Source organism: Stegodyphus dumicola, chromosome 12 (genome assembly GCF_044657685.1).
Source record: "Stegodyphus dumicola isolate Sdum_Otavi_A_Nest chromosome 12, ASM4465768v1".
Classification (NCBI taxonomy): domain Eukaryota; kingdom Metazoa; phylum Arthropoda; class Arachnida; order Araneae; family Eresidae; genus Stegodyphus; species Stegodyphus dumicola.
Window position 1 is genome coordinate 50,401,779 of NC_140779.1, and position 288,358 is coordinate 50,690,136.

A 288,358-nucleotide genomic window follows, 5' to 3' on the forward strand; every position below is an offset into this window, starting at 1 on the left:
ATTTATGTCATTACTGCTAAAACTTACTTGTGCATGCCTCGTGGTTTACTTTGCGGAACACGAGGAGTTAGAATTAGAATTAAAGAAAAAAAAAAAGATCAAAATTGTCTAATGTATTGAGAAATTTCTTTCAGTGAAGCATGTTCTTTATTCTTTGGTTTTTATTAATGATTTTTTATGAATATTAAAAGTTTATCCTTACTGAAATTTAAATTCAAAAATTATTATTCACATTTTTAATTGGCTTTCTAGACTGTTTTATAATTTAATATTGAGTTCTTACATTCCCGTTTCTCATTGCCCAATTAGGGCAGAGCGTTTACGCGCTGAATTCTCATAACTTACTTCTGCCCAGATTCAATTACTTATGATCGAATGAGTTGCTGAATAAGGTTTACACGATTTTCCTTGCATGGCGTAAATGCAGAAGACTTCCTTTTAAAAAGCCCCCTACTTCAATTCTCTTAACCTGTCTTTTAATACGAAAATAATGACTAATATAAAACATGAATATGAAAAATATCTCAGTGGAGCTTTAGACGTCAAATGAACTAGTGGTTGTCCCCATGTATAAGAATTTTGTTCTATCGTATAAAAAATTCCATAAGGTATTTCATCACAAATCATTAAATTAAAATCTATAAAAATTGAATAAAAATTTTGAATACTATTTTTCTCATGTTTTAAAATCTAGCATTGTTATCACTTTCAATATCAATGGACTACCAAGCGTAAAAAACTACATATTTTCAAGATGCATGACCTTATTCTATCCTATAAAAAAATAAAAGTATTTGTTTTGTTCTTTTACCAAATGAGGTGATGAAATTAAAATCTCGTTACACATGCACCTATAATATGTACAGAGACCTTTGCAGCATTTCTGCGGTGAAAATTGCATTTTGTTTAAAAGAAAACAGATTCCGTTGTGGACCATTTACACAGGTAACGATCTTTGATACCCTTCAGTGATGATAGCAATGTAAGAAAGGTGTTCCAATGTTAAAATTCTTTTTTAAAGACCTTCAAATGCTATCCCACGGTATTAAATATTTATTTGTTTATTTCCTTGTGATATTGTACAAACTTCTATTTCAAGGGAAAATAAGCACTATTGTATCGTTTACGGTAACAAGCAGGAAATCTTATTCTTTTTTTTTCAAACCTTTATTCAGTGTTACCAACTCCACTTAGAGTTGCAGGTATAGTAATTTACTAAGGGAATGTAAATTGTGGCTGGTGGAAAAGTACCATTTTTATACTAGTATGTTTCTTGGGATTTCACAAAGTTGTAACGATAATGATGCAATCTCTGCACTTGCTGTTCAGTAGGGCTGAAAGCAATAAAATTTAATTTTTTTTAATTCTGAAGAAAAGTGAAATCATGTAAACCCTGGGAATAATTCTTTTTTTTAAGTTTTAGAATAGTTTTATTACCTTACGCTTATTACTAGTATGTAGTATTTTGTTGTCTAGCGTAAAAGAATGTCACAGCAAACGTAGAGTCAAACAACGTAGAGTCGAAAGACTCAACGTTGCTAAGTTCATAGTAGTAGGCATCGTTAAAAGCGGGTGGGGTTAGTCTAACTGGTGTAGTCCTTGCGAAATGCTACCGGCACCTTTCTCAAGCTACACATCACTCTTCAATGTGCAAATGCTCCATGATATAACGTCAAAAAGGTACCGGCGCCATTACGAAGATCAGTAGCAAAGAAACACTCGCTAACGTTGAGGGACGCCCGTATGAAAGTCTTAAGGCCATCTCCTGGTAAATAGTCCCCAATTTGCGCAAAGGTGCGGGAACATTTTTAAGTTCACAGTTGCTCACCAAGCACAAGGGTACAAATGTGCCGGCACCCTTATGAAGTTCGATATTCTGAAAAAAGCAACCCTCATGAAGGCTGCTTTGACACGCATGCCTTGGTAAATAGTTGCTTGCTTATATAAAGTTCCCAGCATCTTTACAACATTTTAGCAAAGTTATATAATGATGGCGATCTATAAAAAGTCTTTGATTTTATGGAATGTAGTCAAGAATTAGATTCAGTAATTATGAATTTGCAAAGAGAAAACTACGACGGTGTTAAGACGTTGGTTTAATGCGCTTATCATTATAATTCGATTTTCGATTTTTTTACAGTGTCATTAAATCTTCTGAATTTATAAATTTTGGTGCATGAATTCTACTCTTATGATTAATATTTCATAGGTGTTAAACCACTCAACCAGCGTCACAAACATCGGTGCCTTGGGAAATTTCTCGGATTCTCGATAGACGCTGTTGCGTTTTTGCAACATACTCTTTTGTCGTTGCAAAAAGTATCATATAAAGAGGAACATGTGATACAATTACTATGTGATTAAATGTTTTCCAATATCTTCGTTAGATACTCTATAGTTGACCGATTGACTGCTTAACGATTTACGAAATTGTCCACTTATTGAACAACTAAAAATATTAACCAAGATACATAACTTGTAATGCATTTTTGCATGGCAATGTCTTGCAATGTATTGCCATCCTGTTGGTATGATAATTATAGATGACTGCTTGCTTATCATTAGCCCTATAGGTATTTGTGGGATCCATAGGTACTTATCTATAGGCCTTTGTGGATAAATACCTATGGATACATTTGTTGATAAATACCTATGTATCCACAAATACCTATGTATAGATCCATAGGTATTATAGGTATTTGTGGGCTATTTCTCGATTCTCCTTTTCTCGTTTTCTAGTCAAAATTGCTCGGACTTATTTGCAGCTTCTACACATCAGTAGTCCTTACTGATAGAAGCTTTCTTATTTTATCTTTTTTTCGGAAGTTCATTGATGAAAAAATTATTTGCTGACTGAAAAACCTTACATGATAATGTCCATTGTCTTGTTAACAGTTAACAATCTCATCAAGACTGTTAGGTAATTTTAGAACTGTGCAAGCGTGAAAAGCAATTCTGTTTTCAATTCCATGTCATTATTTTAAATTTTCCTCTTAATATATTCAAGCATATTTTTTTCAAGCTTAATCATTTAGTTTGTCGAAACTTGAGTTCATTGAAATCAAACGTCATTATTTAGATCTGAAGGTAAGTCATGTACATTAAAAAGAAATTTTCACAAAAAATTGTCAAAACCGTAATATGATGACAGAATTTAGTCAAAGCAAATTATAAATTTGAATACATGCGAAATTGGTCACTTCTGTTTTAATAAGATAGTAGATAATAATTGCAGCTAAGGCTTAATTCTGTTACATATATGTTTTACTGATGTAAAATGTGACTTAACCTTTTGGACAGACTTAAAGCGACTTATCGTTTAGCCTAAAGAGTGAGTATAGAAATTTCGAAAGGTGTAAAAGACACTTTTATTTTAAACTCAATGAGATGAAGTGAAGGCACTCACGGTATTTACGAAGTGAGCCAGCATTTATGGCAAGAAATTTCAAGTAGAAATTCAAATGTAGAACTAAATGTAAATATATAATATCCAAAGGCTACATGGATCAATTGAATCACGAAGATGGCTCTGATTTCACTGACATGAATTTAAACTAACAGCAAGAAGTAATGCAAGGTCCAAGACAAGAACTCTTATCTACTAGAATAGCAAAACGGGACCTTCAAACGGCAGAACACTTTCTGCCTTAACAATCTCAAAACTTCACTTAAATAAATACATGCGAACTAACTGGCGGACAAACGAAACAGAGAAGTAACGGTAAAGTTCCAAACATAAAAACATAAAATAACTGTTATGTAAATTAAATAAGCCTCATACATTTTAAGGATGACGTTCTGAAGTGTTACTTCAAGCATCCCTCTTATGTAGGTATGAAAATAACGTAAGATAACATAAATATTATTGCAAATTTCTTCTAAACCATACCCTGAATGGTTTCATCTTACTCAAAATATTACCAACAATCTTTCATAACATCTCATCTCAAATCTTTCTGAAGTAGAATGAGCATATTCTTAATTATAAAAAATTAATTAAAAAAAGTAATACATGAATTAGATTTTGCTGACATTTTAAAATTTCTGGCTAATTTTCTTCAAATATCATTACAATATTGAGTCGTCAAAAATTACTAAGCAGTTCTCTAGAAAATAGCTGTGCTTTTAAACAATGCGTTGATAAAGCAGTGAGGCTTTTAAATAATTCGCTGACAGGAGTAGTGGAATTTTAATAAAAATCTTTACACATCTGATAAAAATGTTGAATGAAAAAATAATATCCACTAAGAAAATTAAATTATATGATATAAGGTAATTTCTCTCTCCTTCCAGCATGCCTTCGGGGTATAACAGTAGCACACGGTGAGGTCCGGGTAGGAATCTCAACGAGGGCACTGCACATGTTTATGTCTCTTGCTTCAAAACAAAACAAAGCAGAACAAAACAAAAACAAAAGACCCTAATTACTCTACAGTGGCGCCCGAACTAAAAGGTGGTGAGCAGTAATTCGTCATCACCAGGATTTGGGGTTTGGGCCCCAGCGAGCATCTACAAGATATTTTCTCCCTCCTTCTAGCATGCCTTCGTAGTGAACGTTAGCACATTCGGCGCGTATTCGAGCCGTCCAAGTACGAGTTCCGGCAAAGGCATTGCTCATTTTTCGTGTACTGCTGCTTCAAAATCCTAATGACTCTACAGTGATCTTAATTAAATGCACTAAAGGACAAAATAGATAAATCATTTTTTGTTACCACAATATTCCTGATGACATGGGACTATAAAATATTAACGTAATTTTACGAGCATCTTTTTCATCTGCAAAAGCTTGTTTCCAAGAGCTCTCTTCCAGTTGTTGGTAATTTTCTTCATCAACCGTCCTTATGCACTAGAGGCAAGAACATCTGGCTCTCCAATTCAAACTTTATTTTCCAAATATCATAATACTTTACGATAGAAGGGAATTTAAATTTTAAGATCTTTAATTTACTAATATTTAATATTTCTCGAATCAGTACCCTACTCTCACAGTCTCTTTTAAACCACATTTAATCTCACATGTATTTTGCCACATGTCTAAGAAAGTTTTCCACGAAGGCATATCTCCCCTTAGACAGATAGCCCTACTGTGCTTTGCCATAATCAGCTAAACGAAGCCATTCTATCACGTGTATTTATATCCAAACTAAAAATTATTATTTTGTGTACTTGACAAATTTTCTTTATCAAATGTTGAAATACTACTTTTAGTGATCAGATTCTGCTTTCCTGAAGACCAAAGCGAAATAGGTATGTGATAGTTGCATAAATTTATAGCTCATTCCCTTTGAAATACCTCGAAAATTTTTCGTATTTATTATGCACAAAAACTGCCAAGGAACTATGTTGTATATTTCCCCCTTCTTGCATGATGTACGATACATTTTTGCTTGCATATAAGTAAATGCAAATAGCACAAGTCTCTAATGTATGAAAACATTTAACGCTTTTCTTAGCAACTAAATTTTGCACTTAACAACGTGTTATAAGTTTTCGGAAGAAAATAAAAAAGACTCTGTTTAGGAAATTAATGAGTATATTTCAACTATTATCATAAGAAGAAGCGTCTTCGTGGAAGATTCTCCACGTTTAATTATAGTCTTTCTCGGAAAATTTTTTCCCGGAAGTTAATGGCTGTACTTTGATGTAGCAGCTGCGATAGGCTCTGTTTCATTTCCTCCAACAGAAGTCACAAATGAAGAAACTTTTAAGGTTTCAATAGCTTATTCTGTTACTGTACTGTAAGTCTGATGCACTTAACATACTTTTCGATGTTACCTGTTAATGATTTCTATTTTAAAGCTGGGCTAGCTCTTAAACTTCAGATATCTAAAGTTTAACTTGGTTTCTAAATATCTTCATCAAAAGAAAAACACTTTAAAAATCCAATGCTTTCATTGTAACTCCAATGGCTAACATTTATCAGATGAACACATTGCTGATTTTATGGTTTAAACTAAAAAAGCGAAATAGAAGACAGAGAAGAATAGAAAAGCTAGGCAAGTCAAAATTTTTAAATCTTGATACAAAGGTTATAAAATTTATAAGAAATTTTACTTTCTTTAGTTAAACTAAGCAAAGCATGTGAGGAAGTTCATGTATGAGAGATTTGGGTAAATTGTGGGAGAAGAAATTAAATTTTTCCAATATTTTTAAACTTATATTCCTCAATAAACTGAAGACTTTTAATCACTGTATTGCATTAAAAAAAAAGCACTGTGATTTTGTTTCCTGAAAATGTATCTTTATAAATCACAATAAGCCTGAAAGCACTGATGAAAATCATAGTGTCAGTGGGCATCTTTTACGATGGCGTCATTCCAATGACCGAGTGGTAACTCGGCTGAATATTGGTAATTCGTCCTGGGAGAGAAATCAAGCAAACCGTCTGCACAGTTGATTTTCGCGGGTTCTGTTGTTATTGTTGTTCTTAATCTGACTTGCCTGATGTAATCAGACCAAGCCAACGAATTACTATCTTGGCAAGGAGTACAAGATTGCGTATGTCACTGGCCAGAGCCTTGAGCACCATACAGGTAACAGACCGACTTCATGCTCAGTTTCGCCCTCAGTTTTGAAGAAGAAAACCCGGGCTGATCCGAGGGTCTCCCATCCTTTTTCTTACTATAACCTCTCGTAAGGTTATAGTAAGGGATGGGAGACCCTTTTCTGGTGAGGATTATCGACTTCTCGCATGTTTTGAGTGCCCCCATGCTTTATAGACACTATACATTTACAAACCTCCATGTCTAACAAACTCAGCGTATTCGAACCCGGGCCTTTCAGTGTGGCAATCGGAGTCGCTAACAACTTTCCGGTCTGGGCGGCTTTCGTGGTTCATCTCATGGTGGTTCATTTCGTGGTTCATCTCATGGGTGCGAGCCAGTTTTCTTTAGAAAGTCCTCCCCGAAGGCATCTCTTCCCTCAGATAGCCCTCGTGTGCTTTGCTATAGGGAAAAAACTAAGGTTATCAATCACTTTAAATGGCATCAATAACTTACACATTTTTAACATAATACCCATGAATGCTGAAATATACAGAGATGAGTTTCCTAATCCTTATGCCAAGTCGTTCAAAGGTTTAGAGGTGCAATATCTAATAACTTCCTTCTAATGGAAGGTAATTTTCTTAGCAAGCGCATTGCAAGTGAGCAATTGATTATCTTGAGTTGGTGCTAATAGTTTCGGAACTCACTTTTCATCCGAATCGCTTTTCAAATTGTTGCTACCAAATGTTATCACGATGTGCTATTAAAAAAATCAAATAAGAAGAATCTGTATATACGTAAGTGTGTATATTCTTCGCACTGTAAGAAAATGATGGCACTTAGAGACACCAAACTTTTAATATATGTAGTGCTCTACCCGATAAAGGGCACCTCGAAGCCCGAATTTTAAATTTCGAATTTTTGTTTTATTTCGTATTTTGTACAAATTTAACGAATTCTTGTTTAACAAACTCCACGTTTTGAATGCGAAGAGTGGCAACACTGTTCGAAATAAAACATTTTTATCTTCCGAACTCCAGTTGCCATTTGGCAAAATGTGAGTTATTTATTTTTCAATCCATAAAATTCGATTATTGGAAAGTGATGTGTTGCTTTTGCCTCAAATAGAATATTTATTACCTCCACGTATTAGCATGTTGCCATTCAACAAAGCGTAAGATATTTCACTTTCAAATTTAATCTCTCTGTTACTGAGTAGGTAACTAAATGATTGAAAAGAAATAAACGCATTTCTTAAACTTTTTTTTTCCTTGCTTTTTTATCTGATTGATTTAAATAAAAATGCATTTAAATCATGAGATACAATTTGTGTCTTTCCATTGGTTCCTAAAGCCGAAAATTGGTTGCTGGTAGAAAGAAGAGGCAGACATTGTTTTTAATTTTTGGCAAATTTTCGTGAGATAAACTTGTCAAATATAGTACTCTTAATAGAATAAGTGGATCTTCTAACCTGGTATTCTATTTTTCGAGAATTTTGACGTATTACTAACTACATCACTAGTTATAGTCGAAGTCACAGGAATAGGTAAAATAGAAAGGATTCAACACACTTGCGAAATAAGCAAGTTTTGAATGGTCAACACCAGCTAAAACATTCTCACTTACCTTGCAGAATAAAAGCATCGTCCAGGTATCTTTTCTTCTTCTGTTTTCATAACGGCTATGACGTCCGAGATTCCTTCCTGAGTTTGGGAACGATAACTTACAACGTTCTTCAGCATAAGGGAGTAGCAGAAAACATCTTAGTACAGAATAGTATGAGTTGTGGGGCATCTTAACCCAATCATCTTTAAATTCATTTGGAAGAATAATAATCTCTAAGTAATCGTTCACGTTGAATCCCGAGGTAGGAGGAGAACGGAGTAGAATAACGTCGTACCTAGTTGATGGAATATCAGCAGACGATTTCATCAGATATTTGTTCCATACAAGAAAAAGACACCACTCAAAATTGTTCGCGTGGTATATGAAGTATTTTCGAAAATAAACCTAGGCACATGCAGTCTATCAAAGAGAATTTATAAAAATGATACTTATAAAGTATCTGAATGCTGTTCAGGTAGAAGACATCACTTCTATTACTGTAGTGGATGTGTTATTAAATATTTTCACCAGAATTGGATTTCCTAAAGAAATTGAATGCGAACAAGGGATTTTCATTGACGAACATTTTGACAACCGAATGCTTTTAACATTTTGGTATTAAAGTTAGCCGTAGTTAAGCACTCCACCTAAAGTCCAAAACTGCCCCGTGGTATCCGAAGTATTTTCGAAAATAAACCTAGACACATGCGGTCTATCACCAAAGATGTCTAAGAGCAAATATTTAAAAAAACAATACTTTGTATTATAAAGTATCTGGATGCTGTTCCGGTAGAAGACAACACTTCTAATACTGTAGTGGATGTGTTATTAAATCTTTTCACCAGAATGGGACTTCCTAAAGAAATTGAATGCGAATAAGGAAGTTCATTGACGAACGTTTTGACAACCGAATGCTTTTAACATTTTGGTACTAAAGTTTGTCGTAGTTCAGTGCTCCACCTACAATCCAGTCTGGTAGAGAATTTTCACCTTAACCAAAAAAGAATAAGAATTTTATGTTCGGAGGCTGATTCCGTTCAAGAATAACCTTCTGCTCTTTTAGCCCTAAAGAGCATAACATACGAAAACCAAAGATCTTATATACACGAAAATAGTGCTTGAAAACAATTTTCGTACATCAGAGATGCTGCTAGACGAACATTGCACTGATATGAACAGGAAAAATTCTGTAACCGAGTACGTTCTCAGACTCTCATATCGCTTGATAAAATGTCCAGAACTATCTCTTGAAATTGAAAGAGAAAGTAGGTACGATAAAAATGCCATGAGAAGAGAAATTAATTGAGATGCGCTCATGTTAGTTTTTGCCACTTTCGAACAAAGCAGATTTTCGGTACATTCGGCAGGGCCTGGAAAAATAGAAAGTAAATTGTCCGAAACAAATTATATTGTAACCTTAATAAAAAAGAAAAACGAAATGCCAAATTTACCACCTCGTTATATTAAAGACTTATTATAAAGAAGCCTAAAAAATAATTACAAGTATGTATCTTGTGTTCAGAATAATTCTAATCAGATTGACAATGAAATTATTTCTTCGTAAGTTAATGCCAATTCAAAGAGAAAAAAAAAAATTAAAATCTCCATAAGAGATCAGTAATCGAAATTACTAAATAAATATTCACAAGGTTTCCTGTTGAACAAGGATGAATATTTACACCATCATTGTGTTTTATGAATGTGAACTGTATAATCCTTTATTTTCAGAAGTTATAAATTTGTATGATACTCTTTTGAATTAAGTTTAGTTATTAGTATCTAAACTTATTATTAGTATCTATCTACATTATTAGTATCTATATATCCACAACATACATAGGTATTAGTATGTTGTGGTAATAAACAATGTTACTAATTTTAAAAAAAAAAAAAACATTTCTAGTTACAATTTGCCAATTGGTTAGGATTTAGGTTACTCTTACTATGCTTAGTAGTACTAGCACTAGCCTCAATATAAACTTTTATTTTAATCCATGGTGTTTAAAAAAATATTAGCCCAAAGGAGTAATTTGCCCAGAAGGTCTATTAATTTGGTTTTGGCATTTTGCGTTGGTTACTATAAAACGGCGTTTTACTTTTCAAATTCTTGCCACCAAATAGTAGAGCCCTGCATTATATTTAAAGAAATTAAGTAACGAAGAATCTGCATGAATGTATGTATTTTTCTCACATTGTGAAAAAACAACGCTACCTAGAGACATCAGATTTTGAATGACGTAGATCTGCACTCGAATATAGGCATCTGGAAACTAAAATTAAAACTTGGAATTTGTTTTATTATCTATTTCATGTTTTGTAAAACTTTAAAGAATTTTTGATTAACGAACTCAACGAACAATGGCAACAAGTTACGGGCGAAAAAAAAACTTTTCTATCTCCATCGCGCGAAACTGTGTATCAAAAATTCTAAAGATGTGCTCTTTTTAAATATTTTGTGATATTGCTGTTGAATTGAATTTTATGATTAAGTTCGAAAAACATAATATTTAATGCATAAATGTAACACTCAAAGTGTTAAAAAAAGCACCCCTTTGGGCGTAATATAAAATTTGAAAGCTTTCAGGTGGTTTTTGTCTTGTTTGTGATTATATATATTTCTTGGTTTTTATTCAGCATTTAATTGACATTTATGTGACTGTACGAGATGTAATTTAAGAACTAATTTGGACTGCGGAGGAGAGGAATAGCTATATCTTTATAGCATGTGTTTACTATTAACGGGTTTCTTTTTCCACGGGGGAATGCCTGGATGTTCGGTCAACTTCTAAGAGGGATCTGCTGAACAATCGAACTAATGATTAGCAAGAGGGGATTTTGGATCTGACCTCTCCAATATTTGTTTACTAATTGCAGAGCACGAAATATAAAGAGAATCACTTGAGACTTGTTAGTGTCCAGACGTTTTACCTCTGCAATTATTATTTCTGCCTGTAAAAGATACGTTATTCTAAGATATGTAATATGTATTATGTTTTTAATAAAAAATAACAAAATTGCACACATGTTTTTATTTCATCCGGGAGTTTTCAGATGCATCAAATTGCCGCGAGCTTAAGAAAAGTGTAATGACGTCACATGAAAAATACTTTTGTTAAATTGCATACTTTTCGAAAAAATATCAGTTGACCTTCAATAATTAAATAAATAATAAATAAGCCACTTAAGCAAAAAGTCAATTAAAAAGTGTTTTTTATATGAATTAAACTAGAGTTACAATTATTGTAATCTTATATATATTTTTTAATTACTTCAGTTTGTGTAAAGTTTAACTTTGCACTAAAGTTTTTTACATAATAGAACGTATGGCATAATTTGAAAAACTTTTAGAATTATATTTAGAGGTCATTGTGCACTAACTATTTTTTCAAGCAATTTTCCCTTTGAAAGCAGACGTAAAAGCTTAATAATGCGTTTACTGTCTGATTTGCAGACAGAATAAAATTCATAAAAAATTCAAGGTAATTATGCATTATATAAATCTGCATGCATTAAACGCTATCTGCTAATGATCCATAAAACATCTGCTTCACTTGCTACTTGTATGTATTTTGTACATATATTTATTTCCTTAACAGATGTCATGTTATAAAACCTACGTAAAATCAAGAGAAATTCGTAACTATTCAGATATGGTGTAGCAATTGTTTTGCACTGGATATCAAAGTAATAACTATTAAGTATTCCTACGTTAGTACATCTGCAATTTAATATGGAGGTTCCTCACATCTGTCTTATTTGCGTTTTTACAGGTGCTTACAGTTGTACAAGCAATATAAAATTTTAACCTGCTTTACTCCAAAACCAAATCTGAAATAATTTGACGTTAAGGTAAAAAGCTCCATTAATTGGTAGAGTCTAGAACCTGAGAACTTTAAAAATCTTATAAGGTAATTCTCTCGTCTTCTTGGCATGCCTTTTTGGTGTGGTGGTCTGCACGTTGGGGCGCGTATGCAGAGGCCTGTGGTTCGAGTCTCGGCGAGGGCATTGTTCATTTTTCATCACTCTTGCTTCCAAAATACCTAATGTCTCTACAGTGGCGCCCGAACTAAAAGGATGGTGGATGATGATTCTCCAAACCCAGGATTTGGCGATTGAGTCTCCTAAAAAACCCCAGTCGCTTTTTAAAAAAGGGAAAGTATATAAGGTATTTCTCCCGCCTTCGTGGTGTGGTGGGTTGAACGCTGGGGGCGTATCTGAGGTCCTGGTGAGGGCGTTGCATATTTTTCATCTTTCCTGTTTCCAAAAAATTCTAATGTCTCTACAATATATAAAAAAATTGTATTTTACCTTCCGATTTCAATGAAGATCTAACTTTTTTGTTGAAAACAAAACCATGAGCACTCTTTTAAGAGAATACATTTGGATTCTGGTGTGAACTGACTTGTGCATTAAATTTTTTTTTAATATATGCTTTAAATTAAAGTGTAGTCTGTTAAAATGTCTGCATCAAAAACAAGTCAGTTTGCTTCCAAACACTCAGTTGCTTCAGCGGCAAGCCACCCAGGTGGGAAAGTGGTTAAGGACTCTGACTGCAATATCAAAGGGCTCGCTGAAGGCATGGATGGAATTTGTCCTTCCCCTCATTGGAGGCAACGGTGTCCCACCTATTACACATGCCTCTATAATACAAAGAGTAGCGCTTCCGGCCTCAGTAGTGGCAAACACTAGGGCCCGCCACTTAAGGGCGGAAAAAAAAGAGTAAACGAAGACGTACTCATGTGGATAAATTTTAAAGCGATCTACCTTTTTATCTCGGAGATAATCTGTAAATACAAGTTGTAAATAAAAGATTTGAAGTTCTTTCCTATGATACACCAGATTTAAAACGTGCGCTTCACTTTATTATGTAACGAAGATATTGCGTTACGAATCGAAGGATGTTTATAACATTCTTGCATCCAGCCTGTCAACAAGCTGAAAGATGCAATGTCTAATATTATTTTTATCATTTATTTAGGAAAAATAGGATATCAGCTTCAGTTCCCAGAGTGATTAGTTGTTCTTTCAGGGAAAGATGAATGTCTTCAGTTCGAGTTCTAGTCGAAGCAAATCTTAACAGTGACGTCCAGTTAGAAAAAAAACCTTTGATGAGTTACTGAGCTTCTCAGAGATAATGCAAAAATCTTCTCTCTATGTCTAAAATAATGATGATAATAATCAGTAGATAATAAAAGAAGATGGTATTGTCTTCGGTAGGACATAGTAGTGTTTTTATATGCAAACAAGAATAATGTGCAAGTTGAATTCCCTCTCGGTAGTGTAGGGTAACATTCTTGTATGAACATGTAAAATTGTTATCTCAAACGTCATATTTTAACAAGCTAAGGCTTTTATATCAGATAATCTTTTGTCAAAATAAGTAACAGGAAATCAAAGAGATAATTCCTTTTTAATTAATTTATCGCAATATGAAGCAATATGATTATAATTTGCTTTTTAATCATGCAGTTTATAAATTAATCAGAACTTTCAACTATTTTTCTTATTTCGTTTGTTTTATTTCGACTCTATTTAAACGGATGCAAATTAGTCATATAGTATTTAGAAACGAGAATCGAAGGTTTGAAGTAGAGGTGAAATTTCAGATAATGTTTAGCAGATCTCGTTCTTTTTAATACTGCGTTATTGAGGCTGATTCCTATAGAGCGCTGGATATTTTTTAGAGTCAAATTGAGATTTCTGCTGTTCGGGGCAACTGGTATTTGGAAAGGCAGAGTAATTTTTAATTTAATTTTTCTTAAAACTCCTATACTTAAGTTAGGTTCTAAATCAGTTTTGATTTAACGTTGCAAGTCGCATAAATGGACTATGAGTTGTAAACTTTTAGCTTGTAACTCTAGGAATCTGTAGAGTCGAATAACGCTTTTCTTTAGTTCTCCTTTTATTTTTAGTGCTTACCTCTTAACTCATGTTATTCATGGTGGCGAAGAATTTTGAGTAACTAAAAGAAAAGATCATTAGTTTAACTTTAGATCAGGCGCACGCAGCAAAACTGTTAGGATATCAAAAAGTTAGGATATTCAAACAAACAAAACTGTTATCCTAACAGCAAAACTGTTAGGATATTCACGAACTTTGTTATTAAGCCTACTTCGTAACTCTTTGGTGAATAGCTTGAATGCAGTTCATTTTTGTTGCCAAAATAATAAATTAATATTTCAGAAAAAAAAATTCCTTTAAAGTAGATCTTAATACTAATTTCCTTGAATGCAATTCATTATATAGATATAAATGTCATTTTCTAAAGATTCTAATTCTGCTGAAGTCATCCACCTTAATTGTTCCGTATGTATTAGATGCAAAAATTCTACAAGCATTTAGTGTGCTATGTTAGAGGAGATTTTTATATTCTCATCATTTCATAGGCTTATGTTTGATTTCAATTCGTAGTTTAGAAGTTACCTTAGCAATTCAAGAGCTTTTTTATTTGTAAAGTTACACTAGAATATGAAGTCATTACTTATTGTTAATCTGCGTCACCAACCGAATGGCATTACAAAATCATTTGCAAGCACAAGCTTTGAGTTGTATGCGCAGATAAATAGAAGGAGAAATGAACTCTTTATTTTATGTACATGCGTCCACAAGACTTTATTTAGTATTACAACAAGAGTGTACTTATCACAGGAAATCATTTTTTATACGGCTCACTATAATCATAACACCAATGTGAGAAAACGAGCGCATTGCCTTTTTTATTAGACATCCACCCCCACACCAAACTGAACAGGGAACTGCGTTTTGATAGTTGAAGGATATAAGTTTAATACAGATCTTTGACTTAAATTTAGAGCAGTTTAGCACAGATCTTTGACTTAAACTTTGAAGAATTGATAAGGCATTTTCTCACTCTTTTCTGCATGCCTTCGTAGTGTTATGGTAGCACACGCGGCGCGTATTCGAGATGTCCAGGTTCGAGTACCTGCGAGGGGACTGTACATCTGTCCCGTCTCCCGCTTCTAAAAATCCTAATGTTTCTGCAGTGGCGCCCGAACCAAAAGATTGTGGATGATAATAGGATTTGGAGATTGGGTTCCCTAATCCCCGGTCGCCCCTTAAAAGAAGAAGGGTATTTTCTTCCTCTTTTACTGCATGCCTTTGGGGTGCAATGGTAGCAGACTCGGCGCATATTCGAAATGTCCAGGTTCGAATCCCGGTGAGGACATTGGACATTTTTAATGTACTCTTGCTTCAAAGTAACCTAATGACTCTACAAGTTTAGCCCAGATCTTATTTTTTAATTGTAATATGTCCTTGATCACTCTCGAAATTCGTTTAAATATGCTTAAATATTTAACAAACTTATTGAGGGTTCTAAAATTCACTATTAGTATTTTCCCTTTTAAGATAGCATTCTTTTTTTAACAATCATATTAACAACATTTTCTTAATATTTCAGAGCACTGCGAGTTGAAAGCGGACAAGGGAATTCAAAACAAGAGATGCGACATGTAGAAAACTAAAAGCTTGGAAACGCCAAACTGGTAATTTATCTCAGGAGTGGTGGAAGAAAGAAGAGAACTACGAAGCTAAGAGAGAATGCTTGTGGAGGGAAAAAAGAAGTAAAAAGAAAAGAAAAATTCATATTACGAGCACTCAGCAATCCAAACTTTTTATCCCAATTTTTTTCCTCCTCTTCAGACGTCCTTTGCCACTTTTACCTACTTAGCGCATCTCAATTTAAGACCCCGTAGCTGTCTTCTGGAAACAGTAATTAACGCTGGGCACCAGCTAATGAGCCAGCGTCAGTTCAGATAAAAATTATCAGAGAAGTTCATTGAGGGTATTCCTAAGAGGTGAAGAGTTTACAATTAACCCTGATAATTTACATTCTCCAAAGAGTTTCAGTTTGGCAGGAGCTAGAGAAAATTTATTTTTTTAATATATGTTTTTTTAATTTCCTTGCTTTAGTAATGATTGTTTATTCTCTGTTTTCTTCCCCCCTTCCGACTTATTTTGTCTTGGGTATACAGCGATGAAATCAGCAGAGAATGAGAACTAAATGAGTTAGTATTGATGTCAACAAGGCAGAAGCAATTAGATGGAATAAATTTGTTTTCATTTACAACTTCACGCCCTATGCGCCGAGAAAATTCCCCTTAATGAGCGGAGAGGATTTTATACTCCGAGAAAAGTAGAGTTTTTCTGGCGAGGAAAAAAATTCCACTGGGACTGTTGTTTCCAACGACGAGTGTATACTTCGGGTTGAAGTCCCTGTTAGAAATAAGCAGGGTAAACTGTTTCAGAAGCAAAAGAATGAAGTTTATTTTGCTGTTTGGTAGGCCTTTTATTTAGATGTTTAGTAATTGCAGTTATATAGTATAAATAATTGCGATACTCTCAGTAGTTACATTGCATTAATATTATGGCAGTACTTTGAAATAAATTCCGCAGAGATTTGCAAATGCATAACCAATTCAATATTGACAATTACATTTCGGATTCATTAATGACAAATGGACAGGCCTCATAGCTTATCTTTTTAGATGTTTTCCCCCTTACATAAGGCAAAAAATGAGCCGGTTTTCCACAGAATGTGCTCCTCGAAGGCAGATATTCAATACGTGTGTATTGTTTCATACAAAAAACTTTTGACTTTCAACATCTGAGCAATTCCACCAATAACAACTCCAGTTTATTTTTGGCATGAGCTTCCTGTGAAATTGAAACTTAAAGCTCTAATTATGAATAATTACATGAAAATAATAATCGTTATATCATCTAAAAAGAATTTGAATTCATTTTTCACTAGTAATATTAATCGATAATAATATTTAATACATTTATTGCAGCATGTAAAGGTGCTTTTCTTAAAAAATTCCTTCAGATTCAGTACATATTTAAAAACGAGGTATTCTAGATTTAGATTATTTGATCAATACCTTTGAATTTTATCTAAATGAACTATGTTCAGTGCAACCAACATATAAAAAAAATATTTTTAGTCCAAAGGGGCTTTGTCCCAGAAGGACTGTTGTTTTCATTTTGCGATTTTGCGTTGAATCACTATAAATGTCCGTTTCACTTTTCAAACTGTTGCCACCAAATGTTAGACTCCTGCATTATATCTGAAGAAAATAAATAATGAAAAATCTGCATAAATGTATGTCTATTTCTCGCATTGTGATAAAACAACGGTACATAGAACCATCGAATTTTGAATGACGTCATCCTCCTACGAATATGGGCATGTGGAAGACCAAATTTGAAATTTGGAATTTGTTTTATGATCAATTTCATATTTCGTAAACCTTTAACGAATTTTTGAGTAAAAAACTGAACGATTTAAAAGCGAGCAACAGCAACACTCTACGGGGGGAAAAACCCTTTTTATCTGCAGCGCACGGAACTGTGTATCGGAAATTCTAAAGATAGGCTCATTTTAAAATTATTTTGCGACATATTGAACTAAATTTTATGGTTTAAGTGCAAAGAACATGATATTTAATAAATAAAGGTAACACACAAAACGTTAGAAAAACGCCTCTTTGGATGTAATTTAAAATCTCAAAATTTCAGATTTTTTTTATTTCGATAATATCTTCTTATTAATAATTTGCTTACTTCCTTATAATGCAACATTTTCTTTAAAAAGATTAGTAAATGGTGTATAAAATATGTATCTGTGAAGCAATAGTTGTTTGTTTCTTTTTTAAAAAATCAATCCAACAGAAAATTAAGATCATAGCATGCTGGCTTTAACTTTTTCCTGCTGAATTAAAAAAATGTTTAATTTCCGTTCTGAAATTTCTGTGTGTCTGTCTGTTTCTTCATCTTCATTTATGCTTTCACTATGTGAAGATCATTTCCAAAATTTAAGAGTAAATCTTATAAGATAAAGTGAGTAAAACCTCAAAACCTAAACACTGGTAATACGACTTTCATTTAAAGTCCGAGAAACGCAGAGGCTGCATTAGAAATTTCTTGATTTTTCCTATGCGTAATATGAATGCGAGTCAGTAACCCTTAGAAAGTTCTCAACAAAAACAAACCTTCTGCTAAGGCAAATAGTTCTCGCCTACTTTGCTGTATTCACGTAACCATACTAATCTTTAGAAAAATATAAAAGAGAAAATTCAAAGGTGCAAATTCTGAAGAATGTTGAGACTATTTCACAAAATCCAGGATACTGTTTCTAAAGCTATTTCCGAAGAAATCATGGACATGAGTCTTTTTGAGCAAAGGAGAATCATAATACTGGTACCATACACATCTAAGAATCATCAGATAAATGTTATTGAGAGCCACAAGGAAAGATCTCTATAAATTTCCAGATATCTGTACTTGTCTCGCAATCGAGTAGTGTAACGCTATAAATGCTAATCGAGTGCCATACAGTAGTCTAATACTAATCAAGCAGTGTGATGTTATAAAATATATTTTGTCAGGCAATTTTTCTGAAATGTGACTTGAGCTAACAGTATCAAAAATTGAATAATGAGGGATCTACTTTGTTTAAAGAAAGTTTGTATGTACACTGACTGGTCAAAGTATTAGAGACATCAATATGTGATATCCTTTAGCTTTGATCCTCATTTAGCTTTATCATTTAACTTACTGTTCTCCTTGAACTTTGATTATGGTTGATATTCTTTTAGGCATGGACTCAAAAATTCTAGAAAATTCCCAAAAATACTGATAGGACGATAGTATTTGGTGGCAACGATTTGAAAAGTAATACGACGTTTATAGGGTCGCAAAACAAAAACAATAGTCCTTCAGGGGCAAAGCCCCTTTGAACTAAAAAAAGAACAGCTCTTGCCGATTGACGAAATTCAACTTTTCAAGTCTCGAAATATGTTTAGGATATGTTTAGATTTATATATAGCACCGTTCTAATACAGGTATTTTGACACAAAATCGGACTTTTCTGAAATGACAAGCCAATATTTTTCCATATTTCGATTCTACGGCTCAAATTATACCAAACTGCCAAGTTTTGTAAAAATTGCATTAGTAGTTTTTAAAAAATTAGCTCTCAAAATTTTAGCTCCTTCAATCTTAATTTAACATATATTTATTAATAGCTCTTTTTTATTAAACTTATTTGATTCTTTCTTTCACATTGCGAAATTTAGGTTTATTCCAAATAAAATTCGCCTATTCTTTATAATTTATTTTAAAAATTTGTATTTTGAAATAATTTTTATAAATTTTTCGAAAAAAAATTTAATTATAACCTATAAAAGTGTTGCCATCATCTTAAAGTAGATGTATTTCTCAGCATATCTGCAAAAAATTATAGTTTTATGTTCAAAATTTCCTATGATATACGTGAATTTACGTTTTGAAATTTGGCGTATTTATTATAAAATATAATAACGAAAATGTGGTTTACGCACTTTGTTAAAATTGTTTGAAAGTATAAACTATGCTTTTTTTTCTTCTTGTGGGCAATGAAGAAAAAAGAAAGGAAAATAGGTTGCTATAAAATGACCGAGTGACCAAGTTCGCCAAGTGAATTATTCTTGGCGCAAACTGAAATTAAGATAAATTTTTAAATTTGTATGTAAATTTCTCACCTCTGAAAATCACAAAATTCAACATCTAGGCATAATTTGAGTCGTAAAATCGAAATATGAAAAAAAATGGTATATTATGTCAGAAAAAGTCCGATTTTGTGTGAAAATACCTATGTTAGAACAAAGCTAAACATATCCCAAGTCGCGCTTTCGAGACTTGAAAAACGCAAGTGGAATTTCGTCAATCGGCCTAGTAAAAAAAGAGGATATAATTTTTTTTTTTTTTTTTTTTTTTTTTTTTTTTTTTTTTTTTCTGCGCAGTGTACGTTGTTGAAGACTCTTAGTCATGAGTGAAAGTCGACTGTTCCGGCTGCGATTGTATAGCAGATCAATGTCAAGTTCTTGTTAATCTAGGGGTTTCATACAATAATATGATAAAAAATTTGGCCTTTTTGAAGTATATATACCTGACCTCTGGGCTCTAGTTACATGGCTAATATTGTATTGGTCGTGAGATATCCTCATTACTGGTAAAAACTTTACTGATTAAGAATGCATAATTTATAGTAAGTACATATAATGTTTATCTCATATAGTTTTGATTATGTAAAGCCTTTGTGTTCAATTTTATGTACAAGCTATTCGGAAGAAAAGGGTTTTCAAGCTTTACTTGCTTAAATATTGATCCTAGATATATGTTTCCATTTATAAAGTTTCACAAAACAAAGCAGAAAATTTAATTAAAACATTTTTCTTCGAGGGTAGGCTTTGCTTCATATAATACCCGCAGAGGTGAAAATTCAATTAATAAAATTTCATTATGCTTCATAATATAAATATAAAATATTCCATACATTTTCGCGCAAAATTTGTGAATTTATTTCCACTTAAAAGTTAAATAGGCTTGATGAGCGAAAAATTACCTGACTTTGCTCAGATGGGATATAAAATTATAAATTCTTTCTCTTACACATCTGTGATTTTGCTTCTATGGAATTTTTTGTATTCATTTTAATACATACATATATATATATTATAAACATATAAAGAGAGAGAGAAAATATTTACTTGATTGATATTTTGATATACAAAATCTTTACAAACCTTTAAAATAATACATAGAGCTTCTACCTAATCTGTTGTAACTGAATTTATAAAATAATATACCTTAGTTTGTTAAACTTTGTAATATGAAATACATATCAGAATTTACATTCATAATGTACTATGTGAATAGTATAATTATTATCTATACAAATATTCGCAATAAATTCGAGGACATTGATTGTGCATAACTAGTACCACACGATGACCTGTTCCGCTAATACATATTTATAAGTATTTTTAATTAAGTGTAAACAGGAAATTAAAATTTTCGTAGGAACTTAGAAAATTCTTTATGAGAAACTGGCGGTATGAGCTGTTAAAGCCTTTACGGATGTTGGAGATTTCTAATTAACTGGGAAATATTTTGGAAGTTTCTGGAAAATAAAAATACATTTCATTTTTTAAGTAAGAATAATTTTTCTAGACGATGCTACTGATTCTTCATACTTTTCACAACATTTAACCAGTTATAGTCCATTTTTGATATTTATGCAATGTTTTAGTATTCATAATAATAACAAAGCAGTTTGAGGGTTTGTCAGATATTTTAATCATTATCTCTTCAGTTATCCAAGAACCACCAAACGTCAGCTCCACAACGATATACGGCCTTTATACCCTATAAATCAAAATATGATTACAGCAAAGTATTATATATAATTACAATGCTAATAAAACGATATACCATTTTCTAAACATCTGTGGCTTTAACAGATATTTTACAAGGTATTTTCTGCCTCCATACTGCTTGCCTTCCTGATGTAACTGGATAGTACGCCCGACACATTATCAAGAGTTCCGGAATTCGAGCCCCGACGAGGGCACTGCACATTTTATCTTCTCCTGCATCGATAAAATTAATGACTCTAAAAGTGGCTTCCGAACTAAAAGTTAGTGGACGATAATTCGTCACCACTACGATTAGGATTTTCAGACTGATGCTTCACACCAAGTCGTTCTCTAAAATGGGGAGTATATAAGGCGTTTTTTCCCTCCTTACCACATTGCTTCGGATGTAAATGGATAGCACATCCGACATGTAATCGGGAGATCCGGAGTTCAAATCTCGGCGAAGTCACTGCACATTTTCCATGTAAATCCTAATGACCATGTAATTCCATGTAAATGACCATTCCATGACCTAATTCCATGTAAATCCTAATAAACCTAATTACTTTACAATTAATTTCTCAAAAATGCTTTTGTGTTAATTCAAAAACAGAAACTTATTTGTTAAAAAATTTGTTATCAGATGATGTACCTCTACGCTAATACGCTATTAACTTCTTGTAAATTTGAGCTACTATATATTTACCTTATTTTACAGATTACCTATTAAAACAAATAGCCATTCAAATTTTAAATATAATTCATTGTTCTACTGGTACTTTATATCAAGATTCTTTAATATCCTAAGATAAGCACAAAATTTGGGAAGCTACTTTTACTAAGCAACTTCGAAGCACATAGTAATATTCCTTATTACTCAACTTGAATCTCTAAAGAGCCATTCATCCAATCTGCAAGTGAGAATAAATTATCAACTTAACTCAACAATATGCATTTATTGTTCCATACGTAGCATCCTCCAATCTGAGTAAATCGGCTGCTTATGCTCTGAGAGGCTATAACGTAGTCCTAATTACTCTCATTCATTAAAACACATCGGAATTCTACGAAGCATGGTGCGACCAAATCTTGTAATGATTGTTTTTGGTCACATCGCTTCCCCTCCATTGCATTCGAACAAAAAGAAGCATTCAATTGCAAACCTTCGAAATGCAACTTTTTATTCCGCTTTTTATCTGCTGGGAAACAAGAGTTACTTGAGTGTATCTCTGATTGTATTTTTCACGGTGTATGAAAATCGCATTAGTTGATTGCTGACTGAGTCTGATAAAAAAAATATTAACATTAGAACCGTGTTTAAGCTGAGTATAAAATGAATAAAACTGGCTTTGCATTCGCGCTGTGTTAAAAGACCTTGAATTACTTCTGAGCTGTGTTTATTGTTTTTCATTTTCCTTCATTGCAAATGGGCAGTAAAAAGATATATTGAAGGAATTTGTTTATTTCGAAGATTTGTCTGCTAGTTATTTAATTGTGTTTATTTGGTTATATAAAGCATCTGTCGAGATATCCTAATTACTGGCAAGATATCCTCATAAGTCGAGAGGACAATGAAATTAATTTGAAATAAAGCATAATAAAATACACATATAATTTTGGTAAATGACGCATTATTATTATCATTTTCACCATTATGTATTCAAGCAGCTACAGATCACTCCGATATGAGACGTTTTCTTGGGCTCTTCAAGTGGTGACACCTGAAGCAGAGCAAGCAATCTTTTATAGTTTGGCATTCAAGTGCTTGCTAAATCTTCTGAATTGCGGGTAACATCTGTTACAGTAAAAAATGAGTGCCTCGATTCCATAGAACAAACCCTTATAGTTTAATTTTCAGTAGGAGAAGGTATCTCAAGTTTCCTAATTTTGATCAGATTTTGCGGACTCTGTGAATCCATCACGTATACCTGCTGCCACGTCCCGTTCTTCTCATGAAACGATGTATTTAAAGCAGTCCATATTTAGCCTTCTGTATTTGCCACCATTATCAAAGTGGTTGGAAAGTGGTCAAAGATAAAATAATTTTCCAGAATACTACTCAGATTACATCGCAGTGAAGAGATTGTTGTTGTTGCTAATGCTCACTTGTCTGACCTATAGTCAGCCCAACCCCACGAAATTCTTCGTGACAAGGAGCGCAATTTTACGCCTGTCGTTGACAACAGCCTTGAGCACCTTACAGGTGACAGTGCGATTTAACTCAGTTCTGCCTCCAATTTTGATGAAGAGCAACCCTGGTGGACGGGCCTGAAGGTCTCCCACCCCTTTTCCTTATCACAAGCCTCTCGAGCGGACTTTCGGCTCAATGAATATTTAGAGTGTCCCCATGCCGCACGGTCACTATACATTTACAAACATCGATGCCTTCTCCGGGATTCGAATCCGGGCCCTTCGGCATGGCAGTCAGTGACACTAACCAGTACATATACCGCTTGAGTAGCGAGAGTTTATGTAGAATGCTTTAACCTATGCTATGTACATTCTTTTTCATCCATGCGAAGGATCCAGAAGTAAAACAAAATCTGGGATAATTTTAAATAAGGAAGTGATTCAAATGACTTTTTGTTTCTGAAATTTTAAAATTTGCACAGTAGTATATCAAATGAAACAAAAAGTAAAAGCTACCTACAAGTATTCTGCGTTATGTCATCTAATTACAAGAAATATATTATAATGATAATCTGATTTTTGATACCTTATGAAATCACGTAGTTTTGTGAGCAAATTTGAAAAAAAAATACGAATTCTCAGGATACCACCAAAATAAAATGTCAGATAGCATAAGATCAGGTGATCTAAGTCACACTGACCAAGAAGCAATGAATCATACCGCCCTTACAACCATAAACATCAACAGTCATCCTGCTATTATACAGGTTTCATGTTCAGTAGAATTACTGAAACTACTTATGAATGCTCTCAGCAAATAGCGGACAATACAATTACTACTCAGAAATTACTTTTTCCAGTTGTTTCATGAGAATTTAATACGAGATTATTTAGTTCTAATTCCTCCCTCCTTCCAGCATGCCTTCGGGGTGTAACGGTGGCACGCTCGGGCGTATTCCAGAGGCCCAGGTTCGAGTCCCGGTGAAGGCATTGCTCATTTTTCAAGTCTCCTACTTAATCACGATACAGTGAGGTCCGAACTAAAAGGTGGTGGATGATAATTCGTCATTACCAGGATTTGGCGAATGGGTCCCCTAATCCCTAGTCGCCCTTTAAAAGGGAGAGTATATAAGGTATTTTCTCTCTCTTTATAGCATGATTAGCATGATTTCGTGTTGTAACGGTAGTACAGTTCTTTGGGATAGAAATATAAGTTTCGTATTCGTCGCTATACGTTCATTTATTCTCTTATTTATCATTCTACATACTATGGAGAGAAAAAAAAATATCAGAGATTAATAACAAAAATTGTTTTATTCTATTGTACGTATATACCTACAGATTGGATGAAAAATCCCTCTTCGTTTTTAAATTTGGTATCTAACAAAGTTAGATTATTAGAGTGAATCTTGTCTTTTTTTCTCTGTATATATATATATATTGTATATTGTCTATCTGTATATAACATAGTACATCCTTATTTATGTTGCTTAATTCTTCAAGAATTACTACGGAGATGGCTAGACCATTGAGAATTGTCAACAGAATTAAATACATACGAAGGCGCAAGATAACGAAATTTGTTTATATTTTTCCTGGTGTAAATTATACACTGGCTTCGGCGTTGAAATCATGTCATACTCAATTCATAAAACAACTAAAAATTGCCATAGGAGGTTAATGACTACCGGTGACATACTGGCTAGCAACAGATCTAACATCAGATTTCACGAAATGTGTATGAGCTAATAGGGACATTCAACTGAAACATTAACAGAACTTTAAGGCACTTTACACGCAAAAGTGGTGTTACCAGTTGTAAAGCGCCTCATTTCTCCATAATGTGCTACATTACCGAACACTAAACTAAAAAATTTCAACGATCATGTCGAATTTTGTGAAGCGATGTTGAAATAGAACAATGTGAAGACTCGAGTATTTATCTGCGTTTGCTTAAAACTATTCTTTGGAGCAATGCGATTGTAATTTCTTTTGTATATTTCGTTAGTACCGTAACCGGAGCAACAGAACCAGAAGTATCAAAGTGAAACTGCTATAGTCAAGTAAGGACTCCAAAAGAGACTGTTGGCAGAATGTAGAGGAAACAGAAATTGATAGAGCTGCATACGTATTTCTCTTATTCTAGACCTTATATGACAGAAGACATGAATAAAGAATACTGTTATCATAAGTCAAACACTTTTACTTGTTCCATAGTTTCTGCATTTTGAGCACAAGCATGTGGCTGATATTAATGCAAGATGGTGCTCTTACGCATTTTTCCGTGGCTGCTAGAGATTGACAGAATGAACGCACATAGGATTTGGAGCCAAAAACAAAGTGCGCTTCGGAGTCTACCTTAGATCTTTGATAACAGGGTCACCAAGTCATAATCGGCGTTCCTGTCGTCTCTTACAGTATGATGCCAGAAAATATACCTATGAATTTTGTAGAATGCTTGGAAAATATTGGGGAACATAATGAGTTGTATCTAACGAAGGCTGAATTTACTAACCATTGTGTTCTTTACGTGTAATTTATTAATACAAATTGAAGAAAAATGGGTAGCGGTAATAATTTGTATAATTCGAAGGCACTTAGATTTGAAAATAAAGAATGACACTTATCCTGCATGTCTGTATTTATTTATCTTTTTAACTACTTTCATCTGGGGTGGTGTTGAATAAAAATTAGACAGAGCTTAGGCCTCGAATGTCCCAAGGCTAATTAATTGAATCCAATCTAATTTATCAACTTATCCATCTCTACATTTAAATATACATATATACGTATATCTGATTGTGAGTACAGTTTATATTTACAATAATTATACTAAAATTACCTTAATATGCTTTTCCTCTGCTTGAAATAAGGGCAGAAGACAAAACTGCAAAGATAATGATATAATACCTTCCCTATATGCAATAAGTTACATTTTATTTTGAATTTAAGATAGCGTTATAAATTACAGATTAATGTTGCGCTAAAAGGAATGCAGGGGAAAATGCTACAAAATTTTGCAGAAGTAAAGAAGATTGCAAAATGGACTATGAAACAAAAATAAATTGCACTTTTTTTTTTTTTTTTTTTTTTTTTTTTTTTTACCAAATGCATTTTTGATTTTAACTTTTCTCCAATTCGTGTGTTTCATCGGATTTGTTTTTCAACAGATATAATGATGAGAAATAATAATATAGATTTATATGGACCACACCTCCTCACTCATTCCACACGGGCAAATTTGCAGTCAGGGGGCGTGGGATAACCACGAGAGTGCTCAAGCTGCCATATGAAACTGCTCTTCAGACCATAACTCCAGGTATAGGTCCAATGTGTCTAGGCCACAGACAGGTTGGTTGCAGGCACTCACCCTGCCTCCTTCTAATCAACACACGAGCACCACTGGCACCAAGGCAGAATCGGATTTCATCAGAAAACATAACAGATCTCACTTCGTCCTCCAATGAGCTCTAGTTTGACACCACTGGTGTCGCAAACAACAGTGTTTTGGAGTCTGTGGAATGCACGCTGCAGGCCGTCTAGTTGTCTTTCAAGTAACCGATTTGTAACAGGAGAGGACGGGAACAAGTATAGGGGGCACCATATCATCGCTATTGAGCAAAAATGGCATTGCCCCGGTGTACTACTTTTCCGTATTTATTGAGAATTAAACAAGGTGATATGCAATCACACAGGTGTTATACATTTGGATATGGAAGCTGCATATTGTTACATTTGGTGATGGTAATGTTCATAGGTAGGTGAGATACAATAAAGTTCGTAATAATAAATAGATACAATATCATGGTATGGAGGTAAGGCACAGATATGAATGAAGACTGAAGGCACGTTAGAAGTGTGTGTTTGGTGGAGCTAACAATGGTACTATGAAATTATTGCAGAATAAGAGGATTGAAGATTAAGGGTGGCACTATTGAGTCCTTGTCTGTGGAAGTTGTCGATCATATTCTTTATCTGACTAAATGTTTTTCGGTGCTTGATTAGAAATCACTTGAATTCTAGACCTGGGTTGTCTGGATGACGCATATGGTGAACAGACGTCATTGGACAGTTGAAAGATGTAGTGCTGTGGGACTCCGTTGCGTCCGCAAATACATCTGTCAGAGGAGGCTTTGTGTCTGTTGTAGAAGTAGAGTGGAAATGGGCCGTGGCTCGAGATGTACTGGGAAAGGAAGTAGGATGAAAAACTGAAGTTTTCCTCTACTTTATTGAGGAATTCATATGTTCGTCTTCCTTGTTGTCCGTGGTTCCATTGATGTTGCCATTGTGCGGTTGCAAGTTGTTTCAGCTTGCATTCCAATGCAGGCCACGGGATAGAGATCGGAGTGCCTATTTAGTGGATAGCTGTGTCTTTTGCTAAGATATCAGCGCGTTCATTTCCTGCACAAGCGCTGTGAAGTCCATGATATTATAAATTTGTTGTTGCTGTTGAGTATTAAATCCTGAATTAGATATGCAATTGGTGAGTTTTGGAACTGTTGTTTGATAGCACAGATAGATGACTGACTATCAGTAATCACATGAATGGTGTCCGTATGTGTTGGTAGAAGTAGCTTCATAGCATTCAGAATAGCTGTAAGCTCAGCTTGGAATACGCTGTTTTCGTGTCTGAGAACACCTTGCCATTCAATGTAGGTACTTGTACCGGAACTTATAGTGACTCCGCAATCTACTTTGTCCTCTATCTTCGATCCATCAGTATATGCTGTGAATTTAGTAGATGGTGGAGGGTTGTTGAGGTTGCAGTGCAGGTTATAAAGTTACTCGAGTGTCTAATGTATATCCGTGGTGTATCCTCGTAGTCTTGTGGACTGAAGATGATATCATCGTAGTCTGCAGATTTCTTCAGCTGAAGAATTTTGGAGGACAATGCTTCAATTTCAGCTTGAAGTGGCAAAGGAGTTACACCTGCCAGAACTTGTAGGGCGTTGGTGGAAGTTGTATTAAATGCACGGGTGATGTTAATTAAGAATGGACGCTGGATGGCATTGAGAGGGCGAACTTTCCTGGCCGTCATTGGCTACGCCCAGATAGCAGCCATACCTGATGATTATTTACGACATTTAAGGACATTTTAATATATTTTGACCAATTCGCAGGATAGGATTCCTTGTTAATGTTTATCCAGATCTATGAAAAATTAGTGCTTGGGATTTGATGTGGAAATTTCTAGCTTTAAACTATTGCAGAGGTCATTAAATAAGCTGAGTGTGGTGTTGCAGTTATCCTGGAGCTGGTCCCGCGTGCTGCCTTGTACAGTGAAAGCGACATCGTCAGCAAAAGCGACCATTCTGGTGTGGCTTGGCCAGTTGTGATGAATGATAATATTGAAGGTAATGTTCCAGAGGTCTGCGCTCATACATGACCCCTGTGGACATCCTCATTCTTGCTTTCTGGAGATTACAGTGTTGTTATGAACAATTAGGCCAGTTCTATTTTCTAGATAGTCGGTTGTCAAGAGGTATAGATGTCTTGGGCATTGCATCTCCCTGAGGGCTTGCCGTACCGATTTGTAACAGTTAGTTATATCACTGTGGTCCAGCTACAGCTCAAATTTCTGCTGCAGATGCAGTACGATGCGCCACAGCCAAACATTGAACACGGCAGTCTTCCCTCTCAGTAGTGCCACGTGGCCGCCTTTAACCCGATCTTCTAGAGCCAATGTTTTCCATTGATTACTGCTGCCAAAATTCATGCGCAGCGGATACATTCCTGCTAAGCCTTTTTGTAATATTGCGAAAAGAAAATCCACCTTCTTATAGCCGTATTACACGGCCTCATTCAAACTTAATGAGTTGTCAATAATGGCTTTTTCCTCTTCTTAAAGGCATTCTTGATTAACATCAACTCATTATGTCAGATCTCAGTGATAAATAACGCTCATGAACCTAACAGCGCGTGTAAGCAAACCTGATTTGCATGTTCTTAGTAGCTCTACTAGAGCAACACTTACGCGCCCAACGCAAAATTTCAGTAGATATCATCTTTCAGGATATATAAAGACGCCTACCAAATTTGGTTTACCTAATATAACTCTTTTTTGATGTTGGGAACTTTTTTTCCATCAGTGTATTTGCTAAAGAATACTCAAGGAGATTTACTTTGACTTCAAGGAACTGTTAGTATTCTGCATATCAGGGGCGGCTGACTTTAGTACACAAATGATCAGCTTTTTTTCTTAAAAAATGTGTCGAGATCTACTTACTAAAACCTTGACATTTAACACAACAAAGAGAGAGGAGGTATTAATATCAATAATGTTTATTAATTGAACAGTAGCAACAAAAAAACTACTATTAAATTTTATTTAATTTTTTATTTGATTAAATTAAATTATTTAATAAATTATTTAATTATTTAATAATCACTGTGGTCCAGCTACAGCTCAAATTTTTTATCTTAAATTTAATTAAATTATTTAATTAAATTTAAGATAAGTAGTTAGTTTAAAATAATGTAAAAAATTATTAAAGCTATGCTCCAAATACGAGAAGGTTTCGCATGTAAGACGAATCTGCATTTCTTAAAATCTTTTACGTGAAAGTAAACCACCGGCGGCAGAAAATTCAATGTAATTAAAAAATTTATACTTTGATTGATCCAAAATTTCACGTGAAGATAAGAAGTATAACATATTAACTTAAACTTTATATATTTATGTATATTTGTGATGAATTATATACGTAGGCGCATTTCGCACATTAAAAGAAACATTCAAAAAACATAAAAAGTATGAAAGCTTTCAGATTTTATATTACAACCAGAGAGATGCTTCTTGCATTTTCTTACACTTATACGTTCCGAAAATATTTGGGTTAATGTTCCTCTGGGCTAAAAATATTTAAAAACAGCTTGTCTTTGGAATTTCGGACAGATAGTCTGGCGTGCTGGAGTTAATTTTTTTTTTTTTTTTTTTTTTTTTTTTTTTTTTTTTTTTTTTTGTATAGTGTTGCCATTGCTCGATTTGAGATAGTTGAGTTTGTTAAGAAAAATTTTAAATTAAAGTTTTACAAACTATCAAATGCACAATAAAGAAAATTCGGGCTTCCAGGTGCCCATGTTAGAATGGAGGACTACATTATTAAAAATTTGATGGCTCTAAGTACCGTTGTTTTTTTTTCCACATTGCGAGAAACATGCATGCATGAATGCAAATTTTTCATTATTTAATTTCTTTAAATATAATGCAGGGCGATAGTATTTGGTGGCAGCAATTTGAAAAGTGATTCAGACTTTTATAATGATTCGACGCAAAATCCCGTTTTGAAACTAATGGCCTTCAGGGTAACGCTCCTTTGAGCTAAAAACAAACCTAACTTGCCTTAAACAGAAAAAAACACGTTTGCTCATCACACAAACTTTACCGAGGACTTCAGTACCTTCAATTCAATGGACTCTAGTACAGAGCAATTTTCAGGTATTTGAAAATAACTGGAGAGAATAAACGGGCAGAGACAGCACGTCCAAGATCACCTCAAGACAGTCTGTGGAACTGAGGTTAGGCGAATAAGGTGGTTCCTTCCTGTGCAGCATACAACCTGAAAATGGGGTCAGGAGTTTCATCCTGACATCTTTTGAACCGGCACAGTACTTCGCAACGATGTGCAAGTTTATGAGATAGCTCGCTGAAAATGTAGCCCATAACTAGTATTATGTTACCAGCTGTGAAGGTGTAGTGTTCAGTGATATTACTAGATTTATTCAGCGCTTCTTCTTCTTCTTTCCAGACCTTCAAACATTTATTTTGAATTTCAGTGTATATTCGACCAAAAAACTACTTGGATCAAATAGCTACTTTCCGATTTGTAAGCCGATGACTGATTCCACTTCGCCTGTGCTTTTCTAGCTTTGATACTTATAAGTAATGGTCACAGCACATTTACCTCATATAGTCACTTAATTTTTATTATAACCATTACTCTTAGTGTTGACTCGGTAGCAGGTTGATTGCACCGAGTTAATAAAGCAATGGTATACTTATCTTTGAAGGTTGAGTGACTTTGGTAACTGATCTGTGGTCTTTGGCAACTGATCAACTCTAACAACTGATCTTTGACCGGTGCAGGTAAGTGAGACTACACCGGTCAAAGATCAGTTGCTAAATCATCACTATTCAATCGAACAGATATTGTCCCAACGTTCTAATAACTTCTGGCAATTGTATTCAAAGGCAAGAAATTGCAGATTAGTCATCATTAAAGAAGATGGTGACATCCTCAACGGATTGTCCTGTTTCAAGCCGGCAGACAACACGCAAGATTAAGAATCAACTAGTCGTCTTCTTCGAGCTCTAATTGACTTAGCCTTAATCAAAACTAAAATCTTCATTTAAAAGTTTTCTATCAGCAGTCAAACGCATCTTCACAAAAGAAATGCCTTCAACCAATGCCTACTTTGCAATGGAGAGTAAAATCTAATTGGTATCGCCATATGCTATATAATATATCATATATGAAGAATGTCTGTGTATGTATGTCTGTGTATGTTATGTATGGCTGATTTATCTCTATATATAACGAAGAATGTCTGTGTTGTATGGTATTGCTTATACCTTTCTACGGTAACAATGAGTATCGTGTAATGAAACTGGGGCATGCGTTTCGAAGTTCAAAACTTGCATTGTGCGTTTGACTTTTACACATATATGACCTATATATAAACATACAATCTCACATGTATGACCTTGGTATAATGAAGGTATTCTATTTGAACCAAATTAAAGTGGTCAAACTACGATACATAGAATAAAAGCAGATAAATTTTTTAAAGAGTAATCAGTAAATTATCATAGTATATTTTTAAATACTAGGCTACGTATATAAAAAGAAGACATCCTTCAAAAGAAACTTGTAGGAAAAAAAACCATAGTCTTATGTTCAAGGGCTTTTAAAAGAATAAAGTATCTTCTTATGGTTACCAACATATTTACATTTTATTATTCAGTATTCGAGACTTTTCATAGGAAAAAATATGATAACGACGCAGCATATATATTAGTTTTCTGTTTAAAATTTAATAAATATCTTTTTAAAATAGCTTAAACAGACTTAACGCTTTTCAAAGCCTGAATTTTTAAAGAATTTCCTGTAAAAAGGAATCTATTCCGCTCTTTGCATATATATTTCAGATAATATCTAGAATTTAGTTTCTCTACATGAAATCAGATGCATTCACATATTTATGAAATAACCACACTAACTTTACTAAAAATTTTGAATTTATGAGTGATCAATAAATTCTAAAGTTTATTTCAGTTTCAGTTAGTTGCTTTCAATTTGTCCTCAGCTGTCCTAATAAAAATGTAATTCGAACCTGAGGCATGAGATAAAAGTGAAGTAAAATCTCTGTTTCAGTTTTTCAAATCCCTGCCTGAACTTTTTATTCGAATGAAAAGTATTCTGCATTATTCAAGATATCATCCTATTTTAAAGATTCAAGTTTACTTTTGAAATAAGAAAAAAATGTTTGCTTTCCTCAAAAGGTTTTAAGAAGAATTATATTTCATGTGATACAGTCTCATAATTTCATAATTACGGAACACATGTACTATAGGAATTACTAACTTATAGTTTCAAGTACAAACAATAATTTAAAAATGTGAAATACTTGCTGATTTCTTTGAAAATTTTCTTTATAATCAATAACTCCTTTAAGCTGATACACATATTTTATTGCACTCCTGAAACTTAGGAAATCGAATACGTGCCTCAGACTAGCACGGAGTTTGTCGCTGATTTATCTCTATATATAAAGAAGAATGTCTGTGTATGTTCTGAAGAATGTCTGTTTACGATTAACTCAGCCACTACTATAGCTATCGTCACCAAACTTTCTGGATTTCTTTTCTGGATCCTGGGAAAGGTCGACGTTCACTTTCTTACAAAAAAAAAAAAAAAAAAAAAAAAAAAAAAAAAAAAAACTAAAATCAGAGATATTAATTAAAAGCTTTGAAAACGCTAATTTTCGTCCTCATTTTTTCGAGTTGCAACAATCTCGCGCTTGGAGATAAAAATGCTTTATTTCGAAAGGTGTTGCTGCTGCTCGTTTTCAAATCGTAGAGTTTGTTAATCAAAAATTTGTAACTTTAAAATAAAACTATATATATGTAATATTAGCAAAATTTTGGAAGCATTGAATATAAGAAGACTACTACGTGGAAACGGAAATGGAAATGTACTAATGGCGTAGACATTTGATGCTTAAAGCGTCCATCTATTTTGAAGAATAAACAGTCGAGCCGGATTAAATTCCATTATTTATTTAAATTCACTTGTGGCCACAATCACTTGGAACTCTACTCGTGCCTGTTAAAGAACATTTACAGTTTTGATACTGTGGCGATAAAAGTGATCATTACAGCATATAAATAATTGCAGCAAAGCGTCTTAACAGGATGAAAGCGTAAGCGAGAAGAGAAAGAGAGTCACAGTAGTAATGCAGAGGAAGAAGAAAGGGAGTCAGTTTCAGTTTTAAGTTTTGGTTTTAGTTATTTGATTGGGCAAGAAATATCTGCATTAAGGGTTACGTAAGATCGCATGATTAATTTGAATGACGCAGTTTAGATTTACAGAGCTATTTCTAAGACAGAGAGATGAAGTCCCTAAATTAAATAAAAATAAAAGAGGTTATAGACAATTAAATTTAGAAGTTTACTTTCATATTTTTTATCTTACATATATATAAAGAAGAATGCCTGTTTGTGTGTTTGTTTGTTGCGTTACTGATTTCTGATCAATTATGATAAATTTTTGCCACATCTAAAATTGAATATAGGGGAAATATTGGATGGAACTTGAGTTTTTACGTCCATTTGATTAGAAAGACGAAAATCATTAAAAACTGCGTCGTGCCATTGTTGTTGATAATGGGAGAGAATTAGTTTAGTTTTCTATCTACATTTTTATATGGATTTCATATTGCATCAGACTGAAAAATGTATGACTATTTTTGCATCGTTATTAAAGAAGGATTACAGCGGTATCGTTCTCTCTGTTGTTAGATACTCTCAATCTAACGTAACTGGCATCGGGTACTTCCGATTGTATATATATATAAAACTAAGTACAAATTTGGCAGTGTCGGAGCTACTGCCAGCTTCCCGCTCCCCCTCCAGGAGCTGTCTCTATGATTATTATATTATACCATCTGGTTCCTTCCTACTGTTCTGAAAATTTTGCCGCTCCGACACGCAGGCATACCATTTGCTCCGGCTATGGTGGATGGAGTACTTGGCATAGGATTTTTGAATTCTTGCCTTTAAGTGTACACGAGGCAAATTACAGATTAGCTTTGTTTAGATTTTTTTGCCAGCGTAGTAAGATAAGTTTTTGTCGAACTGCAACATTTTATCTTCGCAGAGATAATTTCGGAAAGCCTACTTCCCACAGACACTCACAAAAAACATGTTGTGTGTGTCTGAGGGGTGGTAAGGCGGTACAGTTGAGGATCCTCCCAAAGCCCATTCAACCGTATGACCTTGGAAAAGTTGCAAATCCAATTGCAGTTCATCCGTGTCTGCTTTAGAGTTGGAGTATCACATTGCAGCCAACAACTTTCCAACCCCCTTTCTCAGAGCAGTAGAAGAAACTTTTTAGGGAACCTCCCTCGAAAAAGGGAAGAACAACTTTTTCTAACCACTCATCTAAGAATTTCTCTCTCTTTTTTATTCTTTCCATTTCCACTCCAAAAAATTTCTTTTTTTACGGAATTGGTGTGCTCAGATATTATTATTTTCTTCTTTTTCTTTTTCATTCGGTTGTGTAGATCACGGAGAGTTGCCCACGGTAATGAGTGGTTCTGTGCAACTGACACCTGCAGTTTTGGGGCCACGCGCTGCAGAGTCGAACTTCGGTTCTCTGTCATTTGGGCGGATTTTTGGGCGAGAGGGGCAACGTGCTCAAACACAAGGGGTGGAAATCGCACGACGACAGCCCCCGGATGGAGTGCAGGATACCCAGGACATGCTAGAGAAGAAAGACCGATGGAAAAAAGAAAAATTCTTTGAAACGTGAAAAGGACGCTGGAAGAAGGAATGAATGGAAAAAAAAAATCTCTGTGTATTTTACATTAGTTTCGACCATTCACGGTTCGACGGTCCGCTACGTACCTTTTTCTGTAGAGGTTACTTATTATTAAGTGAAACTTTAGAAAGATTTATATTTTTTTACAATTTCTTGCCTCATTCTTTTTATTTTAAATGATACAATTTTCTCATGCAAAGCGAGAAAGGAGATAAAAGCAGGTGGAGAGACTTTTTTTAACAAAGAACTCTGAAAAGTTACTTGATAAGAGACAAAAAAATTTGGTCGAATTCAGCGTAGGCAAGTAATTTTTCGATATACGCATTAAATTAGTTTCGTAAAAGAAAAACATAGAGGGAAAAGGCACAGAAATGATAAAATAATGATTAATTAAAATGAAAATACATTAAATTTTAGAAAGGGCAGTATGCGAAAAAAATAAAAAGTTAAGAACAAAGGAAAAGTAAAATAAAAAGTTACAAAAAGAAAAGGCATTAATAGGATTGCTGGAAATGATACAAAATGAAAGAGTTCACTTTTCTACTCTCTGAAATATAACTTATAATTTCCATTTACTGCTTTTACTTGTATTTCTAAAAGAGATTAAGAAAGGAACATATTTGAAAGGTTATGTGAAATAAGATCTTCAAAGTAGATTTAAACAATTCTAGGGGGATTTTAGAAAATTCTAGTAATTTATTTGCATATTAATTAAAGAAAGCGCTTGGGCATAAATATCATTAAGAACTTCGAAGTCACAGGCCCATGGGGAAATTTGCGCTCCCTGCGCCAGGAGCAAAACGAATTAATACTTGAATTCGATTTTATAAACATGAACATTTCCGACGCACTTAAAACTTTATACTTCTTCTCTTAGTAAAATAATTAATGTAACACATCTACAGCCAATACTGTAGCAGCTAAATACACAAAATACTAAAACTACAAATATATTTCAGACAGATTTTTTTTTCTTTGTATAATTTAAATTATGCTTACAATTCTGAAGATTCTTGTAAATACCAGATTTCCAGAATTTTTCTTTTAAAGTTTTATTTAAAAATAAAAATAAAATAAAAAAGGGGAAAAAGAGAGAGATGGCGAAAGAAACTTTTTTTTTTTTTTTTTTTTTTTTTTTTTTTTTTAATATAGTTGGGTTAGGCTATTTGAATGCGGCAAAGCGAAAGAAGGCTTTCTGCCTAAGGAAATGGATGAATTAATGGAGAATTTTCTAAGGGAAACTATTTCGCATAGTGCAAAAACCAAAGACGCAGCCAGCCCGTTTGCTTGGCATCAAATTCCCAGTATTCAGGTATCACTCGGCTATTGGTGGCGTATATTTTAACATATCAAGATACTCCCGTACACTTTTGCGAATCATCAGCAATTAAAGTTTCAGAAATCATCAACATACAACATAGTCATTTGCTACAGGTAAATAGACAGATGTTTCTTTCTTGGAAGGAAAGTCTTAAAGGAAGAACTTATCAAGAGAAACTAAATGCATTAATGATACCGAAAACAAAAAAACTTCAGCACTGGGAATCGAACCCAGAATACGAAGTTAAACATTCTTTCTTTCTTGTCTATTCGAATGCCTTGTCATCCGCTACAATACCTATTCCTTAACCGGGAAAAAGACACATCAGTGTAGGCTGAAAACAAATCACTCCGCCAGAGTAAACGAAGTAAAATCTCTGGTGAGTAGTCTGTGGAGGAACAGATGTAGTTTATTTCGTAAATTATGCAGTGTTATGTATACTGACTTATACAGTCTTCATTAAATCGCAAGTAAAAGATGTTTTTGTGGTTGTGACTGATCTTGCTCGTCTGATATCACAACAAGCCCACAAAATTCATAGTGGCAAGGAGGCAATTGCCAACAGTTTTGCCAACAATAGTTGGCAAAAGACTTAAGCACCCTGCAGGTGACAATACTACTTTGCTCAGTTCCGTCCTCAATTTTGAAGGAGAACATCCAAGGAGACTTCCGAAGGTCTTCCACTTTCCTTTTCCCAACACTAACTTCTAGAAAGGACTTTCAGCTGGCCGCATATTTTTAGTGCCCCCATGCCGCACAGACACTATACATTTACAAATATCTTCACCGGGATTCGAAACCGGGCGCTTCGTTGCGGTAGTCAGAGTCACTAACCACTTTCCCGGTGGGGCGGCAGGAAAGGATGTAAAAGTATGTCACGTGAAAATTTGGAAACTGTATTAAAAGAAATCTAAAAATAGACGACATAAATTAGAGAAAAACGTAATAGCCTAAATTCTTCAGAAGTAAAATAATCTATCATCAAATTAAAAAAAAAAAACCTAAAGGTATTTTTGAGAAGATGAGGAAAGATCGCTATTTAAGTGATGAATTCTTTTTGAGAAAGCTTCATTTATACTGAAAGGAAACTTTTAGAAAAAATTAAATAAGGGGTTATTCATCATATTTTTTTTTCAAATAAAGTAAGACTTTTCTATTTCTTACTAAAAGTTTCTGCAACAAATGCAATTTGAAAAATGACTTCTTACATCTAACGCATAATTTTAATGTTCAGTTAAACTGGTAAATTGTCAAAGATCATCAAAATTTTAAATTTAAAGCAAACAAGTTTCTTCCGCTATATTTATGCCATGAAAGTCTAGTAGGTAAAGTGCGCAGTGGATTGTCCAGTTTTTTTAGGGAACGTATATTTCATTTAAATTTTATTTAATGAGAAATATCCTTAAGTCATTCAATAATTTCTGAGAGTAGCAAAAGGAGATAAATAATCGAATATCAAAACTATGATGCACTCAAACAAGAACAAGAAACTTCGTTGATTAATGTTTCGCTGACACTTTGCCATAAGCACGGATTTTTATTTTAGTTTTTGAACACTCGTGTTACCTAAAAGAGAGAAATGCATATAAAGTATTAACTAACTTGAAATTTGCTTTTCAATATTCTACATTATTTGAGCGACAGAAATACATGTAAAATATTTATTTCTTGGAATCTGTTTTACAACGTTCTAGATTATATGAAAGACAGAAATGAATGCATATAGAATACTTACTGGCAAAAAATCACAATTTGAACTTGCACAGTAATGCCCTCGCCGAGACCCGAACCTGGACCTCTCGAATATGCCCCGAGAGTGTTACCTGTTACCGTTACACCCCGAAGGCAGGAAAAAAAGAAGGAAAAAAATACCTTTTATATTTCCCCTTTTAAAAAGCGTCTGGGGATTAGGAGACCCAACCGTCAAACTCTGGTGATGAAGAATCATCATCCACCGCCTTTTTAGTACTTGCGCCACTTTAGAGTCATTAGGATCTTTTGGATTGAGCAATGCCCTTGCCAAGACTCGAACCTGGACCTTTCGAAACACGTCAAGTGTCTTACACCACGATGGTATGCAGAAAGGAGGGAAAAAATTCCTTATAGACTTTTCTCAAAATTTCTACGTTTTTGGTGAAGTTTATAAATGATTATAATAGATGCTTGCTGATAAAATAACTTTATTTAAATTAAGCAGTGTTTTATATGTACATAATTAATTTACTGAAAGAAAGAGAAATCAGGATATTAATTTAATTTGAAATAAACGTTTACTTACTAATTGGTTTTCATATTATTTAAATGATTTGAGAAAATTTTAAGATTACGCTAAAAATCTCATGCAAGAAAACAAGAGTATTGAATTTGTGAATTTATTTTACTTACTAAGAGCTTTTTATTGCTGTTTTCAAAATTCTATTAATTAAGATAAAACCATGTTCGAAAACGTTCAGTTGCTTTATTAAAGAGAAACTAACTAAGCGATAATGTGGTCCTTTCAAATCTTTCATAATCATGCGACTGAGGACTTCAAGCAAGAACCTACAAACTGGATGAATTCATACGTCGGCCTACATCAGATAATTCGATCGAAAGCAAGTTTCCAAAAGTTTAATGTTTTGAGACAGGTTCCACAATCAAAGAAAGTGTTCGCTGGCATGGAAATGGCATTCGCGATCCCAAAACTATGTCTCCCCGAGTTCCGTTCGGTGGGATAACTCCCTCCCCCCTCTTACAAAAGGAACGCAAACGCGGATTCCCATTTAACTTTTTGATCTGGCGCATCCCAGGTAGAGATTAGAGGGGAGGCAAATCTTCGGCGATTAGGAGTAGCTGGCGCAAGCAAAGGGAGAGGATCTCCTCCATCGCTCGGTGGATTTATTAGAAAAGGCCGGAGCATGATGAATGGGCGTACTTTGTTCCCAGGGCTTCTCCCTGATGCCGCCCTGACAGCCTAGAAAATCAATTCTTTCCCTGCGCGCAATGACGGCATTTTGCAATTCAAATTCTTTCTCCTTGTGTCCTCGGCCGTCTTTGTGTTTTACTTCTTTTATGAAAATCAGCATACTCCGAGTATTAAGGAGTATTCTCTCTCTCTCTCTCGGAGTTCTGATCCTCGTCTCTCTGTGTGTGCGTGTGTGAGTGTGAGAGAGATGAGGGTGGAAAGGAAAGATATTTTGCTTGATGACGACGACACATGATTGGGTCCCTGAGCTTAGGAAGGTGTGACGTTGGAAATGTCAATGGTTGTGGATTTGGGATTCCAAGTACGAGGCAAAGTTTCTAAATGTCTTTCAAACCATTAAGGAATTTCCGAGTACTAAGTTCATTATTAAAGATCAGAAAGTTTGCTGTTAAACGTGCGGCTGGTTTGGGAATTTATAAAAGTCTTTAATTAAGTTATAATTCCAGATATCGCTATTCAGGCTACTTAACAGTTGTAAGAGTAATAAAGTTATGGATAATTGTTTGTTTAGTCAGTGATGACCAAGTAAACTAGGTCTTTTAACGTAAAGGGAAAGATGCTTTTGTGGAAAATTTTTAAGCAAAAACTTACTTGTCTTCACATTACACATGGCAAATATTGGCCAGGCTGTTAACTTATTACTGTAACACGCGAGAGTGCCATCTGTTGTAGAAGGTACATGATTTTGTGTAGTGTTTCCTAAAAGGCACCGATTCTCATTCATGTCACACTGATTAAGCACGAAAATCTCTTACCGTCAACCATTTTGGAACTAATTATCAGTGTTCTTCAGTCTTATCCACTTCTCTGCTGTTAAACACTCCATATATTATCAAAGTATTCTTAGCTGGATGTGTATAAAAGAGAAGTATTTGAATATGAAAATTAGATTGAGACCAAATTTAACCATCATAGACTAACACTAATATTTTGAACCTTTGTGACGTTATCTTGGTATCGTAAAGATATATACTCTGTAAACTGACTGAGAATGCTTATGCTCATTGAAAAAGAGAGATCCGAATCCGTCACCCTTGAAATGCACGGACTTTTTCTATGAGATCTAAAGGAGAATTTTGGAAAACTTTAAATAAGGCTATAGACAATTCATTTGGAATACATTTAAGTTCAATAGCTAATATAATATTAGCATAATTTATTATTCTTGGTTATTGAATTATAGCTAAAAATTTTTTTTCCAGACAGCGAGTCTCGGTTATATATTTGTTTTATTTATTTTTGAGATATTTAAATTTACAGTAATTTTCAGAAAATTAACATGGGGAAACGAAAAGAACAAATATAATTGCTAAATTTCTAACTGTCAGTTTTGCCGCAAGAAGAGATATTGTTGACTCCAGAATTTTCAACGTAATACTTGGGAAGACATCAATAGTTAACCATTAATCCCGTTTAATCCGGGAGCAGTTAAAAAAAAAAATCTGAAATGTTTCAGATTTTAAATTACGTCCAAAGGGGCGTTTTTTAACATTTTGTGTGTTACCTTTCTTTATTAAATATCATGTTCCTCGCACTTAAACCATAAGATCCAGTGCAACAGCAATATCGCAATTTAAGTTCCATTGGAGTATATTTAAGTTCAATAGCTAATATATTATTACCATAATTTATTATTCTTGGTTATATAGCTAACTATGTTCACTTGTTTATGTAAATTAAATCATTATTCATTAAGCTATCTGATATGAACACCACATGACTTCCTTATACTAGCTATTAAATTATGCACACTTTCTGCTCCATTTCATATAAAATTATTTCCTCGAATTATGCTAACATTGTTAACCGATTCATGCTAACATTATAAACCGATCCTAATAATGCTAACCTTATTAACCAATCCTAATAATGCTAACACTGTTAACTGATTTTTCAAGGCAAGTTGAAAATGACATCAAAAATTGCAAATTTTGAAATTAAATATCCCGCTTAATATTTGTCATATGGGAGTCAAACTTCTTATAATTTTATTTTTTCATAATGAGTATTGAATATAATAAGTATTTCATAATGAGTATTTAAAAGGCTTCTGTAATTGGAAGGTTATAACCACGGCCAACGAATGCGAAACTAAAGGTCGGGTAAGGGACTGAATGACAGTGACAATAGCGATTAAAAAGGAAGGTGCGCAACTAGATGTTATAGCAGTCCCGTATACAAAATTTCAACATTCAGTTCAACAGAAATTCAATTTAAAACTTTAAATTCAATTCAACAACAGTATCATAAAATAATTAAAAGAGCACACCTTTAGAATTTCCGATACACAATCCCGCGCGCTGGAGATAATTTTCTTCTCGTACATTGTTGCCATTGCTCGCTTTCAAATCGTTGAGTTTGTTAATCAAAAACTGATAAATGCTTTACAAAATATGAAATAGATAATAAAAAAACCAAAATTTGGGCTTCGAGACGCCCATATTCGGGTGGAGACGTATGTTCTTCAAAATTTGATGGCTCTAGGTTCCGTTGTCTTATCACAATGCGAGAAACATACATACATTTATGCATATTCTTCATTATTTAATTGCTCTAAATATAATACAGGGTTCTAACATTCGGTGGCAATAATTTAAAAAGTGATTCGCTGTTTATAGAGAATCAGCGCAAAATGCCAAAACGAAACTAGTAGCAGCCCTTCTGGCCAAATTGCCCCTTTGGGCTAAAAAATTTTAGCAATTTATTTCGGCAATTTATTTTTACCAGAAGAATTAACGATGTTTATATTTTCTGTATTGCGTATTACTAAATTACATATTGTTAAGATATTTGTATGTATCTAAATAATTTTAGTGAAATTATATGTCAAATTGCAATATTCTTTTTTGTATTAAGTAACATGAAAAGCTTGAAAGAGACGAAGTTCTGAGGGAAAAATAAGAACACAGGGGCAAGTCTATTTAACATTGAAGAAGTGTTTATCTCGCTAAATTGACGAGATATAACTAAGCTGGGGATGGTTTCGGCGACTCATTTTTATTGCCAAATTTGCCATGAAATCGCTGAACTTGGTGAGCATTTGACGACATTTTTGTCAGGCCTTTGTGTAGTTGTAATGGTTATTGTAATTGAATAACTGTAATTGATCCCTGTATATAACTGCAAACTTATCCGGCTTTTAGATGTAACTTTAACAGTATATACTTGCCAGTAATTTTGAGAAATGGAAGGTACTAGAGATTTCTTGGTGAAAACTCCATAAAAAACCGAATACAGCATCTGCTTTCAGCTGTTTAACTCAACGTGAGTTCGAAGTAATCAGAGATCTCTGCAAGAGCTTCACCTTTATGGATGCGTTTTGTATTCTTTGTGTTTCAAGGAGTTCTTAGTAGTTTGAAGTGTACTTACTGATTGTGCTCTGTGATACTAAGATGAGTTATATGAGCGTTTTTGTGGAAAGTTCCAGAACTATAATGTGTTCCTTTTGGTAAAATAAATATTTTCAAGCTACTATCGTTTCTGTGTGTATTCCATCTATTACGAACCCGTAAGCATGAAAAAATATTATGAAAAATACATGGTAATTTAATTGTGCATAAATTGGGTAATAATAACGTAGGAAAAAACAATGCCCAAATACTATATTATCCCTACCTATCCCTGGGCTTGTGCTATGCATTCTTCTTTTTCCCTTTCTCTCTCTTTTTTAGTCCAAAGGGGCAATTTGCTCAGAAGGACTATTGATTTCGTTACGTTTTGCTTTGGTTCACTAGAAATGTCAGTTCACTTTTCAGATTGTTGCCACCAAATATTATCGCCCTGTATTATATTTAAAGAAATTAAATAATGAAAAATCTGCATAAATGTATGTATATTTTCCGCATTGTGATAAAACAACGTTACACAGAGCCATGTCATTTTGAAGGACGTAATCCTACTCCGAATATGGGCATGTGGAAGCCGAAATTTGAAATTAGTTTTATTATCGAATTCATATTTTGTAAATCTTTAACGAATTTTTGATTAACAAACTCAAGGATTTCAAAGCGAGCAATGGCAACGTTGTACGGAAAAAACATTTTCCTAAAACAACGTAAGATCTGGAAGCTTCAGATTTTGTTTTTAGTTTTTTTTCGATTATTATTATTATTATTGTCATCATTATTTTTATTCATTTCACGTATGTTGCTATAGTTCCCATGTGCTAGCTTTGCCCTAAAGGTCGAGATAATGATACTTTTCATCTTATCGCAGTAAACAAAATGAATTTTCTTAACAGTTAAACAGAACTTAGTTAATTCGCATTCCGTTTCATCGAGAGTTGAATATATTATCTTACTTTACAAGACACGTTATTTTTTTTATACTGAAAAGAAGTAACTTCTTTCAAATCTAAGTTATATGGTAAAATACGAGTATTCGAACATGATTTAAATAAACTGTTAAAAAAAACTTTATGATCTGTTATAAAAACTTACAACTGTTAAAATACTTAAGTTTAAAATCCTAATACGATTATTTTAAAGCCCTTTCCTAGAGCTCTCTGTCAGTTTCGGCTCTAATGTTTAGAAAAATACAAATTGTAAGGGGTAACTGTATTCTTCCGGGTGTAGTGCAATGGTATAGGTGGTAGTACGTCTAGCTACCAGAAAAAGATAAGTAATTTAAATCTCTGCCAAGGGCAATATTTCTGTTAAATATATTGAGGAAATTAATTTCAATTTGTTATTACACTCTTTTGCAAAAAACGTCGAAGCACCAAGAAGTTTTGCCATCGTGACGAAATTTTGTATGCAAAACCACCTTGATCGAACATGCAAGTGATCAAAGTTTCAAGGCAAATGAACAGGAATTGCGATCATAGCGCGCATTACTAGTGCGAAATTCGCAAAGTATAAAACCAGTAACAGAGGTGGGAAATTTATCTTTTTTTGTTGCTGCCATTGTGATTCCGTAAAGAAGCAACTAAAGAAGCCATTACCATGATATCGAAGATCTTACAGGCAACTAAACGACTTCGAGCATGGTCGCATTGATACCGAGTAGTGGGCCGCCACCTGCAACGTATAGGCACTGCTGTGCAAAGATGTTGGAAGCAATGGTTGCTACAAGGAAATTGCCGACGAAATGAAGGCTCTGGAAGGCCGAGGAGCACAAAAGCGAGGCAAGATAGGATGACTGTTCGCCAGGCCCGAAACGCCCCGACGGTATCATTGTCGACTATTCAACGCACTACAGCCATGTCTATACCTGCCGTGGTATCGTCCACCATCTCACGGCGCTTGTACTGAGGCGGTGTTACGCTCACAGAGGACTTTAAAAAGCTTGCCTTTTGACCCCACAACATCGGCGGAATCGTCTGGAGTGGTGTCGCAACCGATCATCATGTACTAGTTATGTAATGTATTAGACTGCTATCAGACTGGCATCGTATAGTGTTCAGCATTGAATCCCGCTTCCCTCTTGAAGCAGATAACCCCAGTGTTCGTGTCTGGAGATGACGGGGCGAGCGGTTACAATCAGTCTTTGTTTTACAAAGACATAATCCCTGGTGTGATGGTGTGGGACGCTATTCTTATGACAGCAGGCCATCTTTAGATATCCTCCGTACATCTTTAACAGCTCAACGATATGTTGATACCATCCTGCGGCCGGTTGCATTACTCTTCATGGCACGTCATCCTGGGGCCATTTTCCAACAAGATAATGCCAGGCCACATACTGCTCGCATATCTCTGGACTGTCTCCGTGCGGTTGATAGTCTTCCGTGGCCAGCAAGGTCACCAGACCTTTCAACAATCGAGCATATCTAGGACATGGTAGGCTTCCAAATTCGGTCACCACAAAATATCGAAGATCTGCAGCGACAACTGATAAAAGCATGGCAGAATGTGTCCCAGGATGACATTAGGAACCTCTACCACTCTTTGCCTGGACGAATTCAAGCATGCATTGCCGCCAAGAGCAACTACTAATTTAAACACTCAATGGGTGATTGTGAGCCGTGAACAGGTTCTACGACCTTGATTTTTTAATCATTTTATTATCTGTGTATGAGTTATACACATATTCAATTTCATCAAAAACAACCACTTCCTTCATGGTGCTTCGATGTTTTTGCAAAAAAGAATACTTCTTATGTTAATTTGTACATTTTTTAAAAAGAATTTTATCTTGAAATTTAAAACATACTTGATATTTATACTAATTTGGAAACTTTTTATTACATCATTTCAAATTGCGAGTTATTAGATTTTTGTTTTACAAGGCGTGGGAAAGGAAAACTAGATTGTAACAAAAAAGAGTCAGCTGCAATAATTAAGGAAAAGGCATCGACACCATTAATGAACTTTCAAATTCGGCCCAAAATCTAGCTACTGCATATACAGATGGTTCCTCTGACTCAGACCTCGACACGGGGGGGGGCCTGGCATCTATTTCATCCATGCTAATGGTGAATCTGAATCCCATAAAATACCTGTTGGTAAAATTTTCTCAAATTATACTTGCGAGCTCGTGGCCACCAAAAAGGCTTTAGATATCTGTACCTTTCTAAGGCAATCCAGAACTCCAGTGGCCTTTTATTATTCTCTGATTCTAAATCTGCTCTCCAAGCCATCCTGAGGAGCAACTCTTTACTTACCAGAGCCATCCTGAGGAGCAACTCTTACCTACTGCAGCCCAAAGGACCTGCGCACTATAGTGGATACCAGCGCATGTTGATGTTTACGGAAATGAGCAGGCTGACGGCCTTACCAAAGACGCTCGAAGTAGCTCTGAACTTTCCAACAGCTTGACCCTTACCGGTGCTGACGCAATAGCCAGCCGAAGACTTATCTCCCAATCAATCAAGACGAATTCCATTCCGGCCCTAAATTTTAACTGTGTCATTCCCACTACCATAGCCAGACTGAGGACAAAACACTTCAAAGGAATGAAGATATCCTCTGATAGCCAAAGAAATTATAATAACTGTCCTCATTGTACTGATATCCAACTTTCTCCAAGCCATCTCTTCGACTGTCCTGCTATTTTGTCCAAGCTCTTCAGTTACAGATATAGCTCCCTCGCTCCAACGTCTCTATTCTTCGAAGATTACTGACGTTGCTGCAGCTGTACTGGATATTTTCGGTCCTATTTGACTCCTCTGCACTGACTCCTCGAACAAGACAACAACAACAACAGAACAGATAAAAGTAAAGTAAGTTAAAATAAAAACTCCATAAAAGCAGAATTTCCTAAAGTATGTTATGTTTTAAAAATATTTATTACAGCTATATATATTTAGTAAGTTTTGAACAACCTCTTTAATTTCATACAAAATTATAAAAACTTGACAAAAGCCTGCCATCTAAAAAATTTCATCCTAAGATAAATTATACTTCTAGTTAAAAATAAATGACAAAATATAGGGAAAGAGGGGGAAGGATTAATATCCACTAACTCAATAAAATAATGTATTTACATTTATAAAATATATTACTTACTTCTATAGAATAGAAAAGAAAAAAAAATAGGTTTAAAGAATTACGAGATGGCGGTTTTTCATACCGATAGATTACGTATTACACCACTATTTTGATTCAGCCAATTTCATTTATTTGCCGTTACAAGGCAATTATCAGTTACTGAAACTACTAGTACATTAAAAAGTGGGACTTAAGATGCACGTACCTTTCATAAAGGAAAAAAATCACAACTTTAAAAATCCTTCAACTCATCTTGAAATTAAATTAAATAACTTTTTGAATTATTAAATAATTTAAATTTAGCTGAGGGAATTGAAGAACAGGAAGTATACGAAGCAGCTCTCTGCGTGCGTACTTTGGGCGGAATGACTAATTAATAAATGCGAGAAGCATATGGCAACATGAATTTGAATCAGTGGTTAATATTCTCGAGATGAATGCAAGAAGATATATTGAATAAAATTTTAGCAGCTGTAAATTTCAGTCTTTATATTCCTATATTTAAAATTTAGTTTACATAAATGCCCTTTTAAAAAATTCAGTTTTCTACTTTTTGATTATTTTTTTATATGAAACATCAAAACATATATATGTCTAGGTTACAGATAGTTTATTTGTATGTTTCTTTCAAGTAGCAGACGCATGCAGAACATATTTATCTTAAATATCAGATGATATATCTGTAAATGTGACAAATATTTTGACTTAATGCTCTTGTAAATATAGTTAAACTTTACTCTAGGGAACCCCCTTCCATAACAAACGAGCCTTTTGTTCTCATCTAGTTTTACCCTACCATAGGAAACCTCCAAAAGTATGAAAATTGGATATAACGAATGGAATGTATGGATATCTTTGATTGAATTTTTTTTGGATTTTTTATATTTTTCGAGAATGTCTGCAAGTTTAAACAAAATATTTACTAACCCTTAAAATAATCCACTTTTTAAGATGCTACGATTCATAGTCCATCCATAAAGAAATATAATTTTATTCCCATATTTTTATGTCTTCTAAACAAAGGATCTGTAAGATAGATGCGAAGCCAATTCGAGGAAAACGCGGACATAATAAGCATGTAGTTGTTGCGTGTTGTGACTTATCTCACTTGTCTGACACAAAGATCAGAACAAACCCATGAACTTCATCGTGGCAACGAGAGCAAGATTGCACCTATCGTTGGTCAGAGCCTTGGGCACCAATAGTACGACTTCGTCAGCTTTGATGGAGAGTACCCCGTCGTGGCGGATCTGAGGGTCTCCAACCCCTCTTCCCTACCAGCAACCTCTCGCGAAGACTTTCAGCTCGGCATATATTTAGTGTGCCCCCTCGCCACAAAGGCACTATACATTTACAAACATCCATGCCTTCTCAGAGTTTCGATCCCGAGCCCTTCAGTGCCGCTGAAGGCTCTCCAAACCACTATATCGTCTGGGGAGTCATACTGGATTATCTTTTAGGACATGAAATTTTGATCCTTATCACGTTTTTGCGTGGATATATATGCTGTCCAAGTTATGTTCTTCAGATAGTATTTACCAATCCTTAGGTCATTTGCAAGACACTGGAAACTCTTCATACAGACTATTGAATCTTTGCATCGCAACTATGGATAAAATTTTCCAGCAACTTGTATCACGCCAACAGAAAATTACAAATTATTTTTGTCCTCAGAAGTGACAATAAAGTTAAAAGTAAATCCGTCAGTATTTTTTTTATTCATTTTTATCGTTTTTATATTATAATGAATAAAGTAATTATTCATATTTATAAATGGATAATTTGAGGAAAGAATCTAAACAATATTTAAGCTAAGTTATTTATCGTATAAAATTATTATAGTGAAACCAGAAAAGAACAACCAAGTTAATATACATTTAATAACACTGATATAATAAATACATTTAATAATACTTTTAATTAATTTTAATATGATTCTTTAAAAATTTAGATTTAATATTCACTTCTTTTAATGAATGTGGGAACATTAATCTTTTCCTCTTTCTCTTTAGAAATATGCTATTAGTGTCGAAGGGGGATCTTGCATCATCCACTATAAAAGTCTGTATCACAATTCAAATTTTTGCCACCAAATATTATCTACCTGTCTTATTTTTAAATAAATTTAATAATATAAAGAATTTATATACGTATGAGTGTGAATCACACTTCGCACTGTGAAAAAACCACGGTATCTATGGCCTTCAAATTTTGAATAACGTAATCCTCCACACAAGCATGTCCCCCTGTAAGCCAGGGTTTTGAATTTTGAACGTTATATTTCATATTTTTAAGACTTTTAATGAATTTTGAGTTAACAAACTCAACGATTTCAAAGCGAGCAGTGGCAACGCTAAACGGAATAAAACGTTTTTATCTCTAGTGTGCTAGACTTTCTATCAGAAATTCTAAAGATATGCTGTTTTTAAATATTTTGTAAGATATGCTGCTTTTAAATATTTTGTAAGATATGCTGTTTTTAAATATTTTGTAATTTTGCTGTTGAATTTCGTTTTATGTGGCGTAAGTGAGAAGAACATGATATTTGATTAATAAATTTAACACGCAAAATGTAAGTGATAAGAACACACACACACACACAAAAAAAAAAAAAAAAAAAAAGAGTTTTGCAAGTCATTTTACTAAGAAAACTGAACACTGATATAATGAACCGAGAAAAAAAATGAAAAATGCAAAAATGTATCCCAACACTTAACACTGCATCAGAAATTCTAAATATATGCTGCTATGTTGCTTTATTATATATATAATTTTGCTGTTGAAATGTATATCGCATAAGGGCGAAGAAAATTATGCTTAATACAAAACTAAAAAGTGGTAGATTGCGAACTCAGCGACAGCATAAAAAATTCTTAACAAACTCTTTTGGACGACCGTTAAAATCTGAACCCTTTCATACTTTTACTTTTTTTTTTTTTTTCATTTTATTTATTTATTTATTTATTTATTTTTGTGGTTTAGCATTCAATTTTTACATTCATTTTTGTGAAATAATTCATTTTTATAATCCGGTCTGATACAGGGAAAGACTAGTTATAACAACTCAAACTCCCGCTTCGATGTTCGTTATAGCGGGGTTCGACTGCGTATGTATAAGTCTATAATACTACAGAATAGACTGTAGTAAATATTTTGAAATATAATAAATATACTGAATTCAATATATCTGCGAATTAATTTTTTATATAAAAATTGTTTAACTAAATAAATTCATTCATTTTAACATTCAACCAAACATTAAATTGTAAGAAACTGTAGCTATTCTTTCTGCGTGCCTTAGTGTTAAGTCCATGATTTTCCAGATTTATCGCTGAGAAAAGGCGTAACAGTTTTCTCTACAAAACTTGATTGATATTCATTTTGTTGCATTCTTTTTCCTTGCAAGATCATATTTATTTCTATTTCAGCAAAGTAATTCATCGCTAATTAATATTTTGTGCTATTCCTTAACACTGATCAGATAAAAGCAAAGAGGAAAATGAAATATTGATTTCAGGTTACTCATCAGGCTGCATATTTTACCATACTTGCCAAACACAAAAATAGCTGCAGGATATATCGCAAAATACTTCTGATGAAACTTTACGATGCTAATTTGTTTTTGATCAATGAGAGAAAAAAGTGTAATTAAACAATATAGAAACCCGCATGTAAGCATTTTTCCAATCGCAAGTTAAGCGTAATGAAAGTTAACGTTGCTAGCAAAATTCTTAAGTCTTGCAAATTTAAAATTAAAGCCCTTTCCACACTAATGTGTATTTAAGGTATTTTATAACGCAAGTTTAAACAGCCAACAAGTAGAAATGCCTTCATTTGCAAGATACAGCACAGCCACGTAAACGTTTTCGAAAGTGTACAAATATGGCGATAATTATATTTTTAGTATTATAATTTGTAAATGCAAAACCTAATGACCTTTGCAGACTACAAATAAGTCTTAAAAATATTTTAATTTTCTGTTTTCGACTGCAATTTTATGAGATGAATAAAACAGTTTTTGTTTAGTAAACTAAAAACTTTTAAGAAAATAACGAAAAAATTTCAGAGAAGTAAATTTTTTCCCTTACATTAAAACAAACTGCTGTGAATAATCATTTGTTCAAATCACTATAATGACTCTGTCACTTAAAATATAGTGCATGTTTATAAACTCTCCAGCATTTTTAGCAACATCTTAATATATAATTTATTATGAAAATCTGAAGTTTATTATCTGAAGATTGCAAATCGTAATCCAAGACTTCGAAAAGAACACTAACATTAAAATTAATTTTTTTTTAATTAATAAACTGAAAAAAATGAAAAACATTATAAAAAATTTTAAAAAAATGGTTCTTTACCTGTTAAAATGACATATGATATTCGAAACACATTTTATTAACTACAATAAATCTGAAAATTTTCATAAAAATTATTATAGTTACTTCATAAAACGATTACATTTCAACAATTTATTTTATTATATAATTTGTTGGCTGTTGCAGCGTATTCCAGTTTCAAATACCGAAGAAGGAAAGCATGTTATGTTTACGGCATTGGGGCACTGAATAACCATCCAGCTGAAATTACTTTGGGGTGGTTGTTGGTAAGAGATGCTTGGAATTCTCCCCGAAGGCATTCTCCTTCAAAATACAGACGAAGCAGAGTAATCGCATACTATCATCTATAAGGTGTTCAAAGCCTTGGCCACCGATGGGCGTTACCCCTTGCCACTTGGCTATTATACAATTTGCTAAACTGATGTGACTGTAAGATGAGATCAAAAGGGTTAGTAGCAACAACAACATATATTTAACTTATACCAAATAAATGCATTTTTAAAAAAGTAAAATAAAGATTAAACTACCAAGAACTGAATTCGGTATACCAGATGTTGACAAAAGTCGGGATGATTGATTCAAGAAACGTTTTTTGCAATTGTCGTGAAGAGAGGGTTTTTAGAAGCTGGGAAGAGAACATTCTATTCTCAAATAGTTGTATTCCAGAAACGAATTTTCCATTCTATTCAAGAAACTGCTCGTACTGTAATTCGTTGACGCAGAGTAAAAATTACTACGAATCATTACATCTTCCTTATTGACGTACGTTCAAAGCTACAGTTGATGCGACTGCACAATTAAATACGCATTGCTGCAAATGCAGAAATAAAAAACTGTTGTGTGATTTGAAAAGTTATCGAAGTTCATCTTGTTGAAGCAAGCGATGATAATAAATAAATAATAACTAAATTTCATATGTCTTTTTTTCTTCCCACTTTGGTCGATATTCTCATGCCATTTTTCGAAATGCTTGGTCAAAGCCCGAAATCAGAAAAAAATACGGAATAGCGATACTGGCCAAGGCTTTAACTGTAATATATATTCAAAGTTTTCAGAATAAAGGTTTCTTCTGAAATTATATCAGTTGTATAATTTGAGAAAATGTAGTTTTGTCTCTTTACAGTAGACTTCTACCAAAAACAAATTTGAAGAATTACGGAAGCTTTCTTTTATAACGAAATTCCATGCGTTTCCAAAAGCTTACGTAAAACAGTTATTACGAATTCATCAGCTCAAGTTAATTAGCTAATAAAGGGAGCTTAAGGCTTCCTTTTTTAGCTTAGCTGAACTTAACTTAGTTTAACTTTAGTTTTTAAGTTTAGCTTTATTACTATAAAAGGGAGATTAAGCTCTCTTTTTTAGTTAAGTAACTAAGAAATTTTTCCCTTCCATTAAAATGAGATTGCCATGTCATCACTTTTTCACAAACTGTAAATTAACCTTATTTCTTATTGGCCATAGGAATTTCAAAAGTTATCTGAGCAGATTTAAGTTGAGCCAAGGGTCTGTCTGTGGTTGTAGTCTCGGTGGCGAGGAGAATGTTGAACATGTGCTTCTTCTATGTCCTAAATATGAGAGCGAAAGAAATGTCTTGAAACTGAGACTGAAAAATTTTAATATTAATTGGCCTCCAGAATTTTACCAATTTATTCCTGAGAGAAGTGCCTTTAACAGTTTTTTTCAAGTCATTGTGAAACTTTGCAATCATTCTAAATTTTGTTTCAATTTTCTCTTCTGTTTATTTTGTATTGTGTTTCATACGTACTTCTGTAAGCCCCATGTGATACCATGTGGTACAGGGGGAATTTCTTGTGTTTCTTTTAATAAAATAAATAAATAAATAAACTTTTTAAAAAAATCTGAAAGGTTTCAGATTTTAAATTACGTCTAAAGAGGCGTTTTTTTAACGTTTTTTGTGTTACCTTTATTTATTAAATATCATGTTCTTTGCACTTAAACCATAAAATTCAGTTCAATAGTAATGTAACAAAATAATTTTTAAATGGGCCTATTTTTAGAATTTCCGATACACAGTTCCGCGCGCGGGAGATGAAAAGGTTTTTTTTGCCCCCCCCCGTAGAGTGTTGCCATTGCTCGCTTTGAAATCCTAGAGTTTGTTAATCAAAAATTCGTTACAGTTCTATAAAATCTGAAATCGAAAATAAAACAAATTTCAAATTTGGGCTTCTAGATGGCCATATTCGCAATAGGATTACATCATTCAAAATTTGATGGCTCTATGTACCGTTGTTTTATCACAATGCGAGAAATATACCTCCATTTATGCAGATTTTTCATTATTTAATTTCTTCAAATATAATGCAGGATTCTAACATTTGGTGGCAACAGTTTGAAAAGTGAAACGGACATCTATAGTAATTCAACGCAAAATCGCAAAATGAAAACAATAGTCCTTTAGGGACAAAGCCCCTTTGGACTAAAAAGAATATATATTCTTTAAGAATTCTTGAAGATAGTAATGTAATTTTTAAACATAATAAGGTAATAAATAATAGCTTCTCAGTCTTCTAGATGGCAACTGCAGGGCAATTTTTTTTATTTTCCATGCATTGAAAAAATCTTGGCCCTGAATTTCTGGTAGAATGGAAATAATTTCTTTTCTTAATCACAATCTCTTGCTTCTCTCAGAGTTCATTACCTCGACTATTTTAGCGGTAAGAAAGCTATTAATATTGTAGAGACATTAGGTTAATCAGAAAAGCCGAAGTGACGAAAAATTAACAACCGCCTTCGCCGGGAATCTGAAAGGTGAAACCACGGACCTCTGGAAGTGGTGTAGTGGTTAGCCCAGTGTGCTAACCACTACACCACGAAGGAACGTTAGGAAAGCGAGAGAAATACCTTATAATATAATATATTATTATCATTATACGAAAGCTACCTGTTATACATTCAAGTTCTTTTGAATGTCCTTGTTCAAATTACAGTACAGAGTATTAGTATTTAAAACAATAATAATAATAAATAACAAGTGTGCCGCTGAGCTCAAAATCACCGTTCAAATCCTCCACATTCTTTCGGTCAGTGTTTTCATACTCTTGTAGTTTGAGCAAACTCTTCATATTATGTTTCTTGTTTCTTTGATGTTAACATAGCAACAATATAACATGTAGCTTTCCCTGGAACATGCTGCTAGAGTTTGATGAAAGAGGAAACTTAACGCTTATCAGCGCCTTTAACAACGCATGACAGGAAATTTCTAAAAAGGACATCTGCTTTGTATCACAACGCATATTTCATGTACATTAGATTTCTGCGAGTATAATGTCATTTCTGACATACGCAATTAAATAAGCTTTCCTTAGAATTTTCCTTTTACTACTGTTACTACCTCCCTCGTATGTAGTATAAGATATAACAGCCTGAAATAACGCAATAAATTTGATTAATTTTTTATTCGATTCCACTCCTAAAAGCGGTAAACAAAATAGGTATGCAACTAATTTTGTTAATGTTGTCGTTAAACTTTTTGTTTTCAAATTTGTTGTCTGTTTGTTAGCAGAAGATGACTAATCTTATGCCCTCGGATTTCAATCCCAGATAAGGTATCGAATTTTGTGGGTGCAGTTTCTTTGCGAAATGTGGGCACTCATCCAAAAATTCTTTGGGCAAAAAGGAAAAAGAAGAGTAAGTGCATTCTTTATTGCATTCCTTTCTCCGAGCTAGTAATGGACAAAATTTGGGTAGAACTTAGAAAATAACTTCTGTGAGATTTGCCTATAAGGAATTATACCATTCCCCGTGCGTGATCTTGTGGTATAAGGTGTTGACACGACTTTCAAGCAATTATAGAATCCGTAGTTCGAACCTTAGTCAGTGCATATTTTAGCTTCACTTTCTTTTTTTTCGACGAAGGAAAATAAACTAACTTTTTTAAAGGAATTAGAATGCGGTGTGGACGCTAACTTTTCACTAACTAGGTTCGGTCGACAATGTCTCGTACCTCTCCCCACTTGCCCTTTAAGTTGGAGATAACATAAATTATCTTATTCTTTATTACCATAGTTGATCTTGCTTCTGGTTAACATGTCCACCTAGCGACTAGAAGATCTATGGTTCATCCCAAGAGGCCAATTTCGCGTTTAACTGATTTTCATGCTTCCTATTTCGGGAAGACTTGATTTGATATATGCCTTTAAATTTATCTCTATATAACCAGCAACTACAATCGTCTTTTTTGTGACCAAAATATTTAATATTTAATATTTTTTCGAAAAAACGTAATTAAAATTAAATTCAGAAAGCTTGTTTGAGCATGTCTAATCAAATTCAATCCCAAATATCTAAAATTATTTCCGTTTCAAAAAGTTATAATCTCTGGAGCAAATAGAAGATTTTAATTAATACAAATTTCGTAATGAGAAGCTTCAAGCTGATTGATTATTTTTTCCCTCGAAAAATCTTTATCGTAATAATTTAGTGAAACCTTTCCAAAAACGTCCCTATATTTAACTTAAAAAAAAAAAAAAAATGTTTACTCTTCACACTGAATCGGTTACCTCAAGGTAAATTTTTACCAAAATAGTACCCAAAAATATTTCTCTCTATAAAAGTGGAGCATATGTTACTCTTTGCAAAATTTTATTAATTTTGATTTAAATTTCTTGACATTCTCTATTATTTATAGATTTTATGATTTGACAAAATTGTAATAAGAATTTATGTACGATATGATCTCTATTAATTGTGAATTTGTACTTATATTTAAACTAGCATACAATAACCCCTCTAACGCACTAATATTGGAGCTGCTGCACATACATTTCTGATAATTCCTTAAATTTGATACACCTGATTATTTAAAACTGTATTCTAAACAATATAGGTTTATTTTTACATCTGCGTACAAGTAGGATACAGTACCTCTTCCTAAATATTTAGTGGTAAGCTGCCAAAAATAGTCATAAATTAATAAAACGTAAATTTATTAACTGTATGCTGATATTTGGAATCCCCTCCCTTTGAATCACTTAAAATAACTCATGAAAGAAAAGGAGGAAAATATTTAGGGACACTTAACATAAACCGGAGACCTTGATGACTTAAAGGTCTAAGCATTGCGAGTAAAGAGGATAAATAAATTTGAAAAAATAATATGTCATGTGTATTTATTTACCACTTTCCCAAGGTCTAAGCTTTCTGCAAAAATGATTTCTTTCTAATTATTTTTAAAGATAAGCTGGAAATAATCATAATGATAATTACTATATCTACTATAAGGAATAGTGGCGAAATAAAAGCTCATGACTAGTCAGGAATAAGGAATTTTCATTGTTTTAGCTATAAGAGTTTAAGAATGTTCAGGTGTTTAATAATTACTGAATTGGGAGATTAAAATGTCAACTATCGGAATAAATTAAGTGAACACATGCTGGATTTTCGAGTGAGCATGAAGAGATAAGTAAATCATATTTTTAAATTTATGGAATTAGGTATTTTCATGTCATTAAGCCAACTGATAATGGAACAGAGTATTCAGATAATACTGACTGGTGTGTTGTTTTTGGTGGCAATTTTTATATTTCATCTAAGAAAGCATCGAACTGACTGATGTTAATAATTAATTTTCAAGAAATTAACTGGGTACTATGCTAACTCTTGTATGAAAATTTTAATTCAAACAAAAATTTCTCCGATCACGGGAATAATTTAAATGAATAGGAGGATCATGAAATTTTGGAAAATTTACGTCTTTACGTTACATAAAATGTCCATATAGAGCAAATTTCGAAACAGATGAAAAAATGCCCAGACCTTTTTCTTAGCTATAATGGGAACAACGTTTCTTATTTAAAAATGTTGGATTGACGTTTTTTTTTTTTTTTTTTTTTTTTTTTTTTTTTTTTTTTTTTTCGTTTATAACTTTGCTTTAAATTAGGCCCATTGAGGCTTTTATTCCCCCCCCTTTTTTTTAAAGCAGAAGACGTGAAAATGTTCAGTGCTCTCGCCGGGACTCGAACCCTGGACCATTCGAACAAGCGTCTAGTATGCTCCCAATTACACCACGAAGGAGGAAGAAAATACTTTCTAAATTAATAGAAATAGCACTATCGTAGTAAAGGACTGTGTTGTGTGCTCTATAAAACTACTACCGCAGTAGAGGAACACCTAAGAAGTATTTATCACCCTCTTGGGGAAAAGCCAGCCTTCTGACCTGTACTTAAATCATGCGGAATACACTGAAAGGGCTATCACGCAATCCTGTTTCAGACAATTTTCTACCCGATCTTTTCCTAAAGAAAAAAGTGCGACATTTTTCTCTTCTTTCTGCAAAATGTTGCAGAATGCTCATGTTTCATCCAATCAGCTGAGTCAAAACTTCATGTCTCTGGTTATTATGGAGTCACATTTTACAATACATGGTAACCCTAGCGATCCACAATGACTAGCTTCCCTTTTATCATGTGTTAAAGCGTAAAACTGAGAAAATCAATCTTGTTTCGGGTGTATTTTAACGTGTGATGTCAGCTTTCGGAAGCATCTCGCATGACATCATATATCCGCTAAGCATCTTCAAAGAGAACTCATGAAAGACTGAAGTTTCATATCTCAAGAGCAGATACCAGTTTATCACGACCTTCAAGAATTATAAACTAATAATAACCTTCTGCTAAATATATCCAGATGCTGCAAATCATGTGTGATTGCAAAGAGTTGGTGGTATATAGAACTGCAGGCAAATGGGCTGTTTCGCCATACCTAGCTTAGTGTTTTATCATTCCTACAGAAAAGGCCATTGCAATCACTGTAATGAAAAATGAAAATCTGGCAGTTTCTTCCATCTGTGTTTGACGATGTTTCTTGGCGAAATGCATTTATTTATGGTATTACAAAAGCGTCGAACAACCGCTGCCTTTTTTAATCCGTTTGTATTTCATTTCAGTGCATCCCTTTCTATACAGATATCCTTTTTACGCCATAAAATTTTATGCTTTATTCAAGACATGAACTGCTACTTTTCTCGTAGAAGCTGGTTTCTGGTGTCATTTAACTGGAATCACTCTCTGTACTTGAATTATTATTTAATTCGTTAAACGCCGTGATAATATTTATCTTGCGGTCATAATGTTAGAAGTATAGAAATTTAAATAATTTTTAATTTTTAAGCATGAGGTTTTTTTTCTAATTGAAATGGAATAGAGTGTTATTCAGCATGAGCTAACGATTGTTCTCTGTTGTCAAGGTTTGCATCAAAAGTTGTTTAATACCACTTGTAAGACGACTTCAGACGTGCTTTGTAGACAGCCGCCTCGCTCTTTGCAGCCAGGTATTTTCAAAATCTGTAATCTTACATTCAGATTTTATAGGCAAATAGCACAATCCTAACACTCATTCATACAAACGTTTAACTATACCAAACTCTTAATTATAGAAAATACGTTATTACTTCTTTTAACACACTTGTTCAATCTAGAAAGAAATGTGGCATGAATTATATGCCAACTCTACTTAATGTGGAACAGAAAGAGGGTAAATAAACTCCTTCAGCTTAATATTGATATCTGCAAACTCCTGGACTGAATGATTAACAATTCCATCTTTCTTCACCTTCAAGCCAGAGGGATGTAAAACAGCATGAGGTTCTTTCACCAGGTCTTTTCCTGGAGTACACTGCATGAGGTCGCGGTGTAACAGTACACGACAGATACAAATGAAAGGCACCCTTCCTCCAACGAAACGACACCAAAAGTATCCTCGGGGCCTTTCGGATGTTTCTGGAAAGGGGAACAGATGAGAATGTGAAGCGTGGGAAGGGGGTGTGTCACATCCCCAGAAGCCCCCCAAACACACTGGAGTGAATCATTTCGGCAAAAGAGGAGTCTCCGAGAAAAGCATCCGATGAAGACATGGAGGGTTGTAATTAGTGCGAGGAAGGGACCTAGGGGTGAGCAATCTTCCCCTACCCAGAGAGAGATCCCTTGCCGTCATTTGTCATCCGGGGACACAACTATGACAGCCATTGTTTCCGAAACTCCCTCGACTCCCGTTCGTAGGCATCGATTCTGTTTATCTCTCTCTCACTCGGTTTGTTGTGCCAGGGACTCTGGAACGCACCAGAGATTGTGTCAGGGAGGAGAAATGGTGTGACTATGACAGCGTATGAGAGAACTGTTGTTGGAACTGCAACAGAGATGGACAGCGATGCAAGATGTTCTGTTTTGTCACATTGACTTATAGCTGAATACCAAAATCAAAATGTTTTGCAGTGACTTCCCTAGCAAATGATTAGCTACAGCTAAAGAATAGTTTATTATTTTATAGCTGGCATATAAGAGTATTATTATGTTGGCAGCGTGCGAGCAAAATAATTATTCAAAAAGATATAATTTATTAAGATATAATCACTGCACACTATACTATTTTCTCTACAATTCTCTCCCTATCCTAAATTTTTACCGTCCTTCTCAAAACTTAATTTGCGTTTATATCCTTATTATTTTACTTAGATTGAATCTTTATTTCTTAAACTTATTGAGTTAGAAAACTTATCCTCAAATCTGATACTTTTTACTCTTGGTCCCATTATGCAAAACCATAAGGGATTTTTGTATTAAGATAGAGAGATTTTACGTTCATCTACTCCTCAAAAAAATAAACTACAAAAATTCTACTTTTAGACCTGTAGCTGTACCATAGTGAGAATTTTCTAGTTCAGTTCACTCTCATAATGTTATGCAGGGGCCACTGATATAATGTTCTCATTCCTATGTCCTGTTACAAGATCCCCGTCATAAATTTGGCTGTTTTCCCCAACTCGGATTGGCGAGATTTTAGAGTTAGTTTTTTTCCGGGGGTCTTCTTTCCGTTTCTTCCTGGTGACATTTTTCCGCACACCGTCATAATAGAAAGTGTTCTATTTCTCTTCTACTGAAAACAGTACTGAGTACTTTCCAGATTATGATTAGTTAAATCAACTGATTTAATCACAAAAATAATCAAGCACATTTAACGGCCACAAATAAAATCCTAATCACATTTCATTATCCGTTAACTTATAAGCGGAGATGGATTTTTGCTTTCTTAGAGATAAGAAAAATGTGATATGTGCGAAAGAGAGAAATTTAGGCAGTTTAAGCACATGATTAATTTACCTAAATACTATATTCGTACAAACAGATAAACTAATTTTATGTACGTCATAGACCAAGAACTATTAAAAAGCTTTCTTGATTTTAAGACTTACGATCACAAATCTACAATCTACTGTTGCATCTAGAGTAATTTACTGCCATTTAAAATAAATAATAAATATTCTATATTGATGAACTGGTTTATATTTGCATTAAACCTAATTTAAAATGTGTAAACGTCCATGGTAATTCCTAAATCTGCGAAATACTTTTCACAACAAAAGCATGCAACAGGTACCACAGATTATTATGCTGAAATAAAAATGAATTCATTTTTCGATATATCCGCTTTTACTGATATTTATTTGTTTTGTGGAAGATTTATTTGTACATAATGAAAAAGCTGGCTGATGCTGCAGTTGAATGAAACGGATTACAATTACCACTTTCAAAACAAAACTTTTATTTTGCTTATCACTGTTTGCCAATATTTAATTTGCCTTTAAGAATGGGATATTGCTTTCGCAAGCACATTTTATCAACTAAAAGATTCAGTATGCTCCGACAAAAACATGATAAGGACATGACCCAACTTTTAAGTTTAAATCAAGGAATAACTGTGAGATTAATTAAGAAATTAATTTAAGCCACAGAGACATTGGTTGGACAGAATTAGATCACAATTACGAGACTACGCAACAGGTGAATCAAGGGCAAACACAACAATATTTAGGCTTGCAAACATGGTACCGGACATGCAGAATATGATGTATGTATAGTCATGTCAATCTCTTTAATTGAGCAGTTAAGTGAAATGTCGACTGAAGCATCTTTTCTAGACGGCCATTGTTTCTATTATGAACATGGCTGATAGCAAGTAACTAGCATCAGCATCTTTCCAGACATCATACGTTGTGCGAAACATCGTGTTGGATCAATCACCGTTTGCAAAATCTCAGTGAAAGGTAAAATGAAGCATGCAGGGCTATATATTCATTACCATGGATCTGAAATCCTGCGTTATACAATATTCTGTTGATGAATGTTGATTTTCAGAATGTTTTATGGGAATATAGCAATAGAACATGGCACAAGTACATCTGACCCATAATGTCCAACATTACCAGGATTAAGGTCACTGCGTATGATACGTATGTCACCGGCTTCGTCGCTAAATATATATATTGGATCGTAACGACTAGCATATATGGCAGTATAGCAGCTAGTGGCTGGCAAAAGCTTTCTGCTATTACATTTGAATTTCATAACTGAGGATACAGAGAATTTATATTTCCAAGCACGAAGGAGTAGTGGTCATACCCTCACATGATAGCTATGATAAATTCCATTCACTTTATAATCTAAAAAAGCAGTGTAATAGTTCCTCTTTGCAATGGCTCGAAGAAATACAGCTTTTACATGGCTAGCTTTTATTTTATTAATAAATTATTAATAAGCACACAAGGGCTAACTTCTCAATAAAGAGATACCACCAGGACGTAGGCCAGTGGGCCATATCCACACACAGAAAATACAAAAAAAGCTTATATAACCAGCTCGCCGAAATTCGGTGATTTTTATCAGCTAGGTAACCCATTTCGCAAGCAATGAAGTTGTTAAAGGACTTTGAATAAAAGCGATTAACCAACTTATAAGAGATTATCTAATTAACGAAACATATATGTGCACGTACGGAAAGAGATTGATAAACGGTCTTAAAATGTTCGTGTATTGGAGGTTAAAGAATGCACTTGTACTCCTCATGTTATGTCTGGAGCCTGCAGGTTTTGCTTAGATGTTCCCCCCTCACACCGCAATAAACTCAAGCAACTTCTATAACAACATCATCCGTTGTTAGAGGAGCAGTGAGCCTGCCATCATCTCAAAAGATTTCCAAGCAAGCTTGCTGCTTAACTTCTTAAAGAATTCATAGTTGCTCTGACTGATGCCCCAATAACTTGTTAAATTATCTTCAGCAACGAATCCCACTTTCGCTGGAGCTCTGAAAATGAATGGATGCATATGTGGTAGTCTAACGGTCCCGACAAGCGTATCGAAGGCGAAAGCTATGGCATATCAAATTCAGCAGCTACTCAGTTTCTTATGCGTTAATGGCAATTTAACAACCGTTTGATCCCGCTTATGAAATTTTAGACTGTAAGATTTCTTTCCATAACTAGTAAACAACTTCCTATTTTGGCAAAATGTATGTTCATTTTCGGTAAGCATTTCACACTTGCTAAGTCCTCAGATTTTCTTCCAGTTTGAGAAGCAAATTTCTGAACAGCAGTCAATTCCTTAAAGCTAAATATTAACTATGCTTTTAACTGAGCACAAAAAACACACTATTATGAATGCAATGCCTTTGTCTATCTTTTAAACACTTACTAACTTAAGATTCGTATACCAATTTTCAGTTTAAATTTTGATCTGGGCTTAGACATTTGCCAGTCTGTCTTGGAACACATTATATTAAAGATTAAATCTTAATTTAATGCTAAATTTCAAATTCTGTGCTCATCTTTAAAATCGAATGGCTTTTAAAAATAAAATGTGAACTTCGAAGTAAGAAACAAATTCCGTTTGAAAAGGAAAATGAGTCATTTTGTAATGAACCGTGTAGCAGTGTATGATGGGAAGAATAAAATAAAATAAGACTAATAACTGTACATCCCAAATATTTATTTTAAAACAAACATTGCTCCTTTATTGGACAAAACTTCATCACATAAAAAGAACCTCATTAAAAGGTCACAAAAATCATTCCTGGTTAAAATAGAATATACATTTCTTTCATTTTAAAGAATAAACATTTTAAACATTTCAAATACTTACGTGAATGAATATGTAAGCTCACTTTTGTTCATTCACACAAGCATTATTTATCAACTTTTTTAAGTATGGCGCTCCTTGGCGGTTTATAAAGAATAAACAAGCATCATAGACTGTATTAAACGTGCATTATACTTTCCATGTTTAGTGTTATCATTGAAATATGATGATTTCAGTTTACTTTGAAAGCATTTAGTTGCATAAAAGGTATAAACTTTCTGTCATGTAACATTTTGAAAGATGGACCAAAAATGTCCAATATAAAAAAATCAGCTTAATTTTAAAATTTTAACTTCAGTTATTGTCACTGTAATATATTGTATGACTAATATAAAATTATTTATGAGTATGCAATTACAGAGTCTTGCTCAAAATTTGCTGATACGTCTGTAAAGCCTTTTACACATCCAAATGAATGAACCACAAGCAGTGGACTGTAATATGCTTTCAATTGATACAATGTTAATTGCTTTATCCAAACCGGAGCACACGCGATTGGTAAGCCATCATTTAAGGTCACAACAAGCGCGATTTTTTAAGTGGCAATAAATTACTGCAATATCTTTGTGGAACATTACCTGACCTGCAATACTGCCGTGTTATTCTGGAGTTCTACTGTCTAAACAGTACTTCCCAGAGCAATTACAGAGTTTCTCACGGAGACCGAGAAAGAATGATACATGAATTGTGCCTCTTGTAGGAGGTCTTGGGTATACCTGGCCTCTGGCAGCACCGACTTTTATATACAAGCCTGAACGATATTGCTGTGAAGTGACGATTTCCCTTTTATAACAGATCACATCTTGCACATGGTGTGAAGAGGAGATATTGTACTTGCTGACTTTTAATTTCGATATTTATGTTAAATAGAAAGGTTTAAACTAGATAAAGCTTTAGAAAAGTAACAATTTACCTACAACTTTTGTGTAGACTGTATTGGTTATTCACTAATATGACTTTTTAGCTACCTCTTAATGCATGCTTTTGTAAGTTGGTAAATTTGAATATAAATTAACAAATCCTATTTGTCTCATGTAAAATTGCTGTTCTATAATAAACTAACAATTTGCTGCATTTCTTTACGTACATTATTTGTTAATTAAATTTTGTACATTTTCCTTCAAAGTCAATTAGTTGAGTTTATTATTTACGGGCACTGTATGATATTTATGTTGAATATATCCTTTAATCAATTTTGTTGTGTAAATTCTCATTCTCACCCAAAAGAAAAATCTTTGCAATAATATCGAGAACTTACATTTCCTCTGTTTATTGCTTATTATTTTTCAAACTTTAGCATGTTTATACTGCAGTTTTGATGCATATTAAATACAATGTTTCAACTGATTTTCAGTTGTTAATTTTATAATAATTTAATAATATTATTTCTTAAATTTGTAAATTATAATATTGGTAAACACTAATAATTATAAATTTAAGAAAAACTGCATGCTAAGAAACTTTGCCTGGCGATGATTATATCATATTCGCACATTTGCAAAGTGTGAGATTTGCGGGGCTTTACTTAGATTAAAAATCAAGAACACCACAATGTTTAAGATGATGTGATCTCAAAAATCTTTATTCATATTATTTTTTATTTATTTGGGGGATTTCAGGTACTCCAAATTAAGAAAGATTATCCTTTGTTGAAATAGCTGCCCACAATAAAATCCACTACGTGGATCTTATCTTACAGAAACAAATCTAATCCGTGAACTCGATAAAATAAAATTAAACAAATGAAAGGCCTTGCACTATCATGTCAGTAGTGTATTTGCATTAGATTTATGGCATCGATAATCGTTAAAATAATTTTATATTGGCTTTACGTTGAGTTTAGGAAATTGGAAGAAACAGCTACAACATAAGAATCGATTTGCCCTCATTGATACAACGTTTGGTACTCAGACTGCTGTATCTTTGGTCTCGAATTTAAATCTCGAAGAAGGTATGGATGTTTGTATGTGTATAGTGTGAGGTGCTCAGTATCAAAACTGTAACAGATCTGTACAAAATCGTACGATCCTCTATACGGTACTCAAGGCTCATGCCTACAATAGACGCAGTCTTGCTCTTCTTGCCGCGATAAAATTCGTGGGTTTGTTGGATTATGCCAGCCCAATGAAACACAATAGAATGAGTGCTGCCATCTGCCCATTTTCTTCATGGTTTGTCTCTTCACTCAAAAGCCTGATCTAATTCTTGTAATATGTCTTCCAGTTCCTTAATATTAAATTAGAACAAATATTGAATATTTAATGAACTATTAAGTTTATTTTGCTAATAACATTTCAAACTGAATTGAAAGCACGGAGAAAAATCTATTTTCTTAACATTTTAACATTACATATAATTACAAAATACAGTGACGTATACTAAAACATAGAGAAATGACCAAATCTAGTCAAGAGGAAAAGTGTATCTTAAATAATAAGGCAATATTTGTGACTAAATTTTTCGTTCGTTTGCTGTTAGCAGAGAAGTGAAATTTACCTGAAAGTAGTGAAAGAGATGTAACTGAATTTCTTTAGTATTAGAAAATTTTCAGAAAACTTTAGAAAATTTAAAAGAAAATATCTCTGTATCTTTAAAAATATTTAAAATTTATTGGTGACTAGTAAAATATCATTTTAATGTAATGTATATGACAAGTATAATAAAATTTCCAAATTCATTTAAAATTCGTAAATTTGAACTGCAAAATATAAATCTTAAAATTTTTAAATCAATTAAATTAATTTAAAATTTTAAAGTAATAGAATACTGCATACACTTATAAGCTTAATTCTTAATATTCGCTAAATTGAGGAAATTGCCATAAAAATATACTTCAGGATTAGCTCAGTCCTTATGCCTTACCTTCTGCTTAACAGAAGTCATATACTTAAAACACTAATTCGCAAATATAGTTTCATAAATTAGTAAAACTAGGTGGCGTTGGAGCTTCATGCACATTTTGCATGCTATTTTCATAACGAGAGTTTTCAGACAGGAAATTCCAGTCAGCACTACATGACTGTGCTCTTCTGTTGCTGAAACCTGAAAACCCAGAATCAGTCAGTAAACAAGAAGTTGTAACACTTGGTGTGTGAAGACGGCTGGAGACATGCACATCCGATACCAACCCACTTGGCGCTTGCAGTGCTGGATCGCAGGTCCTCTGGTTAGGTCTAACTGCGCAAGAATCCTGGTGCTTGGGTAAATCATTAGTATTCTTTTCTAAACTTGAAAATGAAGAAGCACCAACTGCATTTGGCGATAAGCGTTCATAACTTGGAGTGTGATTTTGAACTACAGCACAGGATGTCATTTCTTTGTTGTTATAACCTCTTTGATAAAGATCAAAACTACTGCCAGGGCTTCTCATAGTTCCTCTAAATGCACCGCTTAACATCGGGTTACCATATTCTCTAGGATATCCGTAGTTTGAATAATGATTTTGGTAATCACTGTTTGGAAATACGCTTGGATGGAAAGTACTAGAACAAACTGTTCGATCATTCATAGAAAATTTTGAAGGCTCGTTTTGGATTGCTCCACTTGTATTCTGGCTATTAAATGCAGAAACATTGTTCGAACAATAACAGTTGTTATTTTTCATACAGCTGCTGTTAACTATATGCTTATTTTTTGCATCAATGCTCAGTCTTTGTAAAGCAGTTATGTGTGTTTCTGTTGCTCCAACGGTTGGAGACTTGTAAAGAGGATCTTTGCTTGAAAATCTGTACCCATACTGTTGAAATACGGGAACACAACTTGAACCTGAAGAACTACGCTCAATGGTTACAACTGGTGGAGAAATTGAATGTGGGGAGGAGGAGTTTATGACCAGTTGTGGACTAGGTGTCTGATTGTTTAGATCCCCTCCTTTGCCTTCTTTTGCTTCTTTTTTATGTCTCATGCGTCTGTTCTGAAACCAAATTTTGACCTGGCGTTCAGTAAGGTTAAGTTGTTTAGCCAACGCTAGCCTTCGTGGCCTACAGACGTAATTATTGAAATGAAATTCTTTTTCAAGTTCTACCAGTTGGGAATTTGTATATGCTGTGCGGGCCCGTTTCGTCGGTTGATCTAAATAAGAAAAGAAAGAAATATAATTCTAACAATTATCAGTTTTAAAAATTCTCATTATATTTCTTAAGTACACTGCGCAAAAAGGGGGGTGCAGTTCTATATCTCACGTTCTACTGAACCAATTGAAGAAATTCAAATTGCGTTTTCCAAGTATCGAAAGCGCGACTTAGGATACATATTAGATTTATATATAGCATTGTTCTAACGTAGGTATTTTGACTCAAAATCGGACTTTTTCTCAAATAACATACCAATGTTTTAACCATATTTAGATTCTACGACTCACATTATGCCTAGATATTAAATTTTGTAATTTTTGGTGATATATTTATGGATAAATTCAAAAATGTATCTTGTCGTATTTTTTCAGATTGCACCAAGAATAATACACTTAGCGAACTTTTTAATTTATAGTCACCTATTTTCCTTTGCCTTATTTCTTTGTGCACGAGCGGAGGGGGGAGTCATCATTCATATTTTAAAAAAATTTTAACATCACGTTTTCGTTATTACAGTACCCTATAATTTATACGCTATAATAAATACGCCAAATTTCAAAACTCGCTAAAATGCAAATTCACGTATAGCTTAAGAAATTTTGAAAAAAAAAAAAAACTAATTTTTTAGAGGTATGCTTAGAAATACATATACTTTGAGAAGGCGGCAAAAACTTTATACGTTATAATTAAAATTTATTTTTGAAAAATTCATAAAATTATTTAAAAAATAAATTCTAAAAAATGGGTGAATTTTATTTAGAATGAACCTAAATTTGGAAATATGAAAGGAAGAATCAGGAAAGTTTAATAAAAAAAGAGATATTAATAAATATATATCAAATTCAATTAACATTAAAAAGCTAAAATTTTCTCTCTTTTTTAGCTCTTTTCTTAAAGATTACTCATGCGATTTTTATAAAACTTCGCAGTTTGGCATAATTTGAGTCGTAGAATGTAAATACGGGGGGAAAATGGCATGTCATTTCAGTAAAAGTCCGATTTTTAGTCAGAATACCTACAGTAGAATAATGCTATATATAAATCTAATACATATCCTAAGTCGCGCTAAGACATGAAAAACTCAAGTTGAATTTCCTCAATCGGCCCAGTAGAACGGCAGATATAAATTTTTTTTTCTTTTTCTTTCCACAGTCCACCTTAGATATAATGAAGATTAAAAAATACATTTACTTTCGATACACTTATAATTTATACAATAGTTGTAAAATATGTGAGGGAAATTTATAAATAAATACAAACGCTGATTACAAATGATTTGTATATCAGAAAGTACAAGTATAAACAGACAAAAAGATGCTTGCAAGTTTAATTAAAGTTTCTCAAAAATGTTGAGGTTTTTTGCTTTACTTTATAAAGAAAGTTTTATTACAATACTTACTTCACCTATTCACAAATTTTGCTTTACTTTACTTATATATTGAAAAATATGTATTTCTTTTTTTCTCTCATTTAGTTGGTTGATTAATGTGCGAAGAATATGCGAGGAATAATTCCGTAAAGCAAGAGATGTCTATGTTTAGAACATTGTAAGGGAAACTAGTTGGCATTTATATATATCATCAGAAAAGTAAGGGAAAATGCCTACGTAGCCAACCCATTTGCAGGAGTTTGTATCAGATCGAAATACTAGTATTCAGCGGTCTTATCCGCTCGTCCACTGGTAGATTTTCTCTTTTTTTCATGTTTGAGATAAAATATGGGTATTCTGAATGTTTTAGATATAAAATCAAAAAAAAAAAAAAAAAAAAAAAAGAATTTACATTAATCACAAAAGGTTAGGTTAGGTTATTTAATTATGGCAAAGCCTCGAGGGCTATCTGCCTAAGGGTAGGGATGCCTTCGTGGAGGACTTTCTAAGGGTTAGGTTAGGTTATTTATCTACGGCAAAGCCTCGAGGGCTATCTGCTTAAGAGGATGAATGCCTTCGTGGAGGACTTTCTAAGGTAAACTGGCCCGTATGCACGTTGCACATGGGGAAAACCACGGAAACACCGATGCAGCCATCCCGTCCACGGTATTCGAACCTCGGACCGAACTACCAGTGTTCAGCGACTTTAGCGCTCGGCCGCTGATGGGCCCCCATTAATCACAAAAATTTAAGTTTTAAATTACAGTGCAGGAAGCTTAAAAAATCAAATAACCACTTTCATGAATGCACGTTTTAATCTATACCCTTGAGTTGGTAAAATTTTCTAACACTCTGAGTATAATATCCAAACACTATGCGTCACGGATAATGTCACTTGCAGAATTATTGGAAGTGTAATGTTTTAATCTTATTTTATGATGAAAAGAATTAATGCGTTTCTCTAAAGAATTAATGCATTCTAACTCGATTTTCAAACATATTTTTAAATTTATCGCGCAGTGTGTCAAATAAGTTTTACGAATTCTTGAAAACGATCCCTTTATTCGCGATGTTGTACACTACTATTTTGAATAAGCAAGCTAGCTGCTGATGGAATAACATTTCCATACATATGTTGCTATTCAAAAAGAAAAAAACAACTTTTGAACAAAAATAGTAAATTTGTGCCCTGAAAATCGCACTTTTTGCGCTAACCATTCTCATTAGGAGTGCGAGAGACGCGAAAGGGCTCAGTTCCGGAAAACAACGATGCAAAACGTGTCATTTTCTGTTCCCGGAATTTCTGAATACACATTACTTCGAATGCATGAATGGCAACACCTACAAAACACTTCCAACATTTTAGGGGCAGAATACAAATTGCCAACAAATCGTGATTCGTGAAAGAACGTAAACATGAAACAAGTTTTATATTTCATTTGTTTATTTACTCATACAATTTACTTTAGAATAAGTTCTTTTTTTTTTTTTTTTTAATTTACTTGTTATTTATTTTATAAATGAAGCGAAGCAGTCTAATATTACATAGCTTTTGTTGTAAAGAGGAATTTTTTTTGGGGGGGGAGGAGGGAGATCACCTCCATTGAACATATTTTTGCTACCATTGATAAAAATCCTTACAATAAATAACTTTTATCTCTTTTATTCCTATTAGCAAGCTGGCTACATTTGTGTTTGCATAGAGGTGGAGAGAACGAATTTCTATTCGCCTGATCGTTACAGCAGTTACAGCAAAACTCTATCCCAATTCCACTTACGAGAGCACACCAATTTCAATGCCATTCTCATATTCGAATTAGGATAACGTGGCTTTAAAGGTGGCAAAAACTGAACCATTTAATTACAATATATTACGAAACGCTTGTAAGAAAATCTTAAATTATGCTGAATATAAAGTAGACTAAACTAAACTCAGTGGCGTAACAGTCCTAGTGGGCCAATGCCTGCAGTGCCCCGAAATCTGTTTTCTTGACCGTGGGGCCCTGAGTTCGTAAGCATAGGCCCTGAACAAGTGGTCAGCTTGTCGCAGGACCCCCAGTGTTTAGTCCCCAAGCGAACTTGGTACTCATTTTAGCCTATTCACTGTGATTAATAACCGTGTCAAACTACCAGTGTGCAGCGGTTTTATGCACTCGGCTACTGAAAGGCTCGGCGAATATATGGATTGACATAACTGCAACTAAATTTAACTTCGCCAAATCCTGTATCTACGTTGTCAGAAATACCATCTTTATAATTTCCTTCTGCATACATTGGTTCAAATTTACGTTCCGTATCGAAGAAATTTCAGAAATTTCTATTTAAATGAACCCTTTCTATAGAAGATGAATCAAGAACCAATAGGTGAAAATGTTCAAAATTTCATAATGCAACATATGTCCATCAACAGAGTCTCAGTGTCCAGTGAATCTTGTTGGTTAATAAGTTTCACTGCATAATTTAAGGACGTACTTAGGATTGCTATTCGAAGACCTAGCTTTTTTAAATCTTACCTATGCGTACATTCGAGGCAAAAAATAAATTGCTTCTGCCAGAATCTTATATAATAAGAAGTAACTTCTCTTTGAAACAAAAGAGCAGCAGCCAGTCTGTCTGGCATGCATCCATTACGATTGCCAATGAGTACAACATTCAATTTCAAGCACTTTTTTCCAACCAAAAATACAGCAGTTTAGAAAAATGATTCAGCAATGCCGCTCATGTTTCTCTAAATAGTTTTTTAAATTTGAATCTGGGGTTTTGCAGATGAATAGTGATACTGGAAAGGTTCAGAATGTTTTTCAATTAATTAAACAGTTAAACCGGTTGAATACAATAATTATCGTCTTAAGAGACTATTTACTGTTTTTATAAGATCGATTATCATGCCTACAGGCTCCTGCTTCAAAATCACCTTAACGACTCTACAAAATAAACGATCAAGTTTATTGCAACTGAAATATTACCTTAGCAACATCCAACTTGAACGTGAGTTTAAACATAACGTCGTATATTAAAACACGGACATCTTAAATTACCTAAGAACAAATAGAAATGGGCTATATAGCTAATTCATATGATTCTAAATGATAAATGTTCCAATTAATGGGTATAACTAAGCATTATTTTTGCCCCAGCAGTACTCTGTTATAGGAACTATTACGTTTTCCTCCATTTGTAGCAAAACATGATCAAGATTTCTTCACATCAGTTTGCCCGACACTATTATGCAAACAGCTCTGTAATAATGGTTCAGACATTTTCAAAGCTCCGTAAAAAATTAACAGGTCCTGACAAGAGATGTAAATAATTGGCTGAAAGATTGCCATTTGAATATAGACAATTAGCGTTAAGGAGTTGGCCACGAAGATATCTTTTTTAAAAATCCGACAGCTCGTGAGTGTGTCTGCTTAATACATAACCTAACGTAACCTAAATTGACCTTTCTGCCTTAAGGGATAATGGTGTAGAATTCAGGCTTGTTAAAGAACCCATTTAAAGAAGATATCTAGTACACCATTCTAATTCTGTGTACAAGGATATGCACACGAAGGATAATCTGATATCTGGTGTTCTATCCGGTGTGTACATTCTATATACAAAGCTATTATATTCAAATCATATGACAGAATAGATCTCGAAATTAAAGTTTGCATTTATTAAATTTATTATGCACCTGAATCTTGTAATAACATTTCTGAAGATCTGCAGCTGACGTAGCTAAGTTATTCTTAAACTGCTTGCATAAATTATGAAACAATCTCAAACCACAAATAAAAAAAATTCCTTCTATAATAACTAATAAGCATAAAAAGTTTACCTTTCTTATTATCATAATAATCCTTAGTTCGCGCTTATTGACGTTCATTAAGTACACGTAAATAAGCATTCCGTATGAAAAATTTGATAAATTATTTTCGGAATTCTTTTATAATTTGCAAATTTGTTAGAACATTTCTTAAATTTCTTCTTAAACATGGTATTGTCACTATTATTTATTGCAATTTACACATGTAAACATAATTATTTGTTTAAATATTTAGAACTTCATCCATTTCTTCCCATTCTGATGGTTACAATACATTTTAAATATACTTCACGCGCCTTAAATATATAATAAAACGGCAGAATTTCCTAGGAAACACTTTCCCAAAATTAAATAAATTAAGGAACTAAGCATTTTCCAAAATTTATATTAATTCCATTACTGAAATCAATAAATTATTTGCAGAATAAATGAATTAATTCATATTATATATACAGCAAGATTTTACTTCGATATTTAATTATAGACATATCTTATTAATAATTTTTATAACTTGTCCTTAATGGTAAGCATAAAATATTTCTTTGGCAATGATGTATAAGTAACAATTCTTGGGATCTATAAACTGAAACAACTCAGTTAAGTTATTCTCGAAGTGCGCGCATAAATTATGAAGATCGAATACCAAACCAACAAATAAACGAATATTCTTTGTAATCGAGCCCCTGGCGGAGGAGGAGGGAGAAAACACAAGGCAGAAGGAATAAGGGGTGTGAAAAAAGTAAAAATTCCTCGCTTGGGGGATAAATAAAGAAGATCGGTGCCGTCCTTCGAATTTGGGTGAGGACGGGCGCTCGCAGGACAAGACGAGAGAAGATAGCGAAGAAGCGACTGGAAAAGAAAGGAGTGGGGAGGAAAAGGAACAGGGGGAGGGAGGTTGCCAGCTGTAGCTGACGTGCCTCGCTCATGGAATATTCATGAGCACGACGCGTTGCTGTGTCGCCTGCCTGCTGTACACACTCGCCCATACATACGTGCCTACTTTGTCACAGACGCGCCGGCAGGGATTCGTTCTTCCGGAACGGTTGGTATATTTGGCGTAATATCGCTGTAATTGGCGATAAAAAATATCAAACAAATTTTAAAATCCCATTAGTATCCGATTGTTATGCCCATTATAAAAATGGGTTTGCTAAAAGAGCATTAAAATTATCTGACTTAAAATTCCCTTCCCTGACGAAACACGTCAATGACGTCGAAAGATTTTCATATCTTCCAAAATTATAAATTCATTAGAATAAAATGTATATATTCAGATATAGTTGTCTTCTAGCTTAAATGTACAACATACTCATAAAATTGATTTCAATATTTTATATTAATAATGAATGATCAATCATTTCACAGATAATCGCTTTGGTTTCTTGCGATATTCTACTCCTGTATTAAAGTTACTGAACGCTAGTAGTTCAGTGCGGCTTTCGGGTCCCGGCGAACGGGCTGTTTGCATGTTTGTTTTAACGATTTTCCTCATGTGTAACATGTATACGAGCATATTTCCCTTAGAAATTCCTTCACGAAAACATCCGTCTCCTTGGGCAGACAGCCCTTGAATGCTTTGCCATAGTCAAAACGAAGTACAGAAAAGGCAATAAGTACTTTATTTCCCTCCTGATATTGAATTTTTGAAATTGAATATTTGAAATCCATATTAATTGAATAATATGGATTTCAAAGCTTTACTAATGAAGTAATTCAGTAATATTGAGAATTTTGATGATATTGACAATACAAATATTCCAATAGAAAATTATAAAAATATACTAGTTCAGTCTTATCATAAAAATATACTACTCTAGATAATACTTTTCAAGTTTTACATAAATCCGTTTCAAAGAAAATGAAGCCCATATGAGCTTCAGATGATAATACAAATGACCAAATTTTCTCTAATCATATACAAAGTTTAAAATACTATAAAACAATGTATGCAAAAATTAAAAGCGTAAAGAAAGTAGAATTATAGATACTTAAAATCAGTCGAATCTGAGAGGGATCATAATCAATAATTAAAACTGAGATTTTATTTTTGTAAAAGTCCTTAATTCAACGTGCCCCCTTCTTCCTTTTGCTGTTGTTGAGCAAACTGAAAAATTTGCTATTAGGGGGAACACAAACAGCTAATGCTAGGCTACTTAAGCATTTCTTTTGGTAATTGCAATAATGATGCACACATAAAAAATTCAATTATGTTTCATAAATCATGCGAATTAAATGTAATATAAACTATGCTAATCAGATATAGTAGTAGATATAAAATAGTTAATAAAAACATGTATATTCCATTTAGATATTTAATTTAATTAATGAATAGTTCTAATTTGGAAGGCAAATTTAAGAAATTGTGCCGTACAAAAATGAATATCTTTGAAAATTAGCAATTTGCTTAGCAAATTCACGAATTAGAGATCTTATGCTTCGTGGAGTGGCAACATTTGTTAGCCAGTGAAAGCTACTGTATTACCAAATGCCCTGTAGCGTTATTTAAGAATAACGAAGAATGGAACGAATAAATTAAAGATGTCTAGTTTGAAAACTTAAATTAAAATTAAAAATTAAATTAAAATATTATATTGACTATCCATTACTAGTTAACTTATAAACTGAAAATCAGACAAATATTCGCAAACTTTGCTATATTTTAAAACTTAATCTTTTTAAACTTTTCTTTTAAAGTTTTTTTAAGCAGAAAAAGAACACAAAGTAATAAACTATCACCTTTCTCTTCTAAGAAACAAATATCTTAATTTCGCCGGCTTTTCTATGAAATATAGCATAGTTCTTAACTGGAAGATAAGATTATAACTTAGCATATTATTTTATAATCTCAGAAAACTATTTTTCTTGATATTCGTGATGGAATACCTGAATTAGTATTTATAAGTGCATCATGAAACTTATTTAATTCTTAAATTAAGAAGCCTCTCATGATACAAAATATTCTTTCTAAAAACTATTTGAGTTATTTATGATTTGTCGCTGGTGGCATGAAGTCGATTAAACATCTGGAACTAATTAAATGCAATTAATTATACAGAAAAGAAAATGGAGGTGCCTTTGAAATATAAATTTGCGTAAATCAGTTGCCCTTTCTGTGCATAATAACTGCATAAATATTCATCTTTACTCTTAAAAAATAAATCGTTCTTTTCGATTCATATTTATTTTCTTCAAAATTGTATAAACAAAACTATTTAGAATAACTGCCGCTTTTTATTTTATTTTACACTATATTTATACCTTTACACATACTCACAATCAGATGGAATTGATTTATAAATTCATCACGTATTGCTGGAAAAAAGAAGCTAACTGCAGCCATGGTTTTTCCATTTGGCGAGATTTCCGCTTCAGTTGGCGAAATGACGGGCATTCCTGTTACGGCAGCCCTTCCCAGTCTTGAAGAATGACGCTCCTCTTTCGTCAGCTATTAGATTATAATTCCCGCGAGCCTTCCCCGCCAAGGTGGGGGAGTATCGGAAAAGATGCCGAAAGGCGAATGGATGCAGGGGGGGAAGAGGAACTTGGGGGACCACTCACAAACCATGCTCTAAGATAAATAAAGCGACCAATCGGATTGGAGAATTTGGATTTTTCTCCGATACGATCCAATTTGTAGCAGTACTAAACAGTTATTTTTCCCAAGATTTTTTTTTTCTGCTTTTTTGGTGCAATGTTGTTTTTCAGAAATCGGTTTCTCGTTCGATTTACCCCCCTTCGCATCTTATGCTCAGGAAAAATGAACATTCATCGCATTCCTTCTAAATCCAGTGTAGCTTGTTATGGTTAAAGTTTTGGCATCAATCTTTTCCAGTGACGTATCAATAACATACAATTCAATCGCAGAATTTTCTTTTCCCTTTTACATCCAAACTCCGTGTGTATCTTCGCGTACGATTTTTATTTGATGAAAAAAAGCACATGGAAAAAATTGTTCAAAGTTTTCTTTTTACCCTTTATTTGCAGTTAAAAATATAATCACAAAGGCTGCGTTAAATATGCGTTTGTTTACATGCGTTTACAAGGAATCATCTCATTTCCTAATGCGTGCTCTTGTCACTTACGCGGTTAGCTAAGGTTTAGTCTATTTTTCTAGCTCTTGCCTTTATAACTTTATTGCAGCGGACGATGTAGCAAATAAGAATGGGGAAAATTAGTAATGTACGTAAACAAGAATATTTTTAAATGGATCGTCGTGTCATTAGGGACATTTGTTTTGGGGCTGGCCAGGAGACGTGAAAATTGTACAACGCCCTCAACGGGACTCAGACCCTGGACCTCTTGCGCTTGAAGTATGCTTTCAGTTACACCCCAAAGGCATGGGGAAAGGAGAGAGAAAATATCTTATAGCATCACTTAGTAAGAAAACTATGCTTTGAAATATTTATTATTTGTTTCATTCCTATGTTCACTATTAATTCATTGATTTAATTTTGCATTTATTTATTGATATAACAATTTGGAAAAATGGATCATCATGCTTACAGAGATGATGCACACACAGATACTTATTGCGAGATAGAAGGAAAAGGTAATTCTACTTTTGCTTAGTGCATTTTATTGAATCCATATGTAATAAAATTTGAGCAGTTACTAAAATTAGTTCTACCTTCGTTTTATTAGATAATAGTTAGATTAGCACATGTTATTTGAATTTGGCAAAACACGCGAAGGCCTGTCTTCGGTTGCCTTCGTGGAAGAATTTCGAAGGAAAATTCTCTCATATTCACGTTACACATAGGGAAAACATAAAAATTATGCAGTCTGGGTTTGAACCTGACTCAGACTACTAGCCTACTTAACTGCTTGCCCCTGGTGGAGCTTATTAGATTATAGAACACAATAGTTACCTGTCTAAAGGATGATTTGTTTTATTTAACTATGGCAAAGCAATTCAGGGCTATTTGGCTAAGGGAAGGGATGCTTCTTGGAGGACTGTCTAAGGTAAGATGGCTCGCATACACTTTACACATGGAAAAAACCACGAAAGCGCCCATGCAGCCAGACCGTTCGGTGGGACTCGAACTACTGTGTTTAGCAACTTTACATTTCGGTCGCTTGTCGACGTCTTTCCCTAAAAGAAGGGATGCCTTAGTGAAAGTCTGTCTAAAGATAATTGGCCCGTACTAACATTACATATGGCGGAAACCTGCGAACATTTCCATGTAACTAACCCCGTTTTGACAATCTAAAGTCGGGATGAAATACCAGTATTCAGTGGTTTGATCCGCTAAGCCACTGTGGGATATAAAATGTCACTTGAATTTGTTGTACCTTTTGCAGTTCTTAAAACTTTTGAACACCCTAAAAAGATTATAAACCATTTTAAAACATAAAACACCCATTCTTAACTCGAATACTTTTATTGGAAATAGTCCCCACTCCTTCTATTTTTATTTCAGTTTCCTCTTGGTTATCAATCATTTACATTTTTTCTTTGCTAAATAACAATGTGATAGTAAATTAGTTTTCTTTCTGTATCATGTATTCTAATATGTTGAACTCCTTTAGCAATATTGGGTGTGTCAGACCCGCTCAGTATTGCAAGCGAAGCTGTAGACTTTCAGGCATAGTTGTTATACTTTGTATCTCTAATCAAAACACACTCCTATATTTGCTTCATATTTTAACAAGATTAAAATTATAAATGAAATATTAATTAATGTATATTATACAGCTTATAGAATGAATCTAATAGATGCTATTGTTAGAAAATCACTTGCAATCCATTACCAATAATATTTAAAAATACATTTTTCATCTTGTTACACAAAATTAATCTCATTATTATTCGCAATATTATCGACTTAAAACTATTAACCTATTTAAAAGCATTTTGTTAATGGCCACGCGCAGACGTAAATATGAGCATTTTCCCATCAGAGTCTGAAAGGCTTACATATTAAAAAACATAGGTTTAAATGAAGGTTAATTGTGGTAACGTGACTTGGCGTATAGATCAGACGTAAAATCTTAGCTTCGTAACCTCTGAAACTCTTTTTTTCTCTGTTACAAAGATTCATCGAATCAATAGTTGTCATGGTTACTGGCTGTCCTAAACAGATCATAGTTATAAAAAAAATAGAGGCTTTTTTTTAATATTGCTGAATGACGATTAATATAAATCGAATACCCCCTTTTCTATTTTTATGACTATAATATTATGCTGGAGAATAATTTTGGATTGGATATAAATGAATACATTTTTGAAGGTTAGCTGTAAAAAGAAGCAATCATTGTTTTCAGTTGTTTGTAGTATTGCATAATAAGCAGTACTGGTAACGATGTTATCCGCTTTGCAAGTAGTGGGCAGTTGTTGCAATGCGCAGTAAATAAGTTTTGCTAAGTTCGTATAATCGGTTCGGTTATATTCGCATAATCAGTTCGGCTATGTTCCCCACCAGCAGCCGAGTAGTAAAGTCGCTGAATACTAGTATTTGCATCTAGATTCAAATCATGGCAAACGGCCTAGCTGAATGGGAGCTTTTTGCATTTATTCTCACCCGAAACGTGAATAGAACCCAGTTTCTCTTAAAAAATCCTCTATAAAAATATCCTTCCTCTTAGACAGGTTCTTTGTAATAATCTAAATAAACCCTGATTATACGCTTCGATGTCCACACGGGAGTGTTTTAATGTTCACACGTGAGCGTTTCAATGTCCCCACGTGAGCGTACTTCAAATGAAATGTCTTTGTTTATACAAGATAAGAAGTACAAATCTCCTGACAAGGAATTTAATTTAAATGTATATAAATAAGACGCAAAAATAAAGAATATATAATATAACCGCTGGATGTCATTCGCTATTACAACAACTATAATCTCACGTTTGCCGTCACCTACCATATACTAGGAGGAAGATTTACGGGTGTTTCCGGTTTCGGCAAGTGTGTTTAAAAGCTGTAAAGGGCCACCGCACAACACCGCCTGATAAATCAATTCAGAGATGTGGACTAAGAGAAGGGGGAGTGGACAAAAAAAAAAGAACGATAAGATAAAAACAAATCCTTATCCCTATCTAGTATTCCTTTCGCCCAGCGGTTAATTCACACTCACTAAATAAAAACTCAGATGCCCTATTTACACAAATAGCCCGTGAAGAAGTGGTGTCAGTTAGAACGTCCATTAAAAACTAAACTCTCCCTCCCCCCGAACTTCTGCTACGTTTTCCCTCCCCCCTATGCTACTCATGTATCTTATGGACGCTTTTGGAATGCTTAAACGGTATAACGAGCGGGGTAGGGATGGAGAGAAGTTGGGGGCAAGGGGGTTGGCAGTGGAGATTTATGAACGTGAAGCGAGTTTTAAATGCCTGTTAAGCTAACAATGTTGAACGAGCGACAGATCAGCAGCACGTTCATTGTCAAAGGTTAAGCGATGCCGGAAAGCGATTAACCGCTGTAATGTGAAGGAATTTTTACTGACGGTCTGTAATAAGTGGTCGATTTTACATATCTTCATTTTTATAAGGGCGGCGGATATGAATTCTCTTTAGAAGACGACTTTTAATTACCCATTTCTGAAGTATGACTATTAGAATGAAGAGTTTCTTGACAGAATAACTTCGAAATACTAAGAGTATAAATACTGCTCTATATTTAATGATTTCAATTTGAGATAAACTAGCAAGATATAAAAGTAAGGAGGCTGCTAACCTTCAATACAGTAAAGTTTTTGTATAAGAACTTTAAAACTTAAAAAAGAATGGAGATAATATATAAAGTGGGTACATTAGGCAAGAGATAAATAGCGCTAATAGCTGCTATTTGGCATATCAAATGTTGTATGATCTTAAATCCATTTAGTGAGAAAACAAGATATTACTACTTGCTCAATTGCTGCAAAGTTAGTTAATAATAATTTATTTCCTAAACAGTATTGATTAATTGATTATATTATCTCCTAAGTTTAATTAAAGTAGAATTATTTTAAAAGAGTGAATCCTTACTGGTAAGTTATATTTTGAAAGATGTTTTAAAGTAATTTGAAAGCAAAATGTTAATGTTTTAACGGGGACTGGAGTTAATCATCATGAAGAATAAAATTTTGAATTGTAAAAGGAAAAATTAAAAACATGTAATCATTGTCATTGATCGGAAATTAGTTGACTTTTCAAGGGGAACAAACCAACTCCCGTTCAATGAACAATAATTGAAAAAAAAAAAAAAAATGTAAATACGAAAGTGTTTCGTCTTTACTCGAGTTAATAAGTTAAAGCCAAACCGGTAATTCTAGTCAGGCCAAATATTTCCGCGAATAGAAGGGATTATGATCCAATGCTGATACTCAAAGAACTTATTCTTATGAAGTATTTTAGTCAATTCAATTTGGAGTAAAAAGTAATTACTGTAGAGAAATCCTAATTAACCCGAGTAACCGTCTCCGACACTTTCATGTTTATGCATTTGAGTTCTATATTATTTGTAAAAATTAAACATAGCGCGCGAGACTGTTTATCAAAAATTCTAAAGATATGCTGTTTTATTGTTTTTAAATATTTTGCGATATTGCTTTTTAATTGAATTTTAAGTGCGAAGAAGATGATATTTAATAAATAAGGGTATCAGGTTCAATGTTCCGTTTTACCTTCTTCGGGAACATGCAAGGACCTGACTCGGAACAGAGAGCTTGCTAAAGCTATGTTCAAATCTGTGGGAAGTAGACAGGATACACAAGAAGGGTATACAAAACCCTTTATTTTTTTCTATTTACAATAACTTCCGTACTTCGGAATACACAGACCCACTACTTGGGGTCTAAACGTAAAAATATAAAAGATAAAACTAAAATCTAATTTAACTTTAAAATGATAAACGTGGAAGATTGGCCTTATATTAACAGGAAGCCGTATGTAGTACAGAGAACTGTGAACACTACAATACGTTTAAAAATTATCAAGAGGATTAAAACCTCTGGCCTGGAAGTCAACCAGCAACTGAGTAAAACTTCTAAGGTAAGCGGCCTGCTTCCTCCCTCTCGCTTGGCAAAAAGCCACAACTTAAATACTTGGCGTTCGCCAGACAAACTTTGCATAAATACATTAACGCTTATAATTCTGGCCGGAAGTAGAAAATAAGAAGTGATAGTAAAGATTTAAAATAAAATAAACGTTAGTAAAACTTAAGATCCTTACATACTTCCCGCCAGAGTTAATTAGTTTGAAACTGAGGTCTAAAACGACCTTGTTGAAAACTTTTAGCTCTAGAATCTAACGCGAGGCCAATCTTTTAAAAACATTTTTCGCTAGAAACTAGAAATTTAAAAGAAAAATTTGTTTTTACAATAGCAGCTCCCAGGACACACAATTTTTTTCATCTGTACTGCATCTAAACAGGAGCTTTTATCCAAATCTGGTTCCTTCCAGAGATCTGGAAGGAAAACTAGTTTAATGAAATGTTACACAATGAAATGGCAAGTAACATGTATAATTATATTTCTCTTAACATTCTTATTTCATTCATAACTATTTTAGTTATCTCTCCCCGTGCTCTCTAACATGTGTTGTAAAAGAACACCAAACACGAATGTGTTTATGTCTACGTGTTCAACACTTCCTCCTACAATCAAAACACTAACGTGTTAAAATTCAACATACCAAGACCTCGTAACACACCCTAATTTCAACTCTAAACCCTGAGGTACTATTCTGAAAGTGGCTAACTCTGAAGTGTAGCGTCAGAGAGCCTAACTACATCATTCAACCTCTAACACATATTCACCATGATATCGACGTTATAATCTTTCTGCCTAAAAATAACTCAGCAGGAGTTTTGCCCGTTGTATCATGTTTTGCGGTCCTAAGGGCGAAAGCAAATTCATTGACATAATTATCCCAGCTTTTATGAAAATTTTTAACATAACTACGGATAATTTGCACTATATTTCTATTGACCCGTTCCGCTATATTTGATTGCGGCCGATACGGGACCATTTTTAAATGACGTATGCCCAGTTTTTGGCACATGTCTTCAAACACATTGCTTACAAATTGAGGACCATTATCCGATATAACTTTTAGGGGCGCCCCGTATTTTAAAATATATTTATTTAAAATAGAATCAGTAACTAATTTCGCGGAGGCTCGTTTTAAGGGAACAATTTCGGTCCATTTACTAAAATGATCAACCATAACAAGGAGATAGCGACTTTTATTTAACTGACTTTTTGGGAAAGGGCCCAATAAATCGATGCCAATTATTTCATTTGGAAACTCGGATTTAATACTATTTAGAAACCCGGCCGGGCGGAAATTAATATAATTAACTGCCTCACATGTTGGACAGGACTGGACATACGCCCTTGTTAACTTTTGCAGTTCAGGAAAATAGACTGCCTCGCGTACGCGTTGGATAGTTTTTCGAATACCAGCATGAGAAGCTAAAGGGCTGTCATGGAGCTCCTGCAGGATATTTAACCTAAGACTAGCTGGGTTAACAGGTCGAAATTCGTTGTTGGAATTCGTAGTTTTTGTATAGAATAATAGACCATCTATTAGTTCGTAATGGGCCGCCCTATTTCTTATCGCCACAACATCTTGGTGGCTAAAATTTTCAGGATCCTTTAAATACTCATAAATGCTTCCAAACTCAGGATCCTTACCCAGTTCGGTTATTACAGTTTCTCGGGAATTTATTGTACAGGCTGTGAGCATTGCCACCTTTACGGTATTACCTTGTTCATCTATTTTAATTCTGGATAGGGCATCTGCTACGATATTTTCCTTTCCGGGGATATGCTTGATTATCAGATTATATTCTTGTAGCTTGAGTGCCCATCTTATTAACCTTGGGGATAAGTTTTTCCCTGAGTACAATCTAGTTACCGCCGCATGATCAGAGTACACTGTTATTGGCGCCTTTCCAAAATAGACTCGGAACTTTTGCACTGCTAACAGAACTGCAAGTGCCTCTCTCTCGGTCGCGGAATAGTTTCTTTGTGTTTGATTTAAAGTTCGGCTAAAAAATGCCACGGGCTGCTGATTTTGCGAAAGAACCGCTCCTACCGCATAATCCGAAGCATCCGCTGAAATTTCTAAATTCTCATCCTTTTCAGGAAATTTCAACACAGGGGCTTGCGTTAATGATTGTTTTAATTTTTCGAAAGCACTATTGGCTTCGGCCGTCCACGAGAATCTTGCCTTTTTCCTTTTTAATTTTAACAATGGTTCAGCAATAGCTGCAAAATTTTTTATAAAGGACCTATAATATGAACAAAGTCCTAGAAAAGAAGAGAGCTTCTTCGCCGTGTTTGGAGTCGGATACTTTTGTACAGCGATTATTTTTGATTCGTCTGTATCTATTCCTTTCTGAGATATCTTGTAACCTAAATATTTTAATTCAGGGGCTGCAAATTTGCACTTTTCGACATTAAATTTTAGACCGGCCTCATTTAATAAAAAAAAAACACCTGTCTTAAATCCTGTACATGTTGGTCGAGATTATCACTAGTAATAATGATATCGTCTAAATAGATAAATGTGGACTTTCCAAGAACAGGTCTTAACACAATGTCCATACATCGCTGAAATGTTGCCGGCGCCCCTGAAAGGCCAAACGGCATACGCAAAAATGCATAAGTGCCAGACTTGGTTATAAAAGCAGTCTTAGGCACGTCCTCAGGCCTAACCCCTATTTGAAAATAACCAGTCGTTAAGTCTAAAGTCGTCATATATTTGGTGGATGTTATGTTCCTTAGAATTTCTTCAATAATAGGTAACGGATATACCGGATATTTAGGGATATTTAGTTATGGAGTTTAATTTACGGTAATCAATTGCGAATCTCCACCTTTTTGGATGTGTCAAAGGATAGTCATTATTTTTCTTACATAAAACCACCGGGCTAGCATAACTACTTGAGATGGGCGTTATGATCTTTTTACGTAGCATATCGGTGATATGCCATTCTATAATTTTTTCCTTATTCTTTTCATACCGGTATGCTTTGTGGCGAACTGGCATTGAATCTCCGGTGTCAATACTATGGTTAGTAACCTGAGTAAATCCTGGAATATCACTAAATAACGAAGCAAATTCACTTACCACTTGTCGGATTCTTCCTTGCTCGTCATTAGGCAGGTGGTCAAGATTTAACATCGGCGGTTCAGCCTTTTCTGCATGAACTGGTTTCATTGTCAGCTTAAGGGACGCTTCATTAAAATCCAGCGTTGCTTGTGCCTCTGAAAGAAAATCTATTCCTAAGATTATATGTGCTTGCAGATTCTTTACTATGAAAAACATAACCTTTACTTGTTCGTCCTTGATACGGATGTATAGCGGTAATTTACCTATGCACTTACATCTTTCTCCTTGCGCAGCTAACACTGTCGTATTATCCGAATTATATATGCGATATTTACGAAAATACTTCCTAAAAAAATCTTCTGCCACACAGGAACACTGCGCGCCTGTATCCAGGAGTGCGGTGGCTTGGATATTATTCACCAACACTTCAATCTTCGGAAGAGTCAAATTTTTCACCATTACTGTATTTAACTTGAAGGAAGAGGGGTTTTCGTGGCCTTCGGATTTCCGCACCCTCCCGTCAGCAGAAATCTGTTTTAGTTTAAATTATTTTTCATTTCCGTGCTTTCCTTCTTTTTCCACTGGCCTTGAGACTTTTTTCCTGGATTGCTATTGAACTGTCGACGTTCGCCGGCTGTTTTTGAATGCTCGGGTTACCTTGCCCACTGATTCGCTTTGCTTCCGTAGCCGTGAGCACTGCAAAGTGAGAGAAACAACAGTTGGCAGTTAACATCAGAAACTTCTTTGTAAAATTGTTCGAAAATGAAACATCGCTACGTTAAATAGGAAGTATGGCATATAAAACATACGGCTGTGTAAGATTTCTAAATAAAGTTTCAACCAATCATTTTATATAAACTTTACTGCTAATATAAACTATTGGACTAACGAGGTGAGAAGCCAGTGAAATGCTTCAGTAAAAGCCAAGTGATGAACCTGATAGGTAGTATCAGACTCATGATCTGTAATTTTCTTAAAGTTAAATGTAATGTCAGTGTGTAACTTAAACCTGTTAATAAATTATTGTTACACTATAAAGGACTCTTATGATCCCATCCAAAACGACCCCCTCATAAATTTAAAAAGACTGAAATTAGAAAAGAAGTATCATTCTTGAAGACGACTGAGACGACCAATTCATTTTTAAAGAAAATTAAACTAAAGATGTTTGTAACCCTTTTTTAATTGCTTCAGAGCTTCGGGAAATTACGAGAAAAAAAATTAATTCTAATACAGTTACGAATTTGAAAAGTTTGGATATTACTTATGTGAAATATAAAACTTTTGCTTCGGATTTAGATGAGAATCGGTTTATGAATATACTTTCCGAACTATATTGTTATACCTTGTCAATTGAGTTTCGAAATAGAATTTTACTGTTGAATGCAGAAGTATTCTGATTGTCTTTTCTAACCGGAAATCATACTCATAGTTATGCTAAAAATGTGTTGCTACAATACTGTTTTCCGGGACGGAAACGCTTTTAGTGTGCAGTCGAAGAGTATTTGAAGGGAGAGTGTTTGAAGGGAGGGCTTTCTATATCCTGTATAATTATTTCTCAAACTTTACCGCAGTGTCACCACTTGTTTCGACATTAAAATATCTCTTTTTCAAGGGTCATTCAGGAAATACCAAGTATGAAATATTTTACTTGCGTATTGAAGCACAACATTTTTAAGTGTACTGACTTGTTTTCCTTCTCAGCTTCCAAAAATCTATTAAAATATTCTTTTTGTAATCAGTGTTCAGACTTCATTTCAAATATTATTTATTTTAATTTTGACCGCCTAGTTTTTAGCAGTCTCGATCCTTCCTTTTTGTTTATATCCCTTTTAAAATAAATGAATGATACCACCAAATGTTATCCCTATGTATTATTTTTAAATAAATAATATTGCGAATATAACAGCGAGGTGCAGTGCTTAACACTCTATCGGAAATTCTAAACTATAGCAATGTGCTGCTTTTAAAAATTTTATGATTTTACTGTTGAATTCTGTGTGGAGTAAACGTAAAGAAAATTATCTTTAATAGTAAAGTTAAAAAAAAAAAAAAAAAAAAAAAAAAAAAAAAAAAAAAAAAAAAACAGGAAAAGTTGCATAGGTCCTTTGTTAAGAAAACTTAGCATTCAGATAAACTGGGAAAAGAATGGAAAAAAAAGTGTGCCAACATTTAACCACTCTATTGGAAATCCTAAGTATTCTTAGGACTTCCAGTGATTTTAAATATTAATTTAAATATTTTGTGATTTTACTTTTGGATTCAGTGCTGCCTAAATGCGACAAAAGCGATGTTTAATAATAAATTCAAAAAAAAAAAAAAAAAAAAAAAAAAATACGGTTAGGAAAAGTAGGTCCAAGAGCAGATAAGTAAACTCGAACCTCAATGAGAGCATGAAAAACCTTAACAAACAGGTAGGTAAAATCTGATACTTTTAATGTTATTATTTATTTATTTATTTCTCTCTACAGTGATTATTTTAAAATATCCATTTTTTCAGATAGAAATACGGATGAAAGGATTTGTTTTCAAATGATTGAAGCAATACATATATATAAAGGTAAACAATTTCATTTAGGAAATTATTCAATGAAGTATTTTGTTTTTCGACTTGTGTTTTTTCACTTTCGTTTTCAAAACTTTTCAAAGAATAGAATTCTTTTTTAAGATTATTCTAAAATCTTATTAGGTTTTACACTAAATTTTATATATTCCCCATTTTTGTTTTTAACAAGAGTAAAAAATTTTACTTCAATTTCATTAAATTAGTAGAAGAGAGATTTCAATTAATTTCAAAGTTCCTCCCCCCTGATGAAGTGACATTAAGGTTGGTTGAATTCCGCTTCTGTTTTTGTTCATTTTTATTTAAAATTCATAATGTTTGAAGAGGGGTTCTGCTTGTTTGAAATGTTTTGGTTTTAACATTTTTAAAGTTATTGTTGCATTTCTATGATTATTTGAAATTTATTAAATAGGAATTTCAATTTCTGGTCTTTGTGAAACATTAGTTCTAAATTTCTTACTTTATGTCTATATATATATCGATTTAAGGTTGTACGAACAATTTATGTCAAATCAGATTGAGAAGAGTGTGCTAAACACTCTATTGTTTGATTAGATATTAATTCATTTATCTGAATGCGGAACAGAAAAATCATAAATCATCTGTAACCAAAAATCAGACATAAGCACATACATGTGCGAGAGTATATTGCAGGAGTAATTTTTTTTATACTTTACGATTTTTGCAATTAGATATACTACGATTTTTTAACATGTGAATCTTTGTTGGGTTTCTAGCCGTATGTACCCGATTATACAAAAAATATTCTTAATAAATTCTAGAACGTTTTATTAGCTATTTTAACATGTTACTTAAATTTGATGTATAATTCTCTGTTCCACATTTAGATAAATGCTTAAATATTGAATTAAAAATCGAGTGATCGTCACTCTCTTCTCGAACTTATTTGACACTAACTCTTTGAACAAACTTGAGCTGCATATCATTGGAGATCATAAAAAATCGTTTCCATCGTAATTCCATGAAGCAAAGGCAGACAGGGATGTGGTATTTACCAAAACAGGAGATTACTTGCCAAAAATGTATGCCTTTGGTGTTTTGGTCATCAACCTGTTACAACTATGTATTTTGAAGTGTTAGCAGAATACAACTATGTATTTTGAAGTGTTAGCTGAAGTATGTAAGTGGTTTATTCTATTTGATTTTGAGTTGTCTTTTATTTTGTGATTAGATTATAGGATCTTTCGAAAGACGAAATGTAATCTGTGGAATTTTTCATAAAATTTCTTCATGACCTCTGAAGGACATTAACGGCTGTTAAACAGCCGACAAGTCACATTGGTGAATATTGCATCTTTCTCGGATAATAGACAAGCATTTGACAACAAAGCTGTAAGCATTTCATGAAGATGCTACGTATGTCCCTTGTATCAAGCTCAGACTACCTCGACATCCTAAAAAAGGTTTTGGTTTGGGTTTATGCGATTACGGCAAAGCCTCTAGGGCTATCCTGCATATGGGGAGGGAGGCTTTCATGGAGGACTTTCTAAGGGAAATCGGCTTGCATAAACGTTACACGTGGGGAAACACCTAAAACGCCGATGTAGCCAACCCGTTCGCGGGATTCAAACCTCGGGCAGACCTACCAGCGTTCAGCAACTTTAACCACTTGGCCGCTGGTGGGCTACCATTGCTAGAAAAGATCAATATTGCCTAATCACAAAGCTTCAACAAGAATGCTTCTCTTGCAACAGAAATTTAAATTCTTTCGAAGTTTTATATGCATCTAGATTTAAGACTGAAATTCTGAAGACTATTATACCCCAGTTCTCTTCTTGAACAAGTAACTTGCTAATGAGCGCCACCGACTTTTAGCGTTGCGGGAAAATTCCGTTCCTTATGGCGGACATTACAGACGCAGATCTCCGACTCCAATATGCATCAAATTCCCGCGCCGTGTCTATCAATTAGGGAATTGGAGGTCTTAGAGGAGTAAACAAATGGCCTGTAAGAAGACATCAAAGAGGGCGGGTGGGTAAAGAATGGAGACAGTCGTTCTCTTCTGGCAGAGTTCAGCTTTAAAGAGCAGACAAGGTTGCGACCCGACTCTCTTTCTCTCAGCTCTCCGAAGAGATTGATGGCGAGAAAGCGGCAGGCCAATTTATTAACAGAGAGCCCACGTCAAAATATCGGACTCCTGGAAGTGACAGATGTGTGGGGAGGAAGCGACAAAAATTAGGATTCCTGCCGTATAGGCATTGCTTCCGTGAGGCTGTCAAAAGAAAAATTATGTAATGCTTTCGAAGGCCACAATGTGTCTATTGTGCTTAGACGTCTATGTTTCTCTTATTTCATCTCTATCACTGAAGATTTTATTTATTAGGAGCTGTATGCTTGTATAGAGTGTATCGGAGACATGTGTTAATGAGCGTAGTTCACTGTTACAACGATGTTTTCAGATACGCTAAGTAAATGTCTGTTAACTCACAAATTTTGCTTTTGATTCTAGTTAATGTAACCAAGCTGTAAATGAATATTTTTATTAGATTATTGCTATGTATTAATACATTGAAGTTAAAAAAATAACAATTATGAATTTTTATCTCTATGAGTTGTATATTGTATACCTAGAGGTTTTAGTTTAAATTTTTTATTAACAAAGAATTTTTTTAAATTATTGTTAACCCAAAGGGCAATTTGCCCAAAAGCGCTATTAATTTCATTTTGGCATTTTGCTTTGATTTACTATAAACGGAGAATCCCTTTTTAAATTGTTGCCACCAAATATTAGAGCCCTGTATTATATTTAAAGAAATTAAATAATGAAGAATCTGCATAAAAGCATACGTTTCTCGTAGTGTGATAAAACAACAGTACCTAGAGCCATCCAATTTTGAATAACACACGTCTCCACCCTAGTATGGGCATCTGGAGGCCCGAATTTGGAATTTGTTTTATTTTCTATTTCATATTTTGTAAATGATTTATGAGTTTTTGATTAAGAAACTCAACGATTTCAAAGCAAGCAATGGCAGGGGGGAGGAAATTAATCTCCGTTGCGCGAGACTGTGTACCGGAAATTCTAAACATATTCTTTTAAATATTTTGTGATATTGCTGAATTGAATTTAATTTTATGGTTTAAGCGCAAAGAACATGATATTTAATAAATAAAGGTAACACACAAAACGTTAACAAAACGCCCTTTGGGCGTAATATAAAAGATGAAAGCTTTCAGAATTTTTTAGCACTTTTTTCATACTTTAAAAGTTGTATTCGCTTACATAGATATGCATATCAACATAAAGGTAACAGTTGTATAGAAACATGCTTAAAACATAAAGTAAAAATTTAAAAAATTTGATCAAATTTTTTTAAAATTTTCTTGAGAAAGAATTCTTTGGAACTTGAATTCTAGTGAAAATTATAAATTATGAATTTACACTTGACAAACTTCTATAAGTCACGAAAATTCTTCTAAAATTTTCCAGTGCATGTATATTTATATAAGCTTCATAATAAAATTTATCTCCATCCTTTGAATGTTTTGATGACTTGATATACTCCTTTTCAATTTTCAAACTAGTTTAATCGCTGTTTATAATTATGCGTAATTCCAAAATATTTATATATTACCAAAATTATTTCATTATATATATTAAGGAAACATAAATCACTATTGTTTTTTAAAAGAAATTTCCATAGTTACATCAAATATAAACAAAAACATTAAAGAATTTGCTTTTGTCTTGTTAAGCCAAGAATGCAACACAGTTATATTACTAATACCTGTTTGTGCGTAAGCTGTAAACTATCTGGAAACAGCTAACTCATTAACAAATATTGCATGAGTTTTTGTTTGTTTTTGTAAATGCGGGAATGGTTAGGAATGCGTGAATTAATAACAAATAAAATAGACTAAAACAACATTTTCACACCTCTGAGAATTTTCCTTAACAGTAGGACATTTAAAATTTTTGAAAAGCTTAGTTTAGATAGATAAGTACATATTGAAATTGTCTTTGCAGTAAAACTGTCACTTTCTTAAAATGTTTACAACTTAATTTGTTAACTTATGTATTCCTTTTTAAGAAACAGATTAATTTGCTCTTTAATAAACATGTATATAATTTAATATTTGATTCTATTTTTTACAATTATATTTAATTGCAAGATATTCATGTGCCAACCAAATTTTTTAAAACTATGCATTTATTAAATTAAAGAAAAGACTACTTCATTTAGGTAACTTTCCTATAAATTTTATAGGCATATTTTCTTTACTCAATTCATTTCCATTTTCTTTTAAAATGCCACAAGTGGAACTTATAAGAACTAAAGCTTCAAACTCAACTTTATACCTTACTTTCATAAATAGTTTATTATTAGATATGCAAAATCAATCGTAAAGCCCCGAAAGAAGAGTGAAAAAGGTAGTGGAGAATAGAAAAATGTCATAAATGAGGTTTTCCAACCTGTTTGTCGTAATATATAATTATCTTCCTTATAAGAAATTAGCAATTAAATTAAGAATATAAAAAAACATTTTTTTATTGCGTCCAAAATGCGTTTCTTTAACGTTTTGTGTGTTACTTTCATTTATTAAATATCATGTTCTATGCACTTAAACCATAAAATTCAATTCAACAGCAATATCGCAAAATAATTTTAAAATGAGCAAAGCTTTAGAACTTACGATACAGTCTCGCGCGCTGGAGATAAAAATGCGTGTGTGGTGTTTTTTATTTATTCCCCCCCGCCAGGTACAATGTTGCTATTGTTCGCTTTGAAATCGTTGACATTTATTCACCAGTCAAAAATCGTTAAATAAAAAATTCACTAAAGTGTTAAAAAATATGAAGACAAATTTCGAATTCCGAATTTGCGCTTCCAGGTGACCATATTTGGTGGCAACAATTTGAAAAGTGAAACGACATTTATAGTGAACCAACGCAAAATTCCAAAACGAAACTAACAGTCCTTCAGGGTAAATTGCCCCTTTGGACTAATAAGGATAAAGACACTCGATCAAAGTATATACATATAAAAAATAAATGAGTAGAAATCCTTTATAGATGCCTCTCTGTATTTATTTTGTGTACAACATAGGCTACTTAAGAATCAGAAGTATTCAAGGTCAGGAATGAAATCTTTTCCCTTTCCCCCTCCTTCCAAGACGACACGAATTGTCCGTGCGTTGGAACGGTACATTGTTCCAAGTCCAGCGAAGTAATGACAGGGGTTGTGTGACTGAAATGACCATCATTCTTCCCATAAATAATGTTTATCTCGGCACAGAAGGCGCTTCTTTGCGTTTTTGGTGGGCGGAGCGGGCGATTAAAACATCATCAATAATTCGTGGATGCGACATTTTCTTTGCGAGCGGATTGTTTTGCAATATTTCGATGAACTTTCCTCGCCTAAATGTTAATGTCGAGGTTTTTGAGGTCGACGAGTCACCGAACTGAAGATTACCAGCTCCGAAAGAAATGGGGATGAGTCAGAGGTAGTGAATAGTTTTGCTTTCCAATGAATTTTTATATAATTTTGGTTCTAGACCCAAAAACAGAAAACTTGAGGCAAACTCTCTGTTTACCACTTTTATGGTTTTATCAGCTATGTAAATATTGCTGATTGAAATTATATGAAGTATAAAATATTTCCCAAAACATTAAACACTTTTCTTTAAAAGTTAGGTTAGGATTTTTTTTAATATGACAAAGCGCCCGATGGTTACCTGCCTTAGGGAAGGACATCAAAGAGATACTGGCGTGTATTCTTGTTACTCATAGGGAACACCATGGAAAACAACTATAGAGGATGTTCACTCGTCTAGACTCAAACTACCAGCATTCAGCCACCTTTAAGGGGACTCATACACCTTAAAACCCATAAGATATTCGAATAGGTGACTGTTGCAAGAATTGGGATAACTTATTTATTTTAAAAGCAATTACTACCAACTTTTTACAGCTGACTACATAATATAGCTCCTTTCTGAAATAGTAATCAGAAAGCTTGTGTTGCCACAAATATTTTTATAATTTAATCCGCTTTGTGACAACATTTTTCGTCATGTTTCCGACTTGCGCGCACAGTTTAAAACATTCTGTTTCATAATTTAATTCCATGCTTAATATATAGCTTTTATAACATTTGGAAACTACTGTGAACCTAAAATTCTAAAAATTTCATGTTAAATTTTTATTTTATTTTGAGTTAAGTTTATAAAATGTATTTTATGAACAAAATTTTTAATGTTTTTGTCCATAAAATTTTTCAGTATTAAAATATTCATCAGATTGTTGGTTCAGTTAGAAAAGAGTGCCCATATAAAGAATTCCATCCAATTTCAAGTATGTACCATTAGCCATTTTTAAAATATCATGCGCGCAAGGTGGAAACATGGCGAAATGTTTTTTCACAAAGAGGATTAAATTACAAAAATATTTGTGGCAACACAAACTTTCTGGTTACTATTTTCCAAAGCAGCCATATTATGCCTTAACCATTTAATCAATGGTATGTTATATTTCCTTCGTTTTAGTTTAGTATATGTTGTATGAAATTAAATTTAGATATTTCAAACCAAGATTTGGGGAAAGCTGAAAAAAGGGGAGAGCATAAAAATTCATATTGGTCCTATTAAAAACCTTAACCAAATTGCAGAGGTATGACTAAATTAATAAAATAAAAATTTTAATCACTTCAGTGATCAAATATATGAACTAAATGTAGAATTAAAGAAAAATTAGGTTATCTCAAAAGTCATAAAAAAAACTGAGGAATTTTTCGTGATATTTACATCTTGAACATCTCAAAAATTAATTTTGTAATCATTTAATAAAAATATCATCTCTCTAAGAATGAATCATAATAAAAATAATCTATAATTTTAATGAAGAAGTTATTCTTTTTCACAAAATTTCACAAAATGCTTTTAAGTAATTTCAAAGGCGTAATGTCTGATTTTTAGGAAAAGGCATTAAAAAAAAATAAGAAGAAATAAGAAAAATAATTAAAAAAAAATAAGAAGAAATAAAAAATAAGAAAAATAATAATTAAAAAATTAGACATAGGAATAAAATGTTAAACTTAATATTAAAGTTTAACATTTTATTCCTACTTCTAATTTTTTATTTTTTAAAACGTATAATTGAAGAAAAAATATGCAACACTATATATAGATATTTTAAAAACTACATAAAAATTTGAAGGACCCATTGAAAGTGGAGAATGGGACTCGTTCTTCGTTTACCCCTAGGGAAACCAGGCCGTTTCACTCTGCATTTCTTAGAAAACAATAATATGAAAAGTATAGTAAAATAACAGTGTTAGCTCCTGTTGGAACTGTGGAGAAAATATGAGAACAGACGAATACTAAGCCTAAAGTGCGCCTTTCTGAGTAATATCAAGAACATAACGTCTAAATGCAAAAAGTTAATCACACATAAGCAGAAAATGCTTTGAACGAAGCTCGTACAGACTATGAAGTTTGTAAATGCAAAACAGTCATTCATACAGCAAGTTTTAATATATGTATCACTGTGAAATTTTTGTAAAATGTTTTCCAAAATTTACAAATTTGCAACAAAAATTGCATTTGAGTAAATTATCTACATTTTTTTTTTTTTCAGTTGTTAATTTTTGGCAATCAAGTAAATGTGAAAAGAAAGAAATATTAGAGATTTGCACTCCAGTTTACGCATTGGTACAAAATAGAAATGTGAAATCATTTGTGTTAAATGTGTCGTTTAATTCCAATTTATTAAAAAAATTAAGCAATACCGTGTTTTTATCTTCCGATGCAGCATTACTTTCAAGACAACAAATCTAGAAGATTTCAAGAAAATTTGTTTGCACATACTTCTACGTCGTACATAAGAAATCTACAAATTTTCAAATAAGCCAGTCCCTTTTAAGGGAATCGAGCTTGGAATGTACATATTTCTGATGTTTTTAAATTCTTTTCAAATAGTTTATAAATAAACTGAGTTAAGAATGCTAATTAATGTAAACTTCTTTTAAAACTTTCTTTGTTTAGTACATATTTCGTATATATACCATACTTCTTCGATTTTAAGATGAACTCTTTTGTTTCAATTGCATCAAAGAACAGAGGGGGAGATTAAATAAATAAATTAAGAAAACAAAACGCTTAAAATATATCTAGGACAATATTTTTATAATGTGGATCGATCTATTAACAATAGTTAATTTATTTATATTATCATTTTCGAAAAATAGGTCATACTTTGGAATAATTGTTCATTCGCAAAAATCTGAGTTCTAAAATACCTTAGATTTTATGACGCACACCATTTTCGAAGTTTGTATGGGAGAACATGGGGGGGGGTCATAGAATCTTAGAATTGAAGAATATATTGTTTGGATTATTTAGATTATGGCAAAGCTCCATCCTAAAGAAAAGGATAGTTTCGTGGAGTACTTTCTATGAGTAACTGGTTCGTATTCGCGTCAAATTTGGGCAAATTCCCATGCAGAAAGCTTATAGACTAGGATTCGAATTATTAATGTTTTACTTTCTTCGTTCCGCCGTAGGGTAGAATAGAAGAGATTTATTCATAAGTTTCTGTGTTATTAGTTTAAATGTTACCAAAATTAAATTGAATTCAATTAGGCAGAATTATAGGGTATTGATGGTACGTTTAATTCATTATAAATATATTTTAGATACGAAACAACAGTTTTTTAAAATACGTAGCTTAATCTGATCACAATAACTATTACTAATAAATTTTGGAATTTTTTCGGCTGTTTTTCTGCAGCAATATATAACTAATCCAAGTTTTATGTGCGTTTTTTTTTCAACAGTCACAGAGATCTGTGATAACACTAAAAATAACAAGGTGTTTCTGACTCACACCACTTTCACTCAATGGAATATTTGACAGCATTTGTCTTGGAAAAGTTATTTCAGCCTTGCGTGACCAGTTATTTCAGCTCGCTTATTTTCATATAATAATTTTCAAATTCTGCGCTTGCATTTGTAGAATTTTATGAAATATATTACTTATGAATTTCAATTTTTGGTCTTTGTGAAAAATTGGTTCTAAATTTCTTACTTTATGTCTTTACTGATATTTTTCAGTAGCTTACTGCGATGAAATATTTGTTATACAGTCAACATAGGTTAATGGGCTCACTTGTTAATTCTGATAACTCTTTTTTGGAGTTTGAAAAAACTAAACGTTAAAGTTTTAACCGAGCATACCAGCGGCTGAGCGATAAAATTCGCAGCACACTGGTAGTTCCTTCCGGGATTCTAGACCCGGCAAATGGGCTGCAATGCATGAGTGCTCTCGTGGTTTTCCTAATGTGTAACAAACCGGATTTCCGGATTAGAAAGTCCTCCACAGGCATCCCTCCCTTTCCGTATGGTGCCTAACAGAGGGGCACATAATAAAAAGAAATTTAAAAAAAAAAAAAAAAAAAAAAACGCTTTAACGAGCGAGGACTACTAATCTTAAGATGAGAATGCATGTTGGTTCTAGGAGACTTGATAGCGGTTTCCGTGAAGTAAATTCTCAGTGTATTGATTTATTTTTCCTAAAATTTTAATAATTTTTTTTTCCTATTTCTACTTTCCTATAATAAAGCTGACACAAACCACATGTAATTTTATTACATATCACAATACTTATGGCACACTAATTAAATAAAATGATGCTAATTAGTACTATCAATAATGAACATTATTGCAAAGGATTGGAATATCTACATTACTGCAAATCACACGAGAAGTATCTGCCTAAGAAAAGGAGTGCCTTCCTGAAGTGACTCGTATTTACGCTACTAAGAAAGCTACAAAAGAAAACTACAAAATCTCTCATGCAGTTAGTACAGACAAGCCTAAAAAAAATTCCTTATCATGAATCCAGGGAATGGTCTTCGTGTCTGTTACTGTTTGCTTTCCGTTCTCAAAAGAAAAAATAAAGAAATCCGAAAGGTTTCAGATTTTAAATTACGTCCAAAGGGGCGTTTTTTAACGTTGTGTTACCTTTATTTATTAAATATCATGTTCTTTGCACTTAAACCATAAAATTCTGTTCAATAGCAATGTCGTAAAATAATTTTAAAATGAGCCTATCTTTAGAATTTCCGATGCACAGTTACGTGCGCTGGAGATAAAAAGAGGTTTTTTCTCCGACGAGTGTTGCCATTGCTCGCTTTTAAATCGTTGAGTTTGTTACTCAAAAATTCGTTAAAGTTTTACAAAATATGAAATCGATCATAAAACAAATTTCAAATTTCAAATTTGGTCTTCCACATGCCCATATTCGCAGGAGGATGACGTCATTCAAAAGTCGATGGCTCTATGTACCGTTGTTTTATCACAATACGAGAAATATACATACATTTATGCAGATTTTTCCTTATTTAGTTTCTTTAAATATAATGCAGGACTCTAACATTTCGTGGCAACTGTTCGAAAAGTGAAACGGACATTTATAGTGATTCAACGCAAAATCACAAAACGAAAACAACAGTCCTTCAGAGACAAAACCCCTTCGGACTAAAAAAAAAAAAAAAAAAAAAAAAAAATGCAATCAAAGCTAAAAATGCAAAATAACTAGCTTTATGGGAAGTTACCCGGACAGATGGAGGTTCTCTCTCTCTCTCTCTCTCTATATATATAAATTCGCTCAAAGAGTAAAGAAGCAAAAGTAAGGGTTTAAATGGATTTTAAAAGTAAAAATCTAGCGCTATCGACGCTAAGGCTATAAATACTTTATGTAAATACTGCACTTTATTAATTTATAATTATTAATTATTTATTTACGATTATGTTTTAGGAAAAGAATGCAAAGCTATGGCAAACTGAAATTAATAAATGTTAATTCCTGATAAGACGGATAAAATATCAATAAACATGGAACTAATTCAGAAGAAGTTTAAAATTGCATGGATATTTATCAGAAAAGTATTTTTTAAATAAATAAAAGTACTTACATAAAAATAAAGTACATTGATTTAATGTAAATTATTGCTAGAAAAATATTATTTTTTTAATGGTCTGGAGCTTTATTTAATAGCCATTAGCCTTGCGCTACTACAAGGGTCAGAAGTGGTGGTCATATGATTATGGAAGCACCTATAACGAAAGTCTACATACACTATCCTGGAAAATGAAAAACTATTATAAAAGGAAAAAAAAAAAAAAAACAGCGCATAAATAAAGAACGAGTCGCTTTAGTTCTTTAAAATACAATTAAAAATAAACATTAAAATTTATTTAAAATTTTTAAAAAATTAATTTTTAATAAACACGAAAATTAATTTGCAAATTAATTATCCATATTTTAATGCTCCAATTAGATTCATCAGGGAGTAATTAATAAAACATTAAACATTTAACGAGTTCTGAATACCTATTAAAGTTAAAAATTAAAACTAATATTTTTAACAAACTGATAAAATAGATTCATTTACTTAAACTAATAAATTTAAAAAACAATTATTTTAAAAGTTTCTTTTTATCTTTTATCTTTTCAATGAACAAAAACCCCATTCTCTAGTACTCAAAAATGTACCCCAGCATTAGTTCAGACCTCGAATAAAATAAAAATTCAAAAATACAAAAATATGCAAAAAGACAAACATGAAAAATTTGTATATATATATGTGTGTGAGTCTAAGAAAAAAAATATTTTCATGTGCATATTTTAAAAAAGAAACAGCAACTAAACAACGCATCGAAAACTGAAGTCATCTAGGTATAATAGGTAAATAATAATATACTACAATAAGGTTTTTAGGTTTGGCCCAAGGAAAGATATGACTTCGTGAACAACTTTCTACGGAAAATTGGCTCTTCCAAGTCACATGTGAGGAAAGCCACGAAAAGAGCCAATAAAGCCAATTCGTTTGTCTGGAATCGAGTCAAGGTCGAACTACCACTGTTCAGCATCTTTACCGCTCAGACAGTGGGCCGATGATTGTTCTTTTAAAAATATAAAAATGAATATCCCTTTTTCAGTTTTATGTAGTGGTTATATTTAAAATTCATATTCTTTTAACAGAATAGAGAGTGTAGGAAGATCTCACTTCTAAGAAAACATAAGAATCATTTTATTACTGAGAAACTTTTAAAAAAGTATTCCAGTCTCAGAAAATCACTATATAAAAATTTTTTAGCACAATCCTCTTGTTTTTGAGTACAATTCTCAATCTTCTTTTTTTAAAATATTCTCAGATTTCATGAAGAAATATAGTGCACTTTTCTAATGGCTGGTTTAAGCAAAACATTCCGTTTTTCTCAAGTTTATTGACAATATTAAAAAAAAAAACTGACGTTCAAGCTCATTTAACTTACCATATACGGAGATTTCCGTTTATATCTCGTACGTATAAACTCCATACCTGAAGACACACACAAAAGGAAAAATAAACAAATAAATAAATGTTGAAGGAAATACTTCCGGCTTGCTAAATTCAATACTAAAACAGAATTGAGATTTTATTATTATTATTATTATTATCACGTCGATAAAAACTGAAAGCTTTCAGTTAAGTTTCGTTTTAATCTTTAAAAAAATTAGTACATTACAAAAATTTAATTCTTGATGATATGTATTGTAAAATGGCCGTTAGTTTGAAAATAGGCATATGGAACTTCTGTGCAATACTAATTAATTATATTGACACTATTATTTAGCACACTATTGCTTATTGCATAGCTAATTGCATCACTATTATTTTATTATAACACTGACACTATTTTTATTGAATAACTAATTGCATCAATATTATTTGTTAATATAATTAATTGCATTGCTATTTTACTTATTATAACATCAACACTATAATTTATTGCATAACTAATTGCATCAGTATACACTGAATTCCATTTTTAAATTTCGGAAGGTATTTTGTACAATAAAAGTACTTTGAATCAAACTGAAGGAGAAAATTTTCAGTATAAAATTTTAAATTAGGCAAAACAACAAACTTTCTTTTGCTTTGATTTTGAATAAATTTCGATCGATTTAGACCACGATCAGACACAAGAGCGTCAAAAGACGGCGATGATACTTCCTTGAAACCGAAAGTTTTATTTATCAGCAAACAATCTTAAATAAATAAATAGCGTATTTATTCAAAATAAGACCCACTTTAAAATGTAAGACCCTCCTTACATTTTAGGATAAAATTTAAAAAATGGAGGTGTAGGTGAATACTTTTAAAATTTTAAAATGCAATAATTCTGAGAAAGAAAACCTTAATTTTTTTTTTTTTTTCTTTCCCTCGGAATTTCCTTGACACAGTATCATTTAGCTATGGTCTAACGACATGCATTGTCACCTGCTTTTTGTTAAGCGTACCAGAGACCTGTAAAGTTTGGTTTTGTTTATTTGATTATAGCAAAGCACTCTAGGGCTATCTGCCTGAAGGGATTTATGCCTTCGTGGAGGACTTTCCAAGGGGATCTGGCTCGTGTCCGCGTTGCAAGTGGGAAAAGCAACAAAAACACCCCTCTTCGCCGAGAATCGAACCACCAGTGTACAGCGACTTTACCGCTCGGCCGTTATCTTATAATGTTTTAACTGTGATCATAACGAATCAGTTAATTTGATATTAAATGCACATTTGATGATATTGATCTATTAATCAGTATACTCGCCTATAATAACCTGCTAGAATAAAAATATGTAAAATATATAGAAAAATTTTTGAACAAAAATGTAACAAAAAGCAGGGGCTTATTTTTGAGTAAATTCTGTTTATGCGTGTTTTCGACGGCTATCTGAACTTACATGATAAATTAATACTTTAGGTAATAAATAATAACTTAATTGAAAACAAAAATTTACTCCGCACCCAACATACAAAAAAAACGTAAACGCAGACTAATGGCTATATCTATAGAATTTTAAACAGTATTAATGTTTGTTGGCCTTAGTTAAATGTTACGTTACGTTAAGTTACGTTAATTAAATTATTCATTATTCTCCCACAGTACGATAATTACATATGTGGTTTATTGAGAATGCGAAGAATGTAATTTTCACATGATACAATGATACATAATGTAACTTTTTCATACCATTTTGCAACTTCATTTATCAAAATAACCAACCAGTTTTTGGAACAAAAATATAATCGAAAAAAATAAAAAGTGGGGAGTCTTATTTACTAGTAAATACGATATATATATTTTCAAAATAAAATCAACAAAATTGAGGAAAGAGAAAAAAATATCCTTTCCAGAAATAGAATAATACTAAAGAAATAAAGAAAGAATATACTAAAAGTATAGAATAATACTAAAAAGAAAAGAATAATACTAAAAAGAAAAGAATAATAAGAAGAAAGAAAAAATAAAAAGAATAATACTAAAGAAAGAATAATATTAAAAGTAAGCAATGGAATTCGACTTTCTTTAATTATCAAGAAATATGGGAATAATAATAAAAATAATAATAAGTGCAACTTACCCATCTTTCCTGAAGACGAATTTTGCAGCTGTCCTTCGGGTAACTGCTGTTTGTTCCAATACATGTTATCTGGGCTCTGCCTATAGAAATCACTTGCTTCGGGCGGATGATTATTAATGGAGTATGAGTAATAATAATTAGTCCTTTGATTAATGTCAGCAACATATGAAGGTCCATGTTCATAACTGCCATGCGGTATTGTACTCGGTTGTTGCATGACACAATTGGCTCCAGAGTCTGAAAAACTGCAACTAGCCATTGGGAACTGGTCGTTGGCACTCGTTCGCATGGCGAAAGCTTTTCCATCAGGTTCTGGGAGGACTGACAAGTGTCCGTCATGGTAGGGGACTTCGTCTAGCGAATCATGTGACATGGACGAAACCAATAGTCTGATTAGACACTTTTGGCCACCGGGACCTAGAAGAGGGGTTGAACAAAAAAAAAAAAAAAAAAAAAAAAAAAAAATCACAAGCTGCCCATTGACATCCGTAAACAAAACTAAGGGAACTTGATTTTATGCGCTTCCGCGAGCTGTTTTCAAGCCTCTTTCCTCAGGCGATATTCATGTTAACAAAGTAAATGATGAGGATCGTAAAATCCCTTTACTGAACAGGATTTCAGATAATAAACCGAGTCTAAAGCTTTATTATTCTTGAGTATATTATTTTCTCCAGGTAATTTAATGGTGATCATAACCAGCATGAATTAATTTGCTATTTGTGACACTGATCTATATACTTGCAGGATTTCAATATTCAACCATTTATTGTGCTTAAAACACTTCATAAATTTAAAACAGAAAATAAAAATCTAGGAAAGATTTCTTAAATGATATATTGATAATGCTTGTACTATAGTGTACCTATAGTACAAACAGCATATGATAATAATTTAATATCAGTTTGATGCTGATATTGGATTATTATGTATTAGATAATTGTAGCTGATCTTGGGCAGCAGACTATACTTGGATTATATATATTTTGGATTTAAAAGATGATATTAGATTACTATTTTAGAATGCTGCAATTCCATTTTAAAGAGGCGGATTTCTCAGTAAATATAAAGCCTAAATTATATCATACCAATGGCCCAAGTTCGTTGCCATTTATCTGAAATACTTTTCTTTAGAAATGAATGAAACCTTCCGTATCTTAATTTAGGGCCATATTCTTTGAAGGCAAAAACCTCTAGATAAAATATAAAAACGCATTTCTTAGATTTATACTCTAAAAGTAAACGATACTTGCGAGACTTCTCGAAACAGTATCCAATTTCTTTCAGGAAAAGCAAGTATCGCATAAAAATATAAACACTGATTACTTCCATAGCCTGCAAAGTAGTAAAATTTATGACGTGAACAAAAACAATACGGCATAAAAACTACAAAATACCTACACAATTAGAGAGTTCTTTAGGATCCGAACTGAGATCGAACTACCAATATTCAGCAGACTATAAATAGGCCTTCAGGCATTTTTCTCTCCTTTACAAAAAAGGTTACCAAATCTTGAACTGAAATTTGTATGTAATATATATGTAGGAATCAGCTCATCTAAAAATGCATAATAGTGTAAAATTTAGCTGTTGATTTTCTACAAAGACAATTATAAATATTATAAAAATTAACGATATTTGGTGGCACAGCATTAGTTGATAACTAACTGGTAAACTATGCAGCCAATACAAAATTTTATTACCCTGAAATAGAAACAAACTCTTCAAGTTTTATTTACATACTTCATAAATGTTCATTATTCTCACTTTCGCTAATCGGCAGACATCTATGTATTAATTCGCTTCGCTCATGCCAGTATAAAGATCATCAATGACAAAGCGTCCAGGATTCTGAATATTAGCGGGAAGTGGAGGAACAAAGATAAGATCCTTGTGCAACCCTAACAAGAAAAAAATCACGTGAGATTAAATCCGAAAATCGGGATGACCATCACATCAAAGCATCCCTATCTATGCGTCTTACCTATATTTAAGGCAAATTTTAATTGATATAGTCTAACAAATGGTATTGACATCTGCATCAATTTTTGAAGGAGATACTCATTTCGTTTGGATGCTCTGTATAATGCTGGTAAAATATGGTAATTTAACAGCATACAATTGTCTCGTTGAAAGACGTAATCATCATTGTTTCCATTTATTTGTGATATCAGCCATTTACTGAACATGCTTGAAGCAAATCTTCCGATAAAATCGAGTTCAAATTTCGGAGAATGCGTTGACTGCCCTATAGTTTATGTGATTTCTAATTATAATGTGAATATGAAACATTTTCCTCAAAATTCCTCAAAAAAAGCATGCTTTCTTTATGTAGATAGCTTTTGGTTACTTTGTCATAATCTAAACAACCCAGTCCAATTCTTGAAGGGCCCACCAACGGCCGAGCGGTAAATCGCTAAACACTGGTAGTTCGGTCCGAAGTTGGAATCCCGCGAACGGGCTGGCTGCATGGGCGTTTTCATGATTTTTCCCATGTATAAGGTGTATACAAGCCAGTTTCCCTTAGAACGTCCTCCACGAAAGCATCCCTTCCCTTAAGCAGATAGCCCTCGAGGTTTTGCAGCAATCTCATAAACCATAAACCAATTCCTGATGCTGACAGATAAGTACACGTATAGGTATATATGAACAAAGACACCAACCGAACACTACCCGGGCATCAAGTTCTACGTCTGATCATTGCTCATACATTTCAAATAATTCTGAAAGTTGTTGTAAAAAATTAATAATCGCTTTAAAGTCATATATAGTAAAGTAATGGAATACAAGAAACGTATGGTAAATATAATCACAATCAAATTTTGAAATTTTAAGGATTTCAGATATTTCAGAGGCTGAGTAATGTAAAGATCTAATTTTGTAAAATTTAGTGAATGTGTTGTGAATAATTTATATAATTACGAAAAGTTAATAATAATTAGATATGCTCCCCGATGTATAAGTTATATAAGTTGGCAACAGCTTTGCAGTAATAATAGCTTTCTAAAGAAGCTGTGGGGTTTTTAACTTCGTATTTCATGTAGGAGTTTGAACTACTTCGCGGCTGTTTTAGATGAAATTTCTTTGAGAAAGAAAAGCAAATATAGATCTGGATCTTCACATTATGTTAGCTCTGGCAGAGATTTCTTAAAAAGAAATGAGAATGATGAGGTTAAAGCTATACCGGAATTTAATTAAAAATCATCCGCACACAAACTGTAAAATCAAATTTACAGATTAATAACGACTACTATTGAGAGAAAAAGTGAAAATCTGAGGACCAATATTAAACAGCACATAATAAGTATATTAATAAAAGCATCGTAAAACTCATTCGAGGTAATAAGCGCATATTTGAACATTACTATTTTTAATTACATCTGCAAAATATCCGAAATGTTTAAGTAATAGAACGATTTTCTTAAAAGTCCCAGATCGTGTTGCGCAAGTGAACCAAAACTGTCGAATTTTCATACTTTAAATCCTGTTAGAACCCCTTTCCTGGGTCTTGAAAAACAAGAAACCGGACTTTATTTGTTGCTGACTTTGTTGCTGTTCTCAGAACTAAGTCTTATGAAATTTTTCCCGTTGTCAGTTTGACCGCCTTAGACCGCCCAAGGACTTCCCACACGATATGAATGAAGAGACGAGGACACGCAGAGAAAAACATGTGTAGCGAAAGGGAGGGAAAACATTTTGCACCCTTTAGTGTGGAAACTCCCACGGGACAATGGCTCCGCTCTGAAACTCAAACAAAACACCAGGAGACAAATGCAACTGATAGATCTATTTTGAAACTGTTTGAACTTAGCGACTTGTCAACGACCAGAATCTGCGCCTAACATCCTCTTTACTTACGATGTTCTCATTCAGGTGTTTTCATTTCCCTAAAGCCAGTTCTTTGACAATGCAAGTAACTTTTAGGTGTTGTAAATTAATCAACACAAGACTGACTAGAGTTGCTACTTGTGAGGTCTCCCACCTGCTTTTGTGGTCTCCCAATATGCGCTTCTCCGCCTCTACTAAATTTAGTGTCTGCGTTATAACACAAACGATAATACAGTAATGCTGATATCGGAAAATTCTATGAATTATAGAGAAAGATGTAATGTATTTGAAGCTACTTTCGATGGCTTTTTTATGCTTTTATTTTGAAGTATTTATAACATTTGTTAAATAAAGTATTAAGCTTAAAAATTAATCATACCATAAAATTTCCTATGATCCGAAGGAAAATGACAATCATCTATACGAAATGGTTCACAGAAACTTTGGTTTTCTAAAAACATGATCTTTATTCGAGACTTAGTCGTCTCGAATAAATACCATGCTGGGAATTTTTTTAATTGAAAAGGGATAAGTGACAAAAAACTTGTTTCGTAGGTAGAAATGGTGAGTTCCATATTTTATAAAGGCGTTGTTCTCAGTCTACCCAAGAATTCGCCATCACACAATTCCATTCTCATCAAGCAATGTCTGGCTGTGTCATTATTCATAATCCTCGGATACCTCTGAGATGGTTATTTTAATAACATTGAAAAGATTCAGAAAACTGCAACCAGAGAGTTAAACAGCATTTCAAAAGATTACAGTTTTACAAAGGAATTCAGCAGTTGCATGAACACGCCGAGCATTATGAAAACTTGCAAAGTTTGGTTGGTTTGGTTTATTTGATTATTGCAAAGCTCGAGGGCTATCTGCCTAAAGAGAGGGGTGCCTTCGTAGAGGACTTTCTAAGGGAAACTGGCTCGTATACAGGTCTTGCAAAGATTGTATATTGAAGTTTAAGAGATAAAAATGCTGTTTGCTCCAACTTTCGAATTCGTACAAATCTAAAATTTCGAAGCGTACTCTGTATATATGCTTATTCTGATCTCTTGTATCAAATACTTCATACTTAGTGAATGTACTATATAAGTATATACTTCATACTTAAAATGTACAGTGGTATTTTCTTTAACATGCGTAATTATGTAACTATACATGTGTAATCACTAACTGGGTCCGAAAAGTTTTCCTTTTGCTTAATTTTGATATACATCCAAAATAAGCTTCAAATACGTGTTGCTTTTAAAAATTCTCTTGGGATCTAATTTCTAAAATTACATATACTACTGAGCATTACAAAATGGTATACTTTACCTTATAACCTTATAACGTAATATATTTTACATTACAATACCGTATATTTTTTGATTCTGAAGCGTCATCTCAAATATCTGCTTGCAATTTCATAAGTAATTTGTGTAGCATAGGAAAGGTTTTACAAGAAACTTAGAATGTGGATTTGCTAACAATGGGGAAGAAGGGACATGGATATGTAACATACCCTATGCTCATTCACGATTAGTAGAATGACTCGGTCACGTGAACACATATATGTTTTGCCGGCACGTAGTCCTTATTTCTGAAAAAAATTGCTGCCAATCCATGCAGCATAAGCTTTGCAAATTACCTTTCTAATTTTAATACGCTTTATCAATGCAGCAAAATGATTCTTTTGAAAACAAATGCAGTTTTGTAATGTTTTGCCAAAAGGTATGGAATATTATAATAAAATTATTTAATGGAACGTTTTTAGCCCAAAGCGACGATAGCCCATAAGGGGTATTAGTTTCAAGACGGCATTTTGCGCTGAATCACTTTAAATGTCCAAATCACGTTTCGATGTATTGCCACCAAATATTATCGTCCTGTATTTTATTTAAAGAAATTAAATAATGAAGAATCTGCATGAATGTATGTATGTTTCTCGCATTGTGAAAATAGGACGGTACTTAGAGCCATCAAATTTTGAATAACGTAATTCTCCATCCGAACATGGGCACTTGGACCCCCGGATTTCGAATTTGTTTTATTATCTATTTCATATTTTATAAAACTTTAACAATTAACAAACTCAACGATTTCAAAGCGAGCAATGGCACTACTGTACAATATATATATATATTTTATCTCCAATACACGAGACTCTGTATCGGAAATTCTAAAGATATGTTTTTTTAAAGTATTTTGTGATATTGCTGTTGAATTGGATTTTGTGTGGTTTATGTGCGAAGAACATGATATTTAATAAATAAAGGTAAGTAACACACAAAACGTTAAATAAACGCCCATTTGGGGGTAATATAAAAATGAAAGCTTTCAGGCTTTATTTATTTTGTTTAGATTACTATTTCCATGTCGTTATTTTTATGAATAATTTATACTATAAGTACTACAAAAATGTTTCTAACGGAATGTTTTGCGAAACTCGTTTACGAAAATATTCTGTTTAACTCTTTTCTATCTGTGCAATGTGTGTTTTAACTCCCATCACAAGATTAAAAGATCTAAAAATGTATGGAAGTAGTTGTCAAAAGCGATCTTGTTCATACTGTCATTTTCTTCATTTAGTAATATTTGTATTAATTTATGTTTATATTATGCACACATATGCCTCAGATTTTTTTTAATCGTAAGATAATGCAGTTAATGTTACAACTCAACACTACCCCCCACTTCCGTCATAACTTTTGAATTACGGTCTGTCTGTTGACAATATATTTAAGCTGTAACATTTCTTTATTTAATTGTATTCTTGTTCTACTCTCTCTAATTTATGCACATAATGCTTCATCTTAGATTATTTTAGTTTACCGTATGGTAGCGCAGATTACGGTTAACGTTAACTTTGCAGGTCAGCTTCTCCCTCCCTTCGGTCATAACTTTTGAATACGGTTTATATGACTGTTGGCTTTGGTATCTTTGTGCTAATTCTTTTTCAGACATTTCCTGCTGCGGGGATGAGGGGGGAGGGCAGTGAACAAATTCTCCCTCGGACCAATTACGTACATTTCTCTCAACATTGCAGCCCGTCTCTGCCGTGAATCACAATCCCACAGCTTGTAGGCGGGATGACAAAGGGCCTTTCAATATGCAGTGCATACGAGCCACAAAACATCTCTTTCGTAAAACCGACAAAGGCCTTCAAAAGAGGCAACATAATAATGTTGACCCATGGAAACAGCATAAAGCGAAAGCGACTTGATTGGGTGATTGTACCAGATGGACCTTCTAAGGCTGTTCGATTTTTGCGATGCACATTAGCGACACCAAGCATAGGTTAGTGATGTTATCAGTAAAGAGCCAAGTGAAAGCAATTACCATGTTACATGTGCATGAGATCATGACTCTTAATGTCTTGCAGTGCTTTCACCCGCGAGGAAGGTAGATCTCAAAGAAAAGACATTTTGCTGCCTTTCTTCATAGGGTTAACCGTACGCCCTTTTCCAACTACAACTCATTGCAAGCTTTTTGTCTTTCGTTTGAGTCTTAAATTTAACCCTCACTCTCATTAACAAGGGAAGGGACTGATGCTTCGTTTAAGCCAAGCATGATTTTTGTGAGACCTTACAAGAAGGCTTCCCTGATATGTTAAATTCCGGAATGTGATACATTGATATGAACAACGCAACTCGCTTCTTCCACTCAGAATTATAATGCGTCTCATAGCCATTATCTGCTCAGACGTAAGAAGAATTACTTAGACTATATACTATGTCAGTTTCTGTTCTTCAAAAATGTAGTCCTTTCAGACTTGTCAGACTTTCCCTTGACAGAATAAGACAAATGAATGCAAATTCAGCCGGAGTTCACCTCTTGGCGAAAGAACTGACTTCATTAATGTGAACGGCTGAGGACAAACACATGAGGGTTATCTGCCTAAAGGCTGAGATTCGTTAAGGACTTTTTGACAGAAAATTATTCATGTTCACTATGACATGGGGAAAACATAAAATTGCCTACGTGGCCAGGCGGGATTCGGATCGAACCACCAGGGTCTAGCTGTCTTAACCGTTCTCTCGACGATTTCCAGATTCGTTCTTTCACGTCGTGCCGATTTATTCTCTGCTATTCTCCATCACCTTCATCAGTAATCTTTACAGATGGATTCTTTTGCGCTTCGTTCTCTTTTCAGAGCGTTATTATTCGGGGGGGGGAAGAAACGTCGCATGATAAATGTTCATTGGCTTGTTACATTTGACAGTCTGATCAATACGTCTTCGGAAGAATTTTAGAACAATGGCCACGCGTGACAGCAATTTTGTTTTCAATCATATGCCATTATTTTAAATTCACTACTTTAAATTTTTTCAAGCATATTAGTTTAAAATATGATCATGAGTTTATCGAAACCAGAATTTATTGAAACCAAATGTGGTCACCCAAATTCGAAGATAGATCATGTATATTAAAAAAAAAAAAAAAAAAAAAAAATCTGACATTTTTCAGATTTTAAATTACGACCAAAGGGGCGTTTTTTTAACGTTTTGAGTGTTACCTTTATTTATTAAATATCATGTTCTTTGCACTTAAACCATAAAATTCAGTTCAAGAGCAATATCGCAAAATAATGTTAAATTAAGCATATCTTTAGAATTTCCGATATACACAGTCTCGCGAGCTGGAGATAAAAGTATTTTTTTTCTATATAACGTTGCCATTTCTCGCTTTTAAAGCATTGAGTTTGTAAATCAAAAATTCGTTAAAGTTTTACAAAATATAAAATCTATAATAAAACAAATTCCAAATTTGGGATTTCAGATGCCCATATTCGCAGTAGGATTTTGTCATTCAAAATTCGATGGCTCTATGTACCATTGTTTTATCACAATGCGAGAAATAGAAAATCATTTATGCAGATTTTTCATTATTTAATTTCTTCAAATATAATGCAGGACTCTAACATTTTGTGGCAACAGTTTGAAAAGTGAACCGACGTTTATGAGTCCGACGCAAAATGCCAAAACGAAAGCAATAGTCCTTCGGGACTGAAATCCCTTTGGACTAAAAATAAAATAGCGAAAGAAAAGGGTTAATAAATGTTGGAAAGTGGAAGCTAAATAAAAACAGGAACCTCGGATAAGCCTTTTGAAGTAATTATCTTATTATTTGTAGCATCTGTAATTCTGCTATCTTCGAGAAACGCTACCCAGTTTTGTATTTTTAAGGTTTTAAATTTCTAAGAAGAAAGAATTACTAAAACTTTCTATATATAACTTCCAGAAATAAGAATTCTTGTATTATGCATGCATTCGTGTAACGGTATCGTTAGCTCAGAAGGGCTATTAATTTCGTTTTGTCCTTTTGAATCGATTCACTTTCTGCGTTGATTCACTTTTTTAAACTGTTGCCGCCAAATGTTACAGCCCTGTATTATGTTTAAAGAAATTAAATAATAAAGAATCTACATAAAATACGTTTCTCGTATTGTGATAAAACAAAAGTACCTAGAGCCATCCAATTTTGAATAACGTAATCCTCCAGCGAATATGGATATCTGGAAACCCTAATTTGGAATCTGTTTTATTTGTCTATTTCGCATTTTGTCGAACATTAAAGAATTTTTTATTAAGAAAACGATTTCAAAGCGTGGAATAGCAACACTGTTCGAAAATTTTTCATTAACAAAGATTTTTTTAAAAATTATTGTTAGTCCAAAGGGGCAATTTGCCCAGAAGGGCTATTAGTTTCATTTTGGCATTTTGCTTTGATTCACTGTAAATGGCGAATCACTTTTTAAATTGTTGCTACAAAATATTACTCTGTATTATATTTAAAGAAATTAAATAATGAAAAATCCGCATAAATGTATGTGTTTCGCATCGTGATAAAACAACAGTACCTAGACCCACACAATTTTGAATAACGTACGTCTCCACCCGAATATGGGCATCTGGAAGACCAAATTTGAAATTTGGAATTTGTTTTATTATCTGTTTCATAGTTTGTAAAGAATTTATGAGTTTTTGATTAAGAAACTCAACGATTTTAAAAAGAGCAATGGCAACACTGTACGGGGGGGGGGGACATTTTTATCTCCGGCGTGCGAGACTGTGCTGAAGTTCTAAAGATATGGTCATTTTAAAATGATTTTGCGATATTGCTGTTGAACTGAATTTTATCGTTTAAGTGCGAAGAACGTGATATTTAATAAATAAATGTAACAAACAAAACGTTAAAAAAAAAGTCCCTTTGGGCGTAATGTAAAATCTGAAAAGCTGTCAGATTTTTTTTTTTACTTAATTGTTTTGCAATTTTTATTATAATTATTTCCATTTTAGTTATAACGTTTTTAAAAGTTATATTTACGCGAAGATCGAATCATGCTATTTAGCAAATGAAAACCTGCTTTTAGTAACAAAATGAAAAGAAAGAGAAACTTTAAATAATCAATCACGTGTCACCAAGAGCCGAAACATTCGAAGTAAATAACAAATCTTCTCCCGGACTATAAAAAATAAGAAAGAAAAAAACACTTTTCGGTTTTTATTAACTTTAGTGAATTGACCTGCTTACATTTGTTTCCTTTCGTTTTACTTGACTGATACCTGAGGATTTTTTAAATGCTTACATATTGTTAGACCGCAAAAGGAAAATACGCAAACTGAGTGAGGCAGATCTTGACTTGGTATAGTAAGGATCATTTGCGACAACTGGTCATCCAGAAAGCTAAGCAACTTATACAGGATTAGTATTACAGGTTTTAATCAATCAGTACTGCATTTAGCGCATCAAAACCTTTTAGGTTATGCTCAAAAAATCGCTTCACTGGTCACACAATAATTGATTACAGGAATCGAATGGAAGTAAATAACAAATTTCTTCAAGCTTGACTATAAATGACCCTGCGAGGAAGGGGAGGGAAAACATTTTTCGGTTTTTATTGACCGCAGTCGATTGACCTGCTTACTTTGTTTCCTTTCGTTTTACTTCACTGGCACTTGAAGATTTTCTAAATGTTTTCATACTGTTTGATCACAAAAGGAAAATACACTAACTGAGTGAAGCAGATCTTGATTTATGTTAAAAAAATTGCTTCACTGATCTTATCAATCAGTAAATAATTGATTACAGAACCGAATGGAAGAAGATAATCAATTTCTTCGTGCCTGATTATAAAGCACAGAGAAAAAGTTATCAGTAAATAATTGTTGAATCGACAAATGAATGTTATTAAATTCTTTAAGCCTTTTCGGGGGTGAGGGAGGAGGGTATAAGGTATTTCTCCCGCCTTCTTAACATGACTTCGTCGTGTAGTGGTTAACACTCTCAGCGCGTATTCGAGAGACCCGTGGTTTGAGTTCCGGAGAAGGCGTTGTTCATTTTTCATCTCTCCTTCGAAATAGCCCAATGTTTCTACAAAGGGAACCTTTTAAATTGCAAACTATTAAAAAGCACAGAAAGTGATAATAAAAATATTCCAAATAAACTACAACTATTAAGACAAAATTAAATTTTATATAAATTGAAGTGTGTACTTTATTATAATTTTAAATTTAATTGAAGTGTCAATGGATTTTTGACCCGTTTTCTGCATTTTTTTCTAAACCAAATTTTATCATAAATGTAGGTCTCTTTTACATCATTAAAGCATGACTGGGCTAATTAAAAGAAATCTTAACAATCATGTACATTTTAGAATTCCTCATTATGGAGAATACAGCAGTTACTAATTATTTTTCATGCCATTTTGCAAGGTACTTTACATGGAGTGTAATAACGCATTTACTGCATCGATTTTAAGCTTTTGTTTTGCAAATGGCACAATGTTGTTTCTTTTCATGTGACGTAAGAAATCTCAAACTTATAGAAAAGCGCTTTTTTAAAACGACCAAAGTGAAATTAAATTCTAGTAAGCATTTTAAGTAGCAGCGTATCAACTGTGCACAAGCATGACATCATATAATGGATGCTTGCAGAAAATCACTAACTGAGGATCATGACAAGCAATGGGTTTAGGAACATGAAAAAAAGTCTGGATGTGAGTATAACATTATATCTTAACAAGATTTGTTTTTAGAATGCTATCAATTTAACAAAACCTAACTTAACTGATTACTGATAACTAACTTGGATTACTAAAGTATTTATGTCATTGATAGCTTGTCATTTCCTATGCCCAAGTCTTATAAAAGATGTACTGACATATCAGACAAGAAAATTCACATTCGACAGAGATATCATATTTTGCATTACATATCTGCTGAATGCTGTCAATAAGCATAAAACCAAATACAAGGCACCAAAACTCATAGAAAATAGGTTAAAATTTTATTATAAGCCGATTATATTGTATGCTGCTACAAGGATGGCGATCTCAACAGCAGTGAATGGGCAGTTAAACGAGGATTGTGTGTCGTTCTCAACGTTCCAGAAATGATGTAGAACTCCATCATATGCAAAATAATAGGTCGTAAATTTTAAATATAATGATATTTTTATAAAGGTTAATAACTTCTACAGAAGCTACAAGACTTACCTGCACCATTACATGGCTTAGAAGCTACTTCGATTCCGATTATAAAAGAAACTTCTTAACGGCGTAGTTATAATTGAAATCAAAGCAAACAGAACTATTTTCAGATAAGCAACTAAAACTGTTCTACATCTAATCATGGTAATTAATTTTAATAATTCAATTTTGCGAAATTAACTATAATCTTCTACAAAGTGTACTGAAGTACTTATCTCGTAGTACCGAAAGATGAGTGACTGGTGCTTCGGAGGCAATACTTCTGAAGCTTTTTTATTTTTAAAGAAGATCTCATAGTATGGATATATCAGTTCAGAAGACAATAGATAGCTGTCGAGAGAGTAGCTAAAGAATAGCGAAATCTGCCATCCTTATCTCAGTATCCCTCAATGAGGAATTAAATAAACATAAAATTGTTGTAGAAAGAGCTCTTTCACAATCATATCTTAGACTTCTTCTCCGAAAAGAAAGCAGGAAGCAAAGAAAAGTCAAAATAAATGAGAAAAAAATTAAAACAAAGTTAATGCAACCTTATAAAGGGATTTTCGATTTTCAGCTAATAGCAATTATGTATGAAAAAAAAAAAGTCCGCACAATTAAATTTTTTAATTACATATTTCTCACAGATTATTTTTTCTGTGCTTTTCTACTTCGTTCAAAAAGTCCTTTATTTCAAAAAAAGTCCTTTACCTGTCTAAATATATTCCATAGCAAATATGAATGGTTGATAGAAAAATTAATCTGCTTTCAGCAAGCATTAAAATAATCTAAACTGAATATTTTATAGGTATTGAATCATCTATCAGTAACATCATCCATTATTATTCATTATATAACAATTGTTATAAATATTCACTTTGAGTAAAGCTTTTAGATTTGCTGCTTTTCTTATTGCAACTTTTTATATCATTTATCAGCTTTCGTTTTAAATGTGGATTAAATACATTTCGATGTTAGATTTTTTGGTACTTTTCCGTTTTTCCGGGGCAGGCGATAAAGTCGCCAATAATGGTACAACTGATACCAACCAGAATATCCTGGATGGTAAGCTTTAACGCCTCATTTTCAAAACAAGTCGCAGCCATTTTTTATCAGATTGATTGTTTCTTTCAATATTAGCAGCAATTAGTACGTAGAATTTTTAACAGATAGTTCAATTTTATGCCTTAAGTTCATTCGCGGTAATTAAGTCTATTAAGATGCAATCACATTGCTCACCCGAAGGCGAAAATATAGAAAAGGCAAAGTCAAGGGTTAAATTCATCAATTCTAATTGAGCACTGCGGTTTTACAGAATCTCTGAGTAAGCTATTCGTACGAATTGGAATAATTCTTCCATTCAAACTTGTATTCCAAATTAAGATTTAACTTGAAATTAATGTAGATAGTTACTGAGAGAATTAAATTATTGTAGCGTAGTTTACATGAGATGAGATCACTTGGGGTCACGTGATATGAACCGGCGAATCAGGATGTTGAATGATGAAAGCATAGTAAATTCTTAAATTAATGTCTTTTTACAAATTTATTGTCTTTATTTATTGGCTTTTCACAAAATTTTAAAATGTTTATGCCTTCAAAATAAAAAATTCTTAGAATTAACGTTTTTTATGTGTATACTGTATGTTGTCGCCAATAAAGTCTGCTTGGCGAGATTTGCGCCGGCGAAACGGAAAAGTACCGATTTTTCTGTTTTAATGAGTAATAATAATGATTTCTTAGTTCACAACAATAATATCTTTTTCCATTGGGTAAAAAGATATAAAGGTAAAAAAACAGTTTCGTTAGCAATCTTAGTTAAGAAAACTGATTTTTGATATTATGAACTGAAAAAAGTAATTTATTGAAAAAAATTACTCTATTAAAAGAAATAGAAAAATATATGCCAACACTTAATAGTGCATCAGGCATTCTAAACAAATACTGCTGTGCTGCTTTTAAGATCTTCAGCGAGAGCGTAAAAAATCCTAACAAACATTTTTGCTGTCGGTTGTCCTCCAAAGAGGTTGGTAGTGTTCCTTTTAGTTTGAAGCTGAGCTATAAGAATTAAAATTTGCAAATTTAATTCGGCGAGGAAATATTTCTCAAGTAGTATTTTATGTAGATTATTTACGTTATAAACATTTAGGCCAATAGTATAACTAATAAGACTTTTTTAAAAAATAGAAATAAAGGTCTTCCTAAGAACTAAAGAGATAATAATAAATACCACGAAATATAGAAATTAAGTTTATTCATAAAAGGAGGTTTAGTTAGCTTATTAAATAAGTTAACTAGTCATCCTTTCTACCTGAAGTCAAATAATATGGGTTGTGATAATACCACAGAGGTGTCACGTTATCAATTTCTTTAAAACGCACACATCTAATCCTGTTATGAAATTTTCTTTGAACTGCAACATTACAAGAATGAAGCACTCTTGAAGTTGCATTTTCAGCCACCATAGAAAGAAATTGCTTCGGCAGCCATCGTTGTATAAGGAAGGAAACATTTCAGAGAACGTTGGTCTTCGAGGATCTTACTATAGTGTCCCTAAATTCGATCAATCATTTTCTAGACACTACTGATAAGGGTTGCCAAACCTAGGGCTCGAGTCCTCTGATAAGTCCTGTGGTTCAGAATATGACAGTATGGCACTTAAAAATGAAAAGTCTGGCACTTAAAAATGGAAGAGAAGTCTCTGAAAATATTTATTAGAAGTTTGACGTTTACTATTATATTTGGCTACTAAATATCTAAACGGCAGAAAGATGGTTAAAAGGAAGTTTCTAAGTTAATAACTCATTAAATAATAGATAATAAGAAAAGTCCTGGTCCACTGACATTAACTGCATATTTTGCTAGGGAGAAAAGTTAAACATTTGAAACCAAATTTGCACAAATACATAGCGTAATGTTCGTTTTGTTATTCTTCTTAGGCAGCTGACACTTCTAGTTTAGTATAAACAAAAATTCCTTGCGTTTTTGTTTATTATAGTCGGTTTTAACATAGGGCGCAAAAGTAAACATTTTCGACATATTTTACATTTTTATTTTCATAAAGGCAAGAATGCGGATGGAGGTCACAAGAGGTAAGTGAAATTTAAGGTGTTCATTGCTTAACAGAACGCATATGTCAGAATTGATTTAAAAAATTTAATTCTGGAGATGTTTCACTTGAAGAATGTAGAATGATTAGTTTTTTTTTTTTTTTTTTTTTTTTTTTTGAAGCAGGAGACACGAAAATTGAGCAATGTCCTCTCCGGGAGTCGAATGTGGACCTCTCAAATACCCGCCAAGTGTGCTACCGTTACACCACGAATGCATGCTTAAAGGAGGAAGAAAATACCTTGTATACTTCTCCTTTTAAAGAGCGACTGGGGATTAGGGGGCCCAATCGTCAAATCCTGGTGGTAGATTCACCATCAAGATTCACTACCAGTGTTCAGCGACTTTACCGCTCGGCCGCTGGTGGGTTTATAACACAATAAAATCCTCTATGAAGAATACGAAGTAACAAATGTTTGGAAGTAATCAGCACTCGTTGCTAGTTTATCACTGCAACTACATTCGTTAAACTAAAGTAAGAAATATTCAAATCAAATATTACAGAGATAGACATTAAATACTAATCTGTCTAGATGATAGTTGTATGGGAAGAGGGGTAAAAAACCGTGGGTAGCGCCTAACATAAATAAGATAAATAAAAAGCTCTGATAGAAAACAAAGAAATTCACATACATGTAGATTCCTTCCCGGAAAAAAATTACTGACTGTGATAACAGATGTGCAAGACCCCCCTCCCCCAATACACATAGTCAGACCTTTCGATCAAGATACTAAATCAGAAACTATGAACTCAACTAACTGTCTTTGGAAATTCCTTACACATTGCAAAAAAAAAAAAAAAAAAAAAAAAAAAAAGAGTAGATTACCGTTCATTTGAAGGTCTATGCGATAAAAAGAAGTTTAGCAACTAAGTGTTATCTTTCGTTGCTGTTATCAGGGTAAGGTAAGCACTTTTAACTGACAGAAAAATTAAGTGACAAGCTCTATATAATTTGCAGCTTCATAAATTTCAGTAAAACTTAATTTAATTCATGCAACCTTAAGAATTATGTAAATGCACTTTTTTCGAGTGTTCATTGAACATTCCTTTTATTCTTTTGTGTTTAAAACGTCCTCCGGATGGTAATTTTGATTTTCGAGACAGAATATGTTCATCTTATGAGCCCCTCCGAAGGGGATCCAATTATCATTAAAGCTTTCTTAATGATTTCTCACTAGAAATGCTTGTTTTAAAAGTACCTTATACCATTTTAAGATATACTTCAAAAAGAAGGATGAATGTTAAATAATGAAAAATTTTGAAGTAAACTACTAGGATCGTCTTTTTCATGCGATCGTAGTACTGAATCCTCGAAGATGAGCTATAAAAATGGAAATTTGGATGTTTAGTTTCAATCACGAACTTTCACAAGAAGCGTTTTGGGGAAATTAGCTATTTTACAAATATTTATGCTCTTAATATAAATAAAAAGACTTTTTTAATCGCCATATCCAGGGTGTTTCGAAAAAATGCAATAAACTTCAAAGGAGGCTAGAACATGCCAATGCAAAAATTTTTCGTCACAGAATGCATGTCGCTCTTTAAGCAGTTTTGGTTTCCCTATACATGCCGTTTTTTTGCAGCACGAATAGGGGAGACTTTCTCCTCATTTATTCATCGATCCAATACAAATCCTTAAAGACTGTACACGAGCCATAAGCTTGATGACTTAACTTCAATTATTGCGTGGAATTCAATATGCTCAACACAGTAAAGATTTGCACTGAACACTATTCACGTACTTAAATCTTAGGTAAAGAAGTGAGACCATATTATCTTTTAGACAAAAAATGCTTTAATGTTTTGAGAAAACTCCAAGCCTGCTATGAATTAAAAATTGAATATGAAAATCATCAGTTGAGAAACAAAGCCATGACACATCGGAGTATCTGCTAGGAAAAAAAAAAAAAAAATAAATAAAAAAACACCCGCCTTTTTTTTTTTTTTTTTTTTTTTTTTATTTCTGGAAACCTTACCTTTCAGGAAATCTGATTAGTTAACCCTAGTAACTTTTCCCATGAAGTAAGAGCTGCAGGTGAAATATTTCCTCTAGCCTCGTAAACTGTTGCGGGCACATACGAGCAACACATCTCTGAGCGCAACTGTTTTTGCTGGAAATCTATTCAAACTAATTATGCTGGGAGATAACACATTTCTCGTTAGTTTCGCTGCATGTGGTAAGAAAGTTTTTGTTTAATATTACAATTAAAAATATTTCTAGCTTTCATTTGATGAATAACCTCGTTGTGTTAAGGGCTCAGGCCTGCACAAAATTGTTGCGAAACTAACTGGATCAAAATGCCCAATTGTTGTAATTGTCTCCAAAGTCTGGTTGCTTATTTCAAAGGTTGCTCGAAAATTCTTCTCAAGTGGAAGATGAAAAATTTATGGCCACCACTTCCGGCCCTTGTAGTGGCGCAAGGCTGATGGCTATTAAATAAAGCGCCAGGTCATTAAAAAAAAAAAAAAAAAAAAAAAAAAAAAAAAGCGTTTCTGAGTCAAATAAATGTTACGTTCATGTTCTATTTCTGCGTGCTTTTAAAGTACTAAGATACTTAAAATTATCATTTGAAATATGCTTATAAATTTATAGACAAAATTTCACTCTACGAATATGAAACATGCAGCGCTTATTACATATAATACTTATATACAGAAACAGAGCGAAGCAGCTTGCGCTTATTACACATAATAATTCCACAAAAGTGTATGCATTTCAGGCTGGGTTCAATAATTGAACATATTGCTGAATATATTTCTAAGATAAAAGAGCGAGAAAATGTAGAGCCGTTGTCAATTTCTCTTGGTAGCTTGAAATTAATTTAATCTGATGTGTTAGTAATAATTAATCCAAAATACATTGCAATTGTCTGCCTTGAATGCCTTAGAAAAGGATTGAGGGAAATCAGCTTTTCCTGTCTACAATCACATGTAGGAATATCTAATGAAACTTGAGAAGGCATACACTTAAATGAAAATTATTTATTATGTGCTGAACTGATATAGGGTGGTTGCTAATATGCCACACATCAAGCTTAAAAACAATTGTACTATAGCATTGTTGCCAATTTAATGTAAACTTTAAAGCGATCCATAGAAAAGAAGAGCAGACGTCAGAGAACCTAGTACAGTGACAGTGAAGTCTATGAGAACTGCAATAATCTCCTTTCTCACCCATGTGTTGACAAGTCCAGGAACTAATGAGCATTTCCAGATACTTCCGAAAGACGTCATAGGTGGCCCTAGTCCCCCAAGGCGTCGGCACGATTGGATCAAAGACGAAAACAGATTGACCGGAAGAATCCTCCAAGTAGGAGGGAGTGACCGAGGTAAATAGATTCTCACTTTGCCCAAGGTTACTATAACTCAGGTCTCTAATGAAAAGACTTGACTGTGCTATTGTCCCTGTACTCTTATAAAGAAATGTTTAGGAGATGGTGTGGATGTTTAAAGAGCAAGAAGTCATAAAATTAGGTTTTGGTCACATTTTTAAATCCTCCATCTTTCTATGTGCACATAAATGGCAACGTAAATAAAGAGAAATTGAATTGAATGAAAATAAATAGGATATAATCTTGCATCATAGCATAGAGTATAATGCTGCTGAAAAAAAAAAAAAAAGGGGGGGGGCCAATCCGCTTGGTCGAAGCAAATAAATGAATACAGCAGAAATAAAATTTTATCCAGATTAGCTATGGAAAATTGGTTAGACGAAAAATTTAAACATTCATAATATTTAAATCATATTTTGGGTTTCGGAAAATTTGGTAATTTTCTAAAACAAACAAAAAATAAAATAATATTTTTAATGAAGTGTTTGTTCTTGATAAGACTTATTATTAAAATGACTATATCATTAGCCTGTGAGTTTGTGAAAATTCACTAATCCTGAACAATCACTGTATTCTTTTCTTACAATTATATACCCTCTGTAATATAAACAAATGAAAAACATGTAAAAACTGTCGAAACTGGCATTAAACAGTAGATTTTAGCAACGATAATTCTATAATTAATCTGGAGTAAAACCGTTGTTAGTTCTCGTCCTGCAGATAATAAATTTTGAAAAAAAACAAAGGGAAACATAAAGTAATATAATGGTCCATCGACTCCTCGTAAAATTTCTTTTTATTAAACATTTTTGGGAAACATATGCGTACATTTTGCTTCTTGGTTTGAGTTATAGAGGTTGTTTACATATTTTCAGAACGATTTCGATAAAGAATTAAAAAGAAGCAAATTCTTTGAAATAGAAATTTCTGGCAATAGCTTATTATTCGACATATCGTCTGTTTTTTTTTTTTTTTTTTTTTTTTTTTTTTTTTTAAATTTACTTTTCTTTCAAAATGTCGCATGTAAACAAGCTGTGGGTTGAAGGATATGTTTTTTCGCTTTCCAAAGAGAAACATTCCTATTCCATAATTCAAAACATTGTGAAAGGCATGGTATTAAAATTCCCAAGAGTGAAGAATAAGCAATCTCAATAATCGCAAAGAGAAAAACCCGTTAACCATTACTTCTGCATCGAAATAAGATTACAAACGAATACTCAAAAAATGTACGTACTGTTTGTTCTTAATGTTTCTAAATTAAATCTTTGGTAAGAAGAGAAAATTCGCCGACGCAGAAATCAGTTGCAAATCTTTAAATACATCCGGATCAATAATAAATAAAATTGTAAATCAGGATTTACAACTTAAATAAGCTAAAAACATATAATGTCAACCAGCTTTTGCCGAGGCATGCGGCTCAAAACAGAGCAATTTTTAGAGCCCTGTAACAAGAGATAAATGGACATACATTATGACCCTCGATGAAATATGGGTTTACCTAAATGATTTTAACAAAAAATGGCCTATTTATTATCGGAAACCAAGAGAAAAATTCAATGCAAAGTAAGAGGTTTGTAACTGTTGCAAGATTCTTTTACAATGGGAAATTAAAAATAAGAAGGGCTGTAAAAATTGTTAAAATCAACTAATATACTATCAAGAGAACGTTTTACGTCTGATATTTAGACGTAAAACGTTCTAATTATTATACGGATAAAACCTAACTAAAGACCTAGGATAAAATCTTTCTTTATCCTAGTGACTTTCAAACAGTGAAATTTCATCAAGACAAAACAACAAGTCATATTTTGAAAAGTATCACTGCATTCCTTGAAAAAAATGAAGACTGATAGAGGTATCGCACATATACCTTTTCAATCCTATTCCTATGAAGTTCCCTTACGTTTCACCTATGGAAGTTTGCGCCTTTTATCTCTCGAAAAAAACACTTTCTTTTAAGCTCACACTCACTACGAATGATGGACTCTCGAAAGTAGTGTAAGAGGAATGAAAATCAATAATTTTACGAAATGTCCTTCTTTCGTGGAAATCACAAAGCAGATTTCAGTCCAGTAAAAAAGATTATCATATCAATCGTTAAAAAAATATTCTTTACATTTTAAAAATTAATGAAACGACCTTGAAATGGTTCTAAAAATGTGTAAACATTCTCTGTATCCATTCGGGGAACAATAGTAATTCTAGTCATACGCAATGTATCTTTTACAACAATTTTATATGTGTCAAGAAGTTTTGGTCCACATTGTAAATTAAAGCATTCTGAAATATTTAAGTATTCCTTTACTTATTCATGATGTAATTATGATAAAAAATTTCTAGAACTCATAGCTATTTTAAATCAAGCTAAGGAAGCATAAAGATCTGGTATTTAAATTTCAGCCATTACAGACATTTCATTGCAATGTAACTTGAACTTTCAAATATTAAATTGCTACATTTTTAGGACTTTAATTTATATTCCTTCCGAGCTTTAAGAGAGTTCTTCCTGCTGAAGTTATATAAGAAATGTGCTTAGGGATGGGGGAAAATGAGAAGACGATTTACATCAGGACTCCCCCCCCCAAGAACTGGCAGATCTGAGAACCGTCCCTCATTAAGGACCATGGAGGTAAGAAAGGACTTTCTATTCCCTATCTCCATGTTAAGGACACGGCTTGCTTTCTGGCTTCTGGATTAAAAAGGCAGGCATAGCCTAAAGGCAGATACATTGTTAAGTGCAATAGCAAGACAAGTAGGAACCAAGTGGCTTCCATTTTGCTTGTGACCAGCTGTGAGATACTTAACACATTATTCATTAGCACTTCGCTTGTGTTCGCCACCTGTTAAAAGCAGTTTCTTAATTTCGGTTTTACCTATATTAGTGTATTTTATTGGTTGTAAATTTGCTAGATTTTTGTAATGGTCTAATCTTTTGCGGTTAATTAATTTAGTAATTATTAAATTAATCACTGACCTCGAGAAGAAACTTTCCCAACTTCTTTCGGCGCACCTTTCCTTTTTCGACGCTACACTTTCTCAGCGCAACTATGTTTTATTGTCCTTCGAATGAGATCTGTAAGCATTGATAGGATATGCAGTGAAAGTTTTTGATTGATAATTAGTGCATTTGCAATGCGCATCAAATTATTAAATGAACCCCCCAATAGCCGAATAAGTAAGATCTCTGAATACTGATAGACATAGTTTGGGTCAAATTCAGGCGAATGGGTGGCTGAATGGTTGGTTTTCGAGGTTTTCCCTTAAGTGTAACGTGAATACGAGTCAGGTTTCCTTAGAAAGTTCTCCACGAAGCCCCTCCTCTTCTTAGGCAGATAACCTCACACGCTTTGCCATATTCTAATAACTTGGAATTTCATATTTTTAACTGGAACCGATTAAGACGTTTGGAGACAAATTAACGATTACCTACTCCTCGAAACATTTCTATTAACAATTGCTTTTAAATACACACACACATTTCTGCTGCAGAATTCACACTGAATGAAAGAAAATATTGCTTCTTCACAATGGATATCATCGCTGTTAAGGATTTGCTGTCGTGCTTTTAAAGTTACAGACTAATGGTTCGTAAGTTACGTTTATACTTGTATTCCTTTGAAGTAAAAGGTGATCTTTACATGCATACAACGTGGATGTTGAAGATCCATTGACTTAATTGGTGTAGTTTCTTTAATTTGATTAAGGATAAAACGCTCGAAGATTATTTGCTTCAATGGAGGGATGCTCTCGTGTAGGATTTTCTAGTGTAAACTGGCTCGTATTCACGTTTCAGATGAGAAAAAATTGATGTCCGTGCAACCAGCCCGTTTGCCTAGAATCGAACCTCAGACAAACTACCAGCAGTCACTGATTTTACCGCTCAGCCGCTGGTAGACCCGGTTGGCTTGACCTGATATAATTCTTACAAAGGTGTGTTATTGTAATGTTTGCATAGTCATGTGCAGAGCCGGGACAAGGGTGAGGCAAGTGAAGCACTTGCCTCAGGTGTATCGCTAGAACGGACGCCAAACCGGCTATACGAATTCGAAAATTACCGTAATTACGTTTTTAAATTTGTCAGTTATTACTGTAAGAAATAAGCTTCTTGAAACGTAAATTAATAAAACAATAGGAAAATTGCAAGAAAAACCTGGAAATTAATGCAATGTGCATTAGATGTTATTTCTTATTTATCACAAAAGGAATTTTTTTAATATTTTCATTTGAAAGTTATAAATAATTGGCTATATTAGTTTTCTGAATTTATAAAGCTACGATTAAAAATACTTAAAGAATTATGGTATAATTATGCTATAAAAATCATGATATTTTGATTTAAGATATTTACTTTTGTTTAATAGAAATATAGCTATTTTGATATATATATAGGGACGCGCATTTACCTTTTTGCCTCAGATGAAAAAGTATCTTGGCACGGCTCTGGTCATGTGGATATGAAGTGTACCACAAATATGTAGACAATCATATTCTCCATTCTAGTTTCCCTTTTGGTTCCTAATTACCAACTTGCTTTGCAATGCTTCCTTACTACTGCCTCATGGATCAACAATGATTTTTCTAATTTCCTCAGTGTCCACTTTGGGAAACTATTTGTAAGCAAAACTCTATAACAAATTGTCTTCAAATATGAATAAGCGATTATGCGCCTGAAACAGATTGTTCATGTTAATGCAGGTGTGGCCAATTAACATGAGCACTGTTTTTAGCGCCCCGTTTTCCCTTTTTCTCCCGAAGCTTCTATACAAATTTTCCAAACAATTACCTCTGTGTGCAATTTTAAAAATTTCAGTGGCGAGAGTTTCGGAATTAAAGCAGCTTTGCGCGAGTTCATGTTTTTATAGAGAAATAAAATCTCTTACACAGCAGAGCAGGAGCATGCGTCTAATGGCAAAGTACAGATACAGGAATAAATAAGCGGAACACCAGATTTTCATCATTTGTCGTACAGCAATTTTTCAAAATCTCCTTTGTCCCATGCACCACTTTCACAACTATTACACGATCATCCTCCTCCTTTTCCAAACTCGAAAAATATGTATGTATGATAAAAAATATGTACAACTCTGAATTATACTTTAAATTAGCCAATAGTCCCTTAATTCCTCCTCTTGGTTTGAGCCCTTCCATTTCTCTATTCTAAAAGTAACTGATTCCGCATTATGCCATCTTAACCTTTTGCAATGCGTATACTTCTTAGACAATCAGATTAACGAAAAATATGATTGTAAATATGGTGACAATCCAACTAAAGGAACTGAGGATATAGAAAGAAAGCCTGAAAGGATGTTTGATATTTTCTTCTCAAACACCTACAGAAGGAAAGAAAAAGCCTGAAGGGACACGATTTTTGTCCCCGCCTGCAGAAACATGGAGGTAGGAAGTAAGAAGGAGTCGCCCTAAACAAGTTTCTCCGTACCCTGCTCTGAAGCACCGGCGATCCCTACGTGGTGACCAAAACATTGGGTCATTTACCATTGAGTTCTATGGGATTTGACGCGTTCGGGTGTAAATATTTTGTAATTACGTCGCAAATATACATATAAATGTATATATTTTCTTTTTCTACAACACTTCAGAGTCCTAAGTATGTGAAAACAACATATTTTTAAACAACATTTCATTCTGAACCGAATTAAATGCTATACTTTTCACAGGACAGTTTTCTCAGAATTGTTTAATTTGAATGAAATATTTTCGCAAGTTTTCGTTAATTACATTAGAAAGAAAATTTAAGGTAATTCGATTTGATTCGGTTAAGGTACAAAAATTAAGATCAAAGTTTATTGTACTATTAATATTAAAATTATGCATTATTTCTTTTCTATTTATAGAGCTTCTTCCTAAAATACTTTCTTAAATATGACATGATTTTTTTGCTTCTGAGGCATCTTTTAAATCGAAAAATATAAGTCAATTTATAATTAATGCTCTATTCGGTTCATTTTAAATTAGAGAATTATTAGAAATTAGCGAAATACTTTAAATAATACTTAACTTTCTCTGAACATTTCTGAAAGGGAATAAAATAAGGATTTTATTTTTAATTAACCCAAATAAGTGAAACGTGTAAGCCCAAAGTGATTATTTTTCAGATATATAAAATTAAAACGATGAGTTAAAAATGAGCAACAGTAAAGACTCTCCTCTAAAAAATTTTAAATGGTAAATGTTACAATAATATATGGATGTGAAAAAAATGTATTTTATTTAAAACATTTCGGCGTTTGGAACATAAAATAAAAGTAGGGAATACTCTTTCAAGGGTATCGAAAGACGTATACAATTTTAAAGGTACCGTAAGGTATTTTTCATTCTTTAAGCATAACATTTTTGTTAAAATCTATATTTTTGTAGTTCAACAGCTTAGAATTTTATAAAACAAATTCATAATCAAAATCGCTATTAGTTATCGAAAAATAATCAAGATGTGATTTTTGCGTAAATGTCACTAAACTATACAAATTGCTATTATCCATCACACTATGAATGTTTCTTTCATGCGAAAGTGTCCCTTTTTCGATTTGTATGGAACTGTCCTGTGTCGAAATACTATCAAAACACTGTCAAGCGAGCTTCTGAATGTAAACAAAAAACACCCCATCTGGTGACAGAAGCTTCGAAGCAGTGCTTCACTTCTAGTGCCGGTTGGCCACTCCTTCCTTTCTTACCTCCATGCTTCAGGGAGTGCCCAGTGTGTACAGATGCATCCCTGACCACCGTTCTCTCCTGATCTGTCACCAATCGAACACATTTGGGGTGTAATTAGACGCCATTTGCAGACCTGCCATTGCCGTGTTCAGAAGACGAACTCTGGCAAATGGTTGACAAGCGATTCCTCAGGACACCATCGAGAGTCTCATTGACTCTGTACCTAGACGTGTTGCTTCGTGTATCGCCGTTCAAGGTGGTCCTACAATCTACAGAGTCGAATCTGTTCTCGCCTGTATTATGCACATCATTTCGAATTAAAGATCTATTATTGTTCGTTGCTGTCTCTTTCTATTTGCCGAGTTTCACCATTTTCTGAGCACTCCTTCTTGGTGTAGCATTTTAAATGTCTGCTAGTGTATTATACTGCTAAACATAATCATAATTATATTTGTTTAGTAAAAATACAGATGCAATCAGGAATCATTAACAAAAATTGTGGCAAAAGATTTTGCTGTTCAAGCAGTAAAACAAAACTATTTTCTTAAAAAAAGCATTTCAAGCTAAAAATTTAATGGATGACAAACAATCTCTCAAAAAGAAGAAGGTAAGTTTGAGGCTAAAAATAATATAGAAGACAGCTGTTGAGAAAAAAGGTTTTCCTCAACACTGAGAAATATTTCGAAACTGGGGAGTCTACATATCTAAGCGAGAATGCAAGTAAATGGTGGAATTCTTAGAGCACTTTTTTTGCTGTAGACAACATAGTCTGTGTATGAAAGAGAAAAATATGTGGAAATCATGCCCGTACTCTTATTAAAATGCTGACAATTTGTTATTCAAAAGATATAGCAAATTATTGTGGTCCAAAATATTCTGGTTTTGATATATATGATGTATTGGACCATTCGTGATCTCATTTTTGCAAAGAAAAAAAAATTAAAACATTACCTATTTGAAATTAATTTCTTATTATCGATAGTAATTATTTTATATAGTGTTTCATGGTTATATGCACAGGAACTGGAAGCTGGAAAATACAGAATAATTTTAAAATGGTCGTGTGCAATTGTAATTGCAGCACAGGTGCTCTTAAAACTAATTTTCGAACGTTTTCGACGAGTTATTGCACTGTTTGAAATAGGATTTAATTAAAATCGCAAAAAACATTTATCTCTATTTTGAGTTCTTGTTTTGGTAAAAATTTCTGATATTCCTTTCCTTAAAAACTATGCTGATAACTTGAACTCAATTAATTTGGGACATCTTCATAACGGTGCCCAACCATAATAGCATCTTTTCGAGAGTCTATCACTGCTTGCCGGACAGAGTATTATCTACAGAACTTCATAAATGTGCCGTGGCATAAAAGTGCTCGAATTCTTATGCAGGTCAAATTTTAACTTGAAAGAAAGCAAGATTCATAAAGGTACCGAGACTTTCACGCTAGGGCTGCTTTATCAAGCAGGATTTGTGTTTCATTCGTGTAGTGTTTAGAGCAGCGGTGCTCAACATTGGGCTCGTGACCACAAGTGTGCTCGCCGATCGTTTTGTACGTGCTCGCCAGCCCGATTAGGTACTATGAACAAAAAATATTTAAAAAATAACCATTCGTTTATATTTCTTAATTGTTAAAATTGTCAGCATTTATAGTCATTAGAGATATCTTTCAAGACGCTATAAAATAATTCATTGCTGAATGCTGAACTTGGTAGAGAACATGGAATCTTATTGCTTCATCCGATGTTAGATGACTCAGCAGGGGAAAAGTACTTCAACTATATGTAGAACTTCTTTCGCCAATAAAGCAGTTTTTGGAATCTGGAAACGAAAGTTATAAAGAATTGGACGATAATAATTGGTTATCCAATCTGTATTTTCTCACGGATATAACAGCTAAACTGAACAAACTGAGCGAAGATCTACAGGGAAAAGTAAAAATCCTTTTTCAATTGACTGGGACTGTAACTGCTTTCCATATAAAGTTAAATTTGTGAACAAATCAGATGATAGAAAAGAAGGTATTTTTCCGTTTCGCCGGGGCTAATTTCACCAAGGAGACTTCCAGAAAGCACAAAGACAAGCTGTCTAGCTGATTGGAACAAAACATAAGAAGCAAAATAGGCACAATATTCTGAATAAGTAAGAAAATTTTAGATTACATTTAAAAAGAAGTAGAAAAACAACATACGAAATTCCGAAACATAAAAAAAAAGTCACTCCGCATATACACATTAATAATCATCGAAGATACATAAAGAGAAAAGAGTTAATACAATGCAGCACACTTACAAAAAAGAGTTATGCGAAAAACCTAATTTTCACCCACAGATAAATTTTTCTGAAAATGTCTTCGAATATTGGGAATAGCAGAAATAATTTGTGCATTGGTGTTGGGCTTCTTCAACCTCAGACATTCTTCCTTCCTGGTTTGTATAATACCCAAGATGGAAAAAAATCAAAGAATAGATTATTTATCTCTTTTATGACTTTAAGTCTGCAAAAGAACCGGCAATATTTTCCGAGTTTGATTGATGTCTTCTAGATTTGAAATACTTTTATCAAGTATTTTCGTAGAGTCTAGAACTCTTACAGGAGGAATTTGAGTTATCATGTGTGATGCCTTGTGCTGTCTGTCTTTTCAGAAACAACTCGTTCTGAATTTTTTGTCTGCTTCTCCTTCGGGATGGTATATACTGCTTCTCCTTCGATATGGTATATACTACTTCAGTCCTCATGCCGAGTCTGCCACGTGGTTCTTGTCTGGAAAGAGGTTTTTACTGCATAGTTTATACGTGCCTAGTGACCTAAATTGCAGTTAAAGCATTTCAAATTTTTAATCCATTTGGATTCACATTCAAAACTTTTGTGGATTTTGTGCCAGCACACTTGACACGCCTTGGCAGTTCACACTGGGAAACGCCTGTGTGAACACCTTGCCAGTTCACACAGGATTGAAGAAGATACTGGCAACAGTGATATTGTGCTACACCACGTTTTAGTTCGTAAGTATGAACAGAGACATGAAAATATAGTAGTTTATGAATTTCACAAATTTTCTCTATCCCAGTCTTGTTAAATCTTTTTTGATTGGATCATTTCGTTAAGACACGGTAAAAACTTACGCTTTTATTGTTGTTTATCTTTTTCTATTTGAACTTTTATGATTTCTACAATTATATTTCCAATTCCTTGAGTTACGTTTGTTATTCAATGACGAATGCATATGAATACATATCTACGAATTCATTATCAGTTAGTGTCTTTCATCTGTAACATATGTTAACATTTTTTTTTTTCCGTGATGCATGATAGAAAGGCCTTTAAATAGTCTATCAAGATCAAAAGTTCAACTACGGATAACAGAATTCCTAAATGTTACTTGATTTTCGGTTCGATGCCTTTTAATCTTACTATTACAATTCCCCAATGGTTTCTTTAAAAACTGATTGCCTGGTCAAATAACCCCAGTTGATAGAGGCTCGTTTAATACAGGATCTACTATATTCAAAAGTTATCAAAATAAAAAACGTTTAAATTTTGAAATATGGCAGAAGTGTGAGGCAATATTTATTTTAATATTATTTTTCTAAAAAGTATAATGATTAACTTTCTTTTGATACAAAACATAGGACGAATTCAAGCAATAACCCAAAGTTTGCGAAGAGTATGGGCTTTAGGTATCGGTTGGCAAAAAAATGCTAACTTAATGCTTTTAGCCTCCTGACAAAAAATTGCGAAATCAGTGAAAAATCCATAAAAATTAGAGATTTTTTCTTTTTTTAGTTATTCGTTCAGAAAGAATAATTAAAAAAAAAGTTATCTGCACAGTCATAGTCGTAGTTTAAGTATGTTGAGAAAGTTATTTCACCTTAGATCATTCGCAGTTTCAGCCGTTTTTTAATATTTTCACTCGTCTAGCTTTGGATATCGAACCAAAAGCAGTTAACTTTTCAGCTGTTTGTATTGTTATTAAATGAAGCTGAGCGAAAAAAAATGAAAAAATCATATAAAATGAAATATTTTTGAGGAATAACAGATTGAATTTCTTACGCTGTATTTCCTTTCATATTTCTTCATTTTTTCGCGCATTTAGGGCAAACATTTTTCACTATTCCCTCACGAATTTTTTTCAATTTCTTTTCCTCCTCTACTAATACAGTGCGTCTAAAAATAAAAGTATGGCTGAGCTATAACGACTACAACGAACTATAACGACTCCTGTAGCTTCCGACAATCCTGACATGTGTTATGCTTCCCTCCCCCGTCCTTCCTCCCTATTCTCACACAGCTCAATTTTTTTTTTTTTTTTTTTTTTGTTTTTTTTGTTTGATCGTATGATTGATGGGCCACGTAAGCATCCCAGTGTGTTACTTTTGTCTCCACAATACCTTCTGTCGACGTTCTGTTTTCTTTTTTCTTATTATATCCCTTTATAAAACCTGTTTGAAGTTTGTGTTAGTATGAGTATGCATTTTAACAAATTAGAAAACTTTTAAAGTGCAATTAATTACTCACTGAAAGAAAAATTCTTTATTTTTATTCTCGAAGAAATAATACAGAAGAATTTTAAATGTCTGGTCAGCTGATGAGCATAACTGAGTTGCTTCTTTTTTACAAGTAGGCCCAAGAAACAGTAGGCGAGTGATTAAAAAATATATTTTTGCATCAGTGTTGAAGTCTATCCTTAATTTAGTGTATTTAGCAACTAAAAGTGTATTACAAGACTGAATTATAATAAATAATGAAAGATACAAAAAAAAAAAAAATAAAATAAACTTATATAGATAGATAGAGAGAGACTAAAGGTAAGAAATTTAGAACTAATTTTACAAATTTTGAAATATGGAAAAAAGAAATTAAATTCAATACCAATAAATTTTAAATTCTTACTTTTAGTCTACACTATAGTCAATTTTCAGCAGCATATTATGAGGAAGTGCATGAAATAATTATTTTTTTAAATAAAAAGTTTTTGTAGCACTGTTTATACGCCCTTGTTTAGGCTTTAAATACTAGACCAAATAAATTTTTCATTTTCAGAAAAAAAAAATAAAAAAATAAAAAAATAAAAAATAAAAAAATAAAAAATAAAAAAATAAAAAAAAAATCTGAAATGTTTCAGATTTTAAATTACGTCCAAAGGGGCGTTTTTTAACATTTTGTATGTTACCTTTCTTTATTAAATATCATGTTCCTCGCACTTAAACCATAAGATCCAGTGCAACAGCAATATCGCAAAATAGTTTTAAAACGAGCATATCTTTAGAATTTCCGATACAGAGACTCACGCGCTGGAGATAAAAATGTTTTTTCTGCACAATGTTGCCATTGCTCGCTTTGAAATCCTTGAGTTTGTTAATCAAAAATTCGTCAAAGTTTTAAAAAATAGGAAATCGATCATAAAACAAATTTCAAATTTCAAATTTGGTCTTCCACATGCTCATATTCGTTGGAGGATTACGTTATTCAAAATTCGATGACTCTATGTACCGTTATTTTATGACAATGTGAGAAATATACATACATTTACGCAGATTTTCATTATTTAATTTCTTCAAATATAATGCAGGACTCTAACATTTTATGGCAACAGTTTGAAAAGTGAACCGACATTTATCCGTCCGACGCAAAATGCCAAAACGAAACTAATAGTCCTTCGGGATTCAAATCCCTTTGGACTAAAAAAATGTTTCTTTTATTATTAAATATTTCCCCTTATGTATATCATTGTAATTAGTTCGTTTGGCATTTTCATTTTAAGCATTTTGCTTTTCAGTTTCTTTGCCAAAATTTTCTTTTGCTTTTAATTTTTGGTTTTTAACTTTTGTATATTTTTTCTGGTGTCATGAGGTTGCGAATGTAGGGAAAAGATCTGAGCATTTGAGAGCTACTGAAATGTTGTTTTAAAGTAAAGATTTGATTCTAATAAAAGGGTTTTGAGTCTCAAATGATTCAGAGGAACGAAATATGTGTTCGAAACTCATTAATCAACTTGGTTTAGGGCTTCAAAACACTTTTCCCTTGAAGAAGCGTTAAACAGAGGAGATTAATGCATTTTTTTTAGTTTTTAATTTTGTTTTGTATTATTTTCAGTTTAGTTTATGTATTTGAAGTAGTTTTTAATTTTAAATGTACCCCTTTTGGGTTACGCCTTTCCCGGAGAAAGAATTGGTTAGGACCTTCATAAGGAAGAAATTTTGCACTGAATAATTTTTGCGCTGATTCGTCTGTTTTCTTTTTCAAAATTAATTTCAAGAATTCTTTTTAGACTTTCCTTATGAGTTATATATATTAAGTCTTTTTACTAAAGTATTTTGTAATTTCATTTACGTTTTCAATTCTTTGATAGAGTTCTCTTTGTTTTGAGGTAAAATTTTTAAATGTTTTTTCTTTGCTTTGGAGAGGAACCAGAATTTTCGGGTGAACTATTGTAATTAAAATACATTTGAATAGTTCATCAGCTAACTCTGGATACAGAAAGCAAGGATTTTTTTTTTATAAAAGAGAGATTTTAATTGCTTTCAATGTTCCTCCTTCTGAAGAAGTGGCATCGATGTTCATTGAATTTTCTTCTTTTATATTCTTTAAAGTTCATAAATTTTTTGAATTTGTTTGAAGTACTTTAGTTTTAACATTTATTAAGTTCTTTTATACGTTTATAGGATTTTTTTTTAATTTATTATTTATGAATTTCAATTGTTGGTCTTTGTGGTAAAATTGGATCTAAATTTCTTACTCTATTTCTTTACTCATAATTTTTGAGCAGCTTAATGCGCGAAAATACTAGGCATGATTATATTATGTTATTTAAAAATATGTTTTGTACTTATATATATATATATATATATATATATATACAGAGAGAGAATATACGTATATATATGTATATTCTCTCTCTATCTCTCTCTAGGTATAGTATTTGAGATATAAACAGTCTCATATGATGAAATGCAATGCAGTGATGACGGCATATGTTACCATCGCAAATGGGGAGGGCCTGAAAGACCTTGAAGTGCCTATTTTAAAGACACAGTCTATACTGCTTCACTGTTAGTGCTGGATTCGTCTTTAATATATGAAAACCATAACGTTTGCATAATGCGTAACAGAAAGAGCTTTAAATGACTTATCACTGTTAAACGGATCCAAAGATTATTATTAAAGATTTTCATTTCACTCTTTCTAATACCACTACATTTTCCTACTCGTTTCTTGATGGGTATCTCGGTTGACAGAGGCCTGCTTAACAGAGGTTCTACAAGTTATTACGCAGCAGCAGTTAACAGAAGTCAGCAAATATTTCTCTAGATCAGGAATGTCAAACTCAGTACCTCATGTGAGCCAAATACTTATCAGTACAATAGACAGAGCAGCAAGGAGAGAAAAATTAATAAATAAATAATATTGGTACTTAAAAATTATGTATTTAAAATGTGAGAAAATATGTAATATTTTATTTAATAGTGTATTTCCTTAAAAAAGTTTCCTTCCTTTCCAACCTTCCGGTTTGGTTTACGTAATTACGGCAAAGCCTCATGGGCTAATTACTTGCAAAGCCTCATAAGCTCCCTACCCTTAGGGTAGGGATGCCTTTGAGGACTTTCTAAAGGCAAACTATCTCAAATATGCGTTACAATGAGGAAAACAACGAAAATGCCGATGCAGCCACCTCATTCACGAGATTCGAACCTCGGACCGACCTACCAGTGTTCAGCGACTTTACCGCTCGGCCGTAGGTGGGTCTGAAAAACAGAAGGATCATATGGAAATCTTAGTGAGCCCATTGTTTCTTTTCCGACACATGGCATCTTTTTCCTGCAGTCAGCTTTCGGAAATTTGGAAGTACTGAGAAAGATATTCACCAAGAAAAGTTCACCACGGAGAAATGCTGTTCGCACTAGCGATTTTCAGAACAGGCCTCAGGTGAGTGTCTATTAATAAGGACCTCGATGAAGACTCATTTTCATAACTGAGAAAGTTGTTCACACCGATACGCACCACCGAACGTGGAATTCACGTACGATACAAATTTATGGCTTTTTGGAAATCGCATAGGGAAGTATTTGTAAAATTTCGAAAAACCAGCTTCATTGAATTTTTGTTTAGGAGTTCATTCGCATTGAACTCTAAAACAAATTCCATCTATAAATGGCTAATTCTATGTGTAAATGAGTTAGCACATTCTCAGTGTCGGTTGAGAAAATATTTCTTTAAAGTAACTGTCTCTTTAGACTAAAGTGACTGTCGGTGTTCTTTATTAACACCCGAGTTATATACTCCCCCACATCGAGTAAAATTCTTTATTTTTATGATTATATTATAATTATGTATTACTGTTATTTTCTCGGAGTGAGTCTAGAGCTGCGGGAAAATGAGTCAAGAGCCGCATGACAACCTTGAATTTGACATGCCTGTTCCAGCAATTCTAAAATATGTCCCAAATCCAAAAGGTCCTGTAATTTTGGGTTTAAGTATATATTTCTATCTATATATATGTTTCTACCATATTGATCTAAATTAGTTTAATAATTTTTGATAAAATGTATAATCTGGTTTAACCCTTCACCTTGTTTTAACCAGCAAAAATTATTATAATAAATTTAAATAAATTCAATTTTATTTGACTGAGAAAGAACGCAAGAGGGTTAGATAATTGTGTTCTACCACACCTTTTTACGTATGTAAATAGTTTCAGCATTCTAGATGGGTTATTGTTAACTAAAATTAGTTTTATTATTTTTCTCAAAGCAGATAATATTAATTATCTTTTTTATATTTACGGTATTAAAGAAAATTGGTTACTCATTTTGGTAAACCAATGGAGGTTAGCATTTGTATTATAAGAGTATCTTTTTTATTAGGGCTTTCGAAACAATACTGGTGCGTGTTTATGTTACACATGAGCCGATGGAAAACATTTTGCCATGTGCAGTGATCTCTGCTGTTCCTAAATCCTATGTGGTTGCACAATTTGCACCAGTTTTGGCGCCATCGTTGGTTACATACGACAAAAACCCCAAAGTGCCATGTCACCAAAGAATCTCTAAGGAGATCTCTCCTTAGATATTCTTTGATGTCACTAAGTCAGACACTAAAAGTTACTCTGTGTTAAATTATCAGCCTATTTGCTGGTCCCATCTACTTAACAGTTGGCGGGTGCTTTGAAAATTAATTTTGTTACGGTTCTGGAAAACCATGTCTCCAAGTGTTTCCGAAACAGCTGATAAGCTGAGTTTACCTGGCATGGGAAGAAACAACGGGAAGCTCATGATAAAATAAAATAGAGTTAGTGCGGCTATTCAGATATTAGTCACGGTGTTCTTAGGTTGGGGTTGGGGTTGGGGTTAAGGTAGGGAAACTGGCACCAGGAGGGAAAGAGCGAAGTGACGCACTTTGTTACTTTTCTAAAGCTCCACACTTTTGCAAACAGTAGCGATTCCGCCCCATATTCATTTGCTTCTAGGAAAACCGCTATAGCTCATTTGAAATGTGAGAATAAACAGGATCTTTAACAAACGATTGAATTCCGTGCGTTTTAGTAACATGTGAGGTCTTTACCTTTCCAAGAACGTGGTACCATCTGCTAACCTGATTGACAACTGAAAAATTGTCCTTTACCAATCTTTGCTTATTTTGTTTGTAATTGTCTGTATTCTTTTCTACTTTTCCATTAGCGGAACAAATGTAAAATTTTCACACGGTTTTATCCCTCGGTTATTTAGTACGCACAATTTTGACGAGCACTGTCCAGATGAAATTTCATTGTGAAATTAACATATTTTCTAAATGTGTTCTAAACTCTAATATCGAATTCATGTCTTGTCCTCTTGTCTGCTTTTTTAAACTGAAACTAGTTGTTTTTACTTCCTTGTACGAAGTAAAAAGGAACTAACGAACTAACTTGTACGAAGTAAAAAGGACTTGTACGAAGTAAGTATTGTAATCGCGAAAAGTTTCAGGCAGCATATTTCAACGAAAATATCCATTTTGACCGCTATCGAATGCAATTTAACGATGTTTTTGCGTGATATCTGTACGTAAGGACAGAATAAAAGACTCTTCTGCTTTAAAATGAATTCTGAAGAGAATTTTTCGTGGCGTCTGTATGAACGTATTTACGTACGTACGGTACGTATCTCGCATAACTCAAAAACGAGTAGCCCCAGAACGTTGAAATTTTGTATATAGGACTGCTATAACATGTAGATGTGCACCTCTTATTTTGGTTGCAATCGGCCGCACCAAAAGTATATAAATACTATATTTATATATATATATCCACTCTGTTACCCGGCTCAGTGATCTCAGTTTCTTTACTCTTATATGTTTGTAAATTGTACATTTTTTGCTTTAAAAATGATTGTATTATATTGTTCTTATCTTCCGGTTAAGGTTTTTATGCCTTTAGTAAATCTGCATGCAATATTTTTAGAATTATCAACAATTTTAAAGTTGTCTAAGTGCCGCTGAGCCTTTTTTTTTTTATGACGGCCATTGATGTTTACATTTGAAACGGGAGACTAGTGGATTTGTTGCCAATCTAGAGAAACTTAGCTTCGCAACAACAAAGATAACGCTTTCATTTATTATTGCCATTTAAATCATGCTTAATTCTTTCTGGAATTTTTTCGAGGAAATAAGTGTTTAAGATTTACTTCGTAATTTTTAATATAGATATTTTGAGTTTTTATGTATTTTTGCCTTCTAGCGAAGTGAGAACTGAATTAATTAAATGAGAAATACTCAATCGTCTGCGAAAATCTGTTTCTTTTTGTTTTGTTTGCTTAATTTCTTTTATACATCATTTTAGCTTTATTATAGTATTTGAATAGAACATGTGGCAACGATTAGATAATTCTATTCTTTAAATGATATAAATTTTGTGCATTATGAGTTATAATATGAACGAAATATATAAGTTAACTGTTATATAATTATTGGATTATATAACAGTTAACTTAGTTTCCGTTATACAATTATAAGCTAACTGTTATATAATTATTAATACTGTTAATTGAATCTAGCGCCAGAGTGTCGCTATGGTAAACAAATACTAGAGTGAATTTTAAAGAATGCATTTATTCTATTGTGGTTTATGCGCTGTCGGCGAAGTAGATTTAATTCAATCCAATAAGTTTAAATGAAATGCAAGAAAAAATGCGTATAATTTAATATTCCTTACAAGGAAGTTATGTGTACACATCAGATTTTTTAAATTAAGTTTTTACGTGCATGTGAAATGTATTGCAGGTTATTAGAATGCAAATCGCTTTACAAACTGCATAAATTGTGTCTTTTGTTTCGATTAAAATCCGAATTAATTTTAACGGAAATATATTTATGAAATTATTTATATGACCAGAATTTTACATCACATTATTTTTAGGACACAAACAGTAAACCTTCAATAATTAAATTCAAATACTAATAATTTATACGATTCAATTTAACTTAACCTGCCTTACACTGCCTAATCTTATCTTAGTAGAGTAAATTATGGCTACCACGAACCAATGTATGCATTAATTGAGCGCATAGATCGGTTAAGTTATTTGGATATGACAAAACATATAAGAGCTATATGTTTAAGGGCAACGATGTCTTCGTGGAGGACCTTTTACAATAAAAAGCTCAAGTTTCATTTCTATGACTTGTAGCTTTCAACGAAACTCAAAACTAATAAAATGTGCCCACTGTTATTGTATATTAGTAATTAACACATATCATCTAACATTACGAGCACACACACCTATTTCCAAAAAGTTTCCGTTTCAACTCATACTCGTTCGCATAGCACTTGTTTTAGCAAATAAATTAATGTCTATTTTTTCATTATTATACCAACTAACAGTCCGTGTCTTAAACAAGCACAGAAACTTCGTAAATAGAGCTCTGGCGTTGCCTTTATCCCCCTCCCATATATTTTTAAAAAATGTGATTTCAACAGTTTCATAATTTGTGTTAAGCGAACCATTTGAGTCGTGTTTACAGATTAAAGCAGTAAGTGATAAGGGGAAAAAAAGGAAGGAACTTTAAAGAGTCTCTACAAGGAAACGAAAAGTGTAAAATAAAATAACTGTAAGTACATAAAAAGTTAACCGTCAGTATTGATCTTGAAAACCAATATTAATAACAAGATCTAAAAATATGCCAAAGTTTTAAAAGCGCTTTGGACTGCTTTAGTTAAAAGTTACGAAAAAGGCTTGCAGCGTTCTAAATATATCTTTCAGAACAACAAATAAGCGCCAGCATCTACGGGATACCCCGCAAAGCCCAGTTGAAATTCTTTGTATTTAAGAAGAAGCCAACTATACATGCAATGTAATATAGTCTTGGGATACCTTGATGACTGGGCGATGCTATAATGGATTGGAGATGGTGACGCAATAACAAATGGCGATGGCTTTTCTGCATTGATACAAAGATGACATTTACAAACAGGCTTGGCTAAAGACAATACATAATTCATTACTAGACAACTAATTTTTGATACACAGATTCTTTTCACACATCATTATGGCTGCTATATGCATCCCACAATTTTTGGAAGCTCACATTTTCAGATAATGAACGATAGACAGCAAGATAGCGGAAAAGGCTGAAGTAAATACGCATTCAGAAACACTTGGAAACGTCAAAAAGTATATTGAACCGTGATTAGATAAGAGTTCACATAGCGCTAGGCTACGCAAACAATGCGGCTATGCGGCTAGAGCTAGGATATGCGTAGCAATGCGCTACATTGTAGGATTACGTAAGGTCCTGCGTAAGAAAGTATGAAACGGATTAATTTTTCAAAATTAATCTGTTTCATGCGTTCTTACGTAGGACAAAGTCCAGAAAGTTATAAACTAACAGAAGGGAGAGATATACAAATTAAATGAAAAATTAAGGGGATATTGCTAATTTAAACCCTAATTCTGATTTACATATTTTTATCTTATATATTTTACACCAAAAGATTTTTTTCTAGGATAGTAATAATATACTAGCAGAGATGATACTATAATTTGACCCAACAGTGGGAGAAATACACATTCTTTTTGACTTGACTGCCAGCTACTTAACTTAAAATCTACTGGTGCGTCTAGTATTTTTCGACATAGAGATTGTACTCAGCCGAAATGCTGTTCACTTAATTTTGTTACTGTAAAATAATTCATTCGCATAATGAAAAGAGTTTTTTTTTTTTTTTTTTTTTTTTTTTTTTTTTTTTTTCCGTCAACGGCCGGCTCTAAGAGTTCATACTCGTTGATCACTATTAAGGCAGGAAGATGATCTCTACATTATAAGGAGAGAGAGAGAACGGAGGACGTGGGCACTATCCCTTTATCAAACGGTTAATTAGTATAGCACCACGTCCACCACTATCTATAGCACCCCTTCAAAATACATAATGCCACCTGAAAGGTATTCAACGTGCACGACAAGACATACAATATAATATGTTACAGAGTTACAGATTAATATTCAAGATACATTACTGGTACATTACTGATACAAACATGACAGATGCTGAACTGATAAAAGGCTGATACAATACTAATATTAACACTGATTTATTTTTTTCATGATACGAATTCCCGTAAATTAAAATTAACTTACTTAGTCTAGCATCAGCTTGATTTACTTAAAATATTTGTCGAACTGACTTTCCGTGATCTCTGTTGATTAATTATTATTATTATATATTTAGAAAGGGATAAAATACTAGAACTAGGAGGAAAAAATTCGGAAAATGATAATTTCTTTAGATAAAGATAACACATGTGAAATGTCGGGAGAAAGATTATGTACATAATGACAGACTTTAAAAAAAAAAAAAAAAAAAAAAAAAAAAGATAATTGCTTTTTTTTATGAAAAGCGCCTGATCAGACAACTTTTAGCTGATGTCTTAAGCTGAAGTTTAGATGTTTTTATATACTGATAAGACCATTTTTGAATATTTATCTGCAGACGATTATACATCTTGAACCACGAAGTTCCTTCTTTATTCGAGTAAACACAATGAAGTATCGAATCCTTAAATCAAAACTTCGGAGTGGGTATACGCTAGAACAGTTTCCAGTGAATTATTCAGTAGGTTACACGGTGAATTTAAACACACGAAAATAAACAATGTTATGAAATAGGTTTGCTTCAAAGTGGCGACTACAAACATTGAAGAACCGTTCAGACTGAGCTAACGGAGTTAGTTCCATGTCCCAACTAGCTCCCCTATGGGTGCAGTTCAGATTTTTCAACTTGCTGTACTATGGAAAAAATTGGTTTTGGAGATGGGTCGGCTCAGTTGTCTCCGTTAGCTCAGATAAACCCCAGTCTGAACGGCCCTTAAGTGTTTCACAGTAGCCAATAATGTTGATGGTGCAACCATAGGTAAGAATTTGATTTGGAAGGAGTCTTCTTTGTTAGTAAGGCATAAGCTTAGCGGCTTAAATTCCTGGTAATATTTAAGCGAAGGTGGTAATGCATGGTATTTCTACAGCGTGCTCCTAATTGCTTCTAGATGTGAATTCTGGCACCCCTGATTCATTTTTCGTAACAATATGTGCATGAGCTATCTTCGCTTCGTACCAATGTGGGTCAGATACTGGAGGTTGAGGTGCATTTTGCAAACTATTTTATCCTTTATTAAGCACTTGGAATCCAATGAAAACAAAATTTCAGACAGCCAAGTGTTCTTTGACGAACTTGTGAATTATCTATATTTAACATGAATGCTATAAGTAGTATTTTGGATTTGGCAGTCATTACAATTTGGTACTTATTAATAACTTGAGGCCTGCTATTACCAGAATGTGGCTGTCTAGTTAATTCATTGTTTCTCCATTTAACCGCTTATGCAGTCAATTAGCAGCAGCATACAACATGTAATTTCTTTCATACTCAGAAGCTAACTTTTTGTGTATTTTCATGAGATGTTTATCTTCGGCTTTTTATCTCAGTTTATATTTCACTAATCTGAAGGGCCTTTTTTTTGACCTTTCAGCTCGCTGATGCCAAACAGAACTGTTTTCCTTGCTTTCGCTTCTTCCAGTCCGTAACACCAATGTCATGCATAAAGGAATTATAATTTCTTCCCATAAATTATTAACTAGTAAAGTAATTAACTAGTGTGATATTCTAAATATCTTACAATGTTGAATGTAATTGTAAAGCTTCGCAGTAACGCTTGTCGTCGTTTTCTTTGAATAATCAATATATACATAGAAAGCAATCCTAAATCATCCCTTGAATCTTTCATGTATCAAATGCAAAATGTATTCACATTAACATGAATGCCTCAAGTACAAGACGTAAAATCAATCCAGTAGGCTATTTTTCAAATGATTCAGTAATAGAGTGCGGTGACGTTCTGATTAAGAACTTCGGATATTGCACCATTGATTTTATGGATGGGTATTTGAATTGAAATGATAGCTCAAATAGAGCTGTAGATATGGGCAGATACTTTTCCTTATGGATCTCCGTGACGTTTTACAGTTTCTTGCCAATTTGGAAGTATTCTGGAAGTTTCCAGAAATGCATTTTCGAAGCTCTAGGAAAACGTGATTTTTCTGGAAGTTTCCAGAAGTACTCATACAACTCTAAATACAGTTGTGTTTCAGCTGCAACAGAGTTAGACAGCTGAATAATTCAATTCAGAGTTATGTGATTATACTGAGTTCTAATACGTGATTATTATTTCCGCCTTTGCTGTATTAATGATTTTGCCAGTCTACGGCTTTCTTCAAGTGTTAAGAAGAATTTACCTCGTTGTTTTTTTCTCCTGAGACTATATATAATTGTTTGCTTTGCTGTAAGAGCTAGTATTTTTCTCAATAAGGTTTAAATTCCTTTCTGTTCATCTGGAGTAGATATTAAGGAGATATCTATAAACCCATAGCCTACAACAATGTCAAAAATTGAATATAAGTGAATTAATGTAAAACTGGAGTGCAATAGTTTTAAATATCACGAAAAAACAGTGTTTCCTTACATTATGTTATATTTTTTGTGTGATAACAAACTGTATTTCGGTATTTTGTTTCCATGTACAATTGTACAACTTTCTCTTCACTATTTATTAGGAACTGATTGTTTTCATTTCTGTTTCTACGTGCTTCTTTTTTTATCAATAAAATTTCCTTGGTTTTTATCAACAAAATGTTCTTTGTTTGATTTAATTTTGGTATAAATAATTGCCGAAGCATGGACGTTTCTGATCTTACCCTATCGTTTTTAACCTTAATTCCCGGAAGAGGTTCTGGCTCGCATCTTTTCTTTCCAGACTGTTGAATAAAACAAATCAGAGAAAGTGAATGCAAATCGCCGGAAAAAACTCCCCTCGCCCCTCTGTATCTTTTTTCTATACTCTTAGGGGTTAAACGCATGGGCATCGATTGGCAAAATGATAGGACGGAACAAAAGGAAAGTAAATTTATCTTTCAAATTCGCGTAAAAGGTTGAATGAGAGAAACAAAGCGAATCCGAATGGTGGAAAACTTTTAGGAATTAAATCTGAGAGCTTAGTCTTGTTGTAAGAGAAAATTAGAGGAAATATTGAAAAAATTATTTTGCTTTGGGGATTAAAAATTATTTTTGCAGAATGTGTACTAAATTTAATTACATGTTTCGTACTGCAAGACAATTTTTTTTTTTTTTTTTTTTTTTCAGTCCTGCTCTTTCGAATGTTAAATCAATCATTCCTCAAAAGAAGCTTTATACATGTCGTTTTTATAAGGAAAAAAAAAATCCTTTCCAATTAAATACAATATGGAATTATGATTCGAAATAAGCATTCAAGAATCCTTCAGATTCTGGCCAATAATCTTTTAAGGTATTTCTCCCACTTCCCTAGCGTGCCTTCGTGGTGTAACGGTAGCACGCTGGGCCGATATTCCAGAGGTCCGTGGTTCGATTCCCGGCGAAGGCGTTTGCATATTTTTCATCTTTTCTGCTTCCAATTAACCTAATGACTCTACACTCTAAAACATTTTATTTTGAAACTTAGAAATGTACAGAGCTCATTCTTGAAATTTTTTATAACCCATAACGTTACTCTACACTACTGAGGTATTAATCGGCCTACAAATCGTACCACACAACTTTCCTTATCACCTACGCACAATGTTAAATTACCACTTCTGATACCGTATTACCAAATTACGTTTCATAAGAATTTTAGTTCAAAAGATTTAAAAGCAATAAATACACATCTTCATAATTTATTAGCGGCTAGCCAGATGGGCTATTAATTTCGTTTTGGCATTTTGGGATGATTTACTATAAACAGTGAATCACTTTTTAAATTGTTGCCACCAAATATTACAGCCCTGTGTCACATTTGAAGAAATTAAATAATGAAGATTCTGCGTAAATGTATGCATGTTTCTCGCACTGTGATAAAACAACGGTACCTAGAGCCATCCAATTTTGAATGTAGTCCTCCAGCAAATATGGGTATCTGGAAGCCCAAATTTGAAATCTGTTTTATCATCTATTTCATATTTTGTAAAGCACTTATGAATTTTTGATAAAAAAACTCAACAATTTGAAAGCGACCAATGGCAACACCATACGAAGGGAAAAAAAAAAAAAAAAAAAAAAAAAAAAAAAAAAAAAAACCTTTTTTTTTTATCTCCAAGCGTGTGAGACTGTGTATCGAAAATTGTAAAGATGTGCTTTTTTTAAAATTATTTTGGGCTATTACTGTTGAATTGAATGTTATAGTTTAATTGCGTAGAACATGATATTTAATAAATAAAGGTAATACACAAAGCGTTAAAAAAACGCCCCTTTGGGACGTAATGTAAAATCTGAAAGCATTCAGATTATTTTTTTTACTCATAAGCTAATTTTTGTATCTTTATTTTATTTTTAGTAATATTTCCAAATGACGTAATATATGATACTTTTAAATAATCTCATTAATGTAAATGATAGAATTAGTGATTTTTATGAGGATCTGCTCCAGTTATGCAATTAGTGAAAAAAATTTTTTCCTGAAAGATCTTACTTTAAGGCCTTTTATATAGAATGATTATTTATGTAACGCATATATAACTACACTGAGACATGCAGACATAATTTTTTAATGTTATCATAATGAATTGTGTTACAAAGGAAAGACTGTGTCCTTTCAGTACTTCATTCTAATTTAAGTCTCCTCCAATATGCAAAGTCATGAGTCCAATATGCAATGTGTATTCAAATAAGAAACCTACATAGTTTTTCAAACATGTGAAATATTTCCTTGGTTTTTATCAACAAAATAATGTAAAAATAAATTTTTGGAAGAATATTTCTCTAAATTCTTAAAATTGAAAAGGAGAAATATTTCTTAAAATTCTTGGAGAAAATTGGAAAAATATTTCTTTAAATTCTACAATTATCATACAAAACCTCCAAAATTCAGATGTCTTTCCAAACGACTTTCAAAATTAAAAATGCTTCCCTCTGAAAATTTTGATTGGAGGTACAGCCTTTATCAAAGTATAGTTACATATTCTGTTGTTTAGTACATGACTTATTGTAAATATATAGGACGCCCTGATATAGCGCCGCCGATCTGTATAGTGGTTAGCGATGCTGGCCGCCCTGTCGAGTAGTCTGGGTGTTTTTAAACGCAGAGGGACACTGAAAATACTGCTGAAACGAAAATCCTTGCGACTATTTTGATTTAACTTTAGATTAAACCAAAGTTCTTAAAGAAACGATATGCATTTGCTGAAGACCGGTACGGAATTTTACAAACACGGAACGGTTTACTTTTTTAAAATAAAAATGTGTAGTTGAAGCTTACGTCTTGCTTAATTTATAATAATGTAAGAGTATAAGTATAGCGTATAGCGTATAAGTATAGCGTAACACAGAAACCTTCGTCCTTGTGCTATGCGTCCTTGTGCTATACATAAGTAAAGAGACGGATTGCTTCAAGCAAATTTGAGAACTTTATAAATATAAAAGAAATTTGAAACAAAAATTCACCAGAAAGAAATTGCTAACACCTCGAATGGAATTTTTTTGAATCTTTCGAATTGTCTTCGTATTGCTACCATGTCAACTTGCTTAAAGCTATTGGCATCTGTATGTACATTGATCACGGTTCGCCATCGATACAGAAACCTTCACAGAAGATACCGGTACACAAGTGACTTCAAATTTATGAGCATCACTTTTCAACTTGGAAAAAAGTTATAAGGTATTTCTCCCACTTTCCTAGCGTCCTTCGTGGTGTAGTGGTTCTGCACGCTGGGCCGGTATTCCAGAGGTCCGTGGTTAGATTCCGGCGAAGGCGATTGTTAATTTTTCATCCTTCCCGCTTCCAAAATACCTAATGTCTCTACAAAGTAACCTTCATAAAGATAGCAGCATATGCTGACTTCAACTTTGCATGTAGGATTTTCTTCTGCTTTTGTTAATCAGAGGGATAAACGAAAACTCTGCTTGCATGTAAATGAGAAAATGCTGACGAAAGTTACTTTTCATAAAGTAAAAATTCTTCTTAATAGTGTTCAACCTTTTATTCTTCTGAAGGTTTGTGTTTCGATTAAATATTAGACGTTTTTCATAAATGTTCTATGACCATTACGAATAAATTTCGCTATACAGTGGTTCCGATTTTTCTCACATATGTTATCTTGATTAACCATCGTAGAATTTCGTTCTTTGCATCATCAGCTTATTCCGAATATCTCACAAATTTTTGTTATTTTTCCTAAACTGATTCATTTTCATTTCGATTATTATATGCGCTATATATATTTAAATTACGATGCCGAGAAATTCACGATTTTAAATGTCTTAAAATTTTCACAGGCTATAAAATTTACCCTTCGCCATTTTTGAAACAGGTATGATGAGCAGAAATTAATTAAGTAACTCTCTGGAAGTTTTCTTGATGTTGTGGACATAAAATATTACTTCCAATACAATGATTTCCTTTCTTTCTTATTAGTTTCCCTTCACTCCTATCGACTTTTCGAATACTTTATATTTCTCATCCTCTAGATTTTTTTTCGCAGTGCTAACAAGTATACGACTAGCTTTCTTACACTCGTGATAAATGAAATTAGCGCACCAGAAAGGAAGAGTTGGACACAATGTTTATTTAATGAAATTTAATAGACATAATTTGCAGTTCTTAGTCTAGTCCTGTTGCACAACAATATGATGTGATACTAACCTCAACACGGTCTGGCAATGAATCCAACAGACTCCTGATATTGTCTTGTGGCAGATGGACGCTAATGGACTTGTCGTCTGTTTTGTTGTGTAGCACTATGACTTCGATCTTATCTATTGGCGGTCTATCTGTTCCGTCCTCAGTCAGTCTGCTGTGCACCCGTGCTGTTCTGTTTCATGTGTACAAAGTTGCCAATACAATATTTTGGATAGTACTGACCTAACAATCCCTGTGGTGAATTACACAGCGAGACGACCACACTGTGACTTTCCATGTTGATGATAACATTTGTCTAGAAGTCAGGCAGCCGCCCAGACGGTATAGTGGTTATGGGAGCCTACTGCGATACCGAAGCAAAGAATATGTATTGTTAAGGAAAATTTCACAGCAGCAGGAGTGGCTCCCTTCGAACGAAAAGAAAACAGCCGCCCACGCGTGAAGTATCTGTCGCCAAAAAGCGCCAAAACTGATGTTGAAGTTCGAACAGGTTCGACTTTCACCTAATTTTCTTATTCATCTTAACCCGTGTTCCTCAATTTCCTGTACATGTTGCGGGGAAGAAAATCTCGGCCAGGTCCGGTACATAACAGAGGGGGAAATTCTCGCCAACAGGTTCCGTCGCCAAATCTCTTGACGAATTTTCCCTCTTCTGTCTAGCGGCGAAGACAAACTGGTTTACATTACGTCTATGGAGCCTTTCCTTCTTTACATAGACGTTCTTTGACAGAAGGGCCCAGATTCGAATTACAGAGAAAGCATGGATATTTATAAATGTATAGTGTCCTCGCGGCTTAGGGGCATTTAAATACATGGCGAGCTGAAAGTCCTCTCAAGATGTTGGTCGTAGAGAAAGAGGGGTAAGAGACCCTTGGACCCGCCCCCGGGGTGCTCCCCATCACAACTGGGGTGGAACTGAGCGAAGTCTTACTATCACCTGTGTGATGTAAGACAAATAGTGTTCTAGCGAAAAATAGGCGTAATCTTGTTCACCTTACCACGATGCATTTCGTGTTCTTGTTCTGTCTGACGTTACCGCCAGACAAGTGAGATAAGTCACAAGTCACAGAAGTCAGTTGATTGAGCAAATCGTCATGTCTGGAGTTAAATACATCTTCCTTTTCATATACAATTATTATTCCCGTTACGCGATTGCATCAGCTGGTGCTTTTCGAGCTCACATGGAGTCTATAAAATTTCGTTGTTTAAATCCGACGGTCCACGATTGCAGCGCCACTGCAGGGTATGTGACCATGCCCTATTGCATTAAAAATTTAACAGTTAGGCTGCGTATTGTTATTAACCCTAATAGATTACCTAGTTTCCTTGTTGTGCCACGGGGTTCTGTACGCACAAATTTCCTTAACCGTGAGTGTACTTAAGTGGATTGTTAAAGATCTTAAGATATAATCATTTCGCTTCTTACAGATTTTACTAATGCTTTTGTATTTGTCTGCTTTCGTTATTTCTACACCTGATTCGATCCCTTTGCTATGAAGGCTATTAATTTATTATTAAAGGCTTATTATATATTTTAACAGGAAAAAAAAAAAAAAAATAACCTGCCCGTTACAGAAAGACCAACAAATTTGCATGTGACATTTGGGCTTTTTTTCTAAGCTATTAATGTTTCTTGCTTCTTAATATGAAGTCTAGCCACATGTCACTGAAATTATCATGTCATTCTCAAACTTTGAGAAAGATTTTCAGTCATGTCTCATCATCGCAAATGTTTGCCTGGTTCCATCTGAGAGATCTAGATTTTGATTTTGCCTAAGATTAACTGATGTATTTATTTCATAAAAAATATTTGATTTTAAGATCGAACACTATTTGTCATAATGTTTATTGATAGAAAAAAATTATAAACTGATCATATAAAACATACTTTAAGCATAGATTTAAGTATTAGATAAAAACATGCTTTATTGCGTCTCCAAATCAAAGGATTTTTGGCATAATATAATTTTATAAATTATAAAACTATCATCTGCAGTAAACATTTATGGAAAGTGCGTTAAAACATAAATAAATAGACGAACTACCCATTTATTCGCTAGGGAAAAGCGTGCGGGGGCGGTTGTTATTATGCACCATATCCACAAAAGTTCTTACGCGGATTTTATTTTTACAAGAGCCGTAGACATATATTTCCAGATATAAAAAAGTTTTAAATGGCTCAAATATTCCTGTTTTTCTAATTTTACACTTAAAGCAATCAATTTTTTTTTAAATTGCGAAAGCTAAGTTTTTATACGTTTTAATTAATATTTTTCTTAGAGGTTCCTTTTTTTTTATAAAAGCAAATATTAAAAAACGAGAGATTTAGTGTTTTACCAAGAGACTAAGAATGTTGACGGCTATGTTAAACGTATAGTAGCAAATACAATTATAGTATAACAATTTCATTCATTTTGGAGTTCATAATTTCTTTAGAGGCCTTTTTTGCAGAGCAGAGTTAGCAAGTTAACTTTACAAAATTCGTAAAGCTTCATTATTTTCTGCTACGTTATGACGTTTCTTGATGGACGTACTAACGTCCATCAAGAAAGTGAATTCTGCAAACTTCCATATTCGCTATAATTTTCCGCTACATTTCTGTCTATTATCTCACCTTGAAAGCAATTGCTTAAAATTTTAACTTAAAAACAAATATGATTTTCATTGAACAAAGACTGAGCACGACCATGAACTTGACAATTTCGGCCCAGATTTAGCAAAAGTAGAGGAACTTTTAGGTAAATATATTTGTTAAAGTTGAGAGCTCAGTTTACACAGATAAGCGCAAGAAAATCGAGATGAATCGAAAATTTTGAACACACATTTCCACAGTGTATCGGAAGCACGGATGGTACAAATGTTGCAAATGGAGCAAATGCAAATCAAATCGGCCGTATGCCGAAATTTTTCATTTTTTGGTGCTGTAAATGTAAAATATTTTGTTTCGACGGGGCGAGTGTTATTTTTAAGGGAATAACAAAAAAGAAAAAAAAAATTAATGTAAGGAAAATTTGAAATTAAATACAGAACTGTATAGGCAAAACAAATGAAACAGTTAATTAATACATAATGTCGAGTGAATAATATTTTAATATTAGTGAAAAAGTGTTCTGATATAAGAAATACAACAAGGATATTTAATCGAAGATAAAAGGGCAAGAACAGAAAAAAAAATACAAGCTGTTAAAAATCATCCGTGTTGGAAAAATGTGAGTAGGTTTGTCATTAAGAAAATTTTACATTTTTAAGAGCGTTTTACGGCAATCAAAATAGTTTTGCATATAACACAGCTTTCTAAGTACACATTGCAAAAATAAAATAAAATAAAAGTCATCCGTCATACTTTTAAAAAAATCTGAAAGATTTCAGATTTTAAATTACGTCCAAAGAGGAGTTTTTTTTTTTTTTTTTTTTTTTTTTTTTTTATACATTTTGTGTGTTACCTGTATTTGTTAAATATCATATTCTTCCCAATTAAACCACAAAATTCAATTCAACAGCAATATCGCAAAATAATTTTAAGATGATCATATCTTTAGAATTTCCGATACGTAGTCTCACGCGCTAGAGATAAAAATGCTTTTTTCTGTACAACGTTACCATTGCTAGCTTTGAAATCCTTGAATTTGTTAATCAAAAATTCTTTGAAGTGTTACAAAATACGAAAGCGATAATAAAACAAATTTAAAATTCAAATTAGGGCTTCCACATGCCCATATTCTATGGAAGATCACGTTGTTCAAATTTTGATGGCTCTAGGTACCGTTGTTTTATGGCAATGCGAGAAACATAAATACATTCATACAGATTCTTCACTATTTACTTTCTTCAAATATAATACAGGGCGATAATATTAGGTGACAGCAATTTGAAAAGTGAAACAACGCAAAGAACATTTGAAAAGTGAAACAACGCAAGTGAATCGACGCAAAATGCCGAAACAAAATTCATAGTCCTTCTGGGCAAATTGCCTCTTTGGATTAAAAAAGATTAGTAAAAAATTTTATAAAAAATGAACTACCGTGTTTACTCGCTTAATATAATCGTATTTTTTTCACCACTTTTTCATTGTAAAAGTTCTAGGTGCGACTATAATGCGGGGAAAACTACTACACAATATTGAACACTAGTGGGGATTTTACTGCTTCAAAACGGGGGTACAACAATTACGCGAGTAAACAGGGCATTTTTCATTTATATCATTCTAATTTCATACATTTTTCTGTAAAATCACTTAAATTAATTGGAAGATATTTTTTTCTTACACCTTCGAAAAAGGAACTATTTCTGAGACAGTCATTTTGAACAAAAGATTTCTTGTTACAAATTAAATATTTTTCAAAAGATCTAGTTCTTTCTAAAGTTTTGAAGGATAAACACCAGTTTAGCAACCTTAATAGATAATTTTAATACGCACTTTGCAGGTTTCAACATAGACTAGATGGCGAAGTACCTAGTTGATGAGCAATCAAAGAATTAATTTTGATTACATTTTTCTGTCAGGAGACCATAAAATTTTGAGCTAATAAAATACTGCAGTTTTATTTAATTTAATAAAATTTATTTGAGAAGCTATAACAGCTATGCACCAAAGTTTTTAGAAATTTCAATTTTTACGTTAAAATTTTTTCACGCCTTATTTTTTTTCAAAAAATAAATGTTATTAATTTCCTTTGAAAATAAATAGCATTAAAAAATTAGTAAAGTATCGAGCGTAAATCATTGTACCGAGGAACTTTCAGTATGCTGAATACATGCATGTGTCACAAAATTTAAAAAAATAGTAGTCAAAGAGCTTATTATTATTATTTATTACGAAATTCTAGATGTTGTTCTAAAGGAAATCAGTCATGTCTCCGATATATAGACATTGAGATAAAATGGTAATTCATATATCCTAATTAATATTGAGAAATTTGAAATAAGAAGAAAGTTTTACAGATTTTTAATTGCTCGTCTTAGAAATTAATAGCTGCTGGAAGGGAAAATAGCATTTACTATATTTGCAGCTAGCTTTATACAACTGTTAAGTGCGCATATCTTTGCGAATTTTGCGGGTTAAGTTGGAAACGTTTCTTTTTCAAATATGATGAATGTTTTAGAAATTGGAATGTTTTCTCTGTTTTCATGTTAATTTTGCTTTCATATTTATCTAGTCATAACTGTTTTGTGTTTGATTATCAAGAGATAGCTTCTTTTAAATTGCTTTAATATATTAGATTTTATATATTTATGCTGCGTGTATTACGTACGAATGAGCAAATAAAACTTTAAAAAAAAAAAAAAAAACTTTTATTCTTGGCTTGTTGACAGCTGTTGTTTAAATTAACGATGAAGTGTAAAAGACAATGGAGGAAAACTATCATGTTTGCTGCAGATTGGTAAGTAATTAAAAAAGGAAAATAAAAGAGCAAAACTGAAGATTAAAGGAGAGATAGCTAAAAGAATAGCCAATCAAAATATAACTCTTGTTATTATTATAAGTATTTTTACTTCTTTGTTCGAAGTAAAGGAAATACTGTAATCGCGAAAAATTTAGCTCTCGAAACTATTTGAACAATGTTTTTGCGTAAAATCTGTACGTAAATGAAAGACTGTTTTTGCTAAAAAAGAATGTGAAATGGATTCAGAAGAGATTTTTTTCTTGACGTCTGTACGTACGTACGTATGCATATATATCGCATCTAAAAAAAAAAAAAAAAAAAAAAAAAAAAAAAAAAAGCCATATAACGTTGAAATTTTGTTCATGGGACTGCTTTAACATGCAGTTGTTCACTTGCTTTTTTCGTTGCAATCGGCTGCATCAATCATATGTAAATATGTATATATATATATATATATATATATATATTCTCACTCTATTACCTGTCTTCTTATATGTTGGTAAATTGGGCATTTTTTGCTTTAAAAGTGATTGAATTGTATGTTTTTTTTTTTATGTTCCAATTAAGGATTTTATTCCTTTCGCTTACATGTAGTAGTTGTAAAGTTATCAACAATTTAAAAGTGGCGAGTTAAGCCTAACGAACTTCCATTTCTTTACATTTGAAAATCAAAAGAATAGCCAATTAAGCCAGTTTCTGCACCTTCAATGTCTTTTTGCCGAGTTGGATCAAAATTAAACTCAGTTTTATGGGGGGGGGACTGCTTTCTTAGCTGGCTGAATTGCCTGTTTTTGTGTGGAAACTAATTTTAATTATGAAAATTGTTGTCTTTTAACTGCATTTGACGTTGTATGTTTTTCTGTATTTTACAATTTTTAATAAAAATAGTTTTGAGTTTTTATGTATTTTCGCTTTATCGGGAAGTGAGAACTGAATTAATTGAATGAAAAATATACTCTAACGAAATTCGAGGAAATAAGTTTAAATGAAATGCTGCAAAAAGTGTGCATAACTTAATAGGCCATACAAAGAAGTCATGTGTGTCCATATCAGATTTTTACTATTGCTATTATCTAACTGCAGGTTGAAATGAATAATTATTTTATAATGAGTAAAACAACTCTGCTTATTAATTCGATAGGTGGGACTGTGAAACTGTTCTTTCGAAACTGCTTGGCTAATCCAGCGTTTTTCACAAAGGTACCTGCATCTTTGCTCAAGTGAAGGGATATTTCAAAAAGGCGATAAGGTTTTAGTTCATTCCTGCTTAATTGATTAATCAATTAGCAAACAGAAATTGGTTTTACTTAGTTAGTACCACAGTATAAACATAAAAATGTATCTTTATATGGGTGTGGGAACTTTTATTCCAGAGTATTTTTATAAAGATCTCTTTCTGCCTTTCCGAACAGTAGCGACCTACACTGAACAGTAGCATGACCTGCATGGATACACTGGACTCCATTATGAAGACGCCCCTTTGTCGTGCACGGAGGATATGACCATCAGACAAGACGGGCACGGAGGATACATTACTTAATTAATACACAATAACACGTCGAATAAATACTAATTCAGAAGACAAACAACAAAAATCAGCGTTATATTTACAAAATTTCCACAGGACTAGTTTCGATGGTCTTACCGAACCACCATCCTCAGCCGCTGTAAGTTTCCATCTTATCGCGGCTATCTTCCGTTTCTTTCGCTCTTATTCAAGTAGACCGATCGTAGCAGGTGTGCAGTGCTGCCCACCCACACTGCAGTATGAAAGACATGAAACTAAAGTTTGTCCTCCTAAAGAGTAGTTATTACAGACTTTATAGCTGAAAGTGGAAGTATTCTTTTTTCCACTTTAAAATTTTCCAGCATCAGCTGCCTAAAACAATTATTATAAAAAATGAAAATTATATGATGAGTCCAGTAAGTTTAATGCAATTTAAGCATAATTAATGATTTAATAATAAATCAAACGTATTCCCTTTTTTTTCCAGTCCCACCCAGCCGGTATAGTGGTTAGGGACCTGACTGCCGGAGCGATGGGCCCGGGTTCGAATCGCGGAGAAGGAATGGCTGCAACTATCCCTCCCCTTATAGGAGGTAATAGTGTCCATCTGCTTGGTGCTTCTGTTGGTGTCACTTCCGGCACCTGGAGTGGCGCAAGGCTAATGGCTTTATTTAAATAAAGCACCCGGCCGTAAAATAAAAAAAAAAAAAAAAAACTTTTTTTTTAGTTCGCAAATTTAATTAGGCTTTCAGTCCATTGATTCTAGGCATTAGATCTACTAGAAATTATACAGTGTAACCTTGTGTTTCAGTGACTACTGCAATTCATAGTATACTTTTTGAAATATGAGAGCTAGTTTCAATTATTCGATAAAAAAGTCTGGTATAAAGAAAACTATTTTAAAGCATTTTATTTTTAAATCCAAAAAAATGCATCTTATGCTTTTACAATTAAATATGGATCAGCTTATTCATTTCTCAACTGTATTTATATCATTTTCGATATGCTATTGCTTTTTTAAGTACATATTGAAAATACTGATATTAGCTCAAACACAAAACTGTTTCTTTTAGCCCAAAGAGCGTTGTCCCAGAAAAGCAATTAATTTCACTTTGGCATTTTGCGTTGATTCACCATAAACGGCGAATCCCTTTTTAAATGGTTGCCACCAAATATTAAAACCCTGTATTATATTTCAAGAAATTAAGTAATGAAGATTCTGCTTAGATGTATGTATATTTCTTGCATTTTGATTAAACAACAATACCTAGAGCTATCAAATTTTGAATAACGTACGTCTCCACCCAAATATGGGCATCTGGAAGACCAAATTTGAAGTTTGTTTTATTATCTCTTTCGTATTTTGTAAAGCATTTACGAGTTTTTGATTAAGAAACTGAACGATTTCAAAACGAGCAATAGCCCCCAAAAATGCCCCTTCCCGAAAAAAAAAAAAAAAAAAAAAAAAAAAAATTACTTCCAGGGCGCGAGATTGTGTATCGGAAATTCTAAAGATAGGCTCATTTTAAAATTGTTTTGCGATATTGCTATTCAGTTCAATTTTATGGTATAAGTGCGAAGAATATGCTATTTAATAAATAAAGGTAACACAAAAAACCCCTTTGTGCGTAAATGTAAAATATGAAAGATTTCAGATTTTTTTTACGAATTGGTTGCTTTATTTTGTTTTTGCCCTTGTTGAAGAATTTAATAATAGGTGCTGCAATGGTCATTCTGTAGCAATCATTATTTGTATTATTTCTGTATTAAATTCTTTTCTTTTTACATACGCAAAAAAGGTGGCGAATATTTCATACGCACACACAAAAACGAACTAGAAAAGCTGGTAAGCTGGTTTATAGTAGGAAATCATTAAGCATCATTCAAATAAATTTTAATGTACTAAATTAGCTAATTACAATTACATAAATACTATTATTTTTTTATGTTTCAAACATATAAAACTACACTATCGGAAAGGCGTTGACAATTATTTGGATTCTTAAAACAGTTAAAATTCATTAGAAGAAAGAAAAGGTGAACTTGAAATTTGACGCAAGACTGTATGCTTTTAAAGTGAAACTAACGATTCGGTCTGTAAATGAAAACGCAATATTTTATAACAAAACTAAATTCTACAAATCAAGTTTTGCTTGATTTATTTATCCAAGAATGTTTAAAATAAATAAGAATTACAAGGATTCTGAAGTCCACGAATCGAAATCTGTCGTAAGATTGACTAGCAAGAAAGTATACAAATATCTATGCTCTCTTTTTCAGTAAATATAATATCTGTTGCTGCCACCTCATAAAATGAAATCTTTAATTAAATAAAATTAAAGCTCAATTTAAAATCTGTTTAGTTTTGAAAAACTCGTATTCCCAGGTCTTTTATTTATTGCAAAACGTTTTAACAATATAAAATCTGAAAAATAATACCAACCATAGAAAAGGATCACAATGGATTTAATTGGTTAGAAAGCTGTCAGAATACTATTAAAAAAATTAAAAAAAATAGTCTGAAAGGTTTCAGATTTTAACGATGGTTCAAAAGGCTAAGGTTTCTTTACACTCTCACTGACCTCGCAGTCTACAAGTCTGCTGTTACACTCATACTACCCCCCCCATTTTTTGGGGGGGGTGAGGGTCTTTTTATCTTTATTATTAAACATAATTTTATTCGCACTTACGCCACATACAGTTTAACAGAAAATTATAAAAAAAACGCATGGCTTGAGTAATGCTTCTAAATTTAGTTTAATAAATAGCATTCATGCAAGAAAAAATGTATCCCTATAGAACAATTTATTCTTTGAAAGAGTTTAAAATTTTCGTTGGAATTTAGAAAATATTTACTTAATAAAATATGTCATTACCTGAGCTAAGCGCTTGAAACCATCATCATGAGCATTTAACTTTTTGTCATCTCATATTCCCTCAGAAGTTATAAAAAATGTAAATAAAATAACCTTTAGAGAATTCGTTTTTCGTGTTTATTAAAAAGAACGCGTGACAAAAATGATTCACTTTTTAGAGTACAACGTCGATTAACAAATGAAAACAAACACAGGATCAAAATGTACACAGCGCCATCTATTGTTGAGTTTCCAAAACAGAAATTGGGTGAAGGTAAACCGAGAGCGTGAAATTACTTAAAAATTTCCTGTACCTAGCCATGCAGAGAGTAATAGAAAGAAAATGCAATTTACTTAAAAAGAAATTGAAATTGAAAATAAAAATAAAAATTAAACATAGAATAAAAGCTATAGATAAAGCTAGATTTGCAAGTTAATGCTGTTGATCCTACATGTTGATGTAAACCCTTTTCTCAAGGACTTCTAATTTATGACGTCTGCTAAGGGTTCTTTTTAAAATGCTTATTCCTTTCTGATAGAATAAAAAGTCTGAATTTTAAATCTGCTTTCTGAATGATAAAAATGGAATCAAACTGTATTTAACAAACTCATGCTGGAAATTCTGACTTCAGCAATGACTCTCACAGTGAAAATTCAGTTGTAGTGTTATTATATACTTATTATTATATTAATTATAGTACTGCTATATATATTATTATATTAATTATAGTACTGCTATATATATTATTATATTAATTATAGTACTGCTAGTACAAATATTAAAGATTTTATTAAAAAGTACTGATATTATTTTTTAATCTCTCATTTTTCTACGAGTGACTATAATTTGCCAATATACATGAATTTCTTTATGTATTAAATATTTCTTTTAAGTTTCAGTAATATAATTAATTGATTTAATTAAAACAAACCAAATGATTTTGTACTGTGGTAGGTAACACTTAGATAACACTGCAAACATTCATAACTTAATAAATAGTAAATTAATCATATTTCATAATATTAATCCGTTAGAGATATTATTAAAAAATGGATAATTAAATTATTAAGAATTTAAATTCTATTCTCATTAGCTCAAAGGGGCGTTAGCCCAGAAGGGCTATTACTTTCGATACGGCACCTTGTGTTGAATCATTTAAAAGCGATCTTTCACTTTTCAATTTGTTGCCACCAAATATTATCGCCCTGCATTATATTTGAAGAAACTAAATAATGAAGAATCTGTATGAATGCATGTATGTTCCTTGTATTGTAAAAAAGAAGCGATACCTAGAGACATCAGATTTTGAATAACACCCAATGTTCCCGAGTTCTCCACCCGAATGTGGGCACCTGGAAACCCGAAATTTGAATTTGTTTTATTGTTTATTTCATATTTTATAAAACTTTAGCGAATTTTTGATTAAAAATCTCAGCACTTTCAAAACGAGCAATGGCAATACTATAGAAAATAAAACATTTTCATCTCCAGCACGCGAGATTGTCTATCGGAAATTCTAAAGCTATGCTGTTTTCAAATAGTTCTAACCCAAAGTGGCGTTAACCAAAATGCTCTCAAAACGACATCTGTCTGTAAACGACCAAAAAAAAAAAAAAAAAAAAAAAAAAAAAAACCCGCCGTTTGTTTGTAATATAAAATCCGAAAGCCTTCAGATTTTTTTATTTTTTTTTTTCACCCCAAATAGGCATTATTCCAGAACGGCTATTAGTATCGAAACGTTATTTTGCTCCGAATGACCACAAACGGTTGTATCACTTTTCAAATTGTTGGCACCAAACATCATCGCCCTGCATTATATTTAAAGAACAGGAATAATGAAGAATCTGCATAAATATACGTAGATTTTTCGCACTGTGATAAAACAACGGTATATAGAGCCATCAAATTTTGAATAACATACGTTTTCCCCCGAACATGGGCATCTGGAAGCCCAAATTTGCATTTGGAGTTTGCTTTATTACCTATTCTCTGTGTGAAAACTGTACTGTGAAAAAGCAAAGCTACCTAGAGCCATCAGATTCTGAAGAACGTACTCCTCCACCAGAATATGTTCACCTGGAAACCCGAATCTTGAATTTCGACTTTGTTTTACTATCTATTTCATATTTTGTAAAACTTTAACGAATTTTTTTATCAAAATACTTAAGATTTCAAAGCGAACAGTGGCAACACTGTACAGAATAAAACATTTTTATATAACGCGAGAGACTGTCTATCGGAAATTCAAAAGACATGCTTGTCTGAATGTTTTTAGCCGAAAGAGACGTTAGACCAAAGTGTATGCATGTGCAAATGAAGAAAACGTCCCTTCGGGTATAATATAAAATCTGAAAGATTTTTTAAAAATTTATTTATTTATTTATATTTTTATTTTTATCCTTATTAGCCCGAATAGGCTATTAGCATATATTTTGCGACGAAATAATATTTTGCGTCGTCCATTTTAAACAGCTGTATCACTTTTGAAATTGTCGTTACCAATTGTTATAGCCCTGTATTATTTTTAAAGAGATTAAATCATAAAAAATCTGTATATATGTGTGTATGTGTATGCGTTGCATTGTGAAAAAAGTAAAGTAAGTGCACAACCTGCACCTGAAAGCTCGACTTTCGAAATTCGAATTAGATATTTCCTATTTTGTAAAATTTTAATGAATTTTTTATAAACAAACCTAACGATTTCAAAACGAGAAGTGGCAACAGTGTACGGAATAAAACATTTTTATCTCCAGCGTGCGAGTTCGTCTCTCTGAATTTCTAAAGAAATGCTGTTTTTAAATATTTTGTAATTTTATTGCTGAATTGAATTTTACGGGCTGTAAGTGCGAAGAACGTGATATTTAATAGATGAAGTTAACACACCAAACGGGGATAATAAAAAGACGAAAAAGTTTTTTTGTAAGCCATCTTAATGAGAAAAGTGATATGATAAACAGAAAAGCCTGGGATAAAACAGAAAAAGAAAAACGTATGCCAACATTTAACCTTGTATCTTAATTTTAAATATATCCCTTGTGCTGCTTTTAAAATAAAAAAAAAAAAAAAAGAAAAAAAAAGAAAAAAGAAAAGAAGTAAATATTTCAAGTAAAGAAGTTTTCGTTATTGTTAAAGAACCGGCACGGTAGCTTCCAGAGTCGTAGCTAGGGTTTTCAGCGCCCAGGGACAACTGAAGATTTCGCGCCCCCAATTGCTTGCCAAGGATGGAAAATATTTAATTCTAAAATGTCGTAACATCAGTTTGGTGCCCCTTGGATTCTGCGCCCGGGGACAGATGGCCCCCCTTGCCCCCCCTCTAGCTACGCCCCTGGTAGCTTCTAAACACATATTGCAACAAAATATAACATGTTAATACTTGACACCTATTTATGCAAACACAAGCACTGATGGAGGAAAATATTCATGGCAATACCGTGAGCTTAGCTTATACGTAATGCTGAAGAATATGACATCTTAAACTTATTATGTTATTCAAGCAATGTTTTAAACAATTTGGGATCGTAGAATACATAATTCGTTAACACTATGTATGTTGTTGTTGTGGCTAATCTCAGTTATCTGATACCAGAGCAAACCCACGAAATACGTACATTATGGCAAGGAGGCAAGATTGGCCTGTCGTTGGCAAGAGCATTAGTGACAATATGACTTTGCTACATGTGACTATAGGTAACAGTATGACTTTGCATACTGGAGGCATGTCCGGGGTCTTCTACCTCTCTTCCCCTACTACCAACCTCTTAAGAGGGCTTTCTCTAACCAGAACCTTCCTCTCTTAAGAGGTCACGTATTTAGAGTGCCCCTATGCCGCACAGACACTATACATTTAAGGCATTTAAAAACATTCGAACGTGGGCCCTTCGGCACCGCAGTATCCCGGTTGGGCGGAAATAACATACATGCATTTTATGATTGTAAATTTTATTCTATCTTTGTTTGCTGGCCCTATGTGTTTTTATGATGGCCAACTATTGTTACATTCAGTGTTACCAAAAAATCTGATTTGGAGAAAATCAAAAATTGTTTCGACCAATGCATTTTATTTATTTACTTATTTTCTAAAACAAAGAACAAAGTGTATCGTATTTATTTATGACATTAATGCCTTGTATGCTACAATGTATCAACAGTTAAGCAATAAAACTGATTGGAAAATATAAAATATTACTTTTAATACTCCTTGCATAAAAATTGAAATAAATAGAGAAATTTAGTAGTCCTGCTGAAGAAAAACTCATTTTGAAAATTTTTATTTCAAAAGTAAGATTTATTACTTTCCTAGCATTTAATAGAATTCTATACAAGCACAAGACAGGTCTTATTTTTTAATTAATTAATCCTAACTTGCATTGAACATTAATTAATGAATAGCTTGGATTAACTAGTCACGCTAGTATTTTGTAGGCCTGTAAGAAAGCGAAATTAGATTTGCAGCGAATGTTTAAAGTAATAAAGTAAGTAATAATGATGTATAAAGATCTGGATCAAAGTAATAAAAGATAATATTTTTACGTTACATTTAAATGTTTCTGATTCCAAAGCATTATTTTCTTCTTTTTTTTAAAGCTAAGCAGAAATTATTAAGTATTGCGTAAGGAACAATTTAAACCAATAAAAAGTCTCAGCAGAAAAAAATTCATTTAGAAAAGTTTTTGCCTTAAAATCAAAAACAAACAGTTTTCTAATATTCATTTCTCGCTGCAAAGTATTTATGCAATCTTGATGAAAACAAATTTCAGGTTGCTGTTTGGGATTTTTTATTTTTTTCCTTTGTGGTAATTTTTATCAAGAATTAGCGGGGGAGCCCGCCAGATGAGCTGTCTGGGGGGGGGGAAAGCAAAATTTATAAGTCCTATGTACACCTGAAAAGAACACGTATAAAAGTATAAAAACATTCCAATATGAATGTAATCAGTTCCTTCTTTCCAAGCAACAAACAGTTCGTGAATATTTTTTTTTTTTGTTGCCAAACCAGGAATAACATTTTTGACATTTCAGGTTAATGCGTATACGTATGACGTCAGAATTTAAATTTCATGTACTATAACAATTCGTTTTCAATATTAATAAAAGAATTAATGTTGCAATAGCATATCGTGTCAATTATCCTAACCTGAAAAAAAGTTGCCAAGAGCAGCTATTTATTTAAAGTGCTGCCATTAACAAAAACTTTTCGACATACAGTAACGTCCCATGAAGTCGCGTGCCTTCTTCAATGTCAGAACAGAATCTTATATAATAATAATATGTTTAATGGTTGTTAATGCTATTTTTATTTCATATTCTGTAAAACTTAAAAATTTTTTATTAACAAACTGTGATTTGAAAGCGAGTAGTGGCAGCACTTTTCGAAATAAAGCATTTTTATCTCCAGTGCGTGAGACTGTTGCCACTCGGAAAAATGAGTACGAAAATTAGCGTTTTCAGAGTTTTTATTTAATATATCTACTGATTAATGTCCTAGGAAGCTCCTCTCCGTTCCGGAGGAGACGATAGTACAAACAAATAGATACGACGTGCACAGGTTTTAATAGTATAGATATTTACTTCTGTTTCATGACTTCCGCATTTTGGGTAAATCAATTTTATTTCTTTAAATCGTTGTAGAGACATTAGGTAATTTTTGGAAGCAGGCAAGATGAAAAATTAGCAATCGCTTTAGCCGGGAATCGAACCACAGACCTCTGAAATACCGGCTCAGTGTGCTGACCACTACACCACGAAAGCTCGCGAAGAAGGCAGGAGAAATACCTTATATACTCCCCCTTTTAAAGGGATACTGGGGATTTTAGGTAACCCAATCCCCAAATCCTGGGTGCGGAGAATTATCATTCAACACCCTTTTAGTTCGCGCGCCACTGTAGAAACATTAGGTTAATTGTAAAAGTCGGAGAGATGAAAATTTAGCAATGCCTTCGCCGGGAATCGAACCATGGACCTCTGGAATATCGGCCCAGCGTGCAGAACCACTACACCACGAAGGCACGCTAAGAAGGCGGGAGAAATATCCTATATAGTATCGTAAATTTTATATCGATAAATAAAATAAGTTTATAGATATAATATCATTAAAATGTACTAATTATTCCCTATAGTCCTTAATGGAAATTGTTTGAATACTGAAATTAACTCGCAATGTAAGCTTGTTAATAATGACTACTTACGTTATCTTAAAATGCAGTGAAATTAAATTTACAGCTATATTTAAGCTATATACAACTATATACAGCTTCTTGAAACCGTGAATAGAAGTTTACAAGAAATAACCTTTACATGGCATATATCCTCATGCTCACAAATAAAAGAGATTTAATAATATTGCAGTGTGATTTTATGGCTCTTACAATTTTCTAACATCCCTTCCCCTGTTCTCTTAACTGTGCCGATTATCGAAGATATGTAATTCACTCTTATATTTCGGCCTACTAGCCATTTTGGGAGGGGAAATTCCTTTTTTGGTCCTAATTTGGACACTAATGCTTCTAATTGTTGAGCACTAATTTCTGGCCAACAGGAAAATGGACGAATAATTGTAGGGTGGTCCTTGGCTTTTAGAATCCCCGATAACTCTAATTAAAAACAATGTCCCGTAGTTTCTACAGTGTTGAACTCATCTTCCCATTTATCTTCCCCACTAATTTGATGGGCAGAGAAGCGAAAAAAAAAAGGCGATTATCTTGTTATACGTGACTAACATGGGAGGGGGTGTTTTTTTCAACCCTCCGTGACTTACGTCCTCTTGGTTTTAGAAAATGTATGCCATTCCTCAAGAGAGGATTCTGCGGAATTTTGGATATTTGTCTTTAAAAGCCTGTTGACTCCTCAAATCCGGCGTGTCTGGTGTATTTTATACTCCCCAGTTCAGCAAGCGGGATTTGATTTCATTAAAGGATAATTTAATGGAATTTTTTTCACTGTTGTATTTTAAAAAAGTAACTTACCGTTATTTAATGAAAAGTATTTGGTAACAAAAGTTTAATGTGGCACGCTACTACAAATGTTAGAAATGCTAGAGAATGCGGCACAAGACCGATAGCTTTTCTGCTGGCAGAAGATTGACAAACTTATAATTGAAAGAGGATTTGTTACAGCAGTACTAAAACCTACATTTCGATCCTTTTCCACAGTCAGTTCTATGCCAGTGCAGAACCTATGCAGGCACCTTAGATATACATGAATTTTACTCAAACTCTATAGTGTGCCATGGTAAATATTGGTGAAATATGTGCATAAATCTTCTTACTTTTTATTACACCATTAATAAATTTCCTTTTTACAGAGCTCCCGAATACTCGCCGAACATGCTTCTAATTATTACATCACGAAGGCACACGGAAAAGAGGGAGAAAATACCTTACATACTCTCCTTTTTAAAGGGTGATTGAGGATTAGGGCATCCAGCCGCCAGATTCTGGTGGCAACGAATTAACGTACACCATCGTTTAGTTCGGGCACGATTTATTAGTCTTTTAGAGTTTTTCGAAGTCAGGAAACTGAAGAAATCCACATTGTTCTCACCGGAACTCGAACTCCGGCTCCAGAATACGCGCCGAGTGTGCTTCCAGTTACACAACGAAAACATGCAGAAAGGTAGGAGAAAATACCTTATAAATTAGGTGTTTCTTGCTAAGATTAATGATTTCTTTTCGGTTCAAAACAAGCTAAATACTTTCATTAAAATAAAATGAAATTCAAACAAGCTAAATATTTTCATTAAAATAAAATAAAATTCAAACAAGCTAAATATTTTCATTAAAATAAAATAACTGAAACATAAGAACAACAATTTCACATTGTGGTAAATTAAGGCAAATATGTTAACTAAATATGATGACTGCAGTACCAAGAAATAAAAGATATTCCTTTAAATCAAAAAAAGTCATGGGAAAAAACGTGATCCTGAGGTCACATGGAAATAAAACATGAGTTTGAGACGTGAGCAACATGACATTAAGAAATTAAATGATGAAGAGAATTAAATAAACAGTTGAAAGTATTATTGCAATTTTTTGTCAATATTTGAATCTGATTTTTTTGTTGTTTTTGGATATTGTTTCAGGTACTGCATGTTATTTTATTTATCTGTTTGTTTAATTTTTGAACTTAGGGTAATAATTTTAGAATCTATTTTTGGTGTAATTAAATTCATTGCCAAGCATTTTACACATGAAAGCTTATTTCTTCGCCATAAACATATTTTTGATCTATTTTTAAAATCAGATTTTGTCTTCACTAGATAAAAAGAAAAAAAAAAAAAAAAATCTGAAAATTTTCAGATTTTAAATTACGTCCAAAGGGGCGTTTTTTTAACGTTTTGAGTGTTACCTTTATTTATTAAATATCATGTTCTTTGCACTTAAACCATAAAATTCAGTTCAAGAGCAATATCGCAAAATAATGTTAAATTAAGCATATCTTTAGAATTTCCGATATACACAGTCTCGCGAGCTGGAGATAAAAGTATTTTTTTTCTATATAACGTTGCCATTTCTCGCTTTTAAAGCATTGAGTTTGTAAATCAAAAATTCGTTAAAGTTTTACAAAATATAAAATCTATAATAAAACAAATTCCAAATTTGGGATTTCAGATGCCCATATTCGCAGTAGGATTTCGTCATTCAAAATTCGATGGCTCTATGTACCATTGTTTTATCACAATGCGAGAAATAGACAATCATTTATGCAGATTTTTCATTATTTAATTTCTTCAAATATAATGCAGGACTCTAACATTTTGTGGCAACAGTTTGAAAAGTGAACCGACGTTTATGAGTCCGACGCAAAATGCCAAAACGAAAGCAATAGTCCTTCGGGACTGAAATCCCTTTGGACTAAAAAAAAAAAAGTTGTGCTGATTGTTGTTGCCAGCCGATCAGACATAAAACCCTCAATTTTTCTTTCTTATGAAAAACCAATATGCAGAGACGTAGTAAAATTGAACTCGTCTTAAACTAATCTGAAATTTCAACAACATTTTGCAGTAAATGTTTTTAACATTTGCATTATAAATATTATTAATAAACAAAGTTTTGACACCTATCATAAATATTACAATTACAGAACTTCTGTCTCTTCTTGTGTGCACTACAACCTGCATAAAAATACTAAATTGTAATAATAAAATTCTTCAATAGAAGCTCTATTACTATCTATAAATATTACGTAATTTTGCATTTGCCCTTTTTATTTCCTTGTACGAAGTAAAAAGGAAGTATTGTAATCGCGAAAAACTTCAGGCATTATATTTCAACGAAAATATCCATTTTGACCGCTATCGAATGCAATTTAACGATATTTTTGCGTGACATCTGTACGTAAGGACAGAATAAAGGACTACCCCCCCCCAAAAAAAAATTATAAAACTGATTTAAAATGAATTCTATGGAGAATTTTTCGTGGCGCCTGTGCGTACATATCTCGCATAACTCAAAAAACTACTAGCCTCAGAACGTTAAAATTTTGATGTACCTCGTATTTTGGTTGCATTCGGCCGCACCAATAGTATATAAATAGTATATATATATCCCTTCCACACCAATAGTATATATATATATATATATATATATATATATATCCCTTCTGTTACTCAGCTCAGTGATCTCAATTCCTTTATTTTTATATATTTGTAAATTGTGCATTTTTTCATTTAAAAATGATTGAATTATGCAGTTCTGGTTACGATTTTTATGTCTTTATTAACCTGCATGCAAATATTGTGAAATTATCAACAATTTAAAAGTTTTTTAATTGCGGCTAAGCCTAAATTTTGATGATAATAGCCGCCATGTTTCTTGACATTTGAAACTTATCAGAATAGTGAATTTGTTGCCAATTTAGAGAAACTAAGCTTCACAACAACAAAGTAACGCCTTTTATTATTGCGAATTAAATTATGCTCAATTCATTCTGGAATTATCATTTAAAGTATTAGTCTCTTTTGCGTTGAAACTGTAATTATAATTGTAAAAATGGATTTTTTTAAATTGTTTTGACTGTACTTGGTGTTTTATGTTTTTCTATATCTTTCAAATTTTAATGAAAATATTTTGTATTTTTATGTATTTTTGCCTTGCCGCAAAGTGAGAATTGAATTAATTAGCGCATGCGCATTAGGCAAGCGGCGCTGAATCGTTACGAAAAACTGTTTCTTTTTTTATTTCTTTACTTTCTTTTATATAGTTTCAGATTTATTGTAGTATTTGAAGAGAACTTGTGCTAATTCTTCAGATGATATAATTTTTAAAATGAGTTATTTTCTGAGTTATAATTTTTTGAGTTATAAAATGAATGAGATGTAGTGCTGTTAAGTGAACCTAGCGCCGAAGTGTCGCTATGGTAAATAAATATAGTGAATATGCAGGGAAACAATGCGAGACGCTACACTAAATCATAGTGCTCTTTTTTGCTAAAACTTGAGCGGGAAGTCCATAGATGTGTATGTATGTATGTGTGTGTGATTATGGCAAAGCCTCGAGGGCTATCTGCCTAAGAGGGTGGATGCCTTTGTGGAGGACTTTCTAAGGGAAACTGGCTCGTATAGACGTTACACATGGGGAAAACCACGAAAACGCCCATGCAACTAGCCCGTTTGCGGAATTCGAACCTCGGACCGAACTACCAGTGTTCAGCGACTTTATGGCTCGGCCGCTGGTGGGCCTGAAGTCCATAGATGAGACAACCGGTAATAAATTTCATAAAATATCAATCTGCTGAGAAAAAATGATAGACGATTGCCATGTGTAATTTCAAACTGTGAGATTTTTAGCTATGGTATTGCAATTAATTTGAATTTCATTTTTTTGGCATTTTGGAAATATAGGTAGACCACAAGGACAAGCTTCGAAGATCACTTGTTGTCCATGGATCACAGGTTGAAAAACGTTTATTGATAAACTTCGTTGAATCGTTCTAACGGTTTGTGGTAGCAATATTTCTATCTTTTAGCAATAAAATTATCCTTTTTTTTTTTTTTTTTTTCGTCAAGGCTCGGTTAATTCACAACTCGGTTAAACTGGCTTCGGTTAATAGGGAGTTAACCGTACCTGCATATTTCTATTTTAAAGTAAATAATGATTTAAAGTATGGTCTAAAGAAACTATATAGATAAGTGACACTTTTTCTTCTAGAATTTTAAGCCGTTCAGTGTCTTTTTTTTTTTTTTTTTTTTTTTTTAGTAAGAGAGAAGGGAAAAAGAAAGGAATGATAAAAATAAAAAAAAGGAAAAAAAAAAAAAAAAAGACAGAAAGCAAATAAACAGATGGAACTGCTCTCTCTCTCTCTCTCTCAACTTTTTTCCTCACTTTCACAGAATGATCAAGGTAGCATTTTGTCCAACATATGTGCGCCGGGAATCCTACTGGCTGAAAGCCGAACTTGGTCCGTGTCAACGTCGGGAACAATGCCTGCCAGGGCACTGCGCGCAGATGAAGATGAATGATCGTCCCATATACCATCCCTTTCTCCTGCTGGCTGACTACAGAGCTCTACTCTTTCCCCTCCGTTTGGAGCTTATAAATTTACCACTTTTCTTTTGCAGCCCAAAGAAGAAAGTTTTTCCCGCTTTCTAAGTTGAGGAATGACTTTATTACGTCTGAAGAATTTGTTGGACCACGAAGGGTGTGCAGATAATTTCAATAAGTTCTCCAGCCTGTAAATTAATTGAAAACTTTCAAGACCCGGAAGCAATTCTAAGCGGCAGTAGGCTGTAAATTAAGTGGAGTATCCAAGAGAATCTGGTATATGTTATGCTGTAGCATTTAGTACTAAAGAGGAAATAATCCTTAACTTTCATTGTGAAATGTAAATTAAAATACATGTCATCTTAAAACGAAATTCATACGCTTAGTGAAATTTTGGATGGAAATTAATAATTTTTTAGTTTTGTTGCTTTCTTTACTTAAATACTCACTGTGCTTGAAAAGTAATGTCAATTACTTTTTATTCCTTTGTACGAAGTAAAGGAAGTATTGTAATCGCGAAAAATTTCGGTTATCATATTTCAACGAAAATATCCATTCTAACCGCTCTCCAGTCCATTTGAAAGATATTTTTACTTAACATCTGTGTATACCGACAAAATAAAGGACTCTTTTTCCTAAAATGGATTTAAAATAAATTCAGAACAGTTTTTTTCGTGACGTCTGTATGTACGTATATATAGAGAGAGATAGATAGATAGATATAGATCGCATAACTCAAAAAACGAGCTGCATTAGAACGTTGAAATTTTGTAAATGAGACTGCTATAACATGTAGTTGTGAACCTCCCTGTCTGGTTTCAAGCGACCGAAACAAAAGTATATACATAATATATAGAGAGAGAGGGAGAGAGAGATCCACTCTGATAACCAGCTCGGTGAGCTTAGTTTTTTTAAAAATTCTTATGTGTTGTTAAATTGTGCATTTTTTTGCATTAAAAGTAATTGAATTACCTTGTTTTATTATGTTCTGATTAAGGTTTTTATGCCTTTAATTAATCTGTACGCAATAGCCGTAGAATTATCGACAATTTAAAAGTGTTTAAGTGCTAAGACCAACGAAGCCAGCATTTGTTTACATTTTAAACTCTTACCAGAAAAATGAATTAAGAGTCATTTTCTATAACAACTTCAGCGTCTTTTTGCTGAGTGGGATCAAAAGTAAATGCTCAGTTTTGTGCACCAAAAAATATGTTTTCTTGCCCGCTGACCGAAGGACTTGATTTTGCTTAGGAACTCTAATTTTAAATGTAATTTTTTTTTTTTTTTGTCTGTTTTTAACTCTATTTGGAGTTTTATGTTTTTCTGTATTTTACAATTATTAATGGAGATGTTTTGAGTTCTTATGTATTTTTGCCTTGCCTCGAACTGATAACTCAATTAATGAATGAGGAATATATCTCTAATGTAATTCGAGGAAATAAATTTAAATGTAACGCAGCAAAAATGCGTATAATTTAATAGGCCGTACAAGGAAATCATGTGGTGTTCACATCGGATTTTTTATTATACTCATCAACAATACGGATTAACCATTTCAATAAATATTGAAAAAGATTTTAGAGATTCGAGCCGGTTTTGAGTATGCTGTTAAAATAGCTATGCAGCTTAAAAGCATAAAAATAAACAGACAAATAAGTAACTAAAAACACTTAAAAAGTTAGGTATATATAAAATGCATAAAATACATGTAACTATTTTTCTTCTGCATCATTTACTACTATAAAATAAACACGTCTAATTTATAATAAGGTAATATATAATACATAATATTTTTACTTCATAATATATATCAGTATTTGCTTCATCTATATAAAATGCCGAACCCAACAACATAATTGCACACTTTTCCATTTCGGAAAAAGGATACAGTGACATTGAAAATCTTTGGCAACTAGCGGTACTTATAATTGCTTCTTTAAACCATAACTGTATACAGGGTGTACCGTGAAGGTTGCGAGAAACTTCTAGGGTAAGTAGGACACATCACAAGGATTAAGAATGGCACAGGAACCCATGCCCGGACATGTCAGGGGTAAATGGTAGCAAAGGTAGAAGATGGGAAAAGAAACAAGAGTAATTAATTTGAAACATTTATTGGACATAAATTACAAACGTTGTACAACAGATGCTCGAAGTCTGCACCATCAGAAGCCAAACATACCTGACACCCATGAACCATTTATTGCCCGACATGTTCAAACACACTGGAGTTTCTTTGATTGTAGCAGCTGCGCAGGCGAGTCTTGCCACGAGATCCATTTCAGACACAACAGAATCGTGATACACGACACTTTTGATGGCTCCCCACAAAAAGAATTCAAGGCTCAATAAATCCGTGAGCGTAGGAGCCAGGGAGCTAGTCCATCCCGCCCAATCCATCGATACGGGAATGATCTCAACAATTGGCTACGAACATCCAGTCCAAAATGAGCAGAGGCCCCATCATGTTGTAATCACATGTTGCGCCTCACATTTTGTGGAACATCGTCAAGCAAATTGGGAAGAGCCTGCTCCAGGAAGATCAAATAATTCAAGGCATTCAAATGGTCCGTCGCTGCCAAGCATGTTTGGCATCTGATGGTGCAAACTTCGAGCATCTGCTGTAACATTAAACCTGTCGTACACCATTTGTTTTCATGTTCGATAAATGTTTCAAAGTCTTTCTTGCTTCTTTTCCCAAATCTTCAGCCTTTGCTACTACCTACCACTGACATTTCTGGGTATAGATTCCTACGCAGTTTTAAATCCTTATGATGCGCCCTACCTCTCGTAGAAAATTGTCGCCACATTTACGGTACATCCTGTATAATTTAAAAACAATTCAGTAAAATAAACCTGTGTCGTTATTATTAATATTCTGTCATTTTTCAATGCACGAGGGTTATTTAAAAGTATTATTTAACTCATACCTTTATTTATATTTATCAAAAAAAAAAAAAAAACCTTCTCACGAAATTAAAGGTAAGAAATAAAACCATAATTCGTATCGTGACTGAGTCTTCATCAGTATTCAAGTTTATATTCCCCGGATATCTCAGATACTAAGTTTATAATTTCCTAAATGCTAATTTTAAATTCCATGAACGTATTCGCATAAAATGAGAAGGAAAAATCATATTTCGGTTCATATAAAATCAATATTTATAAAATAAACTAAAATATATATTGCATTATAGTAATAATTTGAGAAGTATCTTCTCTTGTTGGCATTGCTTCAAACTGAAATGTTGTGAATATCTGCTAAACACATCGCATAACACTAATCATATGAGCGAGAGCATTCGTCAATCTAGTAAGTGCAGTAAAAGTGATCCTTCAAGACTTTACTTTTTTTTTTTTTTTTCCGTAGTGTTTATTGAAATATTTTAGAGCTTAAATACTGTTACCATAAGTTCTATAAGTGCCACATGTTAAGCTGAAACTGTTCCCAAGAAGCAGAGAAAAAAATTCATGAGATAAAAAAAATGAATTACTTAACATCTGTCGTAGATGTTTTTTTACTGAATAATGTTTTCATCGCTCTATTGTGAATGTTACTGTAATACTTTGTGCACCATAAAACGTGTTTGCATTTATTCATCAATATATAGGTAAGGTTATGTAGAGCAATTGTATGAATTGCATTTATATCATATTCTAAAATACTTAACAAATGTCTCTATTTTGCTATTAGTGCCCTGTAGCATCATAGCTGAGTTTCCCTATCAAATTTACATCTTTCTTGTGTGCCTCATTTTGTTACGGACTCTGACATTCCAGAGGGTTACGCGGGAAAACATCGTGCACGAACACGTCGAGAACGTGCACGAAAAAAAACGCAAGGGGTAAACATCGTCGTACAAAATATCGCGCTAGGAAAAAAACACAAAGAGAAAACATCACAGTTCTAAAACATCGTGGCAGAAAACAAAGCGGGGCAAAAAGTTTAAATTTCAAAACGTCGCACAAAATATTGTGGTAAAACATTTCTTACGAATTTTGTACATAGGTAGATGGTTTTGGTGCAATTTTACATGAAATGATTGTATTTTTCTGTGTAATGTAACATGAAAAATCTAGAGAGACAAGCTATGCCGGAAAAGTAAGAATACAGGGTTTTTTTTTTTACATTGAGTAAATGAGTTATCTTGGTAATTTAGCAAGATATCGCTAAGCTGGCGATGGTTTTGGCGACTAAATTTTCTTGCCAAATTTGGTGAAAAATCGCACTTGGCGACATTTTGGTCCGATCACTATATCACGGTAATACATATTATAATTGAATAAACGCAATTGATCATTATATTAGTTGTACCGTAATTCGATCCTCATATTGCCTTCCAGTAATTTCGAGAAGCAGAAAAGTACTAGAAATATCTAGACGGCCGGGTTAAAACTATATAAAGCCGGTGAGATTACCTTCTTTCAGTTGTTGTTACCAGTTTAGCGTGAGTTCGGAGTACTGAGATACCATCGGTTTAGCTTTCTCTTTAGATGCGCTTAGCATTAAGTTGCGTTGAACGTTCTTAGTGGTTTGAAGTATAAATAACGATTGTACTCTGTGATACCTTGAACACCTGTGCGAGTATTTCTGTGTGCAATTACAGAACACTGAAATGTTAATACTTTTGATAAAATAGATTTTATCAACGTAACATCAGACCTGCGTGCATTCAGTCTATTGCGAACCCGTACACAAGCAACAAAATAAAGTACTCACATATCATTGAATAGTGATAATATCGATGATACATTTTCTGACTGAAAAAAAAATTAAGTGAATTCTTACATAATGATTCGTAAAGAAATAAACAATATTTTTATGCTATTTTTTTTCTAACATATTTTAACAACAAAAAGAAGGAGACTTCAGCATTCAAAATTTGAAAATTAATAAACAATAATGATGCATATAGCAGTTAGTAAAATTTTAAACTTATGCATATCACTCATTTTAATCTTTTTATACTATTTTTAAAAAAAATATACTAATTCGTCTTTTAAAAAAATCGATTAAGTAATTTTTTAATAATTAGCCAACATAATTTCAAAATTATATTACAGCTGTATGTAGAATTCATGTTTTTTCAGTTTTTGAATCGTTTAGTTTCCTTCCTGCTTTTTCAGTAAAAATTTATTAGTTAATGCAAAAGTTTGAAACATAGAGGCAAATATGTTATTTCCTTCTTAAACTCATAAATCATTACACAAAAATTCATTTAAAATTTTGTAGTCAAAGAACGTCTGTCTGTAATGCAGTTATTTTACTATGATTTGTAGCTTCTTATTTTTTTTTACCATGATAATTCGTATAACGATATTTTAAAAAGGTGCGAAAATTTTGCACCGCTTTATTTTTTACCACGATGTTTATAACCTCTATTTATAACCACGATGTTTATAACCTCCTTGCTTTTCTTTGTCTCAGGATATTTTGAAAAACGACGTTTTTCCCCTTGAGTTGTTTACTCTGGGACGTTTTTTCTGCGGTGTTTTGCGTCAATATTTTCGGCGGAACCTTTCCAGATAATTATTCGGATTTGAGTAACTCACAGTTTAATATAAAAATTAAAAAAAAACGTTTTTAAGGGTATGAGCGTTTAGACTAACTTTACTATTCGCCCAGTACACTTACCACTTAGCGAAAAACTGCTACTCGAGAAGCAATTAGAAACTTAAAATTACCATTTAGTTAAGTCATCAGTGATAATTCATGTAATAGTACCTTTTTAGTAAGATTACAGTGATGAGAATTAGGCTGTAAATAGTTATGACACTTCAAGTTGCTACAGCCTTATTTGCACTGATAAATTATAGTCAATTTTTTCTTGCAACTTATATATTCTCTGATTTTTACTGCTAGAAATGTTTTATACGTATTACTTACATTATAAATCAGAAACAAAACCTAACCAATATTGAGCTGTAGTATAAAATTTTATGTCTACTTTTATTTTATTTTTAAAAATAATTAAATAAAATAAAACAGTAACATAAGACAATATTGATACAGATTCTTAGACTGAGCACATGATATAAACTTACGATATCGATCAATACATCGCTATTAGACGTATGTTCTCTTTCTAGTGATTTTCTCTTCTATTTTGTTATATTCTCCCACCCCTTCTAATAACTTCTATTATTGCGAAAATATAGCATGCAGTATACAAAATAAATCTAAATCTATTTGTGCTTTCAATAAAGCTTCTTGTCAGTTACAGGCTTATGTAATATAAACTTAGAAACAAATTTTATATTAAATAAATAATAGCTTATCATCTATTGCTATTGCATTTTGAACTAAGCTTCAAACCACTTAACATCTTGCATTTTCCAATAGCGTAGACTTCCTATTTTCCAATAGCGTTACTCTTGTGGTGTAAACTCTGAATTTTTTATTTGTCAAATGCAGCTACTTTCCAGTTTTACATTGACAAAACATCCAAAATTAAAAATAATCAGTTAAAAATCGAAGTGATAGAAACAATTTTAAATTAAATAATACTAATTTTGAAATTAATTTTACAAATTTCCTCGTCTGTCACTATTAATAGCTTAACCCGTATCTACCAGTCAGAGCTTGCGAGTGTTTAAAATTGCTTCAGCTTCAATTTTTAACCGGCTGCTGTCATTAATCTAAGTCTCAGACGAATTTTTTAAACAAATATGAATGAAAAATATCCTAAAATTAACTGTTGCTAGGTAAAAGAAGCTAGCTAATGTATGAAAACCTTCTTAATAATGCGGCCGAGAAGGAAAATATTGCACTCAGGTAATTTTAAAGAACTTGAAAGAAGAGAACTTCCTAGTTAATGATTAAACTGCACATTACTTATACTCGTGTTTACATAATCACTCGGCAATTACATAAATCACTTCAGGGATCGTAGATTTATTGTTTCATTTAAAAGCTGATTAAAAGGGGCGAATGATTGCATTCCAGCTTGTGAACTAAAAAAGAGCATGCAAATTATGGCGCTGTAATTAACCAATAACAAATGTTTTACGGCTATTGGAATTAAAAGCATTCAGCAAGGCTCATTTATGGCAGTCTTGGGGCTTAAGGGTACCATTCGTTAAAGGTTCGTCATCCTCATTTGCCTTACTTTTATGTGTAAAAGTAGAATCAAGAATAATTATAAAATGATTTTGGACTCACCTCGCTAAAATCCGCTTCTCAAGGCCTTGTGGGTGGTGGTGCTTTTGAAAACGTTAATGACTTTATATATTTTCTACTAAATGTTAAAAACTGTGAAGAATTTTTTATGCTATCGGTCAAGTGGTTCTCAAGTATTTTACGTATGCGATTTCTGATGTATCAGAAATTTTACACTACACCCAAATTTAGAATACGGGCTTATCTAAGATTTAAAAGACGCAGTGAATTTGGCTGGATTAATAATAAAAATAACAGTAGAAGCAATAATAATAATAAAAAATCGGAAAGCTTTCAGATTTTATATTACGCCCAAAGGGGCACATTTTTCGTTTAATATATATGCACGTTTCAAGAACATTTAGGCTAATGTTTCTTAGGGCTAGAAATATTTAAAACAGCCCATCTTTAGAATTTCTGATAGACAGTTTCGCGAGCCGGAGATAAATTTTTTTTTTTTTTTTTTTTCTTTTTTTTTTCAGTACAGAGTTGCCATTGCTCGCTTTGAAAACGTTGAGTTTGTTAATCAAAAATTCGTTAAAGTTTTACAAAATAGGAAATACACAATAACATAAATTCGAAATTCATTATCTGGGTTTCCAGATGCTCATATATGTGTGAAGGACTACATTATTCAAAATTTGATGTCTCTAGGTATCGTTGTTTTTTTCACAGCGCAAGAAACATTTCATGCAGATTCCTCGTTATTTAATTTCTTTAAATATAATTCAGGGCTCCAATGTTTGTTGACAACAATTTGAAAAGTGTTTCAGACTTCAATAGTGACTCAACACAAAATATCCAAACGAAATTAATAAGTATGCTTTTGGCTAACGTTAACATGGAATAACTGAATTAAAATTAGTGGAAATGATGACTCATTTTCCTTGATTATTTGTCTTTTAAAATCCTTAAATCAGACTGGGCATGGCCTCATCATTTCCTATTTCATATTAATTTTGCTCACGATATTTGCCGTTTATCGCAGCGATCGCCAAAAACTGAGCTTTGCGCAAGCATCAGATCGCACAAGGGCCACTTACTTTTCAATGATATCAAAAGTCATTTTGTTCCTGCTAATGTCTTAAAGAGCCCTTTGAATAAATCAATCTGATATAATATTATATTAAAAAAAAGCTGGCCCCCAAATGCATTTAAGTCATTCCAAAACAAGAGCCATCTGAATACACCCGCACTTGCTCCAGCGGAATTATATGCACACTTCTGACATTAAAAAATGAGAAATGCTACTTCTTCATGTTACAACTCAACACTAAGCTACCTCTTCTATGCTACCTACTCAACTATGCTATCTCTTCATATCACTGTGGGTAATTAGATGAAGGAGCTAATTTTCATTCCACCTCCGGCCCAGCAGCGGCCGAGCGGTAAATGTCGCTGAACAGTGGTAGTTAGGTCCGAGGTTCAAATCTCGCGAACGTACTGGCTGAATGGGCGTTTTCGCGATCTTTACCCCATGTGTAAAGCCTACACGTGATAGTTTCCCTTAGAATCTCTCCAAGAAGGCATTCAACCCCTTGCGCAGATAGCCCTCGAGTGTTTTGACGTAATCAAATAAACCAAACCATTCCTTTACCAATGTGGTCTTTAAGGCCCTGAGATCATTTGGAGGACAACTCAGTCTTGCAAAACTTCTCCCAGGGATGTCTTTCCTGGGAGAAGTTTGTCTTCCTGGAAGCATTCTTTCGGAATATGTCATAGAGTGGCCATCGTGTCCTTTTACGTCCTTGAACGATCTGGAAACGTGACTCTGTAAAATCATTTTGATAAGAGAAGGATGAAGGAAAGAAATCTGGAAAATAATGACAGGAATAATATTGTAATATGACAAGAGTCTATTTCTGACGAAAGAAACCCAAGCTTCTCTTTTGAAATGCCATTTTCTCAGAATGTGGGATCGTGGGACTGCTCGAAACATAAATAAATATGAATAGTTCTTTTATCAAACAGACTTATTATATTTTGCCTGGTTCGATACTTTACACGAGCCCACCTATGGTCGAGTAGTTAAAACCCCTGAATACTGGTAGTTCGATCTGCTTGGTTTCAAACCCAAGCTTATGGGCTGGCTGTATAGTTGGGATTCATAGGTTTAATCATGTGTAAAATAAATACGTGCCATTTTTCCCGCAGAAAATCCTCCACTAAGGTATTCCTCCTCTTAGGTAGATAACCCTCATGGCGTGCCATGTTCAAAGAACGTATAACGCCTCGTATTCTTTGGAAGCATATAACGTCTTAAGACTTTACGTGAATTATTATTATGTTTTATAAAATATCACAAAGCCAGAAAAGGGCTTAAAGGACACGTTTATTTAACTCAAATAAAAATTAATGGAAGGCATCACTTGTACTTACAGAAGCCAGCATTTATGGCTTAACTCAAAGATAAGGAATTTGACTTAACTTAGTAAGAGGTAAATTAGATAAACTCAAAGATAATGAATTTGACTTAACTAAGTAAGAGGTAAATTAGATAAACTCAAAGATAATGAATTTGACTTAACTTAGTAAGAGGTAAATTAGATAAACTCAAAGATAATGAATTTGACTTAACTAAGTAAGAGGTAAATTAGATAAACTCAAAGATAATGAATTTGACTTAACTATAGGAAGAGGTAAATTTGATAAACTCAAAGATAATGAATTTGACTTAACTTAGTAAGAGTTAAATTTGATAAACTCAAAGATAATGAATTTGACTTAACTTAGTAAGAGGTAAATTTGATTAACTCAAAGATAATGAATTTGACTTAACTTAGTAAGAGTTAAATTTGATAAACTCAAAGATAATGAATTTGACTTAACTTAGTAAGAGGTAAATTTGATAAACTCAAAGATAATGAATTTGACTTAACCTAGTAAGAGGTGAATAAGCCTAACTGCTACGCAGTTAGAGGAACGGGCAAGTTGGCTCCACCTAATGTCAGCATGAGAAGCCTAATGGCAAGAATAACGCAACGCCGCAGAATGCTACTCGCAAGAGAATCAAATTGGTAATGCAGCTTTCATCAGGCAGAACACGCTCTGATTCTACCCTCTAAAACTTTCCTTTAAATACTATCTCCTTTCTACCTCATTTAAATATCACGCGAGGTAGAAATTACGTTCTGGCAAGAAAATGGGAAATAAGTGGGACAGGAAAGTAAATTAACATAAAATAACTAGTTAAAAAGCTGAACGAGACTCTACAAACGTAACAGATGCTGTTCATCAGCGATCGAGCGGTACGATCGCTGAGCACCGAGAGTTAGCCCCGGGTTCACGTGAACGAACTTGCTGCATTGGAGGTATCGTGTTTTTTTGTTGCGTAAATATTTTGTGGCGAGCCAATTTCCCTTAAAAAGTCATCCACGAAGACATCCCTTAAATAGATAGCCTTTTTGTGTATTGCCGTAATCCAAGCAACCCTAGCACGGTACTTGCAAGATTTTTATTTTACTTAAATCTTAAGTTTTAACCTGAGATTACCAGAAGTTAGTTGCTTGACAGTCCTGACTTTAAATCCAACTCATAGTACAGGTCTTCATAACTATGTCTTTTGTAATTAATTAACTCCGATTAATTGGCTTCCATGAATAACATACAACGGGGCTTATTGTGAAAATGTTACAAAAATCACAGTTCTTGAAATCAAATATTTAATTCACTTTAGAAATAAATAAGTAAGTAAACATGAGGAAAAAGTCAAAGTTTGTTTTGAAAACAGCTTGAAAAGAAAACAAATTAATCAATAATTCACAACTAATACTTAAAAAACAAAAATTTGGAATAAAACATTACCTTGAAGTTAAAATATTATCGTAGAAATATCTTTAAACGATAAAAATAAATTATGAATTTTAACAACACAATGCATAACTACCTTTGTGATTCCAACTCGCATTCTTAATTATTAATAAAAATTTATTTTCCTTTTGAAATTCCAATGAACTGTATATGACAAAAAAAAAAAAAAAAAAAAAAAATCCACACGACAGAATAAAGATAATAAATAGGAAATCAGACCTTTCCTCGAAAGACGTTGCCATAGCGATTCCAAAACAAGATCAGAAGTCAATAAAAGAAATAAAACAAACACGTATGATGCACGATATGGTTTTGGTAGTTTGATAGATACATTCCACGATCAATATGGCGGGACAGTAAAGATAAAAATAAAAGAATTGGATTTTTTTCCCCTCTCTTGCTTGTCACGAATGAGTACGATGACAGTTTAGTAAAATGTTTTAAGCTATAGTTTTATGTGCGCGACTGTTTCTTTTTGACGTTACAAATGGTACCCTTTTCATTGTTTTTGTCAGTCCCTTTCGAGGATTACAGTTATTTGCGAAAACATCGAAGTGAAATGATTAAGATTTACAATTGCTGTCAACAAGAGTTACGAGTTAATGATTGTTATCCAATAATTTTAAAGTTTTATCGAGTGCATTTCTGCGTTAATCCAATGTATATTTCAGAAGATATTGACATGCTGTGTTCATTTTCAGCATAAAAGACTAGAAAGAGTCTTAAAGTGAAATAAAGTTTATTAAATTTTTTGCACCATAGATCAAATGCAATAGAATCATTCTTTTCTTTTTTCTTTTATATTTAGTGTTTCATAAGATCATCTTCTGTTGTTCAGTCGAGTTTTTAAATAGATAAAGCCCTGTAAAAAATAGATAAGGTTCTGTAAATTCTATAATTAATTTTCCATCATTCCTCTTAAATATTTTCGTTGCAACTTGTAATACGGAATAATTTTATTTCTGCTTCACTTTTAGACAACTTTTAAATAAAATAATTTTTTTTAGTGAAATTAGATATTAAGCTGTAAAAATGTATTACAAAGAACTGGGGCGCTTAGTGTCAAGTTGTCTTTAACGCAACAATATACCAATAATAAAAATAAAAGTTCATTTGATCTTTATGACTCTTATTATCTTTATATATCAACATCCAAATCATTACAGGTTTAAAGTTGATTGGATAACGTCACCTATTGGAAAAGCCATGCTTCACCGAAAGTTTCGTCCCTGGAAAACAAGAAAGATGGTTTGTTTTCAAATGAAGTTGAACGAAAGCATGAATGTATGCATTAAAGAACATAATACACGAAAGTTTTAAAACCTTAAACGCGATGCTTTTTTCAAAAAAGTTTTAAGAAAATACAATGATATCCCAAATAATCTTTACATACACAAAAACACTGATTTCTCAAAAACTGTAGACAAAATTCTTGCAGCGACTTGGTACATAAATACAAAGAAAAAAGTCTAAGGTGAGTGCATATGACGCAAGACAACCATATGAAACAAATAAATTTAAAATAGTATATGACAACGAGATTTAGAACGACTAAATACCAAGAACACATATGCAGATGTTTGGCATTAATACAGGATGTACTTTCCCTATATTCGTAACTCATATCTCAATGCGATAGCCTTCATTTCAAAGAGGTGGCTAATTAGAATTTAGAAAGAAAGTTCGATTCTTCAGCAACATCATCTTCAAGGCATCAAGATCTCTAGAAGAATTTCGCTTAGGAACAACTATCTTGAGGGTGCTTCGTAATTTCTTGATGGAATTCAAATCAGGAGATTTGGTTAGCCATTGTAATTGTTCATTGATTTTACACTGGTTTCCAAAAGTTAAGCACGCAATGCAAACTAACAGTTTTCGGAATATTAGTTGAATTTGCATAGCTGGAAATCGCTGCGGATGCAGATGGCAGTATGTAAATACCATATGTTAAGGCTAATCAAGATTGACTGTCCGAATATATAATAATTACTCAGTCGTTGAAGATGCCACCATTCTGAGGGGTTCAAGAAGATTAATTCAAATGCTAATATGAAGCATTTGTAACTTTCGCAGGTCAGTTATTGATGATATTCGTGTTTCTATGGTTGAAATGAAACGAATGGTAAATAGGCGCTAGTTTATTGTCGGGACGCATAAAAGCAGGACAGTCGACAAAAGTGGCGCTTTTTTTTTTTTTTTTTTATTTTGCCGTTGGTCATTCGATAATTTCTCGAATGTAGAAGCAATTCTAAGCAAGTCAAAGAGTTGTTCGGAGACCTGTGTTCGGTCAATAAAGAGTTCTCACCCCTTGTGAAGATCAGCGTATTGTTAAACAAAAGAAATCGACGGGGAACCTTCCCAACTATTGCATCCATGGTTATAGAGTCACTTGATAAGACAGTATCTGCTAGTACCGAAAGTTTCGCATGAAGGAACTGTACGCCCGAGTACTAAGTGTTTGTATCTTAGTAATCGCCCAGTCCAGAAACGCAAGATTAAAATGGCTTGTTTGCCATGGAATCAGATAAGAGGGAAATTACGGCGCATTGAATCAAACCCGGAAAGTCACTGAATATCACGGTGAGCGGGTCACGGTATATTTAGAGGTGGCATCGTCATTGTGTGAGCTGGAATTTCAGTGGGATATTGTACTCAACTTCATATTTTTAAAGACGACTCTATGACAACTGCGGGGTATAAGAATGAAATCTTGCACCCTATTGTGAGACACAACGCTGCAGTAGTTGAACCTGATTTCCTCCTTATGGATGATAATGACGGTCCTCATTGCGCCAACATCGTTAATGGATACCTCAAGAATGAAGACAATTCTCTTAAGGACTGGCCGCCGTATACCCCCGACTTTAATTTGATTGTAAAATTTTTGGGATGCCCTCAGGAGGGCTTGTGATGACTTCGTGGTTTAATAAGGCACCATTTAGCAAGACGAAACAAACATTTATTAAATATATAATTCAAAGCATAATATAATAATTACTCAGAGCAGTACGTCGCTCCTACCGCATAGTACATCTACTACCTTCCTCTTCCGAGGCTAACATGCAACTCCTAATAAATACATTAACCCTTCTCGAAGAAGAGCTACCTGCGCCAAGCATGCTCTGTTGATCGCCAAACAGTCGCCAGATATCACACCCCCGTCGTAAGATTGTTGTTGATATTATTTACAAATCAATCAGCAATCTGGAAACTAAAATCTAGCAACTGTTTGCGATCAACGTGAAAAAGAAAAAAAAACTACATATACTTTTATACATTCTATCCTAATTTTCAAATCTCAATTACTATAGACATACCTCAATTTACTACATAAACATAGATAACACATTTTATATATAAACATAGATAAATCATTTTTAACTTCACTTGTTCCGAACCTTATTATTATTGTAACAATTTATCAATTCTTAATTCAAAGAAACCAAGTTGATATTTTCTTTTATAAACATGTTAAAATATACCCTAGTATTATTCCAATGATGACAGTAAAATTATTAAGTTTCTTATATATATATAAAATTATATTCTTAGCATTCCTTTTAATTAATAATGCTGCAGCATGATTTAAATCCTTGGGAGACAAATATCTAAATTTACCACTTACCTCGAATATTTGTTATCCAATAATTTCTCTATCTATTTCAAATTACATAAACATCTTATTTGCACAAAATTGTAAAATGATTATGAAAAGCAAAGAAAACTATCTAATTATTAACTATACAAAATGTTCGTGAAGATGAACAGTAAATTAATGTTCAAAGTTCACAAGTGGGAAGTCTGGATAATGCATCCGCGTTTGACAGTTTTTTTTCCAGGGCAATGTTCTATTTCGAGATTATATTTCTGCAAAGCTATGGCCCATCGTTGTAATTTGGACGATTGCGGAGCATTTCTCACTATAAAGGCTAGAGGATTATGATCAGTCACAATTTTCACCGATGAACCGAATATCCAAGGTTCAAACTTCTTCAATGCCCATACTATAGCATAAGCTTCTCGCTCTATAGTCGGCCAGCTCTGTTGAGGTTTCGATAATTTCTTGCTCGCGTAGCAGATGGGAAATTGCTTCTCTCCCCTTTGCTGTGACAAACATGCACCGATTCCGATTTGGGATGCATCAGAATGAATGACAAACGGATCCTGCAGTGTTGGGGTGATCAGCTCCGTTGACATCGCTAATCGTTCCTTCAGTTGTTGAAATGTTGACTCATGAATTTCTTTCCATTCGAGTATTTCCGGTTGTTTATTTTTCGTGAGTTCTGTGAGTGGGTAGGCGATCTCTGCATACCCTGGGATATAATCGCGATAATAATTACATAGTCCTAACAGACTTTTAAGATCTCTTTTCGTTTTCGGCGTTTCCAGCTTCTTGATTGCCTCTATTTTCTCGGGATCTGGTTGATGTTTTCCTGATCCAATGATGTGTCCTAAATATTTAATTTGAGGTTTTGCAAACGAACATTTCTTCGAATTGATAGTAAATCCAAGTGACTCTAGTTTGGTAAAAACTTTATCCAGATGTCGGAGATGAGTGTCGAAATCCGTGGAAAATATAGCTATGTCATCAATATAGGCTCTTGAAAATTGTTGAAATTCTTTCAGCGCGTTATTCATTACTCTCTGAAAAGTTGCTGCTGCGTTCCTTAATCCAAAGGGTAGCACTTTAAACTGATATTGACCTCGATGAGTTTTGAACGATGTGTACTCTTTACTTTGTTCCTCCATGGGAATTGCCCAATATCCTTTCAGCAAATCTAAAGTTGTTATGACGTTGGCTCTTCCTATACTGTACATTAAATCAATGGCATTTTGCATAGGAAAGTCATCTGGCTTCGTCACTGCATTCAAAGCTCGATAATCTAAGCACAATCTGATATCTCCATTTTTTTTGCTTACACAAACTACTGGATGAGCTATTTCTGCATTACTTTCTTCTATTAGTCCCGATTTCAATAATTCTTCTACTTCTTCATCGACCTTGGGTTTCAATGCTTCAGGAATCCTATAAATGTAATGTTTCTTCCTCTCCATATTGGGTATTAATCTAATTTTATGAGCTTCAACTTTAGCTATTTTTAGCTTTCCGGTGAATAGTGCTCGGTGTTTGTTGATAAGAGCTATCAATTTTCTTCTCTGCTGCGGATTCAAATTTTCTAAATTCAGATTTGCATCTATTTTAAAATCTTCCAGGGGGGGTCGAGAGATCTTTTCCTGGTAAAGTTATAATTTCTTCAAATTCTTCTTCATTTTCAAATATCACTCCAACTGCATTGACACTAGCTTGGAATTTTCTAATTTTATTTGCATGAACATGTTTGATCTTTCCATCAGGTAGTTTTACTTTATAGGAATGAGGTGGGCAATGATTCACGATTTCTCCTGGACCAGTCCATCGTGCATAGAGTTTGTTATTTGAATCTGGTATGAGTAAATAAACTTGTTCTCCGATTTTGAAATTTTTTGGTATTGATCTCCGATTAAAGTACTCAGCATATTTTTGTTGTTTATCACTTGCAATTAAATTGGCTTGTTCGGCTGCTTGTTCTAACCTTATTTTTAAAAGTTGTAAGTAATCCACTGCCGATTCACTTAGATTAGGTGGTATAGGTATTTCTCCTGACCATGAAGACTTCAGTACTGCTAAAGGACCTCTTGGTTGTCTTCCATACATCAGCTGAAATGGTGAGACACCCGTGGTGCAGTTTGGTACTTCTCTGTATGCAAAGAGCAGGTATGGGATGTGCTTATCCCAATTCGAAGGATCAGTCCTGATGACATGATGTAACATTTGCTTGAAGGACTTGTTCCATCTTTCTACTAATCCATTTGAAGCACTGTAAGCAGGTGTAGAGAACCTAGGGTGAGAACCTAGTCTTTTCTGGAATTCTTTAGTTAATTTTGAAACGAAGTTACTTCCGTTGTCACTAGCTATTGTATTAGGGATTCCTGTTCTCATGAAAATCTCCAAAAGCGCGTCGCAAGTGGCTTTTGCTGTCAAGCTTCTCAGTGGAATGGCTTCTGGCCATCGGGAATGTTGATCTACCAGACATAACACATATTTATGTTTCCTAGCAGAGGAAGGTTCAATAGGTCCAATAATGTCGATGTTAACTGTTTCGAAAGGTAATCCTGGCCTTCTGACCGGTGTGATGGGAATCTTGTCAGATCGCTTTTCTGGACTTTTCAACTGACAATCTTTGCACGTTTTACAAAAGGTTTCAACATCTTGTGCTAATCCAGGCCAATAAAATGAATATCGTATTCGCTCCTTTGTTTTTCTTATCCCAAGATGTGCACCGAAAATGGAACTATGTGCTAATTCCAACACTTGTGCTCTTCTACTAAGTGGAAGCACTAACTGAAAAACATTCTGTCCTAATATTTTTTCTTGGTGATGTAAAAGATGATCAATAAATAAATAATTTCCTTTTTTTTCTATTGCTAGCTTCCATGCTTCTCTCAGCGAGGGACAGTTAACTTGCTCTTCGCGTAGGCGTTCAGCAGACGATAAGTCTGTGTTTACATAAACACTCGCCTTCTTCCCTTCCTCCTCTTCGTTTTTCTCCTCCATAAGCATTAGCGGGGGGGAATCGACGCTGTCGTTTGACTGTGCATTGGCGAATAAAGTTTGTAAGTTTTCGCTTCCGTAATTATTTCTTTCTGCGTTTGGTTCTTCTGCCGCAGGATTAATCAACAGTTCGTATATTTCTGGAGTTATTAGGCAAGGCACATTTAGCTTATCAGTCACTGCAATTAATGTATCCACAAAATTAAATATATTGCTTCCATGATCTTTATGGTAAATAGGTACACGGCAAACTTTTGCTTCAATTGGTTGTCCGAAAGCAGGTGTTAGCAATATTTTACCTCCTTCTCTCTCCTCTAAATTTGGAATGAGCGATGAATGTACGATCGTTATCTGCGTTCCAGAGTCTACGATAGCTTCGATTTTCTCAGAGTTAATAAAAATATCTACTTTTTGCAGTGGTTGAACGAGGCGTTCTGCGAATTCAGATCGTAGATGGGATGAGTCTACTTTAGCTACGATGGCTTCTTCTTTTGATTTTCTGTTTGAATTTTTTTGAGTTTTGGAATCATCCTTTCCCTTCTTATTTACTGCAGTTTCGTTCTTTCTTCTTTTGTCTGGACAATCTCTCGCGATGTGTTGATAATTTCCACAAATATAACATTCTTTTCTTCTCGCGTGAAATCTTTCGTGTTTTGGATATTCTTTTCTCATGGGTGGTGGAATATATTTGTCGTGTGCACATGTTGTATCCAGGAATCTCGGTGATCGCTTAATTCCATTTCGAACTTCGTCGAAAGATTTTCCTTTGGCCTTTCTTTGCGTTTTTGAACATTTTCTTCTATTTTCCTTTAGAATCAAGCCTTTCAAACTCTCGATTAAATAATTCTCACGTTTTTACTCTCTTTTGCAAATGAACACTTCTTTCGTTAGTTAGGCTTAACTTTACGCCTCTTCCGTTTTCAACGCTCTAAGCTTCTAACCTCTCTGGTTTTCTCGTAAGAGAGCGTGTTGTGATGACTTCGTGGTTTAATAAGGCACCATTTAGCAAGACGAAACAAACATTTATTAAATATATAATTCAAAGCATAATATAATAGTTACTCAGAGCAGTACGTCGCTCCTACCGCATAGTACAATCTACTACCTTCCTCTTCCGAGGCTAACATGCAACTCCTAATAAATACATTAACCCTTCTCGAAGAAGAGCTACCTGCGCCAAGCATGCTCTGTTGATCGCCAAACAGTCGCCAGATATCACAGGGCTGTCTGTGCATCTTACCTACTCCATCCATTCTTAGACAGTTGAAAACTGCTATAATGGAGGAATGGCCATTGCTAGTATTTGCGGTGATTGATGCCTCATTGCAAGCACGAGCAATCGCTGTAAAATTTGTACGAAGATCCGGGCCGGGGCACGTACCTTAATAAATATAAGTTTTTTTTTAATAGCTTTTAAAGATCTATTTGTTAGTGATCTAAAAGTTTTATCATATAATTTACGAAAATCAAATATTTCTTTCATTTCTGTGCATAATGCTTGTTTTCTTTCATGTATAAGTATATTTGCTACATTCATGTGCATTTTGGCGCTAATGAAAGTTTTATATTCCTATTTTTATTGATTTTATTATTGTGTGTTTAAATTTTGGAAGCAGCGATAAAAATAATCATCAAGCAATTCAGATAATTCATCAAGCAGATTTGCTTGATGTAGACAAGCGTTAATATTCCTAAGTAAAAGTAGTATACATGTACATCAGGTAGAATTATAATATCATTTTCTGTCATATCTAAGTGGATGTAGATCATTTACCAGTATGTGCAGGGGCATAATCAACTTTAATAATCATTATTCTTTTATGTACTATCACATCAGCAGTCTCACTAAAGACCATACATAAAACACCCCATACGATTAAACAATTAAAAAGCAATTTTTACAATTAAAATTAGAATTTCTCTGCAAAAACAAGTAATACGGCCAGAGGGCATGAAGGCAGATTTTTCGGTGCACAAAACTGAAAGTTTGCTTTCGATCTTACTCGACAAAAAAACTGGGCAAGGTGCAGAAACTAATTCACTATTCTGGTAAGTTTCAAACGTAAATAAATATGGCTGCAGTGGTAAACAAAAATTAGGCTTAGCAGCACTTAAACGACTTTTAAGTTATTGATAATTATACAGCTATTGCATGCAGATAACTAAACGCATAAAAAGGCTTAACCGGGAGATAAGAATAGATAACTGTATCATTTTTAAAGCAAAAAATACACAATTTTCCACCATATAAGAACAAAAGTTACTGAGCTCACCGAACCGAGTAAGAGTGGGTATATATATATTTTTTTTATATACTTTTGGTGCGGCCGATTGCAACCAAAAAGGGAGATTTACAACTACATGTTATAGCAGTCCTATATACAAAATTTCAATGTTCTGAGGCTACAAATCTCGTTTGAATCCATTTTAAATTCTTTTAGCAAGCCATTTTGGGAAAAACAGTTCTTTATTCTGTCTTTATATAATATCGTTAAATTGCATTCGATAGCAGTCAAAATGGATATTTTCGTTGAAATATGGCACCCTGATTTATTCGTGATTCCCTGATTTATTCGTGATTACAATAATTCCTTTACTTTGTACAAGGAAGGAAAAAAGGATAAAATGCTAACTCATTCGCAATAGTTCCTTAATTCTTCTTTTTAATTTGGTTATTCACCCTGTTTACACTTCATAATTTCAAAATTAATTCCTCTTTTATGATTTTTACTTCACCCCATAATAATTTTAAATTTTGCGAACGTAATTTCAGATAACAAATTTAAAGGAAGCTGAACCAAAAGTGGTTTATTCTAAAATGGGTTATCCTCTTAGATACGACGTCTTTCCCCTTTGCTTCCTTTATATTGTCAACTTACAGTGCACTTCCTTCTTTCAGGAACTAAAAATAAAAAAGAATAAAAAAATATATTATAAAGAACGGAGGGGGGGGGCACTCAGCGCGAATTACTTGTGACTGTATAAACGTTAAGCGTCAGCAACAGAAGGAGTGTTTTACCGGCATCGACGACAATTATCTTCTTTATGCATCAATTTCAAATTATTCCACAGACATACAGAGCTTCTAGAATCATCTTATTCTGAATGAATAGTAACTTTTGAAACGTTTCAGTTAGCCTACACAAATTCCACTTGACGATTTGAATAAATTCTTTTTGAACTCGAACGGAGATGCAACTCTGATGTGTTCGTGTACTTTTTTTTAAAATTCTTTTTCTTTTTGCTATTTAGGTAATACAAATGCTGCAAATAAATCTCTAACTCCTTAAAGAGAGTGAGTTTGTATTGAAATTAATTATTTTTTTGGAAGCAGGAAAAGTGAGAAATGAGCAACGCCTTCTCCGGAAATCTAACAACGGACCTATGGAATACGCGCCCAGCGTGTTAACCACTACACTACGAAGGCATGCTAAGAAGGTAGGAAAAATAACTTATATACTTCCCCTTTTAAAGGGCGACTGGGTTTAGGGGGCCCAATCGCCAAATCCTGGGTGTGGAGAATCATCATCCACCACCATTTCAGTTCAGGCGTCACTGTAGAGACATTAGGATTTTTTGAAGCAGGTGAGATGAAAAATGAGCTACACGCTCGCCGGAACTGGAACCACGGACCTCTCGAATTCACCTCGAGCGTGCAGACCACTAAAACCGTGAAGGCATGCCAAGAAGGCGGGAGAAATACCTTATATACTTCCCCTTTTAAAGGGTGGCCGAGGATTAGGGGACCCAATCGCCAAATCCTGGAGGTGAAGAATCGTCATCCACCACCTTTTTCAATTCGGGCGCCACTGTAGAGACATTAGATAATTTTTTGGAAGCAGGAAAAGTGAAAAATGAGCAACGCTTTCGTTGGGAATCGAACCACGAACCTCCGGAATACGCGCCCAGCATGCTCACCACTACACTACGAAGTCAAGAAGAAGGCGGGAGACGTATCTGGAAACAGCTTGATATTTACTACTTATTTTCAAAACATATTTACCGTAATGCATTTAATTTTTAATGATACATTATTTTAAGATATACTTTTCTTTTAAGCGTTTATTTAGATGTTGCATTGTGAAACTCACATAATGTTTACCATTAGTTTTGTCCATAATTGTGTGTTACATTTGTTTCTAAATAAATCTTCAAAGTAAAACTGGTTACATACTGTAATTACATCCACGTAATTCAACCAGTTCTCATAATTTTAGTTTGCTACAATTTCATCTTAGAAGAAGCAGAGAAATCAATAAGCATTCTGTGTGAGAAGCAAACTTTGAGGCATCTCAGTCGTGACAAGGATTATAAAGAAGGAAACGCATCAATGGATCGGTAGAGAAAGTACTTATTACCAGTCACATGAAGCAAATGAAACTGTTCACACTGATAGTGAGTACATTCATTTGTTTCACTTGAGCGGATATGAGTGATTGCTAGTAAAAGTGTCCTCTTAAAGTTTCGGCAATCTAAATTGCGCTGCAAACGTGGGAATAAGTTTTCTCGAAGAGAAGTATGAATTTGTTTATTTTCAGCTGTAATGATGTATAATTTCGCAAAGTTGAAACTCCGAATAATGTCACGGTTCTTGATGATGTCATCAACTAAAGTGAGTTGTAAATTCGATAATTGGAATTTTACAAAAACAAATTTTAAGAAACAAGTGCTTTTCTGTCAAGACGTAGAGTTACTTAGCTCATTTCGGAACAGGAAATATGAAAAAATCGGAATGCCGTCGTCTTGATCCGAACTTCGGTTCTCCAGATTGCCATCCAGACGTGCTTCCCATTCCACCACGAAGTCGCGCTATAAGGAAGGAGAAATATCCTTATAAATATATAAAGTATTTCTCCCGTCCTCTTAGCATGCCTTCGTAGTGTATTCTGAGAGGCACGTATTCGAGAGGTCCGAGGTCCGAGTCCCGGAGAGGGCATTGCTCATTTTTCACATCTCCTGCTTTCACAAAATACCTAATGTCTCTACAGTGGCGCCCGAATTGAGAAAGGTGATGGATGATGATTCTCTACTACCAGGATTTGGCGATTGGGACCCCCAATCCCTAGTTGCTCTTTAAAAGGGAGATAGGTCTTTCTCCTGTCTTCTTAGCATGCCTTCGTGGTGTAATGGTCAGCACACTAGGCGCGTATTCGAGAGGTTCGTGTCCCGGCGAGGGCAATGCTCATTTTTCACATCTCCTACTTTCAAAAAGTACCTAATGTCTCTACAGATATAAAATATATATTTCATATGATCTACACTCGAGTGCTTTCTCACCCATACAGAACAAAATTAAGAAAACAGCCGTAAAAATACAGAATAATAATTTAACAACAGTCGTTATTAAATTTGCAACTGATTTCCCGAAAATATGAATTATGTAATTTTTTCATTATGCCCACAAAGATATGTAAATTATTGTATTTAATTTGATAAAAAGTCTGGTACCTTACTAGGTATTTAAAATAAAATTTTTAAAGTAAGTTTCTAAAACTTTCTAAAAATTGTAATTTTTTTTTAAAATTACATTCCCTCCCCTTTCTTCTAACTGTTTCTTTTAATGTAAATTTCTATAAAAGGTATTGTATTCTTGATAACTTTGACAATATTTTAAAAATTAGGCTTTTGTTTAATATAAAATAGACTTATGTATATACAATTTACTTTTATACCTTTTTACATATGGCCCACCAGATAAATAGACTTATGTATATACAATTTACTTTTATACCTTTTTACATAGGGCCCCCGAGCGGTAAAGTCGCTGAACACTGGTAGTTCGGTCCGTGGTTCGAATCCCGCGAACGGGCTGGCTGCATGGGCGTTTTCGTGGTTTTCCCCATGTGTAACGTGTATACGAGCCAGTTTCCCTTAGAAAGTCCTCCACGAAGGCACCCCTCCCTTAAGGCAGATAGCCCTCGAGGCTTTGCCATAATCACACACAAACACATCTATTTACATATATGCCCTACAAACATATGTTTTACAAAATTAAAACAAAATTTTCCTTTAAATTAGTTAACATGTTCAAAATATAAAATCGTAAGAACCATGTCTCTAATTAAGGAATAAATGTTATTCATTTGGATGATTCACTGCATTCAGATTTAATTTCTTTAATTAGAATGTTCGTTAATGTCATCTCCTTGATTTTTTTTCTTTTATAGTTTTTCTTTCGTACATCCAACTTTCTCTTAAATTTGTTAATCTTCGTTTAGGCCGTTTTAAAGACAAGCTACCGTAAGTCGAGGACAACTTTTGCAATATCTCAAATCATTTCAAAATACTTTTTCGTGAACGTCCAAGTACATGTGATGAAAATTCATTTGCCTAAATCACAGTTTCCCAACGTATACAACAAGGTTTCGATTTCAGGCGAATGAGCTGGCTGCATGGTCATTTTCGTGGTTTTTTCTACCTTTAACGAGTATACGAACTAGTTTCCCTTAAAAAGTCAATCCATAAAGGCATCCCTCCCCTTAGGTAGATTGCCTTATTATGTTTGCCATAATCAGCTAAATCGAAACCGAACAGAACATTATCATCCATCGTTGATGGCTAAAAATATATGGAAAAGATAAGACATCGCCAAGGCTTAATTTGTAAAATTTAAAGTGGCAGGGCCTTGTCAAAGGATGTTAGGAATGGAATAAAATAATGATAATTAAGGTATTAAATATTAACTAATCAAAATTAAATACAATAAAAAGCGATGTATAGATCAATAATGATAAATATAATTATGTTAGTAGTAAATACATAATAAGGTAAATTAAATAAAAATATGTATGCCATAAAAGTTAAATTAACTAATATAACAAACGTAAGACGTGCATTTTAATTTTAATAGTTTAATGATTTAAAAAATAACTAATCAAAATTATAATTTAATTTTTTTTTTTTAACAATTTGAGTACACAAAAATTTAGAGTCCCATTATTCCCAATTTAGAATCGAAAATTAAGTTAATAATGTTAACAATTTATGCTTTATGAAGTTATTTATCAAGACTGCGAATTTATCAATTTATTTATCAAGACTGCGTTATAAGACAGTGAATGTATTTAACGCTGAAAGAACAATCCCCTTCCCGTTGAAAGTGGACGACTTCATGTACCTACTAGGCCAAGAAGGCTTTCTGCGCTGAAAAAGAAAAAGGAAAAAAAAAAAAAAATATGATCGAATGTGTACATAAAATCTGCATTGCACTGGATCAAAACTGCGTGTCGTCGATCCGATATCGAATCAACTCTTGCCAAGAACGACACTGGTTTTCCCTCGAAAAAAATTAAACAATTTTTATCGAAAAGGAATTTGAGTCACGAAGGACTATTACTTTTGTTTTGGCATTTTACGTCGGACTCCTACAAATGTCGGTTCACTTTTCAAACTGTTGCCACAAAATTTTAGAGTCCTGCATTATATTTGAAGAATTCAAATAATGAAAAATCTGCGTAAATATATGTATATTTCTCGCATTGTGATAAAACAACAGTATCTAGAGCCATCCAATTTTAAATGACGTAATCCTACTGCGAATATGGGCATCTGAAATCCCAAATTTGAAATTTGGAATTTGTTTTATTATCGATTTCATATTTTGCAAAACTTTAACGAGTTTTCGAGTAACAAACTCAAAAGTTTTAAAAGCGAGCAATGGCAACACTCTACGGGGGAAACCTTTTTATCTCCAGCGCGTCGAACTGTGTATCGGAAATTCTAAAGATGATTTTAAAATTATTTTGCGACATTGCTAATGAAGTGAATTTTATGGTTTAAGTGCAAAGAACATGATATTTAATAAATAAAGGCAACACACAAAACGTTGAAAAACGCCCCTTTGGACGTAATTTAAAATCTTATAAATTTCAGATTTTTTTTGTCTTGCTTTTTTTATTACTGATGTAACAATGACTGAAAACGTTCATGATTAAGATAATTTAAAATCATTTTCACCCGCCCAATATGCCTTGTAACCATGATAACAAAAGCTGCAGAAATGATCGAGTGGCTTAATTTTTTTAAATTTTTTTTTCTTTCTTTTTTTTAATTTTCCTCCCTTTCCGTTCAGCGTACTTCTCCTCGAATCAAGACCGACTTGAACTATAGTTTCAGGTGAGATAGAAAAAATAAGTGCTGCTTGATCATGAAGAAACTTACTGCATTATTTACAAAACAGCAGTGGAGAAAGGAAACAGACTTCTAGAATGTTATCGACGAAATGGGAAACCAAGTAAAATAGAACTTTTGAATGCTGGAATTTAAGTTTCGTTTCTAAGATAAACAAGAAGCTTTTATTTATTTCTCTATACTTCGTTTTGATATTTAAATATATATATTTTTTCATTGAGAGGAGCGACCCGTGGCGGTTAAAGTTCTGAGAACGCCGCTAGTTATGATCACGAAACCTGTTTGAAATAGCATTCTGGGTGTGTTGATAACTTCTAGTCAAGAAGTAAAATAAGATATCAAGCAAACTAAAGAATAAATAAACTAAATATCAGCAAGACAAAATAAGAGACTTGCTAATCGCTATACATAGAAGTCAATTTATAATTTTTTTGTTGATAATAAATTATAGCACTTCTATTTTATATTACCATGCAAATTAAATGTTTAATCACGAAATAAATTTTAAGAATTTATTCATTCCAATATCAAAATTTCGAATTTATGTATCAGCATAACAGACAAAATCTCTTTCTTTTCTTTTACTTTAGCTGGGAGAGGGGAGTTTTTATTAGTTCGCAACAGAGAGTATGAATTCAAAGGGAAAAGGCCGCAAATATTTGCCCTTCCCCCGAAACATTCACCTTTTCACTAACAGAACACTGCGAATTTCATTCACAAGCCAGAAGTTCTTTTTCTGCCTCTACCTACACTAGAGTCTGATCCCCTAGAAGTGTTCCCGCTCGTAAAAGCGAAGATAAATGCTTCTCCGTGACTCTGGCCCATAAATTTCTGCTGACACCAATTCAAATGTTCTATTGTATGCGGTGCTTGGCAGGATCTGGGATACGTATGGACGTGGTTGCCTCTGTGTTCTCTCGTCTCCCCGCCATTTCTTGCAATTATCCAGCCTAATTAAGTCGGTAATAAAAAGTAGGGGATTCGGTACGAAAGGTGTGCAGAGGTAACAAATATTTTCGTTTTCAGAAACGCAGCTGGTACAAGGTAGGGTCCCTGCTCTTCTTTTCGGTGAGCTGGCCTCTAGTCATAAGTAGTAAGGCTGGTATGAAAGAGAGACGTGTTTTTTGTGTATGAATCTGTGTCGGATTTCCTCTCTCAGTTATTTTTGGGAATATTTTTTTGGCTTTGCTGAAAGATATTTAGAATGTGAGTTTAGGTAAGGTTTATATATATTTTTCTGATTCAAAATACAATGTTTTAAAAGGAGGGATGTTTATAATAATTCTGAGCTGTCATTTGAGAGTTTCATTCATTTTGAGTAAGTGTATGAAATAACTTTTTAATTATTGTTTTGTTCCCTGCTAATTTGATTACTGAATTATTTTTCGAAATAAATTCATTATAAGCTGAACTTGCTGAGTGTTAACGTCATCCTTCACGATAAAATATTCAGGAGCTAATGCCCGAAAAGTTTGCTGTTTAAAACATATTATCATATTTTAGTTTAATTCTTCAACTTGAAATCCCTTTCTCTTTCCTATTTATACAGTCGCATATCGAACAATTATGCATGATTCAGCATTTAGAAATGAGTATGCTGGTAGACCGAGAACAACTGACAAAATGGCAAAATACCGACGAAAATGGCAAACACCGAAGTGTAACAAAAATTAATGGAAGTTTAAGCAATGCAGTGATAAATGAGTTAAAATAAGTTTCTGTTTCTGAAATAATATAACGAAAACGATGTACATTTATATATATTGTATGTAAAATGAATAAATGCAAACTAGAAAGCAGTTCAAAACGTAATCCAATCATGCACTGATATCTGAAACAACTAGTGGTCATACTATAAATAAAATTTAAAAAAAAAAGTTTTTAAAAAAAAAAGTTTCTGAAAGTTTTTCAAATTTTAAATTACGACCAAAGGGGCTTTTTTAGACCAAAGGGATTTGAATCCCGAAGGACTATTAGTTTCGTTTTGGCATTTTGCGTCGGACGGATAAATGTCGGTTCACTTTTCAAACTGTTGCCATAAAATGTTAGAGTCCTGCATTATATTTGAAGAAATTAAATAATGAAAATCTGCGTAAATGTATGTATATTTTTCACATTGTCATAAAATAACGGTACATAGAGTCATCGAATTTTGAATAACGTAATCCTCCAACGAATATGAGCATGTGGAAGACCAAATTTGAAATTTGAAATTTGTTTTATGATCGATTTCCTATTTTTTAAAACTTTGACGAATTTTTGATTAACAAACTCAAGGATTTCAAAGCGAGCAATGGCAACGTTGTGCAGAAAAAACATTTTTATCTCCAGCGCGTGAGTCTCTGTATCGGAAATTCTAAAGATATGCTCGTTTTAAAACTATTTTGCGATATTGCTGTTGCACTGGATCTTATGGTTTAAGTGCGAGGAACATGATATTTAATAAAGAAAGGTAACACACAAAATGTTAAAAAACGCCCCTTTGGACGTAATTTAAAATCTGAAACATTTCAGATTTTTTTTTTTTTTTTTTTTTTCACATTTTGTGTGCTACCTTTATTTATCAAATATCATGTTCTTTGCACTTAAACCACTTCAGCTCAAGAGCAATATCGCAAAATAATTTTAAATCTTAGAATCTACTATCTTTAGAATTTCCGACACAGAGTCTCGCGCGCTGGAGATAAAAATGTATTTTTTCTGCACAACGTTGCCATGGCTAGCTTTGAAATCCTTGAGTTTGTTAATCAAAAATTCCCTAAAGTTTTACAAAATATGAAATCGATAATAAAACAAATTCCAAATTTCAAATTTGAGCTTCCACATGTCCATATTCGAGTGGAAACGTTCAATATTCAAAATTCGATGTAGATACCGTTGTTTTATTACTATGCGAGAAACATATATACATTTATGCAGATTCTTCATTATTTAGTTTCGCCCACCAGCGGCCGAGCGGTAAAGACGTTGAACACTGGTAGTTCGGTCTGAGGTTCGAATCCCGCGAACGGGCTGGCTGCATGGGCGTTTTCGTGGTTTTCCCCATGTGTAACGTATATACGAGCTAGTTCCTCTTAAAAAGTCCTCCATGAAGGCATCCCTCCCTTTAGGCAGATAGCCCTCGTGTGCTTTGCCATAATTGAATAACCCATAACCCATTATTTAATTTCTTTAAATATAATACAGGACGATAATATTTGGTGGCAACAATTTGAAAAGTGAAATAACGCTTATAGTGAATCAACGCAAAATGCCAAAACGAAATTAAAAGTTCTTCTGGCCAAATTGTCCCTTTGGACTAAAAATAAAAAATAAAAAATAGTAAAAGTAAAAAATAAGTACTGCCACCGATTTTCCCTCTAAAATTAAATAAGTCTTATCTTGCCAGACGAGCACTGTTATGTTTATCCAATGGAACTAAATATATCGGTAAAAATTTAGCTAAATATTTCACCTCAGTTCTCTTTCTCTCTCTATATATATCACATTATCAGTTCAGCTGTTAAAAACTACATTAAAAATTAGAAAAATAAACTATTTACTGGTTGAAAGATAAAAAAGGGATATTCGAAAGTAATATAAATTTTTAGGTCTTTTAAAAGTGGAAAACTCATTTTTTCTTTCTTATTCATTTTTCCCCTTAAAAGGAAAACACCTTTGGAGAAGAAAGTTTTCTTTTTAGTAAAAACTCTTTTAAAAAACAACAAATTCTAAACACATTTTTCTGTATACATATGTATGTAATACAGCTATTTCGTAGGTATATTTCATTTTGGTCACTTTTATTATTTAAATATTAAGAATTTTTATTATAAGAGATTTTTGATTGAAATTGAAGCTGTAAGATATATTATATTTATTTTTGTATTGTAAAATCTATTATATTTTTAATTATATTCTAATTAAGAACACGAGATAATAATATTTAGTTTCTTAATGTCAATCCAAGAAAGAATTGTTACTTGCCTATTATGTATTTCCGTTTGAAACAAATAAAAATAGGGGAATCAGGGCATCACGTGATACGAAAGGTGTGCAGATACGAAAGTGATACGAAAGGTATTTTATTATACATGCAAATACAATCAAATATACAAAAAGTACAAATATATTTGATTTCTGAACACCAAAGAAATTAAATATTAACGTTTTTTCAAATATTTGCATTTATGTGAGTGTTATAAAAACAAAAGAAAGTCACTCTTTACATGCAGATTTTTTCCCCCTGCTCTTAGAGTTATTTAAAAAATCTAAACAGAGGCGGAAGATTAATTGAAAATGCAACGTAATCCATCGATTTAAAAATTTTTTGTATATGGCCCATCGTCTATCATATTTAAGAGCTCATATTAAGAGCCACAACGGCATGTACTCTGAAAATAAGCAAATACCTAATTGATATAAAAGTTATACTCCATCAAAATTCTTCTAAAATCCACATGACACTATACAGTAGCACCCCACAAACAAAATTTTTTTTACATAATTATTGTTTACTTCACGGATGAAATGCGATTGTTGCTTCTGTTGATTTGTATCAAATGAAGTCTACGAGGAAATTCGCCTTTAATTTGTCCTATACAGTCGAATCGTAAAGGTTCACATCGATACAGATTAGGCCCATATCACTCACGCATTCGTATCATAGGAACAACTGTTTCGGACAATTTTTCTGCCTGGCTTAATCTTGATTATTGAAAGAAAGACGCATGATTTTTTTCCTTCCAAAGGGGTATGTGATAGCAGCCTTAGAATGTGTTTCAGGTTCTTGGAATGTTGCAAAGCACACCAAGGCTATCTATCGGCCTAAGCTGAGGTATACCCTCATGGAGGACTTTCTAAGGGGAACTGGCTCTTCAGCTGTCTTACCCTGTCGGCCATTGTGACGTCAATCACACTATGTTGTTAATTCAGATTTTTCACTAATGGCTGATGAAATATTTGGTATATAAATAAGAGACTAATAAGTTTGCACATCCTCTCTTATTCTTGTTTAGTTAAAATTTGATAATACTATTCTACTAATAATCATAGCTTCAAGTATCAACTGAAATTTGATAGGTTTTGTCAAAATGTCCAACGACTTTTCCAAAATGTGTTTCTGTTGCAGTTAAGAAAATCAAAATTCTTATTTCATTTCTTCTAATACCTTCATTTATTTTTTTGACAGTTATTTATCACTGTTTTTAGTTTACCATAAAACTGAATATCATTTTACTCCAATTGTTTCTCACCTCATTTCTATCGTGTCATTACACATGCATACATTTATAAATTTATAGATTACATCGTATAGAATTTTATGATCGATAAAATTCAGTTTTTACTTCTATATATACATATTTATTTTCAAAACTTTAATTCGTAAAGGGCATTTTCATCATAGTGGGATATTAGTGGCGTCGTCTTAATGTTCCAGAAATGAAAGAATTAAAGTTCAGATGCTGATTCATATTTTGTAATATTTTTTAAGCAATGAATTAATATTTTTCAAGTTTGCAAATTTTTATTCAAAGAAAGAAATGAATTTTATTCAAAGAAAGAAGTCTAAATTTTAAAAAATCTAAATTTTTATAATCAACATATATTCTAGCAGAAGGCATAATATTGTTTAGAAATATTGTTTATATATTGTCTAGAAATATTGGCATAATATTGTCTTAACTTTCTTTGCAGAATAAATAAGATTTTTTTATATGATCGTGTATGTTAATATTAATTATGACCTTACATTTTGTTATCAGGCATAATATTTGAATAACGTAAATGTTTCGCAAGACTGTGTGTATGTATCGGAATTTATACTGACGCTTAAAAATTATGAGATTTGAATTCATAAATGCTTTTCCTACTTATTGTTTTGATGCATTTCACATCTGATTTTCATTTAATTGTTAACCACAAACCGGCTCATTTAATTTATCAAAAGAGAGGAAAAAATGGTTTAATATTTTTCTTTGTTGTTAACACAAGTCTTTGCTGTGTTATGATTTTTAAATAGGATTTTATTCAATATTTTATTCAATATATTCAATTTAATTTAGTGTTATTGATTTTAGAGAAATAACAAAGTGTTTAAAAAGAATGATAATCCTTTTATTCTTTCCTTGGCAAATGTGGAGAGAGTAAAGGAGACAAAAGCGAAATATATATATATATATATATATATATATATAAAATTCCAAATTCCAAATTTGGGCTTTCAGATGTCCATTTTCGGGTGGAAACATACGTTATTCAAAATTGGATGCCTCAAGGTACTGTTGTTTATCACAGTGCGAGAAAAATACATATATTTATACAGATTCTTCATTATTTATTTTCTTTAAATATAATATAGGGCTCTGATATTTGGTAGCAACAATTTGAAAAGCGAAACGACATTTATGGTAAATTAAATCAAAATGCAAAAACGAAATTAATAGTCCTTCTAGGCAAACTGTCCCTTTGGGCTAACAATGGATGATCCTGAAATCAAACCAAGCCATGAGATCAATATTATTTTTAAACACCGTTCATTTAATTTTCACGTCTAGCCCTTAGTGTTATTTATAGACCAATGAGACATAGGCATTAAAAGTTTAAACACTAACTGGATAAAACGATATCAAGGTCACTGGAAACGAGGTTATCGAATAACTACTAACTAAATCAAATTTATATTTGAGCTGTTTCAAATATTTCAATCGTTTCAGATTTAAAGAAAAATCACATATGCTTGAGATTAATAATATGAGCCATTTCCATCTGCTCTTTTAATGTAGGTCTGTTAGGAATACACAGGTCAGATTTTTTTCCGAGATCAAACTCAGAAAGCCTCAAGAGTCTAAAAAACATTTTTAAGGGGAAAAATAAACTGTAAACTTTTTAAAAGAGTTCAAAAAAGATCTCTTCTTCGAATTATTGAGGGTTAAGTCCCTATCCCATATGCTTCCTCTACGCGGGACTAGATGTCGAAAGCGACATTTCTCAGAACCCGCACATTTCCACGAAACCTACGTAGCTAAGTTACCAGTTTTATTTACTAAACAGACTTGAACACCAAACAGTAATCGGTTATTGCTCCAATTGGGATTACGAGATCCTTCTTTCGTCTGATTGGTTGATCTCTACCTGGGACAGAGCTGCAGACGAAATGTCTTCGGCGAAGTTTCTTTTCTAGGAATCTTTCCGTTTAAACCAGCTCTACCAAAATTTCGTTTCTCAGTTCCGTCCTGGCGGGGACCGTCGCTAGATGTGATAACCCCTTTAAAGAAGTTAAGAGGCAGCATTCGTGATTTCTGGTTTCCCAACCTGTTTCTCTAATAATCTTAAACAAGAGCATAGCTAGAAGACAGGCAAAAGGAAACATCTGTTCCCTGGCGCAGCATCCAGGGGGCTCCGAACTATGTTAGGAATTTCTAGAATGAAATGTTTTCCATTCTTGGCAAACAAGAGGGGCGCGAGATCTTCAGTTGACCCCGGGCTCTGAAAACCCCAGCTACAGCTCTGATCTTAAATTTTAAAAAAAATGTATTAAAAAACAGTTTATCTTTAGAATTTTCGATAGACACTCTAGCGCACTGGAGATAATTTTTTTTTTCTTTTTCGTACAGTGTTGTCTTTGCTCTCTTTGAAATTACTGAGATTCTTAAATCAAAAATTTGGTTAGTTTTACAAAATACTAAGTGCACAATAAAACAAATTCAAATTCGGTTTCTCAGGTGTCCATATTCGAGTGGATTACTACATTATTCAAAATTTGATGACTCTAAGTACCGTTATTTTTTTCACAATGCAGATAACATGCATACATTCATGTAACTTCTTCATTATTTAATTTTTTGAGATAGAGGTAGATTTTCAAGAGACATCCCTCGCAATGTCGATTTCAAATTTGCCTCATCCTTCAGGCGTAAAACCTGTGATGGTTGTTATTTATGATAATGATGTTTATGGACAATAAAGAACTATTTGTTTCACCGATGGTAGTGAGTTAAATGGAAATGTTTGTCTTGCGTTTTTTATTTATGAAGATGAGAAGAGAATGTAACTGTCCAACATAGAATACCAGATGAATGTTCGTTTTTCAGTCTGAACTTCCGAACTTAAATCTTGCCGTTAAATAGATACAAAGCTCTTGGGAGAATGATACGTTTAAATATCTTATTAAGAAGAGATGTTTGAGAATTAGATGTTTAAATATCTTGTTTGTACACCTTCACTTTCTTCTCTTTTTCTTCTTCGTGATATGCTATCAACAGAAAAACTGGTGGTAGAAATTCATTCCATATTATGCGCGTTTGAACAAATTTCAGATATTCATTTTACTTGCGTTCGAGACCACAGTGGTACTATTTTCGGTAATTAAAGGGCTGACGAATTGCCTAAGCAAGTGAATTATAGTAAAATTGATTTAATGGTGTCCGTTCCCAAGTTTTACTGCAAGCATCTTAAGATAAAACTATAACTGACTTAAATGATGAATATCTTGCTTCTTCAAAGATCTAGTGTACAAAGAAGTTTCTCCCAACGGTTTTTCAATGATTTAAGTGTAATCACATTTAGCCGGACTTTAATCTAACTCAGATTTTAACTGCTTATGAGAATTTCAGAACTTACTTGTTTCTTTTTAATATCGTTATCTGTAGTCTTTGTGCTTGCTGTGATTTTGTAGATGATGCATAGCATATCTTATTGCATCACAGGTTATAGGCGAGTATCAGTACAACATTTAAGGTTAGTTTAAGGTACCTTTCTATTTGTTGGCCTCTTATTTCCTCTGAACATTATAAGATATTTTCTCCCTTCTTCCAGCATGCTTTCATGGTGTAACGGTAACACAATCGATCGGCGCGTATTCGAGAGTTCCAGGTTTGAGTCCCGGGTAGAGCATTGCTCATTGCTCCCGCATCAAAAAAGAAAACTAATAACTCTATAATGGTGCCTGAACTGAAAGGTGGTGAACAATAATTCGTCACCACCGGATTTGGTGACTGGGCCCCTAATCCCCCATTTGCCTTTTAAAATGGGGGGTTTATAAGGTATTTATTCTCTCTTTCCAGCATTACTTCATGATGTAACGGCACTCGGCGCGTATTCGTGAGGTCTAGGTTCGAGTCACGGGAAAGGCATTGCTCATTTTTCACGTTTCCCATATAGGGGACAAAAAAATCCTAATGACTCTACAGCTTGTCAGGAGTTCCAAAACTTTTGCTGTATTGCCAGCTTTATTTGTTGTTTAAACGTTTAGTATTATTATTTTTATACATCATTGCTTTATTATCTTTCTATGTGCAATTGTATTATTATTGTATTTTGTAAATGGATGATTACATTTTGTATTAATGTATTGTATTATTGTAGTATCACATCTCCTTTTGCATTAGTATTATTTTTAATGTATTATTTTTATTATTATTACTGTATTATTATTATTAGCCCAAAGAAGCGTTAGCCCAGAAGGCCTATTATTCTGAAAACGGGATTTTGCATTGAAACGCTATAATGGTCTGAATCATTTTGTATTTTGAAATTGCTGCCACTAAATATTATTGCCTGTATTATATTTAAAAAAAATTAAATAACGAAGAATGTATGCATGTTATCTGCATTGTGGAAAAAAAGTAACGATACCTAGAGTCATCAAATTTTGAATAATGTAGTAATCCAAATCCACTCGAATATGGACATCTGGAAAACCGAATTTGAATTTGTTTTATTGTGTACTTAGTGTTTTGTAAAACTAACCAAATTTTTGATTTTAAAAAACTCAGTGATTTCAAAGAGAGCAAAGGCAACAATGTACGGAAAAAAAATATTTTTATCTCCAGTGCGCTAGAGTGTCTATCGGAAATTCTAAAGATAAACTGTTTTTTAATATTTTTAGTTCAAAGGACCATTAATCCAAATGCTCTCGAAACGTATAGGTGTATGTAAATGAAAGAAAAAAAAACAATCTTTGTACTTAATATAGAATCTGAAACCTTTCAGATTCTTGTTATTTTAATATGATTTTTATGATTTATTTTTAGTAGCAGTATTGACATAGTTATATTTTTTATAGTATTCTTATCATAGTAGTATTTGAATTATTATATATATTTCTTATTCTCTCCAGAGTTAGATATTATATATTATTGTTGTATTATATCTTCTTTGTATTACTGAGTTATTTACTTATTTCTGTAAGCCTCGTGACATACTTTGTGGAACACGAGGAGATTAGTATGTGTTTTCTTAAATAATAATAATAAACTCAAAACAGTTATGTAACGGTTGTTAGATTGTTGTTCGGAGAAAGAAAGTCAAGGATTTCATGCTTTATTTTACCACAAATGCAAGTAAAAATTTTTATTTGAATTATTATGATTTATTATTGCACACGTTTGTTAATATCAATTGGTTAATACATTTTTTTTTGTGTGTGTTAGCAAGCATACTTACCTATCATATGTCACCACTATGTTCTTTTGTGAGTTTATATATTTAGATTTTTCTGGTCGTAATGCATTTGATTACTGAATTACGATATATCAGAGTTTGTAAAAAAAGGTATTATTTTAACACTAGATTTGATTTTTTTAATGAAATCAACGATTAATTTAATTTATTTTCTGATTCTTGATGGACATACGTAAGATATATTGTTTAAGCCCAGTATGATGTCGTATATTTATTAAACGATTACTTTCTCTATGAACATTTTAATTTATGTATATTCATATAACTTATGGCTATGCGTCACGTAAGTCATATAAAAATGTAGCATATAAAATGTAGCTATGCTTTGTATAAATTATGGCCTTGCGCGATAAAAAAATTCTGATTAGATATTTGAATTCAGCAACAGAAATAGGACAAATGCTTTACTCTGATTTTCATTTCGAATTCCAAATATGATGGATGAACTATTGTTAAAATTCTTCTGTTAAAATAGTAGAAATAATAGTAAGTTAAAAAAAGATAAATTAAAAACTTTTAACTGTGGTGATTATAGTTACATTTATGTGTAAAATGCAAATAACTCTGGACTGTTAAAATTCTATACTTTTAGGTGTGAGCAAAAATTAGTAAATACTAAAGTTTTAGTAATTTTAAACTTCGCTCACTTAAAATTAGTAAGTAAATGCGAAAAGTAAATATCATGCGAGTTTAGCATTATCAGATATGTAAGAAAAGATCAAAAGGAGGTGGTAGAAATGAAAAAAAAAATCATTTACAAAACAGTGAAATTTTTAGATACGCAGCTCATTTGAAATAAAATGAAACGAAAGTGTATTTTCACCTTGATATGAAACGCACAGCATATGCGCAAGAATGCAAGAAGACAGAAATTCAGGTGTTTGGTTGCAAATAGAGAAATTCATTTTCATTCTCATAAAAAATAATTAAGAAAAAAAGTGTGAGAGGGGAGGAAAATAAGAAATTATGATTCATATGAAAATTATGCTTAAAAAATATACACATTATGTCGTACATATTAGTTCACGAATTTTTCGCAAAGTTTTGCAATGAAGGCGTGCATATGAAACAACACAAGTAAAAGATTACTATCATGATAGGGAATACACTAAAAAAAAGTATGAAGAATTTCAAAAACAAATTACTGAAATAACTGTAGCAATAATATCAGAATCCTTGCAGTGAGAAATGTGAGAAATCAAATATGCCCTCGCCTGGATTCCGGTACAAAATGGTAGTGCTTTCAATTATACCATGAAGACACGCAAGAAGGAATAAGCAATCCTTATAATCTAAGCAGTATCATTTAAAATTAGGGAAAAAAAGCAACGCTTTGAAAGGTTTTTTTTTTTTTTTTTTTTTTTTTTTTTTTCCGGTTTCTGAAGAAGAATCTACTTCTGGTCGCCCTCGAAACCGATAAACAAAATCTGCTCCAAAATCAGGTTGCGGTTTTGCCTAATTTAAAATTTACATTGGCATGATTTGTTTTTCTTCCAATTTGATACGTAGCCAAAAAAAAAAAAAAAAAAAAAAAAAGTCCTGATCTCGAGTTTTAAGGAAACGAAAAAACATTTATATACAGTAAGACCCCGCTTAACGCTGTTTCGTTTAGCGCTGTTTCGGTTTAGCGCTCTTTTATTTCAACCTCGGGATTCCACGAAATAGCTCGCTGCATGAACTACGGGGATTCCTCGAAATTGTGCGCAGGGGTAGGTTTCCAAATAACATATCCGAAACAGTGTAGTTGTGTTTCTTGTTTGGCGCGGTGCTGTACGGACGCATTTTTATCATTTGAAACATTTGTTGACATTATTGTAAGCATAAATTTACATAATACTATAACGATTAATACAGTGACAAATATTATGATCTTTAGTTTTTATCATGGGTGATAATAAAAAACAAGAAAAGAAAGCAACCAGAAAAAGCATTTCACTGGAAACTAAAAAGCAAGTGATTAAAGATTAGATTCTGGTGAGAATCAATCTCATATTAGTGCTGCATTGAATTTGGCAACTTCAACAATAACGATAATTCTTAAGAATAAAGAAAAAATACTGTCATCGGCAACTGCAACTACGTCGAGCTCTGCAACTAGAATTACCCGTTCTAGAAAAAACATTATAGAGGAAGTGGAAAAACGACTGCCTATATGGACTGACAACGAAATTGAACGCAGTATGCCATTAAGCCAATCTATCATAAAGCCTTCTTGACAAAAAGGCAGAAAATTGGATACACAGAATAGACTGAATGATCTGACTGGCTTAGAATTTTATTTGTTTTTATAAATATATTCGTTTATATTGTTTTTATTTTTGTAAGAAATAAATGTTTGGTTTTATTTTTATTAAAAAAACGTTATTAAATTTAATACCTAACCAATTTTCTATCCATCTTCCCCTAACTCCATTATTTACATGTTAAGATAGCCTCGTTTAGCGCTGTTTCGCATTACGCTCTACTTTGATGGAACGGATCCCCCGCGTTAAGCGGGGTCTTACTGTATATATATATTGTTGCTGAAATTTTTCTGACTTTATATGAAGGGGAATAGGAGGGAAAAAGTGCAAAGACGTTCAAACAGGCGCAATGGCGAATCTTTGTTACATCACAGAAATGAAACTTCAAGTTACTTCTTCACACTTCACATTTTTGAGAATTAATCTTAAAGAAAAACAACTTTCACAGTTTTTAGGTGAATTTTATTGGAGGAACGTAGTTTCACAAATAAATAGTTCTTATTTAACCATTTTTCCAACCTTTTACACTATGGGTTTTTTATTTATTTATTTATTTTTATTATTTCAGTCAGAGGTGTTGAAGATCAGAAAACTCTTAATGGCCCATTAAATGGAGCACCCAGGTGAATGCTTCCGAATTCAAAATACTAACATCTTCTGTGAGAGATAGCAGTTCGACGTCTTTTACACTGAATGAAGATAATGATCTTTATCACTGGTCAAATTTCGCGAGAGGTTGAATCATACAGCAGGAAGTAAGTAGTTTTCAATGGCCTTCTATCAAGTTATTAACCCTCTTGTAAACCTTGAGGTGAAGTTAAGGAAAAAAATCCGTAAGCAACACCCAGTTTTTAGGTGAATCAAACTTCAAAAGCAACACTAATTTTCAGTTGAGATTGCAAAAAGGTCTCATATCATTATTTTAACCATGATTATACAAAGGAATCAAATAAGAAAGCTCAAAAAGCGCATCAACAGTGTATGAAAGAATAGTAGTACACTTTGCAGAAAAAAAAAAAAAAAAAAAATGGGAAAACAGTTCGCTACCTCCCGTTCTACTGGGTAGATTGACGAATTTCAACTTGCATTTTTCATGTCTCGAAAGCGCGACTTAGATATAAATTAGTTCTAATCATAGTACTGTTCTAACCTAGATATTTTGACTAAAAAATTGGACTTTTTCTGAAATGACATAACTATTTTTTCCCCACATTTCGATTCTACGCCTCAAATAATGCCTAAATATTAAATTTTATAAAATTTGTTGAGAAAATTAACGAGAAATTTTCTTCGGTTTGCGCCAAGCATACTTAATTCAGACACAATAACACGCCGAATAAGTACTAATTCAGAAGTCAAACAACAAAAATCAGCGTTAATTTTTAAAATTTTCACAGGACTACTTTCGATGGTTTTACCGAACCACCATCCTCAGCTGCAAAGCCGCAAATCATCAAAATCATTTGCAGGATGGTGGTTCGGTAAAACCATCGAAACTAGTCCTGTGAAAATTTTAAAAATTAACGCTGATTTTTGTTGTTTGACTTCTGAATTAATAATTAATTCACTTGGCGAAATTCTTAATTTATGGCAACCAATTTTCCTTTCACTTTCATTGTGCACCAGCTGAAAAAAGGTGCATCCTTCGTTTTTTCAAATGATTTTAACAAAGTGCATAAACCATATTTGCCGTTATTATCGCTTATAACAAATATGCCAAATTTTAAATCGTGCTAATATATATAAATTCATGTATTCGGAAATTTTGAAAAACAAATTCTAATTTTTTGGGGGGTATGCTTAGAAATACATCTACTTTACGATGATGACAAAAATTTGATGTTACAATTCAAAATTTTTACGAAAAATTTATAAAAATTACCAAAAAATACAAATTTTTAAAACAAATCAGAAAATAGCTGCGAATTTTATTTAGATTGATACAAGGAATCCATTAAATTTAATAAAAAATATATATTAATAAATATATATACCAGATACAATTAATACTGAGGAGCTAAAATTTTGAGAGCTAATTTTTTAAAAACTACTCGCGTGATTTTTATAATGGCCCTTTGGCATAATTTGAGTCGTAGAATCGAAGTATGAAAAAAAAAAAAAAAAAAAAAAAAAAAAAAAGATATGTCATTCAGAAAAAGTCTAATTTTGTGTCGAAATATCTATGTTAGAATAACGCTATCTATAAATCTAATACCTATTCTAAGTCGTGCTTTCGAGACATGAAAAATTCAAGTTAAATTTCGTCAAAGGTGTATATATTTCAATAAAAAAAAATACACCTAGTAAAGTTTTTAAATTTGTTAAGGCAAGAAAGTTTTTTTTTTTTTTTTTTTTTTCTAATTCATCATATCTTTATCGCATTGCTGTAGAAGTTAAATTTGAACTATGAAGTGACATTAAAGAAAATGCTATTTTCTACTCAAGAGATATTAATTTCGCATTTTATGACTAAATGGCTAAGAAAATGGTCTCTAAACTAGGACAGCACATTTGTTGAAAAACTGAACATCATGTAGTAGTGTATAAACCAAACAGTAACGATTTTGTCATTTTACTTCCTTGTACGAAGTAAGGGAAGTATTGTAATCACATAAGATTTCGGATATCATATTTCAACCTCTTCCGACTTCATTTCGACGATTTTATTTGCTCGACATATGTACGCACGGACGAAATTAAAGATTCTTTTTTCCAGAAATGGATTTTAAATGGATTTTTTTTTTTTTGTGACGTGTGTACGTACATAAGCATGTATGTGTATCTCGCATAACTTAAAAACGATTAGCAGGAGAACTTCGAAATTTCATTTATAGGATTGCTATAGCATCTAGCTGTGTACATCTCTTTTTTAATTCTATCGATAATACCAAACGTAAATATATATAAATATATGTACCCACCACCTCACCTAGAATAAAAGTTTTATATTATGGCAATGCCAAATTTTAAAAATAAATTAATTTTGGATAAATGACGAAATATAACTTTTATTGCGATTGCCCGTTTCATATTTTTATATTTGGGAAAGCTGTATACTTGTTATAAAAAATAAAGTTATAATAAATTTGACTCGACACTACAAAAATTGGCCAGGGTATTAAATTTAAAAATTTGCAATTTTCGATGTCATTTTCAGCTTGCCTTGATGAATCAGTTAATTAAATTAGAATAATTCGAGGTTAAAAAAAGTGCAACAAAAAATGATTATGATTTAATAGACAGTACAAGAAAGTCATGTGTATCCACATCAGAATTTTTTTTTTTTTTATTTATTTAAAAAAATATGATAATCTATTATTTAGTGTTAACTGGAAACTTTTGTGTTCAAAACTGACAAACATTATTGCAGATGTTTCATTTAATAGTACGTCGTGTACAAATTATTACATCGCAGCTTGTCAGTCTGAAAAATTTTAAATTAGGCATACTTCATTCTTAGGTGAATCTGCTGATTTTAATTTTTAATTAAAACTATCTTTGTTCATCAGAATATTTTTCCAGATATCATTTTTTATTTCAAAGAAATAGGACTTACCTTAGCCATTTAGCCAAGGAATTCTTATGTAACTTACGTAAATTATATCATTGTTTTTTGACAATCTTCGTCAATGACGCAGTGTTTTCTATAAAACAGCCATCAATACAAAAATGGAGGTAACCTAGTTTTATAAGATTATTAAATATCCAAAATTATTCATCATTAGAAAGTTTTCTTTCTCTCTGTAATTCATCAGAATTGATTATTTATATTGAGGGGAACAGTAAATCAGTATTTATTAATTAGTCGGAAACATTTGCTTGGAAGTCCATGCCCTTATAATATTGCTCTATATTTTATTTTTAATTTTCTGTCTTCTTTTGTTTTCCTTCGTACATATGAGCATCAGCGTAAAATATACCATTTTAGAAATTCTACTAGTTTTCAAGGAAGAAAAACATGTCAATATAAATTGATGGGGGGGGGAGGGACTCAGATTGGCATATGATCTATTAAAACCTCTACGAATTTCAAGAACGGTTAAAAGATCCTCTTCGTTGGGGAAAGAGTGAAAAACAACTTTTTTGTTTCTTTTCCCTTTTAGATTTTTAAACCCACGTTATCATAAAGAGTTCCCCCAATTATACATGAATCTAAACTCCAGCTTTTCCTAAATTTGCATTTTTATAGAGATTTGTGTTTCGAGGTCAGAACAGACACACTTACCGAGGTTGGAAAGACTTTATTTACAGATACAGGATTTGTACACCAGCTGAGTATTTTCACTGAAAATCAGATTTTATCCCAGATTAAAAAATTTTTCTTAGTTCTTTGAATTAAATGCAGTTCATTGCCTCATTTGCAAAGGAATTTGTACATGTTTCGCAGTGTTAAAAATGTGTCTGCTTTATTTAGTATTTTTTCACTAACTAAGCTGTTTAACATTAACTTGATGTTTAGCTTTAATAAATATAAAACTATTGAAGATTATAAGTGTTATTAATGAATTTAAAAAGGATAAGGATGAGTGCTATGAAAGGAATTTACTTTTAAATGCATAAATCTGGAGTATTTAAATGCTCACGCAAAGTAGATTTTAAATTCGTTTTTACTAATAAGCAGAGGAAATACTTCCTCTTTTCTTTTGTATTGCCTTGCTGATTGCCTGTCTCCTGTAAACCCAACAGGGGGTCTCTTTGATTTGATTTATCTGATTATGGCAAAGTTCTCGAGTGCTACCTGCCTAGGGGAAGAGATGCCTTCATGGAGGACTTTCTATAGGTAAATGGCTCGTATGCACGTTGCACAAAATTGCACACACGAAATACGAAGGCGCCCATACAGCCCACCCGTTCGCCGAGATTCAAACTCTGAATTGAACTACCAGTATCCAACGGCCTTGTCACTCGGCTCCTGGTGGGCTCAACCACGAGTCGAATAATTATTCAATTAGCATGTTGGATTCTATTTCTTGGAATAGAAAGTGGTTGGCTAATTGATTCGATACGTTCATTAAAATAAACAAAAACATCTTATCATCTGGAAACATACTTTCATAAGATAGTCTCAGTAAGGTAAACAGCGGCCAAATGCTTTGCCAGAATAAATTATTTGTCTACTTCTTTTCTCTTTTAAGGACTTGAAATTACGGATGAATTTGACCAGTAATACGTTTATCTTATTATGGCTAACTACAGCAAAATGTTCGAGCACAAACACACTCTGGCAGTCCTGAGAGAATTTAAAAAAATAAGTTAGTTCTAATTTACTTTAAGTACTTAAATACAAATATGTTCCGATTAACTAACATGAACACTATGAACTATGAACACTATGAACTAAAATATGGCATTTTAGATGCTTAAGTTAGATTGTTTATATGGCAAAATGTTTTTCAGCAGAAGACAAATGCCTTCATGAAGGAGTGTCAAAGCGAAATTGATATGCATTAAAACTACACCGCCCAAAAGATATTAATTCCACTTTTGAGCATAATTTGCTAATGAAGTAATTAATGAGATAATTTTCAAAATTGCACTAAGCGAAAAATTATCATTTATAATTATTATCACTGTTTATTTTTACCAATAATATAAATATTTACTAAAAATTTAAGATGAATATGGGTTTAAAATTAGCCAAATAAGCAAGTTAGACTGACGCAGATTGTGAATAAAACACTTTTTGATTGGAGAGCATTCGGACATAGGATCCTGTTCTTCAGGAAGTAGAAAATATTTTTAAAGGTTGGAGGAGCATGACACATCTGTCGAGGAAAATAGTAATGAAACATTAAAAATTTAAGTTATCAGCATTTTGAAAGCATTGCGAAAAAATAGACTGAAATTAATATTATGAGCTAAAGACGTTTTTGTAAATATGAAAGGTTTTAAGAAAATCCAGTTCACTGAGCACCGCCTGAGATAACCACTGACCTGACTTTGTTGTAAAAGTCTTACAGTGTTGATAGTCATCCTGGAAGAAGGGATTCTTTCCGTATAAAAATATAAATATAAATATTATATGGGCATGCAAGGCCTGTGTATAAGCATAGATATGTTAATTACAAACATTTTCTTGTACAAGTTACATATGATAGATACATAAAAAATCCAATTCACTATCTGAAGATGTTTTATGAATGATTTTCGCAGAAGCAAAATAAAAATATAATTAAGTGATTAACTATTAATTTTTTTTTTTAATTCGTGCTCCTCGACACAAAATAATTTTTTTTTATTTTATGAAAGATAAGGAATAGCTTTCCCAATAATTAAAATCAAAGCTCTCCTCCGATTTACGGTTGTTAAATTTCATAGTTAGTTATGTATATTAGACAAACTATTATCAATAAATTTCATAGTTAGAGCATCTATAACTAGCACGCATCATGATTCTACTCAATCATGATGTTTATTTGGCATAGGTGTACAGAACGAGTCAGAAATACCCTACATATTTGATCTCATTAGCAGACCAGAAAGTCAGATACGGAAGCTGCTTACGGAAAGTTAGACAATGTACTGCTGGAAATAAAGTTCTTCGAATAGAAGAGTAATGCAGAACGTTATTCAACTACACTTTATCAAACTCTTGTCGTTTGGTTGCTATTGCGTATGTGTTATTGCGAGTCTTCCTTCTGGGTATTTTCACTCTTCTGGATATTTTTCAGTTCTAAGCGGTCTGCTTTTCCCCCTTTCTATGGTTGATGGCAATAACGTTACTTTAAAATCACATACTTCTAGGCCCACTACTTGATGAACATTCTAGTATGTAATCTTCCTCGCTACAACTGCAATTTGACATGGTCAAGATCTTTTTGGTTAATAACACAGGCTGAGGTATTTGAATCTTATTTAGAATGAAAAAACGAAGTTACAAATTAAAAATGTTATTTATCATTTCCCTCTACAGTAATACAGTATACAGTACTACTTAACGTTTAGTTCAAGCATGTACTAGTATTTCAGACACATCCTGTAATTACGGTGATATATAGTTATATAATCATGCATACATAGTCATTGTTACATATTGCTTCACTTTTGCATTTCGAAATTATTTGTTAACCTGTAAAGTCATCTAAATTAAAGCAGTGATGAAATATTCTCCACATCATTTTAATCTGGTCGTCACCAAACAGCCGTCACTTTTATTGGAACAAGAATCTTGAAAATCAATGTAACTTCACCGGTAGTTTCGTCTAAGGCTTTCTACCTGCCAGATGGAAAGTGTTAAAAATCACGCTAGGGAGGATAATTCTGAGAAATGCCTTTAATTTTGTGCATAATGGCAAGCTGAATGTTGCATATTAACTTAATAAATTACCATTTATTCGAAAGAAAATATGACGAATAATGTGATATTACCTGTCGCGTGAAATAAAGCTTGATTTATTGTTATAACATAATGCTGATGCCCTTGTATTTTTTTAATGGTCTGACCCTTTATTTAATACTTACAGAAACACCCAATAGGCGGCCATCGTTACCTCCTATGAAAGGACGAAAGGTTGTTACTTTACTTTCTTAGGGATTCGAACCCGGACCCATTGCTACGGCGGTCAGAGTCACTAACCACTATATCGGCTGGAGGGGGTTACTTTCTTTACTTTGTTTTTCTAAATAGCTGCTAAAGAGCGTTTGCTTTTAGATATCCGATAAATTTTACTTTTAGTTTTATTTATTTATGTTTTGAGTGCAGCAAAGTACACGAGAGGTGTTTGTGCTAGTTGAAGACATGCCTTTCTAAGGGAAATTGTCTCTCAGTTATGTTAAATATAGAAAAAACCAAGAGACATCCATGCAACCTATGCTTGAGCTAAAAAAGAGGGTTTCTTAGCGTTTTGAGATTGAAAAGAAAAAGGTAATAGAGAATTTTTCTTATTAATTAATTATAGCGGCTTAATAATTGAAAGGTATGTATAAAAATATAAGACCTTCCAGTTAGAATTATATAATTAGATATAAATTATAATGAAAACATTAATTAGGTATGAAAGATGAACTTTCAGCGTTTTTATTATAAGCTAATGTATAAATGACGGTAACTTAGTTTTTTTTAAAAGCATTCCACGAGTACCGTAAATGTAAATGAGAATCCTAAACTTAATAACTTGCATTCTAATTAAGCAGTGTTTAGTGCATTAAAAGCTCCACAAAGGTACGAATAAAAAACATGGGCAACAATGAATTAAGATTGATCTTAAATATTTATATTAATAGCTCAGTTTTGCTTTTGAAAGATCACTTTAGATTTCATATCAGAATAGAATAATCAGAAACATGTCAGAAACTTTAGAAACATATCAGAATATTTTCTTATAATTAACGCAGAAAGGGTTAATATAAGAAATGCATGGTGATCGTTTGCAGTGTAAACTGTAACCATTCGAAGGTGAATTTTATTACTTTTAAATCTGAAATGATTTATGAGTTTATATTTACTAATCTAATAGCAATTACCAATAAACTAATGGTTTTTTCCTGGGATTATTAATTATTAAGATATAGGGGTATTAGAAGACAAACTCCTGATTAATTAATAATTATTTTGCAACTTATTTATTTAAGAGTTTTATTGAATATTATTAATGAATTTATTTTATAGCTACCTTATTTAACATATTTTTCATGCAAGTAAGTCAATGTTTGCAACATTGACTAAATTTCAAGACGCGAATGTTTTTTTAGCGTATTTTGTTTAAATAATATCTTACGCTTCAGAAGAAATGATCTGAGACTGACGCTGTGCCTACTTCGCTACCGAATTTTAGTATAAATGATATATAAAAGTAAATGATTATGAAGTATGTACACTTTACGAATTTGCTAAAACATCAAAGACATAGCATTATGAATGTCCGCTTCGATACCAAATGACAGAAGATAATTCTGAACTATTATATTTATTATCTGTTCATCTATCTATTTATTTATTTGTTTAATATATATTTTAACATTAACATGAAATTATTATGTAAATTAACATGTATTAACAATAGGAATATTATTATGTGTCCGAGAAAATTCTCTAACCAAAATTATGCTATGAATTATGTTAATGGGAATACAGTTATTGTATGGAATGTATCTGTAAACCAGCCACAATATGGCAATGTAAAAATTTAAAGATTAATAATAAATACTAGACAAAGGCGAACGTGGGCCGAACCGATTAACCGTAATGGGGCCCACGTCCTCCGTTACCAGTGCTTAAGTATGTAATTGTTCTATAAATCATACAGATTAGATAGATGCACTGATTTCAAATCGTTCAGTTTGTTAAGCAGTTAAAGTTATATTCTAAAGATGGAGATTTTACGAAACGGATATACGGCAACATTCTGAGAATTGGCTACTTGCCATTAGGCGTGGAGAATGAATTAAAAAATCTTACGCCTCCTGTAGTGGCAGCACTTGCCAAGCACGTGTCTGGTAACATAATGTGACGTAATGTGAGGTGTTTTTTTTTTCCCGTTTTTTTGCTATGAATTAAACAAACAAAAATCACATTTCATAAGACTATAAAACATAAATAACAAGCAAAAGTATAATTGTGATATAAAATGCTTAATTAAATTACTGCTTAAAATGCATGCACGTGTTTGAAATGCCAAAAACCACAGCTTTCATAATAGACCTTAAGAAAAATCATTGTTTGATTAATATTTTAATGAGTACCAAGCTTTTAGTAAGAAAAGAAGATTGGTGACAAAGTTTTATGGTACAAAATTACTATTAACCAATGCATTTTGAATAATTGATTTGTTAACTAATTTTTTACTAAAAATTCTTACTTGAAGTCTTTAAATAAAAACAATATTATTCCTTTTAGATAATTATTATCCAATATTTCTTTAGATTATAATAAATTATAATTTAACAGCTAGTTGATAGCACTTTGCCAATCAACAAACCACAACTGACTTTACAAAGTAATGCTAAATTTTTAACAAATATAAGTGGCTTTTATGTCACCGGAGTAGTTTATGATTATAGCATGTAAAATCGCTTTTCCTTGATGCCATCAGTATGTTATTATCTAAGATAAAGAAAGGAAAGGGTTAAGTAATGACGCAGAATTCTAAAAAAATATTATACATCCTTGTGTGGCGACTTATATTATCTGAAAAAAAAATGAAAGAATCACCCACCTCCTGTGCAGGCGGCGAGAGGGAACGCAAGCACACTAAGTTCATAATCCCATGAAACTTTAATTCCTGGAGGCCTATTCGCTGGTCACCGAAGACACAGAATTGGAGATTTTCCAGAGCCCCAAATGGATACTCTGAACGAACTCCCCGAGAGCTTGGAGGTCTGTCTGTTCCTTGCATAGTGCGTCCTCCCTTCGATGCAGAGTTACGGTCACGGTAGGATGAGTACCGTCCAAACCTCCCCTTTCCGAAACAGAGCATTCGTTCAAGAAAACAAGAAGCCTCGATGGAAGCCCAGAAATGAAGGAGGAGGAGGAGAAGGAGGATCGGAAAAAGAGGAAAAAAAATGATGATGATGATTCTGTGACCGACACGCTTCGTGCAGATGAAGGAGCGAATTCTTGCTATGTCCCCAACTTTTCCTCCCTATATTCCCCTTCTGCTTTTTCTTTCCTTTGCAAGGGTAAAGTTTCAGTTTACGAAACCGCAAAATGCGCAGATGTTTTTACTTTGCTGTGGACTACTTGGAAATGCTCAAAGAATTGAACTTCTTCTTAGTCGGAACGGTTCCAAAAGTATGTTCGGTGTCTTGTTCGTCTATATTTCCATCTTATGTCCGGAAATCTTAACAAGTGAATTAATATGCTGCTTCTTTGGACTGCGATTTTCTAAGGTTTTAGAATGGTTTCTGAAGCCCCCTCCCTCCTGATTGATGGAAGAATTGTAACACTGAAGAGGATAAATGAATAAATCCTTAGAAAAACATTTTGCATGTTTAACCCTAAGGTACTTAAGAGTTATTGCATTTTCAAGCGCATGTTCTCGTTTCATAAGTAGTTAACTTGTCCAGCTATCATAGTATTGGAAGTTCGGGTAGTTTCAAACCCGGAAAAGACAGTTGATTTTGAACTTTAAAGTTATTGATGCACGTAAAGATGCAGAAAGTCATTGCCTAAAAAAGACATTTATTTCGAATTACGGATTTTTGGCTGTAGATAGGAAAAAAAAGGTCCTTTTAAAGTTATTAGAAATGACCAATTTTGAAGAATCAAGGATTCAAACTGAGCCGGCCAGGCGGTATAGTGGTTAGAGGAGCCTGTGGTATCAAAAGGCTTGGGTTCGAATCCTAGAGAAGTCATGGCTGTAACTGTCCGTCACTTCATAGGAGGCCATGGGTCAAACCCATTAGATGCCTCCATAATAAAGAGACCACCACATCTTGCCTTAGTATAGATTAATGAACTGTTACAAAAAACTGTAACTGTTCACGATCTTCCTCTGAAAAAAAAAATGATTCAAACTGTTTTCTTTCGTACCATTTTTTTTTTTTTTTTTTTTTTTTCAAATCGAGTTTATATTTAAGCAAAGTTCAGATCTTGAGATTTCATCAATCTTGAGAGATTTCAGCACTTTTTGAACGTCCGATGCACAAAAACGCTTTCATGCGTCACAGATGAGACAGCGATTTGCGCACGTGTTGCGTAGGTATGCGATGAAGATTCCTGTTGTCTTTACTCGTATCCAACGACTGTTTTAAAATGATTGCTTTCTTCTTGAGAGGCTTCCGATGGCATGATTTAACATTTTAGAAATAGTGCAGTTCTTATCTGTGCATTGCCAAAACTAAGAATGGCAAGGAAGTGAAATAGAGATGTTTTCAGTAATGCTATAGGCTAATGAGGCATCAAACTTTGAAAAAATATACAAAGCATGTAGGAAACAAAAGTTAAATCTGAAAAATGCATTGAAATGCCTCCAGATGCAGAGGAAGCAATAAAATGTAAAAGGTAAAGATACCCTGCAAAAATGAATTATCAGTCAAGAAAAACAGAGTTAAATGAATTTTAACTAGATAATAGAAATTTTGAGAGTACCGTAATACTAATTTAATTCTTATGTTTACACTATTTCTAAAGCTTTGAATCAAATTTCTTCTAAGCAGGAACTTGTCTAAATGAAGACTGTTTTATTTTTCTGTTATTTACTCATTAATGTACCGTATTTTCCTTAATTTTAAAATGCAATTTAGAAAGTCAGTTAAATCGCTTTTAATGAATAATAATTTAGGTAGAATTTTCTTTTGAACAATCTTTTCTCTTAAAATTCTTTCTGAATTAAAACTTCTTTCTGAATTAAAACTGACGTCATGTTTTTCCAGCAAAAAAGTTTTCTTCGGGCGCTTAGATCGAACTTTGGCCTTTTTTTTATGTTCTTTACATGTTCATTATTTATGTTCTATTTTCATACTCCATTCCAAGTTGGCAGAAGCTTGCAATTTGTGAATTCGCCGGGAATGGCTTAATCCATCGGTCGAACCATGTCTTCATGAAGGGTGTTATGCAGGGACAGACGATATTATCCTCGCGAAAAGGAGGGAAGGATTAAACACAGTAGCTTGGATGTCGAGCCCACACCATTTCTTTCAGATTGGTGCTTTTTTTAAATGAACGGCGCTTTATTTATTAGACATTAGCCTTGCGCCATGACAAGGTCCGGAAGTGGTGAACGGAAGCATTTCATACGGAAGCACCTAACAGGTGGCGTCCATTGGCTTCTATGAAGGGGACGGACAAGTTACAACCATGCTTTCTCCTGGATTCGAACGCGGGTCATCGCTACGGCAGTCAAGTTCACTAACCGCTGTACCGGTTGGGCGACTTTCGGATTAGTATAATTTAATCATAATTGTTGAATGGGGAGTTAATATAATATAACATTATTGTTTGAATAACGCATAATTAACAGCCTAACATTATAAATTACAAATTTTTTGTGAAGATGCATATTCTTTTGCAACTATTGTTTTTGAAAATGAAAATTCTGCATCGCTCAAAAACAAGATAAATGTATTGAAATTAAGCCTTTCAGCCTAATGTTATGTTCTAATGCATATATACTTCGTCAGTAGCAAGAGTGTATTAAAAATAGCATACTTTCCTTTATTACTGAAAAGAGTGTCGAAGACTAAGTTTTTAAATTTTTATTGAAAGGGTATTGCTACCTCTTAATTTAACTCTATTACCTCGTAATGCTCTAATATGTATTTTTATTTATTAATAAAAGTGCATATTAGAGCTCTTTCTTTAACAAGGGAAGAGAAGATGGAACCAAGACATTAAATCTTTAAACGAATGAACCGTTGTCTAAGAGGGTGACTGAAAATAAACACTGAAACTTCAAGTAAATATAGAAAGACATTCTTATTATGGAAGTTATTATCTCAATATATCTCTATTTTATTAAAATGTTCTGATGGTCCTGACAACGACGTAATTCAGGGTATTGATATACACTGGTGTGCAAAAATTAAGGACGAGACGGTTTTTTCAATATAACTTTGTACAAAAGCTTTCCAAATCAACACATTTAATACCATAAGATCCCCAATACGTAAGGACATGAGTAATGTCAGCAACACTTACTAAAAGAGAAATCAGAGGGATAAAAAGAAGCTTTATTGAAAAAGTAGCATGGAGCGCAATGCGACTGAAGGCCGAAACATCCCTGTGATGGGTGTCCAGCAAGAAACATCCGGTCTTTAATAGGGGATATGATCGCCCTTGACTGCTAGGCAGGTTTCACAGCGTCTGTCCATGCTGAGAATGAGGGTGTCAATGAGTTGTTGAGGCATTGCTGCCCATTCGCCTTGCAGCGCCAATCGAAGCTCCGGAATCGTTACTGGTGGTAAGGTACGAGCTGCCAAGCGTCTGCCTAGAAAATCCCATACATGCTCGATGGGATTGAGATCCGGAGATCGTGCAGGCCAATCCATACGTTCAATATCCTCACTCTCTAAGAACTGTTTGGCAGCTACTGTGCGATGACATGGTGCATTGTCGTCCATGAAAAGGAATTGCGGACCCATAGCGCCTCTAAAAGACGCGCATGTGGAAGAAGAATCTCGTTCCAATAACGGGTCCCGTTGACTGAACCTGCGTCGAAGATGTGAAGGTCTGTACGACTACCTAGCATGATGCCTCCCCAAACGAGAACACCGCCACCTCCATACCTGTCCCTTTCAATGATGTCCGAGGGATGATTGCGGCTTCCCCGCTCTCTCCAGATGAGTATGCGATGAGAATCGCTACTCAGACTGAATCTGCTCTCATCTGTAAAGAGTACTCGTCCCCATTCATTGTCTCTCCAATTCCGGTGTTCCCGGCACCACAGAGAACGCCTTCTCCGATGGGCAGGCGTTAGAGGTACACACTGTACAGGGCGTCGTGCAAACAGACCACCATCGTGCAGTCTTCTGGCCACGGTAAAACGCGATATTGTTCGTCCAGTCGCCTGTGTCGGGTGTCTAGGGATTTCTCCCGCTGTCTGCCGCCTGTTTCTTCTGGCCTGTAAGGCAATATACCGGTCATCTGCGGGTGTGGTTCCTCGGGGATGACCACTACTAAACCCCCGGATAGCTGTTCCTGTAGTTTGAAATTGTCTCCAAAGTCGTGAAACGATGCTGTGAGCAATTCCGAACTCTGCAGCCACACTTGTCACACTGCGGCCTTCCTCCAACTTCCCAATGATTCGACCTCGGGTAAAAGCATCCAGATGTCGTCTAGCAGATTGATTATTCGCCATTTCTCGCTGAGGCAGCAACTCAGTGTGATTTTAACTGCTATACGGCGTGCAATCTCTTTGCCAGAAATACTGATCTTACACCGACAACATGCTTTATACTACTCAGACACTCCCCCATTACGTCTACCTGCATATCTGCGCATGTGCTACCGTACATCACCTTATTTAATCTCCTCATTGGTCTTTCTGTCCGCTCTGCCTCTTCGTTCAGCTGATATGCTAATTTTTCGACTTCGTCCTTAATTTTTGCACACCGGTGTATTATTTTCGATTTAATTAAAATGATAATTAACAAAGAAAGCTTATCTTTTTTTTACCTGGATTAAAATTGAACTGAAAAATACTTCTTCATTGACTTTCTTAAAGAATATATGAATTTAAAAGCTGTAATTTGTACTGTCTTCTACTTTTTGGATTAAAAATAAAAGTTTAAACCACAAATTTTGCATTTATAATTATTTTAAGATTAAAATTATAAGTTAAGATATTTTGTCTCAAAAGGAATAAAAATCAACATTTAAATATAAATTCAGGTTATATTTTTTATTTAAAATATCTGAGATGTTATAAATATACTGCTTTTCAAATGAGATTCTGGAATGTATCTGCAAGTTAAATAAATGTGCCTTACCGTGGAAAAACAGTTATATTCTTTTCCACCAATTTTCTAAATGTATGGAAAATGCCCTTTTAGACATGTTAGCTAGTCAGTCAGTTATTATAAAACGCAATAATATTACTGAATTGAGAATAGGGAACTGACTAATATTTTATGTAACCAAAAATTGAAAAATTAACAGTCATCAATGTTTTTTTTTCACTTCGGTTACTTATGAGCAATTTTTACATAAGATCTTGCGCAATTATGTTCCGTAAGGAAAACGTCTTTGAAATATTAGTGGAAACATAAAAACTCAAAATATCTTTATTAAAAATTGCAAAACACGAAAAAAGCTGAAACACCAAGCACAGTTAAAAAAAACAATATTTAGAATTAAAATTAGAATTTCTACTCAAAAATAAGCAATTCGGCCAGCGGACAGGAAGACAAAGTTTTCAGTGCACAATGCTGAAAGTTAACTTTTGGTCCCACTGTGCAAAAGGACACTGACGTTAGTGCACCTAATGACTTAATTCACTAAGAATTTCAAATGATAACTAATGGCGGTCTCGTTAGGCCTAGCGCTACTTAAACTTAAATTGTTGATAACTTTTCAACTACTGCATGTAGATTTAATAAAGGTACGAAAACCTTAACTGGAACGTAAGACAACCTAATTTAATCACTTCACCAACGATTAAAGCAATTCACCAACATATAACAATGAAAACCTGAACTCAACAAGTCGAGTGACAGAGTGGGGATATACATACACTGGTGTGCAAAACTTACAACAGTTGCTCTTTTTGCCATATCTCCACAAGAAATCATTTGAGAGACATGAAATTAAGAAATGAGTATTGTATTCAGAAATTCATATTGTATTCTGAAATTCAGAAATGCATTTTGTATTTAAACCATGACGAAAGCATAATTGCGCAAAAAATGAATACAAAGCATACAGTATGAAATCAAACAAAAAAAGGCTTTATTGAACTCACAGTATCGTTACACATGATTGTCTGTATAAGAGGAAGAACAATAAGCAGATGTTCCTTAGTATCGGATATGCCCTCCCCTTATTGCAATGGTTGCTTCTCACCGTCTCTCCCTACTCAGCACCAGATTATCTAACATATCTTGAGGTAAGAGTGCCCATTCCTCAATCAGCATCTGTTTCAGTTGTTGGATGTTCGCCGGAGGATGTAATCGTGCCTCAAGGCGTCTCCCCAAAGCATTTCACACATGTCCTATGGGATTTAAATTAGAAGAGTATCCTGGCCAATCCATTCGAGTGATATCATTACTTTCCAGTAGCTTCTGAACAGCAGGAGTCCGGTGCATTGTCATTCATAAAAACGAAGTCTGATCCAATGGCACCTCGGAACAGACGCACATGGGGAAAGATCACCTTCTGACAACAGCGATCTCCGGTTACAGAACCTCTGTCAAACGTGGAACTCTGTCCGCCCATTCAGCATGCCTCCCCAGACGAGAACTCCAGGACCACCATAATGGTCTTTTTCCGTGATGCCACTGAGATGAAACGGTGTCCCGACCTCTCTCCAAATCAACTGGCGTTGAGAATCACTTGTGGCACTAAAACGATTCTCTTCCGTAAAGAGTACACGACTGATAATTGATGAGATGTCCAGTTTTTGTGCTCCTTGCACCACTCTAAACGGTGCAAGGAGGTCAATTAAACGATGACCGAATTTTCTGACTGTGCAAAGTCATCTAAACGATGACCAACTTTCAAAGGGATGCAGCGTTCAGGAGCGCGGGCGAATAAGCCACCTTTGTGAAGGCGTCTGGATACAATATACCTCGACACTTGTCGCTCCGTTGCTGTACACAATTGCTGAGCTATGGCGCTTGCTGACTGGTTTCGAACTTTTTTCCCTGCAGGATGATATATCGGTCATGCACTGCAGTTATTTTTCTAGGGCGACCACAACTAACCTTTCTAACAGCTGTATCTATGATTCGGAAGGCTTTCCAAGAGCGCGAAACGACACTTTTGTTTATTCCGAGCTCTTCAGCTATACTAATCGCACTACGCCCCTCCTCCAGCTTTACGATCATTCTTGAACCTGTGAAGTCATCCAGGTGATTTCTTCTACACATATTTCATGAAAGAACTCAATGTCTTTAATTTTCTCCGTTCTTCCTTTTATTGAGTTGAGTTCCTTTTATTGAGTCTTGAGTTGAGCGCGCTGAACGCACGCGTTTTGCGTACACTAACGTCGCCTGAGACGTTTTGTTTCTGACATTTGCATATGCATGGCCTTTCTACTGAATTGTGTGTTCATTGTACTGATCGTAAGAACCCCTCTTCTGCAATTTGATGGCTATCTGATTAAAATTTGTTGAGTTTAACCTTTCAACAGTAATACTCATATTCTAACGAATGATGCAAACTTTTATTACCCGCTCCTGCAGCAAGACAGGTTTTTACTCCTGGATGGTTCTCGGATGGAAATGGCGATATGTAGTAACGCTCCCCAAAGACTCCCAGGCATGCCATGTATAAGGTTAAGATTACGAGACTTGGCTGGCGAATCCATTTGACGAATATCCTCTCTTTCTAGATAATCGTCAAACAGCTGAGCCCTATATGTATTTGACCATTGTCGTCCAGCAATATGAACAAAGGATCCATTGCATCTCTGAAAAGTAGAATGCAGGGTTCTAAGATCTCCTCTCCATAACTCTTAGCAGTCAGAGAGCCTTTGTCAAGTACATGCAGGAGTATATGGCTGTCCCACTTATTATTCCCCAAAGTACTGTTATTTAACAATCAATACGGGAGCATCGTCAGCTTACAGTCAAAATTGCACAAGAACATACATACGGCTTAAAATTCATGGTGATGTGGATGCAGCTTCGATAATCTACTTATCTCCCTCTAGTTCATTAGTATGGTAACGAAAATTATCTTCAGAAAATTCGGTTTATCAGGCGGAACATTCAGCAATACAATCTGTAATGAATGTGAAAAGGCAATCTGAAATAATTTCAGGACAATGAAATATTTTCAGATAGTCAGTCTCATTTATATGCCTTAATATTCCTGAAGGACAGAAACAATAAGAATCAACTTGTTCAAGGAATTCAAAACACCTTAAGCAACCACCCAGAAATCAAATTTCCACTGTGGATCCACAGAAATCCATTGTGGGTGAGGGCCGCATGTGGAACGACGGCAACGAGAGGACTGACCTCCTCGCAAAGGATGCTATGTCTAACAACAGGAGTGAGGTGATCCAAATTTCGTGGCCCAAGTCCCATATAAAATTTACTTTAAATGCAATCGTCGACTCAAAGTGGCATGAATAGAATTCTACATTGCAAGAGAAGTTCACGAATTCTTCCTGAGAACCGACAAAAAAGCATTTCATTATGACCACATTCTGAATTGAATCCGTATATTATAGGGCATTGCTCTTTTCCCACTTACTTCTATGACAGATGCATGAGCACAAGGGATGTCTGCATATATGGGGAAAGGGGTGACCTTATCATCACATGTTTGATTGCGATCTGATAGAAGGTATGCATCTGATAAAGCCTTGCAATAATTTGATTCCCTTTACAGAATAAAGAATAGATACCTTAGATCAAAGATATTCTTCTACGTATCCGGAGACTCAACCGGATACTTGTCAAGTTTAACATCTCTGCATCTGTATAATTTTATTAAAATGAATTAGTGTCACTTTCGTTATATAATGATTAACAACATCACTTTCTTTCTAAAAGTGCAAATAAGTCCAAATTGTCTCCTGTATTATTGCCACAAAAGATCATGTCCAGCAATTCCAAACTCCATAATGCAATGCTGATGGACCGAACTTCAAGATCTTTACAACTTCCGCCTTAGAAAGGGCATTTGAATGAACATTTTCGACATTTGGACATGTCCAAGTTTGCCCAAGCTTCAACGACAATCTCTTCTCTGTATTATTTGTCCAGCTACTATGCTCAAAGCCGAGCCCATATTGTGGTTAATGACATTAACTGCTGTACCGATGAACCCGGGTTGGAATACCGAGAAAACATGGATGTTTGTACAAATATGGTGGCATGGGGGCACTCAAAATACACGACGAGCCGAATGTCTTCTTCAGAGGTTGAAGGTAGGGGAAGAGGTGTGGGAGACCCTCGGACTGCTCCCGAGGTGTTCTTCCTCAAAACTGGGGTGGAAGCTTAACAGATAGCTAGGTTCAGCAATGCCTCAATTACCTATGGTATTATAGAGGAGTGCTAGCCCAGCTACTAATTGTACCTGTACCTGTGCGGCCGTCCAACACAATGCCTGCCCTAACCATTACACTTCCACCACCATAATAAACGTTCTCCTTAAGGAGAAAGGGATGGTATCGTGTTGCAAGCTCTCCCCAGATACAGCTATGCTGAGACTCAGTGTCCAGACTGAATCTCGACTCATCTGCAAAAAGCACGGGATCCACTGAAGCCTGGTTCAAGGAGCATGTTGTTTGAATAATGCTAAACACGCTTTGTGGTGTGCTGCAGTGAGCGGAACGCAAGCAGCGAGTATTCTGGCATACAGCTTTGCTCATGAAGACTTCGGGCAACTGTAGACCGTGAAGCTCGTGTTCCAGTGGCAGCATACAGCTCACGTGAGAATTGTGAAGCTGTAGCAGTTCTGTGTCGCAGTGCTGAAAGTGACAAACAAGGATCCTCATTCGTAGTTGTGGATCTTGATCAAGCTTGTCCAGATCTTCTCGCTATAGGTCCGATGTCCTGATTGGTTTCCACAGATTTCAGAAAATATTTGGCGTTTCGTTGAGCTCTGTATCGACCTGAGCTTGTGATTGGTTTGTCTCCAGTTTGCCCACAGTTTTCCCTCTCATACCGACATCTATACATTCGTGGCTACTCATTTTATCTGATAAGTTATAAAATTTACCCGACTTCTGAGAGAAACACGCGAATTTCGTGAAGAAGTACAAGCTCGTAAATCATTGAAAACCCCTCGTGCGCTTTTATACCCTCCACAATTCCAGCTCCAGAGACACGCACGTGAACATTTCTGTAGTCGACACTGAATATTTGCATGATTCTTTTAGCGGTATAATTAGTACCTTTTGTTCAATACATTTCCTAAAATTAGACATAATTTGCAAATTCGCTTAATTTTACACCCGAGTGTGTATAAGGAAATATCAATAAATAAGATCGAAAAAGAAAAAAATCTGATGTGTACAGCCCACAACTTTCTTACATGGAATATTAAATTATACGCTTTTTTCCTGTATTTCATTTAAACTTCTTGCCCGATTTTCATTGGAGATATACTTCTCATTCAATTAATTCAATTCTCACTTCGCTGTGAGGCAAAAATACATAAAAACTCAAAATATCTTCAATAAAAATTGAAACATATAGAAAAACATAAAACCCCAAATACAATGCCAAACACATATGAATATATATATTCTCATCTGCCCAAAACCTAAAAATAAAGAGAAAAAAACGTTTAAGGATTTGGCAAGCGGTTTTCTGAAAAATCAAGTATTTCGGCATATATATTTACTAGAAAGCCAGGCGGTCATACGAAATGACCGCTGTTCTAGATATTATAAACTGTAATTAAAATGATTTGTGCAAAGTTGTCTGCTAATTCAAACTGAATTACCCAGGGCAGGCGGCGAGAACATCTCTTTGCGTACTGTCCCACGGGGTTTCCCCTTCTACTTGCGCTTAATTGCTTAACGTAGAGTGCGATGAAGGAAACCACTGGCGGTACATTTCTTAAGAGCCACCGCTAGCTCAATAAATAAAGGTGATTTAAATAATAAAATGTTAATTCATATGTCAAAGATCTCTTTCTACACAACATTTCTTGTGTATATCTTTCCATCATTTTTAAGTTCGCCTTGCAGAGGACCATAAATTATTTTTAGTTTTACGTCCGTTCTTTCACGAACTCTTGAACAGGCAACATAAAGTTGACCGTGCCCAAATGCAGGCTTAGGTCAAAGGCAAGTTTTACAGGAAATTGTCTACGTCTAAATTGAAACGGCAACCCTGTGCCGTGGCAACTTCACTCTATTGGCTAGTACAGTTACGCAAGCAATCAATAGACTATCGGCAACAAACAGACACTTAAGCCGCATATATATACATATATATGAGGTGAAGTAACATCATCTCCTCCGAAACTGCTGGCTCCCAAGCTTAGCGAAGCACACCGTTGGATTCCGCAGGACCGTGGCACGCCATTTTGACCATTCGCGTCTTCTTGGGACTTTAATTAGCCAGGATATTAATTAAAAACTAATTTTCCCGCATTTTTCTCCTTTCTTTCTTGGGTTTTCCCTATTACAGGGATTTGGCTACTTGCAATTTTTTTTTTCCTCGAATATCTACGGAACGGCGTCGAGTTGAAATTCGAGACGCGTATCCTCGGATTCCAAAAAATTCTCCGAATCCTTCGATACCGTTCTTATCTTCGTACAACTTAAATCGGCGGAGATATTAATTAAAAACTGCGGAAACGTTAATTTCCGCGTTCATTTTTCCGAGTGGCAACAATAAACTATCGGCGACACACACTTTAGCCGATTATATGTATAAAGATTTTCATATTTAGCAACACAAATGTGGGTTTCTTTCTCGCAGTGTAAAATATCGAAGAATAACCTAGAAAATGCGTGAAACTGAAAGCAAAACTGCAGATTTTTGCTTTTGACACGTTGTTGGCGATATCAATACATGTCAAACATAACCTGTGTTAGGTGCGGATAAAAGATTTTCATTTACATTTTTCACGTAAGCACATTTTATATTAAAAAAAGGTGGCACACCAGCGGCTGAGCGGTAAAGTCGCTGAACACTGGTAGTTCGGTCCGAGGTTTGTATCCCGTGAACGAGCTGGCTGCATTGGAATTTTCGTGACTTTCCCTATGTGTAACGTTTATACGAACCAGTTTCCCTTAGAAAGTCCTCCACAAGGGCATCCCTCTCCTTAGGCAGATACCTCTGAAGGCTTTTCTGTAATCACATAAGCTAAACCAAACCAATTAAAAAAATGTTTACGAATATGATGAGGGCTTAGCTATTATGATATATTCAATTTATTTAGGTGTTATTTAAAATTTTAAGGCAATATGGAAATGTAAATTGGCCTTTTGTAAAATTAGTGTGCAATTTTCAAGGCTTTTCAAGAATTCTGTAGCACTGCAATACTTGGAATAATGAGAACTTCTTCCTTGAGTAGATTATTTTATTTTATTTTATTTATTTATTTTTGTCAGGCCTTTTAACTAGTCTCAGCTTTTATTCACTAGCTTATTGTGTTTCATTGTAATGTTCACTATAATTGTATGCTTGACGCTTTCCTCATATTTTAGACCTTGGTTAAATGTAATTTTGCATCCTTCTAACTCTATCAAATATTAGATTGCTAAACTACTCAGATCTAAATAAATCTAAACCGAATTTTCAGTCTTTCCAATTACATCAAAATCTACCTCAGCGAACCACTTGCATAAAATCAAGAGAAAGCAAAGAAAATTAATAAAAGCTCTTCCTTTTTATTAATATCTCGCCATACGTACTTACTTGCAGCAGCTAACGCAGAAAAACATCCTTTTTTAGCTTTGACAGTCGCCCACCCCCGTCAGTCTATCAGTAAATATTGCATAAAATGAAGCTTGAGGTGTTGTGGGCATCAGACATTTCAAATTACGAATCCTCGCAGTTTTGATCGTTAAACGCTCATCTTTTAAATGAATAGTTTTTAGTTTAGTACGTGATGAGGAGAATATAGAATCGTTAACGCTAAGCAAGCGCATTTCTCGAAATGGGCGTCTAGTTTCTATGGAAACACCCTTGGTGGTCTCCATGGCTACCGAAATACGTTGCTAAGCGACTCGTATGTTGTTAACCCGTCACTCTCTAGCGAGTAAAAGCGGAGAGAGAAATTTTAACGTCGTCATTGAAGAGTCGGGAGAAAGTGTTCTGTAGAAAGGAAAAGTTCTCCCAGCAGCCCCACTTTCACCCTACATTACGTTCCCTTTCACTCCTCTCGCTGCGAAAAGATATTTCACAAATTAATTTTGAAGGCTTCTTCTACCTTTCATCTCTCCCAACAATGCAGAGAGTTTTGTCTAAATGTCGCTTTAAGAGTTGAGAAGTTCGAAGACAAGTGGCTAAAGTACTCTCTTTGCTTTTTTATAATGTTCGACCTTACGTTAATTCCAAAGAATACAAATCTTTCTTTCGCGACCTATAAATTTATAATTTTTCAGACCATTTGTTTTATTCCTAATTCTTAAAAGAGAAGGAATTATTTCTTATCTTTCTCAATTCTTTAATACTTGGTCTTGCTTTTGATGTTTGGTTTTACATTATTTCTGAAACTTGAGTTTCTTATATGTTCATGCAAGCGTCCATGGCTTAGTTTACATTTGTTATATGTATACCGCAACATTTATTATTTCTTCTTTGAATAACCCCTTTTTTTTTAGCCTTTTAAAGGAAAAGTAAATTTTTATGAAACTCGTTGCTATACATTTTACTGCTTCTGCAAAGTTTAAAAAATGTGTTCATTTTACTCTGCAACAGCTGTTAGCTTTTAAGTGTTATATAAGCAGCACAATATATATTACAAACAAATTACGATACCAGTTAAAAGCCTTTAATTAATACTTAGGCACGTGTCATGCCTTTAGTTAACGAAAAATAACGATAAGAAATAAGGCAGCATATTGCTATGAATCGAAGATACATGCGAACTTTCATACACCGTCATTATTATAAATGTATAATATTGATCAGTGTTAGAAAGCGAATCGTTTATATGTTGCTTTATCTGTATTTCTTGCCAACACATTGCAAGTGTTATTTTGCACTATAAATAAGATTTATTACAAATACACGACAATACATTGATTGCAGAATCTCTTACTCCAATACGCCGGTACCGATGACTAATGTATCTAGAAAGTTACCTAGCCAAGTGGGAATTCTGGAAGTGCTCCAGGTAACGAAATAAAAAGTAGCATATCCCAGGAAAAGATTCCTAAAATCATAGAATTCACGAAACAACCCAGATTTCTCGAAGGGCTCGAAATCATGTGCAGTGCTTTCAATGATGTGTTCAAAATATTTCAAGACGTTTCTAAAATTTTTGCCGATTACGTATTTAATGTAATCAACACCACTGCGGGCGAACTCAAGAAATTCGAAGTGTGGAAGTGCTGATAGATAAATTGTTCGTAATAATTAGTATTTTCGAAGATATTTTTAGTGGCAAAGTTACTCATATCAGGCAAGATTAATTACTGTACTTAACTATTCGGTATGCCTTCCATTTTCTTAATTTGTGCCATGATGTAGTTTAACATATTTGTTGAAATTTTCTGGTTTTTACGTAGTATCTCTTCGTTTTGCGTCTTAATTAGTTTCGTAATTTCTCTGATGTTGTATGTATGTATTCCTCTTGTACTGGCTTTTTATGTTCGCCAGACTGGCAGCAGAAAGCTTGTTTTTAACGAAAACCTTTTAGAGCTGTGTTGCGGAATGGGGATATTTAATTTCAGTTTAAATTTTACGGATCCTGATTATTGGCTTTAAAAATTCAAATACAGATTTAAAATTCATACCTAGTTCGCAGAGATACTTTATAAATAAATCCATTTTTCGGTGAAAATTGGTTATCATGACCAGATGCCTCAGAGTTGCACCAACTAGATAGAAACTCCTGAAGAATGTTTCTCTCTCGTATTCTTCTCCATTAAAACAGGATCGAACAATGAGAAAAATATTTTGTACTAGTGTACAGATTTTCAGCTTCTGTATAAATTTCCTTTGTAAATTGTATTCCAAAAGGAGTATATTTTTCAAATATCGTAACATTTTTTTTCCTCCTTATACCACTTGCTTTCAAAAATCAAGCACATAAATTGATGCTGCATGTTTTGAAGTTGAATTTTAATTTCATTCAGTAGAAGAATTTAAATTTATAACTTGACAACAATATTTTTTTAAGAAGGAAAAAGAAATGTATGCGTAGTTTTCTGTATTTTAAAATTTTATATATATTTTGATGTTGCGATTTTTAAAGATACGTTCTTTTTTGAATTGCTAAATTATAACTAAGCTTTACTGAGCTACTAGATTGTAAATTAATCTTTCTTATGTTTAGTATGATTAAAATTAAAACGCTAAAAATTAATAAGAAATCTAATTAGTTAAATGTGTGTACTGAAAATCTTGATAAACAGAATAGCAAAGTAATTAGAATATATAATCATATTTTTTAAATTTAAGTAGTTTCCTTTAAAATTTTCTTAAAAAGAAATCAGTGCCTCTGAATTTTAAAACTTGCAAAATGTCAACATTACGTATGCTAAAATAATTATACATATATAATACATATATAATTAATAACTAATATAATGAAATGACAAATTATTATTTCACCGAATCAAAATCTCCTTTTCTAAAATGCGAACTTTTAATATTATGGATGAGAGTGAAATTTTAAACTTAATTATTAATTAGCCCTATGATTTGACGAATTATGATCTTCAAGAACTACTTTAACAAAATCTGAATGGACATTTTGAAATAATCATTAAAATAAGAGTAAAAGCAAATTAAGAAGTATATTAAAAACGTAAATTTGTTAAAGCACAACTCCAGCTTTATAAACCATAGTAGTAAAATATCCAAAGTTGTTAATTTGTATACTAGTAAACACAAACTGACTAATTAACTTGATTTGACTGTACACATTAACATAAGAATTATTCAAAATTTATAAAGAAAACTCTCAGCATTAAACCCTACGTAAATTGAACGTAAATCACTAACAGTAAGAAAGGTATTTCTTTTAACAGTTGTAATCCAGTTTCAATAGTATCAGCCAATATGGCTTAGAACTAACTAATTTTCCGTGTATAAGTGTTCAATGAACCCAGTCACTTATCAGCAAGCACGTCTTCATGTTTCCTCAATCTCACTTACAATTAATTACTCGTTTGCACAATTTTGAAGTGAGGGAATAAAGTGAAAAATGAGAGACAAATAAGATTGTGAAACTGAAGGGAAAACTGTGCATGGAATCATAAAATATGAAAGCGGAAACATAAACCACATTGGAAATCATTCAAATGTTTCGCTTTAGAATATGATTGCAATAGTGAATTATTGAAAACACTCTAATTTATTCATGTTGCAAGTTCAACAAACCAAGGTACATAGAGGAATGAGAAAATAAAGGATTATTCATTCTTTTAATTAGAAATTGGGACTTAAGTATAGCACTTATTATAGCCCTCAAGTAGCATGAAAAACATCAGAAAACGATTGTTTTGTAAGTATTGGTCAATTCCAAGAAACTTGCTTATCAAACCAGTTCCAAAGCAATGATAGCATAGAAACTTCCTTACGTTTTGGATAGTTTGTCCTCTAGTCCATGTTGAAAAAGTTACCTCAGTGATGTATTTTATAGATTCATAATCTTGCAAGGATTTAGATTTGGACATAACGTATTTGAAACTATTTCTAGAATCGATAAAGGTGTCGGAACGACTAGCGACAGAGCTAGTGTCCGAAGATGTCTCCATTTTCTCATACTGGTGTGATGTTGACATTGTGCATAAGGCAGAAGTCTATAACTGGTTTGTGCGTGACGTAATAGGACTGAGCTTGAAAGAGAAGCAGAAATCAAAATTAATAGAATGTGGGTCGAACTTATTCTATCATCAGCGACAATTTGTAGGGACTTTGAAGCTATAGGTAAGCATGAACTCAACAGTCGTTAGCAAATATGCATTTGGAAGCATCCGTTGCTCTCCAGAAATGTGTGGTTAGCCCTCGTTTTCCTTAGGGTTGATAAAAATTAGTTGCTTTTTGGTAACATCAAAAAGTGAGCAATACATTGTTTCAATAGAGGAGAATTGCAAAAATAAATATGTAAATATTATTTCATTTCACAGGATATTTTAGTGGACAATATATGGTGAACTACTATGACAGTGGCGCAATATGGGTTTATAACGAGTGACCAAAATTACAAATGATGCGCATTGCTATCAACTGCACGGTTATTACCAGACATTTTGCAACGAACAACAACTGTTTGCCTATTGTTTGTGTTCAATACTCCTGAAGAAAGGAATGAAATTACATGTATCTCTTAAAAGCATGCAAACAAATCAAAGCTTAAACGTAAAAGGTCCTTTCTTATCATACATTTTCATCAGACTTGGCTCCCTCAGATATTCTATGTTTGGAGCAGGTGCTGAGAGGCAAATGGTATGCTAACCTTGATGCTGTGGTTCATGTCGCCAGTAATTTGTTAGACCACTATGGTACAAGTTTCTTTCGTTGTGACACTGTTATTGTTGCAAAGATAGGCAGATTTTTCTAATTAAAATATATTTCCTCGTACATAGGTTTTTTTAAAATTTGTGCTAGAGTCGGACAATTCTTATGAAGCAACTTAATAGTCGCCGTTTAAAATAATTCCTATAGTATTTCAAACTGAAACAATCAGTGATTTAAAAAAATTCTCTGTTAGAAAAGTATTGGCTTGGTTTAGGAAAAAATAAGCTTTTCAAAAATCAGCCTCATTTTTGCTTTATGTTGTATTATTGCTTACTAAAAAGAGAATGTGTGAGGGAAAAGAAGCTGAAAGGCTTAAAATTTTAAACTTTCGCTCAAAGTGCTTCTTATAAAGTTTAATACGGTTTATCAGTAGAGACTATCAAAATAGATGGCTAGGTGGAACAGTGAAACATTTCATAGCAAACTAGATGAATATGCATTTAAACATCGGCCCTGTTATGTATTTTCTGTACATTACAAATGTACAGAAGAAGATATGTAACATGGGAATGTTGTGTACCATCTGTACCTCTGGAAAGTGAAAAAATATGTAATGGTCATTCTGTAAAAGTATTTAAGGCCTTTATTTATATCGTGAATTAAATGCGTTTTGATTTAAATCAATCATATTAAAAAGTAAAAACAAATACTCTTAAAAATTGCATTTATTGCTTTTAAATAGCTTAGTTTGTTAATAAATAAAAGACAGATTAGATTTGAAAGAAAAATATCTAACATTTTGCCGAACGGCAACAGCTTTGTTTCGGTTTTTTAAATAATGGCAAAGCACTCGATGCCTATCTGCCTAAGGGAAAGATGCCTTTGTAGAGGACTTTCTAAGTAAAAATTTTAGCCTACACATTACACATGAGGAAAACCACGAAAACGCTCATGCAGCCAGCCCGTTCGCTGGGATTTGAGCTTCGGATCTGCCGCTGGTGGGCCGAACGGCAACAGACTCGAATGAAAAGTGGGGAAAAAAAACCCCACTTATTATGGACAAAATTTAAAGTGAATCAATATAAACTCGTGTTTTGAAACAAATAGCCATTTTTGCTGAAAAATGTAATAGAACATACGTATGTTTGTACGAAAGCGAAGGTTTAATTTCCCTGAACTTTAAAAGCTTACATATTCAAAATCTTTTTAATAATAAGTTCAGAATGCTAGTACCGTTAAAGGATTTAAGACCTTTTTCTGGTACTCTATAAATAGTTTCTCCAAGAAGAATAAGCAGACAGCAGGAACACTAATAACCTCTCGGAATTTCGATAACCACGTTGTTGCAGGTATAAGTTGGACTTCGTCGTTTTTTGTATGTGTGATTTGAATAAGTTAAGTTTATAAAGTAGAAGGAGCTTCAAGAGCGATTTACACTGCCTTCATCCAGCTCGAACCTCCGCTACAACTGCACATCAAAAAATATTTTAAAATTAATTTTACTAAGTTATCCACAAACACATTCTGCTCCAACATACCATTTAAGCATTTTTTTTTAAAATTGTGTTGGTCTTTTGTCCAAATTATTGTATTGAAATTGTACTGTAATCTATTCATGTCCTAAATCAATATTTTTAAAAAATACTAGATGGGATTTGTACGGTGGAACTGCACGATATACAGTTGCAGATAAACTCTAGCACTCTAACTTCAGATGTTCATCTTCTCAAACATTTCTTTGTGAAACTTTATAATGTAAACACTTGCAATTATTTTTTTCTTGGGTTAGTATGAGAAGACATTACCAGTTGACCCATGTAGTACTTCGCTGGTGTTCTCATACTTTTATCTCTATCTGTATCTGCGCAAGGAGACAGCCTGCAAGCAAACTTGCAATAAATAGGTAAAACATTTCACCTATTCGACTTATATAGTCATTAAGTTTATTTCGGAGAAGAAAACACAAAAATTTAGCAATGGCTTTGCTGGAATTCGTATTTCGGATCTTCTGACTGCTTTCCGGCAGAATTTCTAATTACATTATGAAGTCCCATAATACCGGAGGAGAAAATTCTTTATCTTCTTCCCCCCCCCCACTCAAAGGGATATTCCTCAAATTCCGCTGAACTCTAATAATTCGATTCGGTTTCACGCTCAGAGAAGTGATAGTGATTTTTCCCACGTATAAGAGAAATAGGTATTTTTCTGTTATCAGGACCGGATTCAGAAATGTATGTATGTATGTATAGATGTATGTATGGATGGATGGATTCATGTACGCATATGTATATGTACGTACATATGCAGGTTATGCAGGTGTGTACACACGTATATGCACATTCATATATACAAACGCGCATACATACATACATACATATCTAAATCCGGTCCCGATAATAGAAGAGTACCAAAAAATACAAACAAAATTTAGTTTTCAAATATTCTTCACAAAATCATTCCCTTTAGATTAGTGCTCTTCAAACTTCCTAGACTCAAGGCACCTCCAGAACTGTAAGCGTTTTTTCGGGGAACCCCATCTCACTCTGAGAGAAATATGCCTTAAAATAATATTTAAATGCTGTAACTACGTAGTAGATCCTTTGTATAAATGTAATTAAAGAAAACTATTGTATTTTTATAGGAAAATTAAACATAAAATTAATATAATTTGCTCATTGATAGCGTTAACGTATGGGTGTCACCTGCTCTTTTGCGTTATATTTAGTGACAGGTCTGCGCTTGAATTTTTTTACGCAAACTGTAGAAGCCTAGCTCTATTGATGCTATCTGCAGTCGCATTTCATATTCTGCCTTTCTGTTTTTGTTGTCGTATACGTTGAGAAAGATTTTTCACTTAAATGTGTTGTTCCGAATGGCATTAAAATGTTTACAATTGTGTGAAAAATATTTTTACATAACACATTGATTGAATAATAAAAAAAGCGGTGCTACTTTTGTCCTACGCCATTGCTGATACTGCGTTACGTAAGTGGCGGCCCACGCGCTAAATTTCTCATTAATTTTCATAGGTAGCTTAATGTAATCTTTATATATTGTTACGAATTTTGTATTTAGGTAATTTTAGTGAAATTATAAGTAAAACTATTGTATTTCTTTTGTATAATGTAACATGAAAAATCTAAAGAGACGAGCTATACCGGAAAAGTAAGAATACAGGGGCAAGTTCATTCAACATTGAGAAAAGAATATCTTGGTAATTTGGCGAAATACCGCCAAGCTAACAATGATTTAATGATTTTGGCGACATATCCTCCTACCAAACTTGGCGACCATTTGGTGATATTTCGGTCTGGTCTCTGCATAACCGTAGTAGATATTATGTAACTGAATGAATGTAAATGATCACTACATTAGCTACAACAATTTGACACTCATACTGCCTTCCAGTAATTTCGAGAAAGAGAAAGGGCTAGAAATATCTCAGTGGCTGGATGAAAACTATGAAACCCGGAGAGAGGGCACCTGCTCTCAGTTGCTTAGTTGTTATTGTTGCGAGTTGTTAGTTCAGCATGAAAACGGATTGGTTTCCTCTTTAGATCCCTTGGTATTGCATTGCGTTTAACGTTCTTAGTAGTTTGAAGTGTAACTACTGATTGTATGCTGTGATACTGTAAACACTTGCACGAGTATTTATTCGAAAAATTCCAGAACTTTGAAGTGTTTTTCATTAATAAATTTTATCAACCTATCATCGGAGCTGTGTGCATTCAATCTTTTACGAATCTGTACGCACTTAACAATATTTTAGTTAATAAACACAATTTAATTAGTGTGTGTGTTTTATAATTTTCTTGGCGAATTTTTATTTTGACTCGTGGAACTCAGTTTGAAAACCACTGCCGCAGATAAATAGTTTTCGAGTACTTGTCGTATTAAATTAAATCAGGGAACTAATCCAAATATTAAACTTACTGCTTTTATTATCTAAAATAATTTCATTGCCTTGTCTGTTTATATAGACAAGCAGCGATATACAGTTTAACCATATATCTGAACCACATTTAGCTGAAATTTTGAAAGCCTTAAAATTGACTTTAGAAAATTTATTCTTACAAATCCTGTGCAAGACGGATAAGTTAATCATTTTCATCTTTGAAAAGTAAGAAACTCGCTAATGGCTTCTTAAGTGAGCAAAAAACTAAAATATTAAAAAGCAAAGAATAATATGATTTGAAATAATATTCATTGTTACGCGAAATATTGCATATATATATATACAGATGTTTTTGTATCTTGTATGAATAAAGAACGAATTAAAAATGATCGCATTATCACCTGAACTTGAGAGTTTTATCATATCCATCAAGAAAAATATAACGAAATTAATATTTTTCTTTTATAATACCCCATTTACAGATAAAAAATAATGGGGTTATGAATCACTTTACAGGTGGTAATTCTTTTGATAAATGAATGCTTTGAACTCTACTGTAGTCAAAAAATGAAATGATTATTATCTTTAAAGAATTTAAAAAATAGAATTCAGTTTTCATTTTATGATTTGGAAATTCTGATGACATATATTGCTATTGCAGAGGATATTAACACATTTAATTTGGAGAATTTTAATTATGTTCAGTAAAAGAATTGATTAGAAGTGATTTAGAATGATTTCTGTAAATTGTATACATCAGTCAATGTATTGTGGTAGGTTTATGGATGGTGCAACAGAACATTCCTAATAAGAAGCATTGCATTTTTCGTCACGAGTTTGGTGATTTTGAAACAATAATCCCGCCAATTGTAAAATAATCAATCTAGCATTTAAATGACCAAAGCCAATTTCTATACTTCTTTAATTTTCATTTAAGTTAATTGATGCTAATAAACCTTGGAATTTGGTAAATTAAAATTATAATTTATTCTGAATAAAACACTGTTGATTCTGCACTTGAAAAGATATTAATATGGATAAGTAATATCCCTTTATTTGTATCATAAAAATTTTCAATATTGAAGTGAAGCTATGGACTAATTTTTAAATTCTGGAAATAAAGCGAAACAAATATGATAATAATAAGTAAATAATTAATAAAAATTTTTAAAAATAAAATCTGAACGCTTTCAGGTTATGTATTACGCTCAAAGGGTGTTTTTTAAAGTTTTCGTACCTTTATTTATTAAATATTTAAGTGTTCTTTGCACTTAAGCCACATAAAATTCAATTCAAGAGTAATATCACAAAATATTTAAAAACAGCATATGTTTAGAATTTCCAATAGATAGCCTTGCGTTCTGGATCTAAAAATGTTTTTTCCGTATAATTTGTCATTGCTCGCTTTGAAATCGGAGTTTGTTAATTAAAAATTCGTTAAAGTTTTACAAAATATGAAACAGATAGTAAACCAAATTCCAAATTTCAACTTTGGCTTCCAGATGCCCATATTCGAGAGGAGGACTACGTTATTCAAAATGTGATGTTCCTAGGTACCGTTGTTTTTTCACAATGCGAGAAACATACAAACATTCATGCAGATTCATTATTATTTAATTTCTTTATATATAATACAAGGTGATAATATATGGTGGCAACAATTTAGAGACTAACAGCCCTTCTTCGCTAACGCTCCTTTGGCCTAAAAATAAAAAATAAAACCCGAGTTAATAATAATATGAGTTATAACACATGAATGACATTTTTATCACACTTCATTATAAAGTTAGTATCAATAACAGAAGATTTCAAATTCGATGCCGTTGAATATCTGCATAAAAGAAGCACTTTAAGTATCACATTTCGAAACGCAATGAAGATATAACTAATGATGATCATAAAAGTAGTATAAAGAGCAAACATTTAAATCCTAAGTGTGATAGTTTAGTAATTAATTTTTGCGATAATTATTATCTGCTTTAAAAGAACATTATACGAGCTCATGTGTTACACTTTCAAATTAATGTCATTAAGAATTACAGTAATATATCAGTTAAATATTAAATTCATATTGCTTAGCATTGATAAAGATAAAATTTATGTGATTAATTACATAAATTATCTCTGGCATTAAAAAAAAATAACCGAACTTTGGTTAGTAAAATGCTCTTAACTATAGCAGTGAAAAAAGAAATATAGCTGAATCACTGAGTTAAGAGAAAATAACCATTTCGAGTTCTTCTAAAATCATTTTCTCACTTCCTTTATTCTTTACAGTCTAAATACTTTAGAAGGAAAGTAAAAGATCGAAATGCCTATTCATGCGAAAGCAATAAAATGCGAAATAAATATTTGTTCAGAAATGTTTTCAAGCATATGCGTTCATAGATGAAGAGTTTTAATTATTTTACATTGTAAAAATGAATTACGTAAGATACGGAAAATGAAAATATCGAAATTTTTAGTAAAAACCAAATATTTTACGGCATATCCCAAGTGTATTTTACACATTCTAGGAGAAAATATATGAGTAATAAGCACTTATATTGATAACAGAAATCTTTTTTAATATTGTGCCTAATTTTATATTACTGTTTTTATAAGCCTCAAATATTTTGTTAGAATTGATAGGTTTAAATTGCAGTACGATTAATTTCTATTCACTCTTTTTTATCTTATTTCGAGGGAAATTAGTTTAATAATTTAAATGTTATTAATTGAAACAAAACTGAAGATTGAACACATTTTGGTAATTTTCAGTCCAGATTATACATTTTAAGATAAACTTTTGCTATTATATCTTTTTACATCTATTCTTAGCTGAAAGAGTAGCCAAAAATAGTAGGAGCATTTCGCATTTAAGATATAAATTTCTTTCTTTCTCATTTTTTTTTCATTTTTTTGTTTTAGCATTTTTTAACCCTGTCATGCAGTTTACCACTGTGCTTCTGGTTTTTTGAGTATATTTTGTTTTGAAATGAAAATGGCATGCATTTTAAACATACATTTAATATACTTTACATTATTACCACCAGTGGTAGAGGTAATAGTGCAAAATGCACAGTTGCTACCACAGTTATTATACATACCACTGATGTTACATATACCGCAGTTGCTGCATGCAGAAACAAGTGGTATATAAGTTGGTGTATATATATTTAACAAGTGGCATGCAAAGCAAGTGATATATATATAACAAGTGGTATATATAGTGGTGTATATATTTGTAATATACAAGGTGTCCTAGAAATCTTTCCCTAATTACAAGTACTCATAAGGCACGAAATATGACACATAGACATATACTTATTATCTTGAACTGCATGTAACATATTTAAGTTTTGGTATACATACTTACTATTAATTTGTTTGTTGGATTACCATTCTGTTATGAATTTTCTGTAGCCATGCTATCTGAGAAGAAGAAAGATGTTGACTATCTGAAACGTGTTCTTTTCTCAGATGAGGCCACGTTACATTTGAATGGTGGAGTCAACCGATACAATGCTAAAATCTGGGGATGCGAGAATCCCCAAGCTATGTTTGAGACCATCAGAGACAGCTCTGAGCTGAACGTGTAGTGCGGTCTTATGCACTAAAAAATCATAGGACCTCTCTTCGTCAGTGCGAAGACGATCGCAGCCAATACCTATCTTGATATGTTGCAGTTATGTGTTGTTTAGGACACAGGTTTAGGGCATTTTGGACTTAATTTTCCAACAAGATGGCACGCCACCTAGTTGAGGGTTAGATGTCCGTGGCTAAGTGGATACAACATTTCCGGGAAGATGGATCGGCCGTGATGGTCCCATAAATTGGCCTCTACGATCCCCGGACATAACACCACTGGATTTCTTTTCTTGGCGTTGTGTCCAGCTTTACCAAACACAAGTGAACGACATCGCAACATTACGGTGCAGAATTACTGAAGTCATCACATTCGATCCTCACGAAATGTTGACCAACGCATGGGTGGAACAAGAATATCGTCTGGATAGCCTTCGAGCAACGAAAGAATTGCATGTAGAAATTTATTAATTGTGTACACAAAACTTGAATATGTTACATGCATTTTGAGATAAAAAGTATTTGTCTATGTTTCATATATTACGCCTTATGAATATTTGGAATCAGGGAAAGAATTCTGGGACACCTAACAAGAGGTATATATATATACCCTATAGTAGCATTGTAAAAATAGTGGAGATGAGCACGAATCCTGAATTTTCTCGAATCCGAATCCTGAAAGAGTCTTGAAATTCTCGAATTTGTGGTATCTGATATCTTTCGAATCATTCACGTCAGAATAAGTAGAAGGAGACGAAAAACTTTCACTGAATATTATTTACATGAAAAGAATTTGATTCAAGTAAATTCTGAAGTCTGTTTTTAATGAAGAACAAATTTAAAAGCAAATATTTTTAAAACACCTCTATAATTATTAAAAAACGCACAAATGAAATTTAATAAATTTATGCCTCTCGAGATTTATTTTCTCAAATATTTGAATAACTATTCAAATATTTCAGAGACCACATTTAATATGATTTGAATAACTACTCAAATGATATCCCATGTTTCCAAATCTTCATAAATTAAAGCAAATTTAGAAAATAGAAGTTTATTTCAAGAATAAACAAAAAGAAAACCCTAATATGTAACACTAAATGCATTCAAAAAATTTTTGAAAAATGAAAGACATCCTCATCAGCACTCCGTTTATCATTTAAACTTTTTAAAAAACTAATCACGACATTTAAAGATAGAAAAATTTTAGGATGCATGTTATACTTTCAAATTCAATCCCTGAAAGATTCCATTTTTAGTTTTTATTTAAAATTAAAGTTTGAAGAAAAACACTTGGTGCAAATAAATTTATTTAAAATTTATCAGTTTAGTGATAAAGTTTAAATAAATTTATTTGCACCAAGTGTTTTTTTAAATCCATTTTTCATATATTTTTTCTTGTAAAATAGAAGAGAATCTCTAGTATATGGGTCACTAACACTGAGATGAACGTTCTCAAGTCAATTTTCGTGATAAAAAATGTCGGAAAAATGTTCTCATTTTTTATAATACCTGTATAAACTTGTATCTGAATAAGTTCACCATTGCGTTTTTCATCTTTCATAGATCATCATTCATCATTCACACATCTGCTATTCATTTTCGCGTGCGCTGTAAAATGAGGACATTCTGTAATCAATTCTTCAGAAATAAAATTCCCACTATTTATTAAAAACAGGAATTCTACTATATTTATTATATTAATATATTATTATATTAATAACATAATTAAATATTCAGTTTTTTTCTCATGCTTTGTGATTTACGAGCTTTCCAACATACGCAGATTTTCAAGAATATAACTATTTCTATATAGCAATACTCGAAAATATTTATCTGCAAATTTCTTCTCCATTTGCAATGTTTGTAACTTTTGATTTGGGACTAATTTTATCTGTCTATGCTTTTATCCATGCTTTTATCAATAAAAGTATCAAAAATTCAAATTCAAATCAAAGTAATAAAAAATTGAAAAGATTATTCATTGCCGTCTATAATGTTTCAAGTAGAATGAGCATAAAAAATTTAAAAACCTTCCTGACCATATTTTGGACATCTTTGTACGGAAAGAAAAAAAAAAAAAAAAGGAATAGGCTATGTTGTGCATACTGCTATAAAAGTTTTGTTCATTAGATAATTTCTAAAAATTAGATTGTATGAGGCAGACGGCCAAAGAAACTTTAACCAAGAAAGTGGATCGTTGACAAAGCAGGGAAAAAATTCAACTAAAAAAAAATAAATAAATAAAATCCTTTATATGCTAAAATAATTCTTTTATCATATTTAATATCATAAGCGAACACGGTGGACATCTTGTTCATCCATGATTTAAAATGTTTCTGTTCGACACTTAGACGCCGCACATTACAAAAGGATCACCTATTACCTTTCAGCGTGAAAAGATTTCTAACCAACATTTAAATAGCTCTTTGATCTGTTAATCTGAAATATTTTAGTGAAAGAACCTTGCGATTTGTCACAGTTGTTGCAAGATTTGTGAACATCCATGGGAGAAATACCTTATATACTCCCCCTTTTAGAGGACGATGGGAATTTTAGCTGACCCAATCGCCAAATCCTGGGTGTGGAAAATCCTCATCCACCAACCTTTTAGTTCAGGCGCCATTATAGAGACATTAGTTTATTTCGAAGCCAGAGAGATGAAAAATGAGCGAAGGCGTTCTTCGCAGGGTCGAACCACGAGCCTCTCTAATACGCATCGAGCGTGCTGACCACTACACTACAAAGGCATGCTAAGAAGGCGGGAGAAATACTATTAATTGTCGTGCATATAACATTTTACATTTTGTATAGTATTTAACTGGTAAAACCGATAAAACTGGTAAACTGGTAAAATTTTTCTGTCATAGTTTAGCAGTTACCATTAAAGCATATTACAGCTGGTTGACAAACAAGACTACAAGCATAAAGGTAGGTCAGTTGCCCAATCTATAGCATATAGTCTTTGATGGCACTAATGAACAACTGCATCAGCTTTATTCTCAAGACATTGGGTGAGCTTATGAAACTTGCCCTTGTTATCTAGGATACAATGCTTTATTGATGAACTGATGTATTATACTGCCATTAAAGGATTTGGAAGCATCTGTCCTGAAAAACCTAGCTGCAAAAAAACAAAAGTGGCGTTTTTTGATGATCTAATGCCTAGTTTCATTTCTTTTTTTTTTTTTTTTTTTTTTTTTTTTTGTTTTTGTTTTTGTTTTTGTTTTACATCTGGCGTAGTTTCGTTAATAGGTGGCTCACCTTTCAAGGTCCAGCGAGTTAGAAAATACTCTACTGTATCACCAGTATACTTTGCTTATGAGCTTGTACACTGGTGATGAGACTTTGCTTATGAGCAGGTACGTCGCTTAAAAGAACAAACATGATGAAAACCTCTAGAACTCCTGATTGCTTTACTGTTACACAGAAGAAAGCTATCTGCGGGATATGTGTGATGTGTATTGATATCAGGTACTTTTATCATAATAAACCCTTAAAACAAGCTATTACAGTTTTGTAGCCAGGTCTTTGTTAAATATGCACCTTAGTTTCGAGTTCGTACTGTAACACCAAAATACTGCGAAGGAGAAAGACAGTTCGTGGAAACGTTTCTAGTTATTAGAGCTGTCTTTTCAGCTCTCACTGTTTGACAGAGACGATATCAACTAACCAACTGCTGGAAGCTAAACTTTTGTTCTATAACTTAGTACCGCGAAGGAAAATGTAGAAAGGGCTTATCTTAAATTCCTTTTATCTCCTGATATATATATTGAAGTTTCACTAAAAAATGCTAAGAAGTTAGAAAGAAAAGAAAAACTGTGCTTCCTACAAGCTATATTTAATCCTACAAGGCCATTTAATGTAATGCAAGCGTTTAATTTTCATTCTTTTGCACAGTATGCGTTTACTTTAGAAGAATCCCATTTTTGTTTGTATTGCGTAACTGACAAAAGCCAAAAAATTCTAATTTCTTGGCTTTCTGAAGTAAATAATAAAGAAAAGCGCTGAATAAAAAAAAGGAGAAAAAGGATAAATAAATAAATAAATAAATAAATAAAAAAATGAAATAAAACTTGCTGCTGTTCCGCATCAGTTATTTTGCATGCAAAACACATTCTGGTTTTAGATCGACAAAACATCTCGCGGTAGGTCTTTTGCTCAAAGTGTTCTCTATATCACCTTTGCAGGTGTTTCACCTTAACCGATGAACTGAAATCTTGTTGTTCCGATTAATGTGTTAGATAACTGCGCAATTATACAAGGGACGGATACACGGTAACGGAGGCGCTCTGTTGTGAACACGTTAGGAGGAAAACTGATGTTATACATTTTTCTGGTCTACCGAATTCAAAATATTCTGACATTGGTCAACCTTAGCTATGTATTTGATTAATGTGATTTTTCGATGTTGAACATAAATCTGCTGTAGAGTTAAAGCTAATCACTGTTAAGTTTTAAAATATTTTATCTTCTTAGTTCTAATCTGCTTATTTAACATCATTATTTTAATAAACTATGTAAAGCTTTTTTACTTCCAAACCTTTTGTTTATTCTAAATACTTTTAATTCTGGTTGTACAGAAGAAAGGAATTTAAAGAGGTTAAAATCACGAAAATTTAACTGTGGGCTTGCCTTCAGTTTGTAATTGATTTTATTAGATGATTGCAAAAGTTTTCTTCCGTTTGTAATGGTATCCTTCAGTTTGGAATTGATTTTCTGAGATAATTGCAACGACTATCTGCTTAAGGGAAAGGACGCCTTTGTAGTGCACTCTGTTAAGGAAAATGGTTGAATTGAAATTAGTTACACAGGAAAAACCTCACAAAATCATTGGGCCTTCATATTATCGTACTGATATGCCTAAGTATGTGCTGTATGTTACACTACAAAAACACGTAGGACGGAAACCTCGAATTTCTTATAATAAAATAAAAATTAAACCAATTTAAGATGACTCATGCTGGTTTCTTTATATAAAACTAAGATAAGTAATATTTGTTTCAAGTAACATAAGCTTGGATTCCTTATAAAATAAAATAGAGTCATAAGGTTATTTTGAAGCAGGAAGAGTGCAATACCCTAGCAGGGACTCAAACCTGGGCCTCTCAAATACGCGCTGAGTGTGCTACCGTTACATCACGGATGCATGCTGGAGGGAGGAAGAAAACATCTTACATACTCCCCTTTTTAAAGGGCAACTGGAGATGAGGTGACCTAATCCGCCAAATCCTGGTGTTGACGAATTATTGTCCACCGCCTTTTATTCGGGTGCCATTTGTACGGACATTCGGCTATTTTGAAGCAGAAGATATGAAAAATACGTAGTGCCCTCGCCGGGACTCGAACCTGGGTCTCTAGAATACGCACCGAGTGTGCTACAGATTACATCTCGAAAACATGCTGAAAGGAAGGTAATTAGGTTTTTCTTACGTAGTAAAAGTAAGGTAACCTTAGATTTCTTCTAGTAAAATAAAATTAAAACTAGTTTAAGATTATTCAGTGTGGTTTCATTATGTAAAACTAAAACAATTAACTTTTGTTTCAAGTAAGGTCTGCGTTATTTTGATTAATCGGAAGGTTTTCAAGTTTTGCTTAAATAAATTGGCAAGTAACCAGAATTGTGATTCTTAAATTCTTAACAGGCATAAAAGCAGAGTGTAGTAGCTTCAAGACTGTTTTAAACAGTTCAAACCAAAAATATGTAAATTTTACTACCTAATAAGGCGAATGTTGAAAAGGAAAACTCCTTTGTAAAAAGTATGATTTTTATCATGGAAATAGAAAAATTAATTCCAGAAATTATTATATCGCATAGTGTCAGACTAGAAATGCAACTCATTTAGTTACGGTGAGAAAGAGATTAATTATAAGTATATTATTATTAATATTAATATTTAGTTGATCAGTATGCATCAGGCCAATGAATACAACATTTATATAAGTTTAATGCAATATTTTTAAACATTTTATGGTGAATTTTAAACAGAATATTTAATTGCGGATTTTTAATAACTTAGAATATCACACGTTTCTATTCCTTCGGGGAATACTAATTAAGAACCTTTGATTTTATATATAACAGTGCTAGGTGCCTTTTATCTTACATCTTGCTAGGTAGTACCTTTTTTCTTTTTATAGTAGTGCTACATTTATGCATTAGAAGTTTTCACATTTTATAAATCTCAATTTAAAATTGGTTTCGTTATGTATTCGCTTACTTCGTTATGTATTCGCTTCGATTATTTCATTAATTATTTATCAGTCTATTTCAAAATTATATAGATTTAAAGGTATGTGTTTAAATTTATAAGATGGTTAATAATGTGTGCATACCATTATATACTTTTTATTAAATGTTTCCAAATGCAATTCTGTGAATAATGAGTGAGAGGTAATATATGTTAAAAATTAATATACGCCAGTCGTTTCCATATATCGTCAGCTAGCTGAAATGTAAGTTTAGGTTTCTTGTAATAAATAAATGGCACAAAAAGTACTAAAATCTCTATAATAAAGCTTACTTTCAGCACTTCTCAGTATCCATAGATGCACACTGAGAGTGTTTCTGTTACTAATGTTGCAGACACAGAGTAGAATTTTATTAGCATACTGGCAAATAGAATTGATTCTTAATTCAGTCTACCACACAAGAAGATCATAAACGGTCTTTCCTTCCAACAAATTTTGATTATTTATAAAATGACAAAAATACTTCAAAGTCACCTTATCGAGCATGCTTTTCGTACTATCCCAAACATCTAATTGCTGTACAAATTTAACATGCTATTGCCGCCCCACCAGTACAGTAGTTAGCGTCGCTGACTGCCGTACCGAAGGCCCCGGGTTCGAATTCTGGAGAAGGCATGGATTTTATAAATGTATAGTGTCTGTGCGGCATGGCGGCACTCTAAATGTGCGGGGAGCCGGAAGTCCTCTCGTGTGGTTTAGTGGAAGGGGAGAGGTGTGAGAGACCCTCAGACTCGTCCCCATGGGGTGCTCTCCATCAAAATTGGGGGCGGAACTGAGCTATATCGGCCTGTCACCTGAAAGGTGCTCAAGACTGTTGCCGGCGGCAGGCGTAATCTATCGCTCCTTGCCCCGAGGGATTTCGTGGGCTTGAGCTGATTACGTCAGACACGTGAGCATAAGCAACAACAACATATTACTATTAATTTCATATGAATTATACAATTGAGAATAATATAAGCTTCTTAATGAACGAAATGGTCTGAAAAATCAGTTACATATAATTTAAACGAAACAGAAACTAAAAGACATTTTTACGAAAAGCTCAATTTGTCGGCTTGATATTAGATACCATGCTACACAACCGAATCATAAATCGAATCTTTGCTGATAAGATCCACATTTTCGATGAGGGATATATTTCGCTAATTAGCTGCAAGATATTATAGTATATTATTTTCCACATAAAATTCTATTGCTAAAAAGTTAAACACATTTATACTGCTGAGAAAGGGTTAAGGGATCTTTCTAGTGTGGAAGCTTTGTTTATTTGCGCAGGAAATAAAACCACGCAGTTGTTAGATTTATATATCAAACACAGCAAGTTTGTTATTGGATGTGACAGTTAGGCATCATTTAACAGATGAAGTAGGAATTCAGCGGAAGACTAAACGTCGGCAAAACCAATTAGAGGTAACCAAATGATTAATGCAAATCATTCAGTGGTCCCCATTTGCTGGAACTGTTTTTTATATTCGAAATCAGGAAAGTAAAATGAACTCTGCTTGTAATCAATGACCAGTATCTCCGATAATCTACTTAAACAAACAGGTACGTTACTCGAATTCCAAATGCAATTTATCTTTGTTTTTGGCTTTCAGTGTGAGCAAAAAAGGAATCATATTTACTCATTGGCATTCTTTACGCGCCTTTCTCCATGTCCCGTAAGTTAGAACGTCTGAAATAGACAAGACTTACATGCCAAATCACCTTCATGCCATTGAATAAAAGCTTTATATACACAGAAATTTTAACTTGCTTCACAAAGTGATCCCAGCATTTTAATAAAGAAAAATAAAGATAAACTAGCATTTATCTAATATCGATGAAAGTAACATTTAAAATGGAAACAGTGTGATGTTTTGGTAAGACATTTCGTTAGGAAAATGTAAGGATTTATAGTTACAGGAATTACAGTTATTGGTAATATTCTAAAGACACAATCTTAGATAGTGTCTTTAAATATTATATATAAAAAGCTTTATATGTTCATTATTACTTATCCCTCCTATATTTTTTTACATGTGCAATGCAACAAACTAGTTTCACTAAATTTTAAGCGGATCATGACTTTCACGAGTTACTGTAGGTTACTCATTCTTCTTTTGTTTATTCGAGTAAAACCGAGAGAATTTTTGCAATCCATTGGATAGTACATTTTACGATTCGAAAAGTTTGAATGTTACTAATTTCAAAGTATGCACTCAGTTTGTAATTTATTTTCTAATGCAAAACCATGATGTTTCAATCCATTAGATAACAAGCATTCTTTAAACTTGCTTCGAAGCTTACTTAACATCATTTTGTAACAAGAGTGTTGCCACAGTGATTTAGTTATTTTGGACTGAATATTATCTCATGAACTTGCTGCTAGTGATTTAGATTTCATAAAATGTAAATATATTTTTATCTGAATTGAATATTTTATCGACTTTAATATCACATAATACTAGGAGTATTGTTTTTAAATCTCCTTCGATCAAATATACGGTCGATTACAAAAAAACATTTGGGAGTGTCATTTATCAGTAGGATGCAAAAGATTGCAGAAACAAATGAGTAACAAATTAGAAAATTGCTTCTACGTGAGCATTAACCGTAATATGATAATGGACATCTATAACTACAGTTTAAATTACTCATTAAATTTTCAAATACATTATAAAATTGTTAGATATATTATAGAGAGATTAGGTATTCTTGAAACCGGAGAGATTAAAAATGAGCAATGCTCTCGCTGGGACTCGAACCTCGGAGCTCTCAACTACACTCCGAGTGTGCTGGCCATTACACCACGAAGACATACTAAGAAGGCGATAGAAATACCTTACATGCTTCTTCTTTTAAAGGGCGACTGCAGATTATGGAACCCAATCGCCAAATCCTGGTGGTGGAGAATCATTATTCACCACCTTTTTTTCTAGTTCGGGCGCCACTGTAGAGACATTAGGTATTTTTGAAAGTAGGAGAGATGAAAAATGAGCAATGAACTCGCCGGGATTTGAACCATGGACCTCTCGAATACGCGCCGAGTATGCTGACCACGAAGGCGGGAGAAAAACGTTATAATATAAATTACAGTTATAAGCGGATCGATGAAGTTATTTATATATTCAATAGTTTTAAGATTATCTGCCTTATTTATACCACGCGTTTATGGCATAGAACTGCAGATATAGATGCTTGAGATAAAACGGGCTTCCAAAGTTTTAATTATCCAAACTCCAAATATACAGAACTACCAGTTATCCGGATTCCTTGTTAATCATTTTGATTTTTCATTTAGTAATTCCGTTTAAATTTTATATTATTTTAGGCTAAAAACTGTCTTTCCATAATGTTAAATTGTGCAGATCTTGATTGTTGTGTGTAGTTACAGGTACCTTATGCTAGTTTCATATAAACAACAAAGAAGTGCTCTTTTTTAATTTTAGTTCAAATGCCCTATTATTATGCATATTTTTCTTACGCCTTATGCAACTCAGCAACAAAATAGCAAAAAAATTGAAAAACAGCATAGCAGTATATTTAGAATTCCCGATGTGTTAAGTGCTGGCATAAATTTTCCTATTTTTTTCAGTCTTTTCTCAATTCATAATATCAATGTTCAGTTTTCTGGTAAGCAACTATTGCAAATTTTTTTCTCTTTTTATTGTTAACGTTTGTGTGTTAACTTTATTTATTAAATAGTACGTTCTTCGCACTTACGCCACATACAATTCAATTCAACAGCAAAATCACAAAATACTCAAAAGCAGCATATCGTCAGATTTTTCGACAGACAGTCCCGCGGGCTGCGAATAAAAATATTTTATTCAATTCCAGTGTTGCCACTGCTCGTTCTCAATTAGTTGAGTTTGTTAATCAAAAATTCATGAACGCTTTACAAAATATAAACTAGATAACTAAATACATACATACAACGTCTTTCTCTGAAAATAATGAATATTTTAGACAGATAAAAAAATAAATGTATTTTTATTACCTAAATCAATCTGATTTTAATGTAAGAAACGGATATTCTTAAGAAATGCATCTAATGTTTTCAGAAAGCTTAATTTGTTAATGCACAACAGACAGATTCAGTTTGAAAGATAAGTACCTTATATTTTGCCAAATGTCAACAGACTGGAATGAAAAGTGAAACGGTTCATTTATAGTGATTAGACGCAAAATCCCATTTCGAGACTAATAACACTTTTTGAGCTAAAAAATTAAAAATTAAAAAAAAAAAAAAAATAATTCGAAATGGAAAAATAAATAAATAAACTCTGAAAGCTGCCCCCAGACAGTATAGTGGTTAGGGGAGCCTGACTGCGATACGGAAGGGCCTGGGTTCGAATTCTGGAGAAGGCATGGTTATAACTGTCCGTCCCTTGTTATAAATTGATAGTTTGCTCCGTTAGGTGGCGCTCCGAACGTCTTTTCTCTGTTGATGTTCTGTAACTTGCTTTTAGTTTGATGGAAGAACGAAGGTGTTAAGCCTAATAACGATGAAGGCGTATGCCTAATAATAATAATGCTTATAACCATTGTATTATATTGTAAATAAAATGTGTGTGCATTAATCAGGACACGGAGTGATCACTTACCTTTGGAATTAATGCTCTCTGATAGTAACCTGAATTAGTTACTACATCCCCTCATAGGAGGCAATGGTTGCCCACCTAATTAGATACCTCCATAATAAAGACTCCACAACATCTGGCCTTAGTATAGATTAATGGACTTTGTTACAAAAACTGTAACTGTTCACAATCTGCCATTGGGAAACAAAAAAACAAAAAACAAAAAAAAAAAAAAAACTCTGAAAGCTTTTAGATTTTGCATTACGCCCAAATGGGCTTTTTTAACGTTTTGTGAGTTACCTTTATTTATTAAATATCATGTTCTTCGCACTTAAACCATAAAATTCAGTTCAAGAGCAATATCGCAAAATAATTTTAAATTGAGCATATTATTATAAATTCCGATACAGAGTTTCGCTCGCTGGAGATAAAAGTGTTTTTTTCTGTACCACTTTGCCATTGCTAGCTTTGAAATCCTTGACTTCGTTAATCGAAAATTCATTAAAGTTTTACAGAATATGAAATCGATAATAAAACAAATTCCAAATTAGGGCTTCCATTTGCCCATTTTCTGTGGAAGATTACGTTATTCAAAATTTGATGGCTCTGAGTACCGTTGATTTATCACATTGCGAAAAACATATATACATTTATGCAGATTCCTCAATATTTAATTTCTTTAAATATAATACAAAGCAGCAATATTTGGTGGCAACAGTCTGAAAAGTGAACCGACATTTAAAGTTTTCAACTCAAAATGCCAAAACGAAATTAATAGCCCTTCTGACCTAACTCCCTTTGGGCTAAAAAAAAAGAAATTTGAAATTGTTCAGACTTTAACGGTCACCCAAAAGGCTTCTGCTTCTTTTAAATTTAACTTAGTTTATCAGCAGAGATTACCATTAGAGACTGCCCAGGTAGAATTTTATAGTATACTATTTTATAATATATATTTAGGTTAACATGGAAACATTATATTATCTTCTAAATATTTAAAAAGTCAGAAAATTTATAATACAATTTTATAAAAGTATTTAATGAAGATATACCATGAAATTAATGTGTTTTCATTTAAACCAATCCGATTAAAAAGTGAAAGAAAATAATATTCTTAGGAACTACATCTTTCGCCTAAATAGTTTAGTTTTTTAATTAATAACAGAGAGATTCAATTTGAAAGATAAATATCTTACATTTTCTCCGAATGGCGATAGACTCAAATGAAAACTGAAACAACGCAAAATCTGTTTCAAGATTAATAGCCCTTTTGGTCTAAAAATAATCATTTGGATTATTTGAATATTCGGATGGTCTGTGGTGTCAGTTTGTTTGGATATCTGGATCTTCTTGCACATCTTTAAATTAATAAAAAATCAATTAATGTGTTGACTACTTATTAAACAAAATTATATGGAGAACCAAGCAATGTATGCAATTGAACAGGCAGAAGTTAAACATCATGTAAAAGGTTAATTTCTGTATTAATTTATTTTCCTTTGCATTCATGGGTTAACTGAAATTTCAAGATGGAATGCAAAAATATGGATCTTCAGTGGCAGGCCTAACTTAGTTACAGAATTAAAAGGCGTAACATAAAATCGTTGTTTAAATCTTGTGTATTGTCTTTCAACCATTTTGTAACAAAATCGGAACTTTCTCTTTGCTTCTTCATTCGCCATTCCTCCATTAGAGATCCGGGCATTATTAATATGGGGAGAGAGTTGCGCCGGCACACTCTGAGGACTTACCGCATTGCTGTCAGCGAGGGAGACCTCCTATTGATTGGGTACTCTCGTTCTCCTTTCCATTGCACACCGAACGAGAAACTCCCCGTCTATTTAGAGTCCCCGACATTACCTGCGACACCTCTTTCAACAGCCCACCCCCCTTCCATTTCAGGCTTAATAGCCCTCCAAATCTTATCCATGAAAGAAGATCAGCTGAAGAGTTAACCATGTCAAGAAACTTTTCGAGCAGGGAGCAGTTTAGCCTTGCCAAGATCCGAGAAGGCTTTGGGGGAGACAGACATGTCTGCTGCTTTCCAACATGGCCGGTCGTTCATTGGGCTTCGGTCACTTAGGTATGCGGCTTTTTATTTGCTCTGCTTAGGCTTCTTTTGTTTTTTGTTCCTTGCGGTTTCCGCTTCGCCTTCATCTTTTATTGCCTCCGGAACTAATATCTTGATTACACTCTAACGTGAAGACCCTTTAAAGTAGATTAGAAGTTTAGTCGATGTACTTGTTTTTTAAAATGTGATGCAACTACCTTTCAACTGATTGAGTAAAAAGTGATACATTGCATAGGAGTGTTAAAATTAACAAAATTTCACCACTGTGGAAAAATAATATGACATTTGGCATTGCATCCAAATTAATTTTGTGATGAATTTTTTAATATATTTAGTAATTGTCTAATAAATTTCATAATATATATATATATATATATATTTAATATTTTATGAAAAACATTTTGCAGGTATAGATTTATGAGATTTAAAATTATCTTGCGATTTATTAAATTTAAAACTAAAGCCGAATTTTTTCATTAATCAGCTGTTACCGTGTTATTGGACCTGCTTTCAAAAGATGTATGTTTAGTGTGATTATGAGAAAACCGTTTTAGCTATCAAAATAAATGAATAAATGGATATAAAAAGGAAATTGCGGAGAATATTATAACTTAGTAAAAGAGTAAAGCTGAACGATAGAAAATTTTAAATCAAAATTTAAATTTGAAAAATATATAATAAGGTAAAATATAGTAATCATAGAGTTAAAATATAAACACATTAAAAAATTTAAATGAAAAAAGGGCATACGATAATAAAAAAATATTATATAAACTTCAAGTATCATATTGAATAAGAAATTATTTACTAACGTATCTCAAGTATATAAAGTATTATGTATAAAGAAAAATTATGATATTTAGTTATTTAGATTCTCATCTCTCAGGATACTTCAAAAGTAATGTATTACCTTGATTTCCGATGTAACTTTTATTTACTTTCCCAATATGCTAGAAATTGAAACAGAAGTTTTATTATTACAAAGCGTGTATTAAATAAATTTCAGGTACTTTATAGAATAAAAATTTCTTCAGTATTTTATCTTAAATATATAAAGTTAAATAACAGTACTTAACTATTTGGGTTCTCATCTATGCACCAGATACAACAAAATTTATGATCCATATATAATTTGGTTCTTTCAGGGTATTTTAAAAGTAATGGCTAATTTTATAAGTCGCTTCTACTTATTTTTTTGACTTTCTAATATATGTTAATGAAGTTTCGTGACATCTATACGCTATTAAATTCTGTTAGATATATATTCTGTCTGAGAGATTCTGTTGATAGTTTGTAGAAGAATCGCTTCTGTAAACTATCAACAATAAAATTCAAGCTACTATAAAATACATAGCCTTATAATAAAAATCAAAATTAATCAAGAGTTTTAAATGCGATGAAAAATTGAGTAAAGATGCGTAGTAGACTTGCTAAGTAGTTAATTATTTCATTTCGTTATTATCTGTTATTAAATAGTTCCAATAAAGTAAGAGTTTAATTATTTATTCGGAAAGCATAAGATTAGAAAATTAAATACCTATAAAAATATGATCGCAAGATAAGCTATTATATTATCATATCTTAATTGAACTAAAAGCCTAAGTTCACGTGCTTAAAAAGTAATTTTGTTATAATATGCAAACGAGAGTAATAGTATTTCTGAAAAATTAACTTTCAAGAATAAATATGGGAAAAAAATGGAGTTAGAGGCATTTTTAGGATTTAGCATGAAAGGTCTAATGTTAGAAATTATATGAATAAATATATGTGTTTTTGTGTAAGTATTATTGCATCCATGCATGAACGAGCCAAGACAGAAATTAAGAAGGAAATATAGAGACTAACATGTGTTATGCGAGGTCAAAAGTTTAAGATTTTGATGGAAATGCTTTAAAATATTGCACATGTGGAAAATGTAAAATTTCACTGAAATGGTGTTTAAGACTTTATAAGCAAATATTTTGCATAAAATAGGTGCATCAACTACTGCAAAAACAGGCCTACTTGATTAATCCTGCGTCTTGTATGACCTCAACTATACTAAATTGCAGTTATTTGAAATTGTGATAAGTAAGATACCATATGCCGATTCTGAAAGTTATTTTGCCGCTAATAGGTTCTTTAAGGGTATGAAGTTAAATTTACTACAGATTTAATGCATTTTAAAGGAATATAACTTATTATGTGAAGATGAGGGATATGTGGCTAGTCATCTGATGAAGCAAAAAGAGAAATTATAGCCAAATAATTTCTCTGCAGAAAGTGTCTTATTCTTAATAATATCTTGCAGAAAACATCATTTAAATACTAAATCCTCTAATCCATCAGTTGTTTCAATGTATGCAGGAAATAATGAGAGAAGACATGTTAGCAAAAATAGGATAAAGCGAATATACATGGATAATAATTATTTTATATCCTTCTAGTAGTCTAAATCACTGTTTGCCTCCCTGAAATATTTTGACAATAAAAGTCTCAGCTACTTTGGTGGCATTTTTGGAACTACAAAAATGATAAAAATTTCACAAAAGAATTCTTTGGAGTATTAATATTTTTTGTTAAAGTGATTTGACTTGGGAAAATTCGAAAATTCGAAACCATTCTAACAACTCTGGAAATGGTACCACTACGGAAGAACGAAGAAGTGTTAGCACGCTATAAGGTGGAGCAAACAATATGCACCGTTACCTATGCCTGAAACATGATTAAAGATATTTTTTTATATTATGAGAATATATGAGAGTAAAATTTCAGGGATATCCTCTAATTCTGTGTGTCATTACATAGAATAATTTTCTCTGCCTCATAGTTTGAACTGATAATTGTCTAAACTTTGAGGATGTTGTAGTCGACTGATCTCAGATTCTTAATCTTATTAACGCTATTTTGTAGCTTACTCTACCTGTAGCTCTCTTATTGCTTTTTAATATTACACAAAAAACTAAATAAGGTACGAAGGGTGCTAAAGGTGCTTAACTGTCATTTAGCTACAAGGTCTCACTACTGTTATATCTAATACACTCTGCAGTCAGACGTGACCATATTTTTGATAGCCACCTGGAGAAGATTGCTAGCATCCGGAGTTTCTTGACACTAAATGTAATTTCTGCAAGAAAGAGGATAAAGAGTTTTTGAGACTTGGTTGGTCTCTTCGTGTTATTTTTTCTTCATGTGCTGTTTATAAAGCTAGTATATATATATATATATGTATGTAAAGTAATAATATAATTTAAATTAGCCAATAGCCTCTTTATTTTTCATTTTAATTATTTCCCCTATCTATACTAAAAATAGTAATTGTTTACAATAAACGTTTTTTGGGCTGTATCATTTTTAGATTAATGCATATCATACGACTTTACATAATGCTCTGATGAAAATAATTTACATAAGATTTCAGCCAATAATAATTTTGGAGCTTTATTAATTATCTAATGAAAGTGAAAATCGAAATCGGATCCAATCCATTCTGAATTAAGATTTCGTTCTGAATACAACGCACTTTGCTCTTGCTTTTGTTGTCTCTAAGACGCTGCTGCGCTGCTTTCTTTCTACTGCAATAGTAACAAAAATATAAATTTTACGTTCTGGAACAGGCGCGATTAGCACACTGAATTTAAAATTTCGCATGACTGCAAGCTTCTACTGTTTTGTGCTTCAACATTTAACTGCATCATTCCTTAATCTTCACGATATGTGCACTTTTCATATTTTAAATGCCATTAATACGAGACTTCACAATTTTTCTGGAGGTTTTCAAAAATTCTTGATTCTTTTCAAAATTTTAAAGGCTTTTTTTTAAAATATAGTAATTACAACAAATACCATAGAAAGATACATAACATTACATAAAGAATTCTTTAAGTTTGTACTCATAATAAGCCTCATCATTACCATTTTTCTTTGGGAGGTGAATTGTGATAGATGTAGTGTTTCTGAAATGCTACAACTGTATTTAATGTGGCAATTATATTAACAGAATAACGACTTTTGTCAGTAAGATGGAGAGTCCCAGATTTTCATTAAGGCTTCTCGTTGCTGAACTTCTTCGTTTTGGATTGGATGTGTTTCTCGAAGTGACTCTTCCCTTCTTTTGTTTCCTCCGTGCTTACCTAAGAGGAAAGTAGATGGACACAAATTGGTAGTAGAAAACAGTCGAAAATAAACAGATAAAGAGACGAAAATTTTGTTTAATTTTCCGTACCGCTACGAAGGAGAATGAAAGACATCAGAGGAAAATGCTGAGGAAGAGAAAAGGAGGAGATGTAATTGTTTGGATTGAAAGTTCAGTTTAGCAAACATCATAAACTCTATTTTGAGGCATATTCTTTTATACTTTTTTTTTGTCTGTTAGTTACACTTGACACTACTGGAGACTCACTGAACCTCCATTTATCTCAAAAATTCTCCAATGTGATTTGCTGCTGTTGTCGGCATTTAAAAAATGTTTCATAAAAGAGACTTCACAGTTATTGAAAATACTTTACTGTACTTTGCTACTGCTTTATTAGGGTGATGTTATTTCCAAAAATTCGCATCTTAGAAGACCAATTTGCACAAGCTTCTCAGATCAAATAGCTAGATTCATCTTCACTTGCTTCCTCTGAAGATATTCTCTCTTTCTTCTCACAATTTCCTTTTGTTGCTACTTCTGAAGGTGCTCCAGTTCTTTCTTGTTAAGTTTATTTTTACGGTCCCCTAGTACCTCCTTTCCTTCATTGTTAACTTCTAAGTTTATAAAAAGTTTCTAAGTTAACATGGAGACACAATATCATAGATAAAAAAATCCTCAAGGACAAAGATCTCAAAATTTCTGCTCGCAACGCAATTTAGCAAGGATATTCTCCAAACCGAATTCATGGTCATTTAAGTCACTTGTTACCTGGCGTAGCTAATGAAAGTTAAAATTATGAAAAACATTTCTGTCAATCTCTGAGTGTTAATTCTAAGTCAGGGATTGAGAATTAAGCAATGAGAGACCTTTCTGGAAGTCTCTGAGTGTTCTGTGTCAGAGGTTATCTCAAAAGTACTTTAAAAATGATTCGTTGCTAACTTGATTTTTTGTAACATCTTTCATCACCCGAGATGAATGGTGTTACAAAATCGGTTCAGCTAAATTGTTCGTGATAAGAGGCATTTGTGATCCAAACTATATGTAGATAGAAACAAAATAAAGCTAAATTAAACGTATATATATATATATATATATATATACTCATATCAAAATTTAAAAAAACAAGTCAAAATAGAAACAAAAAATTTAGCAAAATTAATAAAGCATAATTTTTTTTAAAAAATAAAATTTGTAAAAAGTGTAAGAAAATGCATTGGTCTTTTTCAAGGAGGAGCCGAAGAATTTTCAACAGAGTTCCTGAGTTATATCTAGATGACTGTGAATTATAGAAATACCTTAAAATAAAAACCAAAAGAAAATACAAATTGGTATTATTTAATTAAAATAATCAAACCGCTTTAAAAGGGCAATAAAGCAAAAATAAAAAGAAATATTTTTAACCCATTTAATCACCATGATATAATCTGCTCCGATATGACCCTAAAAAGTAACATTGAAAAAAGAAAATTCGAGAAAGAAACAGGAAAAACATTGGGGAACTAAAAGGAATGTGCTAAACTTTCATAACCAAAGCAGAATTGCTAAAAAATTTTTATCCCACCCCCCCAAAAAAAAAACAATTAAACTAAAAGTAAATTATTTGGAGTCAAAATCTTCGAGGAAGTTAATTTATTCAATAAAAATGCAGATTTTTATTTTAAAGCTTCAGGAAATGAAAAAAAAAAAAAAACTATACGAAAATGGAAAGCTTACACCATAAAATGGAAAAAAATAAAAAATAAAATGTAAATTAAAGATAAATTACAAAGGGAATAAGCTTGAAAATGGAAAATTTTGCATTAAAACTGAAACAATTAAAAATTCAAATAAATTACTTTGAAAGGAAGATTAAATAGAAATTACCATCTGAAAGAAATGTTCCTTCCATACGGCAAGCTCTGCAACTGCGGAGAAGGCTTTTAAGAAAAATATCGGGTTGATCTGGCAGATGGTTGCACAGAATTCTGTTCAAAAAAACGTTGAGTGGTCTGTGGAGGTAGACACAGTGTAAAAGTTAATAGGAAGAAATTTCGTTTTATTAAATTAAACGGAAAACGAGACGAGAAATACTACATCCGGATGATTTCCACTAACGAGTAAATTAACATCTGCTCGGCTTGAAAGCAGAGTTGCCAGATTAGTTTGAAGCAAGTATGCCAAACTTTTATTGACAACATGTGAAACAAAACGCAGTTTAAAGGCGAAATTTTAGTACTCTAGTATAATGTTTTGGCGATATTCACATACTTTTTTCATATTTTTTGTGCGCATATTTTTCGCTTCCGCATTATTTATAAACTTACTGTTTTATGAAAGCAAAGCCATGCATTGGAAAAGTGAAAATACATTTCACACAAATAAAAACAAAAATTTTATTTTAAGAGAAATGATCTGTTTAAAATTTCAATACACAGCAATCTTTATTGAGATGTTACAACCCTCATACTCCCCTCCATCGTTACGCCACTGCATGTCATATATATACATATGACACACAGTGCGTGTCATATATAGACATACGCCACTGCGTGTCATATATATACATATATGTATTGCTACGCCACTGCGTGTCATATATATACATATATAATATTATTCCTTACATATATTCAATTTGTGTTTCTTGGAGATGGTACATGGAAAGATTTCTTATTATAAATTATATATATATGTAAGATATAATAAAATACTATGGCTACGTTAAGAAATGATTGGCGACCTCAAAATTTACTATTCTAGATTTTATGTTCTCCATGTGTTATGTACGCCATTGCGTGTCATATATATACATATATGTATCGCTACGTCACTGCGTGTCATATATATACATATATAAAATTATTCATTATATATATTCAATTTGTGCTCCTTGGAGATGGTATATGGAAAGATTTCGTATTATAAATTATATATATATATGTAAGATATAATAAAATACTGTGGCTACATTAAGAAATACTGTAATAATGGTTTAAGTGTAGTTTATCATGAAAAAACACAGTTTGATGGTGAAAATAATTTTTAGAGTGCTAACTGTAGTTTAGCTAATCTTTTTTTTTTTTTTTAAATAAATTTATGTGGAAGTTCGTTATCATTTAGTATTTTGTTTAATAAACTAAGCTCTTTTGTAAAATCATTGCTGTTATTGCAAGTATTTTTAATTCTTTTAATTTAATTAACAACAGTATTAGCAATATTTTTTCTCGAGATGCCTGATTCCCGATTAATTAGCTCAATGGCACTGAAACTGAAAAGTCTTCCTGTGTCAAATAAAGTTATATTTTTTTAATTCCTACTATTAGCTCACACTCTCCCTATATCTTGTTCAAAATTTTCAGTCATTAATAAAATACTTTTTATTCATCCACTCAAGTTCAAATACATTTTTTAAAACTTATAGTGGACACTTGATGTTAATACAGTATTTTCCAGTCAATTCCTACTTATTGATTCCTGTTTATTGGAACTAAAGATATGGTGCTTTTTTTAAATATATTAAGGCTTACAAATAATGATCGTTTATTAGAAATTCTCAGGTTCTGTAAAAATTAATTTTATAACAACTTATAAATAATAGTACATGACTGTGATAAATGGGATTGTAATATTTAACAAAAATAAGTGGCAACAGTAAGACAAAATTCCGAAGATTTTTAAAGGGTATGCAATTAAAGAATTGTAGTTTTATAGCTGGATGAAGCTGGATTTTATAGGATGAAGGTGATGTAATGTCCCATTACGTAGCAAAATAATACCCATATTTCTATGTAAACTTGATAATAATATAAGTTTAAAATATAACCTTTTAAAATGTCCCTTGCTTATTAAAATAAAAAATAGCTCTGTAGATTATGTAGTAAGGTCAAGCATATATCGCCTTAAGTCGTGTGAAATCATTAGATGGAATATTAATTAAAGAACTGGACTGCTCGAAACTCACATGGAAAGGTTCCGTGCAATAATGAAGTATTACAAGATATGGATAGAATGAGAAATTATAGACCACCATCAGCTTCATAAATTAGAAACGAAAAATTGTAATAACGTTAATAAAACGTAACTAAAAAATTTTTCTTTGTTGACCTAAGTAGGAATTGACTTAAAAATTTTCTTTTTTATATTACATGTTTGATAATCTGTAGGTCTAAATAATCTGCTTCGGTATCATCTTTGTTAGTTTTATTAAGACATTTATGATAGATATCTTGTTTTTCAATTTCATTGTAATTATTAATGGCAGTGTGGCTACACACCTATAGGTAAAACTGAAAAGTTCTGGTTTTTATAATTGTTAATGAAATTATATTTTAGATAGATAGATAGATATATAGATATCCAATGCACGAAAAGCATACTTTTTAAAAAATCTGTTTATTTTTCACTAAATATGATTGCTCAATAATCATCTTCTAATTTTTTTATACTTTAGTTTCAACATTTCGTTTAATTGCAGGTGTTGATCATGAAAAGAAGAGAACACCAGGGAGAGTTAAAAAATATAGGTACGTATATATTTTTATTTAATTTGAGCATTTTATTTCAACAATCAAAATTTTAGAAGTTGTACTTTTCTAATTAAAAACATATTAACTTTAAACCAATTTGGTTCACAAATATTTATTCTTTATTTTTGCTCTCAAGTACTACGAACTGTTATTTTTGAATTACATTAAGAAAACAATAAAAAGTAATAGATTAATTAATATCGCATTAAAAAGTAATAGTTATTATTGAAAAATAAAAAAAATTAAATAAAAATTAATTGTTGAAAGTTTCAAAATATCATACTTCTCTTGGACAAAATCATTAAATTCGAATTATATAACTAGTTATGATTTACTAATTCTGTCAGTATGTAAGTGAAGCATGAAATTCTGATTCGTATACAGCTTTCAAGAACAGCCAGAGGTGAGCGTTTTAAACCATGTTTAACATTTGATGCTTAACAGTTCAATGCTTGAACTAGTAAATAAAGTCATGTCATGTCATTGAAACAAAAAATAATAAATTAAAGAAACATTATTATTTTATAATGATTTCATTCAATAAGTAACCATAAACTTATCCAGAATGAAGTAGGAAGAATCAGTAAGAAAAACAAACTGGATCATAAAATATAGCCTTTTTTGTATTTTTTGTACAAGGAAGAAGCGAATGCACCACATAGACTTTAAATTTAAAGGCGAAGTGTTTTGTTTTCCAGTGTTCAAGCCACATTTCTTCATTGTTTACATTAAGCCACATTTCTTCATTCCTTAGCTATCCTGAGAGCCTTTCCTGGATGTTCATTTTTTATTGATCATTATTAAATTTGTACTAAAAATAAGGTATTATGAAAATATGAACTTTAGTTAATAATTTTAGTGCCTGTTAAAAATGCTCAAATTATTGATTTAATATATTTCGTAGATTTATATTATCTCACTCTTAAAGTTTAAATTAATTTTGTTAACTAAGCAAATTCACCTCTAAATTATAAAAATAATTCAAGGCGTATCTGTATCACATATATTTTGGCCAAAAAGTATTTTAGTTAAAGTTTCAAACTTCGTAACTAACGTAACTTCTCAAATCGATGTATTAATAATAATTTATAATATTTCTGTTTTTCTTATATGAAGAAATTGTATTTTTTTCCATGATTCTTCGTATGCAAAATAAACCTACAGACATGCAAGCAATGCACCTGAAACTCAGTTTCAGAACCTGGATATCAGTAGAAGAATTCTGATGCAAAATCATATCTATATTTTTTAACACAGGGAGTTCGAAACTTATGACTATAAACTTCATTTTCTTAAATATTAATTCCATTTATAAAAATTTTAGCAGTTTACAATTATGGGTAGCTTTAAGACTCTAGCATGAATTTTTATGCATATTTCTATCTGTGTAAAGATTGCTAAATTATTCTTATATGGCAAGTTGAAATCAGTAATTCTATGCTTTACAAACAAAATTTTAAGTAGATACACTTAATAAATATTTTTAAGGTAATTTTTTAATAAGTACGGAATGGTGAACAAGTTTTATAATGAATACTTTTTTTTATCTAGGCTGGAATTATTGATCGTCATAACGAGCAGTGTTAACTTTCTTTTTATGCTGAACAACTTTTAAAACTATTTGCAATAAATTCTTATATGAAAAATCTCTGTAATTGAAAGTACAAGAATAGACATGAAATTTAAGAAATTAAGAACAATAGCCACGTTTTTCGGAAATCTTGTGCACGGATGTGATGGATATAACCAAAATAAGAAGATATTAATGCATCAACAAATTTTACCGAAAAAAAATTATGTCGCTGTGCTGATTTTTTATGTTTTAAGCTCGGAGTCTTTCAGAATAGGGACAAATCCAACAATTTTCAGAAACATTTCATACGATTCTGAGGTTTTAAACTATGAAAACGAAAGACGTAACCTATTTATAGAAATTCTGTTTCCTTTTTTGTGAATTCAGTCTAACATAATTGTCACGATTGTTTAATTTTTATGACAGTTACACAATTTCATCATTTGAAGTTATTTTGGTACTTTTCCGTTTCGCCGGCGCAAATCTCGCCAAGCAGACTTTATTGGCGACAACATACATTATACACACAAAAAATATTGAAAAAAAGGTTAGTCCTAAGAATTCTTTTCTTGAAGGCATATACATTTTAATATCGCTTAAAATTTTATAAAAAGCCAATAAATAAAGACAATAAATTTATAAAAAGACATTAATTTAAGAATTTACTATGCTTTCATGGTTCAACATCCTGTTTCACCGGTTCATATCACGTGAGCCCATCTCACGTATACTACTCTACAAAAATATAATGCTCTCAGTAATTATCTACATTAATTTCAAGTTAAATCTTAACTTGGAACACAAGTTTAAATGCAAAAAATACTTCAATTCGTACGAATAGCTTACTCAGAAATTATGTAAAACTGCAGTGCTTTACTTCGCTAGTGCATTCTCATTAGAATTGATGAATTTAACCCTTGACTTTACCTTTTCTATATTTTCGGCTTCGGGTAAGCGCTGTGATTGCATCCTAATTGATTTAATTGCCGAAAATGGCGTTAGACATAAAACTGAACTATCTGAATGAGGCGTAAAAGGTTATCAGCGAGAATATTCCGTTTGGCATCGGTTGTACCATTATTGGCGACTTTATCGCTTGCGCCGGCAAAACGGAAAAGTACCGTTATTTTTATTTCTCTACGTTTGTTTATTCGTTAATATATAGACTACAATTTTATATAAAAATTACCAAAAAAAGAACATTTGACAAATAATTTTCCAATGTTATCTATATGACAGGTAAAATATAGGGAATATATTTGAAAATTATTAAAATTTTAAATTCACTGCTTTGAAAAGAGCTACTCTATCGTTTTTTTACTTCAAATTTTAAGGACTTTTCTGGTGGCAACATAGATCATTTATTTTTTTAACTCTAACTATTATTTTTACATGGTTAAGTTATATATGTCTTCTTACTATAATAATTAGTAAGCAGTGAATTAATATTCCCCTCTTTTTTAAATAATAATTAGTAAAAAGTAGAATAATATATATTAATATGCTACAGCGTCTCAGAAAATAAATGCCATTTCAGAAGTTAAGCGGATGAAATACAAGAGCTTTAGTCAAGCTGGTTTTATATAAAGTAAAGTAAAATAAACGATTATATAGCAATGATCACTGTAAAATGATGAAGTAAAATTATTTAAATTAGATTTTCGGTTAAATCTTTATTACTTGAAAGCTCTAAAATGATAAATTTAATTTATCGTTATTTATATACGTTGTTAACTTAGTTGTCCCATGATCTCTTATCCAAGGAAAACTTAAATGCTTTAAAAGTAACTATATTAATTAATACAAAAAAGTAAACTTTTTTAATAATCACGTATTGAAGACTTATTTTCTTACAAAGTGTAAGCAGTTAATTAATATTTAAAGAATGTATCAATTTAATTTTTAAAACTAACATCACAAAATGAAGAAAATATTTTACTGATCTCATACTGCGTTTAATTTATTTTTATATCGTATCTATAAATGTTTTCATTCATTCTCAAAACTATTTTTTGTTAATGCCGTTTTTATAACTTACACATCTGTAAACTATCATGTTGTGTTATATGGGACCAAATTTCTTTTTCTAATAAGTTACAATATTGTTCCGTGCGTATAGGCTCGTAATAGATTGAATACGCACAGGTACAATGATAGGTTAATAATATTTATTTTATCGAAAGAAACACTTCAGGTAATATATATATAAAAAAAAAAAAACACACACATTTGAAATTTCCCTCAGAAATACTCCTACAGGTGTTCACAGTATCAAAGAGTACAATCAGTAGTTACACTTCTAACTACTAAGAATGTTAAACACAAGGCTATGCAAAGTGCATTTAAAAGAGAAAGCTAACCCAGAAAAAATATCTCCAATCTCATGTTGAACCAACAATTCTCAATACTAAAAACAGCAATACAATACTGACAGCAGATGCTCCCTCCATCCTTATATATTTTTCAACCAGCCGCCGAGATATTTCTAGTACTTTCTGCTTCTCGAAGTTACTGGAAAGCAATATGAGGGTTGAATTACGGTTACAGCTAACGCAATGATCAATTACATTTCTTCAATTGCAATACTTATTACGGGGATGCAGCGACCGGACCAAAACGTCTCCAAATGGTCTCCAAGATTGGTGTTTTTTAGAGATTTCTCGCCATATTTGGCGACAAAATAAGTCGTAAAAACAGTTTTCATGTATATCTTTTCAAATTACCGAGATATTCATTTACTCAATATTAAATGGACTTGCCCTGTATTCTTACTTTTCCGGCATAACTTCTCTTTTAAGATTTTTCGCGTTGCGTTACTCAGAAAAATATAACAGTTTCACATATAATTGCATTAAAATCAACTATTTGCGTGCAAAACTCATAACAATGTGAAGTCAAACAATTTATAAACTAAATATTGCTATGAAAGTGTAAGAAAATTCATTTGAACGTTCGAAATATTTGGTGCATAATTTTTTAAAAGCTAACGGCTGTGAAAAACACTTTGTTATGCTTAATCTCCTTAATTTTTCAATGTTAAGAAATTGTTTAGAAGATATTTTTATTCATCAACTTGTTTCAAAAATTAACTTCCTAGTAAGCATGCGATTTCTGATTTTTCAATTCTGCTCATTTGTGCGAATTGGTTTACGCGTCTGATAAGTTAAAAATAATAATAATAATAATAATAATGCATATAGATGCTTATTTTAAGTCACTCAGTCAAAACTCCTCAGAATATATTCATTACTGAACATAATAAAGGAACTTTACTATTTTCTTTGAAAGAATTCACTAGCATGTATAACCATTGTTCGTTTTTTACAGAATATACTGAGAAGTTTTTTATTATTTATCTGTGCAATTTACCTATACTTTAAAACAACCAATTAACATTTTATACATTGAATACGCATTACAAAATTTTTCAATTGAATATTGGCTCTAACTAATTGTTAAAAAATTTATTAACTATTTCTGAAAAGAAATTGTGAAATATTATTTATTTGTATGATTTGAGAAAAGGATGAGTGGTAAAATGCAAACTATAAATTACATTTATAATAATAGAATGCAACTGAATACTTTCTGCAAGCTATAATAACAATATCGTTCTGTTCAAGTGAAATTTTCAACAGCAAAATGGTACTTCATAAAATCATAAGGTAACCATAATTGTTTGAATTTCTTTACTTCTGATTTTCATCTGACATGGTACGTCATATCCAAAAGAGTTAGTGTTTCCTGTATCTTAATGTTCAACCTATATGAAATCTTTAGGAACAGAAGATGCCAACTTATTTAAATATTGAATTTAAGACTGGTTATAACACAAAGCAGGTAGCTTTAGTACCAAGATGCTTCTCATACAGTCAGACATTTCACCCAGACTGCTAAGTGTGTGTTTTGGAGGAGAAGAGGATTCATCACTTCTCACCCAGACTACTAGTTAGTATTTACCTTACAAAGTTCGAAGATCATAAAAATACGATTCAATTAACTTATCTTACAAGGATTCGAAATCTGGAAAAAATTATCGGAAGTCAAAAACATCATCTGCAAAGTCATTAATGAGGCACTGAAGGCTTTCATAATGTACAGGCATTTCGAACATAGCCTAGGGCAACTATTTCGGAAAATTCAGAATTATTTTTCAAGGACCTGGTGTAAGTCAAGGCTCTAGAAGAACACACACATACACCCAGGCCTCACAGTTCTGTCAAGATGCCCCTGGTGTTACCGGATATAATGAAGAAAACCTTTAAATAAATCAAGCTATTACTAACTAGAAAACATGCCTTTCGCTCCCTTGGAGGCTAACACTTGTTCTACATATTGTACAAATTAACCACACAGATTGACCAGGTTAAACCTCAGTCAAAGAAAACAGTTCATGTATCATTACTCTGTGGTAATAATAACATGTGTAGACCATACAGAGAGCAGCAGAAGCATTTGCCTACAACTTTTGACTGACTGAACTTTGCAGGTGGTAAATGTAGGGGGCTATTAGTTAATGGATATAGTCATTATGTCTTCTACCACCGCTTTAAGTAATCAAACAGTAAGGCTCCAGATCTCTTCTTCATAAAAATTGCTAGATACTTATTACATCGACAAAGACTTTGAGAAAGTAGGGATTCATTTTTCTGTTAGAATGTCGATGATCAAGTTTGGGGGACTGTTTTAAGTGGTAAAGTACCTTAGAAATACAAATTTTTCCAGGCTGGAATTATAGACTAATAGCAATATTCTGATATCGTTTCTGTGACGTACCTAGCTATGTGATAATTAAATCTCTAATTAAAAACAGCTGCTAACGATTTAACTGTTAGCAGAGCTGCGGGTTATTGGTTCTATGAAATGTCAGCGACAAGTTAGTTAAACAGAAAAAAATATATACGAAGGATAAGTTCATATATTTTTATATGGTAAGAAAACAATTGTCAGAATTGAAACACTTCACCATAATTTTTCGCTTTTTTACTGAAATCAAAGACAAATAAAATTGCAAATTTAGATCTTATTTCTAATTTATTTTCATTGAAATTTTTTGGGGGAAAAGCTTATGTGTACCACTTAGGGTTAAGTCCAAAACAAAAACCGTATGTGGATCCAAGATGTATATTGTTTCTTTTCCATGCAGGTTACGTTTAAAATTAATATACAGCTTTTAGAAAAACTGATGACTTGAAAGATATGTTCCTGCTACATTTATTTCATTGCGGCAAATTTGAGTTTGTTAATTTTAATAATAATGGCAACATAACAGCAGTTTACCAGTGAGAATCTACAGGTATGGAATATGTGCAAACCTTTTTATTCCAAGGTGCATAAATGCTAGGATGTATCATAACACATCTTTTCTAAGATCATAAGACTGATGTAAAACATAAAAATAATTTGAATGCATGACACCAGCAAAACGTGATGTATTTACATCAAAAAGGTAAAATATTTCCTACTTTTTTCAACCTAAATATTAAAAGCAAAACATGTTACAAAACTATACACTTGTAGAGATATTAGGTATTTTTTAAAGCAGGCGAGATGAGAAAGATGCAAACGCCTTCCTCGGGAATCGGACCTCTGAAATACCGGCTCAGGGTGCAGACCACTACGCCACGAAGGTACGCTAGGAAGGCTACATATAAATTAACATGCAACCTAAGCAACGTCCAAATTTTAAATACCAATATCTTAATAAACATGATATCTCCGAAATAAGGATTTTTGTGCCAAATTACTGAAAATTTCTGTGAAAAATCAAATAATATTCAGAATTCAGTAGTATAATATGATGGTTATGATTTAACATCAAGGTCAGTCGTAGACAAATGCCGGCGATTTCAAGAGCACGTGACACTCTTTTCCAGTTAGAAAAATAGAATTCCTTTCATTGTATAACTTTGAAAAATAATTCTTTTACCTATGCACATAGAGATTCATCTGCAACTTTATTATTTAGCTTTCTTTCAACTTTGTCAGTTTGGTTTTAAATACGTAGGACAATTTTGCCTCTGATTTTTTGTCTTATTTACACTTGTATATTGAATTCAGGAGCTTTTCCTCAGGAAAACTTCAATAATATTTAATAATAACAACAAAAAAGAAAGAAAGAAACCTTTCTCCTGTTTTCTTTTGTAGGAATTGTAGGAATTAAATCAATAGAAATAGGAATTATTTCATTTAGAAATGTGTCAAATGTAACGAACTGATATTTGATTTAAAATTATTTCTATTTCCTTATATAATCGTAAGTTTAATTATAAAATTAAATATTAATAGCCTTATAATTAACATTGTAAAACACCTTAAGCATTAGAAGAATACAAAAGCAATCAAAGCAATTGCAATTATACCAAATTTCAAACTGAATAACTTTCAAACCTTTTACCTATAAAGCAGATACCGTATTTACTCGAAGAAGACACTCACGAATATAACATCCTCATTATATTTTAGAATAAATTTTAAGAAAAAGAAATGTAGATGAATAGATGGAGAGGAGCAATGATTTTGAGTAGAATGAATAGTAGGTCACCTAATTGAATGCAATATTTTTCTGTGGCGTAGAGAGAATAATTATAAAAAGTTATTGCTACATCCTTTACCTATTTGCTTTCAGGCATACCATTTGCTAGTATATAATTAAGCGTGAGGTTTATTTAGCATTTTAATTGTGCATGATTCTATAGAATATGATATGTAACTATTTCGTAATTAAACACTTTCATCTCATTCTGCAATTTCTTTTATCAAAATGCCTGTTTATAAGACCCTACCAAATTTTAGAGTAAAAATATAGCAAAAGAGGAAGTATAATTTTTCGAATAAATACGACTTATTTAGTATACCTATAAAAGTTATACTTAGGTATATATGTAAGTATAGAACCTATAGTATAATTATAGTAGTATGTGATATTATATTTATAATAGTATTACAGACCTACTATTATTTTGTCTATAATAATATATCCATAAATTGTCACTTAGTATATTTAAGTTTTATGGTAAAATATATTTATAAGAGCTATACTAACTAAATCGTTGAAGAGTACTTTCTACAGTATTTCCTATTCTATTTTTATACTGTATATAATTTTATTCGATTATTATATCGATTGACGAAAACACTTAGAAGTCTCAATAATCGTAAGGACTCAGGTGTCCACTTCCCGGATTCCCGTGACAGCAGATGACGGATTAGAACACCTGAAGATTCTTGCTCCATCTTTCTACCATTAGTACAAGTGATGAGTCTCATTCATCAAGTGCAGCCGTATACGTTTACAACTTCAATCACGAGAGCACGTGCTGCTTGTTGATGATATCCAGTTACACGTGTTTGACCGCAGCATTTCCTGGTGTTCAACTAAAGCTTTTATCTGAAGAAAAAGAAGTGAGAATTGTACATGTCAATCGATTCATTTTTATTTTTGTTTTAATGCTTAAGGCTATAGGAAGTCACTTTTCATCAATTCTGGCTAATGTTGATTAATCGCATTAGAGCAAAAAATTTATCTGAATTTATAAGAAGGGGGGGGAGTTTTCTTCTGCTAGGATATTATTTCTCTCGCCTGCGCTTCAAGAAGTAAAATAACGTGTTTTCTTTTTGAATATTAGTTAAAAAATAGCAGATTCGACTTTAAATTCACTTCACTTTCAAATGTAAATTGTCGATGTGGTAATAACAGTACTGTTAGAGAATTCTAAAAAGAAATTCGAACATGAAAGTACAAAGCGAAAGTACACTAAAAAATGTTTATTTTAAACCTCGATTTCAGTCATCGCAAAGCGTTTGTAACCAATATCACCCATCGACTTTTGTATTCCCCTTTAATACTCAACCCCCAATAAAAGTCATTTATAAATTAACCTTGATAAAATATAACAGAAAGCATGAATTATATATAATAACTTATATAATGCCACAATAAAATCATCTTGTATATACAGCAGTGGCGTAGCTAGGATTCTAGTGCCCGGGGGCAACTGAAGAATTTGCGTCCCTTTCTGTGTGCCATAAATGGAAAACATTTCATTAAAAAATTTCGTAGCATCAATTTGGCGCCGCCTGGATGCTGCGCCCAGGGACAGATGTCCCCCCTTGCCCCATCCTAGCTACGCCACTGATATACAGCAAACCTCCTTAAGATGGCAACCCACTGTTCCAGATAATTTTGGGTCTTTTGTGGACGGTGTCGCTTTGTACCACCATTAGATTCTTCGAAGTAGGAAACATAAAAAATCAGCAATTTCCTCGGCAGGACACCCGACTTCCCGATTGCCAGTTGATTGGACATGCTTCAAACTACACCACGAAGGCATGCGATAACGCAAGAGGTGGTATTCAATACTACTATTAATTAATTATTAAAAATAGATCCCTTTGACGGCTGTCTGTCGATTGGATACGTTTTTGTGAGCTAAATTTGTTAGTCTGATATCATAGGGAGAAAATTCAGCTCAATAGATTTGTGTCTATCTGTGCATACTCTTTGTGCTTATTTGTGCATACTGTTTGTGAAGGAAGAATCTTTACTTAATCCCAAGCTGCGTTTCAGCTTTTATGCCGATCTTGCATATTACTTATTATATAATTCCAATCATTTTCTGGATTTTTTCTTAAACTCTCAGAATAAAAATTTCCATAAAAAATTTAATTTTAGTATACACAGAATTTTAATGTTATAATTTTTAAAAAAATTGGGGTGTGTAAATATAATAAATGTTGCTCTCAGAACAGATATTATATAAATGAATTTTCAAAAAAAAATTCTAATTTAGTAGTTAGCCAAGACTTAGACCTGACGATGCCCTCACAAAGCGGATATAAACTTGATTCCTTGCTGCGTGAAACGTGTTGAGTAAGAAAAAAAAAAAAATACTTTTTAGTGAGAAGGAATAATTAATCATACATGCTCATGATATGCAAACTTTTTTTAAGATGAAAAATATTTACTCGTGGCTATCTATGATACCAATTAAACAGAAAATGAGAAAATTTCGAATTTCACTAACCGAAACTGGTTAAACTACAGTTAGTCAAAAATCATATAAGGAATTTCGCTTTTCTTTTAAATATTTAAATGAATCAATTGATCACATTTCGCATTTTCTCTTACCTCTCGTATAAGAAAACTTTTCAGAAATTGTTTTCAGCTCTATGACCCCCCTTTTCACAAAAAGCAAAATAAACACAATAAACTAAATAAACATTTGAAACTAAATCAAATCAAATAATTATCTGCGACTGTCTACAAAATCTGAAATTTAATGTAGACACACATTTCTAAGGGATTCATTCTGAAACGTGTATCTTTAATCAATGCAGTTAGATTACTTACAATGACGTAAGTAAAAATAATGTAAATGTAAAGTAAAATTTTGGTATTATTCTCTCTTTATTTATTAAATGTAAAATACAACAAAGGGTTTAAATTTAATGCCTGATTCTCCAGACTTAAGTGTTTTATTAAATTCTCAATTCTTAAGATTATTCTATTTTTAATTCATAGGGATCGAATATACATTCCTTGGTTAAAATTAAATTTGCATACCTTTGGAATACAAGTACTTAAATTAATTCAATTTACCAAAACTTCCGCAGCTTCTATAGAATATTCCAATTAGAACTCTTTATGCATTCCTTATGCAAATCTCAACAAGTTCTAATTAAATCGTCTTTCCAGAGTTCCATCAAGGCATTTTAATGCAGAGTAAATTTCTGAAATGATTTAATGGAAATATTCTCAAAATCAATCCATTCTTCGTTCAATTTTTTTTGTTTCCCTTTCGTTGTGGATTAATCAAGAAGCCCACTTCAAGAGTTAAATTTTCAAACATTTTAATGAAGAATATTTCTTAATACATTCAAGAAATTAATAACCTCACTGAAATTTTCATTTATTATATTAACCTTCCATAATTCGCAGCTTCTAGAAAAGGAAATTAATCTCATTTGCTTGTAATCCTTTAATAGATTATTAAAATATTTTCATTTTTATATTATATTATTTAACAATATAAACTTCACAAGCTATGAAAATATGCGAGTTTTCACGGTGGGAAAAAATTAGGTTTATTTTCTTCTTTTTTTTTTTTCCCCTTGCTGATTGAATGAATATATTTAAATAGTAATTTAAACATTTTGTAAATAATTCTGTATAATAAAAATGAATGATTTTACTGTGATTTAAGTTAATTTTATAAAGAAGCTTAAGTATTAATTAATTAAAGGGGATTAAGAAACTTTACGCTTGAAACTTTTGCAGGTTTTCTTAAGAGAATGAAAGATTAGAATAACTCGATTGGAGAAGAATTACGAATTTCTAATTTCGTTCTTTTATAATCTACATAAATTTTTTATTACTAAAAAAATAGCAGCATTTTGATAAATGTTGCACCCAGAAGAGATATTATTCATTATTTTCCATTTATAGCTAATTAGATCTTGATCAATTAGTCATAAAAATTCCGGGTTTTAAAAATGTGTTCCACGATTCTTTACATATAATTTCATAGCTTTTCACATTTGATCTTTTATCTAAGAAAGCAATTTGCAATCAAAAATGAAATATAGTTTTAATAAATACCTAATATTACGAAGTAAATAAATTAGATTTTAAATGTTTGATGAAATAATCTCCCTTTAGATAATAAACATCCAAATATGATAAATTATGATGAAGAAAATCTAGCAATTTAGTTTCATCTAAGATATTAATGCACTTAAGTTCGTAATTTATAAATTATTATTACGTTATTAAGTTCATGAAAATAATTAATTAGATTCATTTTTTAAAAACCTTAATATATTAGTAGTTAAACTTTGGAAAATTTTTTTTTATGATTAAGAACTTTTAAGTATAAATTAATTTAATATGATTAAACTGAAAAGGTTCTGACAACCTAGAAAAAGAAAAGTTTAGGAAAATTATATTGAGCTCTCTAAATCCAGTATTCATTTAATTAAAATTTACTATAAATTATTATATAAAATGTATTTATAAAAATGTCCCCACAATTCCTTTATTACCTGCATCTGTTCTTTCGTGCCATGCCTAATAAGGCAGCTAGCTATGACTCTTTCCTAAATAATTTAAATCAAAGAGGGAAAAAAAAAGATTATTCATAGCTAAACTCTTGCAATACCCACAGTGAACCTAAATCACATCCTGACAGATGTCAAATAATTTACCGATGAAACCACCTGAATTGTAGATAAAAGGTTAAAAGTTTGACAGTTTTAGATAACTTGTGTCCTGTATTATCACTTTTACCTCAGATTAAAAAAAAAAAAAAAAAAAAAAAAAAATTCCTTTTGTAAAAGCTTTATATCACTTTATTTTATTATACATTTTCTATTCAGTGAAAGGGAATCATTTAATATCGGTGCTATGAAAAGGCAGATTTCCGTCGTACCTTAATACAATTTTTTAGTTAATTTTCCTTTTTATCTGCAAAATTGGAAAAAGGAAAAAAAAAGGTGAAAAAAGGGAAGCTTCGGTAACTGAATAGGAGAAAAAAAATAACCGGAACATAAAATAAATAGCTAGCTATATACCTATATAACTGGATCTAAAAACATGTTTGAAATATTTATTTTCTTTACCCTCAAAGAAAAGAGCTCATTCATCACAAGCAGTGAGACGGCAATTTGTCCACTCTTTTGAATTTGATTGATGCGCGACTTGATGCATTAGTGGAGTTATTACGCTCTAGACAGTAGCCATCTTATTTTTACTTTCTTGTCTTTAGCAGGTGGTGTTACAAGGGAATACTTTTGTACTGTATAGTTGTAACCTAAACTTTGTCGTTTTTTCCCTCTCATTTGCTACAAAGAAAATTTTTAACTGGTTTAAAATTTCGGTCGCGAAAGACTAAGTTCATTGCTTTGGCAGTAGTCTCCCCTTTACATTCTTGTGCATGTAAATATGTTAAGAACAAACGCAATACTTTCCACCGCTAACTTTTGTAACTAAATCAAGGTAATTTATTTTTCCATTTACACTAAAAATGCAAATTACTATGTACACCTGATATGTGGCTATGTAAATTAGCAAAATAGAAAGCAATGACTTATGAGCCTCTAGTTTTCATCGATGTCATAGAGTATAAAAGCTAGAGCTTCGATAAGCATCCAAAGACTTTTAAGCAAGGCCGTGCCGAGCCACTGTACAAAAAGACGACCGCAGCAGGCGCAAGAGGGCGACTGAAATTCAAAAGGGTTCACTTGAAGGGACGGCATTTCACTTGAAATTCACTTGAAGGGGTGGCATTTCGAAGATTCGCATTATACTGAGATATTTTTTATCAGCCACACGCCAAACAACTGGGCATGTAGTCTGTCACGAGTGTACCAGTTGTACCTCAAACGCAGAAAATCCGGTGTGAATCGTATAAAATTTGGCCATAAAAAAAAAAACCAGCGACTGATGAACGAGTTTGCAAGAGGACTCAATCGTGTCGTGTCAACGGCAAGAAGCTTAACCTTACATCAGATTTCAAGAGATTTGAATGCAGGTTCTTCAACTAGCTTCTATACTAAGGATTGTTTGTTGGCAACTGCGCAGGTCAGTTGTTCCAATCGATTGCTGTTAACGGGAAGCATGGATTGCTGCGACTGCACCACCACTCGACTGTTGAAGACTGGAAATGAGTTATCTTGTCGGATGAATCGAAATTCCAGCTATTACATATTGCTGGTAGAATTTGTGTGGGCATAATTCATACGAACCTCTGCATCCTTCATGTCAGGAAGACATCGTGTATGGCGATGGAGAAGGTGTAACTTTTCTGAGGCATATTTACATGATCCTCGTTAGGTCCTCTGATCGCGTTGAATGGAATGCTGATGTGTTCGGGCTGCGGTGAATTATTCGGTGGTCACTTAAATCCCTTCATGCGCTTGTTGCTACATAAAACGATGCGATTTTTGAAGAGGAAAATATGCAATCCCATCGATCAAACGTTACGCATGAGCGATTCAATGAGCATAGTTTGGACTCACCTGTTCTCCGGGGTTCCCAAATATGGATTCTCTAGAGCAGCTGTGAGACGAGAATGATGCACTCTTTTACAGTGTATGTAATAATTTTCAGTGTATACTTGAAATATATTACCTTATTGGCAAGAGCGCGTTATTACTTTTAAGCATTTTTTTTTTTTTTTTTTTTTTTTTTTTTTTTTTTTTTGTAAAATATTTTTCATTTTCCCGTGCATACTTTCGAAGTGTAAGTGGTTACCCCGCCCAGCTAAGAACTGGAAAATGGAATACCGGCTATGAATGGCAATGACATAGCTACTTTCCAACGCTTTTTTTGTTTCGAAAAATCTCACAGACTTTACAATGGTATCGAAACTAAAATACGGTATAAGATTATTCGTCATCTGTGAGTGCCTGACACCTTTTCATGCCTCTCTCCAGTCATCTTTTAAGTAAGAAAGAATGTAAGGAATTATCTCATTTTACTGTACATGTTTTCGCGGCGTAAGTAGTTAGCACATTAGTTCAGCAATTAGAAGATCTATTAATCGAATACAGATGAGAACAAAGTTAATTTTCGACCTTTCTTGCAATCTGAGAAAATTTTTATAATCTTCACACTCTCTTCTATAAAAGCTGAGACTATTCCCTATTACAACGCAAATTTCAAGAAATAAACGCCAGTATATGAATAACAAAAAATAAATCTATAATTTTTAAAGTGGCACAGAAATTTACTTTTTGAAAATAATTCGAGTCCAAAATATGTTTGTTTTGCATAATGTAATCCAGAATTAAAAACTAAACATGGGTTAACTAAATCCTTTTCATACATGTTATTAACAAATACAAAAAATAGAGTTTTTAAAAGTGCCTTTATTTAGGCAGGAAGTGATACTATTTACCAAATAGTATGCGAAAAATTTCTTTATAAAGAAATTATAAAACTTCGTGAAATCCAAATTTGAACAAATTATTCACGCAGCTGAGCTTTGAAGATTACTATCACATGTGCAAGACATAAATTAAAAAAAATCTAATTTTTAATCTCTTTAACTTCTTAATTTTATTCTACTTTTTAAATTAAGGCGAATTAACTTTTTTAAAAAACACAAAAAGAAGTATTCCTGTAAAAACTTGCACTATGATTATACTGTAAGAAGTAAAAGAAAAATACTGAGAAGCATTTGCAAAACTAATATGTTTTATTTTTATTTATTTACTTATAATTACTATATATTCTTATTTATTTACTTATTTTTATTTTCAAACATTTTAAATTAAATTTTAGTTTTAAAATTTTTGTATCGAATTAAATTTATTAATATTATTTGTTTATTTTACTGTGATTTTTTAAATAAATGTGATTTTCAAGTAATAAGGGTTTAACGTACACATTTTGTTTTAGGAATGAAACTATGTAGTTAACGAAAATTAGAAAAACCTCATATCTATTTCGGTTTCATCATGAATGTTCAATTAAAAAAAATCAGCTGAAACACTATTCAAAATCCCCAGTAGTTCAGCTGAAAATTTATTTAAAAACATATAGATAGCTTCGAAATTTGTGAGCGGATTGAATGCTGTATTTTAAAAAACTGTATTAAAATTGCTAAAATGAAATAGCTCTCGGTGATGTTCGACTTTCTTAAATACGCTTGCTCCAACTGAAAAGAGAATGGTATTTGTTCCAAAATGTTGACTGGACATTCCTTTATATGTTTTTCTTTTACGTAAGGTCAAAGTCTTTTCTTTTTTTTTTTTAGAATCATTTACAGTCGTTTCTATTCAGTGAGGTCACTCAAAGTTTTTCTTTTCGGTAGAACCATTTATGTTCTTTTCCATTCGGTGAGGTCATTTGTGGTCTCTTCTGCTCGGTCAAAGCGTTCGTTGTTTTCTTATTCGTGGTGTTTATCGAGCTAGGTTTCTTAATCATGGAAAACACTCACTAGAGTTCATAAGAGTACTTTATTATTTAAAAAATAATATTAAAAAGTATCTAAATATATGTAATATAATAATTCAGTTGGGAAAATGTAATATCTGCATATATGTGATGTATGATAACTGAATATCTTAATAAAATAAGTAAGTCTTTTATATTAATAAATATTGCGTTTAATTTACGAAGTTAGGGAAAACTGTGTCTTAAATTTTTTCGCTTTTTCCATCAATTTTGACAAGTTTTAAAATTTAAAATATTTGTTAATCGAGTATAAGTTTTCATGCTGAGTATAATTTGTACTTATTATTCTAAAATTTAAAGCAGAAAGCCTTACGTTAAATAAGAAGTGACACGATCAGACTAGATTTGATGCTGAGTCCAGAACTTCTTTCTTGTGAATATAAAAAATTCCGTGAGTTCGATAAAAAGTACAATTATAGCAGTGCCATGGTGTACATGTATGACGAAATTGAAAGAATAAAAGGGAAAATAAAAGCCAAATTAGGCCACACTTCACTGAAAGTATTAAATACACAAAAAAGCCTAGCACACATTGTAAAAAGAACAGGCAATTAAAATCTCATGATACCCACAGAATGATATAACTATATGTTCATTCTTAGTAATTAAGAGAATTGAAATATAAAAAAGCGAAAAAAAGAGTTTGGTAAATGGAATAATGATGTAATACGATTTACAAAACACATATATTTGATAGAATTATTCAATATATTGATTAGAATGGCGCCGACATAGATGAAGCAGTTTCGACTTTAAACATACTTAATAAATTCAGTCACTCTCGTCTATTTAAACCAAATTGAATACATTTAATAATAAAACATTCACACGTAAACATTTAGTAATACTTCAGGAGTACAGATAAGCATTAAAACAATAATTACAACAGTTACAGGCCAGCTACGCTTTTAGCGACCGAATTCTACGAACGACTAATCTCAAAAAGCGTGTTGCCAACGCAGGGCAACGAAAAGATAGAAATTAATTCGATAGGCATGGAAGTGAACACGCAGTATTTACAAGAAATATTCATGATACTCTTCACTATTGCCCAAGAACTCCTTTTGTGAAAATAACAGTTGTTTTGTTCGTAATGTCAATAAGAACACATGGAACATATTAACATAATGTAAAACAACTAAGCCTGTGTCTCTAAAAATCTAAAAATTCAAACGCCTTGTTTGTAATAGTTTGTAATCGAACATACTGATCTTGTGTCAAATAACAGTTGTGTCATCTGTAAAGTTTAAGACGTCATATACGTTCTGAATTTAATACATGGTGTTTTATATTGAATGAAAATAAAAGAATAGCATAATACAAAGTATCTAATTGATTTATTATGCAGAAACAAATTAATTCTGACTCTACAATTGTACAAATTGTATATGGCAACAGCGAGAAATCTTTTGTTTACAAAATTGCCGTTAAAGACTATTAATCGAAATGGCGCAAGCTATGCAAAAGAAAACGTACTGTGGTTTGGAATAAGCCAAAACCATCAGCGTTTATCGTCGTTCAAAGACATTTTCACACGAAATTTAGTAAAGAACCACCACATCGTCACAGCATAGAACGGTGGGTAAAGCAGTTTTAGGAAAAGGTCCGCTTGAGTAAGAAAAACCATCCCAAATAAGTAACCAAAATGAAAGTTGTTGAAAAATTCGTGAAGCGTTTTAACGAAGTCGCACAAGGTGTCGCGCGAGTTCTGAACTCAATGTGCATCATACAACAGTGCGGCGTGTATTACGAAAACATCTACAGTTCCGGCCAAAGCTGGAGGTAAATGGTTTCTCGAAAAGACTTGTGTTTACAGATGAAGCCACTTTTCATGATTCTGGCAAAGTTAATCGCCATAATTTATGATTTTGGAGCACGGAAAATCCACATGGTGTAATGGAAGACAACAGTAACTCTCCTAAGGTGAGTGTTTCCTGCTAGATTGACAACAGTTGTGCCTTTGGCCCTTTTTTTCTTCGTGTACCAAGATATACTTTGGTGTTCCCTGAGCTATAAGAAACAGTTCTTGACTTCATACTGCAGCCGGTGCTCCACCACAATGGCAGAAAAGCACACGCCACTCTCTGATAGATAATATATTCTGTCTCTGGATTAGCAGTGCTGAGTTAAACGATATGCCATTGCTTTGTTGGCCACCCAGATCCCCATATCTAACCCCTTGTGATTTTTTCTTGTGGGGTTTTGGTGAAGAAAAAGTGTTAGTGTCTCCGATTCTCCGGGCCTTTCATCTACTGAAGCAGCAGATAACTGAAATGATCGAATTATTAAGAAAGTGTATTTGATCATGAATGTGGCAGGAACTGGAATACGGCATAAATACTTGCTGTGTCACCGGAGGCACCCCTCATAGAACATCTATAGAAAGTCGGATAACTATAGTTTCACTGCAAATTTGACTTATAAAAATAGAATAACTACAGCATTTTCAGGTATGTTTTATTTTTGCTCCATTCGATATGAAACACTCTATCCTATACTGCTGAAAATAGCTATTCTAATACGTATTTGTTGCACGTTAAGTAATACTTATTGCTCGAGACAATGCATATGTTATATCGGTAGCAGTACTAATGCTGGATTCAATATTTATGAATAAACGAAAAGAATATAGGTGAAAGGAATAAATATCAAATTGACCATCATTATTTGTGAAAAGTTAACATACTTTCGTTAATTTGAAAGAAATGGTCTCTTTTAAATAACAACAAAAAGTTTGTATTCTGTAGCTGAACAATTTTGAGACATGTGCTTTATATTCAGTGACACAGAAAATTATTTATTAAAATTAACGTTAACATAATCTTCAGTTTTGCTCAAAAGTTCAGTTTCATATTCTTCCTTTACATTTATAAACTATCTAATTTTTTAAACGGGATATTTTAGAAAATTACTTTTGCACTATCTGAAAAAAGTATACATGCCATATTTAATAATTTCAGGAGGAATAAATAAGAAAAGTTCTTCAGTTATTCTTTCCTTTATTGAAAGAACAAAAAATGTAAAAGCAATTGCAATTGTAAAATGAAGTTTTATAATAGTTTTCCAGCTGAATATGATTACAATATTGCAGTACATAAAGACATTTAAATAATTTAATACTGTTTTAGTAAAACTTCAAAGTGTCTGTAACTCTCAAGATTACCTACCTAATCAAAAAGTTTCAATCATAACACAATAGTGAATGTCTAATTTAAATATTGCAGAATCTAATTAAAAAACATTCTTTGTTCTTTAATATCATTTTATTAAAACTTACTTTGTCTTTTTATGAACAACAAATCTGCCTGAAGTATATTTAAACACAGTTTTCTCTTTTTCTCTTACATTAAAACATTTATACTTGTATTAACATCTATAATAAATTTATTTCAGATTAAAATTTCTGTGAAATTCGGTAGCATTTGAAAGCAATCTGGTATTTTCTTCTTCTTGTTTGGTTAATGTAAGACGATCTTAAATTTCTATAAATGAAAAGGAAACGTACTTTTTGCAAAAATATATGAATTTTTTATTAGTTACCTCTACTGATGTCCCGATCTTACATTTATTATCTTGTCTAGACTTCAAGAAAACATTTATTTTGTTAGAAATATGTTTCTGTAATGAATTACGATTAGCTAAAATGGTTTCATAAAAGTTTAAAAATATATCATGATTCTAATTTTTATACTACCCGGAATTAATCAATTTGCTTTCCTTTTTAACCTTAATCACGTAACCAAATATATTCCTGAAGGTGATAAAATATGTCGCACTTTTAAGTGGATAAGTTAATGGCGCTCGAAGCTATGTCTTCTCTTTTTATTAGATAACTCAAATTTGCAGTCTTTATCAGCCAATCAATTAGAAACTTTTAAAAGTCTCTCAGATATTTGCAGCGATGTTCGTTTGTGTTATTATAGTATAAAATGAAACTTACTTATTTTAAATGTTTTGCACTTTTACATCTCAGTAAGTTACATAAAAATTATTACTTAAATAATAGTATTGAATAATATTTCCGTGTTTCCTTCTCCTCTTCTATGTTGTCTTTCTTTGGTCCTTTACAGTGCTTTTCTTTGCAAACGTTTTACGCCGGGAATTTTTTTTTCATGCTTGTGGTTCCAATACCATTTATAGTATTTTACTACTCTGATAAGTTTGCGCAAGACAAAAGTGGGTATTGCCGTTCGAAAATTTCGAAATTTTTCCTTTTAACCATAACCGTGAGAGCTCTATTGCTTTAAATCATCACAATATCGAAAGCATGCCTTCAAATAACAATATCTGAAATTTCATTTCGGTTGGCTGATAGTTCGAATTCAATAAGTTACTGGCCAAAATAAGTATAAATTTGAACAATTCATACAAACAAACTTGCTCATTGCTCATATGAACTACAAAGAAAATTAATAAAATTTTCTGAGACACTGCTTAAGACTATAAAATAATTAACACAGAAGCTGCTACAAGACGAAATAGAATATTTAGTTATTATTTAATACTAAAGACATTCAGTAATAATAAGCTCTGCGTTTCATTTACCTAATACTATTCTTTACTTTTATTTACACATTTTATAAATTTAAAAAAAAAAGTTGTTTTCAATTTTGTTATTATTTTTGCCCATTGTTTTCAGTTTCTTCTGTTACTTACTGGGTTTGATGGTGAGAATAGAGAAGAGAATAATCTTATGGTTATTTTTTTTACTTTTTGCTTTCTTTAATTAATTTTAATTTCGTTTTAGTTTCATGAAAGTGTATGCAACTATTTTCAATCTATTGTTTTCAGATGTGTTCTTTTATTTACTGTATTAGATAGCTGAGATAGTGGGTAAAATAATCGTATTAAAATTATTTATGTTTGTCTCTTTTTCTTTTAATTGCATAGGTTTTGATCAAACTCATTCTACTTACAATAGAGCTTTTTTGAAACTTTTATCTTGGAAGCTTCAATCTTCTGAGATTTATATTTAGTTCGCTGTTTTTATCTATTTAATAATATTGATTTCCTTATATTTATAATTATTTTCTTCGTTATTTCAGCCTACTTTTTTTCAACCGTTACTAATACGCAACTCTAACTCAAATAAATATAATGAATTTTCTTATCGCACTTTTTATTTCTAATGTCAGCAGCAACTGTTAGAAGATCAAAGATAAGTTTATTTATTTAATTCTTTAAGTTTGGCTTAATTATTCATGCAGGTGTGTATGCGGGACATTTCATTTATGTTATCGATCATAAATACCTATTCAAAGGTATTGCAAAACAAAAACATGAAGATAAAATCGCATATGATACGTGTGATTGCGTACGTTACTATGTATAATATCATTATAAAATTGGCAAAATAGCCTCGAGATGTAAATAAAATTTCTATCCAAATTTTCAACTTCTTGTATATTTCTAATCAGGTCTATAATCAATTATGATCATGACTTTTTTTTACCTTCTTATTTGTCCTTCATTTATATATGTCTGGATCAAATGACTGCAAATGACAATGACGAATATTGGAAAGCAATTTAAATAACTGGTAAACAAAGCAAAAATAATTCCTCACTAATACATTTTTGAAGCTTTTATTTTCTCTGTTCCAAGATTATAATAATAAAAATTTGAAAGCTTTCAGATTTTACAACTACGCCCAAAGCCGGCAGTTTTTTTTTTTTTTTTTTTTTTCCAATTTATACACACATACACGTTTTTAGGGCCGTTTCCAATGCATTTGGGCTAAAGCTCCTTTGGGCTAAAGCTCCTTTGGGCTAAAAATATTTAAAAACATCATATTTTTAGAATTTCGGATAGAGAGTCTCCCGTGCCGGAGGTAAAAATGTTTTTTTTCAGTACAGTGTTGTAATCACTGTACTGAATGTAATGTACTTGCTTTGAAATCATTAATTTTGTTAAAAAATCAAAAATTCGTTAAAGTTTTACAAAATATGAAATGGGCTTCCAGGTGCTCATATTTCGGTGGAGGACTACGTTATTCTAAAATTGGTGGCGCTAGGTACCATTGTTTTTTCACATTGCGAAAAACATACATACATTCATACAGATTCTTCATTATTTAATTTATTTAAATATAATACAGGGCGATAATATTTGGTTGCAACAATCTGAAAAGTGTTTCAACGCTTTCAGTGATTCAACGCAAAATGTCTTTTCGAGACTAACAGCCTTTCTGGGCTAATGCACCTTTGCGCTAATAACAATAATATAATAATAAAAATTTCGGAATACAATTTTGAATTTTAATAAAAAGACGTTTCAGCAGATAAAATATTTGCCAGCAATTTTGATCATTTCCTGCATTCATTTTAACTATATCTATTGTTTTAGCATATTCAACTCGTCTTGCATTTCTTTCCGCCAAGCAGTTCACGGATGGCCCATGAAGCATAACATGCAATAAACACTTATAATGCAGTTTATAATGCATAGACCATTCAATAAACATTTTATAACAAATGGGCACTGTTGCACTGATCAGTGCTTGCAAAATCACAAAGACTGTGGTCATCATAATACACTAAAGCTTGCCATAGACCCCATAGCGTCTTGATGATGCATACCGATTTCTACAATCCCCAGGCTGAAAAAGCTAAGAAATGGACTTTGAACTTTATCTGGAATGCACGTAGAATATATACATGAAACGGATAATTAAGCTGTTTAAATGATAACCTGTCAATGAAAGGCAGTATACCTTAAACCAAATGACTCATATCTAAATACATTGTCATTATTTTCTCAGTGAACGCAAATATGAAACGCATTTTTACAGTAGTATTATTCTAAGCGATAAAATGTCGTCCTGTCATCTTAAAGACGAAAATGAATTGAAATTACTTCAAGCAATATCCGATATCAGTTACTTAACCAGGAAAAGATACCTCTACTTAAAAGTTAGATGAAATTCAATTGCATAAAATATGCAGTGTTGAATTTCGTTTCTCTGAATTTTCTAAGATTCAAATTGTCCAAGTCCAAACCTGTATACCTAAGAGAGTTTTTAACAATACCATTTTTCTTTAATTAAAAACTGCTGCATGGTTTCTTAAATTGATATCTTAACGTAATGCAAGTTAAGCAGACTTTTATTTGCAGCATGTAATATTAACGTATTTCTCTCAATAATTTCCATCATCATCGAACGCTGACATCGAAACGTTGTTATGTTTAGGGTGAACTTTACCGGGTGATAGAATGCAGCTATGTGGTGCAATTTAACGATGTGTAACATCTGTATGTAGGAATAGAATAAAGGACTCTTTTTTTTTTTTTTTTTTTTCCCAAACGAACTGTAAGACTGATTTAAAATGGAATCAGAAGAGATTTTTTTCGTAGCGTCCGTACATAAGTACGTACTATGTACAGACGCCAGTAAAACTCAAAATCGAGTACCCTTCGAACGTTCAAAATGTGTACATAGGACTGCTATAACACGTAGTTGTGCACCTTCTCCGGAATTCGAACCCGGGCCTTTTGGCACGGCAGTCAGCGACTTCTTTGATGTCTTGCAGAAAAAATTATTACCCATTTTCTTCGCAAATGTCACAGTAATTTATAGAAAGCATATCGACATAGAAATAGAAAGAAAATATCTATATATGTGCTTACGTTCATATTGCAGTTTTTTCCCCCTTCAAAACATTTTAAGAAAAGCTAGGGTGTTGTAATTATACCACCCTATGACGAACGAGAAAGTTTTGCTGCTGATTTTTTAATTAAATCTTTTTCAATTGGCGATTATTTTCTCTCTGCATTCTGTGTTACTAATTAATTTTCCTATATTTAATTGACCAAAACCTGCCCTTTTTTTTTCTTATTTAATTTCTTTTGTACTAGATCATCTTTAACAATTTCAGTAAATTAATTTTTTTTTAAAGAAACTAGTAGCTAGAAAATGTTATTACAACGTGTTGTCAACACCACTCTGAATTCCTTGTATGGCCTATTAAATTATGCACATTTTTAATATAACTCATTTAAACTTATTTCCTTAAATTTTAGTTAGAGATATACTTCTCATTCAATTGATTTAGTTCTCAGTTCGCGGCAAAGCAAAAATACATAAAAACTCAAAATAACTTTATTAAAAATTGTAAAATACAGAAAACATAAAACACAAATTACAATTAAAATAGTTTTAAAAAAATTACAATCAGGGTTTCAACGCTAAAACAAGTAATTCGACCAGCGGGCAACAAAGCAGATTTTTCGTGCACAAAACTGAAAGTTTGCTTTTGATCTCACTCGACAAAAAGGCATTGAAGGGGCAGAAACTGAATTCGCTATTTTACTGGGTTTCAAATGTAAACAAATGGCTGTTCGTTAGGCTTAAC

The 288,358-nt window shown here is 32.9% G+C and overlaps 1 protein-coding gene and 2 non-coding genes across 4 annotated transcripts; 1 reads left to right on the forward strand and 2 right to left on the reverse strand.

The window, feature by feature from the left end:
* Window positions 1–63,275: 63,275 nt before the first annotated feature.
* Window positions 63,276–217,392, reverse strand: LOC118182782 (uncharacterized). Of its 2 annotated transcripts, none has more exons than XM_035352170.2 (3): window positions 217,022–217,392; window positions 101,715–102,131; window positions 63,276–67,511 (listed from the first exon to the last, which is right to left on the reverse strand). In XM_035352170.2, the coding sequence occupies exons 2-3, from the start codon at window positions 102,085–102,087 to the stop codon at window positions 66,355–66,357; spliced, it is 1,530 nt and encodes a 509-aa protein (XP_035208061.1). In that variant the 5' UTR covers window positions 102,088–102,131; window positions 217,022–217,392; the 3' UTR covers window positions 63,276–66,354. The 2 variants fall into 2 exon arrangements, with proteins under 2 accessions (XP_035208061.1, XP_035208062.1); XM_035352171.2 differs by lacking the exon at window positions 217,022–217,392 and adding an exon at window positions 157,034–157,184.
* On the forward strand, window positions 143,946–144,017 carry TRNAI-GAU (transfer RNA isoleucine (anticodon GAU)). Its single transcript has one exon. It is a non-coding gene; the product is annotated as a tRNA-Ile (tRNA).
* TRNAI-GAU (transfer RNA isoleucine (anticodon GAU)) lies at window positions 162,942–163,015 on the reverse strand. Its single transcript has one exon. It is a non-coding gene; the product is annotated as a tRNA-Ile (tRNA).
* Window positions 217,393–288,358: the final 70,966 nt, after the last annotated feature.

Excerpts from the sequence above, each read along its gene's own strand:
- LOC118182782 (XM_035352170.2), bottom strand. The coding sequence starts at position 102,087 with ATGTCACATGATTCGCTAGACGAAGTCCCCTACCATGACGGACACTTG. Across the intron at positions 67,512-101,714 it reads TTCGTCTTCAGGAAAGATGG|ATCAACCGACGAAACGGGCC; the intron begins GTAAGTTGCACT and ends TTTCTTATTTAG.